General features: G+C 39.3%; 2 protein-coding genes and 1 long non-coding RNA gene across 8 annotated transcripts; all 3 read left to right on the top strand.

The window, feature by feature from the left end:
* The first annotated feature begins 82,814 nt into the window (after window positions 1-82,814).
* Window positions 82,815-232,515, top strand: MARK1 (microtubule affinity regulating kinase 1). Of its 6 annotated transcripts, none has more exons than XM_036874257.1 (19): window positions 82,815-83,416; window positions 94,780-94,839; window positions 165,937-166,140; window positions 167,413-167,466; window positions 181,842-181,890; window positions 182,958-183,023; window positions 186,905-186,975; window positions 191,908-191,964; window positions 197,135-197,371; window positions 197,459-197,578; window positions 209,178-209,277; window positions 210,306-210,418; window positions 213,013-213,166; window positions 213,473-213,666; window positions 217,703-217,803; window positions 219,077-219,241; window positions 220,231-220,482; window positions 226,494-226,538; window positions 230,391-232,515. In XM_036874257.1, the coding sequence occupies exons 1-19, from the start codon at window positions 83,366-83,368 to the stop codon at window positions 230,743-230,745; spliced, it is 2,448 nt and encodes an 815-aa protein (XP_036730152.1). In that variant the 5' UTR covers window positions 82,815-83,365; the 3' UTR covers window positions 230,746-232,515. The 6 variants fall into 6 exon arrangements, with proteins under 6 accessions (XP_036730152.1, XP_036730142.1, XP_036730161.1 ...); XM_036874247.1 differs by having other exon boundaries at window positions 220,228-220,482; XM_036874266.1 differs by lacking the exon at window positions 226,494-226,538 and having other exon boundaries at window positions 220,228-220,482.
* Window positions 232,516-248,798: 16,283 nt separating this feature from the next.
* Window positions 248,799-259,628, top strand: C1H1orf115 (chromosome 1 C1orf115 homolog). The gene is made up of 2 exons (XM_036832607.1): window positions 248,799-249,158; window positions 257,120-259,628. Exons 1-2 carry the CDS (start codon window positions 248,862-248,864, stop codon window positions 257,237-257,239), a joined length of 417 nt encoding a protein of 138 aa, XP_036688502.1. The 5' UTR covers window positions 248,799-248,861; the 3' UTR covers window positions 257,240-259,628.
* Window positions 259,629-267,310: 7,682 nt separating this feature from the next.
* On the top strand, window positions 267,311-276,795 carry LOC118904334. Its single transcript, XR_005021961.1, has 3 exons — window positions 267,311-267,486; window positions 270,538-270,746; window positions 276,710-276,795. It is a non-coding gene; the product is annotated as an uncharacterized LOC118904334 (long non-coding RNA).
* The last annotated feature ends 11,563 nt before the right edge of the window (window positions 276,796-288,358 follow it).

Here is a 288,358-nt window from a genome sequence, read left to right as displayed (position 1 = left end):
AATGCACAAAAGTGTGAAAAGGAAGTACCAGAGCTTGACTCACATTCACTCTTGGGACCAAAAATAATTTTGGTGTTCTTAAAAATTTGTCCTCTTTCAGCTACTTACTACCTGAGCGATCTGGTAGTACCTTAATCTCTTTAAATCTCAGTTTTTCATCAGTCTAATGGGGATAATTATACCTCTCTCTGCCTACTTTATAAAGGGTGATTGGGTGGATCAAACAACATAATATATAAATAGTAGTGCTTCATAAACAGTAAAGCTTACTGAAATTAAAGATAATATTAGCGTTAATAATGTTAACAAAAAAGTATAAAGTACAGAATAAGTAATAACAAGTTTCCCAGGATATATGAACATTTTCTTTGTGAATTAAGTTGATCCTTAAATGAAAGAATTAAGAGAACTTTCTCCTTTATATATGTCAGGTGCATGTGTGTGTGTGTGTGTGTGTGTGTGTGTGTGTGTGTGTGTGTGAGTGTCCCATATACCTCGTGTATCAGTGTCTCCTGGGACTGCTTGGTAAAAAAGCAGATTCATCCTAGGTTTACTGAATTTCTGGTTGTAGGGCCCCAAGGTCTATGGTTTTTTTTTTTTTTTTTTTTTTAAATAGTAATTTTTTATTTATTTATTTATATATTTTATTTTTGGCTGTGTTGGGTCTTCGTTTCTGTGCGAGGGCTTTCTCCAGTTGTGGCAAGCGGGGGCCACTCCTCATCGCGGTGCGTGGGCCTCTCACTATCGCGGCCTCTCTTGTTGCGGAGCACAGGCTCCAGACGCGCAGGCTCAGTAGTTGTGGCACACGGGCTTAGTCGCTCCGCGGCATGTGGGATCTTCCCAGACCAGGGCTCGAACCCGTGTCCCCTGCATTGGCAGGCAGATTCTCAACCACTGCGCCACCAGGGAAGCCCCAACCCTGCAGGTTTTGTGCTCGCTAGCTTGCATAATCACATGAGCCAATTCCTTAAAATAAATAGATAGATAAATAAATATCTTGTGGAGTTTTTTTTTTTTTTCCTGCAAACCCTGACTATTACAGTTTCCTAATCCAGTCACTGAATCCACCATGTATCCAGAGGTTTTCCTCTACATTCCCCATAGAAGTTACATGCTTAACTGGAAGGATAGATGCCCCCCTCCCAAAAAAGAGTTTCCATTTCCCCTTGGGAACCCTTAATATGAGCACACAGAGAACATCAATGAGTTAAGCATAGGGAAGAAAGAGTGAGCTTGCTTCTGAAAGGTGAAGGGTGATAGCACCTTCCATTCAGGGTTGTTACAAGGATTCAGTGAGCATCTATGTCAAGCCCTTGGCACAGTGCTTACAGGGGCCAAACTACCTCTAATTGCTTGTCACATTGTTCTTCTGCGTGAACAATAAAATAATGGAAAGTTTCTGAGAGGAGGTGGAATCCCAGCTCTGCCTTTGATGTTTGTTGTCTTTAAAGATCTGACATGTGGTTTGATTTCTGTCTTCAAACATTTAGAGTTAGGGGAAAGGAATTCCATGTAGAAAGTAGCAAGGGATGGATCTCTTTAGGCCTCTGGGAAGTGGGAGGATTTGGGTGGCAAGATTCGCTTGTGGTAGATATGAAATACAGATCTCTAAGCTGTGAGGTATTGTATAATTTATTGCTGATTTTAGCTCACAAAAATCATTGCCACTTCTTTTAACTCAAACCACTATTTGCCATAAGAGTTCGGCCTGTGGTTTTCAAACTTGAGTGCTTATCAGAATCACCTGGAGAGTGTTTTAAATAAAACACAGGCTGTTGGACTGTATTCCCAGAGCTTCTAACTCAGCAGTTCTGGGGAGGGACCAAAGCATTTGCATTTCTAACAAAAATTCTAACAAGGAGGTGCCTGATGCTGTTGGTCCAGGGACCACATTTTGAGAACCACGGCAATGATTAAAGAAACAACAGTCAAGTGGGAGAATTGCTGGAGAGGAAAAGAAACGGTTCATTAGCACGCTCACATCGTGTCTCCTCTGAATTCCTATGGCAATTATCATCTGCACAATACATCTGGTAATTAATCATGTCTTGCATTTTGACAACTCTTTTCTTTGCCTGAATGCTATTTACATATTTCTGTTGATTTTATGCTTAAGAACCAGGCAGGAAGAGAGGCCAGCAATGGAACAACCAGTGGGAGAAAGAGGAGGGAAGCAGGAAAAGGATAATTAAAGAGAGGATCCGCCTGTAGGAAAGTGGAGTTAGAGCTGGACTCAGGCTACATCTTAAGATGCGGGAGGGATAAAACGAAGAGAATGAGAATTCACATGGCATCCAGATGGTACAGTGTGGGAAAGGCAGGCACCAGAAAAGCTATAGGGTAGCCTCATAGATAAGTGACCCAGCTGCCAAGTAAGATAATGGGGAGAAGGGGTTCATGGAGGATATGATTACCCTAAAAAAGGAACTCAAATATTATTGGGCATTTTCTTTTACCCTCTGCAGAAGTAAAGAAACTGTGGTATCAAGGAAGGTGCTGATATGCTGTTTGCTGAAGATGAAGAGGGTTGTTTACTACGAAGGAGGCCAAGGTCACAGACCCAAGCAATCTGGGTGGGCAAGGTCCAGGATCAAGGCCAAATGCTTGGGAAAATAATCATTTTTAAAGACACCAAACCAAGAGGAGTGGAGCTAGAGAGAGCCTGAACGGAAAGAAGAACGAGGTTGTGGATTGGTTTGAAAGAAAAAGAATTGGGTTCTTGTGATTGGGTGGTCTGTGTTTTGTTTTGGATTGCTGTAGCCCTCCCTTTTGTGGGCCATTTGCAAAGGGCAGCCTTTCTCAACTGCATCTGACAGGTGAATTCATTTGGAGTGCTGAAGGGCTCAGGGAATTCTTGGGAAGCACCAGCAGCCAGAGATGTCCTAGATGATGGGGGCAAGGCCCTCAGAGGAGCCATCACGTTTGGACCAGGACTACTCTTTTACCTCTGCAAAACAACATGAAAGAGATTCTGGTGAAAAGCTATAGTTTCCTCCTCTACTGCTCTCCACCCACAATCTTACTTTCCAGAAGCAAGCTCTTTTAATTGTTTCTGTTTTTGGTTCTTTGGATACATCCAAACATCTAAATAATGTGTTTATACTCCTTTTCTTGATTTATCTACATATTACATCTGTTGACTCCTCAGTATGAAAGTTGAATATTTAAGTTGATAACATTGGGACTTCCTGGTGGTCCAGTGGGTAGGACTCTGCACTCCCAATGCAGGCGGCCCAGGTTCCATCCCTGGTCAGGGAACTAGATCCTGCATGCATGCTGCAACTAAGAGTCCTCATGCCACAACTAAGAAGTCCTCATGCCATAACTAAGAAGTTGGCATCCACAACTAAGAAGTCTGCATGCTGCAAATAAAAGATCCCACATGCTGCAACTAAGACCTGGTGCAGCCAAAATATAAGTAAGTTAAAAAAAAAACAAAACAAAAAACCCTTAATAACATTACTCTATTTTCTTCCCTTGCCTTCATACCAGTGTTTGTTTGCTTTAGTATTTTTAGTTCTTCTACTGCTTACCTTCAAACTTGATTCTTTAACATACTAAAATTTCTATTCCTTGTTATGTCCACTTTGCACAGGATTGCTGGATTTTCCAATTCATAACATGAAGATATTTTCTTCTCTATCTTTTCTTTTTTTCTCTCTCCCCATTTCATCCCACATTCTAGCCAAATCTTTCTACTTTTACATTGTGTCAAAATTGTTAACATTTACTTTCACTCTTGCAACAAGCACCAAGTCTTCTCTGCTGAGTTGACTCTAAAAGTTAAAAATCGTTGCATTATTTTGATTGTTTTGCACTATGCTGAGGGCTAGCATTACATTCCTTTCTGGGAGTCCAGGAAAGATCCATGGACTAATTAAAATAAAATGTTCTTAGCTTCATGGTTAAATGGTTATTCTTTTTTACATTGCATCAGTTGCTTAAAATCTCCTAGATGGTTTTGTTTGCTTAATATTTGATCTATGTCTTAATTGGAGAGCTTTCTGTTTTTCCTGGAGTTCCTAATTCTCTGTTCCCTTTTCTTGTAATTTATCATATCTTCAAGTTTTCCAGTCTTTAACTCATTTTATCCGCTCTGTAGTATCTGTTTCCAGACACCTACCTCCTCCTGGAGTTTTTTGTCTAATTTAGGCTAACTCTCAGCTGGCATCTCAGAAGTCTCCAATCTGCCTTCCTGAGCTGGATCCTCCAGAGTCCACATCATGTCTTTCTTTGTTTACTTCCTATTTGCTGTGACTATCGTCAAGTAATTTCCTACGAAAGGCTGAAGTTTTGTATCTTCAAAAATACTTTATTCTGCCCTCACGCTTGCCTAATAATGTGACGTGTGTAGACTTTAGGTTAAAAACACTATTTTAAAGGCACATATTTGAACATCCAATGTTGCTGGAGAAATTTGATGACTGACTAATTCTCATTCTTTTCCAGGTGACTTGTTTTATTTTCTCTGAAAGCTCTAATATCTCTCTTTCGTCTTTGCTGTCCTGAAATTTCATATCAATGGGTTGAAGTATGAGTATTTTTATTGTTCCCATCAGCTGACCTGGTAGTCAGTGTGTCTTTTCCCTCTAAAATCCTCCTCTAAAAAACCCTTCTTTCTTCTAAAACCCTTTTCCCTCTAAAAACACCATTTTTCCTTTAACTTTAGAAAATTTAAATTTATTGCTTCTCTAAGGATTTCATTTTCTCTGTCCACTTTTTCCTAAGATTCATATTAGTCTGACATTGAATCAGATCTTTTAGACTGTCCTGCTATTTGTTCTGAGAGATTTTCTTGATCTTATTTGCAGTTCTTATATTGACAAAATTTTCATATTCTTTCTTTTTTCATATCATTTTACTATTTTATAGATTTTGTATAATATCTTTCCGAATCTTTCTGAATATATTATACAGGTTGTTGCTGCTGTTACTGTTGTCGTTAGCACAGATAATTCATGGACAGGAAAGAACTATCTCCAGGGTCTGTTTTTATATGTGCTTATTTTGGCTCGCTGCATCCATGCTGCTTCTTCATAGTCTATAACCTGAGATAAAACTAGATAAAATCTCCATTGTTCCTTTCTGTTTAAGGAAGAAAGGCCAGAGCCGATTAGTAGGTATATGGTTTCTAGGATATTGTGGGGATTCTGATTTGGAGCTCTGGGTAGAGTGGAGCAGGGTATAAATACTGGAAGGCTTTACTTTAGGATAAACAGGAAAAAATTTAGCTTTTAAGCCATAGACCCCACAGCTGTCCCAAATGCCAATTCCCACTCCAGAACTTTCCTTTGTGGTGTGGTGTTTTGTCTAGTTATAAATATTGGCTGTCCATTTATTCCTCTGTATACAATTTTACTTCTCTCTCTCTGATTCTTACAGACAGGCTGGCCCTGTGTCCAGATGCTCCCCAGGGGTCTGTCTACCACCAAGATTGGCTCCCACCTCTCTGAAACCCTTACACATTATATTCTCAGTTCTGCTTTTCTCCTCCTTCACCTCTCTCATCTCTTTTCCATCTTCTAGAAACTAGTTGAATTTGTCATCTGTCCATCTTTTCACATCTTTCGTTTCCCTGTTATGAGTTTATTCCTTTCTGTACTTCCAGGATTTTATTTCAGTGAGTTCTTAGGAAATAAATATGTGTGGCTAGTCTGCCGTCATGAACTGGAAAGCAGAATGATGACTTCAAAGATTTAGGTTCCTCTTAATAGAGGAATTGTGTTTCTTGGTGGACAGACTATCCTGAGGAGTTCTTAGAGTTTTAATTAGCATTAATTTATTCAACAAACAATTATTGGGCATTTCCTATATGTTAGGCATGGTGGTAAGCATTGAGTTCACAACAATGAATGAGATAGGTATGGTTCCTGACACTGAGGAGCTTATATTCTGATAAGGGAGACCGACACATTCACAACAATAACACAAGGTGACAAGTGCTATGACAAAATAGATACAGGTGCTAGGACAGCATTATAAGAGGAAAATGACTTTAGTTTTGACAGGAGCCACAAGAGGTTTTCAGAGAGTTATTCCTTTCCAGGGGGTCTGGCCTTCTAAGAATTGTGTACCCTTTAGTCCATAGGCCTCTCTGAGGAAAAGTTAGCCTCTCACCTGCCCTGCTCTGCTTTCCCCCATGAGCTGCCCTCACCCTGGGGCATAGAATCATGACTGCGCCTGAGCCCTTCTTCATGCTCAGGGACATAAAGCCTAGAAGCAAACAATTTCACTATTTTAATCAAAGTACACAGTGAAAAGTCCAGTATGTGTAAAATATTTAAAATGAGAAATCTTAGTCCCCTGCCCACCCTTCCTTGACCCCCTTCCCCCACCCAGAGGCTTCTGATTCTCTCACATGGTTCTTCTGATATTTACTTCCATATTTCTAAGTAACGGACTTTTATCACTATTTCTTGATTGGTCAGTGTTAGGCATTATACATTAACTTCCTTTTATGGCAGACAAGGATACAGATCTATTGTCTGATTGCTTCAAACTTTCACCTTCCCCACTCCTTATCCTCTGAAGAAGGTGACATCACCATTTCTTATCAAATCAATTAAATTTATGTTATTATGACCATGTAAGATTCTACCAATAGTCAAATTGTATACTATAATTATGTTTCTTTTCTTGCACAACCTTTTGGCTTCCTGATTTTAAATGTCTCTTCCTATTCATTTCCTTAGTTTTCCAGGTATCTGGCCTGATTTTTCCACCTGGTTCTTTAGAGGAAAGTATATGTTAGTGGTGAAGCAGACAGGTTCTGGAGTTAAATCTCTTAGATTGGTGGAGTTACTGTGAGAATTAAAGGAGGTGTTATACCCAATTTGCTCAAAATGTCATCATGTTTTATTATTTCTTATTGGCCTATCAGTCATGCTTTACAAATTGTCAAGCATATTAGATAACCTATAAATGACATTTTTCCTGGAAACCTCTGTCCTGGAGCCCCCTACTTACCTGCTCCAATCTGCCTTATTTTCCAGTATTCTTCAGAGAATTTCCTTCAAAGTCATCTTTGACTTCCCTCCTTCCACTTTTATATGTTGCAGTCTCATTCTATGGTTTCTAGTCTCCCTGTTCCTTAGAATACTCCCCTGTCTTTCTGGAGCACACTTTGCAGAAGCTTCACAAGACAGAATTCATGGGACATAAATTTTTTAAACCTTTGTCTGACTAAAATATGTCTTTATTCTACACTCATTCTTGAATGATAGAATGCCATCTTGACAACCATTTGCTTTCAGATATTTGAAGACGTTTTTCCATTTTCTTTTTTTTGTATTTTTTAAAATGTGGTAAAATATACAAAACATGAGATTTTACCACTTTATTCTCTCCCTGTGACTTCATTAGGTTTCTTTTCTCTGTTATTTTTCACCTTTTTCTCTTTTCTGATTACTTTATGGGAGATTTCTTTGATTTATATCATATAACCCTCCTATTGCATTAAAAAATTTTAGGTTAACCTTTTACTTTTCAAAAAACTTTGATAGGACTCAGGTCAAGATGGCAGAGTAAGAAGACACGGAACTCACCTCCCCCTATGAACATGTCAAAAATACACCTACATGTGGAACAATTCTCACTGAAAACAAACTGGAGACTGGCAGAAAGACTCCTGTACAACCAAGGCTGTACGAAAGATCTACTCGGAATCAAGTAAGAAGGGAAGAGAAGTGATCAGGTTGGGACCTGTGTCCCTGGGAGGGGGATTATATAAGCAGAGATCTTCCCTGGGGAGTGAGCTATTCAGCTACATACTAGGTGCACAAGCCCTGGGGTCCAACAGATGAGCCCCCTTGAGTGGTTGGAAGGCCAGTGGGACTAACATGAGGGCTAAGAATCTTGGACTCTTCTCATAAGAAGCACACAAATGCTTGCTCCTGAAGCAGCACAGAGAATGTGGATTGAGAAAGCACGGGTGGCTGACTGGTTTCCTGAAGGTGCCCCAAGTGAAGGCTCCAGCCCTGCTTGCCTCATGTCACAGCTCCACACTGGAACAAGGGCTGCCACAAATGAAGAAAGAGCTTGGCCATGAGATGCTGAGGGGCCTCAAACCCAAAGCAGTGTCTGAGCAAGGCAGGGGAAGCCATGGCTGACCTTTACACAGGCGGCACATTGGAGGCAGTTTGGATTTCTGATGGGGGCCTGACCACCACAGCCCATGTCCCAGCCCTCACGGAATGCCCTCACCAGCCCCTCTTGCTCTAGTGCTGCTCCTCTCTGGGACAGGGGTGCCAGTGCTGGAAGAAGGGTGAGCTCACTTTTGAAGGGAATTGAGCAGGTTTGGACCCGACCCTCAGGGCTTCTGCTCCAGCAACTTGGGACCTGACCCCACTCCCAATAGGGCAGTGATGGCTAATGAGCATAGAAGAAGCTCCCTATCACAACTGACTCTGGCCCTAGCTCCTCCATTTCCAGCCCCACCTCCTACCAAGGTGATAGCTGCCAACATACCCCAAGGAAAAGCATGACTGGTGTTTTCATCAAAGCTGACTCTCCCACCAAAGCCACTGGGCACACACAGACTTTATAGGGACACACCCACATAAGGAACCCCTTCAAGACTGCAATAGGTAACTCTTTCACCTAATTTCAAGAGACAGAGAAAGTTAAGCAAAATGAGAAGATAGAGAAATTTGTCTCAATTGAAAGAACAAGAGAAAATCCTTGGAAAAGCAACTAATGAAGCAGAAATAAGCAATTTACCAGACAAAGGATTCGAAGCATTAATAATAAGACTGCTAACTGAACTAGGGAAAAGAATACAGGAAAACAGTGAGAATTTTAACAAGGAACTAGAAAATATTTTTAAAAATCCAGTCAGAACTGAAGAATATAATAGCGGAAATGAAAAATACACTAGAAAGAATGAACAGCAGACTAGGTGATGTAGAAGAATGCATAAGAGATATGGAAGATAGAATAATGGGAATCATCCAATCAGAATAGCAGAAATAAAAACAAATTATAAAAATGAGAATAGTTTAAGAGATCTCTGAAATAACATCAAGGGTAACAACATTCACATTATAGGGGTCCCAGAGAGAGAGAAGAGAGTCAAAAATGTATTTAATAAAATTGTGGCTGGAAACTTCCCAAACCTAAATAAGGAAACAGATATCCAGGTACAGGAAGCACAGAGGGTCCCAAACAAGATGAACCCAAAATAGATGCACACCAAAACATATAATAATTAAAATGGCAAAAGTTAAAGATAAAGAGAAAGGCAGCAAGAGAAAAACAAGGAGTCGTGTACAAGGGAACCCCTGTAAAACTATTAGCTGATTTTTCTGCAGAAAGTTTGCAGGCCAGAAGGGGGGTGACAAGATATATTCCAAGTGCTGAAAGGGAAAAACGTACAACCTAGGATGCTCTATCCAGCAAGATTATCATTTAGAATTTAAGGAGATATAAGGAAGTCCCCAGACAAGGAAAAACTAAATAAAAGAGTTTATTAATACTAAACCTAGCCTAAAAGGGTTAAAGGGTCTTCTCTAAGTGGAAAAGAAAGGCTATATAAAGAAGTAAGAAACTGCAGGAAAGGAATAGTCCCACTAGTAAAGACTGAAGATCAACCACTTAAATAAGCTAGTATAAATATGGAAATGCAACAAATTATAAAAGCAACTATAACTACAATAAACATGAAGTCACACAATATGACATCAAAAGCACAAAATGTCAGGGAGGGGAGTAGATCTTTTAGAATGCGTTTGAACTTAAATGACTACGGTTTTAAACAAGTAGATATAGTTATAGGTCAACATATATGAACCCCACATATGGTAACCACAAATCAAAAACCAACAATAGATACACAAAAACTAGAGAGAAAGGAACACAAGCATACCACTAAAGAAAATAATCAAATCACAAGGGAAGAAAAAAGGAAGAAATGAATAGAGAAGAACTACAAAAACCATCAGAAAACCAGTAATAAAATGACAATAAATATATACGTCTCATTAGTTACATTAAACATTAATGAACTAAATACTTAAAAAAAAAGACATAGGGTGGCTGATTGGATAAAAAATCAAGACCCATCTATATGCTGCTTATAAGAAACTCACTTCAGAGCTAAAGATGCACAGACTGAAAGTGAGGAGATGGAAAAAGATATTTCATGCAAACGTAAGTGATAAGAAAGCAGGGTACTTGCTTGAAAGCAGGGACTTCCCTGGTGGCACAGTGGTTAAGAATCCACCTGCCAATGCAGGGGACACGGGTTCAAGCCCTGGACCAGGACCATCCCACATGCCATGGAGCAACTAAGCCTGTGCCCCACAGCTACTGAGCCTGCGCTCTAGAACCCATGAGCCACAACTACTGAGCCCACGTGCCACAATTACTGAAGCCTGCGTGCCTAGAGTCCATGCTCTGGAACAAGAGAAGCCACTGCGATGAGAAGCCCTCACACTGCAATGAAGAGTAGCCCCTGCTCAGCCCCCCACTCACTGCAACTAGGGAAAGCCCGTGCAGCCAAAAATAAATAAATAAATAAATAAATAAACAAACAAACAAATAAATAAATAAATTACAAAATAGAAAGCAGGGTAGCAATATTCATATCAGACAAAATACACTTTAAAACAAAATCTATAACAAAATACAAACAAGGGCATTATAAAATGATAAAGGGATGAAGATGAGAAGAGTATATTACACTCATTAACATTTATGCACCCAATACAGGAGCACCTAAATATATAAAACAAATATTGAGGCATAAAAGGAGAAACTGATAATAATACAATAATCGTTGGGGACTCTAACACCCACACTTACATCAATGGACAGATCATCCAGACAGAAAATCAATACGGAAACAGTGGTCTTAACTGACAGAATGGATCAGTTGGACTTAATAGATATCTAGAGGACATTCCACCCCAGAACAGCAGATTATACATTCAAGTGCACATGGAATGTTCTACAGGATAGATCACATGCTAGGCCATGAAATGAGTCTTAACAAATTTAAGACAACAGAAATTATATCGAGCATTTTTTTCTGACCACAATGGTGTGAAACTAGAAATCAATTACAGGAATAAAAATGGGAAAATAACAAACATGAGGAGACTAAAAACATGTTATTAAAAAACCAGTGGGTTGGGGGCTTCCCTGGTGGCGCAGTGGTTGAGAATCTGCCTGCTAATGCAGGGGACATGGGTTCAAGCCCTGGTCTGGGAGGATCACACATGCCGCGGAGCAACTGGGCCCGTGAGCCACAACTACTGAGCCTGTGCGTCTGGAGCCTGTGCTCCGCAATGGAGAGGCTGTGATAGTGAGAGACCAGCACACCGCGATGAAGAGTGGCCCCCGCTTGCCGCAACTAGAGAAAGCCCTCGCACAGAAACGAAGACCCAACACAGCCAAAAATAAATAAATTAATGAATTGATAAAAAACCAGTGGGTCAATGACAAAATCAAAGAGGAAACCAGAAAATACCTCAAGACAAATGAAAATGGAAACACAACTTTCCAAAATCTCTAAGATGCAGCAAAAGCAGTTCTAAGAAGGAAGTTTATAGTGATACAGGCCTATCTCAAGAAACAAGAAAGATCTCAAACAACCTAAATTTCCATCTAAAGGAATTAGAAAAAGAAGAACAAACAAAACCCAAAGTCAGCAGAAGGAAGGAAATAATAAAGATCAGAGAGGAAAGAAAGAAAACAGGGACCAAAACAAAAGCAAAAAAAAAGAAAATATCAATGAAACCAAGAGCTGGTTTTCTGGAAAGATAAACAAAATTGATAAAACTTTAGCCAGGTTCATCAAGAAGAAAAGAGAGAGGATCCAAATAAACAAAATAGGAACTAAAAGAGGAGAAATAAGAAATGATACTACAGAGATACAATACATCATAAGAGAATACTATGAACAGTTATATGCTAACAAATAGGATAATCTAGAAGAAATGGACAAATTTCAAGAAACATACAACATTCTAAAACTAAATCAGGAAGAAATAGACAATCTGAATAGACTGATCACTAGCAGTGAAATTGAATTTGTAATTAAAAAAAAAAAAAATCCCAGCAAACAAAAGTCCAAAACTGGATGGCTTCACAGGTGAATTCTACCAAATATATAAAAAAGAGTTAATACCTACCCTTTTCAAACTACTACAAAAAAATTCAAGAGGAAAAAACACTCCCAAATTCATTTTATGAGGCCACCATTACCCTGATGCCAAAACTAGATAAAGACACTACAAAACAAAACTACAAGCCAATATTTCTAATGAATATAGATGCAAAAATCCTCAACAAAATATTAGAATATCAAATTCAGCAGTATATAGAAAGGATCATACACCGTGATCAAGTGGAATATTTTCCAGGGATTCAGGGATGGTTCAATATTTGCAAATCAATCAATTTGATACACCACATTAACAAAAGGAAGGATAGAAATCACACAATCCTCTCAATAGATGCAGAAAAAGCATTTGACAAGATTCAATATCTATACATGATCAAAATTTTCATCAAAGCTGGTATACAGAGAACATATCACAATATAAAAAAGAAACCTTTATAACAAACCCACAGCTAACATAATACTCAAAATTACTTTTCTATATACTAATGAACTATCAGAAGTAGAAATAAGGAAACAATCCCATTTACAACTGCATCAAAAAGAATAAAATACCTAGGAATAAACTTAACCAAGGAGGTGAAAGAACTATACTCTGAAAAGTATAAAACACTGCTGAAGGAACCATGAAATGACACAAAGAAATGGAAAGATATCTTATGCTCTTGGACTGGAAGAATTAATTTTATTATAATGGCCATACTATGCAAAGAAATCTACAGATTTAATGTAATCCCTATCAAAGCACCCATGACATTTTTCACAGAACTAGAACAAATAATCCTAAAATTTATATGGAACCACAAAAGACCTCAAATTGCCAAAGCAATCTTGAGAAAAAAGAACAAAGCTAAAGTCATGCTTCCTGACTTCAGACTATACTACAGTAATCAAAACAGCATGGTACTGGCACAAAAATAGACACATAGATCAATGGAACAAAATAGAAAGCCCAGAAATAAACCCCCACACATGGTCAGTTACAACATAGGAGGCAAGAATATACAATGGAGAAAAGACAGTCTCTTCATTAAGTGGTGCTGGGAAAACTGGAGAGCTACATGTAAAAGAATGAGATTAGAACATTTCTTCACACCATATACAAAAATAAAATTAAAATGGATTAAAGACCTAAATGTAAGACCTGAAACCATAAAACTCCTGATAGAGAACATAAGCAGAATACTCTGACATAAATTGTAGCAATATTTTTTTGGATCTGTCTCACAGGCAAAAGAAATAAAAGCAAAAACAAACAAATAGGACCTAACTAAACCTAAAAGCTTTTGTGCAGCAAAGGAAACCATCAACAAAATAAAAAGACCTACTGCATGGGAGAAAATACTTGCAAATGATATGGCCAATAAGGGGTTAATATCTAAAATATATAAACAGCTCATACAACTCAATATCAAAAAAACAAACAACTCAATTGAAAAATGGGCAGAAAACCTGAATAAATATTTTTTCAAAGAAGATATACAGATGGCCAACAGGCACATGAAAAATGCTCAGCATCACTAATCATCAGAGAAATGCAAGTCAAAATCACAACAAGATATCATCTCACACCTGTCAAAATGGCTATCATCAAAAATCTATAAGTAACAAATGTTGGTGAGGATGTGGAGAAAAGGGTACCCTTGTACACTGTTGTGGAAATGTAAATTGGTGAAGCCACTGTGGGAAACAGTATGGAGATTCCTCAAAAAGTAAGAATAGAACTACCATATGATCCAGCAATTCCATTCCTGAGTATATATTAAAAAAAACAAAAACAAAAAAACATTAATTTGAAAAGATACATGCACCCCAGTGTTCATAGCAGCATTATTTACAATAGCCAATATATGGAAGCAACATAAGTGTCATCAACAGATGAATGGATAAAGAATTAATATGTATATACAATGGAACATTAGCCATAAAAAATGAAATTCTGCCATTTGCAACAACACGGATGGACCTAGAGGATATTATGCTTAGTGAAATAAATCAGAGAAAGACAAATACTCTGTTATGACTTGTATGTGGAATCTGAGAAATAAAACAAATGAATATGTATAGTAAAGCAGAAACAGACTCACAGATATAGAAAACAAACTAGTGGTTACCAGTGAGGAGAGGGAAGGTGGGGAGGGACAAGGCGGGGCAGGGAATTAAGAGACACAAGCTACTCTGTATAAAATAAATATGCAACAAGGATATATTGTACAGCACACGAAAATATAGCCATTGTTCTGTAATTACTTTAAATGGAATATAATATACAAAAATTTGAGTCACTATGTTGACTCTTGAAACTAATAGAATATTGTAAATCAATTATACTTCAGTACAAAAGCCTTTGATAGTTTTCTGATTGTTTCTTTTCATAACATCCTATCCTTGTTTAGGAAAGTAATATATTCGCTTACCTGTTAGTTTTTGACATTTTCTTCTATTCTGCTCAGAGTTTCTGCATCCTTTTGATACAAAATACAGAGTTTCTTGTATCCTTTTGTTTATTTTGGGTTCTCTCTTTTATGCTGGAGATTTTCCTCAAGTGTTTGGTGATCCTTGCTGTTTACAAGTAGATTCTAAAATTTTGATTGAAAGCTCAATTGTGGGAGCAGGAATTGTGTGTTGGTGGGCTTCATTATAGCATGGTCAAATGGAACTGGTCTCTTGATGGAACTCAAATTCACTATGAGATCCTTCCACTTTTTTCCCTCCTTATCTGGACCACAATATCCTGGAGACTAGACACTTTATTTTATAAATCTTTTTATTTCCTCCAATGACTATCACTATGTTCCAGTAAGTAATTAATGTTATTGATTTGATGATGCTGCAGTAAAAGAAAAAGAAGTGGAAATTTCAAACAAACCATTTTTTTAATCAAAACAAGAAGTTTGACAGTCTTCACCTCCCCCCCACCTCCGAATTGAGTGGTCACTTTTTAGGTACACACCTGAGCTAAAAATACGTATTCGCATTACAGACCCATGTCTGTATTTCTGTGTTCTGCCTTAGGATGGTGGACAAGAGCGGACAGGAGCTTGGGAAGAGAGCCAACAGTCAGCAAGAAAATTTACACAGGGGCATGAACAAGTCATTCTTGGTCCAGGAAACTCTGAGAATTCAAAGGAAGTGGTGGAGGAGGGAGTGAGACAGGTGAGGAGGGCAAGAGTGAGTTGGGCAGAGAATGAAGTAGAGCTGCTGAGTGTATGAGGCAGGATAGTTGGCATCATGAACACTGTTCTGAAAGTAAACATTGGAATAAGCAAAAAGAAGTCTTGGACTTCAGAAAATGAGAGGGCAGGAAACGGGACTCTGGTTAAATAATTAGGGTAGTGTCTATCCAACTATTGGATTGGCCAAAAAGTTCGTTCGGTTTTAAGTAAAAATAATAGTCATTTTTCTTTTTCACAAAGAACTATATTGAACAACGTGTTCACTGGCTGAACGAACTTTTGGGCCAACCTAATATATTCTGTGACACACCGTTCTCATGAGATGGTCTTGAGCAAATTATAGACTGTATAAAAAGTCATTCTAAGGTCAGATAGTATCCCTCTTGAAGATTTATAAAGTTCAATCGCACTTTAAGTTCTTAAGAAGGTGTGTGGTGAAACAAGCTTTTTATAGTTTGTTAATCTAACTTTTCCCCAAAGTTATTAACCTCTCTTTATTTCTGGTCCATGATACACACTTTAGGAAATGCTCAGCCCTAGATAGGGCAGAGCTCCTCTCTGTTCTGACCTCTCTCCTCTCTCTGTAAAGTGCTTTTAGCTCTGGGTTGGACAGAGCAATATTAGATACAGGTGAGGGAAGAAGACATGCATGACAGAGAGAGGGAAATACAAGAGTGAAGATTCTTAGAAAGGCTTTCTAAGGATTAACTGCTTTCCATTAAGAGTTTCCTCCCCATCCATAGATGATGCTACACACATTAATTCATTGGAGTCTCACAACATCCCTATGAGCAATTTTGATGTTTATGACCCCCAGATTTTACATACCCCATGTAAAGGAGTCCCTGGGAAATGCTCCAGAACCTTGAAATTTCTCCAGGTTCTGCCTTCCAACCATGCTATTAAATAAGTCTGTCTGCCTGGGTAACTACGGTTTTCATGTTTGGCTCTGTCTCTCTGCCCAGCCTCATGGATGGACATGTTGGTTGGATTAACATTCTGACTTTACTGCGGGTGCTGTCTTTGTCATTTCCTTGGTCCTTTGCTCTGTAGCTCTCAAATCAAATCCATCCCACCTGAAACCCAGAGCCCAGTTCAGTTCTAAAATTCAGCTTCCATCATCTCTGTAAGTGCTTTACTATAAGCAGATATTAAAGAGAAGTAGAAATGAATAAGATAGGCAGAGTCTGGATCTGTGTCCATGGCCTTCTATGACTTATTGCAGAGTTTGGGTTTTAGTTGACAGGCAATGAATAAACATTGTAAATCAAAGAGGAAATTTAAAAATACCTAGAAACAAATGACAATGAAAACACGATGACCCAAAACCTATGGGATGCAAGAAAAGCAGTTCTAAGAGGGAAGTTTATAGCAATACAATCCTACCTTAAGAAACAAGAAACATCTCAAATAAACAACCTAACCTTACACCTAAAGCAAGTAGAGAAAGAAGAACAAAAAAAACCCCAAATTTAGCAGAAGGAAAGAAATCATAAAGATCAGATCAGAAACAAATGAAAAAGAAATGAAGGAAACAATAGCAGAAATCAATAAAACTAAAAGCTGGTTCTTCGAGAAGATAAACAAAATTGATAAACCATTAGCCAGATTCATCAAGAAAAAGAGGGAGAGGACTCAAATCACTAAAATTAGAAATGAAAAAGGAGAAGTTACAACTGACACTGCAGAAATACAAAGGATCATGAGAGATTACTACAAGCAACTATATGCCAATAAAATGGACAACCTGGAAGAAATGGACAAATTCTTAGAAAAGCACAACTTTCCAAGACTGAACCAGGAAGAAATAGAAAATATAAACAGACCAATCACAAGCACTGAAATTGAGACTGTGATTAAAAATTTTCCAATGAACAAAAGCCCAGGACCAGATGGCTTCATGGGCAAATACTATCAAACATTTAGAGAAGAGCTAACACCTATCATTCTCAAACTCTTCCAAAATATAGCAAGGGAGGAACACTCCCCAACTCATTCTACGAGGCCACCATCACCCTGATAACAAAACCAGACAAAGATGTCACAAAGAAAGAAAACTACAGGCCAATATCATTGATGAACATAGATGCAAAAATCCTCAACAAAATACTAGCAAACAGAAGCCAACAGCACATTAAAAGGATTATACACCATGCTCAAGTGGGGTTTATCCCAGGAATGCAAGGTTTCTTCAATATATGCAAACCAATCAATGTGATACACCATATTAACAAATTGAAGAATAAAAACCATATGATCATCTCAATAGATGCAGAAAAAGTTTTTGACAAAATTCAACACGCATTTATGATAAATATCCTTCAGAAAGTAGGCATAGAGGGAACTTATCTCAACATAATAAAGGCCATATATGACAAACCCACAGCCAACATCATTCTCAATGGTGAAAAACTGAAACCATTTCCACTAAGATCAGGAACAAGACAAGGTTGCCCACTCTCACCACTATTATTCAACATAGCTTTGGAAGTTTTAGCCACAGCAATCAGAGAAGAAAAAAAGTAAAAGGAATCCAAATCAGAAAAGAAGAAGTAAAGCTGTCACTGTTTGCAGATGACATGATACTGTACACAGAGCATCCTAAAGATGCTACCAGAAAACTACTAGAGCTAATCAATGAATTTGGTAAAGTAGCAGGATACAAAATTAATGCACAGAAATCTCTTGCATTCCTATGCACTAATGATGAAAAATCTGAAAGAGAAATTAAGGAAACACTCGTATTTACCATTGCAATGAAAAGAATAAAATACCTAGGAATAAAACTACCTAAGGAGACAAAAGACCTGTATGCAGAAATCTATAAGACACTGATGAAAGAAATTAAAGATGATACAAAGGGATGGAGAGATATACCATGTTCTTGAATTGGAAGAATCAACATTGTGAAAATGACTATACTACCCAAAGCAATCTACAGATTCAATGCAATCCCTATCAAACTACCACTGACATTTTTCACAGAACTAGAACAAAAAATTTCACAATTTGTATGGAAACACAAAAGCCAAAGCAATCTTGAGAAAGAAAAATGGAGCTGGAGGAATCAGACCCCTCACTTCAGACTATACTACAAAGCTACAGTAATCAAGACAGTCTGGTACTGGCACGAAAACAGAAATATAGATCAATGGAACAGGATAGAAAGCCCAGAGATAAACCCATGCACATATTGTCTCCTTATTTTTGATAAAGGAGGCAAGAATATACAGTGGAGAAAAGACAGCCTCTTCAGTAAGTGGTCCTGGGAAAACTGGACAGCTACATGTAAAAGAAAGAAACTAGAACACTCCCTAACACCATACACAAAAATAAACTCAAAATGGATTAAAGACCTAAATGTAAGGCCAGACACTATAAAACTCATAGGGGAAAACACAGGCAGAACACTCTATGACATAAATCACAGCAAGATCCTTTTTGACCCACCTCCTAGAGAAATGGAAATAAAACAAAAATAAACAAATGGGACTTAATGAAACTTAAAAGCTTTTGCACAGCAAAGGAAACCGTAAACAAGATGAAATGACAACCCTCAGAATGGGAGAAAATATTTGCAAATGAAGCAACTGACAAAGGATTAATCTCCAAAATTTACAAGCAGTTCATGCAGCTCAATATCAAAAAAACAAACAACCCCATCCAAAAATGGGCAGAAGACCTAAATAGACATTTCTCCAAAGAAGATATACAGATTGCCAACAAACACATGAAATGATGCTCAACATCATTAATCATTAGAGAAATACAAATCAAAACTACACTGAGGGGCTTCCCTGGTGGTGCAGTGGTTGAGAATCTGCCTGCCATGCAGGGGACACGGGTTCAAGCCCTGGTTTGGGAAGATCCCACATGCTGTGGAGCAACTAGGCCTGTGAGCCACAATTACTGAGCCTGCGTGCCTGGAGCCTGTGCTCCGCAACAAGAGAGGCCGCGATAGTGAGAGGCCCACGCACCGCGATGAAGAGTGGTCCCCACTTGCCACAACTAGAGAAAGCCCTCGCACAGAAACGAAGACCCAACACAGCCATAAATAAATAAATAAATAAATAAATAAATAAATAAATAAATAAAATGCAGTAATAAAAAAAAAAAAAAAAACTACACTGAGGTATCACCTCACACCAGTCAGAATGGACATCATCAAAAAATCTGCAAACAATAAATGCTGGAGAGGGTGTGGAGAAAAGGGAACCCTTTTGCACTGGTGGTGGGAATGTAAATTGATACAGTCACTATGGAGAACAGTATGGAGGATCCCTAAAAAACTAAAAATAAAACCACCATACGACCCAGCAATCCCACTACTGGGCATATACCCTGAGAAAACCATAATTCAAAAAGAGTCATGTACCACAATGTTCATTGCAGCTCTATTTACAATAGCCAGGACATGGAAGCAACCTAAGTGTCCATCGACAGATGAATGCATAAAGAAGATGTGGCACATATATACAGTGGAATATTACTCAGCCATAAAAATAACGAAATTGAGTTATTTGTAGTGAGCTGGATGGACCTAGAGTCTGTCATACAGAGTGAAGTAAGTCAGAACGAGAAAAACAAATACCATATGTTAACACATATATATGGAATCTTAAAAAAAAAAATTGGTTCTGAAGAACCAGGGGCAGAACGGGAATAAAGACACATACCTACTAGAGAATGGACATGAGGACATGGGGAGGGGGAAGGGTAAGCTGGGATGAAGTGAGAGAGTTACATGGACTCATATATACTACCAAATGTAAAATAGATTGCTAGTGGGAAGCAGCTACATAGCACAGGGACATCAGCTTGGTGCTTTGTGACCACCTAGCGGGGTGGGATAGGGAGGGTGGGAGAGAGGGAGACACAAGAGGGAAGAGATATGAGGATATATGTGTATGTATAGCTGATTCACTTTGTTATAAAGCAGAAACTAACACACCATTGTAAAGCAATTTCACTCCAATAAAGATGTTTAAAAATAAATAAATAAACATTGTAAAAATGACATGGTAAGATTGTTCAGTGAGCATGTATATAAAACCAACAGTTTTATGATCATAGGGGAGTGGTAGCTGGAGCTCTGCCCCACGATAGAGGCACACATCTCAGGTCAACATATCCTTGCACTCGTGTGAAGAACCACTTTCCTCTGCTCAGTGCTTGGATGGGAGCTCATTTCTGACTCTAGGTTGCCAATCATCTTTCTCTTATAACAATTTTTTGTGTGCATGGTATGAAGCAGTCAACTGATTTTATTTCTGTATTCCCTTCCTGAGATCACTTCAGTTGAGAGTCCTCTTCATAACCTGTTGATAGGTAATCTGCAACCTTAATTTGTCTTTCCTGCCATTTCTCTTACTGATTCCCAACACATATTCTGCCTTCCAACCAGACTGAACCATTAGCTGTTCCTGTACACACTCAGGCTTCTCTCTTTTGCTTACACTTCCCTGAAGTCTGGAATGCCCTTCTTTCCATCTCTGCTCGTTGAAATCCTATCCATCCTTGGGGACTTAGTTCCAATGTCACTTCCTGCTTTAAGCCTTTTTGGAGTCCCTGCAGTGGCTGTGATCTCTTTCTCCACTGTGCCTCTTTGACCTTTATCGTCCCCTGCCTGGCACGGTTGTTGCTGTTTGCCTGTCTGGGGATATGCCTCAAGCAAGGACAAGAAACTTCACCTTTGACCTCTCCAATAGTGCCTGGCTTTAGCAGGCCTTCTTCTGAAGGGATATGTGAATCTATTTAAAATGGGACTGGGACTTCCCTGATGGTCCAGTGGTTAAGACTCTGCCTTCCAGTGCAGGGGCTGTGGGTTCAATCCCTGGTCGGGGACCTAACATCCCACATGGCTCACGGCCAAAAAACCAAAACATAAAACAGAAGCATTATTGTAACAAATTCAATAAAGGCTTTAAAAATTGTCCACATCAAAAAAAATCTTAAAAAAAAATAGATAAATAAAATTGGACTAACTGCTCTTGTCAGGCTGATGGGAAATTGTATCTGAAAAAAAAATAATAAAAAGACAATGATAGAAACAGTTAGCAATAGACAGTACTGGCAGTCAGTTGGAATAAAACATTCCCAAACTATATATATGTATGTATGAATGTATATATGTATGTCTATTTTTTTAATAAGAGAAATATTCCTCAGTCAGGTGTAGCAGAGAATCTCTTTGATTTGGAAAAGGCAAGTAACAGCTTTTATTTTATGAAAAAAAAAAAGAGAATTGAGTAGCAGTTGCACTAACTGCCTAATTCTTGCATGAGTCGTGAGCCAGTGCAAGAATTTGAAGCAGAGACAGAGTCAAAAATTTATGGAAAGTCTATCAAAAAGTAGAATTAAGTGAATAAGACAAAAATTTAGTAGATTTACATCATTATTTCATAAATTTTCTCCACTTGGTAATTCTCAGTGAGTAACTTATATAGCAAATTTAAGTTTAGTTTAACAAACAAATTCCGGTTTCTTTGGTTGTGCCTCTTAAATATCTGGTCCCCTTGTTAGCAAAACCTAAGCTCTGTAGTGAGAACACGTTAGCTGAATTTTACAGAACAGCCAGAATTCTCTCTAACCTTCAAAATATTATTTTTAAAATTTTTTATTGAAGTATAAATGATTTACAGTGTTGTGTTAGTTTCAGGTGTACAGCAAAGTGATTCATTTATATATATATAATGTTCTTTTTCAGATTCTTTTCCCTTATAGGTTTTTACAAGATATTAAATATAGTTCCCTGTGCTATACACTAGGTCCTTGTTGTTTTATATATAGTAGTGTGTATCTGTTAATCCCAAACTCCTAATTTATCCCTCCCCTCCTTTCCCCTTTGGTAACCATAAGTTTGTTTTCTAGACTGTGAGTCCATTTCTGTTTTGTAAATAACTTCATTTGTATCATTTTTTTAGATTCCACATATAAGGGCTATCATATGGTATTTGTCTTTCTCTGTCTGACTTACTTCACTCACTATGACAATCTCTAGGTCCATCCATGTTGCTGCAAATGGCATTATTTCATTCTTTTTTATGGCTGAGTAATATTCCATTGTATATATATGTACTACATCTTCATCCATTCATCTGTCGATGGACATTTATGTTGCTTCCACATCTTGGCTATTGTAAATAATGCTGCTATGAACACTGGGGTGAATGTATCTTTTCAAATTATCAAAATATTATGATATGATGGCAGAGGATTTCCAGTGTGACCCAGCTCCAACTCCCTCTTCTGCTTGCTCTCACCTCAACTTAGAATTCAAAAAAAGACACTTTTGACTTCTCAGACTCCAAACTTCTTGCCTTTCAGCACCACCTGATCTTGACCAAATGACATCCTTTCTTATAAAAACTAGTGTATTTACCTCTGAAAACTCTGCATTAATAATTCAAATCTTCTCTGCTGTGAAGACTCGTGATATCCCAGCATGGTGTGCCTATCATATTGAAAGCACTAAAGGAAGGCAAATTGCCTGATCATTCTCTTCCCTGGTCCAGGCAACAAGAAGCACCAAATGGTCTGAGAAACCGCAATCATTCCAGGTCAGAAGGTTGAAATTGTACTTGAGGGTCAGAATAGGTTTTTGCTTTGGAAGCAGCAGAAGGAAAGAAGACCTAGAAGGGTCATTAGGATGACTCTTTGCAAAAGCAGGGGTCAGAGAAGCTAGTGTTTCAGTGAGCTGGGCTCTGCTGAGCGAGTGCAAGTCCTTGCTAGAGAATCAGGCTTAGTTTCTGCAACCTGCAGTGCTGCCAGGACTTCCTGTCAGGATCCTGGAATTTGAAACCAAGAAGTAAATTTTTCTAATATTTAGTTCCAGTGTTTGGACCCTTTTCTTTTGCCACAAAAGAAGGTACTATTTATTCTGCATTTTTCCATCTGTCTCCTTAAATGTGAGACTTGACCCATTGGACATAAACCCCAAAGACATCACCAACATCAAGAAAATCTTAGAGTAGTTGTAAATGTGTTGAATTTGATCATCATCCTGTGTTAACTAAAAGTGCAAGATTTATAAGGGAGTATTTCTCTGCTCTTACATACTTAACAAACTTATCATTGTTCCTTCTCCTCTGGGAACTGAGAAGAATGCCATAGAATGTTTCCTCCCTGAGGCACCAAAAGTCAGGTTACCATCCTTTCTCCTCCATTCCCCAGAAATAAGGTGCTCTAAGCATCTTTGGATACTTCAGAGAGATGTAAATGGAAAAACTCAGATCCTCTTCTTTTCTGTTAAAATTCTTTAATTATTTTTTAAATTGTGGTAAAATACACATAACATAAAATTTACCATGTGAACAATTTTTAAGTGTACAGTTCAGTTTCACTGAGGAAATTCACATGGTTGTGCAAATATCACCACCATCCATCTCCAGAACTCTTTTCATCTTGCAAAACTGAAGCTCTGTGCCCATTAAACCATAACTTTCTATTCCTTTTACCCCAGCTCCTGGTAACCACTAATCTACTTTCTGTCTCTCTGAGTTTGACCACTCTAAGTACCTCAAATAAGTAGAATCATACAGTATTTGTTCTTTTGTGACTGGCTTATTTCACTGAGCATGATATCTTCAGGGTTCATGCATGCTGTAGCATGTGTCAGAATTTCCTTCTTTTTTAAGGCTTAATAGTATTCTGCTACATATACATACCACATTTCTGTTTATCCATTCATCCATTGATGGCCAGTTGGGTTGCTTCCATCTTTTGGTTGTTATGAACATAATTTTTGTTCCTCTTATTTTGAGAGGATGTAAAACAGAGTTGGGAGAATTGTTGGGAGGAAAAGTGCAAAGTAAAGTAGCTTTGTTCTTCTTGAATATGTATCATAAAAATGCAAGCAATTCTGAAAAATGTCACTCTAAACCTACCACTAAGAAAAAATAATTGGTAACATATTCATGATCTTCTTTCTAGTTATCTCAGTATATGTCCATGCCAAATATATTTTATATAAATGGATTGTATCTTTAATATTGTTCAGTAGCCTGATTTCTTTCAGCTTTATGATGTGAACCTCTTTCCATATTAATTAAATGTACTTTTATGCCATACTTTTCATGGCTGCACACTTTTATGGATGTACCATAATTTATTTATCTAATCTTCTATTGAGGAACCAATCCCCTTTAGGTTATTTCCTTTGTTTTTTAAATGTTATTTAACATAAAACAATATGGTGACAAATATTATTGTACATTTATTCTTGTGGTCCTGTCTCATAAGGCCCTAAAATTGGATTTAAGTCAAAAGACTTAACCTGACATTTTGTTTATTTATCAAGTACAATTTGTTTATGTGAAAACTTGGATGTCTTAGATCTCTTATTCTTATATATTTATCTGTGACAGAAAACACATACTTCACATCCTAAATGACAGAGTGAGAACCTTCTAGATCTTTTTTTGGGGAACACTCTATGGGAAAGGGGGTAGAGACATAGGGTTATATCAATATATTATATTGTATATGAATGCATGTTAATGCAATGCAGTAGAGAAAGTTGGATGTTACCATCTTTGTGGGCTCAGAAAAGGAATGGGTATGTGGTCATTGTGAAGGGGAAATGACTATAAATTCAGTTATAATTTGTGTTAATCCAGAATGCTAATCAAACCCTAACTGGTATACAACAGATCAAATTACAGTGTCCAAAGGGCTTGATTGGCCAGTTTTGTTACTAAATGGGGCTCAGTGGTGGAATTAATAGGCAAATGATATCTTCAAAACCTTACAGATGGTGGTCTTATATTTTCAGATGGTCTATTGGTCCATCTGCTAAAGGTATGGTGAGTAAGTATTTGTGGGAGGGGACAGGTAAGGTCTTCACAAGAATTCTGATCATCAGCTGAGCTAGCTAAATTTTGAGGCAAGCTCTTGACACTGATGGGGTTCTGGAGTGTAGGTAGTGCTCTTTCATGGGACAACTTTTTAAGGAAACAAATGGAGATGGATATTTGCATGCAGAAAGTGTTTTGGGGAATGATCTTGGGAACAACACCTGTAAGGATGTGAGGGAAGCAGGATTCATCAGAAGGAGAAATGAAGTTGTAATACCATTGTAATAAAGGTCTCATCCAATCTCACAGGGAGCTCTGAATCTTGAATGGCCATTCAAAGATGTCCCAAATGAGGCAAGGGGCTAAGTCTTTTGCTCCCACATTGATCAGCCCTTGGATGTGGACAGCCCCGAAGAAGGGTTGTAATATTGGGCAAGGCAGTTCCTTTTGGTTGAGGACAGTTCCTGAAGGGAGGGTGCGGATTGTATACCGTGGCATCTCCTATAGACTCTGAGCAGAGGTTCAGCTATATGAACCGGGCAGACGATATCTTGGTGGACAGATACCCTTAGTTCACCCCAGTCACATCCGATACAGCCAGACTAATTTCACATCTTCCCTTTACGCCATCACCTCACTTCCATTTCATCCCACCTCAACACACAAACACACACTGATAAAAATGAGATGCCAGTATTAGCCAGCATTGAGTCAGTAACTAGGTAGGGTTAGACATTGAGGATGAAGCTCTTTCCTGTTTATATTTGAGCAGGAAAGACAAGACAGGCATGGGCTCCAGAGAGCATACCAGGAAAAAAAATCACCTTTAAAAACCAGAGATTTAAAGATCTGATATGTAGAGGCCAGATAAATTCTTTGTATATTTCTATTTTTAACAAGAAAGTCCAGGGCTTCCCTGGTGGTGCAGTGGTTGAGAGTCTGCCTGCCAGTGCAGGGGACACAGGTTCGAGCCCTGGTCTGGGAAGATCCCACATGCCGCGGAGCAACTAGGCCCGTGAGCCACAACTACTGAGCCTGCGCGTCTGGAGCCTGTGCTCCGCAACAAAGAGAGGCCGAGATAGTGAGAGGCCTGCGCACCGCGATGAAGAGTGGCCCCCGCTCGCCGCAACTGGAGGAAGCCCTCGCACAGAAACAAAGACATTTAATTAATTAATTAAAAAAAAAAAGAAAGTCCAACTCTTAAGCAACCCCTTCGCTTATATAACTCGTCACTATGAATATGAGTCCAGCACCATTACAGAACATTCATTTATTCATTCTTTAAATATTTAAAAATTGATTATTATATGCCAGCACTGAGCTAGATTCCAGTTCATCACAAATAACTAAAACACAGTTCCTGCTTTCAAGGGTTTCACAGGTAGTGGGGGAGAGAGTTAAGACAGGACCATTGAATGAATGTTGGTTACTAGGCACACTGGGAACATGGGGGACACCTTATTATGGAGTAGAGGCCATGAAAATAGGCTTTCCATTCTGCATTTCTGTCAACATTGCATTTAACAATAGTTGAAATGGGCCTTTTTCATGTTTGGAAGAGTGGTCTAGAATTTGAGCTTAAGATCTGGTTAAAGCTGTCTGGCTTTCATTTGAGCAGGAAAAAAATTGCATTATGGTATAAAAGACAGTAATTATAGTCAGTGATTAAGCAACGCCCTTCTAAGATTATCCAAGGGTAACTGTAGTCAGTGATTAAGCAATACACTTCTAAGATTGTCCAAGAGTTGGGTTGGGTGCACGGTTAAAATATTTTGGAACTCTAAGAATTGCTGAAATAGAACATGTTTTTCCAAGTTTCTACCTTTGTCTTCACTTGTTCTCTGTTATGTACTTCTGCACTAAGTTTTAGGAATGAAGCACTTTTTTATGTAGCCAATTCTGTGGTTCTGGCTGAAAGATATGTTTCCTGGCTCTCCAGCACTCTGATCTCAGAATTTGCGTTTGTTTGAATCTTATTTGGGAAGTACTTTATCAAGCTTTCCATAGCATGCATCACTTTCTATCATACTGTATAATTTACTTATTTATTTTATTATTTATTGTCTGTCTAACCCTGCTAGAGGGTAAATACCTCAAGAGCAAGGATCTTTGTTTTGTTCATTGTTGTAGCTCTACTGCCTAGAATAGTACCTGGCACACAGCATGTACTTCATAAATATTTATTGAATGAATGAAATAAAACATAAAGGGAAAAGGCTTTGCACAGATCACTGATGATTATGTGCTATGAACTGAAGGGTATAAATAACTCAATCATCTGCATCCCCTAAATAAACTAAAATATAACATTAGGATGTTCACTATTTATAGGTCCACAGAAGGGCCCATCTATAGCTTTTGAACTTCAAGGTTATCCTATATAGTATGTCTTATTATGTTTCTAATCTAGATTTCCTTGGTCAGGCCCACTTTACCATCCATCACTTGGGCCCATTATGATATGGTTCACTTCACATGGATGTATTATAACTTCTTTGAGACTATTGGGCACATATATGGAAAAACAAATCAAATCAAGGTGGAGGCAGAGAGCAGCTTGTTACATTTGCACATGCAATACTACAGAAAAATACCAAACCTCTTCTAAAGAATACACAATCAGTGAATGGAAATACTTCTGTTAATCCAACTACAGTTTTTGCCACCCTACCTTAGAATTGGTTTAATTTATTCTGTCTCTAGTCAGAGTACCAGTGGCAGGTTATTTTGCAAATACATCTCTGATAAGGACTACCTTGAAATTTTGACCTTCGAGATACAGTATTAATAGAATCTTCTTTTTCTTATGCAATGTAGCTGAATGAAGAGTAGAATGGTTTCCCTCTCTGTAGTTCAAGCAATATATGGCCATTGTACAAAAGAAAGGCACATGTGCAGAAATACAACCCACTTATGAATGGAATAATATTTTTGTGGTTAGCAAATGAGACTGTCTCAATGCAGAGAATTTGCTTCAGAGCTGAAAGCCCTCAGATGGAGCCAATCAAAACACACAACATCATGTGCCAGTAATGAACTGAAAAACCCTGAGAATAATTTTTTGAAGTTACAAGTACAAGCAAAGAGTGAGTTTGATTACTGACATTAATGAATTTACCGTCATAAAGGTGTGTTTTAATTTAATTTCAATGGCTTTCAAGCCTAGAGTCAAGCTATAAGCGCTAAAAGGCTACTACTTCCCAGGATGCTGTCATCTGAAAAGATGGACTGTTAATCAAAAAAGAGGGACAAAGAAAAAGAAGAAATTCTGAAAAAAAAAAAAGAGGGACAAGTTGGGGGTCAGAAAACTGAGAGCCCAGTACATTGGAAACAATTTTGAGAGTCCACATCTAATCAGTGGGATGTATAGGCATGAGAAAGTGGCCGTCAATGCCACAGTATGTGTTACATTACATGAGGGTCAGCCCATCCAGTGACCCCAGTTCATGCTGGGCAGAGACCCTGAGGGTAAGGCAGCAATTGTTGGAAAGTTGTATGGTAAAAGGATGACCTTGGGCTTACTAACACAGGGAAGTTGCTTCTTGAGCTTATGTTTCCCTTTGCTTATATGATTATTGCTCTCCAAGCCTGAAGACCTGCAGAAAAAGCAATGAAATGTGAGTGATGGAGATGTGAAGCACAGATTTTAGAGCCAGATGACACCTGTGACACCCCTAGAGATGACATTCAACCTCTTTCACAATTAGAAGGAGGCAATCGAACGCACCTTTCACACAAAACCAGATGGTTTCCCTTGCACCGTTGCCACCTCGTATTTCCACTTGTGAGATAATCCTCATCAACCGTTCTTCTCACCTTGTCATGGCCATTCTTCCATCTCACCCCCATACCCATCCCAGCCCCACTTTAGGTGTCCCATGTTGTTTTGTTGCCCTATGAGAATAAGTTCTCTTGTTTTGAGCTCAGGCCACTTAGGTTGACTCTCAGTCCTCTTGTTCCTGAGGACAGGAGTTTTCTCAGGCTGGTACCCGGTTCAAGCCTCAGAGTTGAAGCTCATTCATACAGATGACCCAGTAGGCCACCTGCCAACATGTTTGGTGGACCAGCAAAGATGAGACAAAATATTTTTTAAAAACTTGGATAATTCCTATATTTTACAGAGTTTATGCATTATTACTGCTTTTATTTGCAGTTACAAATGAGAAAGGTACTGGAGCACATTATCATCTTTTTCAGTGTGTAAGACCTGAGAAATTTTTGTCTCACTCTGACCCCGGAACCTTTTCTCTGGATCCCATGCCCAGATTTTCCTTAAACTAGTCTCTTTCCTTTGAGTAGGGGCAACTGACCCACCTTCTCTGGTGTTTTCCCAGATCCTGCTTTTCTTGAGTCACTCTATCTTTGCCTCATTTTTTAGTGTCAGCTCCACTGCCCTCTCTATAGAAGCTACAAACACACCTGTGGACAACACTTTGGGATGATTCTGTTGGTCCCATGTCCCATTTCCTTCTTGTGATAATTTACTACCTACCATCCACAAAAAAAGAAATGCATAAACATTTATCTGTCTAGTTCTTTTCTATAGCTAAAATGGGATGGCTATACTACTATAATACTGCACCCCCTATTCCAGTGTGTGAAGGGGTTTCCACCAAGCAATGCTCAGACACCAGCTGGTTGTCCTACAATTCAACTCAGTTCTGGAGATAGTGTCAGATCCCACAGTTTAAGGGTTCAGTCCTACAAGACTTCCCCCCAACCCCCAGTTCAGACGCTAGTCGTAAGTCCTGGGTATCATCTGTGTTCAGATCCATGGGCTATAGATCGGAGGTTCTATGACCCCCCCTCCTTGGGTTCCATTAATTTGCTACAGTGGCACAGAACTCAGAGAAACATTTACTGGATCACCAGTTTATTATAAAAGGATATAACTCAGGTACAGCTAGATGGGAGAGATGCATGGGGCAAGGCATGGGGAAAGGATGTGGAGCTTCCATGCCCTTCCCTTTGCCACTGTCCCCAAATTTCCACATGTTCACTAACCCAGAAGCTCTCCAAACCTGTCCTTTTGGGGTTTTATGGAAACTTTATTACATAGGCATGATTGATTAAATCATTGCCAATTGGTGATTAATTTAACTTCCAGCCCCACCACCTCCCTGGAGGTTAGGGGGTGGGACTGAAAGTTCCAACCCTCTAATCATGTTGTTGGTTCTGCTGGCAATCAGCTCCCATCCTCATGTACAGTCCCAGAGTCACCTCATTAACATAATAAAAGACATCTTTGCACTCCCATCACTTAGGATATTCCAAGGGTTTTAGGAGCTCTGTGCCAAAATTGGGGACAAAGACCAAAGATACATTTCTTATTATAAATCACAATATTACGACTACCTGTACCTCTGAATAGATACCCCCTAACCTCTCCCTTGCCCTAACCCTGCTTCCTTCAGCTCCATCTAAGCAGTTGGAGCCTGAGGTGGCTGTGGGGTGGGGAATAACTGCTTGCCTGAAATTGCCTGAAGTCATCCATCCTTACCGACAGCAGCAGACCAATGCTGTCCTACAAGCTGGCATGGTGACCCAGAAAGTTTGAGAAAAATGCATATTTTTACCTGTACAGGGTGATGAGAAAGTGTCATCACACTTAAAACAGAATTAGAAGTAGGTCCGTACTCAACAAACACCTAGGGAATAAATTAATACGTGAATTTGCGTGTATATGTGTGTGAAAAAGAGACAGATAGAAAGGATTTAAATATTTGTTTCTTACTGAAGGATCTGTTCTGTACTACAAAGTATTTCACTGAAATGTGGGAGTGTCTCCTGACTGACTGAAAATGGGTCATAGGTAATTGTTCTTCATCACACCCGCCCTCTATATTTGCCCCCTATGTACAAATAGGCAGGTCCATACCACCTATTTTGAAAACAATATTTACTGCCTTTAAAAATGATACTGCTAATATTTAAATACATTCTTATGGTAAATGATTTAAATAATATAAAATACAAAAAATAAATGGATGGAAATGTGAATATCTTCATTCTTCCCAATCTGATTCATTTACCTAGAGGGGAAAATGTCAATATTTTGGTGAACATCCTTCTGGTCTTTTAAAAAATGCATATATATATATACACACACACATACACACACACACATATTACACACTACAAAAACATGGTCTTGCTTGTTGTTTGTTTTACACACATGTGATCATAATATATAGACAGACCATTCTTCAACTTGCTTTTTCACCTAACAATAGGTCTTGTAGAGCTTTGTACTTCACTGCACGTAGTTCTCTCTACCTCCTTCTAATGACTGCTGGTATTTCGTATTATGGATACAATATATATTGTAACACAATGTCCCTAACCAACAGTGAACATCTTTGTGAACACATCTAAGTATATTTTTAGGATGGGGAAATTGCTGAATCAAAGGGTATATGCATTTTTTAAAATTGTTCTTTCAGATTCACTCCACCCTATATTTTATATCATGCATCAGTTCCTGGTCAAACATTTGATACTTTCAATTATTTTACAATAATTTTTAACAATCTGATAGGCAAAAGTCGGCACACTATTATTTTAATTTGTATGTTTCAGATGACAGCAAACTTCAATATATTTTATTATTTATAATTTCTCTTCTGTAAATTTTAAAAATATCTTTTGCCTCATTTTAAATAGATTATTTGGCATTTCCTTATTAATTTGTAGGATTCAATATACACTAGATATTAATTATTAGTCCTTTAAATGTGTAGCAACGTTTTCTCCCTGTCATGTAACAATTTTATATATGGTGTCTTTTGCTGTATTAAATTTTTTAATTGGACCAATCTACCACTGTTTTCCTCTATGGCTTTTCTGGCCTTGTTTAGAAATTATTTCCTCATCCCAAAGTTGGAGAAATATTCTACAATGTTTTCTTCTGACATACATTTTAAGAATAACTTTAAATTCATCTGGAGTTTATTCCAGTGTGTGGTGTTGGACATGAAGACTTTTTTCGAATATATCAATAGTTATTTTACCCAACATAATTTGACAAAATTTTCCCAGTGATTTAAATGTCACTTTTATTATAAACTAAATTGTTATTTATACCTGGCTTTGTACTTGAGCATTGGTTAAGAATTCCATGTTCCAAGAAAATTTAGCACATAACATTCAACATTGAAAAGTTAATTCTGCCCCCACCAAAAAAAAAACTTCCAAGGAACTTTTAAGAAACATGTGGAGATAACACAGATACACAAAATTTAAAATGATAAAGGAGAAATAACCACATTAAAAGAACTATTAAAGATGACTGAGATATATGCAAATGAATTTGGAAACCTAGATAAAAATGAATAACTTTCTAGAAATTTTCCAAATTTACCATAAATGATTCCAGAAGAGTTAGAAAATCTAAACAATCTGATTTTTGTAGAAGAAATGGAGAAAATTGTCAAAGAGCTACACCTTCACAAAAGCAACAGGACCAGATAGTGTTACAGGTGAATTTGATAAAACCATTAAAGAACAGATAATTCCAATGGCTTTTAACAGTTCTATAGCCTTGGAAAAAAATGAAACCTCCACATTCTCTCTACGAAACAAGTATAACTAAAGATAAATCCCATCTATAAATTTCAATGCAGTAATCTTAAATAAAATGTTTGAGAATAGAATCTGGAAGAATATTAAATTACTAATATCATGGTGAAGTAAGGTTTAGTTCAGGAAGGCAAGAATGGTTCAGGATTAGGAAATCTATTAATATAATTCATCAAATTAATAGTTGTTAGGAAGAGAAATTATTGATCCTCTCCATAGGTGCTAAAAAAAACCTTTGACAAATTCAACAACCATTCTTGATTAAAAAAAAAAAAACTCACTAGGACAAGACAGATACATCCTTAAAGTAATTTAAAAAGATATCTCAGCCCAAAAGCTGAGATTATTTCCATTAAAATCAGAAACAAGACAAGGATGTCCATTATCATTATTATTATTTAATACTGTACATAGGTACTGGCCAATCCAATTAGAAAAAGGGGGGAAAATCAGAAGTATGAAATTGGAAAGGAAGAGGTATAATTATTACCATTTCCAGATTATATGTAGACCTGGGAGAATCAACTGAAAAACTACGGCAAACAATGAGAGAATTCAGTAAGCTGGCAGGGTACAAAATTAACATAATGACCAACAACTTTCAGATACACCAGCAAAACCCTCTAGAAGCTATCATGGAAGAAAAACCCTTCTAATAATATAATAACAAAAATAATTAGTAATGAACTTAACAAGAAACAGTAATATTTATGTGAAGGAAAGCTTAGAACACTTAACTGGAGTCCCAAAGGAAGAGAGAGAGGATGGGAGAAAAAAAAAAAAAATCATTATTTGAAGAGACAGTGGCTGAGAATTTTGCAAAACTGATGGAAGACTTAATCCACAGATCTAAAAAGCCCTGCAAATCCAACGTAAGCTAAATGATTACACCTAAAATGCATGGTAAAATAACCAAAGTGAAATCTGAGTTTATTGGGGTTGGTGAGTCCTTATGTGATCTTGTGGCATTGGAAGAGGGGAAGCTGGCCTCTTTTGATTGTCTTTGTAACTCACCTCTCAGATTTCCCAAGTGAAGGGTTTCTGATTTGGTAAGGTCTATGGGTCTCTTTATACTAGTGTCTACTGAGCTGTGGCTGGCAAACTTCTGGTTTGCTCTCTTGGCTGGGTTAAGACCCAGTGGCTCTCAATTGCTGTCTCAGCCCACCTCAACTCTCACTGAGCCTGTACCTTCTGATTCTCCATAACATCACTCGCTAAGTCTATCCTGTGGCTTCTTTGATAGGGTTACCATCCTCTTGCTACAAATATCCCTTGGCAATTCCTCTAGCTCTCAGTTCAGTTGTTTTTAACCTAGTGGTTAAGGGCATAGACTTACAAAGTCTATGTAACTAGATTGTCTTTGTGTTCAAATCCTGGCCTCATTCCTTACAGATGTGGGTCCTTGGGCAAGCTAATGAACTTCTCTGTACCTCAGCTTTCATAACTGAAAAGTGTGAACAGGGCCTATGTCATTAGGCTGTTGAACAGATGCAATAAGACCATTTCTGCAAAGTGCTTAGAATTGTTCCTGGCACGTAGTTAGTATCTGGTAAAGGTTAATTATTATTATTTTTTGAGGTTTGAGGAGGGCCAATAAATAACACCTCATTTCCCCACCTGAGTCCTGAACTAATTAAGACATATACAAGGAGTAAAATAGATGGAGATCAAAATATCATCTTTTTACTGATAATGTATTATTGTAGAGCATGCTTTCTATCTCTGGGCAAGTGACTTCCTAATACAGAATCCCAGTAGAGGGGTTTACCCAGTCACAGGTGACAGCGAACTGAGGCAGGCCTGTCCCTATAAAATTTATAGAAAGGGAGCCAAACCAATGCTTCTGTGACCAGAGGATCTCTTTTTTCTCTGATCTATTACAGCAATCATTGCCCACACAATTAATTTGGTAATTAATCCCATGCAGCTCAGTGTTCCCATAGTAGAGGGGGTAAGATGCTGTCAGTGCTCCACTCATAGCCCATTAACACACTTGGCTATTGCCAGGCGTACTCTTTACAGTGATGGCATACTGATATGCTTCCACTTCCAAAAGCCAACACCTGCTCTGTTGGAAGTCTGCTCCCAAGCAGCTATAACGTGCTTTGCCTGCCAGAAAGATAGCAGGAAAGGACTGGGAACTTATAAGTCCCCTCTTCCTATCACCTCCCAGCAAGAGTGCCCCATAATCTAAGACTGATGGGTGGGAGGTATAAATACCCCAGCTCCCCTGCCCCTGACCTGTACACTCTCTTCAAAGCTCCCTATAAGACTGAGCCAAAGTTACCCCCTATGAGACTTCCCTTCAGGTCCTACCTCCCCACTCCCCAAATCACTTTCACTTTCATATGTATCCTCATCTGCGAAGCCCAAACCAAGACAGATACGTATTCTATTATATGGTCTAGTGCCAGTTAATATTTTTTGCTTGTTTGTTTGTTTCCAATTGTTTCCCTGTGTTCAGTGGTTGCAGTAAAGTGTTCCATGGGGATATGAACAGAGCACCAACAGAGTGTAGTTTTACCACGTCTTTATATGTCCCACGGTATAGTACTATGCACAGTAGGAACTAAACTTTTTTACTGATTTCTCAGTTGATTCTTAAAAACTGGTATCAGGTAGTCTTAGACTATATGAAAAAATAAGGTGTTTGGAAAATGTGCATATTTATCAAGCAAAGGATGTTACTCACAGTTGTCAGAATTTTAATGTTATTTTCTGAATATAAAAATGTTAGACATATTGATAAGATCTCAGAGAAAATTTAGGTTGATATGGATATTGTATGAAATTATTATATGGGATTGAATAACTCAGTACATGCTCTTAGTGACATTTTAAAGTTGAAGTTGCTTTTAAGAAATTAACTAGTGAATAAGTAAAATGTCAAAATGAATTCAAGGCCAATTAGTTTAGTTACAGATAAAAGGTCCTAAGAAATCCATGACTATCAACAAGGGCAATTAATACACTTTTATTTGTATGCCAAAAAAATAATATCAGTGTGGGTACCAAAATGTGCAGTTTCTAGAATATAGTAATTTAGTCTTTCAAGCCCAAACTGGAAATGTGATACTAACATAAATGAATCCAATAATGGAAGTACAGGAAAATTATGGCATAGTAATAATATCTGACATTTGTATATGCTTTATTGCTTTTCAAATAAATTTTACAGTTCTTTTATCGAGATTACTGGACTTAAAACCTGTTTATAACAGTTTATACAGACTACCATTTCTTTCACTTTGAATGGATTGATTTTTTTAATTAATTAATTAATTTTTTTAATGTCTTTATCGGAGTATAATTGCTTTACAATGGTGTGTTATGAATGGATTGATTTATGAATTTCAAACAACAAATTTGACATTTTTATACCAAATTAACTGGTTATTTGGCCAAACCAACTGACTTGACCCGTTGTCCTGGTGACAAGCAGATACATCTTTTTTTTTTTTTTAGCATACTTTAAAATAATTTATTTAAAAGAATAAAAGTTTAAAAAGAGAAACATGTAGTTATGCTTTTTAAACTCAATGCCAAAAATAACGACTAATTGGATTTTTTTTTAATTAATTTTTTCTCGGTATCTTTTTTTTTTAAACATCTTTATTGGAGTATAACTGGTTTACAATGGTGCGATCGTTTCTGCTTTATAACAAAGTGAATCAGCTTGAGATAGTGCTCATCAGCCTATGCCTTACTTCAGCTGTGCTCAGCCCCTGGGTCTTCAGAGTCAGGTTCAGAACATGTATCTATGCTGGTACATATCCCCAACTCTGCATTGTAGGAAGCACCTGGAGCAGGGGCAGACCTTGTATCAGGAGCTCTCCAACACCTGTCCTTTACTCCTACTCTTTGCGTCCTTTTGCTCCACGATCTGTTTTTATACTCCTGCTGTCTTAGGTGGTTTTCCCAGCCCTAGTTCTGCCATTCTTCTCCCAGTTCCATTTACTGCTGATAGCAATAAACTCCATTCATGTCTTATGATAGGGTCATACCACTCAAGACAATATACAGTTGCTTTTTAGGGTGAAAATTTTAATCCTGGAAAACATGTTTGGCTGAAAAAAAGAAGCTTTTCCTACTAGCAGTATTAGTAATAGTAGTAAACATAGTAATTTTTATACCCAGGCTCCCATTATTTAAAAAAAAAAACAAAACTATAGTCAAATATTATCATCAGGAATGTAATAAAATCTGTAGATGTCTGTTGATTAAATGGATTCAAAACCCACAAGGAATATTTAAATTTCTTTAGACTTCAAGTAAACTGTGAGTAAACATACAGAAAAAAAAAAAAAAAAAAAAAGGAAAAGAAAGAAATCTAGGAAGTTTTACACACATTTTAAAACTAGGCTTTCTCTTAGCAAATTAGAGATGCTAGCTGAGGATATTTTACAGACAATGCAAGCCCCAAAATATTTTGATTTGAAATATTCTGATGCATAAGAAAAGTATTTGTTTTGCTGAAATTAAGAGGTTAATTAAAAATTTTTTTAATTTACACAGTAGAAGGTACATAACCTTTTATTGTCTATTCCATTTTACCCCTGGACATTTAGCCCACTTCAGCAGTCTTCCAATAAGATACTGAGTAGCAAAACCTCTTGGAGGGACTCCTTCATTGGTGGTCTGAGGAGGGAAAATTTGCTTTCGTTCCCCCGTGGAGGCAGTGGGGCAGCTACATGTACATACTTTATTTTAAGGCTACGAGAAAACATCTTGGTCAACTAACTGCCCACATGGATTTCTAGCTGGAAAGAGCAGCTCTTTCTCAGAGCCAAGTCAAGATTTTGTTCAACAGCTAAATGCCCAGGGTGAAGGTGCTCAAGAGATTTTTTTTTCCTCTTTGTGGCAGGGGAACATCAAGGTCAGTAATTGGAACCCAGACCATGACATGAAAGAAATAGATACTCCTTCAACAACAGCAATCAATTTCCTTCTTTACCCTGAAGTAAACCCACACTCTTGCCCAAGTACATGTAAGAAGCACCAGCCAGCCTCACAATTTGTAACTTTCCCTATTTATAACAACTATGAAGTCTCACTGGATTCATCTTTTGGTTTGTGTTCCATTTTGACAAATCACTCAGAAGGCTGCCAGAGATAACCATCTCCCTTGAGGAATTAAATATTTTGTATCATTGCTTTCCTCCCAAATGGAAACTCTGGATCATTACAATCTGGTGTAATGTTCTTTCTTAACTCAAATTCTGACGTTAAGCTTAGCCGCACATATTAATAGAAAAGGGTTTTTTACCAGTTGTTTTCATGCTGGTTTCGAGTTCCTCTCATTAATATTTAGTTCTTTTGCTCCATCTGAACCATCCTCACTTGTGGGTCTGCACCATGATGGGATGTCAGCCACTCTTAGATCAAGTCTAGACAGGGCAACCAAACTGGCCAAGGTAAATTCAATATTCAATCGTTTAAATGGATGACGGTGTGCTTGGCAGCCTGATGGACTGTGTGGTCGTTTGCTTCAGATTTTTTTGTTGAGACACCAAGAAGCTTTGTCAGCCATGTCATGATCTTTCACACATGGCAGGAAGTTGTTTCAACCCGATTTTAACCATCGTTGAAGAAAAGAAATCTCAAATGCTGTTAAAGCGAATGGGCTGTTTCAGAATGGTAGGCCATCAGTCTATGTAGACACACCAACCTAAATAATAATAACATGTCTCATGATGGAGTGCTGACTCGAGAACCAGACATGAATCAACTCAATGCTTTTCATGTATTAACTCAGTCAACCCTGAAATGACCCTATGAAATAGGTACCATTGTTATTCCTAATTTACAGATGGGGAAGCTGAGACACACAGATATTAAGTCATTTATCCAAAATCACACAGCTGGTAAGTGGCAGAGTCAGGATTTGAATCTCTCTTGGTACCACTTGTCTATAAACACTCATCTCAACATCTCAAAGTAAAGTGATCATCAAAACATTCATCTAGGGCTTCCCTGGTGGCGCAGTGGTTGAGAATCTGCCTGCCAATGCAGGGGACACAGGTTCGAGCCCTGGTCCGGGGAGATCCCACATACCGCGGAGCAACTAGGCCCGTGAGCCACAACTACTGAGCCTGCGCGTCTGGAGCCTGTGCTCCGCAACAAGAGAGGCTGCGATAGTGAGAGGCCCACGCACCGCGATGAAGAGTGGCCCCCGCTCGCCCCAATTACAGAAAGCCCTCGCACAGAAACGAAGACCCAACACAGCCAAAATAAATAAATAAATAAATAAAAATTAAAAGCAAAAAACATTCACCTAATACTTTTGGAACCCTGCTAAAGTAAAGCTGCGTGGTCCAGGTAACGGGATCAGTTCTTCCTCTCACCCACATGTGTAACCACAACTTCATAATCAGCGTGCTGAGTCATCTGTCTTTTCTATGCTGAGCAGTGGAGAAACACTAGGTGACCCATCTTCTAGGAATCCTATCATAAGAAGTGTCCCAAATAGAGTATAATCTATAAAAACATTGAATCACTATGCTGTACACCTGAAGTTAATATGATATTGTAAATCAACTGTACTTCAATTAAACAAAATAAAGAAGTGTCCTTTCTACTGGGGAAGTCACAGCTTTCAGAGGGCAAGTCTGACTTTTATAGGATCTTCGCATAGACGCCACCGATGCTGATCTCTATTGCTTGAAGCATAGAAAGTTAAAAGTATGTCCTGTCCCATTTATTACATTTCTCATACTTTTGCTATTAAATCGGTTGTTTTATTTTCCACTCAGGACTGCATGTTGCCGTTATAGGAATTACCTTTGAATGGCTCTGAGCAATTCATCCCCTGGAGAGCTAGTTTCCTTATCTGTGAAATGGGTATAGAAATGTACAACTTTGAACGTTATTGCAAAAAAAAAAAAAATCAACAGACACCTAATCCTTTTAATAAGTTTTTAGGGATGCACAGCATTCCAAAGCTGAGTGATATGAATTTCAACAAATGCCTTCAGAAATGAAAATTCATTACTTATACAGTTTCTTAACAGTACTGCTTCCTGGCTTTGATCATTGTAATCGATTCAGCTCCATTTTAGGGATATTGCATTCTTCATGCAGCATTTTTCATAGTGTCTATTTGTGTTTTCTATAGCAATACCCATTTTGGAATTTCAGGCAAAAAGAACTATGAAATATCTTCTCTCTGTAGCCCCCTCACTGGAGTGTAAACTCTATGAGGCTCAGAAATTTTGTTCAATTTGCTCATTAATTTATCACAAACATCTGACACATAGTAGGTGCTCAAGAATTACGTATTGAATAAATGAATCTACAAATGTACATACCCAGATTTTAGAGGGAATTAAACTACTTTAGCTATTAGCCTTTGAAGTCACAAGATTCTGGGTTAGAATTGCAGCTCAGTTTCCCAGTTGAGGAAGCCAGAGCAAATTCTTAAGCTCTTTGAAATGCAGTTTCCTCATTTGAAAATTGGGGGTGATACCTAATTCACAAGGCAGGTGTGAGGATTAACGGGTCATGTAGGCAAAGTGCCTGGCCTGCGTCAAGTGCCAGCTGAAGCCCCAGCCCCTGGGAGGGCTCAGGAAGTGTTTGTTAGTTCCCACCGATCTGTGATCTCAAAGCACTTCTAATTGATGTGTAATAGGCAAGTGAAGTTTATCTCATATGTCTATGAGGGAGAAAGAGGCATGATTAGCTAATGGCTATTTAGCTACAGTTACAGCTTGCTTTCCTCAGTCTCTGGGATGCCTAGGGATGACTTGGAATTTAGAATATACCTTGGGAGTTTGAGGGAGGTGGTTATGTAAAGACTGTAAAAGCTCCTTGTGTCTTTGGAGTAACGTTCAGCAGTGAAGAAGGAAACGTGGGTTATCAGCCCATGACTTGAGCTTCTACCCATCTGAGAGAGGGTAGGACCATTGGGGATTGCAAGACACGAGAGGAGAGTAGGTGACAACATGCTCAGTGTCTTTAAAATGTTACTTATAGCCCACTGCATCGATCTCCACAATTTCCATTGCAACTTTTCCTTTGGAATTCCTCGGGCTGGGAAGCAGCAGTTTCAAAGTCTCCTTTCGCAAAGAAAACTGAGCCTGACCTTTTGCTGACAGTGTGTTTGGTGGGTTAGTGTGGTGGCTGGGCGGCTGACTCCGAGTAAACGTGTCCACCTCGTGGCCCGGCTTACGTTGCCTTCCTGCTCCTTGCTGTAGGGGATGATGGACACAGAGGAGGCTGGAGAGGGAGGATTTGCTCATATGTTTGCAAGATGGTCTTACAGGTTCCAGAGCAAAGTCCCATCCCCAGCCAAAGAGAAGCACCGATGTGCTGCATGTTAAACTCTTACCGGGATGGGGTAGCGCGGGGGAGAGGAACGCAGAGAGACAGAACAGGAAGCTTGGGAGTGACGTTTCCAAGGAAAGCTGGCTTTGGCCGTCACCAGCATCACCCTTGCACTGGTGGCACGACTGCAGAGAAAGAGCAAACTGAGGAGTCTTGGCAGAACACTTTCCATGACTCAGTTTTTGCAAAATATGGCTCTAGATGCGAGGGTTTGGCTCCAATGCTATATTAACCGTACAGCCATGGGTTTAAGAGGCTCCTGTTTTTATTTGTGGCACACGTCAAGCAAGAGGCTTTAAGAGCATGCAGAATAGAAATGTTCCCAATTATGACCAGGACAATGCGGGCGACTTGATTCTTCCATCCCATCATTCCTCAGGTGGAATTGACCAAAGCTGGCACCTCAAGAACAGCATGGGGAGCTGGTGGAGGAAGTCTAGACCAGACGGAACCCAGAGAGGAGACAGGTCAGACGGCCACGTGGAGATGGAGAGGCTGTGCAGAGGATCTAGAAGAGAGAAGGGCAGACAAGTATGAGATGTGGGCAGGTATTCATATCAGCAGAGGACCGACTCACAGGTGAGGCGAGGTAGTCAGAGCCCAGGCCATCAGTTTCTAGACTTTCATGTCCTTCCTTGCAGGACTCCGGCTGACAGCTGGGGGTCTGAGCAACAGGGAGTGACAGAGACTAAAATGGTATCAGGACCCCAGTGAGCACAACGGCTTTGGACAGGGCTCAAAGCCCAGGGCCAGGTAGAGCTGGACTGTGGGTTCTGGGAGGCTGGGTCTGTGTTTCTTTTGCTTTTCATCTGCATCCAGTTGCCAAGGACAGTGCCTGATATGAACACATACCTAATAAATACTTGCTGAGTGAACAAATGGAGGAAAACAAAGCAAAAGCCAAGCCAAGACATCCAGACTGAGCTAATACTGGGCTGGGCAGGAAGGCCAGGATTAGGTAGGTATGCAGGTACTTAGGATAAACAATAGCCCATAGGTCCAAAGCAGCAGAACCAATTAAGTCCAAACCCCACTAGTGGGTGGGCTAAGGTTGCAAGACTATATCCTGTCCATGACGTGACTGACTCAGGAACCACCAAGGGCAAGGCATTTGGTTAGAGGGCTGACAGAGGTTGACGTCTACAGGTGAACCTTGGTGATCTTCCTGAAGCAGGTTTTATTCCCTTATATGACATGCTTTTGTGACTATGGCTCCATCATTGAGGACACAGGCACTCAGATTACACACTTACAGCAGGACAGATTTAGACAATTGGAAGGCTGGTAGGGGTTTTGAAGGCTGTTTAATCCAACCTCCTTATTATACAGACAAGGAAATTGGGACTAAAAGGAAATTAATGACTTGTTGAACAGAGTCCAAAGTATTTTCTCTTTTATTCTGTTTTTCATACTTATATGGTTTGTGTTTTGTTCTGTGCCCCTAATAGATTGTAAGCTCCCCAAGGAAGCTATTTTTATAATATCACCATCTCAAGTACACATGGTGTAAAAAATTATGGACAATTAGTCTCAAATACAGCTGTTGACTGACAGAATGAGTGAGGAAATTTTTTTTAAAATACATTTTTTAAAAGGTAAGTGAGTTGTTTGAAATTCTGATTCTCTGCATAATGAAAAATCTACTAAGAGCTCAATGTAGCTGCTTTTCCTCCCATACATGTGCAGTCTTCAGGATTCAGGAGGTAACACCACCTCTGCTCCAGGGTCTGGTAATAGAAACAGTGGAGATGGTCCTGGGGGTTTATTACCTCTCAAGACAGTAGATTAAACCCAGGCATAAAGGGCCTTTCTATCTGAATTTTCAGGAGCCATAAACCAGAAAAAGTCACAGCTAGTTATTTTTTTGTTGATGTAAAATTTTGTGATTTTAGTAATTCAACTTTGAAAATTACGTGTACAACTCAAAAAATTTGTGTGTGCCCTCAATATTCTTTTTAGCCATACATTCATTATGCATAAATAAAAATTGATATTTTGTAAATGACAACTTCATCCCTATCAAATTTTGTTATTTTATGATAACAAGCTTATTTTATAAGTTAGCCTTTTACATTTCATTAATAGTACATTAAAATACATTAGGAATTATTAGGTCATTTGGAATCTAAAAAACAAAACAAAAACCAAGCTCATAGATGCAGAGAATAGATTGGCGGTTGCCACAGGGGAGGGGGCTTGGGGGTGGGTGAGAAGGGCAAAAGGGGACAAAAGCTACAAACTTCCATTTATAAAATAAATAAGTCACAGGGATATAATGTACAACATGGTGATTATAGTTAATAATACAGTATTATATTTGAAAGTTGCTAAGAGAATAAATAATAAAAGTCCTCATCACAAGAAAAAAAATATTTTTGTAACTATTTATGGTGATGGATGGTAACTAGACTTATTGCGGTGATCATTCCACAATGTGTACAAATATCGAATCATTCTGTTGTACACCAGAAACTAAAGCAATTTTATGTTAATTATACCTCAATTTAAAAGAAGGAGTCGGGCTTCCCTGGTGGCGCAGTGGTTGGGAGTCTGCCTGCTAATGCAGGGGACACGGGTTCGAGCCCTGGTCTGGGAAGATCCCACATGCCGCGGGGCGGCTGGGCCCGTGAGCCACAATTGCTGAGCCTGCGCGTCTGGAGCCTGTGTTCCGCGGCAGGAGAGGCCGCGATAGTGAGAGGCCCGCGCACAGCGATGAAGAGTGGCCCCCGCTTGCCACAAATAGGGAGGGCCCTTGCACAGAAACGAAGACCCAACACTGCCATAAATAAAAAATAAATAAATAAAAAACAAAAAACAAAAACAAAAACAAAAAAAATTAAAAGAAGGAGTCAATTTCAGGGTTGATGGGCACCAAGAGAAACAAAAAACAAAAAAACCTCAAATTCTTCTTTAAAATTGTTAGTTCTTTCAAAGTGGAACCTCCGTGTTTGGGAAAGAAAGTCTAGAAGAGCGGCCATACTGGCTAATGGTCTTTAGCACACTGGCTTGAAACAAGGAGTGCATATCCCGAGGAGTCCTTAAAAACACATATCCAGATCCAACTCTAAACATAATTCAAGGATGAGGCCTAAGCATCTTTATTTTGAAAAAGCTCCCCAGGGGATTTTGATGTATATTCTGATTAGCTAACTAACTACACTAGAAGAAAAAACTAAATTATCAAGTTCTTCAGCAACAACCCCAGGGAAGGTGAAATTTCCTCTGGACTTTCAATTTTGAATTCTCTCCACCCACTCTCACCACCCTCCGCCTCCACCGGCATGCAGATAGTTCAGCTTCCACCCACTCAAACTGCCATCAAGGAGAATCTCTTAAAGTCGTTCACACTGCACTGTAGATACCCGAAAAGGCTTAGTACTTACATCCGTTGACTGCAGCAGGGCCTCCGGACCTCGGTACTGTTGACATACTGGGCGGGATAGCTCATAGCTGTAGGGGCTGGACCTCGGTACTGTTGACGCACTGGGCTGGATAGCTCAGCGCTGTAGCGGCTGGACCTCGGTACTGTTGACACACTGGGCGGGATAGCTCGTAGCTGTAGGGGCTGGACCTCGGTACTGTTGACACACTGGGCGGTATAGCTCAGAGCTGTAGGGTCTGGACCTCGGTACTGTTGACGCACTGGGCGGGATAGCTCAGAGCTGTAGGGGCTGGACCTTGGTACTGTTGACGCACTGGGCGGGATAGCTCAGCGCCATAGGGGCTGGACCTCGGTACTGTTGACGCGCTGGGCGGGATAGCTCAGAGCCGTAGGGGCTGGACCTCGGTACTGCTGACACGCTGGGCGGGATAGCTCAGAGCCGTAGGGGCTGGACCTCGGTACTGCTGACACGCTGGGCGGGATAGCTCAGAGCCGTAGGGGCTGGACCTCGGTACTGCTGACACGCTGGGCGGGATAGCTCAGAGCCGTAGGGGCTGGACCTCGGTACTGCTGACACACTGGGCGGGATAGCTCAGAGCCGTAGGGGCTGGACCTCGGTACTGCTGACACGCTGGGCGGGATAGCTCAGAGCCGTAGGGGCTGGACCTCGGTACTGTTGACACGCTGGGCGGGATAGCTCAGAGCTGTAGGGGCTGGACCTCGGTACTGTTGACACACTGGGCGGGATAGCTCAGAGCTGTAGGGACCATCCTGGGTATTGTACGATGTTTAGCAGCATCTCTAGCATCATCTACCCACTAGATGTTATTATCGCTCTCCTGGCTTATAACAATCAGAAATGTCTCCCGACATTGCCGAATATCCCCTGGAGGACAAACTTGCCCTGACTTAAGAATCACTGGACCAGGAAACAGCCCCAAATGGTATATCGGTAGGCACTAGGGTGCTTCGTGCACAAAGGTAGACCCTGTAGGAACTGAGAAGTGGGAAGACCATGATGACTAAGGAATCTGGAGGACTTCATATAAAGAGGCAGAACCTACAGGACCTGGATTAAGACTAGAAGGGCATTCATGTCTTCACTCACCCATCTGTCCTCCATTTGTAGAGTGATTTGAATTTTAACTATGATCAAAGGACGAGAATGACTCTGATTATGAAATTTTAGGCCTGAGTTAATACATGGCCAAGGTGTTTGAAGAACTGGAGAGACTTTCCTGGTGCTTCCCAATTCCAGGCACTCACCTAGAAGTAAAAATGTCCCTGAGGAATACTACTCAGCCATGAAAAAGAATGAAATAATTCCATTTGCAGCAACATGGATGGACCTAGAGACTATCATATTAAGTGAAGTAAGTCAGACAGAGACAAATACCATATGATATCACTTATATGTGGAATCTGAAATATGACACAAATGAACTTATCTACGAAACAGACTCACAGACATAGAGAACAGACTTGTGGTTGCCAAGTGCGGGAAGGGTTGGATTGGGAGTTTGGGATTAGCAGATGCAAACTATTATATATAGGATGGATAAACAAGGTTCTACTGTATAGCACAGGGAACTATATTCAATATCCTGTGATAAACCATAATGGAAAGAATATGAAAAAGAATGTATACATATGTGTAACTGAATCAATTTGCTGTACAGCAGGAATTAACACAACATTGTAAATCGATACTTCAATAAAATTTTAAAATAATGGCCCTGAGGAAGCAAACCCCAGTCAGAGAGGCTCTGGGAAGCTGGAGACAGCCCAGGCAAATTCCAGAAGTCAGGTCACTAAAGAGCTGCTTACTTCCCAGGGCGGTCATAACCCTGGTCACAGAGCCCTGTGACACTGGGCTAAAGAGAGCCCTGGCTCTCCTACGAGGCCTTTCTGCAGAAGCACTCACAGTTCAGAAATAGTGTTGCTATTTGCTGTGAAACAACAAAAAAGAATTACGTGAAGGGTGTGGTGCCAGCAGGCCAAAGAGGCCTCTGCAAGGAGACATTTCTGAAGTCTGAAGGTGTGCGTGGGAGCGGCGTAAATGTCACTGTTAATTTTTAACTTCCCCATGGATGAGTACTGAATCAGAGGACCGCGTTTCTGTAGTGTCAGGCAATATTCCTATTCAGGCCAGGTTGTCACCTGACAGGCACAAGGTGAGTAATGCCCTAGGGAGTGGCACCACTGTTCCCTCCGTCACGTCCCCACAAGGCCCAGTTTAAATTACACCGGGATCCAGTGTTTCACACTTGTCCTGGATAACATGTTCCTTCCAGCTACCTTTCCATTGTTCTACCTTCCTCTTAGTTTCAGAATTCAGGCGATTGTTTCGCATTATTAACTCATTGCCATGGTTTCCATTTGATGGGCGATGATGTCACAGCAGATGAGGAATAGAGCTCCCTTTCTCCTCTGATTACAGCCTGCTACAGTTCCCTTTTCACACTCCCTACAATACGGTTCATGCTCACAGCAATCAGTTCTCTTTTACATGGGTTCTGCCTTTCACGGGGACGTGTGATTTCCAGCTGATCGCAGGGCAGGGGCTGAGCAGAAATGAAAGCTGGGACAGGCAGGATGATCAATGGTTGGCACCCAGGGGCAGGCTCCGTGCATTATCACAGAGACAGCCTTGGGCACGGGCAGCGAAATGAACGGATGGAAGATGACAAATTCTACATCTTTTTAAAGTTTTGTCATGACATCAATAGCAAACTTTTAAAATCAAGGTGAATAAAAAGACATAAAAACCATCTATCATCCCACCACATAGAGCTAATCATTGTCAGCATTTTGACTCTCATCCTAGACTTTATTCCATACGTGTGGGTAGCAGGGATGGGAGTCCCTGAACGGAGGAGACTGGGGATGTGGATATCTCCTCACCTTAAACCTGACATACATGTGTGTGTTTTCTTGCCCATATGCATAGGGATCTTAGCATTCTGGATGAAGGAACAGGGAAGGGATTATACATGTCAATTAGGGGCAAGAGATGAGTTTCTCCTGGGTTCTAAAGAGTGGTTTTGAGCCACTGTGAATAAAAAGGGTTAGATGTAATCAGATCCTGAAGGAGCTAATTCTCAGGAGAGCCTGGGAGTCAGAGCAAAAGCAGCCTTGCTCTGGTGGCCTAGCTGGCAAAGAAGGACACAGAATACAGCGGACACCCTTTCTCCCTGAGTCCACCACAGACCACTGTGAAGCTGAGGCAGCCCGAGGTGCAGGCTTTCTGTGGCACAGGAGGGAACTGCCTTTTGGACGTCTCCCCTGGGATGCCTCACACGTCCCTCACGCTCGGTAAGTCCCAAAGTGAACTCTTACCAAATCCATTCCTCTTGCTGTGTTCCCAGTCTGTGACTGTCCCCACCATCACCCACCGGTTGTATAAGTCACACCCCTGGGAGTCATCTTAGCCTTTTCCCTCACCCTCGCCCTCCATATCCCATCAACCACCAAGGCCTACTGAATCTACACTCCAATTGTCTCTTGAGTCCATCCCCACTGCCGCTGTTCTGGTTGAGGATGACATCGTCTGGTCACCTGTATGGTTCCGTAGCTTTCTAGAAGGTATACAGGCTCTGGTCTCAACCCTGCCTCCTTCCTCCCCTGTGCTGTTGGAGTGAACCTTCTAACGCAAAGATGGAACCACATCCCTCTGCTGCCCCAGTGATGTCAGTGGTACCTCATCCTCTGTGTAGCCTGGCATCCAAGGGTCTTCATAGTCAGACCTTATTGTCAGCCTTATAATTGTGCCTCAACCCACCTCTGCCTCCTCCTCACCCTTCATGCTTTTGTAATGTCAAGCCATGCAAAGCTCCCCAAACATGTCATATTTTCTCTTTTTTCCCCTCCTTCTCTCTCATCTGCACTTTCCTCTGCTTATCTTCCTAAAAACTACTCTCTTTTCAATTTTCATTTCAAGGGTTTCTCAACTTTTAAATCATCTCTGGCTCCTCCAGGGAGATTTAAGTATCTCTTCTCCTATGTTCTTATTGTAGCTTGTTCGTGAATTCATTTTAGTTCCTTCACATTCTACTGTTACGGAGGGTTAGCAAGCCCATATCCCCACTAACTTGTAAGCCCCCTTGAGAAGAGGGACATGACTTTTGATCTTGAGGTCCTAGCATTTAGTACCGTGATTAGCACCCATGAGGTTCTCAGTAAATGTTCAAGATATAGATGAGTCGATGGATGGATAAACAAATGACACATAGACCCCCAACCCTAAACCTAAACAAATAAAGCCAAACCTTTGCCCTGTCTTTAAACTGGCCTCTTGGTGGAGATATTGTACATCAGCATAAGGCAGATTCTGCCTGGGCCTGTTATCACAACAGGAGGATAAGACATGGAAATTGGTGGCACAGGCTTTGGAGTGAGACCACCTTGAGTTCAAATCTGGCTTCTCCCATTTATTAGCCATGTGACGGTCAAGCTACAGGAGCTTCTGTTTCCTACTAACTTAAGCACAGCATTATAACCTTACTCCTCTCCCATCCAACTGTGCAGTCCGACTCCTTATTCATGTGATGCTCCCAAAACTTGCCAGGCTTTCTCTCTCCTTCTATTAAATGGGGATATTATGCCATCCTTCGTAGGGTTGTTGTGAGGATGAAATGATATATTTTATTATTATTATTATTTTTTTTTTATTTGGTTGCACCAGGTCTTATTTATTTATTTATTTTTATATTTATTTTTGGCTGTGTTGGGTCCTCGTCTCTGTGAGAGGGCTTTCTCCAGCTGCGGCGAGCGGGGGCCACTCCTCATCGCGGTGCGCGGGCCTCTCACCATCGCGGCCTCTCCTGTTGTGGAGCACAGGCTCCAGATGCGCAGGCTCAGCAACTGTGGCTCACGGGGCCCAGCCGCTCCGCGGCACGCGGGATCCTCCCAGACCAGGGCTCGAACCCGTGCCCCCTGCATTAGCAGGCAGACTCTCAACCACTGCGCCACCAGGGAAGCCCAATATATTTTATGTAAAGAAGTTAGCATAATACCTGACAGATAGGAGTTGCTCAATAAGTGACAGTTGTTATTTCTACTATTTTTAGGTTTTATTTCCGTACTGTGGTATCCAACCACTGGAATTATTGTTCTTAACCTTTTTTTTTTTCTTTTTTTTAAAAAATTATTTATTTATTTATTCATTTATGACTGTGTTGGGTCTTCGCCTCCGTGCGAGGGCTTTCTCTAGCTGCGGCAAGCGGGGGTCACTCTTCATCGCGGTGCGCGGGCCTCTCACTATCGCGGCCTCTCTTGTTGCGGAGCACAGGCTCCAGACGCGCAGGCTCAGTAGTTGTGGCTCACGGGCCCAGTTGCTCCGCGGCATGTGGGATCTTCTCAGACCAGGGCTCGAACCCGTGTCCCCTGCATTAGCAGGCAGACTCTCAACCACTGCGCCACCAGGGAAGCCCCTGTTCTTAACCTTTTTAGTGGCAAAGACCCTCTTAAGAGTCTTTGCACATGGACACAAATTTTACGTATACTTTCAAGAGTGTCAAGAAACTCCCCAAACAGTTCCATGGGATCTACATTGAGGCTCCTTGCGCTAGAAGGTGGAAAAGTAAAAAAGATGTACCATTCTAATTGTATTTTGCTTTAAAAAAATCTGAAACGTAGCTGTTTGCCAATGACTGGGTGAAAGACAGAGATACATCTGAATTTCTTAATACTCTGTCAAAATGCCATAGGACTAAGGTAATTATTTGAAGAAAAAGGTTGATAGGTTTTGAAAATTCAGCTCAGGGACTTCTAACTTTCTAGAGGACCCTATCGGCCCCACAGGACACTGGCCAGTGGTTCTCCTAACAGTTTTCCAGATGGATAAATCAATGGGAATTCATTAACCATAGAGTTACCTAAGTTGGCACTGTCAAATAATGCAATATAGGAAAGTTTTTAAACTAATTAAAATTCAGAAACACTAGGCATTATTCCGGGTCTCCTCCTGTCAGCTGGAAATCTTCCACTACCAGTGTCTGGAAATGACACAGACAACATGGCAATCAAAACTAATCAGTGCTTGTATTTCTAATAGAACTTATCAGGCACCAGTTTGTTTATGTCAACAGGGGAATACAGAGTTTTTCTTTTCAAATAAATTAATCTTTTACAATAAATGAAATGTACTAGGGGCCCTCTTGATCTAAAGGACTATGATGATGAAGTGTATAAAAAAGTTAAGTATCCTTCTCTTTGTTAGTAATTGCACAATAATTTGAATATGTTATATGTTTGTATTTTAGCATTTAGATATTTTAATAACAAAATACAGCCGTAGAACATTGAGGTAATCTGTAATGCACTTAATTTTTCTTTCTACTTTGGGAAAACACCACATTTGAACTGACCCTCATTTGGACTGGAATTAGTATTTTAGTGAAACAGGAAATTGCTCATCTGGGCTTGGTAGCTATGCATGCCCACATACAGAATTTTCTAGGTAACCATCACAGCTTGAAAGAGAATGTCAGAGTTGGGACAAGTGAACATCTGGTGCATGACCTGAAAGTAACAAAATAAAGGTTCAGCTCTCTGTTCATTCTTGGCCACTTTGGTGGAGACTGCTTATTCCTTCCCTCCTCTTTCTTTAACAAGAGCTTCCTTCTCCAGTTTTGACAGGCACATGGCTGACCAATGGAAAACTACATCTCTCAGCCTCCTCGTAGCTCTATATGACCGAGTACCCCAGTTCCCACCAATGAGATGTGAGTAGGAGTGATCTATGCAACTTCTCTGCTGCATCACATCCTTAAAATAAATTTGATTCAGTCCTTATCCCCTCTTTTTCATTCCCAGGAATTAGAATGAAGACGAAGTGTAACCCAGTTTTGACCGTTGGCCTATAACAGCATCCTGGGGGAGGGCTGAGCAACAGGATAAAAGGAACCTGGGTCCTTGGTCCCTGGAGAGGCACAGCCACCTCTCAACCTTGGACTGGTTGCTGACCTCTGGTCTTTTATGAGAAAGAAAGAGCTAAATTTCTATCCTTTAAGCCATTGTATATGAACCTCTTTGTTATACGCAGCCTACCTTGTACCCTATTGAGCCACAGTTCCCATTATGATAATACATGGCATGCTAGGTAGCTGCTAAGATGGTCCCCAATGATCCCTGCCTCCTGGTATGCACATGTTTGTGCAAGTCCCCTTCGCTGAATGTGGGCTTGCCCAGTGACTCTCTTCTAACCAATAGAATATGGCAAAGATGAAGGATGTCACTTCCATGATTAAGTTTCAAAAGATGGTAACTTCCCTAGCAGATTCTTTGCTGGTTATGATGACGCAAGCTGCCCTGTTGAAGAGGCCCGTGTGGCATGGAACTGAAAGAACAGCCAGCACGAAACTGAGACCCTCAGTCCAACAGCCCACAGTGGCCTTGATTCTGCCAACAACACTGGGAGCTGGAAAACAGATCCTTAACAGCCTAAGACAACTAGCTCCCAGATGACACCTTGATTATAGTCGGTGAAAGAGTCTGCAGTATCGGAACTAGGTGAGCCATGCCCACAGGGACTCTGAGATAGTGTGTATTAAGTTTTGTGTCAATTTGTTACGCAGTAATAGTAAACTAATGCCACACAGACATAATTTTACTTCTGCACAATATGTCACAGATATCATGTGTTGACATCAGAATATTAATTTTAAAATACCAGAGACGGAGGTGAGCTAGACACTCACAGGGCATCAGCTCCTTGGTGTGGTCACTGAGTTCTCAGGTGTGACCCTCTGCTTTGGATGTCCATAGACTTGCTTTATTAGTTAAGTCCAGAGATGTTCAGGCTCAGGGGAGCTTAACTGGCTAAACAAACTCCCAAGAGAGTTCTATCTAAATCAGACTGCTAATTTGTTAATTTACCTTGGAGGAAGAAAACTGCCAAGTGGATCAGATAAATTGTATCATTATAAATTGGAGCTTCTCAAGGCTCAGTTTAACGCCTCCTTCTTTTCCCATTCTAGTCTCTCCCCAGAAAAATTGCAAACACACACATATATACATATATATGCATAGATAGCTAGATCGCTAGATAGATATAGAGAGCTAGATAGCTAGATAGCCAGATAGCTAGATAGATAGGTAGCTAGCTAGCTAGCTAGCTAGCTAGATAGCTAGCTAGCTAGATAGATAGAATTAGATAGATAGACAATCTCACACATTTCTACCTTCAGAGCTGACTTCTGACACCAATCATGATACCACTGATTAGGTTACAGCTTGCTTTCACAATCAGCCATGCCTCGATTAGATTTCTAGACCTGGTTAAACCAGCTTGGTCCTAGTGTACATCTGGAAGCCCAGATGAGCATGGATCTTCCCATCTGGGTCCCTTCCTCAGGGCTGAGTCTTGCTCAGGCAAAAGATGACTTTTCATTCACATTCCTTTGGCATCCAGGGCCAAAGCTACCAAACTACGGCCACTGATGCCATCCATCTGTGGCACCCCTGGTGCCTAGGCCTGCCCTGGCTTTCTACTTGTTCCCACCTACTGCTCACAGACAGTACCTCTTCGACCCATTGTAATAGGCACCTCTGTGCTCCACCTCACATTCTCTCTGCCCACCTTTTACTCCAGCACAGCTGTGCCAATTGGCTTCAGGCAGGTGTAAACCTGTCTGCATATTGCCTCAGCTGCACTTAGTTATCTTTTGATTTCTACCTGGGGCTTCTCAGAGGCTTTAGCGTGTAGGACACCTGCAAAAACCTGCTTGACACTCACACTAGTGCCACCTCAGCAACGGGAAATTTAAGCCCCACATGGTAACCCCTGACAAAGGGGAGAAGACACCAATGGATACATTCTGAGGTTCATTCTATACAGCTCCTCGGAAGCTTCTGAAGGCAGGATCGAGCCCCCTTCACCCACAGAGGTGCTCATGCAAAACCGTACCCTTGCGTTGGGTTCCCTTCCTCTCTTTTTCACCCTCCTCATTCTTCCACTCCTGTTTCCTAGGCTTGCTTCCAAAATCAACTAACTACCTGCAAGCTCAACTCAGGCTCTGCTTTCTGGGAAAACCCTGGCTAGGATTCACCCCAAGGCTCCTTCCATCTGGGCTCTTCCTCTCTGATGCCAGTCCCTTACTGACTTCCCTGTCAGTGCTCCCATGACGTCTTTGGCCTCACGCTCTTCCCCTCCACTGTCACCACTGCCATTGTCCTTCACAACAAAGGGGACCCAACCACTGCCCAAGGGTTATATATTGCTTTGACCTTCTCTAAGTAAATGGCCACCAGTCTACTTCAGCATCCCCACTGGAAACTGACATTATCCTTCACAGCTCCATTTCCCACCTTTATACAATACATACATAGCCCCCTCTTCGTCCTGTTTCCTCACTTTAAACCCCATTCTCCAATCTTTAAACCTCATGTGGCTTCTGGTTCTTTGACCACTCTATCTTCATTCTCTTTGACCTTCATTCCTTCCCTATCCATTCTAGACTTTATGCTTCGTTGCTTCAACTACCTTCCAGGGGGGCCCTTTGCCTTTCTGCTCCAGTATATTTTGCCTTCTGGAACTTATTTTTTATCATCCAAATTATCCAATGATCCCATTCATAATCAAGCAACTGAGCACTGCTGCATAAACTCACACCATCAAGCAGAATGGTGCCACTCTAGATATGGTCTCCAAGCTCAGCTAGACATTCCTCACCCCCCAACCCTGTCTGATTATGTGTCCTGCTTCCATGCTATGCTGTGCATTTGACACATATACACATCATTCAACACATACCTATTATATGTCAGGTGTTGCACTAAGTATTAGGGATGGAATTCTGAATGACAAATATGGTCCCACCCTTTGTGAAGCTTATATTGTACTCAAATCATTGTACAGTACTTGCTGACTCTCTCATTAGGCTGACCTCATCTTATTTATATTTTGGTTCCAAAGTGTATGGCATGTAGTAGGAGTTCTATATATTTTTATTGTACAAGTGAACAAATGGATGAAAAAGATAACTACTGCAGATAACTAAGCCTACCTACAATATCCAAATTTTCCTATTCAATACTCAAAGGGTCATCTGTTCTCAGTGTGACTGCAAGATGCATGAGGAGAAAAAACGTATCATTTGATTTGACTTCACTACCCCAAATGTTTATTGTCATTCTCCATTTAGAAACTAAGTGTTAAAAAATCAGTAGAGAAATTTAGGACAAATTCTGTCCAAGACAGTACATTTACCCTCATATATTCATGTGGGCATCCTGTTCATGTCCGCTAAGTTTGTATCTTTTGGTCTCTACCTCCCTGTCTTTCTGATGGTCTTTTCTGGTTAGCTTCTCTTTGCCTGCTCTGGACATTAATTCCTGGGTTGGGGTGGGGAATGTTGGAGTATTTAGGAACCATCTAGGTTACCATCTAGCTGCCTGTTCATTGGGGGAGACCTCCCAAATGGGCCAATAAGTGAGGGGGGAAGACGTGGTAATGAGAAGGGGCTTGAGACAGAGAAGACTAGAGTGACCAAGAACAAGCTCCTTCAAAACTATGATTTGAAAAGATACATGCACCCCTGTGTTCACAGCAGCACTATTTCAATAGCTAAGACATGGAAGCAACCTACATGTCCATTGAATGAGGAATGGATAAAGAAGATGTCTCATATATATATATAAAAAGATATCATACACACACACACACACACACACACACACACACACACACACACACACACACCCAATGGAATATTACTCAGCCATAAAAAAGGAATGAAATAATGCCATTTGCAGCAACATGGATGCAACTAGAGATTATCATACTAAGTGAGGTAAGTCAGAAAGAGAAAGACAAATACCATATGATATCACTTATATGTGCAATCTAAAATATGACACAAATGAACTTATCTACAAAACAGAAACAGACTCACAGACATAGAGAACAGACTTATGGTTGCCAAGGGGGAGGTGGGGGTGAGGAGGGATGACTTGGAAGTTTGGGATCAGCAGATGTAAACTATTATATACAGAATGGATAAACAACAAGGTCCTACTGTATAGCACAGGGAACTCTATTCAATATCCTGTGATAAACCATAATGGAAAAGAATATTAAAAAATATGTATATACATTTATATAGAACTGAATCACTTTACTGTACCTCTGAAACTAATACAATGTTGTAAATCAACTAAATTTCAATAAAATAAATTTTTTAAAAACTTAAAAAAACAAAAAGAACAAGCTCCTTTCCTTTGAACTTCAGGCTCTTATGTCCAGAATGCTTTTATTTCAGAGTCTTTTTACCTAATTACTACATTGGTGTGGTAATTGAGCACATGGTCCCAGACATCCTGGGCGAATGGTAATAATCAGGCAATAGGGGAAAAGGGAGCAAGGGCAAAGAGAAGCAACTCCCTGGTGTGAACTGTCACCTCCTCAGTGAGCCTTGCCCAGCTGCTTACCATTTAACCCGACGCCTCGGGTCTAGGTTATAATAATGCCTTTTACATCTTCCCTTATCACAGGAATCTATAGTGGTCTTTTTGTACATTTCCTAGATAGTGGGCACTCTGGAGAGAGATTTTCCTATGTAACCCAGGATATGGCTCTTACTGGTTATTCAACCAATTCTGTGTGTAATCATTTTCATCTCCAAAATGCATACTATTCAGATTAAGGAAAAGAATTTCAACCCCTATTTGTAATATACCAAAATTTTGCTATCATTTTGAAGGTTGGGCAAGACATTCTCAGAAAAAATTCTTAAAGTGAATTTAATTTCTTTTGTATCAAGAAAATACATGTATTTTGTTAAACTCTCCTTTTTTTTCTGACAGGCAGGTCATTAAGGTGAGGAACATAAGGTTAAACCATAGCTTGATTGCATGACCTGGCTTTAGGGACTTGGTGTCAGATGTGAGGGGTGCCTTTAAGATGCATACCTCTGACTCTGAAACACTGGGTTCCTCCAGGGAGAAAGGGATGCAGTCAAAGTACAAGCATAGCTCACAGCTTAGGTTTCAGCTGAGCACAAGGAAAAGGAAGGAAATGGAATTCACTGCAGAGGGTTAGAAACCTGAGGATACAGGAGCCAAACAGGGAAGTTTCATCTCCAGCCTCTTTTGGACTTGACCTATCCTGCCACATTCCTAGCCCATGTCACAGCCAAAATGAGGCCTTTCCTTGACACTCCTCAAGCTGCCCAAGCTTTCTCTACTTCCTCACCTCTGCACTTGCTGTTGCCTCCGCTCAACAGACATCCCCTAGCCCTGTCCCACTCCTTTCCTATTTGTCGTGGATAAATGGCTAGGGGATTTTGACATACTGTCCCATTTCATGCTGTACTTTCCCTGCCACTTAGCACATTATATTCGAGTCGTTTGTTTAATTACTCATCTCTCTCACTAGACCACAGACTTCTCGAGGGCAGGGACCACGTCCACCTTGGTTCCTATGGTAGCCCCAGCTCCATATTTGACTCATGGTCAGCGCACACCTAATGCTTGGTGAATGAATGAACTTTCAGCCTCTCCCTCTACAGGTGACTTATCCTTTTGAACACACAACCTTACCCAGGTTTTGCTCAGACTCACCTGTCTAACTTGGACTTCAGGATGCCACTTCCCGCTGTACATCATACTGTAAAATTTCCGAAACCATTGAGACATCAAAACCTCTTTCAAATTAGAATGTATCGATAGGTCAAGAGATGTAATGGGGACTTGGTTTATATTCATATCATAAAAATGACTGTTAAAACGATTGTTATAATAAATGATTAAAATTTGATCAGTGTTTATTTTTTTAACTTTATGTGGCAATGAAAAACATCCTACATGGACTTCTAAGGAGGGTATTTTGTTTGCCATGTAGGGTATAGTTAGGCAGATCTGGAAGAGCTAAAGAACTAAAGCGGTATATCAGCTGGGGATGGAGAAACAGAGACAAGAAGACAGTCTTAGGGAGAGATGTCCCAGGGGACAACTTGTAATGAAGTTATCCGTGATGGGAAGGAAACATCTCCTTGGTCTCCACCACGAAATCTTTGGTAAAGTCTACCTTGCACAGTAATGCGCAGTTGAGTGGATTTTCAATCATGGAAATTGGGAGAAGAACTGTCCATAATGGCACAGGACAAACACAGAGGATGCTGTGAAGACAGGCCACTTTCTGTGTGCCCACTGGAAGACCACCGCAGCACAGTGACACAGCTGAAAGGAACACACACCTAGCTTCAAGAGTCTTAAAGACTAATAATGATTACTATTGCAGGTTTTCTTGAGGGGATAGCAAAAGAGGCCATTATACTGCAGCGCACAGAGAAAAACTAGAAAGTTTTTGCTCATCCTTTTCGATACAAAAGCTACATTATTTACAGATGCTACCTCCGGCTCTCTTCCCTGTCTTTCGAAAGTTCTGATGACCTCTCTCTGTCTCTAAATTTCTGTGTCATACTTTTTTGGTGATCTTTCTCGATGAATTCATTGAACTTCTCATAGTTTCTCCCACCTTTTTATCCCATCAGTACAGCAAAGGTACAAGGAACTAAACATAAAACATAGAATACTCTTTAGAAGGTATGACAAGGGAGAGAACATTTAAGGTTTAAATATTTTTGTCACTTTCATAAAACTGTCGCAACAAAATTAGAAAAGTGGAATACGTTAAAAGGAAACATAAAATCTTACTTTACATGCCAATATAAAATGTGACATTAAAACTACAAACTTTTCCAATGAAAATAGTGTTTTTGTGTCTTTCATGTTTTTTTCCTAGATCGCCTTAATTGTAAGAATGATATTGTTGAATCAAAATCCAACTATGAAGTGCAGCATTACATCGATATTTTCCTTTTATTGCAAAAATTCCATATTGTTCACATGTGTTACAGAGAAAGAAAGAAATTGCATGTTTTACAAAATCTTGGTATTCTTGACTTAGATCATTCCAGAATAATTCATTGTTTTACTTTAGACAGCTTGCTTCCAGGTATTTTTAGAAAGCAAAGGCGAAACCTTCATTTTGATGTGTTCTAACTTTTGATTATTTGTGGCACAGTTTAAGAATCTCAAGACTCTGCTTTTTGTTTGAAAGCATTCTTCCATTCAGCATGGATCTGTGGAGAATGAGTTTGTGTAATATAAATATTTAATATATAAGAAACATTAAATATTAATTAATGTTGACAGTGTAAAACAAGATACATAACATACGACAGCATTGAATAAATTACATGGATCAACCTGAAGTCAGTGGGGTTTCAGCTTTGCATCAACATAGAGGGTGAACAATTTACATTCTTACATCAAGTATTAATATTTCAAGGAAAGTCTTCTTGAGCATGGCAGATAATATGTGGGGTCATTATATAAAAGTCTATTTTGCATTTCTCTTCCTAAGAACATCTAGATGAAAAACAATCAATAGCATTGGTTCAATTTACTTTGTTTTTTAGAACATTAGTTAATGTCTTCAGACGCAATAATGTTTTGGGGAATTTAGTTTGGGGAATGCTTCCATGGCAGGTCAACTCTAAGAGAGACCTCAAGGACCCCTGCTTCCTGGTATTCATACTCTTGTGTAATCCCCTCCCCTTGAGTGTGGGTGAGACTTGTGACTTACTTTTAACCAGCAGAGAACAGCAAAGGTGAAAGGATATTACTTCTGTGACTAGGTTACCTATAACAATGACTTCTGTCTTTCTGGCAGAATCTCTCCCTTCTTGGCTTTAATGAAGAAAGCTGCCATATTAAAGAGACCCAAATAAGCAAGTTATGGGGAGAGTGGCCTTGGCCTGAGCTGACAAGGAACTGAATCCTATCAACAACCCCATGATCTTGGAAGCAGATCTTTTCCCAGGGGAGCCTTCAAAAAAGCTTCCACTCTGGCAGGCATCTCAATCAATCTCAGAGTGAGAGATTCAGAAGCAGAGGACCCAGACAAGCTGTGCCTGAATTGACAGCCCATGAGAATTCAACCATGAGATAAAAGATGTGTGTTGTTTTAAGCCACTAGGGTTGTGATTACTTGTTATACAGTAATATATAACAAATACACTGCCCTGACCTGAGATCTAAGTTAGAATTTAAATATTAGGGCTGAGAATTTTTCACTTTTTATTAAGAATGTTTGTGAAGCCAGGGGCTTCCAAGTAAAATCTGAATTAACAGGGAAGCTACTTTCCTTTTTGCTTTTTCTCTTTGAGCAAATGCTGATTTTTTTGGATGACATAAACTGGTAAATTATGGATATTAAATGATCCTGCTTTAAGTTGACCCTTTTAAGTGAATTAATAAAATACTAATCCTCAAAGATTGACCATAGGAGAATATTCAGCTCTTCTCTGGACTTTTAAAGGGGCTAGAAGTTTTTTTTTTTGTACTTTCCCAAGCCCCTTTTCAGGCAGGTCCCATTCACACAGCCTTGCTGCATTCTCCAATTTCTAATTAGGCAGCTTCAAAGCCAAACAAAGGCAACACCAACTAATATTTATCAAGAATATACAGGTGCCAGGCACTGTATTATATGCCTTACCTTGATTTATTCATTTAATATTCATAGCCGCACCCTGAGACAGATACCATAACCATCTCTAGTCTACAGATACGAAGACTGGATATACGAAGTTAAGTAAATGCTAGTCTTCATTCCTGTCCTGGTTGACTCTGTCCTGGGTCACTACTTACTCGAGTCTGAAGATGCCTTCCTGGGTGATAGATGATATCTAACTTGGGGTGGAAATCACAGTCCCCTAGATTTTCAAAGTACCCTGAATCAGAAACTATGCAGTGAAAAAGGTATTGTGGAAAATCTCCCTAGTTAAATTGAATAATCATCCTTAGAGCTTGCTGTCCCATAGATGTGGGAAATAGACTAGGAGTTAGTAGTCTGAGGCTGTCTCCATGCCTGGCGACCACGACCATGTGGATTTCAACCAAACCATCAGCTGTAGTTCGTAGGAAGAAAAGTGAGGGTACCTCGCAGACTTCTCAAATAATGCTACTGCATAAAAAGAGCCTGCTGACCTGTTGAGTGGTCACAGTCATTTAAGCTACTTCCAACATAGACTAACTCCATCACGGGGAACTTCCACCCACTGGGGAGGAACAGTGCTTCCGGACAGGTGCACCCTGCTCCCTCCTTTCCCTTTACGTTCAACACAGTGGGGAGATGGTAGAGGCACATCCCCGGGGATTGGAGGAGGGAGACCTTCACGTTCTTTTCCTTCATTAACTCAGGCTCTGACACAGTCTAAATCCCACTCATTCATGCTGCCTTCAGGTAATGCTGGGCAAACTATTCATTTATCAGTGTTTCACTGTCATTCTTGGGAGCCCCTGTCTTGAAAGTAGAGTCAATATTAAGAAGTACAAGTCCACAATGTGTTCTGGACTCCTGTAAGTGTGTAGGGTTGGGGTGGAGGAAGGTTGAAAATAGGAAAGGAAAAGCTACTGACAGCTTTTCTTGGTTTGACCCCTGGCTGGTCATCCCACCTTCCCTAACTGTATCAGAAGATTCAGAATTACTGTCCAAAGTGGGAAGGCTGTCTTCATGAAAGCAAGGAGCAGAGTTTCTTTCAAAGCACAGGTACTCTTTACATACAGTGTACCTTTATCTCGCATGGCATAACAGGAGCATACAGGACACATTTGTCCTACTGCTAATCCATTAAGGTAGAACATCACCTAGCATCACATACTCCATACCCACCTAGGCTATCACCAAGGCAACTGATGTATTTACAGTTGTGTTCTTGTTTGGTTATACCTGCAATAGGTTCTTCACTTTGAACTCTTTGCAGAACTATCTATAGTGTCATGACATACTAGGCTTCTCCCTAAAGATTTTTTTCCCTGTTTTTCCTAAGAAGCATAAAAACTCTCTTAGTGAATGCCAAGAATGTAAATTAGAAATTTTTATTTTGAGAAAAAATTCTCTCTCTCTCTCTCCCTCTCTCTCTTTCTCTGTCAGTCTTGACTTGGAGTCTAGACATGAAGGAGAAAAGTGGGCTGCTTCTCCATCTGGTTTTTTCTCCCAAGCACCATCAACTGCATTAGAACACTTGGGTATGTACATAAAAACTCAGGTCATAATGATGATAAACGTAAGTAATGTGTAAAGAGAAGTTGCTAACAGACTTACCAATGATAAAATGATATCCCGTATTTCTACAGCTCACTTCCTCAATACTCTAGGGTGTCAATAAATGTTAGCAGATTTCCTCTACCTTCTAAGGGGATGAATAGCTAATTGGAAAAAACATTTGTGGTGGAGGCTAGATAAAGTCTCTGTCGAGTCACATAACTGCCTTTTAAGTGTGACATTTTGAACAACTTTCTCATGTTTATGATCTGGTTTCTAGTCCTCTTGATGGGAGAAGAGGAGATTGATGCCACAGGCTGGTAACACCATATCTGGGGGACACTTGGGCGTCTTTCGATGCCCTGAAAGTTAATCCTTCTCACAATACTGCCTCTGTTATCGGCTAATATCTGCAATATAGAGCACTTTTATCTTGCTGCACTATGATGTCAAATGTGGTTGTATAGGATCATAAAATTGGTTTAAATGCAATTATTTTAAGACTAGTTAATGGACCTTTATTATTTAACAGTGCCTTTAAGGTCACTTGCAGCCAGGAAGGAGAAACTACCTTCTCTAGCCTCTCTACTCCGCTAAGAAACATATGTTCATTGCTGAAAATACCCGCTAATGACTTGGGCTTATTTATTAATTTAGGAGGTTTATTTTTGATAAAACAGGGGTACTGTTACTTGGCTACCTTAATGGGTAGCAAAGAGCCTTTTAAAGAGAAAGACTTCACTCTCATTGCAGCACTGTTTCTGAAAAGCTATAAGCTGCTATTTAGAGGTGTTCCCAGACTTTCTCCCCACATGAATTCATCTTTCAAGCCACCCTCCTCAAGGTTGTTATCCCGCTCGGGCAGAGACTGCTATTATAGAAAGCCAGAGAGCTTTCTCCTATTCACTGGCGACCTCTAAGACGTCTTCAGCAATTATCATTTCGATTCCAGTCTGTGGAAAGCCACTGCCGGTAAAATCTATAACAGTTGTTTCAGCATCTTCTGCCCTTCATCCCAGGTTAGCAGCTGGCCCTGTCTTTGACTCGACAGCAGTTCAGCCCTCCCAGCTGTTAGGAAGTCCCAGAGAGCGTTTATAACATCAACCTTCCAATGTCTACGCAGCTGAGGGCAGTACTGCGTTCTCCCATGTGGGTTGGGCTAGGAGCAAGGTCTTGGTGCAGGAGAGAGAAAGGAAGGTGGCATCAAATGACATTTTAGATTTCTGGAACTGGAAGGGCTATTGGAGTTTATTTAGGCTATCTTCCTCATTAGTCGTTATCTTAACATGGGAACATAACACGAAAATCTTCCTCCTGCCTGCAGCAGTGGAACAGGCAAACGTGGACCTCACCAAAAGCACAGACCATTAGAACAAGGAGGAACCTCAAAGGATATCTACTCCCTCCATGCCCCACCCCAGGAAATAACAGGGAGAGAAGTGATGCAAGATCTGTTTGTGCTGCCCAGTGCTTCGCATCAGATATGAGACAGGGGTCTGACCTTTCACAGCTCCCAGTCTGGGAGAGGAAAACAGACCAGTCAATCAGTCCCTCTTCTGATCAGGGTAATAAGTGCTACTATAGAAGCCTGCACTTTGCACTGAGAGCGCAGAAGAGGGCATTTTAATGTGATTGTGTAGCAGGTCATCAGCTGCTTCTTGCAGGAAGTAAAGCTGGAGCTCATTTTGAAGGATGTTAGAATCAGCTGGTGGGAAGAGGGCTGTCTGGGGGTAGGAAACCTGAGTTCTGCATCCAGCAATGTCCCTCCTATGACCTTTGACTAAAATCTCGTGATAGAAAATACAAGTGACTAGAAAACCTTATTATGTAAGAGCACAGAGAAAAGCAAGGCCAGGTTCCTTTCTTGAACCTTTCTGTCTTTGGACCTCTTAGGTAGGTGAGATGACTCAGAGTGGAAGTGTTCCTTATGGTGCTTGTCAACAGCAGTGGGCCCTGGGAATCTGGTGACATTTAGTGTGTGTGTTTGAAGTGACAAGTGAGAACAATTGCTCTCTGAGGTCTTCCACCTGGAAAACCATAAGGGTTTGTAAACTGGGGATTTCTCTGATTGCACTGGGCTCTTGCATGGGCCATTGCTGTTCACACTTTGGACACATGTGAGCTTGCTTCAGCCAGTACCTCTCTACAGCAAAATCAGGGTCACTTTCTCAGACTTCTGGGCTCTATCTTGTTCTGGCTTATTTATTAATTTATTATTCATATGCACTAAGTGTCTTTTTTGTGCCATGCCCTAGGCTAGAAACTTCTATACAAAGATGACACAGTCACAACCCCTAAGACACATACAGTTCAGAAGGAGAGACTAACAAGAAAATCCACAATTACAGGACAGTGTAATCAATCCTATGACAAAAGCATGCATCAAATGGACGTGGATGAGGGCCTGTTATATACATATATACTCACACACACACACACACACACACACACAATGGAATATTACTCAGCTGTAAAAAAGAATAAAATAATGCCATTTGCAGCAACATGGATGGACCTAGAGATTATCATATTAAGTGAAGTAAGTCAGAGAAAGACAAATATCATATGATATCACTTATATGTGGAATCTAAAAAAATGAAATAAATGAACTTATTTACAAAACAGACAAAGACTCACAGACATAGAAAACAAAGTTATGGCTACCAAAGGGGATGCAATGGTGGGGGGAAGATAAATTAGAAGCTTGGGATTAACATATACACACCGCTATACACAAAATAGATAATCAACAAGATAATCAACAAGGACCTACTGTATAGCACAGGGAACTATATGCAATATCTTGTAATAACGTATAATGGAAAAAAGAATCTGAAAAAGAGTATATATACATTTATATGTATAACTGAATCACCTTGCTATACACCTAAAACTAGCACAACACTGTAAATTAACTATACTTCAGCTAAAAAATATGATTTTTTTAAAAATGTAGACCTCTAAATTGAGTTGCTGGTCACACTGTTCCTGGCCAAAGGGGGCTGAAACATATATCCCAGAGTTTTGGATGTTGAGGGATTTGACATTGACAATAATGTTTGATCTCTTATGACCACAGTGAATGACTTTGACATGGGTTTGAAGCTAAGGAAATTAGGAGGTGAGCAGAAGTGTAAGAGCAGGGTCAGTGTGAAGAACACGCAGGAGAGCTACAGAATGATACTTGGTTGGTCTGAGTGCAATGTTTTCTTTTGGGAGGATGGTTGGTATTCACAAGTTGCTTTTAGAGGCTGGAGCCTCTTTAGGGTGGAAAGGAGGACGCATCTGGATTTCTGCAGAGATCAGTCACCATCCTTTTCCCAGGCCTCATCCTGGGCTGTAGAAAGCAGGGGTGATACAGAGGAAGCTGTGGTGAACTTAATCCCGTTGAAGGGGAAGGGAGCATCTTGCAAGATCTGTACCAGACAGAGATGATGAATAGTGATCAAGAGAAAAGGAAAGGTAAGATAGAGAGAAAGGCCTGACAAAACAGGAATGGGAAGACGAAGAAAGGACGTGAGGAAGAGAAGATGGGACAAGAGATGGGAGAGAAGAGGATGAGTGGCTTTTTTGTCTGCTGGCCTTTGTGGTTTCTGGGTAAATAGATTTAAAGGCTCAGGGCGGCAGAGGATTGACAGGTGTGTTTGCTAAATGATTCCCTAATGTTTCTTTATATTTGGAATATTTTACTTAATAAAAAGATAATTCTGTAAAAATATTAGCACAAGAGAATAGTTCTGTGGGTGATTCAGATTCCTATATCTCTGCTAATAAAACTTAACAGATGTCAACATTTTCCAATATTCACTTCAGTTCTTTTTTCTTTTTAAAGAAAGTATTCATTATACAGGGCGTCTCGATCTATACTCTGAGCTCCAGGTTCACCTGAAAATTGGCTGTCTACAACTGGATGTCCCATAACACCTCTGACTTATTGTGTTAACAACCAAACTTGTTACCTTCCCTCTACAATCTGCTTCTCTTCCTGTATATTCCCTTTATTAAAGAATGAGGCAATCATCAATTCGAGTGGTCCCTAAGCTTATTTCATATGCTTCACCTGCCCCACCATTCACATCATGGATGCATAGGCTCGTGTCTCCATGTTCCTCTTTGCCCTTGCAAGTGGGTCTTTGTAACAAATGATTTTGGTATCTAGCCTTTAGCATATAATGGGGTATCGCTGTAGGTATAAAAACTAGGCATGATTGCTCTCCAAAGTCTTGTTTGCCTCTAAACATATTTTGAAGTATATCCTACTGTTGTTTCAGTCAGCAGCTGCCTAGAGCAAGGATCTTGACTCTTTCCTGCTATATTTCGAGAAGATATATTTCTGGAGAAAAAGATAGGGATACAAACCTTGTCAGTCTCCGTTATCTTCAAGTCCAAAAAGAAGACCTAAATCCAGAATTCTGTCATTTATCAAGGAGAAATGATTTGAAGATTGAGAGGGGCCTCTAATCTGTGTTTGTTTCCTGTGTGTATCGTGTGACATTATTTTCCACTTTATTGCATATGATTTCCTTCGCCTGGAATACTTTTCTTTCTTTAACTCTATTCTCCTATACCAGATGTTATTTTATTTAGATGTCTTCCCTGACTTTCTGCCCCTGCCCTTGGCCCATTAGAGTTGGGAGTCATTCTGTTTGTGCCCGTGGAGATTATTCCCCGCTTTTCCCATGAGAATCCCTACGATGCTGTACTGTGATTGCCTGCTTCTTGATTTTTTGCCTCCCTCAGTAAGAGGCAAAATCTGGGAGGGCAGGGCCAAGCGTGTCTTGTTTGCCGTTAATTTCTCAGGGCATAGCAGAAGCTCTTGCATTCAGCAGGCATTCAGTGGATACCTGTGGATTGAATTAAGTCTTTTCAACAACTCAGATTCCTTCCTTATTTTTTCTTCCACTCATCTGCCTCTGCTGTGGTCCAGCCTCTCACCATCTCACCTACAGATTATGGCAAATCTTCCATCCCCTCACCATCCCATAATTCTCATCCTTCCCAATCATCATATGCACAATGACAGATACTTATGCCCATATTCTTCTGATCACTTCCTTGAAAAGAGTGTGTTCTCTATTGCCTATTTGATCAAGTTCAAAGTCCTTTCATCATTCCAAGACTTCAATATTCCAGGCTGACATAATATATACAAACTAGGGTACCTTCTGTTCCCAAATATAAACTCCTATCCTCAGACAGGCTGATTTTCTTATTCATCTTCCATACATGCTGAAATCAGACTTACCTTGTTTACTCTTTGTGGTTTCCCCCAACTGTCCCCTCTTGTCTCCTTTCTATCTTTCTAAACCCTTTTCATTCTTCAAAGCTCAAGTCCAGGCCCACCTTCATGCAACCGTCTTTCAGCCATTGGTGTACATATTAATCTTACAAAGTTATAGCCAGTTATACAATATTAGTACCCTCTAATTTGTTTCTAATTTCATAGACAATTCTTTCAACTTGATTTTAAGATACTTGAAGTCAAGAATTATGCCTTGAAATAGTGTACTAGAACCAACCTAGCATGTGATTGATGGACATACTACTCTCCAGCCTGTTGACTGATTGATATACCAGAGAAGTAATCTCAGGTATTAAGACATCCAAAAACGTCATGCCAGAAAGATTTAAGGTACTTAAATTTAAGTGCTTTCAAATTGTGTTACCTTGTTACCCAATGACATAAGTAGAAGTCCTACATACCTCAACTCCATCCCAGGCAAATATTTCTTTTTGGTTTTTTTTGTCGTTCAGCCGCTTCTTTTTTTTTAATTGAAGTATAGTTAATCTATGACGTTGTCTAGTTTCAAGTGTACAGCAAAGTGATTCAGTTATACATATATATATATATATATATTCTTTTTCAGATTCTTTTCCAGTATAGGTTATCACAAGATATTGAATATCGTTCCCCTGTGCTATACGGTAGGTCCTTATTGTTTATCTATTTTATGCATAGTAGTGTGTATATGTTAATCCCAAACTCCTAATTTATCCCCCCCAGGCCGATATTTCTAACATGAACAAAAGAATTGCAAATTGTGACATTTGAAATAAGTCTCACGTACTACGTAGCATTTAACATTGCAGTCACCAGGGAACCGGAGCTTTATCTGGCAACCCCGACAAGCAGCATGCACAAGGAGGTGGAAATGCTCAAGTGGAGTCAGGGTTTACTGCAAGTGCCCTCCACCCTCTATCTCTAAGGAAATGGAAGATGGACTTATTTTATGCTGATGGGGCATTTGTAAAAAAATGAATCACAGTTCCTGCCCTCTGAGCACTTGAATTCAGTAGGGGCAGTAGAGGCTCACATGCATAATTACAATAATTATAATACAAACTGTGTGTATTATGTGTGACGTGTATGTAGAGATAAGCTACAGAGCAATCCGAGGTCTTGGTATGGGATACTGAAACAAAATGGAAAGTCAGAAGGAGAAGCCATTCCGAGGAACAAAGATGCAAAATTTGGTTTTGAGCCCATTTGAAATTAAGACATTTAAGTAGAAATGTACTTAAATTTCCTTGGAGGTAGATCAGAAATGAGTGGCCTTGGTGGGAATGTCATTTGGGGAGTCGGGAGCATAGAGGTAATGACTGAAGCATGCATTGATAGATAAGTCACCCTGAGGTTGTGAGTGAGTTTTCCTACATGTTACTTTTTCATCTCTAAACTCGTGTTAACCATACTTGATTTCCACTTCATGTGAAGTTCTGAGGATTATTCTTAGATCTTGAAAGTGCTTTACTTAACTTGTACGGACCGATCAAGGGAGTGGGCTTTCATCTTGCTGCTGAGAAGTTCCTGGGAAGCTTTGATACAGGGGAGGGGGGAGGGGGTTGCTTTCCCCTTACACCCCCAGGTGCTGCAACAGAAAGGAGGTGGAGCCTTGTCTAACTGTGACCCCCGCTGGAGGGCACTGATGGAGGCGGACGTCTAGGACAGAGCTGAAATCATCCAGCGGTTCTATATGCAGAATGGTTCTTCTTTCAAACAGAAGAACAAAGCATCCTAATTAAGGAAGCATCCTACTTAAGGAAGTCCCAATCAACTCATATCAGCATTGTAATAGTTACCTTAAGCTCATAACCTACCTCCATCAAAGTCACCTGAGGTGCTTGCCCCCGTGACAGATTTTTAATAAGAAGGTTCTGTGTGGAAAAGCCCTGGGAATATGCATTTTAATTCACTGCCCAGGTGATCCTTGTACGCACTCAAGTCTGAGAACTAAATCTCTACATCAGTGGCTTTCAACCCTTTTTGGCCCCAGCGTGTAAGAAATACATTTTACAGGACCCTGTATAGGCACATGATAAAAGTGTCATGAAGTAGTACAGACCCGGACTATGTGTGAGGCTGGTGATGATTACTATTGGTGATTATTTCATTCTATTCTAATTCATTTTTTTAATGCCCATAGTGATTCATGGTACAGATCACAGCTTGTAATTCGAAAAATACAGTGCCTAGATGAAGAAGAAATAGTACATAAGGCTTGAGTCTAATACTGTAGAAAACCATTTAGGATTGCTTAAGTTACAGGTTTTAACTTTTTAAATGCAACTCTTGAAAATCGGATTACCACGAAGACCCCATTTTACAGAAAAATTCATGTACACACTTTCTCATATCTTTTCAGGGAGTTTTTGGATCTCCCTCTTTCTCAGACTCCAGATAAACAATTCTTAATTTAATTGCAGCTCTCTCAGAAGCAAGAGTAAAGAGTGGGCAACCTCCCACCGTGATGTCATGGCAGGGAGGACTTGAAAGTCCAGGAATTTATTTCCTTTTTGTCTTACAGTCATAACGACTGATACCCATTGGCTGTTCTTCTTTCTTTTCTAGTTATCTGATATCACAGGAATGCAGTCATTAGAGAAAAATGTTGCCAAAGATTAAGGATGGCTGACTGGAAATATTTTTTTTTTCTGAGGAGACAGAGGTTATTAACAAAGGTGGCAGAAGTCGCTAAAACAAAGGGTGGGAAGGAGGAGGACTTCTGTAGTGCCTGACTCACTTGGGCCCCACTGGCTCTGGGTCGGGAACCGGGATATGCAGGATGTAGTTCCGTCACAGCACGTCTCAGGAATCCCCGAGAGAGCTCAGGAGTGGTGTACAACTTTGGAGTTGTTTGGGCAAGCTTGGACTACTTCGCTTTCTTTCCAAGAAGGTGATGCCTTTTCCCAGTGGTTAAGAAACGACTCAGATGCATCTCTGGACTTGAAATGGAGAAAAAAGCTGAGAAGATGCTATACCTCCAGCACTAACTGCAAACTCCTCCATGCATAGTCATGCTTCAGTGTTAAGAAGTTTCTGGGAGGGCACAAGAAGGAGTGATGGAAAGGGAGTTTGGGGAGTGTCATCTGAAAAAAATGAACAGCCTAAAAGTTGAGAGTTATGTTTCATTTGGTAGACTCTCTGAGGACTTCAAGCCCAGGACACAGCATCTCAGATAACGCTGAGAAAACTCTTCTGAAGAGGCAAGGGGGGGATGCCAGGATATACAGAAGTTTTGGCAGCAAAAGACAGGTAGTGGGAGCATCAAAGGATTACTGTTAATAAAAGAAAATCAGATGTTTCAGATGAAGGAATTTAGTGCTTTTCTATGCATGGGAAGATGCAAGAGTCTGGGCTCCCTAAATTCATTCCTTTGATATGCACCTCAGCTATCTGGGGCCAGGATCCTGTGTTTTCTCATCCTGGGTTCCCCCAGGGCTCACTGTCTGGGCAGCTGTAATGTGATGGTTTGATAGCTGCAACATCCTTTGTTTACTGATATGGCAGGCAGTATTTTAGTTCTCAGATGGGTGCTTCAGAGCAATACTACTCAAAGCGGGGCTGTTCCCCACACCAATGCCACACCCGGAACTGTTCATCGACTCTCAGCAACAAGCTAAGTACATGTTGAGTGTGTCTAGAAACATACAGAATTTGACAGAGTAACTTTATGTCTGTGGAATCTAATAATAAATTTAAGCTTTTATTTTGTGTGTCTAATTTTAAAATTTTAGTATTTCTATGAATGAAATGCTGTATTTTTACAAAAGTGTCAGTTGGGGACAGATTTGAAATTGGGGATGGGGGGACCTGGCCCTTCAGCATAGTTAGTTTGATAAGCACTGTTCTAGAGCAATAGACACGTGTTCAGAAACCTAGGCGAGTGATGCAAAGACCAGAGCTATGAATGCCTCCCTCAGAACTGGGTCACATCTACGTGAATATGATTTTCAGTGGCACTTTGGTCGCCATCTGAGAGGGCTGAGGTGGATAATCAGTGCTCTATTCTGGGAACATGACGTCATGGAGATTTTGTATTTTTACCATAAATAGGAGGGAGGGAGTACTTGCAAGCCTATGTTTATATATATATGTAATTATTTATATTTGTACCTCACTAGGGCTTTGAACATATTTTATAAGCATGTATTGTGAAGTGAAAATGGCTATCTCCATTTAATAGGTAGAGAAACTGAGGCCCAGAGAACAAACGTAAGTGAGGCATGCTGAGATCAGGAATCGGACCTGAAGTTCCAATCGTTCCGTCCCTCTGGTACAGCTTAACATCCAGACCCCATTTTCTCCCCAGAGGAGATTCTGGGGGGTCAGGATTGTGTTCATGTATTGTTTATTGTTTAAAGCTCTTGCTATCGCAAAGAAATGGTCTATAAAAATAACAGGCAGCAGAGCAAAGCAAACATTTCTTCAGTAATGCATTAAAGCATCTTACCAAAATGAGTTTCCACATGTCGAACTGCAAAATATTCTTTTAGTACAAATAGTTGTGGTCTTATTTGGGGAAAGAATGTCAGAAAACCCACAACAATACATTTCAACTTTAAATGGAAATTGTATTCCACACTCAGGGAAAGAAAGAGTTTTGTGATTTTTCTTTTTTTGGGTCTAATAGACCCAAGGGAGTGAGTGCCGTTAGAATTCAGAGCAGCCCAAAGACAAGGAGAATTGAATGGTCCCACTGGGAGAAAACTGTTAAGGAATTAAAAAGAGCAAGTGACGTTTCCCAGCATTATTTTAAAGCCGTCTTGGTAGAAGCTCATGGTTCTATTCAGGGAAAGACCGACTTTCACATATAAGCACCCAGAGTAGAGTCCTTAAATGTTTTTGCACATGAATGATTTTTCTGGACTGCTGAAAAGTCTGTGGCAGTCAAACAAATCTGTGTGTCATCTCCTGTCCACAGCGTGCTCATTCTTGCCTCCATGCTTTTGCCCATTACTTTCTCTTCAGAGAATGCCTGATTCACTCTTCTTCATTTATAGTGGAACATTTTGTTCTTTAAACGCAGCTTAAAGCTCTGCTCCCCAGAAAGACTTTTCTAATTAACCCCATGTAACTCTGACCCACTTAGTTTTTTCCTCATGGTCCTAATAGATGTCATTTATATTATCTTTCTAGGCAGTTATTTTCCTTTATAGATGCTTTTGATTTTGTGGTATGTGTGTGTGTGTGTGTGTGTGTGTGTGTGTGTGTGTGTGTGTGTGTGTTGTGTGTGTGTTTAGATCCTGGTGGCAGATCAGGGTGAGTGGAGATGTGGTGAGTAGGGGCCCTGGTCTAACTGACTCGACTGTGAGTTCCTTGAGAGTAGGGACAATTCCCCCTGGTGGCATCAGGATACAGCGGATCTGATATATTCCATAACTGTGTGTGCGACTCTGGGTAAGCCCCATAGGGTTGCTGTGGAGATTAAACAAAGTGATAAATGGAAACTGCAGGGTGCGCGGTAGGCTGTTAAATAATAGGAGCCATCTATTTTTCTGTGATTCTAGTACAAGGCACACTATGGGGGTTCTCACTTCCCGGTGGCTGGTTATTTCTGCAGCTGTTGTGGTTGCTTAATAGAAGTGGCCCACATTTACTCTCCTGAGCTAGACAGATGGTCATTCAGTCTGACACTGGCATTTAGGACACACCTAGTCTTTCACTAACTGCTTAGCCTCTTGGGCAGGTGGTTTTCAGTTTAGTGAAGCTTGCTGGACTGAGGTCATTGTCTCCTTTCCCAGTATTCCGGGACCATAGCTAATAATAGTAATAGTAATAATAATAATAATAACGCAAAGCACTGTAAAATTTAAAGACTCTTTCATTCAATTAAAAGAAGAAGAAGAAGAAGAAAACAGTAAATAACATTACTGAGAGGTAATTATGGTGTTTACAACTATTTTATGCACCTTATGTGCATTAATTCACTTAATCCTCAGGACAACTTTGCAAGAAGGACTGGCTGCATAAATTGTGGCCCCAGGGCAGGTCCCCTCATTTAAAATTTATTCAGAATTTCAAGACAGTGGAAGCAAAGCATTAAATCAAGCCCAGGTCCTTATGAGTAGGGTCCCGTGTGATTGCACGGGTTGTATGCCCACGAAGCCAGCCCTGCCTGTAGGAAAGCTATTGTTATTGCCGTTTCTGGCAGTTTATTTCTTTTTGTCCGATTGACAGATAGGACCGGATGGTTCCTAAATCTTCTGAGGGTTGGCTCACCCTGCCCACCCTTTCCTCAGGGCACCAGCTTCGGGCATTTTCTCAAACATCCACCCCCTTTAACTGCTGAGTGCATCTCGGTGGGATTTCACATCCAATACCTTTGCCATGTGGGAGCCTGTCTATTCTAAAGTGTGCACCGACTGAATACACTTAGAGTCATTTCTAGTATGATAGTTGCTTAAGCAATTTGACCTCCTCCCACTAAAAGTAAAGATCTCACAGACTTCAAAAACAAACTTATGGTTACCAAAGGGGAAAGGTGGGGGGAGGGATAAATTACAAGTTTGGGATTAACATCTACACACTACTGTACATAAAATAGATAAATCAACACGGACCTACTGTATAGCACAGGGAACTCTACTTAATATCCTGTAATAACCTGTATGGGAAAAGAGTCTGAAAAAGAATGGATATATGTATATGTATAACTGAGTCACTTCGCTGTACACCTGAAACTCATACAACCTTGTAAATCAACTATACTCCAATACAAAACACAAATTAAGAAAAACAGATCTAATACCCCTTAACAATATAATTCATCCACAAGCTCTCTCCCAGCCGCCACCCAGGCAACTCCTCTATTTCTACACATAGGTGTCCTCTGCACATTTCCCGCCCCCTCACACACAAACACATACTTTCCAGGCTGTAAGTTACATCTTTTCATTATGTCGTTCCTAATTCTAGTTTGCTCTTGGTTTTAATTCTAATCTGGTTCCATCCATATAAGAACAAGCTACAAAATACAGTTTGGCCTGGATCTTGCCTCTAGGGCTAGTCCTGATTTTTCTTTACATTTAAGGAGGTAAGTTCAGCTATTCATATATATTTCTGTCCCTAACACTCACCTCCAAGTCTCAGTTGCACTGATGTTCTCCTATTCAGAAAGCTGACAATGGTTTTTAGGGTGAGTAGAATGGAAGAGAAATGAGGGAGATAGATGCGGAAGTCAGCAATCCTTAGACAGATGCTCAGGTGTACATGCAAGAGACCCAGAAATGAATGAAAGGGGGCCTGGGTTTGGGGCTGGAGGACCCACGTTTCCAGATCAGTTTGCTGTGAAATGTATGCTACTGGACAGTCATTTCACCTTTGTAGACTCGGTTTCTTCTTTGCGGAATGAACTAAGAATTTTTGTCTGCTTCTCAGACTTTTAGTGTGGATTACAAGATATAATGCAAACAAATGAGTTTAGAAAATACACAAAAACATTGCCTTATTTTATTTTATTTTTATTGAGGTATAATTGACATATAATATTAGTTTCAGGTATATACCATAATGATACGATATTTGTATACATTGAGAAATGATCACCACAATAAATCTAGTTAACATCTGTCACCCTACAGAGTTACAAATTTTGTTTAAGATATACTCTTTCAGCAACTTTTAAATATATGATTATCATATTATTAATATAGTATTATTAACTAAAGTCACCATGCTGTACATTACTTCCCCATGACTTACTTATTTTTTAACTGGAAGTTTGTAACTTTTGACTCCCTTTATCTACTTTGCCCTCTGTCACCTCCCACCTCTGGCAACAATTAATCTCTTCTCCGTATCTATGAACGCTTTTTTTTTTTTAAGAGTCCACATATAAGTAAGATCATATGGTATTTGTCTTTCTCTGTCTGACTTATTTCACTTAGCATAATGCCCTCAAGGTCCATCCATGTTATTGCAAATGGCAAGTTTCCATTCTTTTTAATGGCTGAATAATATTCCATTTTATATATAAAGGTTGTTTTCATGTCTTGGCTATTGTAAATACCCCTGCAGTGAACATGGGAGTGCATGTATCTTTTTGAATTAGTGTTTTCATTTTCTTCTGATATATATCCAGAAGTGGAATTGTTGGATCATGTGGTAGTTCTATTTTTAATTTTGGGGGGACTCTCCATACTGTTCTCCATAGTGGCTGTATGAATTTACATTCTCACCAACAGTGCACAAGGGTTTCCTTTTCTCCATATCCTTACCAACACTTGTTATTTCTTATCTTTTGATAATAGTCATCCTAACAGGTATGAGGTGATATCTCATTATGGTTTTGATTTGCAGTTCCCTGATGATTAGTGGTGTTGAGTACCTTTTTGTATACCTGTTGGCCATCTGTAAACATTGCCTCTTCTACCCTTTGGACACTTAGCAATTAACACTGTATTTTGTTATTTAACTTCTCACATCATTCTATCAAGCTTTCATGTTCCTTAACTGCGTGAGCCATGTAACCACACGTAGAAGTGATTCTAAAACAATTATAAAACAGTGAGAACATCTTTAAAATAGTCACTTTTTAAGGTTCTATGCTTATTCCAAAGAGGCTGTCATCTTTCAATGTTTTAAATGCTTCTTTAAAACATGATTCAGCTTGAAGAATACACGAAAATATTTTGCAACTACTACATTTCTAATGTTTGATCAAATGTGAGATTATCCAATTTAATCATCCATACTACGCAGCAGAGTTTGTTCTGAATGACTCTTCATTAAAATAAATCCTCAAAAGACAATGACTTACCACCACTGAGAATACACAATAGTCCATGTCACAGGCTCCAGAGGCAATTACAAAAGAGGAGTTCCTAAGGTGTGACATCACATCAGTACATACTTCCTCAGAGTGGCCACTTGGAAGGTTCAGCTCAACTTGTGCTATGTAAGTCTTGCTGTATTTATGTAAAAATTAATTGCAACATGTCAGCGTCAGACCTTGGGCATAGCTCTTCTTAACATACATAGCATAGCATAGCATACATATGCATATAGTGCATAGTAGGTGCTCAATAGTATGGAATTGACTTGTGGCTTAGTGGTAAGGTGGAATTAAGGTTCAATATGAGATAAGTAGGCAGCAAAAAGAGAGGCTAAAAATATTACAAAGGAAATACATTTTTTTCCACGTATAAGTAAATTTGGATTCTAGCCATGGTAGTCTTCTAAGATGCATACGCCATGATTCTAATGCTTTTAAAAAGAGGCATTTCTAACTTTAGGAACTTGGATACTTGTTTTAGAACTAGAAAAAGAAGATACTGGCAAATAGTAGAAAAGTTACTCTGGGAGCCTTGGCAATTGAGCTATTAAGCAATGGATGGCAAGGCCCCAAGGGGTGACTACGAAGAGACAGTTTGGAAAGATTAAAGGAGACCTAAACTGGGTCTTTCACTTATGGATGGCAGTATACTAAGATTGTCTGAAAGAAATCTAGGATCTGAAAACATATGCTCAAATTCAGAGAGATTATCAAACCTATGCTTCGTTCCTTCAGTCAATGCTAATTGAGGAACCCCCATATTCTAGGCACTGTTCTAGGCACTGGAGATAACAGTACTGGAAAGAACACTCACAATGCTTCCCTACTTGTCATTATTTTAAGGGCTACATAGGAAAAATGGAGTACACCATTAAAGTGAGTAATGGGGGCTTAACTTTTATAGGACTGATAGGAACTTTCCAAAACTGTTTCTTTACCTGAAAAAAAAGTACTGCTAAAATGGTTATAAATGCAGATTCCTACTTATTATATGATTCTCGCTGAACTATTAAAATATTGACAGTTTATCTGGGACTAATAGAAATAAGAAAAAAACCATTAGTGATTAAAGATAAAGCAGCTCATAATGATGAAATGTGGTTTTAAGTATAATGGTGTCAAGGTAATAAAGCTTCGATAATATTACAAAATGTAGATCAAATACAAGCCACCTGGTCAGGAAGGCATCTTTATTATGATTTTAAAGTACCCAAGCTACTTGTGGAACCAGTTGAAGCCGTTTACACAAAAGCTTACTGGAGAAAGGCCAAAATATCAAGAGAGAAAGTAATTACCTTTGGATTGAAGAAAAGATCTAACCACTGCAATTCATTACTTAAAAAAATAAATTAGACCTGGGTGCTTATGTTTGTTAAAAGAGCAAAATAACCAATGCACAGTTTTATAAAATGTTATTTGTTTCATGGGAGCCTCTGCTTTTGAACTGTCTAGACACTGAAAGTGCCTATCTGAATGTTAACTTCATATGGGTGGGGATTTTTGTCTATTTTATCTACTGCTCTTTCTGAAGCACTTAATATAGTGCTTAGCACTATATATTAGCATTATATTAGCATTAGCAGGGCTCGATATTTTTAAATGAATGAATGAAGGAAAAGCAAAGTAGCAAATGGTGTCCATATTTATGTAGGAAGGAAAGAAAATCATCAAAATGTAAGGAACATAACATTGAACATAGCACAAACAATATGAACAGATTGAATAAATTAAGTTGAGCTTATGGAAAGAATCTACAAAACTGATATTTTTTATACTAAGAAAATAAGCATAAGAATTTAAAGGAACCATTCATCCAGTATATTGTCCATGAAGTCAGATAATCAGATTACAAGGTTGTTTAAATGGATGTTGAATTACATTATGTTCAATTTGTTATTGCAAATGCCAAGTGAAAGATGACCAAACTCTTACTTTTGGATGGCTACCATAAGACTTTCAAAGGATTGTTTTGCTTCCTATGTGACATCACAAACCTACAGTTTGAAAGGTACAATAACGTGGGTGTATCCACACCTGTATGAGTCTATGCATAACCGATGTCCCTTTATTTGAAGGTGGTGCTATTAGTGCTGATTTTCATCTGTATTTTTCGATGTTGCTAAAGACCAGTGCGTCACTCACCTCAAATAGTCATTTTGCTGTGTCTGTTCCTTCATTTTGCTGCTCCAGTTGGCACTGCCAAGAGATACTGTGATGCTCAGTCTGCTGGTTTTGCTTAGGAAGAGCCACCTGGTTGCTGATTGACTCCTCCCTGGAGTTGACCTGCCCGCTTTATTGCTTTCAGCACTCCGTCATCACGTTATTCCACTTTTAATTTTTTCAGCCTACCTTTTAGTGCTTCCTCCTAAGAACTTACTGTCAGTACACCTTGGTTTATGCACATGCTTATTTAAAAGACGGTTTTACTGAAATATCAGTGATCAGCAACTCCTCTGTATGGATAAAAATGAATGATGACAGTAAAATCACAAAATCGTAAAATTAGCAGCACTGCGTTAAGCTACTACCCTGTAGGAGACGGAACAGTCTCTGCTACGCAGTCAACAACATTGATTTAGGAAGATATTTTGTATACTGTGTGAACTCTTACCTACTCCTGTAGTTCCTGGTTGTAAACTTTAATGATTCTCCTACAACATCTTTTCAATTCCCATGTAATGCTTCTTAGAAATTCAAAAGAATGTGGAAGTGCAGGAAATTTTACAACATGGGACAAGTCAAGAAAAGTCATTTAGGAAATTGAGTATCTACTAATTGCTAGGCACTGCTGCTAGGCCTTGGGCAAAAAGAGTTAAATAGGACATATTCCCTCCCTTGACCCAGCTCACAGTTGGGTGGAGGACCAGCCATGTACATGGTTCAAAGGGAGCAAGAGCTGAAGACTGGGCAAGGTAGAGATAGGGCAGGGGTGGGGGGGGTGGTGGTGATTAATTAACTCTGTGGGTGTGGGAAGGAGTAGGGATGTCAGGGAAGCCTTCCAAGAGAAGGTTTTTAAAGATCAACTTGGAGTCCATCAGGCAGAAAAGAGGGGAGGACATTCCAGAAAGACAGAACAGATGACACAAAGGCTCAGAGGAATAAAGCAATGTGGTGCATGTGGGGAACTCCACACAGCGAGATATTGCTGAGCCGAGAGTCTTTATGGGGAACCGAAGGAGCTTAAATGTCACTTGGACATAGATTGTATTTGCAATGTGCAGGGTGGACTAACCTAAATAACGAGCCTTATACAGTTTTTAGGATAAAATATATCTTTTCTCTTGAGGCCCTTTTCCATTTTAGTGATTCACCATTTTAAGTGGTGATTGTTGACATGCAATAAAAATTTACCTTGTTACTGCTGGGAGAGCAATCAGGATCCAGTTTATTTTATGAAAAGAACTGATTGTTCCTTTCCTGATGGCCATTAACCATGTTTCTCTTTAGCTGGGACAACTCTTTGTTACCTTACAGAACTGCCCATCTTGTAGTTTTCTTGTGTGGGTTAAATGAGAGATTGGAGATAGCTTTGTACAGTACTGAAACAAAGTATGCCCTCAACAAACAGTTACTGACTGACTGGCCAAGTCTATCAGACATTGGATACATTTAAAGCACATGATAAGAAATGTACAGTTCTCTGAGTTTATTATGAATTCTGCTGAATCTGTCACATTTGATAAATTGTTTATAAATGACTGCTATCTCTTAACATTTGTATGAATTCACCATGTTTTTCATTTAGCTCTGTAAAAAGAATATTATAATGCTAACTGCTGGTTAACTATTAGGTGAAGAATGTTTTCTTTGAGCAGAGTGAGTGGAGTGGTACTTAATAAATGTTTGTTGAGTCAAAGAGCAAATTATTAATAGCTTTTAATCAAGGCCTTTGATTCTTTAGCAATTAAATCTCTTTATTCTCAATTTTTACTTTATGGAGAAGTGCTGTCCAATATGATTTAAGTCACATATGTAATTTTATGTTTTTCAGTATTCACATTTGAAAAAATAAAAAGAAACAGTTGAAATTAATTTTAGTAATATATTTTATGTAACTCATGTCAAAATATTAGCATTTCAAAATGTAATCAATATAAAATTTATTAAAGTGATACCTTACACCTTTTTTTTCTCTACTAAGTCGTTAAAAATCAGTGTGCATTTTATATTTACAGCACATCTCAATTCAGATGATAAATTTTCTAAACTTATCTAAATCTGTATTTAGATTTCAGCATATTTATAGTTGAAAAGATAGATTCATGTACCCAAGTTTTCCCCAACATAATTTAAAAATTTCCAATAACTGAATCAAATGTCAGTTTGAAAATTATTTAGAATGATATCAAATGAAAAATTCAGTTCCTCAGTCGCACTGGAGAGCTGTCAAGAGCTCAGTGGCCACCTGTAGCTAATACCTACTATTTATGACAGTGTAGTTCTAGAGACTTCTGCTCCATAGAGCTGCTGGGAGGCATGCTCATTTAGCACATTTCAGTGTGGGTTTAGCACCTTGCAGATCTTTATTTTTCTTTTGTTTTTGCATTACTTCAATTTTTTTCTGAAACCTTTATCACCCTAACACCTTAGAGGTTAGAAACCTCTAAATTAAACATGACCCATTTAGTTAATAATCCTAAAAAACACTACTCAAAGACTTAAAATATTCCTTTTGTCATTTCTGCATAGTTGCTGGCACAAGAAGCTACATAATAATGACACAAAAATTTTTGCTTACGTGCATTCTCACTATTAAGGACTATGGCTAAACAGTTTTCATTCAATCACAGTACTGCCTCATGCCATTTTAAGGGGAGGAGAGCTCACACAGGGGTACGCACTCAATAATTCCTTTTAAAAGACACAATGACTCTTTACTAACCCAAGCAAAGTGAAATTTATATATCAAGCCTAAAACTGTGGGTATGAATAGGATTGTTTGAATGCCATTGTTTGGACAGAGTTGTTTCTAGTCTATTTCGTTAACCAAAATTATGGGTTTGAGTTACCCATCCAATAAAAACTCTCTTTGAATGTAGCTCCACTGTTATAAAACTATCTTTATGGGCTGATTTAAAAAATAAGTATCCCTCACTATTATTATGTAATATTCAATAAGTTTCAGTATGTGAGCACAGTGTAGCAAATATAGCTAAGGGATTTACCCAAGACTTTTAATGTATACTTCAAAATCTCGGAAGCCACTATGCCAGAATCCTGGGCTCTCCTTTGAGCTCTGTCTCTAACTAGTCATCCTATCTCTGAGGTATAATGACCTTACACGGTGGAGCGGGGGAGGGGGGCGGGAACCTGTTGATCTTGTGACCACTGCAAGATTGAACAGTACCATATATTCCAGTTATCTTTTATCTGTACACTATTAACCTGGTGCATCTGTGATCTTGAATAAGTCAGTTGAGTGGAATTTTGTAAAATGGGAAGAAATATGCTTGTCTGGGTCACCACAAGGATAAAGACATAGGATAATATGTGAGTGGGCATTGAAAAGCAACATCCAAGCAACCAGTTGAAGGAATGATTCATATTCCAATGGGAGTGAACACCCTTTCACCGATGCTTGCTTCCTCTCATGTTAACAGGGGTAGTATTGTAACACAAGGTACCTCTGAGTGGCTGCACTGTTGATTGGCAACAACGGCTGTAGTTGATCAGAAAAGTACAAGCTTCTACCCTGGCAACTTCAGTACAGCTTGGTGATTCAGGATCTCTGCAGAGGGACTATAAAAGCTTGGCATCCTGGGTTGCACACCACATTTTAGTGTGCAGCCTTGCAGTTCCAAAGCCTGAATTCTGTTTGAGGAATGGTGATGAACACCTAAGGGATCTTGTGATATTTTTACTTGCTTTGTGAAATTGGTGTCTACAAATAAAATGCTAAAGAAATAAATACATAGATGATGTTCTAGAAGTGAATATATATGCTGGGTGAGAATTTTTTCTGAGAATCTTTGTATCTGCTATTTTTAGGCCTTTTGGAACATGTTTTAAGGGTCAAGTGTTAAGTTTTCAGAGACAACCTTTACGAGTTAGGATTAAAAAAAACATCCGGTGCAGGGATTCCTCCTTCAAATGGATGAACTTCAGGAGAGAGGAGGAATTTCCTATCATCTTAAGATCCCCATTGGAGGCTTAAGGAAGTAGCTCAAAAATTGAATTTACCCCTGCTATCTATTGCTCCTTTTATCGTCCTGACCAGTCATGAAAGAAAGTGAAAAAGACATATTGGAAAGACGAGGAATAGGGAGATGGTAAGGTTTTTGTTCTGGAGGCTGAGTGTGCAAAATGTAAGCTCTCAAATTAGATAGGAAGAAGCAGCAATGCTTTTTAGGGGGCCCCGCGTAACGCATTACAGAGGGATGTCTGCATGATGTAAGAAGTGGCAGGTGGGCGGAAGGGTGAGGAAGCCACCTGGAGGAGGTAGGCCAGGGCCAAAATCAGAGACAGCTCCCCTCCCTCCCTAAACAAGCTCGCCTAAGTGACACTTCCTTGCGTCCCAGGAAGTGACGACCAGCCAGGGTAGACGTCGTGACTCCCGGGGCGCAGCCACTCTGGGGGTGCTGCGGCGGGCGCCTGGCGACCTCTTCCGCCGACCCGGTTCCCAAGGAGGCCGCCCGGTGCCGGGCACCTAGGCGAGCCGCCTGGCCGGAGCGCCTCGCACAGCGTTCTGGAGCAGCGCCTCCGAGGCTGCTGGCGCTTTTAGGGGCTTTTGTGCCCTCTGCCCAACTATTCAGTGACCCTGAACCCAACGGCTCCCAGGAGAGGGCTCAGGGGAGCACAGAAATTGAGAAAGCTGGGAAACGTGGGAGGAGGGGATGAATTTAAGAATGGGAAAAGTCCTGAGACAGGAGATAGGCGGTGTCGGATCCAGGGTAGGATCGTACCCATTCTTCCCGCATGAAACGGACAAAAAGAGGACCACTCAATTGCATCAGCGCCCTGTCACCTCCCCCCGGCAAAACCCAAACATGAATCAAACTAAAAACCACCAGAAGCTCTGAGACGACCGTACTCCGCGGGTGGGGCGAGAAACAAAAATAAACACGGGGACAGGCGGGCGAGGGAGCGCGGGAGGAGGAGGAGGCGGCCCCGCATCCCTAATGAGGGAATGAATGGAGAGGCCCCCTCGGCTGGCGCCCGCCCACCCGGCGGCGGCCGCCAAGTGCCTCTGGGCGCAGCGTGCCGCGCCCGCCGCTCCTCGCGCAGCCGGCTCGGGCAGCTCCTCCCGGCTCAGGCGCGGCGGCTGTGGCGGCGGCGGGGACCGCGCGGACCGAGCCGGGACGGGGGCGCCGGAGGCGCGGGGCGCCGGGAGCGGGGGCGCCGCCGCGCTGGGCCCCGGGCGCGTGGCTGCGGCTCGGCCGGGCGGCGCCGCTCACCTGAGGCGGGGCCCTGGGCGCGGCGCGGGCGGCGCTGTCAGGGCCGCGGCTCCCGGCTCCCGGTCGCGCTCGGCGGGCCGAACCAAGCAGTGATTTGCGGCGCCGCTTCACCTTCGGCCATGGCCGGGAGAGCCTAGCGGGGCCCGGACGCCGCCCCCCGGCTCCCGCCCCGCCTCCCAGCCTCGGCGCTGCATCCCGCCGGCCTCGCCGCCCGGCCCGCGCCGGGCAACCGCCCTCGCCCGCAGCCCTCCCTCGCCCCGGCTCGCGTCCCCCGGCGGCGCCGCCGCGGGAAGCGGCTCCCCCTCCCCTTCCGCGGCGTCCTCTCCCCCCGCTCCGCCGCCGGGGCCGCTTGTTGCACCGCCCGCGGCCTGTGGGAGCCGCTCGCCCCGGCCCGGCCCCGGCCTCGCGCCCGCGGCCGCAACCCCTGCCGCTCGCTCCCGGGGCCCGCAGCCCGGCCCGCGAGACCCCGGCCCGACCCCGCCGCCCGCACAAAATGTCGGCCCGGACGCCATTGCCGACGGTGAATGAGCGGGACACGGAGAACGTGAGTAGCCGGAGCCTCCCCGGGAGCGGCGGGGCCAGACGCTCCCCGGACCCCCGCTTCACCTTCCGCATGGGCCGCCCCAGGTCCCCAGAGCGGCCACCCGCCGCAGGGTGTCCACCTGGCGCCCGGCGTGACCCTCGTCCCGGGCTGAGCCCCCATCCTCCCTTCCAGCCCCATTTCACTGCTTTCCCCTGAAGGGTGAGGGTGGGGGCACCGTAAGTGGCGCCCTCCCCGCGGAGGTGGTCCTCCGGGAGAGGATGGGGTGATGGAGGGCGACAGGCACAAGGAGATGGCAGAGTGGGCATCCCGGATGGCTTTATTTCCACGCGCATTCCGTATCCCCACCCGAATGTTTGCTTTATGATCACAGACAAGCCATCCGACTGCCTCTTTTCCCTTGCTTTTCTGGCTCTTTCGGTCCTTTGCCCTCCCACCCGCCTGCATTGCCCCATGACTTTGCTTTTTGTAACACTGTGTCCACATTTGGGTCTTGGGCACCAAACGGGGAAGGTCGGGAATGGAAGGGACGAGAATGGGAGTAGAGATTGGATGTGTGTGTTGGTGTGTCCCGAGTTTCTACTGCTGTGTGATACTCTTCTATAGAGATGAGCAGAAGAATTTCACCATCAGCTTCTGTGGCCCCAGGGTTACAGCAAAATGTTTAAAAGCTGTATGAAGCCAACGGCTTTTGCTTCTCTTTCTCAAGTCGTTGGTAATAATTCAGGGCAGGTTTTACTTTAAATACCTCTCCTCCTCCTTGGAGTGTCACACGGTGCATTTCTTTGAAGGAAGGATTTTCTGTGTCTTTGATCAAATTGCCCTCAGGAGTTTTTATCTAGATGCAGATGTCCCTGGTGTTTAAACTCTTGAAAACCGAAAGAACCAGATCAGTTGTATTTCCACATTCTGAAAAGTGCAATTGTGTGTGTGCGCGCGAGTTCCTTTGTGGGAAAGCGTTTAAAAATAATTTTTTTTAAAGCCCTCATGACCTGTAAAGAGGGCCTTTGCTGATCTTTCTGACTGGGTTTGCGTACCCCTTAGAGGGGTGCTAAGTTTTGGTCGGCTGTCCAATTTCTGATTGTCTAGTTAACTCCTTGACTCTCCAGCTCTTGGTGTACCACTGCCTTCATAGGATTGGTAAAATAAAATAATGAAGGGTTTTGGCGTTCTTAAACAAAAGATATGAGACAGAAGACATACAAACTCACCCCTAAAGTGTTGGAGGGAGGTATAAACAGATTCTTTAATCTTGGAGAGTAGGGGAGCACAGAAACTTGATATACGAAGGGAGAAGAAATTTTGGTAAGAGACTATTGTAGAAGACCCAGGAAGAGATTTCAGAGTATGCTTTTGTCTTGTCTAGTGTCGTGCATTTCAAATGGTAAAGATACAGTGTAAGGCTGCTGTTACCGTAACTTATAACTTAGTTTACATCGTAACTGTTTTTAAAAGCCTCCTAATTGTTTTTAAAAATATAATTGATACATAATTTTGATTGAGAGATTGAAGAAGGTGACGGAAAAAGGTACAAAATTGGGTTAAAGTTGATTTTAAAGCCAAGGTAGTACAGAATTTTTCTAACAGAAAATCTTTAAAAAACCGTGTCATTCAGTATGAATGAAAAGTAAGACAGATGATGACCTTTGTTTTTATTAGCAAAACACTCTGTGTGTTTTTAACCTAGGAGAGGTGGAAAAATACATTGTTTTTATTTTCTTCTGGATTTTGAATAGTATAGCTCTTTCCACAGTTGTTTGAATAAGGTGCTTTATACAGACATGAGATAGCATTATAGAAATCTGAATCAGGGAATAGTACAAAATGCAGCATCACTTGTAAGACCAAAAAAAAAAGGGGGGGGGTTTCAGTTAAGCAATAACAGTGTGCTAAATTTTGCTGTACCTTCTGAAAATGATTATGCTAAGTAAACTGATTTGCTCTGTTTCTGAGCATGTTATTTCAAAGTCACTTTTATGATCTTGTCCCTTGTTGTTAGTTGCATTGTGCATAACTATAGCTCCGTTTAGCTTCCTTTACCCACATCCTGATTTTCTCCTAACTGCCATGCGAAGTACCTATTATACTGTGGCTGTTAATTTATCAATATGTATGCACTCAGTTTTGTTTTTTGAGCTGGAAGGGATAGAGAAGCAGTATTTAAGACAAGGCCTCTCCCCTCAAAGAACTTAAGAAGAAAGGTAAATATAGTCCCAAAGAAATAGTGTACATTAGAAAGCTGTGTGTAAATAGGGCTAAATTGGTTTATAGGTGCTATAGGTGTTTATCAAAGGGTCACCAGTGATGGCTATTAAATCACCATTCGTGTCTCTCTCTGTTCTCTGGTTGGTAGTAAATGTCATTACCCATTCTTGCTTACCTCTCATCAGTGAAATAAAGGAACATATCTGCTTGTTAGCTAATATATTAAGGCCAGTATGGTAATCAAAATGAACATTTGTTTGAAGTTGTTTTCAGTTAAATTGACACATTTTAAAAAATGGTTGTGAAAATCTACATTCGTGTGACTATTAAATGCTTGTAAGCCTTTTCGAATATTAAGGACATAACTAAAAACATTTTATTACTGCCAAAAATATTTTAATTTAAACAAATAAGGTAATTAAAGAATCTTTGAATTGTATTGTCATTTGCAGTTATTATAAGCATTTTAGTCATATGTGAATGGATTTGGTATCCTTGGGAATATGTGATGTCTACCCTTCCCCATGTCACTAATATATATTGAGGATATGTAAGTAAATGTTAATATTATATACATATTAAACAGTTCAGAAGAAGAATGTTGCAGCACTGTAACATTAGTAGTAAATATTCTGCTCTTTACTACTACTGTATCTACTAGAGCGAGAAAGAATTGCTTTTCTCTGAGACCATTCTGTGTGTATTTTTTCAGGAGTATTTTCTTAGATGAAGGATTTGTGTGTGCATTGTTAATAGGCCTCAAATGGCTAAATACAACAGAACAACCGATGATTAACTTTAAAGGCAATGAATACTTCGCAGTGAAGTAGAAAACATATGTTGTAGATCATAGAATTAATTTATGCAAAATGTGTTTGATTTTAGGTTGTAAAGTGTAAGTCCAGAAAGAGAATGGGTATTTGAAATATATATATATATTTTTTTTGCTTCTGTTAGATTATACTTGGATAATTCCAGCGTGGATAGAGAGAATATATTACCGTTACTCTTATGTACTTTTAAATGGAGCAAGAATTGTTTTCATGTTTTAGAAAAACTCTAATTTTGCTAATTTTTATGCATCGAAAGTGTCCCGACTAGCTTTCTGTGGTGAAATTTTGATCAGTATGAAGGAAATTGATTTGATTCCTTCTCGGGATGTTTTAAAATTGACTTTGGTTAAATTTATTTTGAAACTTTTAATAACAAAACTCTTGATGATGATTGTTTACATAGATCTGAATTTCACTGTGATGGCTGGAACAACTACCAAGGTGGACATTAGTAGTTTGAAAAGGCAAGAGTGAAGCCTGCTTTTGCCACTACTGCTGGGTTTTCTAATTTTCCTGTGCATACCTCTCATGTCACAGGACCTATCACATTGCCTTCTAATTGCTGATTTACTTTGTCTCCTTTGTTCTGTATCGCCAGTGCCAGTACAATGACTAGTAGTAATATATAAGAGATCAGTCCTATAATATTCCCCTTTTGAATTTTTTCATTTGTCATCAAAATATATTAGTGACCCTGGGATCGGTAGATATTACACACTACAAAGCCTTCAGAGAGTGAAGTGACCTGCCCAAGGTCATAACGAATATCTGATGTCTTCCACTGTTGCTCTACTCACGTTATTGCTTCTTGAGGTTTTTGGTTTGTTTTGCTTTTGTCTTAGAGATTTCAAAAGAACATGTGCGATGATATGAGATACTTTATTGGTTGAAGAACAGGGGATGCCATGCTCATCTCATTCCTGAACCTTTGCTATTTTCTCTGTCTGGAGTGCCCTGTTCTTTTCCCCTTACCCCAGACTTACAAGTCCCTTACGGCATGGCTCATGTTTTTAAGAAGACCTCTGAAATGATTGCAGCCAGCACTGCTGTCTGCTGTAGCTGAACATCTGTGTTTGTATAGTCCATACCACTGGTCTCCAAAGTGGGTATGCAGGACGGTCTGTTGTGAGAAAAAAATGTCTTTGCCTTCTATCATTTTCCTTCTGAACTCAATGCTATTACTAACTCTCCTTCTTCTCCTTCTCCTTCTTATCCTTTTAAAGCTCAGGTTGTTTAGAATCAGCCACATATTTTAAATTATTATTATTTTTTTTTACCATTCCCTTTTCCATCTCAGACTTTCCTTTGGAGGTCATTTTCCCTTTTCCTGATAGCATCTTCAAAGTTCTTTTGGTAAAGGATTGTTAGTCATAAACTTTCTTTTTTAAATATGAAAATATTTTTTGTCCATTTTCTTGAAAGATAGCCTTGCTCAGTCTCCTAGTCTAAGTTGGTATTCCATTGTCTACTTATTTCCATTGTTTCTGTTCAGAAGTCATCTGCCAGTAGGTATAGGTGTCTTTTCTGTCTGTCTCTTTTTAAGATTCTTTTTCTTAGGTGTTATATTTTCTCTACAGTGTATTTAAGTATGGATTTCTTTTCTTCTTGTTTGCTTCTCATGTCTTTGAATTCATATTCTTTTTATTAGTTCTGGATACTTACCATATATTATCTTTTTGAACATTGCCTTGTTTCTGGTCTCTTTAGAATTTTATTTTGGTACTCTGATTACATTATGTTGTACCTTAACTCTTCCATATGCCTTAACTTCTTTTCTTTTCTTTTTCTTTTTTTAACTGAAGTAGTTGATTTACAATGTTGTGTTAGTTTCAGGTGTACACCAAAGTGATTCAGTTATACAGATTCTTTTTTTCATTCTTTTTTCAGATTCTTTTACATTATAGGTTATTACAAGATATTGAATATAGTTCCCTGTGCTATACAGTAGGTCCTTGTTGTTTGTCTATTTTATGTATAGTAGTATGTATCTGTTAATCCCAAATTCCCAATTTATCCTCCCTCCCCCTGCCCTTTTTCCCCCTTTGATAACCGTAAGTTTGTTTTCTATTTCTGTGAATCTATTTCTGTTTTGTAAATAAGTTCACTTGTATCATTTTTTTAGATTCCACATGTAAGTGATATCATATGATATTTGTTTTTCTCTATCTGACTTACTTTACTTGGTATGGTAATCTCTGGGTCCATCCATGTTGCTGCAAATGGAATTATTTCATTCTTTTTTTAAGGCTGAGTAATATTCCATTGTGTATATATGCTGCATTTTCTTTATCTATTCATTTATTGATGGACATTTAGGTTGCTTCCATGTCTTGGCTATTGTAAATAGTTCTGCTGTGAACATTGGGGTGCATGTGTCTTCTCTGGATATATGCCCAGGAGTGGGATTGCTGGATCATATGGTAACTCTATTTTTAGTTTTTCAAGGCCCCTCCATACTGTTCTCCATAGTTATGCTTTAACTTCTTGATTCATTTTTTCTGTGAGTTATTGTGTCTTTGTACTACAAGCTGTATAATTTGTTTAGATCTAAACTCTGTGGATTATATCTTTCATAAATTTTGGAAATGGAGCAGCCATTATCTCTCTGAATATAGCCTTACTACTGTTCTCTCTAGTGTTTCTGGTCCTCTGATTAGATATGCTAAAATTCTCTTTCTATGCTACATATGTCTTAGACGCTCATCCATTTTTTCCCCCTATTTCATTGTTTCCCTGTACTGTAATCTATAGTACAATCTGCTGTACAATTTCTGCGTGTAACATGTTTAGGTCTATCCTTCAGTTAACTAAAACTCTTTAGCTGTATTTAAATCACTGTTAACCTTTTTGTTGAATTTATTTTTTATACTGGGAAAAAGCACATAACGTGAGATCTGCCTTTTTAACAAATTTCTAAATGTATAATACAATATTGTTAACTGAGGCAGAACCTTTTCATCTTGCATGCCTGAAACTTTATGTTCATTGAACAGCTCCCATTTTTCTCTCTCTCTAGCCCCTGGCCACCACAATTCTACTTTCTGCTTCTGTAAGTTTGATTGCTTTAGATACCTCATTTAAGTGGACTCATGCAGTTTTTTTTTTTTTGAAGTATAGTTGATGTACAATATCATGTAAGTTACAGGTGTACAGTGTACTGATTCACAATTTTTAAAGGTTATACTCCATTTATAGTTATTATAAAATATTGGTTATATTCCTTGTGTTTTACAATATATCTTGAAGCTTATTTTATATGTAATAGTTTGTATCTCTTAATCCCCTACTCTATATTGCTTCTCCCCTCTTCCCTTTCTCCACTGGTAACCCTAGTTTGTTCTCTGTATCTGTGAGTCTATTTCTTTTTTGCTGTATTCACTAGTTTGTTGTATATTTTAGATTCCATATATAAGTGATAGCATACAGTATTTGCCTTTCTCTGTCTGACTTATTTTACTTCGCATAATACCCTCCAAGTCCATCCATGCTGCTGCAAATGGCCAAATTTCATTCTTTTTTATGGCTAAGTAGTATTCCATTGCATACATATACACCACATTTTCTTTGTACATTCGTCTGTTGATGGACACTTAGATTGCTTCCATATCTTGGCAGTTATAAATAATGGTGCTATGAACATTGGCATGCATATATCTTTTCCAGTTAGTGTTTTTGGTTTTTTTTCGGGTATATACCCAGGAGCTGAATTGCTGGATCACATGGTAGTTGTATTTTTAGTTTTTTAAGAAACTTCCGTATTGTTTTCCACAATGGCTGAAACACTCTACCTTCCCACCAACAGTGTAGGAGGGTTCCCTTTTATCCACATCCTCACCAACATTTGTTATCTGTGTTCTTTTTGATGGTAGCCATCCCAAAAGCTGTGAGGTGATATCTCACTGTGGTTTTCATTTACATTTCCCTGATGATTAGCAGTGTTTAGCATCTTTTCATGTGCCTCTTGGCCATCTGCATGTCCTCTTTGGAGAAATGTCTATTCATTTCTTCTGCTCATTTTTAAATCGGATTTTTTTTTTTTGATATTGAGGTGTATGAGCTGTTTATCTTTTAATTTAATTTTTTATTTTACATTGGGAGTATGGCTGAGTTACAATGTTGTGTTAGTTTCCGGTATATAACTAAGTGATTCAGTTATACATATATATATATATCCATTCTTTTTCAGATTCTTTTTCCATATAGGTTATTATAGAATATTGAGTAGCATTCCCTCTGGTATACAGTAGGTCCTTGTTGATTATCTTTTATATATAGTAGTGTGTATATATTCATCCCAAACTCCTAATTTATCCCTCCCTCCCCCACCCATGTTTCCCCTTTGGTAACCGTAAGTTCGTTTTTGAAGTCCGTGAGTCTGTTTCTGTTTCTGAAATAAGTTTACTTGTATCATTCTTTTTAGATTCCATATATAAGTGATATCACATATTTGTCTTTCCCTGTCTGACTTACTTCACTTTGTATGATAATCTCTAGGTCCATCCATGTTGCTGCAAATGGCATTATTTCATTCTTTTTTTTTATTGCTGAGTAATAGTCCATTGTATATATATGCCACATCTTCTGTATCTGTTCATCTGTTGATGGACATTTAGGTTACTTCCATGTCTTGGCTATTGTAAATAGTGCTGCAGTTAACATTAGGGTGCATGTATCTTTTCAAATTATGGTTTTCTCCAGGTAATATGCCCAGGAGTGGGATTTCTGGCTCGTATGGTAGTTCTATTTTTGCTTTTTTAAGGAACCACCATACTGTTCTCCACACTGGTTGTACCAACTTACATTCCCACCAACAGTGTAGGACGTTTCCCTTTTCTCCACCCCCTCTCCAGCATTTATTGTTTGTAGACTTTTTGACGATGGCCATTCTGTCCAGTGTGAAGTGATACCTCATCGTAGTTTTGATCTGCATTTCTCTAATATTTAGCGATGTTGAGCATCTTTTCATGTGCGTTTTGGCCATCTGTATGTTTCCTTTGGAGAAATGTCTATTTAGATCTTCTGCACATTTTTTGACTGAGTTGTTTGTTTTTTTTGATATAGAGCTGCATGAGCTGTTTGTATATTTTGGAGATTCATCACTTGTCGGTCGCTTCGTTTGCAAATATTTTCTCCCATTCTGTGGGCTATCTTTTCCTTGGCTGTGCAAAAGCTTTTCAGTTTAATTAGACTCTATTTATTTATTTTTGTTTTTATTTTCATTACTCTAGGAGATGGATCCACAAAGATATTGCTGTGGTTTATGTCAGAGCACCTAACAAAGACCTAGCCATACAGCATGTCCACTTGGTATTCTTTATCTGTCTTAAAAAGAGCAACACTAATTGTTTAAAACAAACATAAGGAAGTTAAGCCATTCTTGGACTTCTTGAACATGACTATATCTACTTCCCAACCTCACAGTTTGTGGGGCTATGTTTGCTTCTAAGCGTTTTATAGTATCCAGCATTACATTTAGGTCTTTAATCCATTTCGAGTATATTTTTCTCTGTGGTGTTAGAGAATGTTCTAATTTCATTCTTTTACATGTAGCTGTCCAGTTTTCCCAGCACCACTTACTAAAGAGACTATCTTTTCTCCATTGTGTATTCTTGCCTCCTTTGCTAGTACTTTGTTGAGGATTTTTGCGTCTATGTTCATCAGTGATATTGGGCTGTAACATTTTTTGGGGGGTGTATCTTTGTCTGGTTTTGGTATCAGGGTTATGATGGCCTCATAGAATGAGTTTGGGAGTGTTCCTTTCTCTGCAATTTTTGGAAAGAGTTTCAAAAGGATAGGCATTAATTCTTCTCTAAATGTTTGATAAAATTCACCTGTGAAGCCATCTGGTCCTGGACTTTTGTTTGTTGGAAATTTTTCATCACAGTTTCAATGTCAGTACTTGTGATTGGTCTGTTCACATTTTCTATTTTTTCCTGGCTCAGTCTTGGAAGGTTGTACCTTTCCAAGAATTTGTCCATTTTTTCTAGGTTGTCCATTTTGTTGGCATATAGTTGCCTGTAGCAGTCTTTTATGATCCTTTGTATTTCTGTGGTGTTAGTTGTAACTTCTTCTTCCTCATTTCTAATTTTATTGATTTGTGCCCTCTCCCTTTTTTTCTTGATGAGTCTGGCTAGCAGTTTATCAATTTTATCTTTTCAGAGAAGCATCTTTTAGTTTCATTGATCTTTTCTATTGTTTTCTTTGTCTCTATTTCATTTATTCTGCTCTGATGTTTATGATTTCTTTCTTTCTACTAACTTTGGACCTTGTTTGTTCTTTCTCTAGTTGCTTTGGGTGTAAGGTTAGGTTGCTTGTTTGAGATTTTTATTGTTTCCCCAGATGCTTGGATCACTATTAACTTCGCCCTTAGAACTGCTTTTGCTGCGTCTCATAGGATTTAGACCGTTGTGTTTTCATTTTCTTTTGTCTCTAGGTATTTTTTCATTTCCTCTTGATTTCTTCAGTGATCCATTGGTTGTTTAGTAGCATATTGTTTAGCTTCCACATGTTTGTGTTTTTTGCAGTTTTTTTCTCATAGTTGATTTCTAGTCTCATAGTGTCGTGGTTGGAAAAGACGCTAGATAGGATTTCAGTTTTCTTAAATTTACCAAGGCTTGTTTTGTAGCCTAGCATGTGATCTCTCCTGGACAGTGTTCCATGTGCACTTGGAAAGAACGTGTATTCTTTTTTTAAAGAACATTAAAAATCTACATATAATTTATTCTTAAAGTATACTTTTGGTAAAAATTATCACAAATATTAAAAAAAGTTCTGCATTTTAGTTTTTGGGTAATAACGCAATTCTATTCATCATGGTGCTAAATTCATTTTTGTTTTTGTTTTTTAATTAAAATTTTTTTTGTAGTTGATTTAAAATGTGTTAGTTTCTTCTGTACAGCAAAGTGAATCAGTTTTGTACATGCATATATCCACTCTTTCTAGAATGTGTATTCTGATGCTTTTGATGGAACGCTTTCTATATATCAATTAAATCCATCTGCTCTATTGTGTCATTTAAGGCCAGTGTTTCCTTATTGATTTTCTATCTGGATGATCTGTCCATTGATGTAAGTGGGGTTTTAAAGTCTCCTACTATTACTGTGTTACTGTCGATTCCTCCCTTTATGTCTGTTAATACTTGCTTTATGTATTTAGGATTTCCTATGTTGGATGTATATATATTTACAATTATATCTACCTCTTGGACTGATCCCTTAATCATTATGTAGTGTCCTTTTTCTTTTGTAACAGTCTTTATTTTAAAGCCTATTTTGTCTGATATAACCGTTGCTACCCCGGCTTTCTTTAGATTTCCATTTGCATGCAATACCTTTTTCCATCCCCTCATTTTCAGTCTGTGTCTTTATATATGAGGTGAGTCTTTTGTAGACAGCATATATATGGGTCTTTTTGTTTGTTTGTTTCCATTCAGCCGGACTGTGTCTTTTGATTGGAACATTTAGTCCATTTAAATTTAAGGTAATTATTGCTGTGTATGTTCTTATTGCCCTTTTGTTACTTGTTTTGGGTTGTTTTTATAGGTCTTTTTTTTCCCTTCTTCTTTTGTTTTCTTCTCTTGTGATTTGATGACTATCTTTAGTTTTATGTTTGGTATCCTTTTTCTTTTTTTGTGTGTGTATCTATTATAGATTTTTGGTTTATGGTTACCATGAGGTTTTTATTTAGCAACGTGTATATATGTGATTGTTTTAATTTGCTGGTCTCTTAATTTCAAATGGATTTTGAAAACCCTGCATTGGTACTCTCCTCCCCTCACAACTACTGTTTTTGATATCATATTTTACATCTAATTGTTATGTGTATCCCTTAACTACTTATTGTGGATATAGATGATCTTACTACTTTTGTCTTTTTAACTTCCTATTAGCTTTGTGCCTGGATGATTTCCTACCTTTTTGTTATATTTGCCTCTGCTGATGAGCTTTTTCATTTTGTAATTTTCATGTTTCTAGTTGTGGCCTTTTCTTTTTTCACTTAGAGGAGTTCCTTTAATATTTGTTTAAAGGTGGTTTGATAGTGCTGAACTCTTTTAGGTTTTGCTTATCTGTAAAGCTTTTAATCTCTCCATCAAATCTGAACAAGAGCATTGCTGGATAGAGTATTTTTGGTTGTAGGTCTTTCCCGTTCATTACTTTAAATATATCGTGCCACTCCCTTCTGGCCTGCAGGGTTTCTGCTGTAAAGTCAGCTGATAGCCTTATGGGAGTTCCCTTGTATATTGTTTGTTGCTTTTCCCTTGTTGCTTTTAATGTTGTCTTAACTGTTTGCCATTTTAACTACAGTGTGTCTTTGTGTATTCCTCTTTAGGTTAATCCTGTATGGGACTTTCTGTGCCTACTGGACTTGGATATCTGTTTCTTTCCCAAGGTTAGAAACGTTTTCAGCTATGATGTTTTCAAATATGTTCTCTTCCCCTTTCTCTCTCTCTTCTCCTTCTGGGATCCCTATAATGTGAATATTAGTGTGCTTGATGTTGTCCCAGAGGTCTCTTAAACTGTCCTCATTTTTTTTCATTCTGTTTTTCTTCTTTTCTCTTCAGCATCAGTGATTTCCCCTACTTTGTCTTATGGTTTGCTGATCTGTTTCTATTTATCATTTAGTTTACTGTTGATTGTTTCTAATGTATTTTTGATTTCAGTTAGTGTAATCTTCATCTCTGTTTGGTTGTTCTTTATATTTTCCAACTCTTTGTTAAAAACTTCTAAGTTGTCACTCTGTGCATTCATTCTTCTTCTGAATTCTTTGATCATATTTATGATCACTACCCTGAACACCTTCTTGTGTAGATTGCTTCTCTCCAGTTCACTTAGTTCTTCTTCTGGGATTTTATCTTGTTTCTTTGTTTGAGGTTTTATCTTATTTCTCTATCACCACATTTTACCTAAGATACTGTTTTTATTTTTTTTCTATCTGGTAGGTTGATTATGTTTCCCAAGAATTCAGTTCCTCTCATCACCCAAGTGATATGCTCTAGGAGTTCCCCCTATGAGGGCTGCATGGGTCCTTCTGTTGCTGTGGGCTGTGTGGGCAGTCTGATAGGCTTGGTTGACTCCCAGTCTGCTAGTTTGCCAGGCCCTGCTTTGTGCAGAGGCTGCTGGCCGCTGGTTAGTGGTACTGGGTCATGAAGTGGCTGTTTACAGAACCCCTAGGCTCCCCGGAGCTTATGCTGGCTCACTGATGGGCAGAGTCAGGAACCCGAAGACTCTGGGGCTGTTGCCCACTCACTGGTGGTTGAAGCCAGGTCCTGGGGTTAGTGCTGGACTGCTCGCAGACAGCACCAGGTCCTGGAGTTTGGTTGCCTAGGGATCCCAGAGCTGGTGTCAGGTCATTGGTTGGTGGGGCTGGTTCCTGACAGAGTTGGATATGGGGTGTGGGGTGTCCTGAAGCTTGTGTTGGCCTGATAATGGGCAGGGCAGGGGTCCTGCTGGTCTCAGGGCAGTGTCTGGCCTGCTGTGGGCAGACTGGGCCTGCAGGCTGTTGGATTGTCATTTTCTTGCATCTAGTGCGTGCCCCCTGGTTGGTGAGGCTGCTCCAGAGGCTAGAGCAAGCTTTCTGGAAGGCCAGCCCGGTTGGGGCAGTAGATTCCTGGAGCTGGTGCCTGTCCACTGGTGGTTGGATTTGAGTCCTGGGCCCTCTGGTGGGCAGGGCCATATTGAGGCGTGTCTAGAGGTGCTGTGGGCTCAGGATGTCTTTAGGCAGTCTGTTTGCTGTGAGTGAGACTGTGTCCCCACCCAGTTGCTTGGGCCAGAGGCGTCCCACCACTGGTCCTACAGGCCTGTTTTGGGGGACACAAGTCTCAGTGCTGATGAGTGGGGTGGGATTCCACAATGGCACCGACCAGCACAAGCATTCATGAGGTAGAAGGGGTCCGTGTGTGAGCTGCAGCTGCCCCCACCTCTCTGGGAGACTCTCCAAGATCAGCAGATAGGTCTGGTCCAGGCTTCTATCAAATTACTGCTTTTACCCTGGGTCCTAGAACATGTGAGACTTTGTGTGCGCCCTTTCATGGTGAAGTCTCTATTTCCCCCAGTCCTGTGGGGCTCCCGAAATTATGCCCCGCTGGCCTTCAAAGCCAAATCCTCTGGGGGTTTGTCTTCCTGGTATAAGACTCTGGGGCTGGGGAGCCTGACATGGGCACAGAGCTCTAACTCCTATGGGAGAACCTCTGGAATGTAATTATTCTCCAGTTTGTGGGTTACCCATCTGGGAGTATGGGACTTGACTATATTACAAGTCTGCCCCTCCTACCTGTCTTGCTGTGTTTCCTTCTTTATGTCTTTAGTTATAGAAGATCTCTTCTGGTGGGTTCTGGTCCTTCTCATTGATGGTTGTTCTGCAGATCATTGTGATCTTGATGTGTTCTTAAGAGGAGGTGAGCTCAGGGTCTTTCTACTCTGCCATCTTGGTCCTGCTGGACTCATGCAGTATTAATCATTCCATGACTGGCTAATTTAATTTAGAATAGTATTCTCAAGTTCCATCCATGTTGTAGCATATGGCAGAATTTCCTTTCTTTTATGGTGGAAAAATAGTCAGTTGAATGTGTATCTTTATCTGTTTAGCTATTGATGGACATTTGGATTGTTTTCATATCTTGGCTATTGTGAATAATGGTGTAGTGAATGTGGGAGTGCAAATATCTCTTTGATATTTTGATATTTCTGATTCCAATTCTTTTGAATAAATACCTAGAAGTGGGATTGCTGAGTCATAGGGTAGTTCTATTTTTAACTTTTTGAGGAACCTTGTACTGTTTTCCATAGTGGCTGCACCATTTTACATTACCACTAACTGCACAAGGGTTCTGATTTCTCCATATCCTCATCAACATTTGTTATTTCCTGGTTTTGTGTTTTGATAATATATTCTAACAGGTGTGAAGTGATCCCTCATTGTGGTTTGGATTTGCATTTCCCTGATGATTAGTGATGTTGAGCATCTTTTCATATACCTGTTGGCCATTTATACATCTTTGGAGAAATATCTATTCAAATCCTTTGCCCATTTAAAAGAGTCTGATTGTTTTTTTGCTGTTGAATTGTAGGAGTTCCTTACATATTTTGGATGTTAACCCCTTTTCAGATACACGGTTTGCAAATCTTTCCTGTCATTCCATAGTTTGCTTTTTCACTCTGTTGATAGTTTCCTTTGCTGTGCAGAAGCTTTTTAGTTTGATGTAATCCCACCTACTTATTTTTGCCTGGTTGCTTGTGCTTTTGGTGTCATATCCATGAAATCATTGCCAAGACCAACATAGTGAACCTTTCCCTCTATGTTTTCTTTTAGGAGTTTTATAGTTTCAGGCCTTAAGTTTAAGTCTTTAATCCATTTTGAGTTGAATTTTGTGTATTATATAAGAGAAAGGTCCATTTTCTTTCTTTTACATCCGGATATCCAGTTTTCCCAGCACCATTTGTTGAAACAGACTGTGTTTTTCCCCTTGTGTATTCTTGGCACTCTTGTCAAAGATCGTTTGACCATATATAGATAGATTTATTTTTGGTCTGTAGATTTTGTTCCATTGGTTTATGTGTCTGTCTATATGCCAGTACCATACTGTTTTATTACTTGTAGCTTTGCAATATGTTTTGAAGTCAGAAAGTGTGAGACCTTCAGCTTTGTTCTTTCTCAAGCTTGTTTTGGCTATTTAGGGTCCTTATGGTTCCCAGTGGATTTTAGGACTGTTTTTTCTGTTTCTGTAAAAAATGCCATTGGGGTTTTGATAGGGAGTGTGTTGAATCTGTAGTTTCTTTGAGTAGTATGGACATTTTATCAACATTAAATCTTACAATCTATGACATAGGAGATCCTTCCATTTATTTGTGTCTTTAATTTCTTGTACCAATGTTTTGTAGTTTTCAATGTAAAAGTATTTTGCCTCCTTGGTTAAGTTTATTCCTGAGCATTTTGTTGTTTTTGATGCTATTATAAATGGAATTGTTTTCTTAATTTTTTTTTGTGTCGTTTGTTGGTACTGTATAGAAGCATATCTGATATTTGTTGATTTTGTACTGAAACTTTTATGAATTTGTTTATAGTTCAAACAGTTTGTGTGTGTGTGTGTAATTTGTAGGGTGTTCTACATATAAGATCGTTTCGTACGCAAACAGAGATACTTCTACTTTTTCCTTTCCAATTGGATGCCCTTTATTTTTCTTGCCTAATTGCTTTGGCCAGAACTTCCAGTACAGTTGGTCCTATATATCTGCAGGGTCAGCATCTATGGGTCCAACCAATTGCAACTAAAAAAAAATTCGGAAAGTAAAATTACAGAAAGTTCCATAAAGCAAAAGTTGAATTTGTTGTGCACTAAGAACTATTTACATAGCTTTTATTCATATTATATTATTATATTACTTAATAGTAATCTAGAGGTGATTTAAGTATGTGGGAGGATGTGTGTAGGTTATATACAAGTACTCTTTCATTTTATGTAAGGGACTTGAGCATCTGTAGATTTCGGTATCCATGGGGGTCGAGGGGCCTGGAACCTATCCCTGAGGATACTGAGGGATGGATGGTACTGTGTTGAATATAAGAGGCAATAGTGAGTATACTTTCCTTATTCCTGATCTTAGAGGAAAGACTTTCAGTATGATGTAGCTGTGGGCTTTTCATATGAAGCTTTATTATGCTGAGGAGGTAATTTTTCTATTCCTAGAGAGTTGAGAATTTTTATCATGAAAAGGGCATTGAATTGTCAAATGCCTTTTATGCATCAATAGAGATGATCATATGATTTTTATCCTTTGTTCTATTAGTGGGTGTGTTACATTGGTTATCATATGTTGACCATCTTTGTATCTTTGCAATAAATTCAACTTGTATGATCCTTAATATGTTTTAAATTTGGTTGCTAATATGTTTAGGATTTTTGCATTTATATTCATCAGGGTTATTGGCCTTTAGTTTTCTTTTATTGTAGTGTCTTTTTCTGGCTTTGGTATTAGTGTAATGCTGGCCTCATATGATGAGTTAGGAAGTGTTCCCCTTTCTTCAATTTTTGGAAAAGTTTAAGAAGGACTGGTATTAATTCTTCTTTAAATGTTTGATGGAATTCACCAGTAAAGCCATCTGGTACTGGGTTTTTCTTTGTTGGAAGGTGTTCGATTACTAATTCTATCTCCTTACTAGTTATATATCTCCCCAGATTTTCTGTTTCTTTATGGTTCAGTCTCAATAGGTTGTGTTTGTAGGGATTTCTCCATTTCCTCTAGGTTATTCTTGGCATGTAATTAATTGTTCATAGCAGTCCCTTAGGGTCCTTTATATTTCTGTGGCATCAGTTGAATGGTCTCCTTTTCATTTATGATTTTATTTATTTGAGTCTTCTCTCTCTCTTTTTTAGTTAGCCTAGCTAAAAAAATGTCATTTGTTAATTTGCATAAAACCAACTCTTTGTTGACTTTTTCTATTGTTTTTCTATTCTCTATTTCATTTATTTCTGCTATACTTTTAATTGTAATATCTTTCCTTCTGCTAGTTTTAGGCTTAGGTTTTTCTTCTTTATCTAGTTCCTTGAGGTGTAGAGTTAGGTTATTCGAGATATATATATATATATCTATATATATATATAGAGAGAGATATATATATATATATATGTTATTTTTTTTGATGTAGGCGTTTATTGGTCTAAATGCTCCTCAGTACTACTTTTGCTTCATCTCCATACATTTTGTGTACTGTGGTTTCATTGTTTCAGATATGTTTTTAATTTCCTCTTTGATCCATTGGTTGTTCAAGAATGTGTTAATTTCCACATGCATGTGAATTTTCCATTTTTTTCTTCCTGTTATTGATTTCAAATTTTATACCAGTTTGGATAAGATATTTGGTATGATTTTAGTATTCTTAAATTTGTTAAGACTTGTTTTGTCACCTGGAGACCGTGTACGTGCTTTCTGCTGCTGTTGAGTGAAATGTTCTGTATATTTTCTGTTAGGTTCATTTAGTCTGTAGTGTTGTTCAAGTCTCTGTTTTTCTCTTTGATCTTCTGTTGGGGTTCTAGCCATTATTAACAGTGAGGTGGTAAAATCTGTTATTGTGTTGCTGTCTATTTCTCTCCTAATTTCAGTCAGTGTTTGCTTTGTGTATTTAAGTGCTTTGGCGTTGGGTCTAGAAATATTTATAATTGTTCTATCTTCCTGGTGAATTGACCGTTTTATCACTATATAATGTCCCTCTTTGTCTCTTGTGACATTTTTTGACTTAAAGTCTAATTTGTCTGATATAAATATGGCCACACCTGCTCTCTTTCAGTTACAACTTGCATGGATATCTTCTTCCATGCTTTCACTTTCAGCATATGTGTGTCCTTACATCTAAAGTGAGTCTCTTTTAAACAGCATCTAGTTGGGATTTTCTTTTTTTTTTTTAAATCCTTTCAGTCATTGTGTCTTTTGAGCATGGAGTTTAAATTATTTATATCTAAAGTAGTTATTGATAGAGAAGGATTTACTTTTGTTATTTTGTTAATTGTTTTCTGTCTTATAATTTTTTTTGTCTCAACATCTTTTGCTGTCTTTTTATGTGTTTTGATTTTTTTTTCGTAGTAACATGCTTTGATTTATTTCTCCTGTGTGTGTGTGTGTGTGTGTGTGTGTGTGTGTATGTGTGTGTATGTGTTTTCTGTAGGTATTTTCTTTTTTTTTTTTTTTTTTTTTAAATCATTCAGGGCCACTTTGGACAGAGGCTCTGATTCTTTTTTAAATTTTTTTTTTTTTTTTTAATTTTACTTATTTATTTATGGCTGTGTTGGGTCTTCGTCTCTGTGCGAGGGCTTTCTCCAGTTGCGGCGAGCGGGGGCCACTCCTCATCGCGGTGCGCGGGCCTCTCACCATCGCGGCCTCTCTTGTTGCGGAGCACAGGCTCCAGACGCGCAGGCTCAGCAATTGTGGCACACGGGCACAGTTGCTCCACGGCATGTGGGATCCTCCCAGACCAGGGCTCGAACCCGTGTCCCCTGCATTGGCAGGCGGATTCTCAACCACTGCGCCACCAGGGAAGCCCCTAGGTATTTTCTTTGTGGTTACCATGGGGCTCATCTAAAATGTTTTATAGTTACAGCAATCTATTTTAAGCTGATAACAATTTAACTTCAATTTCATACAAAAATTTTGCACTTTTATTTTTCCCTCCTCAATACTTTATAGTATTGATTGCACAAATTACATCTTTTTATATTGTGTTCTTTAACATACATTTATAGTTATAATTTAAAAAATATTTTTGTTTTTTAACTAATGTACCAGAATTAAAATGATTTATGTACCATCATTACAGTATTATAGTATTTTGTATTTGTCTGTGTATTTCTTTTTACCAGCAGACTTTATATTTTCCTATGCTTTCCTGTTGCTGTTTAGTGTCTTTTTGTTTCAATTTGAATGACTACCTTTAGTATTTCTTGTAAGGGAGGTCTAGTGGTGATAAATTCCCTCAGCTTTTGTTTATCTTTGAAAATTTTTCTTTCCTTCATTTTGAAGGACAGTTTTCCTGGATACAGCATTCTTGGTTGGCAGGTTTTTTGTTTTTTGTTTTTTCTTTCACCAGTTTGAATGTATTAATTGCATTTTTTCCTGGTCTGCAAACTTTCTGCTGAGAAATCTGCTGCTAGGTTTGTGGGAGTTCCTTTGTATGTGACAAGTACTTTTTTTCTTGCTGCTTTCAAAATTCTCTGTCTTTGACTTTCGAGAATTTGATTATAATGTGTCTTGGTGTGGACATATTTGGGTTCATCCTGTTTGGGGTTCATCCTATTTAAACTCTCTTGGGTTTCTTAAATCTGGATATCCATTTCCTTCTCCATATTTGGGAATTTTTCAGCCATTTTTTTCTTTAAATAAACTTTCTGTCCTTTCTCTCTCATCTTCTAAGACCCCAAAATGTGGATATTAGTCCCTATAAATACCATAGGTATCCCATAAGTACTTTAGGCTTTTTTCACTCTTTTTTCATTATTTTTTCTTTCTGTTTTTCTGACTAGATAATTACAAACAACCTGTCTTCAAGTTTGTTGATTCTTTATTCTGCTTCATCGAGAATTGGTTGAACCCCTTTAATGAATTTTTCAGTTTAGTTACTGCATTCTTCAGCTGCAAAATTTCTGTTTGGTTCTTTTATCTCTTTATTGATATTCTGATTTTGTTTATGCATCATTTTCATAAGCTCATTGAGCATCTTTATGTCAGTTATTTTGAACTCCTTGTCAGGTAATACGCATAACTCTGGTTTCTTTAGGCTTGATTTCTGGAGACTTATTTTCTTTCCTTGAGTGGATCATGGTCATGTGTTTTTTTTGTTTTTTGTTTTTATGTTCCTCGTAGCTTTGTGTTGGTAACCACACCTGTAAAAAAAAATGGCTACCTCTCCTAATCTTTCTGTACTGGCTTCATACATAGAAAGATTTGCACTATTCAATTCAGCTGGGGATGCTCAGGGCTCTCAAACCTTTTCTGTAGTTGCATCTTTTTCACTTGTCTGGGTAGATTCCTGATTAGAGGAATTTTAGGTTTCTTTTTTTCAGGGGGGGCAGCTTGTAATCTCTTGCTCCCTCTGGTGTCTGTCTGCTGTACTGTGGTTGCTCTGAAGCAGCAGCACACTAAACAGCTCTTTTTGTTCTCAGCAGCCACTAGGCATCTAGCATATGCCAGTTCCCATCAGCACCCTGAGTAGAGCTGGGCAGAAACCAGTCCCTTGGGCAATTCCCTGAAAAGCCAGAGTGTGCAATGCATGCTCCATTCTTCTGTTTCCCCATCTGTTGAATTTTTAGTTTTGTTAATACTGTTTTTCATCTCTAAAAGTTCTAAGGTTTTATCCTAGACCAAACTGGCTTTTTTAATATTCTGTTGGTCTTTGTTTACTTTTGTGATTTGATCTTCATTTTTTAAAACATTTAATATATAGTTATTTACATTCTATGCCTAGAAATTCCATTACCTGAAGTCCCTGGGGATTTAGCTCTCGTTTGTATCTACTTGTTCACTGTGGCTTGTTTTTTTCCCTTTATTTGCTGATCTTTGCTGATGAACTCATATTTGCCTGACTTTATCTGTGTGAAACTTGGAAGACCAAATTGAGGATGATTTCCTGTATAGAGGGTTTGTGATTGCCCCTAATGGGAACCCCTACTGACCTGGGACACTTTTGTCTCCTCTACGGATCCTGGCTCAATGAGGATGTTGTAGATTCAGCTCTCCCACCTTGTAGTGGGTCCAAGGCTTAGTATTTGATCCTAGGGCAATGCTGGCTTTTGTGGTAGCTTTCAGCTGGAGTTTGTCTTTTATATTTGTTTATTTGTTTTGTTTTTTTCCTTGGATGTTTCTCTTATGCCTTTCAAGCTCAGCAGTGCATTAAAAAAAGTGTGTTTTATCTTGGGGGACTCTTTACAATATCTTGCCTGCTATACTATAGAAAGGCTGGAGTAAGCTTTTTGAAAATGGGTGTTCAGAAATTTTCATACTTATATAGTTTTATTACCCTAAACTGTGTCATTTCTCATATCTGTATACTTTAAAATATGGACAGTTTTCAAACCTGTTTATAAATCTTGCAGATCAAAATCTTAGATTTTAGAAGCCATTTGTTACAATTATTAAAATAGATATTTTTCAAGAACAGCTAATTGTCATCAGGAAGCTGTCTCCTAACATTACTTTTATAAAAATTTTTCTCATAATTGGTGGATAGATGGAAATATGGACATCATAAATAAATAAATGTAACCAGAGACGCACTGCTTTTATTTGTATGAGGTACTTTTTTTAATCCATGACAGTCATTGAGATCAAGTACTGACATAAATTTAACTGGTAACCAGTCCTTCAAATCTCTGTATTACCAATTGTTAACCCAAGATTTAAAAAATCAAGAAACATATTTATATTGCATAATATTAGTAATGTTTTATTAATTACTATAAAGTTTGCTCTACTATAGATTTAGTATATGTCCAAGAACTTTCACCTTTCTTTATGTTATGTTTTTTAATGTACATAATCTGTTTGTAAAGTAATACATATATAATTCATAAGTCAGTATTTCTAAAGTGGTCCATACTTAAAGGTTTTAAAGATTGGGCACTTGATCTAACGTTTGAAGACCGTTCTATATGATAGAGATAAACATTGTTCTAAAATTCCTCTGTGTGTAAATTTTATCTTCCTAACTCAATTGGAAGAACTCTGAGGTCAGCGATTACTTCCAAATTACTTATGTATATCTTATATTATCTACCATAGTATTTGGCACATTTTTTGACACTCGGCATTTTAATAAATCAAGGTTATTTTTTCTCAAATATAGTGAGTCTGCAGACCAGCTGGGGAGATCATTTCAAATTCACATTTCCTAACCCCTGCTCCCTCTCACTCCATGTACTTACTCAGTTTCTCTAGGGTAGGGCCCAGATAATTCTGATGCTGCTATCCATTGACTAGGCTGTGTAAAACACTGCTATGATGATGATGATGATTGCATTGTAATAAGTCTCATCTTTTGATTAAAATGAAAAAAGAATTACGTTTGATGGTTATTAAAGAAAGTGGGATAGGAGAAATGATGAATCAATCCTTTCGGTAGGTGATGACAGCAGTAGAAAATAATGGAGTTGTCTTGCTTGGAGATAATGAGGTACGTGTGTGGCATTTGTGTGAGATGGAAGAAGGGGATAATGAGGAATTTCGTGTTCCTTCCTTCCACCTCCCAGCTTTATGTGGTGAACTCTATTTGAGGGGGAGGTGCCAACAAAATAAAGGGTGCCTTTGATTGTAGGCTGAACCTCTCTTCTGAGAAAGTATTATTTAATATTTTTTTTGACTACTGTATCAGTTTAGTTCAGGTTGTAAACAAGTCAGAAGCAGAGAAACAGTCCAAAGTCTTAATGAACTACCTGTAAGGGATATAGTAACAGATTTACTTTGAATCTTTAAAGCATGACTACCTTTCCTTTGGGGATCAACAGTGCTGCTTTCACAATTTCAAAAGAGGGTTTGCTTTTATTTCCTTTTCTATTTGTTTCATCTCAACTGGAGAGGATAGGGATACAAAGACCAATGAAACCTGTTCCCTGTTCTGGAGGGACTCAGAGCCTGCAGAGGGAGATAGACATAGAGACAAACAAGTGCAGTAGAAAGTTACAGCTCCTTGTCATCTGAGTGATCAGAACACAGAATAAAGAAGGAAGGGGGAAGCAGGAGCGAGTGCTCAAGCAAAGTTCACAGCCTTTGAACTAAGGCTTGAAGGATAAGTAGTCCTTTGCCAAGCGGCTCTGTGAAAAATTGAGTTGGTGGGAGGAAGAGGCTATCGGGCCTCTTCGGAGGAGCATTATGCAGAGGCCCTGTGTGTCATGCGGCGCAGAGGCAGACGGCAGCCTGGAGGGGCAGCGTTTCATGAGAGGACCAGGCAGGAGAGGAGGCAGGGCCCTGCATGCGTGCCTCAGCAAGAAGGGGCCCTGGGGGCAGTGGTGGCCCTTGGGTGATTTAGGCAAAGGGTCAGCATGATTAGATTGTGTTCTGGGTATGCTGGCATGTTTTAGAGACATTCCGGGTTTTGAATTCCATGGCCTGCTTTCTCATGGCCCATGAAAGAGCTTTTAATATGGTGCTTATAAAAACTTTATTTGGCATATTGGGAGAAGGGTTTGGTAAAGGGGAGATGCCAGTGCTGGGGACAGAGGCTCTCTCCTTGACCACACTTTACTCGGGCTACTCTGAGCCTTCTTTTCAACTAGGCTTTGACCTCGGCCTTCCAGTATGTCCTGTCCTTGCAGCCTGCACAGTCCCATCTCAGCAAAGAATTCTGCTACATGGGTTTAGTGAGAATCCCATACCCTTGCTATCTGACCACCTGCATATCTAATCAAGTTCCTCAGCCCCTACCTTTGATGTGTAAGCTCTTGACCTGCTTCCAGCAAGAATCCTGTTTGGCCAGTTTAGCGAGAATCCCCCTACCTTGATGTTTCCTCAGTAATTTTCCTTCCACTGACGCCCTCCCTGTGCTCCTTGGCTGTAAATCCCCAGATGTCTTTGCTGTATTCAGAGTTGATCTCTCTCCCGTATTGTAATATCCCTGTAAGAATCCCTGTGCAAGAATCTTGAATAAACTCTCTCTTTCTCTGTTCTTGTTTTAACAAGTATTAGAATAATTATTTCTTTGACACCAGTTAAGAAAAGATTCACATTTCATTATGAAATCCCATACACATTTCACCGTGGTAGTACGTATTGAGAATAAGGTTAGAGAAGCCCATAGTAACCTTAAAAAAATTAGGAGGCCAGAAAGTAGAGCCTCTCCAGACTTAGGGCAGAAGAATAGGGTGATACATGGGGCTTAGGACAAGGATTTAGCAGATGCTGAGATTGGTAACTCATTATCCTTTCATTGCATCCTGTCTTTGTGAATTTTATCAGTGGTGAATACAGTTGACCTAAGGGGGAAGATTATATAGCTGCTAATGAGTCACTAGCTAGTTATCTTGGGTAAGTCATTTACCTTCTCTTCTGGCACTTATTGGTACACCTCATTTTGGTACTTTCCTTTTCACTATAGAAATTATTTGTTGACTGAATAGCGCTACTAAATTATGCCACTGGTCCTTCTGGCCACTCTAGATTCTTTCTGCTTACTGCTTAGATACTAAAAACTGGAGGGAAATAAATTCGGTATCAGTGGCCACTTGTTTAAACCTGGGGATTGATTTTCTAGTAAGTTCTTAACTACTAGTGGCCAAAAAGCATGCTAAGGAGGAAAGCCTTGAATAGAAAAGGTTGGTACCAGCTTGGTTGAATACTTCTATTCAACCTTTTTCTTCTACCTTTCCTTCCTCTCCAGGAGAGGGAAAAACCAGGGGAGGGAAGAGTATGTCAAATAGGAGACTCTGCTCTCTGTTCGGCCAGGATTGAGTATTTATCACGCAGTTGCTTCTACTCTGTGTGCTCTTTGTGACAGTCCTTTCACACTGTACTGTCATCTTTTTAAGCGTGTCTCACATACAATGCTGCAAACTCCTTGAGACTGAGAACCCTGTAACTGATTCCCATATCAGTCAAGCAGTGGTGCTGGTATAGTTGGCTTTCAGAATTGTTTGCTGTGTCCTATTAAACAGCAGGAATATGTCAGTAAAATACATCCCTCTCCAAAAGCCCTTTGGTACAGCCCTGTACACACAGTAGCTACTTGATGGGTGTCCAGTAAATATATACAGTTGAGTCACTCATTCTCTGGAAAATGTTGAAGTACTTTAAGAATCTGAGGTGGTGCTATGTAGATATGGTATTTGCCTTTTAAATTCTGGTCATTTTTAAAATGAACTTCTGAGGTGTTTTGCAGAGAGGTTTCCCCCCTACCCCTCATATTCATGTTCATGAGTTAAAGTCATCAGTTAAAATTTTACTGTACTTTAAAAAATTTATTCAGGAAGTGTATTAACATTTAAGTTGATACGATTATTAGCTTATATTCAGGAATAATTACTGGATTTTGTTAGATTTACTAAATATATCTAAACTGGATGTAGTCTTTAGTCAAAGACTAAAGCTTTGGGACTTCCCTGGTGGCGCAGTGGTTTAGAATCCGCCTGCCAATGCAGGGGACACGGGTTTAAGCCCTGGTCCGGGAAGATCCCACATGCCGTGGAGCAACTAAGCCCATGTGCCGCAACTACTGAGCCTGCGCTCTAGGGCCTGTGAGCCACAACTACTGAGCCCGTGTGCCACAACTACTGAAACCTGCGCACCTAGAGCCCGGGCTCTGAAATAAAAGAAGCCACCGCGATGGGAAGCCCGTGCACCACAACGAAGAGCAGCCCCCACTTGCCTCAACCAGAGAAAGCTCACACACAGCAACAAGGACCCAACGCAGCCAAAAAAAAAATTTAAAAAAAAAGACTCAAGCTTTGACTACTAGAGTGTTAAGTTAAATCAAATTTAATGATTTAAAGAACAAACATCCATTGTAATTTCTGGCATGAGTTTGCTGTAAGGTTTTTGCACTTGTGGGAGTGAAAGAGCTAGGAAGTTTCTAAAACAATATAATACCGTATTTTTAGATATAATTTAGGCAGATGTTTTCTTGTATCCCCTGGGGACTCAGTTGTGTTAGCCTGTAATGTCTTATGGCAAGCTGTAGTGAAAGACCTCCCAGAGGAATGTTTTGGGGTAGAGGGGAGTATCTTAGGGAGGATTGTGTCTAGAAATAAAACACAGGCTCAACCTCTCCCTGTCCACCTCCTGAAGAGGGGTAATCGCCCTTTGTATACCCCAGTTCAGATATAGAAGCGACATTGCTTCTTGGTTAAGGGCACATGCTCTGAAGTCAGACTGTGTGAGTTCAAATCCAAGCTCTGCCATTTACTAGCTCTGTGACCTTGGGAAGCCACTTAATTTCTTTATGTTTCAGGTTCTTTATCTGTAAAATGGAATAACAATAGTGCCTATCTTATAGGGTTGTTGTGAGGTTTAAATGACTGAACACATATAATGCCCTTAGAACAGTGCCTGGCACCTAGTAGAAGCTATGTAACTATTAGCTGCCATTATTATTATTATTACACTTAGATAAAGGAAGTGAATATGCCAAAGTTTTAAGTGCTTACCTTAGGGCTACTGGATTACACATGATTTTAATTGTTAAGAATTTCTGTATTTTAAGTCATGGATTTATTCCTTTTTATACCCCAAAATAATTGTGTTAAATTTTAATACAAAAGTTGTATTAAATTTACAGTGTGAAGTATAACTTTCTGGCATACTGAAATGCTTCTTTTAAGTGTAAGAAAGCCAAATGGGAATCTGAATTGTCCGCAGGTGGCTAGGTAAACAAGGAATCATAGCAGGGCACAGAGGAGGATAGGTGTGTGGTGACATCAGTGTTCTTAATTGGCAGTGGACATACTTATGGTATGTGTAATGCTTAAGAGCATAAATTTTGTAGACACGACATCCCTGAGGTTGGTTTATTCCCAGTTTAGTCATTTATAAGGTGTATAATTCCTTATCTGTAAAATGAGTAAAATACATACCTGGTTGGATGGATTGTCAGATTTAAGTTATTAGATACACATTACATGCTTGGCAATAGTTAGTTGTTCAGTAATGGTACCAAAGAAACAAAACCAAGGCGAAAGGAAGATTCACAGTGGCTCATCAGGATGTATTTTTTCTTCTACTCCACAGTGTTGAAGATACACAACTAAACTCATGTTCCTTGGGCTTCCTTTTTTCCTATGCTTACCATTTTCTTCATGTCAATACACTCATTCTTCAGACTGAGTACAAATATACTTGCATTGATTACTGCTTTAAACATGCTAATGGAATCTCTCTCTTGAGACTGCATTGATTTTACTGAAACCAAATTTAAAGGCAGGTTTTAAGTCAGGCATTTACAAGTTGAGGATAATTTTGATAGTGCCATCGTGTATTCTGGAGTATAATGTTCTTGTCTTTTTTGAATCGTGAGGCTTATATTTTTCCCCCTTAGAAATTATAGATAATGGTTTGATGAGCAAGATTTTGGTGGAGTTCTGAAAAGTTCTTCTAATTCTGTATTTGTCTTCCTTCTCTTTTAAGGAAATACATTTCTCTTCATCTTTCTAAAAATAATGCTTGATAGGTATTTTTCTCTTCAGAGGAATTAATTTCACCTTAGTGAAGTTTACGTAATAGTGACTTAAATTAGAAATACAGTTCCATGTTCAACTGCCTTTTGAAAGTAAGAACATTGCAATTTTACATGTATTATTACATCTGAGTTCAGCCAGGGAAGCAGAATCCTATAAGCGATATAGATTAAGGCTTTTGCTATGGGATTAAAGTTACACAGTTGCGGGGACTGGTTAAGCATTCTCTATGTGGTTGCTGCTCTGGAGTCTGGTATTAAGAGGCTGAACTCTGCAGGGCCATCCAGTTAGGAAGGCAAGATGAATGTGAAGTGGGGGAGAGCAGGACACATTGGAATCTCTGAGGACAAACTGGAACTCACGTCTATCTCTCACTGCTTTCCAGCCTCTAAGGTGGGTGACGTGCAGGGTAAGCTGACGCCCTTCATCGTAGAGGTACACGGTCACCTGGACCAGGATTAAGAGCAGCTGAAGTAGGTGATCCTGTGGGAGCTGAAGGAGCTGTGAAAGCCTCCCTGCTGCTCCATGCCCACAAGACACGCCAACAGATCATCTGTGTCAGGCGTGAGCTGCAGCTGTGTCTGGCCCTGCCCTGCCCTTCAAAGCTAATAAATGTGCTAGTACTAACCCCAGACCATAGAGGGAAGGGAATTCTGGGAAATGTAGTTCCAGCTTAGCTAAGTTAACGTACCAGAAGCCGCCACAGCCTGTCCCATGTCGCCTTGGCCATCCCTTTTAAGTATGGGATGTGGCCACCCTAATCTTAACCATACTTAACTTCCAATTAAAGATAACAGCAAATTATGCTTTTGCCTAATATGATGCAACTATCCTAGGTAGACCAAAAACATGCTAATCCTCTCCTTAAAAGAAGATAGATACGAAGTCCCTTTATCCCTCTTTGGGTGATGTTCACTTCTGAGTCACACTCTCCTTTTATACCCTGTGACATTAGCTAGTTTTTTATGTGTATAAACATAAAAAACTAGCTAATGTTAACACTTTAATATTGGGAGATAGGGGAATGGGGAAGGGGAATAAAAAGGAAGAAATAATTGGTGGATACATATGCAAATATATTTATAGCAGTATAAGGAAGAAATATAAGTATTACAGTCCTTGTTTCTGCAACTAGTCGTGTGGTGATAGGCGGTATTTATAATTACCTTCTACTACTCATTCCATATTCCCTTTGCCCTCAGTAAACACTTTAGTTGATTGTAATTCCTTGCATGGTGAGGTAGCTTTCATTCCTGAAGAGTCTGGGCCATCAGAAGTCTTGACTGTATTGGGTTATTGTAATTTTCCATTGACTTATCTCAGGACATGGGAGTAATAAGAAGTGCCCCAGAGGATCTTCTGCATTTAGATATACTCCTCTTTAAGCAGTTATGTAATAGCAACCCAGTTTCCCCTTGATAGTCAGGACCAGTCACCCTAGCTAGTATAATAACCCCCTTCTCCGCCTATTGATTCACTGCCATGAAGCAGTCTCAACTTGCAATTTAATGGATCATTGCTACGACATCTGGTGGAAGCATTCCTCCCTTAGGAGGACTTCCGTGGTAGCAGAACCCAGAGTTGCAGAGACTGGAAAGAGAAAAATTCACGGGTGGATCACTAAGGATAATAGTGAAAGGAGCTCTTCCCATTTCTATCTCTTGATTCCTGGACCTATGAATCCCGACTATGGAGGAAATAACACCATATATTAGTCACTGACTCAGAGTACATATTGCATCCTGGAAGATGCACTAGCTCTGCAAAGTGTTGTCACCCATCTGGCATCATAACAGAATCTTTAAAAAGGCTATTCCACTGGTTTATCAAGCCAGCTCCTTCAGGGTATTGGGGAACATAATAAGACCAGTGAATTTTTCAAGCATGAGCCCATTGCCATGCTTCATTTGCTATAAAATCAGTTCCTTGCTTGGAAGCAATGCTGTATGGAATACCATGATGGCGAAAAATGTATTCTGTAAGCCTACCCATGGAGGTTTTGGCAAAAGCATTATGGACAGGGAAGGCAAATTCCTATCTACAGCAAATATTTATTCCAGTGAGAGCAAAGCACTGCCTCTTCTATGATGAAACTAGTCTCATATAATCAACCTGCTACCAGGCTAACCTCACCCCCTCCTGGGAATTGCAGTGTCACTTTGGGACCTCAGTATTATTCTATTCAATAGGCAGATTAGCCTTGGTGAATGGTAGTCCCTGTTGCTAGGAAGATGGGTGGCTAGAGAAAGAGGCTGACTGATATCTATCGCATGAGTCATCCTTGGTGAGCTTTCACATGGGACAACTCTCTCCACATGCTGTGCTCATTCAGGGAGATCTATTAGCATACTTCTTCCTTGTCATTAATTTTCAAATCATGTTCCTTCCAAGTCCTTGATCATTCAGCCAAGCCAGTAGCACAAGTCTGTGAATCTCTGTTGATCCATAATTCACACTCTCTCTTTCTAGGCAAAATAAACAGCCAGGTGCACTGCTTAATGTTCCACCCATGGGAAATTTTCTTTTTGCTATTCTTCCTTCAGTGCCACCGCAGAGTGGGGCTGTAGTGCTACAACTGTCCACTTATGGGTGGTACCAGCATATTGTGCAGAAACGAGTGTAAACTAGGTTTGAATTTTTTTCTTCCTCTAAGTGCCCCATGAGGCCAAAGGTGTGGGTTTAGAATAAATATATAGAATAAGCAGTGTGCCTGGAGTATGGGCCAGGGGCACCTCAGTCACTTGGATGTGCAACTTGTGCCTTCAAGACGTGCTCAAGCCTTTTCTAATATACAACCACTTCCATCTGGTAGTGGAATGTTGCTAGTGGCATGCCCAAATTTTTGGCTTGATGAGTCAGACAATACCCAGGTCATAATGGGAAGCTCATGTTGAATGATCAACTAACTGTTCAGTCTCTCCTGGGGCCCAATATCAAGCCAAAAGCCCGTTTCCGCAAAAGAGAATAGTTATCTGCAGAGGGTGGCATAGGTTTTGCTTCAGAATCTCGGAAGTCTGCACTGCGATTCACATATAGGGGCCTGTCAAAAAGCTCATACTTGATTTCTCTCTGCCACAGATGCTTCAAGCACCAGTGAGTCTTCTGAATTCCAGTGGCAGAGCAGCTTGATGACAGCCTTAGCTGTCTTGCAGAGTCCTGTTTTTCTGGTCCCAATACAAAACTGGCAAGCTTTTGGATTACCTGTAATGAAAATGAAGTATATATGTTGCTTTCAAATTCCATGCCCATGGTGTCCCTTTCTTAAACGTTGGGGGGACCAAATGCAGCAATTTGTTCTTTACCCAGAAAGATACCTCAACACATCCCAGACCATTGAACTCTTAGAAGTTTCACTGAGGAGCCAGGCCCCTGGATTTTTGTGGGATTTATTTTCTCTGACACACATGTACCTTATCAAAGTATCAGAGTAGTTAATTCCTGCTTACCAGATCCAATCAGCATAATATCATCAATATAACAGACTAGTGACATATCCTATGGAAGAAGATGATAAGGTCGCTGTGAGTAGATCAGTCGTTCTCACTGTGGGCATTTGGCAGAGGACATTTGGCAATGTCTGGAGACATTTTTGGATTATCACAAGTGTGTGTGGGGAGGTGCTATTGTCATCTAGTGAGTAGAGGCCAGGGATGCTTTTAAACAGTCCCTACAATAAAGAATGATCTGCTCCCAAACGTCTGTAGTGCCCAGATTGAGTACTGTGGACTAGATTATGAGATAAGGCTGGAGTTTGAAATATTCCCAAAGTAGCATAGTGAATGGAGCAGCAAATTGCTTCAAGATGTCTTTTTTTTAAGAGTATAGAGAAGAAAGCATTCACCAGCTGAGTAGCTGCACACCTGTACCCAGAGGGTAATGCTGATTTGATCCAGCATGGAAACCACATGTAGAATAGCAGTTGTAATTGGAAGTACCAACTGGTTAAGTTTTGATAACTTACTGTCATTTTTCAAGATTTATCTGTTTTTTGCACAGACCAAATAATTGAGTTGAAATGGAGATGGAGTGGGAATGGATGTATGGGGGTGAATTACCATCCCTGTATCTCTGTGCTGTCATTAATCTCTGCAGTCCCTCCAGGAGGCAGTATTGCTTTTGGTTTACTATTTTGGTAAGACCACATAATTCTCATGGGTTCCTGCCCTTCCCCAGTCTAATGCCCTTATATTAATTCACAGGCCTGGGAGCCAGCGTGTAGGTTCTGGTAGGTGCTGAGTTTGTATATTCCAAGTGTATATCCCAGAACTGGGGAGGTAACCACAGGGCAGATTTGGGGACCCACTGGTTCCACTGTGAAATGAGCCCAGTTCTAAAGTTCATTGATCATCTGATTTCCTTAAGCTCCTGCTGTGACTGGTGGAACACAGTGGAGTTTTGGGTTTTGAGGAGTTATTGTTAGTTTGGAGACAGTTTGGATTTTTTTGCCCCACATCACCAGTGCATAGTCATCCTAGTAAATTAACACAGCTCCACTTGGGGGAAAGCTAGGAGGAAGATTTACAGTATACATTTTGGGGTAAGTAGTGTTGTTTTTCTTCTGGACGTATCCTTCCCTTCATTCAAGGGGCTCTGGGTCTTGAAAGTACTCAAGTCTGGGAATTGTTTGAAAGCTGTAACTATATTTTGATTCAGGTCACAGTGTGAGCTGCAAAAGCACCTGACCTAGACCCAGAACATAACATTTCTGCCTTCCAAATCTTGCACATGTTCCTTATGGCCAATAATAACTCAGAACTATAGAGTGAAGGGAATTTGGGGGAAACATGGCAGCTTAGTTAAATTGATGGTACAGTTGGTGGCACCGTTATGTTGAGTACAGGGAAGTTGTTATTACTCGTATTGACCATGGGTAATTTAACTTTTCAGGCTGATCTGTGTTGCTTATATATAGTCATATCAATTGCTGCCTCAGTTTAATTACCCATTTGGAACAGCTGAGATCAGGGCCACTGTGTGTGGCTGTGTGTAAGTCCAGGGGTACCTTTGAAATGGACTAGAATGTGAAAGTTGTGCCCTGGAGTTGTGCAACACAGCAGCCTGGCTGCTGTGTGACTCTGTGTGTGACCAACACACACATATAATAAGGATATTCCTGGCTTCTGATGGTTTGAGCTCTTTTTGATCAGAATGTTAGCTGGTGATGGCTTTTGATAGGTTGTGGCTTTTGATAACTACCTTTGCAAGGAAGTGAGAGTGTACAATTTGTTTAGCAGACACATAAGAGATGTTTTTCTCTATAAATTTTGGACAGTATTCAGAATGGTAGCTTTGGCAAATGAAATGCTTCTGAAAAAGTTTCCCCCCTCCTAAAAAATGGCTGAAAATCTAGATATTTTAGTACATGTATACTTAGAACAATTGGGTATATATATTCAGTATTCCACTTTGTGGTGTGTTTTAGCTCTCCTTAGTAAGTAAGCATCTAATGATCATGTGAAAATGAAGCATTTAAGTTACAGTTAAGTAAAAGGACGATGGTTAGTTGTTTAAATTAAGGTAACATTTACATATAGAGAAAAGCAGGCTTTAATGCACAGATTTTTGGGGTACAGTTTAGTGAGTTTTGATAAAAGTATATACCAACCCAATCAAGATAAAGAACATTTCCATTATCCCAGAAATTTCACTTTAGCCTTTTTCTAATGAGCACACTTCCCTCTTTATTTCTATTACTATAGATTAGGTTTGCCTGTTCCAGAACTTCATATAAGTGGATCAAGCAGTGCATTTTCCTTATTTCTTTTCACTTGTCTGTGAGGTTCATCCATGTTGTGTATATATCAACAAGTAATTCATTTTTATTGCAGAATAGTATTCTTGTGTATTAATATACCAAAATTTGTTCATCTATTCACCCGTTGATGAACATTTGGGTTGTTTCCAGTTTGGGCTCTTAAGAACAAAGCTGTTACAATCATTCTTGTACACGTCTTTTTTTAACTTATATTTTTATTTCTTTTGGGGAGATACATAGGAGTGGAATTGCTGGGTTGTAGCAAAGGCATATTTTTAACTTATTAAGAAACTGACAAGATATTTTCCAAAGTGGTTGTACCATTTTACACTCCTACCAGCAATGTGTGAGAGTTCTCACTGTTTTTCACCAACATTTGGTGTTGTCAGTCTTTTTTATTTTAGGCATTCTGGTGGGTATTTAGTGGCATCTCCTTGTAATTTTCAATTTATATTTCATTACTGACTAATGATGATATGTGCTTTTTTAGTGTCCTTGTTGGCCATTTGTGTATATTCTTTTGTGATATGTATGTACAAGTCTTTTGCCTATTTTAAAAATCGGGTCAGTTGTCTTTTTGTTCTTGATTTGTAGGAGTTTTTAAAAATACATTTTCTGGATAGAAGTTCTGTGTCAGAAAATATGTCTACAATTCAAGGAAGGGTCACTGTTGGAGATAAAGGCTTGGGAGTCATGTGGTATAGCTGATATTGAAAGTCCCATGATAGTAAATTCACCTAGGGAAAATGTGTAGCTAGAAAAATAGAGAGGAGTACCAATACCATGGTGGAAGGAATTGAGATGATTCCTTCCTTCTTGCTACAAAAGCATAGATTGGCTTAACTATAATTTTTAAGGTATATTTGCTACACAACTGAGCTTTAAAGCAGGCAGAAATGAAGACAAATCAAAGCCAGAAAGGTAGGCACAAGCTGACAGCATGACAGTCCTCAGGTCTTTTGGATCCAGTGTAAGCATTGTGAAATGTGATTTCTGGGACTTCCCTGGTGATCCAGTGGTTAAGACTTTGCTTTCCAATGCAGGGGGTGCAGGTTCGATCCCTGGTTGGGGAGCTAAGGTCCCACATGGCTCCTGGCCAAAGAAACCAAAACAGAAAACAGAAGCAATATTGTAACAAATTCAATAAAGATGTTAAAAATGGTCCACATCAAAAAAATCTTTTAAAAAAAAAATGTGATTCCAGCACCCTCATATGGATAGGAGCAAGGAACAGAAGCATACTACTAAAGAAAATCATCAAACCACAAGGGAGGAAACAAAAATAATAAATGAATAGATAAAAGACTATAAAAACAACTGGAAAACAAGTTAAAAAGTTGCAATAAGCACATACTTATTATTAATTACTTTAAATGTCATTGGACTAAGTGCTACAAACAAAAGACATAGGGTGGCTGGATGAAAAAACAGTAACCTTCAGTATGCTGCCTACAAGAGACCCACTTCAGGCCAAAGACACACACAGGCTGACAGTGAGGGGATGGAAAAAGTTACTTCATGCAAACAGAAATGACAAAGCAGGGGTAGCAATGCTCATATCAGACAAAATAGACTTCAAAACAAAGGCTATAACAAAAGACAAAGAAGGACATTATATAATGATAAAGGAATCAATACAGGAGGAGGATATTACACCTACTAACATATATGCATCCAGTACAGAAGCACCTAAATATATAAAGCAAATACTAACAGACATAAAGGGAGAAACTGACAATAATACAATGATAGTGGGGGATTTTAACACTCCACTTACATCAAGGGACAGCTCATCCAGGCAGAAAATCAGTAAGGAAGCAGTGATCTTAAATGACACAATGGGCCAGTTGGACTTAATAGATATCTACAGCATATAACATCCCAAAACATCAGAATACAGATTCTTTTCAGGTGCACATGGATGTTCTCTGGCATAGATCACATGCTAGGCCACTAAACAAATCTCAATAAATGTAAGAGGATAGAAATTAGATCAGGCATTTTTTTCTGACTGCAGTGGTATGAAACCAGAAATCAGTTACAGAAAGAAAGATGGGAAAAGCACAAACACGTGGAGACTGAACAACATGCTACTAAAAAATCAGTTGGTCAGTGAAGAAGTCAAGGAGGAATTCAGAAAATACCTTGAGACAAATGAAAATGGCAACACAGTCCTCCAAAATCTGTGGAATGCAGCAAAAGCAGTTCTAAGAGGGAAGTTTATAGTGATACAGGTCTTCCCCAAGAAACAAGAAAAAAACTCAAAGAACCTAACCTACTACCTAAAGGAATTAGAAAAAGAAGAATAAACAAAGCCCAAAGTCAGCAGAAGGGAGGCAATAATAAAGATCAGAGAGGAAATAAATAAGCTGGAAATCAAAAAACAGTAGGAAAGATCAATGAAACTAAGAGTTGGTTTTTTGAAAAGATAAACAAAATTGATAAACCTTTAGCTAGGCTTATCAAGCATAAAAGAGAGAGGACCCAAGTAAACATAATAAGAAATGAAAGAGGAGAAATAGCAACTGATATCACAGAGATACAAAGAGAAAATACTATGAGCATTTATATGCCAACAGATTGGACAACCTAGAAGAAATGGACACATTTTTAGGAACATATAGCCTGCCAAGACTGAATCAAGAAGAAACAGACAATTTGAAGAGACTGATCACTAGTAGTGAAATTGAATTTGTAATTTAAAAAATTCCCAGCACAGGGATTTCCCTGGTGGTGCAGTGGTTAAGAATCCACCTGCCAATGCAGGGGACATGGGTTTGATCCCTGGTCTGGGAAGATCCCACATGCCTCTGAGCAACAAGCCCCTGCCCCACAACTACTGAGCCTGCGCTCTAGAGCCCACGAGCCACAACTACTGAGCCTGTGTGCCACAACTACTGAAGCCTGCACTCCTAGAGCCCGTGCTCCACAGCAAGAGAAGCCACCGCAATGAGAAGCCCATGCACTGCAACGAAGAGTAGCCCCTGCTCGCTGCAACTAGGGAAAGCCTGCACACAGCAACGAAGACCCAATGCAGCCAAAAAACCCCGAAAAAACCCCCAAAAAAACCTCCCAGCACACACAAAAGTCCATGACTGGTTGGCTTCACTGGGGATTCTACCAAACATGTAAGGAAGAATTAACACCAATCCTTCTCAAACTATTCCCAAAAAATTGAAGAGGAGGGAACAGTACCAAATTCATTTTATGAGGCCACCATTACCTCACACCAAAACCAAAGACACTACAAAAAAAGAAAATAACAGGCCAATATCTTTGATGAATGTGGATATAAAAATCCTCAACATAATATTAGTAAACCAAATTCAACAATATATAAAAAAGGATCATACACCGTGGTCAAGCGCGATTTATTCCAGGGTTGTAAGGATGGTTCAGCACTTGCAAATCATCAGTGTGATACACCATTAACAAAAGGAAAGATAAAACCCATGTGATCCTCTCAGTAGATGCAGAAAAAGCATTTGACAAAATTTAACATCCATTCATGATAAAAACTGTCATCAAAGTGGGTCTAGAGGGGACTTCCCTGGCAGTCCAGTGGTTAAGACTCCACCTTCCAATGCAGGGGGTGTGGGTTCGATCCCTGGTTAGGGAGCTGAGATCCCACGTGCCTCATGGCCAAAAAACCAAAACATAAAACAGAAGCAATATTGTAACAAATTCAGTAAAGGCTTTAAAAATGGTCCACATCAAAAAAACTTAAATAAAAATTAAAAAAACCCAAAATGGGTCTAGAGGGAACATATCTCAACATAGTAGAGGCCATTTAGGACAAACCCACAGCCAACATCATACTGAACAGTGAAAAGCTGAAAGCCTTTCCTCTAAATTCAGGAACAAGACAGGATGCTTACTCTTGCCATTCTATTTAAATAGTATTGGAAAGTCCTAGCTACAGCAGTCAGACCAGAAAAACAAATAAAAGCCATCCAAGTTGTAAAGGAAGAAGTAAAACTCAATATTTGCAAATGACATGATACTATATATAGAAAACCTTAAAGTATCCACCCCAAAACTATTAGAACTAATAAATGAATTCAGTAAAGTTGCAGAATACAATAGCTGGTTTTCTATACACTAATAATGAACTATCAGAAAGAGAGAGTAAAAAACCTGTCTAAAATCACATCAAAAAGAATAAAATACCTGGGGATAAACTTAACCAAGGAGGTGAAAGACCTATACTCTGCAAAGTATAAAACATTAATGAAGGTAATTGAAGATGATACAAAGAAATGGAAAAATATCCCATGCTTTTGGCTTAGAAGAATTAATATTGTTAAAATGGCCATACTACCCAAAGCAGTCTACAGATTTAATGCGGTCCCTGTCAAAATAACCATGATATTTTTCACAGAACTAGAACAGATAATCCTAAATTTCATGTGGAACCACAGAAGACCTTGAATCACCAAAGCAATCTGGAGAAAAAAGAACAGTTGGAGATACCACCCTCCTAGACTTCAAACTATACTATAAAGCTACAGTAATCAAAACAGCATGGTACTTGCACAAAACCAGACACAGAGATCAATGGAACAGAATAGAGCCCCCAGAAATAAACCCACACATGTATAGGTTTATTAATTATGACGGTTAATCTGTGACAAAGGAGGCAAGAATATATAATGGAGAAAGTGGAGTCTGTTCAATAAGTGGTGCTGGGAAAACCAGACAGCTACATGTGAAAGAATGATATCAGAATATCGCCTCCCACCCTGTATAAAAATAAACTCAAAATGGATTAAGGACCTAACTGTAAGACCAGAAGCCATAAAACTCCTAGAAGAGAACATAGGCACAACACTCTTTGACATAAATTGTAGCAATATTTTTTTTGGATCTGTCTCCTAAGGCAAAAGAAGGAAACAAAAATAAATGGGGCCTAATTAAACTTAAAAGCTTTTGCACAGCAAAGGAAACCATAGACAAAAAGGACATCCTATTGAATGGGAGAAAATATTTGCACTTGATATGACTGACAGGGGCTTAATATCCAAAATGTATAAACAGTTCATACAATTCAATATCAAAAAAACAAACAATGCAATTAGAAAATGGGCAGAAGACCTGAATAGACATTTTTCCAAAGAAGAATACAGATGGCTAACAGGCACATGAAAAGATGCTCAACATTGCTAATTATTAGACAAATGCAAATAAAAACAATGAGTTATCACCTCACCTCACACCTGTCAGAGTGGCCATCATCAAAAAACCAACAAATAATAAATGTTGGAGAGGATGTGGAGGAAAGGGAACACTTGTACACTGTTGGTGGGAATGTAAATTGGTGCAGCCACTATGGAGAACAGTATTTTAGTATGGAGAGCTACAATATGACCCAGTAATTCCACTCCTGTATATATATCTGGAAAAAATGAAAGCACTAATGCAAAAACATACATGCACTCCAGTGTTCATAGCAGCACTACTTATAATAGCCAAGATATGGAAGTAACCTGAGTGTCCATCAAGAGATAAATGGATAAAGAAAATGTGGCATATATAATAATGGAATATTACTCAGTCTTAAAGGAAATTCTGCTATTTGTAGCAACATGGATGGACTAGAGAATATTATGGTTAGTGAAGTAAGTCAGACAGAGAAAGACAAATACTGTGTGGTGTCACATATATGAAATCTAAAAAATGATGCAAACACGTGTATATAGGAAAACAGAAACAGACTCACAGATAAAGAAAACAAACTAGTGGTTACTGGAGGGGAGAGGGAAGGAAGAAGGGGCCAATTAGGGGTATGGGATTATGAGACACAAGCTACCATGTATAAAATAGATAAGCAACAAGGATATATTGTATAGTGCAGGGTTTTATAACTACTAGCTAATAATAACTTTTAATGGAGTATAATCTGTAAAAATACTGAATCAGTGTGCTGTACACCTGAAACTATTAAAATATTGTAAATCAGCTGTACTTCAATTTAAAAAAACAGCAGATTATACCAAGCTGAAGATAGACTTGATTGACTAGAATATAGATCTGAGGAAATGATTTAGAATGAATCATAAAGAAATAGACATTGAGAATATTAAAGAGTGATTAGGAAATATGGAGCATAGAATGAAAAAGTATACTGTACCTTTAGTAGACATTCCAGAAGGAAATGATAACAGAAATATTTGAGAGACTATATTTGAAAAGGTGATGGTTGAGAGTTATCCAGAATTGAGGAGATACATGTCTTTAGATTGGTACACACTGAATACCTAGCAGAATAAATAGAGAAATCCGTACCTAGTGGAATTGCTGAATACCTAACAGAATAAATAGAGAAATCCGTACCAAGTGGAATTGCTAAGTCAAAATCGAAAAAAAAATCTGAATAGCAGTCCAAGAGAAAACATTTCCCAGGTAACAATAATTGGATGAACAGTAAAGGTCTCATTAGCAATAATTAATGTATTAAAATTGGGATAATACTTTTATATAATGTGAGAGAGAATAACTATAAACCTCAAATTCTCTTCTTAATTAAACAATCCTTTAAGAGTAAGGACAAAATAAAGGTTATCTTCAGACAAAGACTGAGATTTTTCTACCTACATATCCTGACTTCTTGAACCACCAAAAAATGTTGTTCAGGAAGAAGAAAATAGAATCTAGAAAAAAGGAGTTGGATGCAAGAAATTATAATAAGCAAAGAGTTTCAGGTTGATAAATATAAACATGGATTGTAACACTAACAAAAAAGTAATTGCTTATTTTTAGGATGTTGGGAAAAAATGAACAAAAATGCTAGATAAGAATAACATGAACAGTGCAGGGGAGAAATTGCAGTGAAAACTTCTGAGGCCTTGGTTTACTGGGGAGAGGATGTAAAATGGATTATTTGAAAGTTTAAGGCATATTGTACATTTTAAATTTTAACTAAAAGAAATAGAATGTATACCAGCTTGTAGTGGGAAGGAAAATTAAACTAAATCCAGTAGAAGGAAGAAAAGGAAAAAAAAAAATTTTGGTATAATAATCACAGAATAAATATAAGGGGATTAAACTCCCCAGTTTAAAGAAAGGGTTTCTTAGCTTGTATAAAAACCTAACTCCAACAATTTAAAAGTGACTAAAGCTTAATGTGAATGAAATGTTGAAAGAGCTAATTAAAAACCTGACATATTAACATTAATATCAGATGAACAAGATAAAGGGCGTTATTAGAGGTAAAGTAGATCTTTACCCTAAGTAATCAAAGGTGCTATTCACACGGATATATTACTACATTACTCTAATACACCTTAATATTATATATATTAATATTATATTAATAATTATATCCTATAATTTTACCATATTACTGAGTCTAAGTATACACAACATAGCCCCCAAATACATAAAACAAAAAATTTGCCATTTTAAAGAAATTGACAAATAGTTTTTTGTTTTTAAATCTAAAGATGAAACAAACAGAAATAAAGTTAGTTAAGAATAAACAAAATTTGAACAAGCAAAATAAGTTTTATTCAGTGGATGTGTGTAGAATGTATACTCAAAACAGAATATACTCTTTTTGAACATATATAAAATAGTTCAGCTAAAGTATAATTAAGATGAAAATTTGTTACTCTGAATACACATATTAGAAAACAAGGGACTAAGAATTAATTAGAAAAAAACGAAGTAAGTTTAGGTCAGTTTTGCAACTTAAACTTAGCAGGTTAAACATAAGGAAAGTAGAAGGAAAGAAATAATGAAAATTAGAGCAGACAGTAAGGAAATAGAAAAACAAAAACGAGAGACGTCAGTAACACCAAAACATCTTTGAAAAGATGAATAAAATATGTTTAGGATAGGGCTGTGGTACATGAGAAGAGGAGCAAAGGGCACTGAAGTAACTGTTAGTAGGTTAGGTGGAAAATCTGGAGAGTGTTGTGTCGCAGAAGCCAAGGGAATAAAGAAAGAGTGGGCAACCATGTCAAATGTAGTTGGGTTGTTCGACATAAAGGTGACTGGTGACCTTGAGAAGATTAGTCCCAGTGGAATGGTGGAGACAAATCTGGTTGGAGTGTGTTGAAGCAAAGATGGAGAAGTGACAACAGTAATTTACAAACAACCACAAAAGTTTCTTTTGATACTTTTTAGGTGTAGGGGAGCAGAGTTGGAAGGGGAAATATGGTCACGGGACAATTTTCTCTTTTAAAATTAGATACAAGGGTATGTTTATATGGTATTGGATGAAGTCCATTTGAGAGGGAGTAATTGATGACTCAGGTGAGCAAGAGTAAGTACAGGAACAAAACCTTTGAAAAGATGAGACTGAATGGGATCCATAGCATGGGAGGTGATTTGGGTTTTTGATAACATCAAGGGCATTTCATAAAGGTTGTTGATAGGCTGTAGTTTTGATGTTGGTAAAGCATTTGAGTGGCTCTCAATTGTTTCCGTATTATTAATGAACTATAAAGCAAAACATCATTTGGCAAGTGAGGATATAAGAGGAGGGAGGAGAAAGCATGAAATGGAAGTTTTAAAGGGTAAAGTGAGCATTTGCAAAGTATAATATAAAGGATTGTCGGATGGTGTTGAGCCCTCATTTGGGATTTGTGGCCAAAAATGTAAGTGAATCAGGTAGCCCACTTGTAAATGTGTCTCTAACGATGTTGATGCGGAGTTGAAGCATAATTGAGTTTCACAGTAATGAGGGTTTGCCAAGCAAATGTGAAAGAGGAGCTGGAAAGCAGAGGAGTTAAGGAATTTTGTAAAGGAGCAGTTATAGTAAAGGGTCATGGCATATCGCCTGGATAAGGAGATACATGAAGACCTGACAGGGATGAATGGTGGTGAATGGGGAAGGGTCAGTGGATTAGAGGTTTTGAGGTTGAAGAAAGCTTTGAATATTCCAGTGCAAGATTATTTGAATATTCTGGGGACAAGAGCTAATTACATCAAATCAATGCTTTAAGTGCTCTCAACATCTCTATGACAAGACTTACTTAGTATACATGAAAAGTAAAAAAGTTACAAAGTCAAGAGTATAGTTTGATTATAGTGTTTATATCAGTGCATGATAAGATTTAAGCATTTTCTGGGAAGGTCCACACCATTCCATTCTCAAACACATACACGATGAGGAAAATTGTGTAAATATTGTCTGAGTTATTAATTTAGATCTGTTCAAGTAGTATAGACAATGGTTATAGACAGATGGTTAAAGAAAATTGGGCTTGGGTGAATGAAGAGACAGTGTGTTAATGAATAAAAGATCCAGTATTCTGCATTTGGAGTTTGGCCAGGCTGCTGTTGTGTTCTGTTTACTTCTAGATGTTCTAGATTTCAGAATTTCACTGATAAAATTTTTTTCAAACAAACAAACAAAAATAAGAACGTTTTTGTTTGTCAAGTAAGCGGGGGAAAAACTCACCATGAGTTAATCAACATAATTACTTTAAAAAAAAGGATAGCTTAATATCAAATGAGTAGAAGGACATCACCTCAGAATAAAGAATGGTCCTTTTAAGAGAGAGCATTTGGCAATCTTATACTAACAATGTATATACATTAACATACACACACCAATATATTGTCCTTAGTGTGCTGAGGACCTGTGTAAACGTCCATCTACCGGGGAATATTTCAGAAACACCTACCTTGCTCATTTGAGAACCGACCTAGGCAGTAACCTAGTTTGTCTCATTATTATTATCAAAAAAAACAGTAGCTAAGGTAGAATTTTAGCCATAATGAGTTAAGGAGTTTGAAGTTCCACATTGAACCTTGTGAGGATTTCCTTGAAATGGTCAGGACCTTTACAAACTCCCACCTCCCCCAAGCCAATTACATTCTGCACAGATCCTTATTCCTGCCAGAGCCAGGCACAAAACTAAGACACAAATGTCTTGGCTGACTGGGGCTGTCTTTCATTGCTGTATCTACAGAATGTGGATCATAGTATGTTGCTCAATAAATGTCTGCAATGAACTTCAGTGAAGTAGTCTATCCCAATGACAGCTCGTAATAGTGGAAGGAAAAAATCCTTTCAAGCCGTAAATTAATGTAATTCTTGATTTTGGTGAGTAGTAAATAAAACCTGTAAGGACAATGAGAAAAAATATTTAAAGATATAACACAGAAGCCTGAATTATTTACCTGAATTAATTACCTGGATAATAATGGCTAACATTTATTGAATGCTTACGAAGTACCTCTCCCTGTATTGTGTATTCTTCATCCATTTACTCAACAAATATTTATCAAGTTCCTACTTGTGCATAATGAGCACTGCTTCTAGGCACCAGGGATATAGAAGTAAATAAAGCAGACAAGATTTTTACTCTTACGAGGGAGGTCATATGAAAGCAAGTAACTTTTAAAGTAACAGTTTTAGTTACTTTAAAAGTTTACTTTAATTTAGTAGTAAGTGATATGAAGATAACAAAGAAGAGTTAAAGAATGGAGAGAAACTGGCGAGGCTCTTAGACAAGGTGGTTAGAGAAGGCCCGCAGTGTAGGTGGGAGGCAGTTGAACATAGCTCTTTGAAGTAGGTCCTATTATCACCGTGTTTCCCAGGTTAGGTAACTTGCCCAAGGTCACACAGCTGTTAAGTCTCAGTGCCAGGATTCAAGTCAGGCAGTCCGACTCCAGACCCATTTCTTTTAATCGCTGCGCTAGGGTCTGTGGAAATGAATAATCAAATCGTGTTTTTATTTGAACCCAGCCATTTTTTGCTTTAACAACTGATAATGCTGTTTATCCAGACTGAATGTTCTCCTCCTTCATGTGCTGTTGTTTTCCTTTTGGTCATTTCACTCTTAATCAGCACTTCTATTTGAGGATAGCAGTAGAAAAGAGAAGGGTTGCCAAGTTAAAATGGATTACATGCTTATTCATTAAAAACATTAGTTTGTTGAGGGACAAAGTAGAAACTATTGCATTAAATGGCTTTTAAATAGCCTGTGGATTTAATTTCTCTCTGTTCTCTGTGATTTTCACTTAATACAAATACTTCGGAGTTTTTTGTTTTTACGATTTTTTGGTATGTAATTTCTTTTTGTGGCTTAGAGTTGAAACTATATTTAACTGAAGGCTGTGTATAACCTAATGAGGATTAGAGACTGCATCGAGGAAGTCCATCATTGTATGGCTCTTATATTTTTGGATGTTCGCTCATTGATTTCACACGAGAGCCTGTTGTCGGCCGGGTATCTTGTACAGGGTGTTTTGCTCAGTGAGAGACAAACAAATCAGCACCTTTTCTGCCCTCCGGAGATGTACAGTTATTTAATTATAGTGATAATTGCTAGAAAGGTGAAAGACCAGATGTATATGCAAATTATTTCCTATATATATTATCCAAATAGGTTCCATGTGGTACAAGATGGGCTAAAGAAGATTTACTGAGTTACAACTCAGGTGGCCGGAAAATAACTACTCAATGTTGGAAAACAGCTCTAGCGGACAGAAAAATAACACTCTGTGTATACCTATTAATAATTACCATATCATATCAAAACTGTATTAGTTTTTCCCACTAACTTTTAATATTTAAGGCCATTTCTTGTTATCATGTTCCTTCAGCGATTGTAGGTTCTCAATTAATGTTTGTTAAACTAAACAATGTGATGTTGAGGTGTACGGGTTTCATCTTATTCCTGAAGTAATTGAAGTAATACTATTTTTTCATCTTTAAGACAGTTTATTCAAATACCAAAGGGGGAATCCTCCAAAATAATTTCCTCTTTATTCTCATTCTCTTTTTTACAAGATTACCTTTCCTCCTTTTTCTCTTTCTGTTTTTTTTTTTTTTTTTTTTTTGAGGGAGGAACATTCTGCTTATATTATAGTTTAGGCCAGTACAAAGCTACCTGTTTTATGCAAAAGGATGTAAAATTCCAAGTGTGGAACATTCTGCTTTTATATCTCAATAAGGCATTGTTTGCTACAGTTTTTGCATTAAGAATGAAATAGTAGATGTGAAAAATGACTAGATTTTAAGGGGGAAATTAGATTACTATATTTTAATCACATTCATGAGATATTTTTCCATTCCTTTCTAACTGAGCATTTAAGCTGTAAAACAGATGATTGGTTTTCTTAGCAGTGTCCATCACTGAGAGCCTGTGATTAGCTAACAGCCAGTTTCAGATGGTGCCACAGTAGTGAGGTTGTTCTGATGGCAGTGTCGAGAGAGCACTGCTTTGACACTTGCTTTGGTAAACTGACCCATGCTCTCAGTTTGTTGACATTGTCCTCAGGGTTTCGGAGGTATAGAAGGAAATGCTGAAAGATCAAAGTGTGCTTTTACTTGCATTATTCTGTGAGGGTTGGCTACTTGGTGAGCCCTTGGTTTTGGGTCTACTGCAGAGTGGGGCATTTGGAGCAACAAAGTTTACTGGGAGTGGGTGGAGGCAAAGACCTCCCCAGACCAAAAGCTCTGGCCGTGGACACTGCTGGAGGAAACTGCCCAAGTCACGGTGGCCAGTGAGCGATACAAATGGGATTTCTCCTTGTCCATGTCCTTAAGAACTCTCATCAGATCTTTGATCCCTTCCTCTCTCCATCTTGTTTTTTAGCTGTTGGCAAGTCTGGTCAACCACAGGCCTCTGCCAGCAGCTGGGCCTGCCCTGCAAATGAATGAGAGTTGATAAGGACGCCTGTTCTCTGTAAGCGCTCACCTCCTAAAAGGGTTCCAGAAGGACTGCTTTTGCTATCTTCAGACCCTGTTAATTTGGGGATAGGAGGAGGGTTTGGGGAGGTAAATTAGCATTCTAGTGAAGAGCATAGGCTTTAGAGTAAGCCAGCCCTGGCCTCGACTCCTACTAGAATTGCCATTTACTAGGTCTGTGGCCACCGGCAATTTGTTTTACTTGCCAAGTTTCTGGTTTCTCATCTATAAAGTGGGTAATGTTTTCAGCTTCTCAGGTATACCCCGAGGATTAAATAAAATCGTGTCTAAATAAAGCAGTCACCGCAGAGGACATTGTCGGTACGTATTGAATAAATGGTGGCTGCTGTTACTGTTAGTGGACTGGTAGTAACGTTATTCTGTTTTCAGGGATTACAAGTAGGTGCCCGTGTATTCTGGTCATAGTAGAGTTAGGGTAGAACGAGGGAGGAGCGGCCAGGTGAGAGAACCACCATTTAAGAGGTGAGTGTAAGCCCTTTGCTCTTGATTGACCTGTTAGTGGGTCCTACTGAGCACACCATTTCACCATAGCTCTAATCGCTAGGATTCTCCAGTTTGGATCTCCGCCCGTAGACCAAACTAGTCGCACTTGAAACTATTATTGGTCAGGCACATTGCTGAGAGCAAACCATTGCTAGGGATTTATTTTATTTTATTTTGAAACATAAGGGAATGTGAGTGGTGTAAATACACTGTGCTTGCCATGCTCAGTAAATGTGGCTTTTAGTTTGATGGAGACCCACTTGTTTATTCTTGCTTTTGTTGCCTTTGCTTTTGATGTCAGATCATAAAACTGAAGATAAAAAAATGAAAACATCAGCATGTAGGAGGTATGCAGTTAACATTTGGTGAATAAATTCAGGCAGACTTTACCTTGCGTGTCACTGATAGAAACTAACTACTCAATAGTCTTTTTACTTTATTTAAATATTTTTGATGTCAGGTGATATATTCAAATAGGTGAAAATTTTTGAAGTTTGAAAGAGTATACCTTTTCCTGATCTAGTCTCTAGTTATCATAAGTTTTTTCCAGAGATATTTCATGCATTTATAAGCAAATATAGATCTCCTCCCACCAAGGTTTACACAAGTGGCAGCCCTGTGATACTCACTCTTTCCCTTGATTTTTTTTTAAGAGTATATCTTGGAGATTATTCCGTATCACTACATAAAGATCTTCTTTAAAAAAATGGCTTAGTACTCTACTATATGGATATATTTAACCAAGTTTCCCACTGATGGCTATTTAAGTTGTTTCTGACCTTTTGTTATTATAAATGTTATGTTGCAGCGAGTACATCTGTCTTATAAATGTCACTTCGCATTTCTCACGTATGGGAGTTTATTTTGTAGGCTAAGTTCTTAGAGCAGAGTAGGGTTGCTGGCTCAGAGAGTAAGTACTTAAGAAGCCTCTGACAGGGCATAATAAATATTTGTGTTTTACCTGAGAGGGAAGAAAGGATAGTTAGGATAAGCTCTGGTTGTATGCTGGGCCTTTTAACATTAACGGCTTCTTTATGCCTCTTCAGAAAACTGAATAGATATCTGAAAGCTAGAATCGCTACTCTGGTGTTTCCTCCTATTGTAAAACAACTCTTATAAGGACTATATTTTTGATATCAGAAATATTGAAAGATATTTGTTCCATTTTGGTATATGACAAGGACAGTGATTACAGTATGTTCCACTATTGATTATATGCCAGACACTGTGTTAAATGCTTTGTTTCATGTAATTCTCATTAAAAACCCTTCGAGGGGGACTTCCCTGGTGGTCCAGTGGCTGGGACTCCACACTCCCAGTGCAGAGGACCCGGGTTCGATCCCTGGTCAGGGAACCAGATCCCACATGCATGCTGCAACTAAAGATCCTGCATGCTGCAACTAAAGATCCTGCGTGCTGCAACTAAGACCCAGGGCAGCCAAATAAACAAACATTAAAAAAATAATAATAAAAATTAAAAAAAAAAAAAACCCTTCGAGGTATAGGTAATATCGCCATTTTATACATGAGTAAACTGAGGCTCAGAGAAGCTTCCTAAATAAAAGTCACAGAGCTATAAAGTGGTGTAGACAGTTTGATCCTAGGTCTCTCTAGTTTCAAAGCTTATCTTCTTATATACCACATGACCCCTGCTTTCTATCCATCCTGGTGTTTTGGTACATTCTGTTACTTTTAACTTTTTTTTACTCCATTTGTTTTTATTTTTTTTAACATCATTATTGGAGTATAATTGCTTTATGATGGTGTGTTAGTTTCTGCTTTATAACAAAGTGAATCAGCTATAATGTATACATATATCCCCATATCTCCTCCCTCTTGCGTCTCCCTCCCATCCTCCCTATCCCACCCCTCTAGGTGGTGACAAAGTACCGAGCTGATCTCCCTGTGCTATGCAGCTGCTTCCCACTAGCTATCTATTTTACATTTGGTAGTGTATATATGTCCATGCCACTCTCTCACTTCGTCCCAGCTTACCCTTCCCCCTCCCTGTGTCCTCAAGTCCATTCTCTACATCTGTGTCTTTATTCCTGTCCTGGCCCTAGGTTCTTCAGAACCTCTTTTTTTTTTTTTTTAGATTCAATGTATATGTGTTAGCATATGGTATTTGTTTTTCTTCTTGACTTACTTCACTCTGTATGACGGACTCTAAGTCCATCCACCTCACTACAAATAACTCAATCTCGTTTTTTTTTATGGCTGACTAATATTCCATTGTATTTATGTGCCACATCTTTATCCATTAATCTGTCATTGGACACTTAGGTTGCTTCCATGTCCTGGTTGTTGTAAATAGGGCTGCAGTGAACATTTTGGTACATGACTCTTTTTGAATTATGGTTTTCTCAGTGTATATGCCCAGTAGTGGGATTGCTGGGTCGTATGGTAGTTCTATTTTTAGTTTTTTAAGGAACCTCCATACTGTTCTCCATAATGGCTGTATCAATTTACATTCCCACCACCAGTGCAAGAGGGTTCCCTTTTCTCCACACCCTCTCCAACATTTATTGTTTGCAGATTTTTTGATGATGGCCATTCTGACTGGTGTGAGGTGATAACCTCATTATAGTTTTGATTTGCATTTCTCTAATGATTAGTAATGTTGAGCATCCTTCATGTGTTTGTTGGCAATCTGTATATATTCTTTGGAGAAATGTCTATTTATGTCTTCTGCCCATTTTTAGAATGAGTTATTTGTTTTTTTGATATTGAGCTGCATGAGCTGCTTGTATATTTTGGAGATTAATCCTTTGTCAGTTGCTTCATTTGCAAATATTTTCTCCCATTCTGAGGGTTGTCTTTTCGTCTTGTTTATGGTTTCCTTTGCTGTGCAAAAGCTTTTAAGTTTCATTAGGTCCCATTTGTTTATTTTTGGTTTTATTTCCATTTCTCTAGGAGGTGGATCAAAAAGGATCTTGCTGTGATTTATGTCATAGTGTTTTGCCTATGTTTTCCCCTAAGAGTTTTATAGTGTCTGGCCTTACATTTAGGTCTTTAATCCATTTTGAGTTTATTTTTGTGTATGGTGTTAGGGAGTGTTCTAGTTTCATTCTTTTACATGTAGCTGTCCAGTTTTCCCAGCACCACTTACTGAAGAGGCTGTCTTTTCTCCACTGTATATTCTTGCCTCCTTTATCAAAAATAAGGGGACCATATGTGCATGGGTTTATCTCTGGGCTTTCTATCCTGTTCCATTGATCTGTATTTCTGTTCTTGTGCCAGTACCACACTGTCTTGATTCCTGTAGGTTTGTAGTATAGTCTGAAGTGTGGGGCCTGATTCCTCCAGCTCCATTTTTCTTTCTCAAGATTGCTTTGGCTATTCCGGGTCTTTTGTGTTTCCATACAAACTGTGAAATTTTTTCTTCTGTTTCTGTGAAAAATTCTGTTGGTAGTTTGATAGGGATTGCATTGAATCTGTAGATTGCTTTGGGTAGTATAGTCATTTTCACAATGTTGATTCTTCCAATCCAAGGACATGGTATATCTCTTCATCTGTTTGTATCATCTTTAATTTCTTTCATGAGTGTCATAGCATACGGGTCTTTTGTCTCCTTAGGTAGGTTTATTCCTAGGTATTTTATTCTTTTTGTTGCAATGGTAAATGGGAGTGTTTCCTTCATTTCACTTTCAGATTTTTCATCATTAGTGTATAGGAATGCAAGAGATTTCTGTGCATTAATTTTGTATCCTGCTACTTTACCAAATTCATTGATTAGCTTTAGTAGCTTTGTGGTAGCATCTTTAGGATTCTCTATATATAATAACATGTCATCTGCAAACAGTGATGGTTTTATTTCTTCTTTTCTGATTTGGATTCTTTTATTTCTTTTTCTTCTCTGATTGCTGTGGCTAAAACTTCCAAAACTTTGTTGAATAATAGTGGTGAGAATGGACAACGTTGTCTTGTTCCTGATCTTAGAGGAAATGATTTCAGTTTTTTACCATTGAGGATGACATTGGCTGTGGGTTTGTCATATATGGCCTTTATTATGTTGAGGTAAGTTCCCTCTATGCCTACTTTCTGGCGGGTTTTTTTCATAAATGGGTGTTGAATTTTGTCAAAAGCTTTTTCTGCATCTGTTGAGATGATCATATGGTTTTCCTCCTTCAATTTGTTAATATGGTTTATCACATTGATTGATTTGCATATATTGAAGATTCCTTGCATTCCTGGGATAAACCCCACTTGATCATAGTGTATGATCCTTTTAATGTGCTGTAGGATTCTGTTTGCTAGTATTTTGTTGAGGATTTTTGCATCTATGTTCATCAGTGATATTGGCCTGTAGTTTTCTTTCTTTGTGACATCTTTGTCTGGTTTTGGTATCAGGGTGATGGTGGCCTCGTAGAATGAATTTGGGAGTGTTCCTCCCTCTGCTGTATTTTGGAATAGTTTGAGAAGGATAGGTGTTAGCTCTTCTCTAAATGTTTGATAGTATTCGCCTGCGAAGCCATCTGGTCCTGGGCTTTTGTTTGTTGGAAGATTTTTAATCACAGTCTCAATTTCAGTGCTTGTGATTGGTCTGTTCATATTTTCTGTTTCTTCCTGGTTCAGTCTTGGAAGGTTGTACTTTTCTAAGAATTTGTCCATTTCTTCCAAGTTGTCCGTTTTATTGGCATATAGTTGCTTGTAGTAATCTCTCATGATCCTTTGTATTTTTGCAATGTCGTTTGTTACTTCTCCTTTTTCTTTTCTAATTCTGTTGATTTGAGTCTTCTGTCTTTTTTTCTGTTGAGTGTGGCTAATGGTTTATCAATTTTGTTTACCTTCTCAAAGAACCAGCTTTTAGTTTTATTGATCTTTGCTATTGTTTTCTTCATTTCTTTTCCATTTATTTCTGATCTGATCCTTATGATTTCTTTCCTTCTGCTAACTTTGGGGTTTTTTTTGTTCTTTTTTCTCTTATTGCTTTAGGTGTATGGTTAGGGTGTTTGAGATGTTTCTTGTTTTTTTTTTTTTTTTATTTTTAAATTTATTTATTTTTTATTTTTGGCTGCACTGGGTCTCTGTTGCTGCACCCGGACTTTTCTCTAGTCGAGGTGAGTGGGGGCTACTCTTTGCTGTGGTGCACTGGCTTCTCATTGCTGTGGCCTCCCTTGTTGCGGAGCGCTGGCTCTAGAGCGCAGGCTCAGTAGTTGTGGCGCATGGACTTAGTTGTTCCGTGGCATGTGGGATCTTCCTGGACCAGGATTCGAACCCGTGTCCCCTGCATTGGCAGGCAGATTCTTAACCACTGTGCCACCAGGAAGCCTTGTTTCTTGTTTTTTGAGGTAGGATTGTATTGCTATAAACTTCCCTCTTAGAACTGCTTTTGCTGCATCCCATAGGTTTGGGTCGTCGTGTTTTCATTGTGATTTGTTTCTAGGTATTTCTTGATTTCCTCTTTGATTTCTTCAGTGATCTCTTGGTTATTTAGTAGTGTATTGTTTAGCCTCCACGTGTTTGTGTTTTTTACAAATTTTTTCCTGTAATTGATATCTAGTCTCATAGCGTTGTGGTCGGAAAAGATACTTGATACGATTTTAATTTTCTTAAATTTACCAAGGCTTGATTTGTGACCCAAGATATGATCTATCCTGGAGAATGTTCCATGAGCACTAGAGAAGAAAGTGTATTCTGTTGTTTTTGGATGGAATGTTCTATAAATATCAATTAAGCCCATCTTGTTTAATGTATCATTTAAAGCTTGTGTTTCCTTATTTATTTTCATTTTGGATGATCTTTCCATTGGTGAAGGTGGGGTGTTAAGGTCGCATACTATTATTGTGCTACTGTCGAATTCCCCGTTTATGGCTGTTAGCATTTGCCTTATGTATTGAAGTGCTCCTATATTGTGTGCATAAATATTTACAATTGTTATATCTTATTGGATTGATTCCTTGATCATTATGTAGTGTCCTTCTTTGTCTCTTATAATAGTGTTTATTTTAAAGTTTATTTTGTCTGATATGAGAATTGCTACTCCAGCTTTCTTTTGATTTCCATTTGCATGTAATATCTTTTTCCATCCCCTCACTTTCAGTCTGTATGTGTCCCTAGTTATGAAGTGGGTCTCTTGTAGACAGCATATATATGGGTCTTGTTTTTGTATCCATTCAGCTAGTCTGTGTCTTTTGGTTGGAACATTTAATCCACGTACGTTTAAGGTAGTTAAGATATGTATGTTCCTATTCCCATTGTCTTAATTGTTTTGGGTTTGTTATTGTAGGTCTTTTCCTTCTTTTGTGTTTCCTGCCTAGAGAAGCTACTTTAGCATTTGTTGTAAAGCTGGTTTGGCGGTGCTGAATTCTCTTAGCTTTTGCTTGTCTCTAAAGGTTTTAATTTCTCCGTTGAATCTGAATGAGATCCTTGCTGGGTGGAGTAATCTTGGTTGTAGGTTTTTCCCTTTCATCACTTTAAATATGTCCTGCCACTCCTTTCTGGTTTGCAGTTTCTGCTGAAAGATCAGCTGTTAACCTTATGGGGTTTCCCTTGTATGTCATTTGATTTTTTTCCCTTGCTGCTTTTAATATTTTTTTCTTTGTATTTAATTTTTGATAGTTTGATTAATACGTGTCATGGCGTGTTTCTCGTTGGATTTATCCTGTAAGTGACTCTCTGTGCTTCCTGGACTTGATTGACTATTTCCTTTCCCATATTAGGGAAGTTTTCATCTATAACCTCTTCAAATATTTTCTCAGTCCATTTCTTTTTCTCTTCTTCTTCTGGGACCCCTATAATTCAAATGTTGTTGCGTTTAATGTTGTCCCAGATGTCTCTGAGACTGTCCTGAATTCTTTTCATTCTTTTTTCTTTATTCTGCTGTGCGATAGTTATTTGCACTATTTTATCTTCCTGGTCACTTATCCGTTCTTCTGCCTCAGTTATTCTGGTATTGAATCCTTCTAGAGAATTTTTAATTTCATTTATTGTGTTGTTCACCATTTTTTGCTTGCTCTTTAGTTCTTCTAGGTCCTTGTTAAACATTTCTTGTATTTTCTCCATTCTAGTTCCAAGATTTTGGGTCATGTTTACTATCATTACTCTGAATTCTTTTTCAGGTAGACTGTCCATTTCCTCTTCATTTGTTTAGTCTGGTGGGTTTTTACTTTGCTGCTTCATCTGCTGTGTTTGTCTGTTTTCTCATTTTGCTTAATTTACTGTGGTTGGGGTTTTCTTTTCACAGGCTGCAGGTTCGTAGTTCCCATTGTTTTTGGTGTCTGCCCCCAGTGGCTCTGGTTGGTTCAGTGGGTTGTGTAGGCTTCCTGGTGGAGGGGACTGGTGCCTGTGTTGTGGTGGATGAGGCTGGGTCTTGTCTTTCTGGTGCGCAGGAACGCGTCCGGTGGTGTGTTTTGGGGTGTCTCTGACCTTATTATGAGTTTAGGCAGCCTTTCTTCTATGAGTGAGGTTGTGTTCCTGTCTTGCTAGTTGTTAGGCATAGGGTGTCCAGCACTATAGCTTGCTGATTCTTGAGTGGAGCTGGGTCTTAGCATTGAGGTGGAGATCTCTGGGAGAGCTTTCGCTGTTTGATATTACGTGGAGCTGGGAGGTCTCTGGTGGACCAGTGTCCTGCACTTGGCTCTCCCACCTCAGAGGCACAGGCTTGACACCGGGCCAGAGCACCAAGAGTCTGTCAGCCACATGGCTCAAAAGAAAAAAAGAAAGAAAGAAAGAAAAAAATAAAGTAAAATCAAGTTATTAAAATAAGAAGTTTAAAAAAATTTTTTTAAAAGCATTTAAAGTAATTTAAAAAAAGAAAATAAAGAAAGAAAAAGAAAAGAAAAAGAAAAGAAAATTACTGAAAGCAGCAAGGGAAAAATGACAAATAACATACAAGGGAACTCCCATAAGGTTAACAGCTGATTTCTCAGCAGAAACTCTGCAAGCCAGAAGGGAGTGGCATGATATACTTAAAGTGATGAAAGGGAAGAACCTACAACCAAGATTACTCTACCCGGCAAGGATCTCATTTAGATTTGATGGAGAAATCAAAAGCTTTACAGACAAGCAAAAGCTAAGAGAATTCAGCACCACCAAACCAGCTCTACAACAAATGCTAAAGGAACTTCTCTAAGTGGGAAACACAAGAGAAGAAAAGGACCTACAAAAACAAACCCAAAACAATTAAGAAAATGGTCATAGGAACATACATATCGATAATTACCTTAAACGTGAATGGATTAAATGCCCCAACCAAAAGACATAGACTGGCTGAATGGATACAAAAACAAGACCCATATATATGCTGTCTACAAGAGACCCACTTTAGACCTAGGGACACATACAGACTGAAAGTGAGGGGATGGAAAAAGATATTCCATGCAAATGGAAATCAAAAGAAAGCTGGAGTAGCTATACTCATATCAGATAAAATAGACTTTAAAATAAAGAATGTTACAAGAGACAAGGAAGGACACTACATAATGATCCAGGGATCTATCCAAGAAGAAGATATAACAATTATAAATATATATGCACCCAACATAGGAGCACCTCAATACATAAGGCAACTGCTAACAGCTATAAAAGAGGAAATCGACAGTAACACAATAATAGTGGGGGACTTTAACACCTCACTTACACCAATGGACAGATCATCCAAAATGAAAATAAATAAGGAAACAGAAGCTTTAAATGACACAATAGACCAGATAGATTTAATTGATATATATAGGACATTCCATCCAAAAACAGCAGATTACACGTTCTTCTCAAGTGCGCACAGAACATTCTCCAGGATAGATCACATCTTGGGTCACAAATCAAGCCTCAGTAAATTTAAGAAAATTGAAATCATATCAAGCATCTTTTCTGACCACAACGCTATGAGATTAGAAATGAATTACAGGGAAAAAAACGTAAAAAGGACAAACACATGGAGGCTAAACAATACGTTACTAAATAACCAAGAGGTCACTGAAGAAATCAAAGAGGAAATCAAAAAATACCTAGAGACAAATGACAATGAAAACACGACGACCCAAAACCTATGGGATGCAGCAAAAGCGGTTCTAAGAGGGAAGTTTATAGCTATAGAAGCCTACCTAAAGAAACAAGAAAAATCTCAAGTAAACAATCTAACCTTACACCTAAAGAAACTAGAGAAAGAAGAACAAACAAAACCCAAAGTTAGCAGAAGAAATCATAAAGATCAGAGCAGAAATAAATGAAATAGAAACAAAGAAAACAATAGCAAAGATCAATAAAACTAAAAGTTGGTTCTTTGAGAAGATAAACAAAATTTATAAGCCATTAGCCAGACTCATCAAGAAAAAGAGGGAGAGGACTCAAATCAATAAAATCAGAAATGAAAAAGGAGAAGTTACAACAGACACCGCAGAAATACAAAGCATCCTAAGAGACTACTACAAGCAACTTTATGCCAATAAAATGGACAACCTGGAAGAAATGGACAAATTGTTAGAAAGGTATAACCTTCCAAGACTGAACCAGGAAGAAACAGAAAATATGAACAGACCAATCACAAGTAATGAAATTGAAACTGTGATTAAAAATCTTCCAACAAACAAAAGTCCAGGACCAGATGGCTTCACAGGTGAATTCTATCAAACATTTAGAGAAGAGCTAACACCCATCCTTCTCAAACTCTTCCAAAAAATTGCAGAGGAAGGAACACTCCCAAACTCATTCTATGAGGCCACCATCACCCTGATACCAAAACCAGACAAAGACACTACAAAAAAAGAAAATTACAGACCAATATCACTGATGAATATAGATGCAAAAATCCTCAACAAAATACTAGCAAACAGAATCCAACAGCACATTAAAAGGATCATACACCACAATCAAGTGGGATTTATCCCAGGGATGCAAGGATTCTTCAATATACGCAAATCAATCAATGTGATACACCATATTAACAAATTGAAGAATAAAAACCATATGAATATCTCAATAGATGCAGAAAAAGCTTTTGACAAAATTCAACACCCATTTCTGATAAAAACTCTCCAGAAAGTGGGCATAGAGGGAACCTACCTCAACATAATAAAGGCCATATATGACAAACCCACAGCAAACATCATTCTCAATGGTGAAAAACTGAAAGCATTTCCTCTAAGATCAGGAACGAGACAAGGATGTCCACTCTCACCACTATTATTCAACATAGTTCTGGAAGTCCTAGCCACGGCAATCAGAAGAAAAAGAAATAAAAGGAATACAAATTGGAAAAGAAGAAGTAAAACTGTCACTGTTTGCGGATGACATGATACTATACATAGAGAATCCTAAAACTGCCACCAGAAAACTGCTAGAGCTAATTAATGAATATGGTAAAGTTGCAGGATACAAAATTAATGCACAGAAATCTCTTGCATTCCTATACACTAATGATGAAAAATCTGAAAGAGAAATTAAGGAAACACTCCCATTTACCACTGCAACGAAAAGAATAAAATACCTAGGAATAAACCTACCTAAGGGGACAAAAGACCTGTATGCAGAAAACTATAAGACACTGATGAAAGAAATTAAAGATGATACAAAGAGATGGAGAGATATACCATGTTCTTGGATTGGAAGAATCAACATTGTGAAAATGAGTATACTACCCAAAGCAATCTACAGATTCAATGCAATCCCTATCAAATTACCAATGGCATTTTTTACGGAGCTAGAACCAATCATCTTAAAATTTGTATGGAGACACAAAAGACCCCGAATAGCCAAAGCAGTCTTGAGGCAAAAAAATGGAGCTGGAGGAATCAGACTCCCTGACTTCAGACTATACTACAAAGCTACAGTAATCAAGACAATATGGTACTGGCACAAAAACAGAAACATAGATCAATGGAACAAGATAGAAAGCCCAGAGATTAACCCACACACCTATGGTCAACTAATCTATGACAAAGGAGGCAAAGATATACAATGGAGAAAAGACAGTCTCTTCAATAAGTGGTGCTGGGAAAACTGGACAGCTACATGTAAAAGAATGAAATTAGAATACTCCCTAACACCATACACAAAAATAAACTCAAAATGGATTAGAGACCTAAATATAAGACTGGACACTATAAAACTCTTAGAGGAAAACATAGGAAGAACACTCTTTGACATAAATCACAGCAAGATCTTTTTTGATCCACCTCCTAGAGTAATGGAAATAAAAACAAAAATAAACAAATGGGACCTAATGAAACTTCAAAGCTTTTGCACAGCAAAGGAAACCATAAACAAGACGAAAAGACAACCCTCAGAATGGGAGAAAATATTTGCAAATGAATCATCGGACAAAGGATTAATCTCCAAAATATATAAACAGCTCATTCAGCTCAATATCAAAGAAACAAACACCCCAATCCAAAAATGGGCAGAAGACCTAAATAGACATTTCTCCAAAGAAGACATACAGACGGCCACGAAGCACATGAAAAGATGCTCAACATCACTAATTATTAGAGAAATGCAAATCAAAACTACAATGAGGTATCACCTCACTCCTGTTAGAATGGGCATCATCAGAAAATCTACAAACAACAAATGCTGGAGAGGGTGTGGAGAAAAGGGAAACCTCTTGCACTGTTGGTGGGAATGTAAATTGATACAGCCACTATGGAGAACAATATGGAGGTTCCTTAAAAAACTAAAACTAGAATTACCATATGACCCAGCAATCCCACTACTGGGCATATACCCAGAGAAAACCGTAATTCAAAAAGACACATGCACCCGAATGTTCATTGCAGCACTATTTACAATAGCCAGGTCATGGAAGCAACCTAAATGCCCATCAACAGACGAATGGATAAAGAAGATGTGGTACATATATACAATGGAATATTACTCAGCCATAAAAAGGAACGAAATTGAGTCATTTGTTGAGACGTGGATGGATCTAGAGACTGTCATACAGAGTGAAGTAAGTCAGAAAGAGAAAAACAAATATCGTATATTAATGCATGTATGCGGAACCTAGAAAAATGGTACAGATGAGCCAGTTTGCAGGGCAGAAGTTGAGACACAGATGTAGAGAATGGACATACGGACACCAAGGGGGGAAAACTGCGGTGAGGTGGGGATGGTGGTGTGCTGAATTGGGCGATTGGGATTGACATGTATACACTGATGTGTGTAAAACTGATGCCTAATAAGAACCTGCAGTATAAAAAAACAAACAAAACAACTAATACTAAACTTTCATTGGGTTATTTGTATGGAAATATGTTAATATAAATGTTTCAGACATTACATGAAATTTGTAAAAATCTTATATTTGTATGTGTATGGAAATATGTATGGAAATATGTTAATATAAATGTTTCAGACATTACATGAAATTTTGAAAAATCTTATATTTGTATTTGTATGGAAATATGTATGGAAATATGTTAATATAAATGTTTCAGACATTAAAAAAAAAAAAAAAAAAAAGAAAGAGGAAAGGAGCAACTAAACCAAAAAACAAATCCAGCAATGATAACAAGCCCTAAAAACTATACTAAAAAAAAAAACCCAAAAAATGGACAGACAGAACTCTAAAATAAATGGCAAAAGCAAAGCTGTACAGACAAAATCACACAAAGAAGCATACACATACACACTCACAAAAAGAGAAAAAGGAAAAAATATGTATATATTTATATATTAAAATAAAAAGAGAGCAACCAAATCAGTAAACAAATCTACCAGTGATAATAAACTCTAAATACTAAACTAAGATAAACATACAACCAGAAACAAATTAGATGCAGAAAGCAAACCCCAAGTCTATAGTTGCTCCCAAAGTCCACTGCCTCAATTTTGGGGTGGTTCATTGTCTAATCAGGTATTCCAGAGATGCAGGATACATCAAGTTGATTGTGTAGGTTTAATCTGTTGTTCCTGAGGCTGCACGGAGAAATCTCCTTTTCTCTTGTTTGTTTGCACAGCTCCTGGGGTTCAGCTTTTGATCTGACCCCACCTCTGCATGTAGGTCACCCTCTGGCATCTGTTCTGCACCCAGACAGTAGGGAGTTAAAGGAGCGGCTGATTAGGGGGCTCTGGCTCACTCAGGCTGGGGGGAAGGAGGGGTACGGAATGCTTGGCGAGCTTGCAGCGGCAGAGGCCAGCATAATGTTGCAACAGCCTGAGGCGCGCCGTGTGTTCTCCCGGGGAAGTTGTCCATGGATCATGGGACCCTGGCATTGGCAGGCTGCACAGCCTCCCAAGAAGGGAGGTGTGGACAGTGACCTGTGCTTGCACACAGGCTTCTTGGTGGCTGCAGTAGCAGCCTCAGCGTTTCATGCCCGTCTCTGGTGTCCGTGCTGATAGCCGTGGCTTGCGCCCGTCTCTGTCTCTGGAGCTCGTTTAGGCGTTGCTCTGAATCCCCTCTCCTCGCGCACCCCAAAACAATGGTCTCTTGCCTCTTAGTCAGGTCCACACTTTGTCCCAGAGTCCCTCCCGGCTAGCTGTGGCACACTAGCCCCCTTCAGGCTGTGTTCACGCAGCCAACCCCAGTCCTCTCCCTGAGATCTGACCTCCAAAGGCGGAGCCTCAGCTCCCAGCCCCTGCCCACCCCGGCGGGTGAGCACACAAGCCTGTCAGTCTGGTGAGTGCTGGTTGGCACTGAACTTCTGTGTGGGAGTCTCTCCGCTTTGCCCTCCGCACCCCTGTTGCTGCGCTCTCCTCCGTGGCTCCGAAGCTTCCCCCCTGCCACCCGCCGTCTCCACCAGTGAAGGGGCTTCCTAGTGTGTGGAAAGTTTTCCTCCTTCACAGCTCCCTCCCAGTGGTGCTAGTCCCATCCCTACTCTTTTGTCTTTGTTTTTTCTTTTTTCTTTTGCCCTACCCAGGTACATGGGGAGTTTCTTGCCTTTTGGGAAGTCTGAGGTATTCTGCCAGCGTTCAGTAGGTTTCTGTAGGAGTTGTTCCACGTGTAGATGTATCTTTGATGTGTTTGTGGGAAGGCAGGTGATCTCCACGTCTTACGCCTCTGCCATCTTGAAGGTCTCTCCCACTCCCTTTGTTTTAGAAGTGTCTCTTATAGGCAGCATATAGGTGAATTTAGGTGTACTTCTCCCCCAGTGTAAAAGTCTTTCTTTCGAATAGTTACTTGTAAATAACGCACTTATGCTCCAATAATATGATACATTTATTTAGTTTTGTTAAATTATTTTATTTGAACCTTTTTAGTGCTTCTTGATGTTTGCACATTCTCAGGCATTTTAGGTACAACAGTAAACAGACAAATACCTCTGTTCTTATCAGAGTGGGGGAGAGAAGAGAAAGCTAATATATTAATAAATAAGTAGAGCAAGGGGGTAATGTGGTATCAAGTAGGTCAGAGTAAACCTCACTGAGAGGGTGAAATTTGGGGAAAGATTTGGCTTGCTGAGGGAGTTGGCCAAACAGGTGTCTGAGAGAAGAATGTTCCAGGCAAAGGGAATAGCTAGACCAAAGGTCCTTTTGCACAAGTGTGCCAGCCATGCTTGAAGAACAGCTATGAGCCCACATTGGCTGGAGCAAGGTGAGTGAAAAAGGGGAGTGGTAGCAAATGAAGTCAGAGAGGTAATAGGGGGTCAGAATTTGTTGGGCCATTATAAGGACTTGGATTTTTACCCTGAGTAGAATGGGGAAGGTTAGAAACAGAGTGACATGTTAGGAGACTCTTAGGAGGCTAATGCAATAATCCAGGTAGCTCAGACTTGAGTGGTAGCAATAGGGATGGTGAGAGTAGCTGGATTCTGGATATATTTTAAGGTAGAACCAGTAGGATTTCCTGGCAGATTGAATTTAGGATGAGAGAAAGAGAGGGAGGGAGGGAGGGAGGGTTGGAAGGATCCGAGTTAAGGATGACCCTAGAGTTTTGGGTCTGAGCACCTGGAAGGATGGATTTGTCTGCAGTGAGACGGAGGGGGGCTGTGTTGGGGCAGGTTTTGTAGGAATTGGGGATGGAGACCAATTTGGGACAAGCTGAGGTTGGGATATCAACAGACATCTAAATGGTCATGTCAAGGTGGCAGCCTGGAGTTTGGGAGAGTTGAATGGAGATAGAAATTTTGGAGTTGTCTGCACATACATGTTACTTAACGCTATGAGGCTGGGTGGAATCACTAAGGGAGTTAGTATAGTGTGGACAGAGAAGACAAAGAGTACCAAGGTCTGAATTCCTGGAGCCCTTCAGTATCAGGAAGTTGGGGAGAAGGGAAGGAAACAACAAGGTCTGAAAAGGTGCCCTCAGGCAGGAGGAATATGTGAAAGCCAAGTAAAGAAAGAATTTAAGGGAGGAAAGAAGGATCAACTCGTTTAAGAGGTGCTTGTGAGTTAAGTAAGATATTTTTCCTCTGTTCTGGTCTCTGGTTTTCATCTCTTTCCCCACCCCCCCCTTAATTTATTTTTCTTGTTTGAGAGGTGGTCTAGAATAGTGGTTAAGAACATGACTCTTGAAGTCACACTCCCTGGGTTTCAATCCCAGCTCTGCTATTTAGTAGACAGCTGAGCGATGCTGGGAGCCCTATCAGGCTGGCTTTTGACACAACTTCATTAATAATTGCCAGCTTTCTTGCTTCTGGCACAAGATGTGTCCCAGGTTTATCTTGTAAATCTCCTGCCCCTCAGACCTGAATCAGCCATTTTTCTAATGAGAGTGCCATTGTAAATCGATTGTCTGTGTCTCTAGGCCTTTTTTGTGGCCAGAATCAGGAAGTAGGCATTTTGTTAAAGTAAAAAAAGCATGAGTTCATACTGATAGTAGTACTTTAAATTTAATACTACATGATTTTACTTTGATTTTATACTGAAGTTTTAAAATAACATGAATACATATTGTGATTATTTATTTGCTTTATCATATTATATATATATATACATATATAAAATAGAGTCTCCAAATAATATCACTATTAATCAGACTACTGAATGATATTTAACAGTTCTTTGTATAAAAGCGTTGTTCCTCTAAGGATATGCCGTCAAAACACAGTTCTAAAGTCACTTAAAGGAATTTTTTTCTTTTTGGTTGTTTTACCAATTTGACATATAGTTAAGTTCATTTGTTTCATTTTGTTTTAAATATTTCAAGATTACTTTTTACTTTTAGTTTTGAATTTGTTGGTTGAATATTTAAAACATTTACATGGTTTCTAAATTGAAGCTATGTAACAAGGTATATTCAGTGAAGTCTTCGTCCCTCCCTGTCTCTCATTCTCGTTCCCTCCCTCCCCCATAGGTAACCATTTTCCTTAGTTTTCAGTTTATCCTAGTGTTCTTTTGTGAATACAAGCAATTGTGTGTATATGTTGTAGAGAAGGTTTAGCTAAAGTGTTGGGGTTTTTTTTTTTTTTTCTTTCCCGTTTCCTGGAGTAATTCTTCCTGATTTCTTCATAGTCCCCCCCACCCCGCCTCCCCCGCCATCCAGTGTCTAAGCATAGGTACAGTGCGGGAATCTTTTACTTATAGTTCATCCTTTGAATGGGGAATTTTATCTAGACTTGCTTTTTGCTCAAGAATAATGTATGTGAATTCTCCTTGACTTGTTTCCCCATTTAGCGGAAATAGAACTTGAGCTGACAGCTCGGTTTAATTATATACGGGTTCATAGCCTCTTTTCAGTTCTTAGTAGCTTGAAGGAAGCGGTGAGTGGTAAGGGGATTGAGATTATGGTGGAGGTTGGCGCAGACGGGATCAGGTAACCTCATGTAAGGTGTATTTTCTTAGAATAGTTTCACTGAATTTTAAGGGTTTCAGAGTCACATCTAGCCCGTTGGGGAATACTCCTTTGATTTTGGTCTTTCTTTCCAGAATGAGAAGATTTACAATCCTTTTTACTAGTTAGGAAATTGAGTTGGAGAAAGTTAAGATGATCTCACCACATGGTTCTTTTCAGGTATCAACTACCCCATCTGCCATTTTTCTTGTGGTCTGCCTATACATCTGGTCATCAGCCCTCCTAGTTAGGGGTTATTAGTAAGGCCCCTCTGAAACTGTTCACTTAGCATTTTTTATTAATTTGAAGTTTGAGAAATGGGGTTGTGGCTACATTATTATTATTATTACTTGTTTCTTTCATACTTCATTAATTTTGGTTGGTTATAAAGAAGGAATTATACAAATGTGCTGTCACCTACCATTTGCCCCCAAAAGTTCTACTTCAATTTTTAATTTTTAAAAACATGTCTCCAACTATATTTATAGTTTATTACACCTGAGTTTGAATCCCAATAATGCAACTTATTGGATTGAATTTGAGTAAGTTATTCAACCAATTAACATATGGTACAGAGTGAACATTCAATAAATGCTGGTTCCCTCTTCCCTTGCCCATTCTCTTAGATAAACTTGAAAAAATCATTTGTTTCATTATATTGAAGGGTTAATGTATGTGCATATAGAACAACATTCCAAATATTTTAAAAGGTACATTAGAAAAAGAAAGTGTTCCCTCTATTCCTGATTCCCAGTACCCTAATTCCTCTCCCAAATGAGAACTACTTACACTTATGTCTCTTGTGTAATCTCCTGGAGATATTCTCTTCTTGTCGAAGCATGGGGATGCTTGTACACGGGCACACACACACATACAAAGAGCATACCTACCATACATACATGATCAGTTCCCTATTGTTGAATAGTGACGCTTATTTTATGTTTTGCTCTTACAGAAAGTGCTGCAGCAGATTTCTTTGTATGAGTTCATTGTTTTGAATCATTTGTGATTATGTCTGTAGCATAAATTACTAGAAGTAATTCTAGTCTAATGATTGTAGGAATTTCTTTGATAGATATTGCCGAACTCCTTTATGTAGAATTTGTATTCGTTTTCACTCTGTGCTATTTGAGTGTGCATATTTCTACTATAGCTTTAGCAGCTAATGCTGTCAGACTCTAATCTTTGCTTATCTGATAAATGAAAAATAGTATTTCATTGTAGCTTAACAAATTTGTATTTGACTTGTTATGATTGACTGTCATATGAAAAATACGTTAGAAAGTGATGTATTTGTCCTTTTCTGTGAACTATTTATACCTATCCTTTGCTTATTCTCATTTTCTCTGAGTGTTTTTTTTTTTAATGATTTGCCAAAGGTTTTAGCGTTAAAAAAATGAACGATTTGCTGGCCACATGTTACAAATATTTTTTCTCGGTTTATGATTTCTCTTTTAGTTTGATTTCAGGAGAGGGTTTTTTTTTAATTTTAGATTAATTTTTTATTGAGGTTTTATTAATTTTTTATTGAAGCTAGTTTTGGTTTATAGCATTATATAAGTTTCATATGTACAGTGTTAAATTTCTACTTCTGTATACTGTACATGTGCTCACCACCAAAAATTTAGTTTCCGTCTGTCACCATACAGTTGATTCCCTTTACCCATTTTGTCCCCCTCCTCCTCATGCTTCCCTTCTGGTAACTGCTACTCTGTTCTCTGTGTCTATGTGTTTGTGTTTGTTTGGTTCTGTTTGTTCATTTATTTTGTTTTTTATATTTCACATATGAGTGAAGTCATACTGTATTTGTCTTCCTCTCCGATTTATTTCACTTAGCATGATACTCTCAAGGTCCATCCATGTTGTCACAAATGGCAAGATTTCATTCTTTTTTATCGCTGAATACTATCCCAGGGTATATATGTATACCACAGTTGCTTTATCCATTCATCTACTGATGGACACTTAGGGTGTTTCCATGCCTTGGCTATTATAAATAATCCTGCTATAAACGTGGGAGTGCAGATATGTTTTTGAGTTAATGTTTTTGTTTCCTTTGGATATATTCCCAGAAGTGGAATTGCTGGATCATATAGTAGTTCTGTTTTTAATTTTTTGAGGAACCTCCATATGTTTTCCATAGTGGCTGCACCAATTTACATTCCCACCAGCAGTGCACCAGGGTTCCCTTTCCTACACATCTTCACCAACACTTGTTATTTCTTGCCTTTTTGATCATAGCCATTCTAACAGGCACGAGGTGATAGCCCATTGTGTTGATTTGCATTTTCCTAATAATTAGTGATTTTGAACATCTTTGCAGGTGCTTGTTGGCAATCTGTATGTCTTCATTGGAAAATTGTTCAGCTCCTCTGCACATTTTTTAATTGGGTTGTTTCTTTTTTGTTATTGTTGTTGAGTTATATGAGTTCTTTGTGTAGTTTGGATATTAACCCCTTATCAGATATATTGTTTGCAAATTTCTTCTCCTATTGAATAGGTTGTCTTTTTGTTTTGTTGGTGGTTTCCTTTGCTGTGCAGAAGGTTTTACTTTGATGTAGTTCTTATTTATTTTTGCTTCTGTTTTTGTTGCCTGAGGAGACATATCTAGAAAGATATTGCTAAGACCAGTGTCAAAGAACATACTGCCTGTGTTTTCTTCTAGGAGTATTATGGTTTCAGGTCTTACATTCAAGTCTTTAATCCATTTTGAGTTGATTTTTGTGTATGGTGTACAATAGGGGCCTAGTTTTGGGGTTTGTTTGGTTTTGGTTTTTGGGGTTTTTTTTGCACGTGGCTGTCCGGTTTTCCCAGCACCATTTATTGAAGAGACTGTCCTTTACCTGTTATATGTTCTTTGCTCCTTTGTCTTAAATTAATTATTCACATATGTGTGAGTTTATTTCTGGGCTTTCTTCTGTTACATTGATCTAAGTATCTGTTTTTCAGCCAGTACCAAGCTGTTTTGATTACTATGGCTTTGTAATATAGTTTGAAATCAGAGAGTGTGATACCTCCAGCTTTGTTCTTTTTTCTTAGGTTTGCTTTGGCTACTTGGTGTCTTCTGTGGTTCCATATACATTTTAGAATATTTTGTACTAGTTCTGTGAAAAATGTTCTTGAGATTTTGATAGGGGTTGCATTGAATCTGTAGATTGCTTTAGGTAGTGCAGGCATTTTAACAATGTTAATTTTCCCAATCCATGAGCACAGAATATCTTTTAAGAAGACTTTTTAAAAGTTTTCTTGTGTTTTTAAAAGTTTTATGATGTCAAATTTAACAAATTTTTAACGGCTTCTATTGTGTGTCATAGTTAGGAAGGCATTTGCCATGCTGAGACTATAAAAATAGTTGCTAGCTTGTCATTTATTTTTTCTAGTGCTCGCTTTTACAGCTTCTTTGTCTTTTTGTTTGTTTTGTTTTGGTTTTTTTTTTTTCCTTTTTTTACATTTATATCCTTAATCCATTGGGAATTTATTTTGGTGTAAGAAATAATTCATCACTCCTAGACTTCCAACTTATTTTTTTCCTAGTTGATACAGTACCATTTGTTGAATAGTCTGTTATTTTCCCTCTGATATAAAATGCTAACATGGACATCTCACTGATTCTCCTTTGTATTTGAATCTATTCCTTAGACAAACTTTTGTCAAAATATTTTCACTTTTATTTTGTCACTCATGGGTCACCATTTAATTGTAATGACTTTCTGGTTATCAGTAAGTCATGATTCTAAAAAATTCAACCTTCTGAACAAATACAGGAGTAAGTGGGAAAAAGTTTCTTTGTACCTTATTCTGTTTCCAATTGAATTATTGTTTATAGAAGTTAAAATAAAGAAAAATTAGCTACAACGATTTAGAAAGTGTATCACCTACACACCTATCTGAAAAAAATTCACAAACTAGAAAAAGCGAACCTAAGGAAAAGAAATGGAGGGATGTAAGAAACTACCATGAATAATGTAATCAGTGAAAATTATAGATAATTGAAAATAATTTCTAATATGGCTATGAAGTTTAATGCAATTCTTTAAAACATTTAAAAATAGAATAGGCACATGGTAAAAAAATCTGAAAAATATGCAGAATAATTCTTGGTGATTTTAACAAAATATTGTACACTAGTAGCATCTGGTCACTGTCCTTCCAGTTATCACCAGTCTGATCATCTGGATTTCTGACTACAGGTACTTGGCCATCTAGTGGCTTTCTTAGCTAGTCTTGCTGTAATTATTCTCTGATCTCACTGAGCCCTCCAGTATATTGGCCTCTACTCCCCATCCATCAATTTTTTGTGTGTTCTTTTCTTTCATTATCTAGCTTAGATTTATGACCCGTCATCTCAGTAACTTGCCAATAACCTAACTTGTCTTGCCTTGCCGCTTTCTCTTTGGTGGTACTTATTTGACAAACTCCAGGCCAGGATTAACTCATTTATCTGCTTCCTCAGTAATCTGTGTGCATTTGAGTGTTGCTGAAAAAAAAAATGACACAACTGGACAGATTAGAGCCATAATAAATTCATGGTCACTGATCTCAACTAGGCTGTCAGTACTGCTCAGCAGCCCTACCCAACAGCAGGTTTCTTTGGTTAACTTGTTTTTTCTTTTTCTAAAGAGATTATTTCAAGTCTTTTTTTTAACTCTCTGCAAACCTCTGTGGCCTCTCTTCACTCTTAACAGGTGACCTTACCTTCAACCACCCAGAGAAAGTAAGAGCCATCAGATCGGAACTCCCTCAGCTTCCTACCATCAAATGTATGCACCTTTCTACATCTAGATCTAACTTCTCTTCCTTTCTACTTGTTACAGGAGATGTCTTTCTTCCTGCATAAGGGCAATCTCTCCATCTGTGTGCTCTGAATCTTCTCACTGTCCACCTTCCCAGGAACCTTACTTACCTTTTCCCTCTCTTGTCTCGTCAGCAGCTCCCTCTCCACAGGATCCTTCCCTTGGGATTTAAACATGCTCAGGTCTCCTCCATCTTAAAACAACATGCAAATGAACAGTAACCTTCTTCAATTCCACACCCCTCTTTCTTCCCCAGCTGTCATACTCCTGCCTCTAATTCACAGTGAGACTTCTCAGGGTCATAATCTGCCCTAGCAGCCTCCATTTCCTCACTTTCCACTTTTCCCTGGCCCACTGCACCTTGACTTTTACCCCTACATTTTAAAAAATAATCAACAGTAGAATAGACACAGGAGGTAGAGCTTCCAAATCACTGGAGGAGAAAAACAGCAACAAAGAAAATCCAATGAATATAGAGAAAAATAAAGACAAGACACTTAAAGTAAAAACAAAACAAAATACAGAAATAAATCCAAACATGTCAGTAATTGCAATGAACATAACAGGTTAAATTCTGCATAGTGTTATCTATGCAAGAGTATAGTATCAGAAAACAGATCAATGAGAGGAGGGCATTGACAGCAAAGGGGAAATTTTTGGCATGATGAAATGTTTTACATATTAATCGATGTTCTGTTTCATGACTTTATATGTTTGTCACAGCTCATATACTTAAATTTGGTGAATTTCATTATGTGTTATTTACTCCACAAGGAAACTGCCAAAAAAGAAAGTTTAATAGAAGCATCATAATATACTACGTGGTTTCCAGTGAGTAAGTATTTACAAATCATCATCATGTAAACAATACTTTTTTAACTGAAAATTTAATCATATTACATTAGGAAGATGAGAGGCTAAAAGATCTTAATCCTAATTGACAGTAGTAGGAAATTGAGAGAATGTCTGATTGATGAACTAAGAATTAGCAATGAAAGCATTTTGTTTAGAAACATTTAAGTCAATTTTAGAAGGAAAAAGCCAAAGAAAAAGGCACTGGGGAGCAGGCTTGACATCTTAAAGGCTGGTACAGGGAACTGATATTTTTTGTTAGTAACCTATTAGAGGTGACATTTTTTACTATGTGCATATATCATTTTAGTAAAAATTAATTTTAAAATTTGGGACAATACATTGCTAGAAATAACTATAAAAAGACCAAAAATGGGCATGGAACCCAGCTTAGTTGAGGGTGGAATAGAAGCTATACAACGCATGGCTTTTCCTGGGAGGTAATGTCTAAGCTGAATATGAAAGGATGAGTTAAGAGTTCACCAAATGATTCTTTCAGAATGTAATTGATTAAGGATGTTTCCTCTCTTGTAGCTTTGTTGAGCTCAAGTAGTACTTCCAAAAGATATTTTATTAATTTACATGCATTTTCTAGGTTTATATTCAGGTCAGCAGTGGAAAGATGATACAAATAAATCTTTCCACTGCATTTTTCTTCTTAAAAAGCATTGCTGGTCTATCTACCACTACTATAATATTGAGTGTTTCAAGGGATATTTTTGTTTGTGTTTATATGGCTTATCACTCACAGCTACTCTTATGTTTTTCAAATTGAAGTGATAAGTTGTAATATTTTTCTTGTATAGAGTTAACTTTGCCTTCTTAGGTCATATACCTAAATGACCGTAATGATAATTCTTTAATGTTACTGAGTGATAGTGGTGAAGATTTTCTTTAGGTTTCTTGGATCTCTGTGTAGTAGAGGCAGACCTCAGAGATGTTCGGTTCCAGACCACTGCAGTAAAATGAGCACATGAAGATTTTGGTTTCCCACTATATATAAAGTTATGTTTACACTACACTGTAGTCTATTAAGTGTGCAATGGCATTATGTCTTTAAAAAAAAAAAACCAACGAACATAGCTTATTTATTTATTTATTTATTTTGAATTTTTTTTTCTTTTTTTTTTTAACATCGTTGTTGGAGTATAATTGCTTTACAATGGGGTGTTAGTTTCTGCTGTATAACAAAGTGAATCAGCTATACGTATATATATATATATCCCCATATCTCCTCCCTCTTGCGTCTCCCTCCCACCCTCCCTATCCCACCCCTCTAGTTGGACACAAAGCACCGAGCTGATGGTCTGCGTTTCCTGGATTTGATTAACTATTTCCTTTCCCATATTAGGGAAGTTTTCAACTCTAATCTCTTCAAGTATTTTCTCAGTCTCTTTCTTTTTCTCTTCTTCTTCTGGGACCCCTATAATTCGAATGTTTTTGCGTTTAATGTTGTCCCAGAGGTCTCTGAGACTGTCCACAATTCTTTTCATTCTTCATTCTGCTCTGCAGTAGTTATTTCCACTATTTTATCTTCCAGGTCACTTATCCATTCTTCTCCCTCAGGTATTCTGCTGTTGATTCCTTCAAGATAATTTTTAATTTCATTTACTGTGTTGTTCATCATCGTTTGTTTGCTCTTTAGTTCTTCTAAGTCCTTGTTAAATGTTTCTTGTATTTTTTCCATTCTATTTCCAAGATTTTGGATCATCTTTACTATCATTACCCTGAATTCTTTTTCAGGTAGAGTGCCTATTTGCTCTTCATTTGTTTGGTCTGGTGGGTTTATACCTTGCTGCTTCATCTGCTGTGTTTGTCTGTTTTCTCATTTTGCTTAATTTACTGTGTTTGGGGTTTTCTTTTTGCAGGCTGCAGGTTCGTAGTTCCCGTTGTTTTTGGTGTCTGCCCTCAGTGGCTAAGGTTGGTTCAGTGGGTTGTGTAGGCTTCCTGGTGGAGGGGACTGGTGCCTGTGTTGTGGTGGATGAGGCTGGGTCTTGTCTTTCTGGTGGGCAGGAACACATCCAGTGGTGTGTTTTGGGGTGTCTGTGACCTTATTATGATTTTAGGCAGCCTCTCTGCTAATGGGTGGGGTTGTGTGCCTGTCTTGCTTGTTGTTTGGCATAGGGTGTCCGGCACTGTAGCTTGCTGGTCGTTGAGTATAGCTGGGTCTTAGCTTTGAGTTGGAGGTCTCTGGGAGAGCTTTCACTGTTTGATATTACATGGGGCCGGGAGGTCTCCGGTGGACCAATGTCCTGAACTTGGGTCTCCCACCTCAGATGCTCAGGCCTGACACCCGGCTGGAGCACCAAGACCCTGTCAGCCACACGGTTGTGATTCTTTCATGTTCTCAACAGTAAAGTTCAGCCAGACTCGGAAACGTGGATTACAGGTATCTGGCCTAATGAATAAATCATACTCAAACTCAGAGACCTGGTCCACTCGTCCAGGGTTTCCCCAGCAATAAGTATCTCCAGAGATTGGTTCAAGATAGCGGAGTAGAAGGACCTGCACTTACTCCCTCTTGCGAGAGCACCAGAATCACAACTAACTGCTGAACAATCATTGACAGGAAGACACTGGAACTCACCAAAAAAGATACTGCACATCCAAAGAAAGGAGAAGCTGCTAGTGCTCTAGGGTCTCCTGCAGAGGCGGGGGGGTGTCTTTGGCTCTCCGCGGGGACAAGGACACTGGCAGCAGAAGTTCTGGGAAGTGCTCCTTGGTGTGAGCCCTTCCAGAATCTGCTGTTAGCCCCACCAAAGGGCCTGTAGGCTCCAGTGCTGGGTCGCCTCAGTCCAAACAACCCATAACTTATTTAAAAAAAAAAAAAAATACATTATTGCTAAAACATGCTAACCCTTATCTGAGCTTTCGGTGAGTCGTAATTTTTTTGTGGTAGTAACATCAAAGATCGCTGTCACAGATTGCTATAAGCAATATAATAATAATGAAAAAGTTTGAAATATTGCTAGAATTACCAAAGTGTGACATAGAGACATGGTATGAGCAAATACTGTTGGAAAAAATGGTGCTAGTAGACTTGCTTAATGCAAGGTTGCCACAAACCTTCAATTTTTAAAAATCGCAGTATCTGTGAAGCACAATAAAGCAGAGCACAATAAAACAACGTGTGCCTATAAACTGTATTGACCACATTTCTTCATTAGTATCATACTTTTTAGGTATTAAAATCAAACCCATTTCTGCTTCCTAAAAACATCAGATCAAAGATCACTTACATTATGAAAGTTTGTAAACTTATGCAGTTACTCATTATGGACAGGCAGGGTCACCGTACGGCACAGCTTTGCCCCTTCGATTCATGCAGTGCATAGCTTGGTCGCTGTCAGAAGGTTTTGGTAGTAATTTATTTTAATAACTTTTTTGTCTTCTTTGTTGGACTTCAATTTTTGTGGTTTATCTTTCTAGAAATTGATACATGACTGTCTTGCCAGATCTATTGGCATCTCATTGCAATAAGCTTTAATATATAAGATAATATTGATTTTTTAAATTTGTAATTTGGGTAGGATACTTATAATAAAAGATTACATATTTAGTGGGCATATTCATGCAACACCAACTATTTGAATGATAAAGAAATGTAAAAGATACAGTACTTGGTGACTTTGAAGCTCACAATTTAGTAGGAGATAGTTTCCAAAGAAAAGGCAATTGTATTTTAAAGTATTAATTGTTGTATAAAAGAATGTACAGACATATCTGTCTTATTGCACTTTGCTTTATTGTGCTTCACAGGTAATGCGTTTTTTACAAATTGAAGGTTTGTGGCAACTCTGGCTCAAGCAAGGCTAATGGCGTCATTTTTCCAGCAGCATTTGCTCACGTCCTGTCTCTGTGTCACATTTTGATAATTCTTGAAATATTTCAAACCCTCCACCAGCAACAAGATTATGACTCGCTGAAGGCTCAGAGGACGCTGACTCACTTCATTGTAATATTTGCTTTATTGTACTTGGCTGGAACCGAACCCATTATATTTCTGAGGTATGCCCATCAAGTGCTGTAGGAACACAAGGGAAGAGAATCCACAGGCCTTCTGTTTTCAGTAAGTATTCTTTTTCTGCTGTGTAAGTTTTTGACACTCATAAAACTACTGTTTTCACTGAAGTGCAACTCACCACTGCACTATTTAAAAAGAAATTTCACCTTGAACACTGAAATTGGGGAATGAAGGAGGCATTATCGTATGATAACATAATAAAGGAAGCATACCATTTGAGAGAATTTTTCTGACAATTAAACTTATTTATTGCCTGGTTCCTTATGAAATAGGTATTAATCATTATTAATGATATTTTCTTTTCAGTCATGCGTTTGTACAACATGTAGATATTCTTTAAGTTGTTCTTTGACAAGCCAAAGTTGTCAATATCTGTGTGCAGTTTTCCAGTAAGGTAATTAATTTGATATGTAGAGCTTTAAAGATCTGGAAAAGGGCTCTTGACATGGAGTCTATGAACTGTGTGCTTCAAGAAATCTGTAACCTACCTTAAATTAGTAGTGTGTTCAGATCTTCCTTACCCTTACTGTGTTTTGAGTGAAATTCTTTAAACTACTGAGAGTGTTGTTAAAATCTCCAATCGTAATTGTGGATTTGTGTATTTTTTCCCTTTTCTGTTTTTGTTTACTGAAACGCAGTTATTAGGCACATACATATTTAGGATTATTACAGCTTCCTAATGAATTGACCCTTGTATCGTTATGAAATGTGTGTCTTTATTTTGTTAGTACTCCTTGTATTGAAGTTTATTTTGTCTGATATTATTATAGCTTCTCTAGCTCTCTTTTGCTTATTACTGTTTGCATTAGTATGTCTTTTTCCATAGTTTTACTTTCAATCTATCTGTATATTCATACTTAAAGTATGTCTTTTAATTTAAAAATTCATTTAATCCTTTCTTTGAATTGAAATTTTTATTTACATTAAATATAATTTTTGATGTTTGATGTCTTTAATTTTGCTCTTTTGTTTTTTTTTGTTACATCTGTTCTTGTTTTCATTGGTGGTGTTCCTCTCTTTTTTTCTTTCTTGTCTACTTTTGAGTTAATCAGATATTTTCTAGTATTCTATTTTAATTCCTCTGTTGACTTACCTATGCCTCTGTATCTTTTCCAGTGCATTTTCCCCCAGTGGTTGCTCTAGAGATTACAGAACGCACCCATATAGTTTTGCAGTCTACATAGGGTAGTATTGTACCAGTTCAGATAAAATGTTAGAATCTTATAAGAATCTTTTAATTGCCCTGACCTTTGTGCTTTTGTTTTCACATATATTACATCTGCTTATGTTATAAAATTCACAGTATGGTGTTATACTTTTTTGCTTTAAATAGTCATATGTCTTTTAAAGATTAAGAGATGAAGAAATACATGCTGTTTTATATTTACCCACATATTTATCATTTCCAGAGCTCTGTTTTCCTTTCTGTAGATTCAGCTTACCATCTATGGTCACTTCCCTTTGGCTGGAAAAATTATCCTTAGCATTTTGTATAGCATATGTCTTCTGGCAGCAAATTCTTTCAGTTCTTGTTCATCTAAAAATGTCTTTATTTTGTCTTTATTTTATTACATTTTTTATTGAAGTATAGTTGATTTACAATAGTTTCCTTCTTTTTTTTAAAGAATATTTTCACTGGGTAAAGGATATGGAGTTGCATTTGTTTTTTCTGCAGCACATCTAAAAACTTCCATTGTCACCTGAGCACCAGTGTTTCTAATAAGAAGTGAACTATCATTTGTATTGTCATTCCTTTGTATGTATTGTGTTGTTTTTCCCTGACTCCTTTTAAGGATTTTTTCCCCCCTCTATACATGGTTTTTAGCAGTTTGACTGTGATGTACCTACTTTTGGTTTTCTTTGAATTTATCTGGCTTGGAGTTCACAGTTTGGGTGAATTATATGACCATTATTACATCAAGTAAGTTTTTCTCCCTCATTTCCTTCATATTCTTTCTCTAGTACCCCATTTACAAATGTGTTAGTCTGTGTGATATTGACCCACAGATCATAGGGGCACTCGCTTCATTTTTGTTTAATCTTCTCAGTTCTTTAGATTGGCTAATTATTCTTCTCAGTTCTTCAGACTGGCTAATTTTTATTCATTTGTCTTCAAGTTCACTGACCCTTTCTCCTTTGCAGTCTACTGTAAGCCTTTCCAGTGAATTGTTCTTTTTAGGTATTGTACTTTCAGTTCTGGAATTTCTATTTGCTTCTTTACTATAGTTTCCATTTCTCTGCTGATATTTTCCATCTGTTTGATTTTTCCAATCATATTTTTCTTTACTTTTAGAAACATATTTATCATAACTGCTTTAAAGTTCTTGCCTGTTGAGTCCAACTTCTAGAACATCTTGCTGTGTATTTCTATTGACTGCTGTTTCTCTTGACAGTCTCATTCTTCTGTTCCATCGCATATCTAGTAAGTTTTGGTTAGACACTGGACATTGTTGATAATACTATACAGAGACTCCGGATTTAGTTATCTTCCTCTAAAAAGTGTTGATTTGGCAGGAAGTTAATTTGGCTTGACTCAGACTTCAAATTCAGCCTTCCCTTCCCTACAGTGGGCAACAGCCAAATCTTTGTTATTTCCTTAACTTTCTAGCTGTGTCCTTCTGACATGTTCCTTGGAGTTTCTCTTGCTCACATTTGGTTTAGGGCTCAATAAAGAACCTGTAGTTTATATAAAGATTTCAGAGTTTTATTCTTTGTGACTTTATTTTTGCCAGTTTCCTTTTTCACTCTCCAGTCAATTTTTTTCAGCCCCCAGCTCCATCCTCTGACTCCTTTAACCAGTAAGACTGTTGCTTTGTGCTTAAATTTCAGTCACTAGGAATAGGTGGGCCAGAGTTTGCCCCCAGGTAGAAACTGTAAAACTAAAAATTTCACCCTATTTGGTTCCCTTTTTACAAAGATCAGTCTCCCTCCAGTTTTTGCCTGCTTTTTGTGGCTCTTCCAGGCCATGAAACAATTGTTTTTAATATTTTGTCTAGAGATTGTATTTTTATCTGCTGATAGGTTAGTCAGATACAAACTATTCATCCATTATTGGAAGCATAATTTCCCTACTTTTTAAAAAATGACTTTGAGAAATAGAAATTTGGTTATTGTTTCTAAATTGTCATGGCCTTTAATGGTGCTAATATCAGCTGACCAAAGAGTAGTTGTGGTGTGCAAAAGCAGCATGTTCTAGAGTCCTGGGAAGTGAGCTATGGCATCCCTAACTTCAGGTCTAATACATGATATGACTTCTCAGGAACATTTGAATATTCAGTCACCCAGTAGATTCAGTGGCTGTTATAAAAGATCATGATTTACTTTGATATTAGAGTAAGCTTTAATAAATTGATATGGTTTATAAAAACAAAACCATGATGCTAACCATAGCTGAGAATAATGAACCATATTTATTCACTGTTCAATAATTTGGAGAGAGTTTGTTTTCTTTCTCTTTTTAGTATCCCCCTCAGTCAGTATCACCTTTTCAAGTGTGGCCAGAGGACATTCACAAAGGAGAAAATCTAAATCCATTTTGAAAATTAATAGGTTTTCTTATCCTCTGGTACGTGTTTACTCCTTCTTCATGGTTGGAAGATACGTATCCTTAACTTGAAAAAAATGTTCAAGGGATCAAGATCAGTAGATTTTGGGGGAGTGTGTTTGTGTGTACACATACACATGGGAAGAGACAACATATAAATGTAATTTTATTTTTCAACTTAGATGTTTCAAAGGGAAAGGTGAATGGGAAGTGCTTATTTTTGCAAGGAATTACTTGCAAATTAATATCTCCAGCCCAGACCTCTTTTGATTTCTAGACTCATTCATTTCATTCAGGCCTCTTCTCAAATGTCATCTCATCAGAGACCACCCATGACCACCCTTACTTTCCAGTTCCTTACCCTCCCTGGTTTCTCTTTTTATACCATGAACCACTGGTTGGCATTTTATGTCTTTATTGGTTTGCATACGTATTACCCTTCTCTCTTCCTTTTACCTCCCTCTGCTAAAATGTAAACTTTATGAGGACCGGGACTTTTTATATTTAGATTTCTCTGAATTCTCTGGCATGCAGGATAGTGTCTTGCATATAGTAGGTCAAAGTAAATTTTTGTTGATTGAATGAGTGAGTAAACAAATCACTGAGTAGTGAGATGGGAGATATAGTTCAAAACATAAGATGAAGTGAGAGGCTTTGGAGTTACTTTGATGACTTTCTGTTGACTCAGGATTCCCAAACTCCATTGTGAGTGCCGTGTGGGAGAGTGCTTCCTACTCACTTGTCGCTAATTCTGTGTCTGGGGAGAGGTAGTACTTGTCCTTTTTAATATCTGATTTGACAATCATTGATGGATAGTGAAAATAATAAAAAGAAATAAACCTTATCCAAGCAGGTGAGGCAACATGTGGAGAAACATCTTCCTTGCCTAGGAAAATACCTAAGTGTAATACATCCTTGTGGGAGGATCTGAGTTTAGCAATTAAAATCGAGACCTAATTTCAAGGTATATTTACCTATTCATTTACCATGAATACAATGAGCAAAATTGTGGAAGTTTAGATGCTGATTGATTTCTAAGGTGCCTGTTTTGCTTTGATTTTGTAAGCCACATTCAGTTGCTCTGAACTTTGTAGTCTGCAGGCTACTTTCCGGCTTTGACAACAAAGTCAGAAAAAAGTTTAGTCAATTAAAAGGCTGCACCCAAAATAAAAAGTTTTCCTTTTACTTGCACTTAGAGCATAAACCATCTCATTTTTCAAAAATAGGACAGCCATCTCTATTTCCTCAGAATTCCAGCTATTTGGCTAACTCTACTCACTATGTAGTTTAAATGAAATGAATGCCAGTTTTCTTTTTGATATGTTACTAGTGTGGTCAATATTATTCCTGGGAGTTGGTAACTTTCTAGATGACCATTACACTAGCAATGTTAGGAATAGCATAAAATATGTCTGATAGTTTGCTTTTGCTTTTGAAATTTTTTATCCAGAGAAAACCACATGGAGGTAGAAGCTCTATAAGGATTACAACCCACCCCAACATACACATATATGCACTTTCATTGATATTTATGTAGAACCTGGCATTAACACTAGAAGGGTCAGGGTCTAATGGTACATAATCTCTCTGAGCCACTATTTTCCCTATCTCTAAAATAGGTCATCAGGGGCTTCCCTGGTGGCACAGTGGTTAGGAATCCGCCTGCCAATACAGGGGACAAGGGTTTGATCCCTGGTCCAGGAAGATCACACATGCCACGGAGAAACCGAGCCCACATGCCACAACTACTGAAGCCCGTGCGCCTAGGGCCCATGCTCCGCAACAAGAGAAGCCACCGCAATGAGAAGCCCACACACCACAATGAAGAGTAGCCCCCGCTCGCCGCAACTAGAGAAAAGCCTGCGTGCAGCAACGAAGACCCCACGCAGCCAAAAATAAATAAATAAAATAAATAAATAAATAAATAAATAAGTAAATAAAACAGGTCATCATGCTTCTTGACAGAGCTGTTGTGAAGATTAGAAGAGGTAATGCATGTAAAACATCTAATACAGCTCCTAGCACACAATAACCCTTCAGTAATTGACAGCTTTTTTTTTTTTTTTTTTTTTACCATTTTCCCTCTGGATAACTAGGGTATTGCCATTCTCATTTAGCAAAAAATTATGAAAATGGAAATCCTAGTCCCAGCTAGATTTTCTTTTGATTTAAAAAGTTGTTTGATTCAGGCAAAAGAGAACTACCTAGAATGAAATTAGGTTGTGAGATAGAGATGTGGCTTATCTTTAATGGTTCCTTTCTTTATCATTTATTTGTTATTTGATTCATTCATACATTCACTTATTCATTCATTACCTATTAGTAAGCCAAGCTGCACCTTCTCTTGCCTTTTAAATCTGACTCTGTATGGTCAAATGTACAGGGCTTTATATCTGTAACTTAAACAGTTTGAATTCCAATAGTATTCAGTTGAACATCTGAATTTTCAAGATGTATCCCTTTGAAAAGATGTCGCATTTAATGTACCATTTTATTAGGTACGTTTCTTCTTTGAATTTACAAAGTATGATCTCATCTTGGGATTTTTCTATTTATTCATTTCACTGTCTGGATTGCTCTTCCCCTGTTTATCTAGCTCCTTTTCATCTTTCAGGTCGCTCAAACATCATTTATTCCATGCACTCTATCTTAGGTATCACCCCAACTCCCTCCATAGTCATTCCTGTCACATCACCTCATTTTATTTCCTTTTTGCCCCCTATTACCAAGTATAGTTATTTCATTTTGGCTATTTGCATAGTCTTGTTTTCTTTCACTAGAATACAAGTTTCATGCTTCAGGATTTTTTCAGTCTACCAGTAGACTTCAAAAAATTTCTTTTCTATTTGACTTAGCCTGAGTTGGTTTCTGTTGCTTACAGACAAGAAACCTGACTGATATTCGTACCAGAAGTGGTTGCAGGCAACAAACACTCAGAGAAATAGCAGAAATTTGGGATTAGTGTTCTGGTCTAGGAAATGGGGTATTTTTGTTTATTTGTTTAGTGTAGTTTTAATTAACAAACACTTACATGGTTCTTATTACATACTATTTACACCTTTACAGAAATTATTTTATCTAATCCTCAGAATGACTGTGAGGTAAGCTTTATTATTAGCTCCCTTTTACAGATAAGGAAACAGGCACATAAAGGTTAAACAACTTGCCCAAGGATGCAGAGCTAGTGAGTAGCTATTTCATTTCAGTTGGTATTGAAGGCAGGGAAAATTCTAGTATGATTCAGGAATTGAAGTCTGGTAATCCATGGGATGCAGCTTTGAAGAACTAATGAAACCATTACCTATAATTACTTTGAATATGCTGTGTACTCAGGGCCAGCTTTAGGGTCATGTTGCCACTGCTGCAGAAGAATGAAGGAGTTCAGTGTCTACTGGATTGAGTGGACAACTTGAAGAAAGAAAATACAAGATCTGAATTTGTATTTTCAGCTAAAGATGCAGACTAAAACTTAAAGACATTATATAATTGAGCTCACATAATTTCTTATATCTGTCAGCCTTAGGGCTGAGATCGTTCTTAACACTATAAATTCAGCCCATGAACATTAAACATTTAAAAATTAAACATTATTTCCAGGTTTCCTATTTGAGAGATAATCTATTGATCAGTTATCCCAAATTACCCTTCACGAAGTTTCTTCAAGGAAAGATTCTGCTCCTGAGTGGTGCTGTGGCAGTCCAAAGGAAAGATGAGGGTTTGAGGGGAGGAATATTTGTTTGGGTGGGTGTTTTATAATTAGAATTATATAATATAAAACATATGCTATATATTCTATTTTAATTTCTACTTTAAGTCTCATATAAATGCATTCTGTGTAAGTTGATTGGCTCTTAAAATGGTCATGCTTAATGTTGAAAGTTAGGAAATCATATTTTTAAGAAGCATTTTGGAGAATATACTACCCTTTCCAATTCTGGGGGTGGGATAAGAAGGAATCGTATTTTTGTGAGAGCTCTCCGTCCCCTCCTCTGCTCTCCAAGTACAGACACAGCCATCCCCGTATTTTTCCTAGAGTCTCCTACTCTGTTGGTAGGATTAGCCAGAAACAATTTAGTCCCACATTCCAAAATATGATGTGTTACAGCAGGGGTCAGCCAACTGCATCCTATAGGCCAAATCCAGCCTTTTGGTGTGTTTTTCTATGGCCCTGAGCGAAGAAAGATTCTTAAAAAATGAATATCCAACAGTATAGAGCCTGCAAAGCCTAAAATATTTACTCTCTAGCTTTTTTACAGAAAAGTTTGCTGACCTCTCTGTTTCACCATACTTGTGAGGCATACAGAACAGTCAAGGGCGCTGCCCCTGTATAGGTTACCTGATCAAGAGTTTCTCCTTAGGGAACTGATTATATAGCCTTCTCTTTTGTTGTTTGTAGCTTAACTAGAATTTGAACATGTCTGGTAAGAATCTCCTAATTATTCACTGTTCCTTTTTGTTTACCTCTTAATTACAAAATAGCAATAGCTTTTATGTTTCAGCTGAAACTGCTGTGTAACAAATCATCCCCACACTCAGTGGCTTAAACTAACAAGCATATATTATTTCTCATGAGTCAGGGGGTCACCTGGGGGATTAGTTGATTTAATCTGACCTCAGCTGGGAGCGGCTCTGCTCTGTGTATTTCTCATCTTCCTTCTCCTATCAGCCTGGGCAAGTCCTTCTCATGGTGATGGCAGAAGTTTAAGAGAGTAAGCTGAAACACAGCAAGGCCTCTTGATGACTAACATGGGACTGGCATATACTGTCACTCTGAACTCATTCTGCTGGCCAAAGCAAATCACATGACTGGATGCCCAAAGAGTGAGAACTGTACCCTATCCTCAGTGGGAGAATATTGGAAAGTTACCTGGCAAAGGTTGCGAAAATTTGGAGTTAGTAATTCAGTCTGTCATAGTTTGGTTTATTTCAGGATATACTCTGCAACCAGCACTGGGAGCTGGGTTACAACTCAGATATTTTAACTCATCCTGCTGTTATACGCATCAAAGATCTGGAGAGCAAGGAATCATTCCTCAGAAGTCATTCTGAGTATAGGTGTCAGGAGCACAAGGACCCTAAATTTCTTCAACTTAGCTAGTATGTATTTAGTGTCTTTTTTGTGCCTAACACCATATTAACTTCTGGGGCTTAAGGAGCTTTAGGTCTAACAGTGAAAACAGACCATGGACAGGACTTAAAAGGTGTTGTGATAGTTCAGTAACAGAAGTTTTTACTAGATATAAAGATAGCAGCAGAAGAGAGGGGTAATCAACTCTGCTTTATGAAAAGGCATAGAAAGCTTTGTTGAGAAGGAGATTAAATTTTGAGTGTTAGACAAATCCACAGTCCTTACAGAACAAGTTCAGGTAGAAAAGTATTTTTTGTAGGAAATATTACAGCAATCTGTTAACTGTTGGAAATTAATTATAGTTAAAATCTCTTGTTTATGCTCGGATAATAGAAAAGTCTCTGAGAGCCAATGAATAACTTTGTATTTACCACCTTCTTGCATTATTTACTGCAGTAGTTTTCAAACTTTGGCCTGTCTCAGAATCACCTGGAGGACTTGTTAAAACACTGATTGCTGGATTCCATTCCCAGAGTTTCTTATTCAGTAGGTCTGGAATAGGGTCAGAGAATTTGCATTTCTAACATGTTCCCAGATGATGCTGGTGGGGCTGGTCCAGGGACAACACTTTGAGAACTATTGCTTTATTGAATCTTTCCTATGTATCTGGCACTCTGCAATGTGGTGAGTATGTAAAGGTAAAAAGAAAACATCCCTGCCCTCAGATTGCTCGCGGTAGGGTGGCTGGGACAAAGAAGTGAATGTGTAATGACAGTGCAGTGGAATGGATGCTGAGATGCATGGAAGTACAGTTTGCTGTGGAAATACACCAGAGGGACACTAACGCAGAATGAGGCTGCAGGCTGCACGTGTGTGTAAAACACAAAAAATCCTTTCACCCTGAACTGAGTTTTTAAAAAAAATCAGAAAGTAGTAACAAATAGAGAAATGACCATGAGTCATGCTTTGCGTGAGGTTCGTAAATGGAGTCGTCTTCGAAGTTGCCTTTAAGAAATTTCTGATCAAAATTTTTTAGACAAGCTTTTGGTGGTGCAGGTGGGACAATGTATGTCTGAATTAGTTACCTTGCAAATAAAAATTATCCCCTTCTTTTGCTAATTTGTTCTACTCATCTTCAGCTATTGTTAAGATGCCAGTTAGATAAAGATGTTACATTCTATGTTTTCACAAAAAGAGCGAGAAATTTTATTTATGTCAGAATGCAGACAAAACTAGACAAGAGCAGGAACAATCAGAGCTGGGGAAACAGGGTTCCTTAGGCAGCTTTACCCGGGACTTGAGGTGCTGAGCCTGCAGCGGAACAGTCAGCTACTCAGTGCGATTGTGGGCTAGCGTGAGACTAGGAGACAGAGTGACATCTCTGCCTTGAGAAGGGCACTGGGGAGGAATGCAGTGGATATTAGGTCATGGATTCAGGCGGGGCTATAGCTAGCTTCTGCTTGGGCATGGTGAGGTGGGTGAGGGAATGGGCAGGAATTGATTAGAGGTGTACCTACAGTGGGAAGCTGCTAGGTCAACTGGCCAAGTTATATGCCCAGCCAATGAAAGAGTGAACCTGACAAGTACTTGGGCTGGTTTAGAGAAACAGAGCTATACTCATGAGGTTGTTTGTCTTGGCATTGAAGACATTCTGCCATTTTAATGAAGCAATCTTGGATTGTGTTGTCCTCTCAACCCACAGGGGTAACACCCTTTCAGGAGTAATGGTCTTTGGGGCTCCTGGCTATCTAACCACTTGTATTTGTTTTAAACCAAAAGCATATACCTAAAGCTATGCAGAACATTTCATTTTAAATGCTTGTATTCCCACTGGCCAAGGGAGCTAAAGTCAAGTAGAAATTATGAACAGAATGCTCAAAATGCTTTAAAATCGTGTAGTACAATCTATTTTCATTGGAGATGAATTACTGATGAAAATTGTTTGTAGTTTTTTAAACTATCCTTTTATAATGTAGTTTAATTAACCATGAAACCTTGTAACCTTTTTCTCAGCATACATCTGTGGATGGATATACTGAGCCCCATATCCAGCCGACCAAATCAAGTAGCAGACAGAACATCCCTCGGTGTAGAAACTCCATTACGTCAGCAACAGACGAACAGCCTCACATTGGAAATTACCGTTTACAAAAAACAATAGGGAAGGGAAATTTTGCCAAAGTGAAATTGGCAAGACATGTTCTAACTAGTAGAGAGGTAAGTTTTCATGATTCCTTTTAATATTTACTTATACCTCTCCAGAGTCTAGTTACAAAAGCTTTCCTACAGCTGATTCTGGGAATAAGTAACAGTTGCAATATGGTAAACACTGGGATATGTGTGAATGAAATGTATGTAGATAGAGTTACCTATACATGGCACAGAAGAATTGTCCTTATGTATTAGCATCTCATAAATCAGATGTGCTGCAGATGAGGTTTTCTCAGACTTCTGTCTTTCATTATATGGCTACTGTAAAAATTTCTGATTTTTACCCGACCCCACTAACAGGGCTAGGATAACTTCTTATTAATTACTGCTTAAGCTTCAGTGAATACAGGAGCAGAAAATGAGGTTGTACATGTGAAACTTATATAGTGTTATAAACCACTGTTACCTCTATAAAAATTTTTTTAGATTGCTGCTTGAGGTAAATTAGGTATAAATGTGTAGAAAGTCACCCACTAATTTTTATCTATTTAGAAACCACATTGAGCAAGTGTTATACAGATGTTTTTCTCAGATAATAAGAGAATCGGGTTTCTAAAATCCCATGTGTTTCAAATCAGATGTATTTATATAGCAAAATTTGTTTTAAAAATAATAATTAATATATTTAATAATTTATATAATAAAGACTAAAAATAGTTAAACATCTAACATTCTATTATATAATGTTTACTGGATCCAGTTAGGACATTATGAAAAATCTGTCGTAAAATGTTTTTGTTAAGTTTCCATTTTGTTCTATACATAATATTATTGTCACTTACGGTTAAATTTAGTGCTCTCTGTCCATTTTGACCCCAGGAGCTGTTGGGACACAGGCTATATTAGACAGAGACTTAGAGGACACTTAAATCCGTTTTGTTAGTTTGCTGTAAGGAAGTTTGGGTGTCCAGTCTCTCTACCCACATAATACTTAACTTACTAAAAGTTTATAAGCCTCTCCCCTCTGGTAATTGTAACTTATCAAGATCATGAGTAAAAGATTAAGATAGAGATGATTTTTACTTTAAAAGGGGAAACCTGGAATAACTTTAACAAAGGTGTGATTTCATTGACTCAGAATCAAATAGGTTAAAGACTTGGGTCAATAGAATATATTCTAAGGCTGCCTAATTATCAAAACTTTACCATCCAATTATGTGAACACCAAATATAGCTAAATTATATCTACTTAGGAATGAAACAAAAGATGTTTTCCTTATAAATTTTATTCATTAAGATATGTATTCTCAAATATATTTTAATGTTCTCTTTTTTTAGGTTGCTGTGAAAATAATAGACAAAACTCAGCTAAATCCTACCAGTCTACAAAAGGTATTTAATTATTTTAATAGTAAGTAATTAGAATACGAGTTTATTAATTAATATATGATACTCTGTAAAGTCAGTTGTTCTCAATTTCCTGTTAGGTACAATACTACATTTCATCAATATATGAAGAAAAGATTTGATATAAAACATAATATTTACATTTAATAATATTTTAAAAATGTTTATCAAGTGTTTGTTTGAAAAATATCTGCTACTCAAATGCATGTACCATATCAGAGGAACTTATGTCTTTTAATTCAGTAGAATAAAATTTTTCATATCAAATATTTTGAAGTAGTAAGGATTCTGCTTCGTTAAAAATCAACTCATGAGATACTGTTGTCCATAGGTGGGTTTCCTTTTATTGCTTCACTTGCTTTTCTTCCTTCTTCCACAAGAACTAGTCTTTCAGCTAACTTACAATAAAAGATACGACCATTTCTTCAAAGTGTGAAAATATAAAGCAGGAGAGGGACCAAAAAAAGCAGTTAGGATGGGAATTGACCTGGTAAGGCTGTTTCATGTTGCTTCATTAGTTATTTATGTGGGAAAATTTTCTCAGATACACATATTAGTACTTTAAAAACGAAGCAAATATTTTAACATTTATGTCATATATGTTTGTATATAGCTCACTATATAATATTTATAATGTATATATAAAGTACATTATGATTTTTATTAGAATATAATGGGATCGTGGTCACATATGTAAGTGTGATGTAAATAACTTTGGATTTCTAAAACAGAATTTTACAAGAAAATTTTAGTATAGTATGTTTAACTACACCTGCTGTGATTCTACCATTAAATTAAAAATTTGGGTCCGTGATATCAAGACTTTCCACTTGTCTCAGTGCCAGATAACTCAGTTTATTTTATATATTTCTACTTAGAGATCTGTCTTTGTACTTACTGAGATTCCTTTTAAATTTGGCAACCAATATAATTTTTCGTAGCATTCGTATTTCTCATCTGTGAGAACATGAAACGTTTGCTGGATTTTTTTTCTCTATGAGTGTGAGATAATATACTTTATTGGATGTTTTTTGGGAGAAACTTCCAGCACCCATCTTTCAGCTAATCATGATTTAGTGGTATGCGTTATAAAAAGGCATCCTCCCTGGGCAGACGAGTTATCCAAAGATGCTGTGTTTTCCTGGACTAGAGCCACAGTGGGGCAAGTTTTTGCCTGCCCTTCTCCTGGGAATCCTTTTACAATGCACAGACTGCATACTAGCCCAGTGGCCCTGTCCATGGCCCACCTAGCCTTGTCACTTTTCCTAGGTTAATCTGTGGGTTACTCTGGTAAATTAAGTGATTTTAAGTGACATTTAGAACAAGTCCAGGCCTGTTGTGCTCGTTGGAGGCACAGTAATGTGACCCCCACTCTGTCTTTCCCAGGGGGGGACCAGAGAAGGTTGTAGAACCAAAGTCACACTTATTGAAACATGTGGACATGCAGACATGAAGGTCGACTGTTATTCAGATAAAAAATATACTTGTTGATGTAATTTCTATTATAAATTCTGCTAATCTTGCTGATAAATTGTTGCTTTTCCGAACAGGCATATAAAAAATGATGGCAATTTTGTTTTCTTTAATCTGTAAAAATAAAAGCAAAGGAAAGATTGAAATTTGCTAAATGTAGCCAGTACACTGTGTGTATTTTGTTGTTTTCAAAATAATTTTTATTTGTGTTCATAGATTCGCTTTTTGTTAAAAAGTTTGGAAAAAAAACAGATCGAGGCTTGCTTAGTTTTCGTGCATTGTAGAACGTTCAACATTTGGCCTTACCCATTGAATGCTGGGAGCATCTCCCAGTCAGTCATATCTAAAAAATAAAAATGTACAAAACGGAAATAAAAGTAATCATTTTTTTTTCCTTAGCATTGACAGTCAAGTCCTATAGGTAAAAAATAGCACAATGGCTCTCCATGTCTTAGGTGTGCTTGTTAAAAGGGAGATAATGGCAGCACATACATTTACAGTAAGGATTCATTTTAATCTCATCTCAGCCCAAAAGTGTTTGGTTAAAACTTGTTCTGGACTTGGTCTGAATTTAAGCTGGTTCCCCTCCTTTACTCTCTTTTGTGTATAACATATTTATAGGAAATATTACTTTCCTTTTGTCAACATCAATGGTAGATAAAAGTAATCTAAATTTGATACCCCAACCGTTCCAAACTTCTAAAATATAAAGTTCTTAAAAACAGTTTGGTCTTTGGAATCGTTAAGCGTCTTTGGCTTCAACATTGTTCACGTAATATGCTCATATTATTTGTATTACATATTTTAAATGAATGGAATCCAATTTAATAAGTTTTCATAGTTTAAGAGCTATTTGACATACATGCTATATTTCCTTCTTCCTCTTTGGAACGTGACTCCCACCTCATACATTAGTGGTTTTTTAGACTAGGGTCTATGAACTATACTCGTGATTCCTGGGGATCTTTTAAGCAGCCTGTTACTGTTGGAGGAAAAGCAGAATGATGAAGCAATTTTATTCCTAGTTCACATACTTGAAATGTAAGATTAGTTATCGTTTCCTCTGAAATTCCACCAAGTTTGAAACTTGGACACATTAGTTTATACACAGATGACAGAGTTTGTGTAGCTTGTCTCAGATCCCAGTCACCAGGGTGCAGTTTATCTGTCTTCTGTGTATTGCTTGTTAATTTGCATTTTCTATTGTTTTACTGTGTTGCATTGTATTTCAAATTCACAAAAATAGCGGTTCAGAAGTGATTTGCTGAATAGTAAAACCTGTAATGAAAACAGAAACAAGACTACTACAACTCATTAAATAATAAAGAGGAGTGCTGCATCCCAGTTATAAAGAAGGAAAATCCTTGTGACAGTTATTTCACACAAGCAGGGCAAGTGTAAAAAAATTTCAATAACCGACATCTGGAAATTAGGCTTAAGTGAATGATCCATTTACTGCTAGTGTCTAGTGTGTTACCTGTTGTGTAAAATGTTGTCAAATGGTGACCTAAGCCACTTATACCTTAGTTTTCAGATAAAGCCCGGAGACCTCTCTGGTAAGCTAGTTAAGTTTTCCAGAACATCTGCAAAATAATCTTTATCATGTTGATGAATCTGGTCACTAAAGGTAGAGCAGAGGACAGAACCATGGAAGCAATTCAGAATTACATTTCTTGTAGCAAATTATCAAGAAACCAAACTTGTAAAAGGAATCGTATAATTATTGACAAATATTTTTGATCAAGGAGAAAGCAGAAGCTTCTTGGCAATATTCCTTAACAAATCTCTCTGTTGGACATAGGTTGAAATACCAGTTACTCTCACATATGTGTGCTTGATAGCATATTTCACTTTGTAGCTGCACAAAACCACTTACATGCTGAGTACTTCTTCCATACAGTTCTTTTTATGTGTGTGGATCATTTGAAGGAAAAGTCTTGACCAATTCTTTTGTGGATCAGTGAAAACCTAAGTGAAAAGAGAAGGGTTAGCATTTAGTGAGCTGGGTTGTAGACTGCAGAAGTTGTCTTTGAATCATTACTGAATTTTTTAATATATATACTGCAAGGAATGATACTGCTATGTGAATAGATAAGTTCATACCTAATGCCCAGTCACTCATTGCTTCATTCTCCATGACATCTGCGGTCAGTAACATAACCTCTGATCTTGATTTGGTTTTAAAGGAATACTGAAAACAGGGACTATCATAAAATCTTGGCTATTGAAAGATGTCTCTTCAGCATACAGTGTGGAGAATTGGTGGGAAGTATATCTTTCACACTGAAATACAATGGATTTGAGGGAGAAGTTGTTCAAACAAGTTTCTTTTAAAAGGTGATATCAATAATGTTAATGTCTAGCTAAAATATCAACAGTTTAAATGTTGAAGATAAGATAACCAGATTTTCTGGAAAGACCAAACTGTATTTCAAGCAGTTCACTGACCAAAAATCTGACTTTTCTAAACCCTGTTTTACCCCTCATTAGTTATTGGACAAAGGGTTCAATGACATATTATTGGGCAAGTTTAACATACAGATGTTACATCCAAATATGAAGAATACCTTCCAACGCAAGCATATCCAAAGAGTATATTAAGAACCCATTGCTATTACCCCTCAAATTGCAACTTCCAGTCTTCTAACCTTTTAGTGTGATTAGATCAGCAGCCTAGAATTTGTCTGAGAGCTGTGCATAGTCTGCTTGGAGAAATGCTTTTGTAAGGTTGGATCCAGTAATTAATCTGAGTGCCTCTGACGCATCACCCAATGCTTTGTTCCTTCCCCCAATCAATGATTGTGACTTAGGATTTTTTAAATTTAATAGAAATAAAAAGTAAAAAAAAAAAAAAAAAAGTAAAACTAGAAATGGAAACTGTCTTGTGGTTCAAGCTACACGTCATGGAGCCCAATACGTGTGTTCATTAATTAATTCTTAATCTAACAAGTATTATTGAAAGAAGATTATATTTCTCCTTACGTTTTCCTCTGCATTTTTGGCTCTTCCTTTTCTGTTTCCTTTAAGTGGACTCATTGTCCTCTTTGTGGGCCACTCAGTGTTGGAGTTTCACAAGACACGGTCCTAGGACTTCTCTTTCTGTATTCTCTTCCTAGGCTGTCTCAAAGGTAACTCTGGTTTAAATTATCACCGGTAGGCAAACTCACAAATTTATATCTTCAACTCAGACCTCCCCTACGTTTGCTTGTAATCCCTCAAAGATAACCCAAACTTATTATGTCCAAAACTGAACTCACGATCTCCACCCCACCTGCTTGGTACATGCCCACCTAGTGCTCTTCCAGTGTCCTCTCTCAGTGAATGACACTGTCCCCAAGTTGTGCAAGTCAGAAACCTCAGAGTTATCCTTGACTCCTCCCTCTCCTTCCTTCTCACCATCTAATCTGACCTTGAGTTGTGCTGATTTTATTTCTTACATATCTTTTGAGAATGTTTGCTTTTGTCTTTTTCCGTCATGATCCTCTAGACAGCACTACTATTATCTCTCCCTAGGACTACCCCAGTAGCCTTCTAACCCGTCTTTCTGCACTTTGCATCCCTACACACACACACACACACACACACACACACACACACACACACACACACACACACGGATGCACACACACAGAGTTTAAAAAGTCATCAAGGATGCAAAATATGTCTGATTATGTCATCCTTCTATTTAAGCTTTTAGGTAGCTTTCCCTTTTTTTTGTAGTCTAGAAATCAAATTCATTAACATGGTGTACAGGCCCGACTTTCTTCTTCTACCCCATGGTCCACCAACTCTCCCCAGCTTCTCCCTGCTCTCCTCATCCCCTACTACTCCAACTTCACTGACTTTCTTTCATCTGCTCCTATTCCTACTCTTTATTCTAGCTACCAGGCCTTTGCAGCTTTTCACCCCACCCTATGCATAATCCTGTATCACTCCCTCTTCACGTAATTCTTACTCATTTCTCACATTTCAGCCTTAGAGTCATTTCTTCAGGGAAAGCTTCCTGTCTCAACAATAGTGTTAAATCCCCCTGCCCTTCTTAAAATTAAGCACTCATAACCAAGAATTATTTATAAACAATCTTCATAAACAATCACTTTAGTTTTTATTTGTTTTGGTTTGAGTAGTACTGTTTGGATTTTGCTTTTTTTTTTTTTTTTTTTTTTTGACCGCATCACGTGGCATGCAGGATCTTAGTTCCCCTACCAGGGATCAAACCTGTGTCCCCTGAAGTGGAAGCACGGATTCTTAACCTCGGATTGCCAGGGAAGTCCCTGCGTTTTGCTTTTGATTCTTATATTCTGGCTCTGACTCTGAAGACCTGTTTTAATTGCTTGGTCTTTTTTGGCTGTAAAGCATACATCTATTTCTGTATTCTCAAGAAAGTATATAATATTTTCTGAAATAGATATGGAAGAATTTTCTCTTGGAAATGGAGGAAGCTAGAAATCTTTAAATCTAAATCACCTATAAATTTTAGACTAACTGTCTGGCTGTTTTAAAAATCATATTCGCATTTAGTTATTTTGAGTCATACTCCTGTTTTTGCTAAGTTCAGTTTGTTGATACAGTACACTAGTCTATTTTTAATTTTTGGATGGAGACTTCAAAACATCTTTCCCATTTAAAAAAACTTGCTTTCTCATGATATTTATTTATTGGACTAAAAGTTTCGTTTCTAATCATTTTTTTTTACAAGATAAAATTCTACAGATGCAGTTGAAGTCCTGTGTGCCATTTCTTGGTTCTATTCCTATATTTTTCTACCTAGAAATAACTGCTATTCTGAATTTGGTCTTATTCCCATTTATTTTTTAAAAAAAAATTTCACATGTGTATCTGTACATGAAATACTATGTATTATTTATTTTTAAACTTTCTATTCTTCTGCAACTTGCTTTTTTCATTTAGCATTGTCTTACAGTTTTATTCATGTTAGTCTATATAGTCTAGTTCATTTATTTTCACTGTTATTATATGCCATTGTACAAATAAGCCACAGTTTACCCATTTTCTTATTAATAGATATCTACTACAGTTAGTTCATTTCTGTTAGATTATATTTAGATTGTTCCTGTTGTTTTAGTGTTTCTTTTTTTTTTCCAGTTAGCTTTTTGTTTTTGCTATTACAGACATTGCTGCAATGATTCTTATTATGTATATCTTTTCGTGAAGATGTATAGAAGAGTATATCTCTCCAAGTAGAATAAGGTTGAAGGGCATGCATATCCTCAACTGCATTAAATAATGTCAAATTGCTCTTCAAAGTGGCTGCACCAATTTCTACTTCTGCTAACATTGTATGCGATTTACTTTTGCTTCACATTCTTGTCAGCACTTTATATTATCAGATTTCTTAACTTTTGCCAACCTTATAGAAGCAAAATGGTATCTTGTTTTAATTTCCATGATTTCTTTATAGTGAGATTGGACATCTTTTCAAATTTAATCTATTTTATGTTTAGTATCTTCTCTCTGAAATTATATGATTTGGTATCTCAAACAATTTTATTTACCTAGCACCAACTTGAGCCCAAAGTTGTACAAGGCCTTGGGAAAGACTCTAGTACTATAAACTTGATACCAGTTCATAAGAAATAAGAATCTTATAATTCATGTACGAAGACAAATTTTGGCAAAGTGGCACAGCCTATTATTTTGCAATGAATAACTGACTATAAGTTGTCAAGTTTGGAAGTAACACTAAACAATCATTTTATTTTTTTAGTTAGAAATCATCAATATATACTAATTTAATTATGTTCAGATTTCTTTTTCTGAACTACTGTTTCATGGGAAGAACTTAAGAAATTAGCCTAAGTTGTTATACTGGTACTAGCAATAACTTTATAAAATATTTTGGTGTCCCAATACGATGTCTCAAGTAAAAGAGGAGTGAAATGGTGATCCTAGAAATTAAAAAGCTGTGAGTTTAATCTATAGGATTCTGTTAATATAGCTCCATGACTGGCGTCTCCGAGACAAAGTCTAGACAAGGTCCTAACTATCTCTTGGAGCTGAACGTCACCTGCAGGGTACAGCACAGGACCCACACTCCACATTAATAGGCCAGTAAACTGCTGTCAGAGATATAGGTCGAATTTTTACAGAGTTTACGGTGAAGGCAGAGAAGACCTTCTGCCCCTCCTCAAACCCAAATCAGAGCAAAGTACTTGAAAGGCCAAAAAGGTTGTGTTAAAAGGCACAGACAGGGCTTCCCTGGTGGCGCCGTGGTTGAGAATCTGCCTGCCAATGCAGGGGACACGGGTTCGAGCCCTGGTCTGGGAAAATCCCACATGCCGCGGAGCAACTAGGCCCGTGAGCCACAACTACTGAGCCTGCGCGTCTGGAGCCTGTGCTCCGCAACAAGAGAGGCCGTGATAGTGAGAGGCCCGTGCACCACGATGAAGAGTGGCCCCCACTTGCCGCAACTAGAGAAAGCCCTCGCACAGAAACGAAGACCCAACACAGCCAAAAAATAAATAAATAAATAAAAATTTAAAAAAAGAAAAGCACAGACAAACGTCACCCTCCTTTTATGAGCTCAGTCTACTATGACTTTGATGACAGCCTGGAAGAGCTCTCCTGGGGTGAACAAGCTTGACCACAGCCTTTGTCAAGCTCCCCGTGGCCACAGAGTTGTTCCCCATCTGCCTCAAGATCAAGGAAGTAGTGAAGAAGTCCTGTGACACTGATGAGTCCAAGGGCAGCACGGTGAGCAGGGCTGGTAGAGAGAGGATGATAGGTTTTCGGCCCCTGGCTGTGCTGCTTTGAGAGTAAATAGAATGGGGATTGTCTAAGCCATGTCCACTTCACTACTTCTAAATAGAACAGATTTTTCTACCATCAAAAAAATGTAATAATAGGCAGAAGGAATGGAAGAGGTAGGAAGGAACAGAGTAGTTGAGAGAAGAAATAATTAAGGCAGATATATATTGATTAACACTAATGGAGTTTGCCTAATCCTGACCCTGAGCTCTAACCAGGAAGGACTGAACTGGAAAGTAAATACCTGTCCACAGAATTGAAGATTGTTCACTAACTTCAGTTATCTAGAACAAAGCCAAGAACCAAGGAGGAAACAATAGAGGCCGCTGAACAACTAGAACAGCTGTCACAAAGTCCAAACAGTGAAGTCCCTGCCATTTAGTCATAGAAGACCCATCTCAAGCCTTCTCTCTGCACTTAACTTATTTAATTCAACACACAATCTTAACAAACTCTGGCCTTGATTTTCAGCTGACAGCAAAATTGAAACAGTAGTTTGAAAGGCATTAGTGAATTCAGAGCCCTCCTGCTAAATTTGGGTATGCTAGGAACATTATGATGTCACAGTTTAAAAATGAGAAAGGAAAAATAGGACTAAAAATTAGAATCAGGAACTCAGATAGTAGTGTGGGCCTATTTAATATGTTCACAAATTTCTGTTTTCCTTACTTGTGCCTGGACATACGATACATACAATAATTGTCTTTTTTTTTTTTTTTTACAACAACTCTCCATCTCAGGGTAAACTTCTTATCTTGGTCTAAATGTTCAGCTCTCCTTTCCCCCTCACCTCTTTCCCCCTCTCCTAAGGAAGAGCAAGTACGGATAAGGTTGCCATCCTTGCTGGTAAGGGTCTCTTCTGGGTGAAAAGACCAAATATGTATAAGGAGCTCACTGTCTCTCCCTCGTCTGCTCCCTTTGACTCAGTGGGCTGGTGCAGAAGACTTTGACATTAGTCCAGTCTCTTTCCTCTGTGCAACCAACTAGAATATTAGAGTTTAGGAAGAGGTTATGGGGAGTCATGAAGAGGAAGAAACATCATAGCCCTTTACTGAATCCACGTGCTAGTACTATTCAATTGGCCCCGATTTTCTAGATTTAGAATGTTAATGACAAACCTGGCTGACAGTTCAAGTGTTTCCATCGGAGTCAGGGTGATTGACGGGGCAGGATTCTGGCATTTCATTGTCCCGAGTCAATGTACCACTTAAAACCCCCTCACCACTTCTTCCATCAGCAGCCACTCTTCCTCTTTCCACAACTGCTTGTCACTTTTAGCCAGCACACACTCAGCTTATACACACATTCATGCCGTTGCTTGTTTTTATAGTTTTTTCTCACTCCTTGTCAAAATCTACTGAGGGATAAAATAGATAACCAACCAGGACCTACTGTATAGCACAGAGAACTATACTCAGTATCTTGTAATAACCTATAATGGAAAAGAATCTAAAAAAGAATATATGTGTATATATATGTATGTGTGTGTATAACTGAATCACTTTGCTGTACACCTGAAACTAATACAACATTGTAAATCAACTATATCTCAATACAAATTTTTTTTTAAAAATGCTGAAGGAGAGGAAACTATGGATAGAACAATGTATTCAAGACATTGAGATGTAGGAACCCGATGACAGTATATTATTGTTTTAACTGGAATAAGAAATTCCTTTCTGATGAGAAAGGGATGGTATTTCTCTGGCTTCATCTCCAGGTGGAAGTGGAGTGGCCTTCTGTTCAGGTACTGTTTTTGTTAAGTGTCCCACTTTTCACAGGACGATTTTAACACTGTTCCCCAGCTCATCTCGGTTCTTTGTAGAACAGAAGAGCTACATTCTAGACTCCAGTCAAGGACTAAACTCATGAATTCAGCACCACTCAATCAAGTAAACAAACAAAAGACAGTGTTTATAGGGGAATGCCTGAAGGATGTGTAGCTGTCCGTTCCTTTAGATTACTTATTCTCAAACATGGAGCTGCCAGTATGTTTTAATTAGTGATCAGATGTGTCTCAACCAGTTTGCTTCTAAGAATAAACTACTGAACTGGCCGATAACGTCATAAAAATTAACAAGAATAAATTCAAGATTACCCATGTGACAATTTTGTTCTCACTCTGTTGCAATTTGATGTTCTTTCTTGAGACAGAAGAGAAAGAAGATAGAATGAAGGAGCCAGTGTGGCATACTAATGCTACAACTTAATGGGCCACACTTCCTGGAGGTACCTATGCCAGTTACAAAGTAAGGCAGAAGCCCTCTTCCATGGGGCAGTAAGGACTGGTAATCGAAAAAGTAGGTTAAAGTGAGGAATTATTAAAAATTACATAAGCATTTAACGTTTAAATTGAGCACATAAATATACATTCATCAACCAGTCTTTTCATTTAGGTGCAAAGCTTTTTTTTTTTTTTTTTTCTCTTTTAAGTTTGGGTCTACTGATTGGCTTTGTTTATCTTGTACAAGTCATACTTGTAAACCCATGTTTGCTGCTATTTCTAATTGGTTTCTTATTTTAATTAATGGAGAATTTAAAGACTCCTGGGAAGTGATCTGAGAGCAGAATCCTAGATTTTCTTTTAATCTTTTACAGTCTTCTTGCCCACACCTAACAGGACAGCAATTTCTTTAACAGCTCTTTTCTAGTATTTAGAAAGTATTCAATTTGGTTTGTTTTGTTAAACAGCATACTTGTCCTTCATTGGTTTATGTAAATTTAATCTTGTTGGACAGACCTTAAGGCAACGCCAGTGATCCCTGCCTTCTTGTGTTCATACCTTTGTACAATCACTTCCCTTTGAGTGTGAGTGGGATCTGTGACTGGTTTCTAACCAGTAGAATTAGGAAAAGGTGATGAGAATTCACTCTCACAATCACATTATGTTATATAAGACTGTCCTGCTAGCCAACTTGCTCTAGAGATTATCCTTGCTGGCTTGATAAAGTAAACTGCTGTGTTGGAGAAGCTTACTTGGCAAGACCTGTGAGCAGTCTCTAAGAGGTCAGGGCAGCCTCCAGGAGAGCCAGCAAGAATCCAGGGCCCTCAGCCCTAGGGCTGTAAGGAAATGAATTCTGCCCACAGCCTGGGTTAGCTTGGAAGTAGATTCTTCCCCGGTCGAGCCTCTAGATGAGAGTGCAGCCTGGACAGCACCTTGATGGCAGCCTTGTGAGGCCCCCAGCAGAGGACCCAGTTAAGCCGTGACCATGATGCACAGTGAATACTGACACACAGAAACAGTGAGATAATAAATGTGTGTTGTTAGAAGTTGCTGGGGTGTGGTAATTTGTTACTTAGCAGTAGAAAACTAATACATTAGTTGAATGATCTATTTGCAGTAACAACTGTAACTGACAGACATGTCTGAAATCTAAATAACCTTTGGTAAGCATGCTGCTTAACCGCGGAAGTGTAGGGGCGCAGGAAGCACCTCGAACAGTGAGCATCGCGGGTGCACAAGTGTGCTCAGCAGGTTTTGCAGAGGCAATGCCGCGTGACAGTTGGTTTCATGGAGGCCAGTTACAAAGGCTTCTGTACTGTAGTGCTTGTGAGTTGTGACTGTATAGTCACATCTAACAACTTAACAGATAAATAAAATTTTAACAAGAAAGCAACACTCAATGAAGAAAACAGAGGTAGTTCATTTACATGTAAGTATAGGAGAACAAGATTGTTATTGGGGACTTTTCTATTAGAAATACATACTACTACTACTCAGCCATAAAAAGGAATGAAATAACGCCATTTGCAGCAACATGGATGGACCTAGAGATTATCATACTTAAGTAAGTCAGAAAGAGAAAGACAAATGCCATATGATATCACCTATACCTGGAATCTAAAAATATGGCACAAAGGAACTTATCTACGAAACAGAAACCGACTCACAGACATAGAGAACAGAATGTGGATGCCAAGGGGGATGGCAGGTGGGGGAAGGGATGGAGTGGGAGTTTGGGATTAGCAGGTGCAAATTATTATTTATAGAATGGATAAACAACAAGGTCCTACTGTATAGCACTGGGAATTATATTCAACATCCTGTGATAAACCATAATGGAAAAGAATATGAAAAATAATGTGTGTATATGTATAACTGAATCACTTTGTTGTACAGCAGAAATTAACACAGCATTGTAAAGCAACTATACTTCAATAAATTTTTTAAAAAGAAATAGATAATACTAATGAATGCAAATGAAACTTACAATAATGCTACTCGTATTAATAATAGGTCCAAAAACTTTAAAATCTATATAGTACAGCAAAACCAAAATAGGGACTATCTGTATTTTTTTTTTTTTAATACATTCCTGGGGTGCAGGGTGGAGATTCAGGAAAAAAAGTCAATATTTTTAAATAATAAAGTTTAACATTTAAAAAAATTACTTTGGTTACAAATAGGTATATTTCTTATAAAATGATATTTTAAATGTTTAAATAGACTGTTTTATTACTCAGTGCTTATAAAATGAGTTTATGAAAGCCATGGAAAAATAAGAGGCAGGCATAATATTTGACTTGTTTTTCTAAAGAAAAAAATTCTGCTTATAGTAGAACCTAGGATCAGCAGATTTGTGAGTTATGATTTTATAGTTATATGTAAATTTTATATGCTCATATTATGTGTGAATTTTACCTGCTAATGTGCCATAATAAGAAAAAAAAAGTTGAAACCAGAAGTACAGATCCTCTGAAAATCTAAACCACAGAGTCTACCTCTGCTGTCAGCCCAAGGAGTCCGTGGGCAGAGGTCACCTGATGAGGTGCCCCCTTACTTCCTCTTTGGTTTTCTCAGGGAAGTGAGGGCCTTATTTTTAGGGGGGACGTCAGGTAAGCAGAGTGAGGAGACCCAGGTGGTGTCAGAAACCAAGATAAAAACCCTGAGTGCATTCTGAGGGGACTACCCACCAGGAATACAGGAGACCCCACAGAGCTCTGCCCCTGCTGCCAATCGTGAGAAACGCCGGGTATGGGCGGCATCCCCTCTGTCTTGGTATAGGAGGTCCCCTCAATCCTCCCTCTGAATATTCACAGGAGTGAGATTCCACACTCCCCTCTGCTGACCTGAGGCCACCCAGCTCACACCAAGGCCCTTACCCCTCTGAGACCCCTGAGGAGGAAGTGAGGGTATGTGACTTCCGGCTCCCTCTGCCCAGGGCCTCCAGGGCTGCTCATGGGAAGGACATATTCTCTGACGTCGCTAACTAGAATCTACATGGTATTTGATGAGTATTCCATGCTTACTGCTGTCCACTGGCATCTGGTATTGTTGAGGATTGGAAAGCGTTTGGAAAACGGATAACTGATTTAGAAATGGTCAAATGATCTGAACAGAGGTCTCATCAGAGAAAGTATATAGACGGCAGATAAGCATACAAGAAGATGATCAACACCATACACTATTAGGAGTTGCAAATTAAAACAACAGATACCACTACACACCTGTTAGAATGGTGAAAATCCAAAACACTGACAACACCAAGTGCTGACAAGGATGTGGAACAACAGGAACTCTCATTGCTGGTGGGAATGCAAAATGGTACAGCCACTTTGGAAGGTAGTTTGGTGGTTTCTTATAAAACTAAACATACTCTACTATACCATCCAGTAATCATGCTCCTTGGTATTTACCCAAGTGAATTGAAAACTTAGTCCACACAGACTCTTACACATGGTTTATACAGCTTTATTCATAATTGCTTATAGTCTGATCAACCAGTAGAGGTGATTAAAGGGTCAGGCCCCCCAAACCCCAAGGAAGGTTTTTTTTGGATAAAAGTCATGTGGATGATCATTTAGTTTCATTCCCACAGTGTTTTTCTTTTATTCCTAGTAATGAGTATTCAAATAAATGTTAGTTTTACTGTATATGGTATATTCACATACACACACAAACACACACACACACAGAACCATTTGAGTTCATTAGTTAAAATTGTCCTGGGAACCAAGTCTCAGCAAAATTAGAGTTGGGACTGTGAAGTAAATCTCTTATTTGACCAGAATCCTGTAGTGTCTTATAAGCAGATAAATGTCTTCAAACAGATGTTTTGATTGGTTCACTGCTTGAGTGTTCTTTTTTAACAAAATTGTTTGGTTGTTTTCTTTAACAGTTGTTTCGAGAAGTACGAATAATGAAGATATTGAATCACCCTAACATAGGTATGAAATTTATATATACAATTAACGATAAAGTATTTTCCTTAATTTGAGGCTATTTGAAAGGATACAATTTTAAGGATGTTTTATATAAAATGAGAAAAAGTGATAACCTCAGAAAGTGATACTTTGGGTAAAAATAGATTATAAGGAAGTTAACTGAAGGCTACAAATGTAGTTTTCACATGAAGTCATATATGACTTGGAGTTAAAGCATATAAATGATTTTTGTATCTCCTTACTAAATCTCTCTAAATAGAGATTGCATGCCATTTAGGTATTTATAAAAAATAATTCCAGATATTTTGATAATAGGCACTTGGGCTTGATCATAGTTTATAAGCAAAATAACTAGTTTGAATTTTAAAGAAAATAGAGTTGATTTCAGTTTTAGTGAATTTACTTCCATAAGTTCTGTTTTTCCCCCATATTTACAAATAAGTTTATTGATTACATATATTATACAGTCATTGGATTGTAAGAAGTAAAAAGCAATTCTTCTTTTAATCTGTTTATTTTTGAATCATGTGTTTCTTGCACATTAAAAAATCTTATGTTTATTAGAGACACTCATGCAGTTACTTTGGTGTATAATTTCAACTATTTGTCAATACATAAGTCTGATAATTTAGTATTTTTTAACCAGAAACTTTAAAAATATCACATAATTATAAAATTTTTTGTTTCTGTACCAAAGATTATTTAACATTTTTTGATAGGCTCATTATAATAATAGTGTCTTTTTAAGCTTTAATTAAAATTTTATTATTTTGATTTTAAGATTTTCTTTTTTTATTACTTTATTCTAATTAGAAAAGGAATGATTTTTTTAATCCCAGAAATTTAACTCTCTTTTGACCCAGCAGTTGGTTCCAAATCACTTCACAGTAAGTAGTTTTCTTCCATAGTCGTAATAACCCTTGAGAAAAATTTTAAACTTTAAGTTGTAATTAATAATTTTTAGTAAATACTCAAATTTTCCTTTGGTTTAGTGTTACCTTAAATTTTCTTAAAGCATATCCAATATATGCTCACAACCACAGAGTTGTATCTCTAATTTCTTTTTTCAGTAAAATTGTTTGAAGTTATTGAAACAGAGAAGACCCTCTATTTAGTCATGGAATACGCGAGTGGAGGTAAGGATGAAGGGAATGAAAAGTTATCTTTTGATGAGACATATAGAATTATTAATACCAATCATTAACATTCACGTCTTTTTTGATGTTAATGAATCTATAGTTTCATAAAATGCCTTTAAATAGTATCTTAAGGAAAATTCAGTGTTTAGTTTCAAGACCTATTGATCCTACATTTAAAAGTAGGATTTTGGCTTATTTAAAAATTACTTAGGGACATTTTTCAAAACTCTAAATTTGCATTGTTATCTATGAATATTTCAATTCTTATCTAAATAATATAATATATAATAACATTAGTAGTAGTAGAAGCTCTTGGCTATTAACAGGAAATCTCAAATTCAGAATGTATTTAATAAAGTTTATAGTAAAAGCATGTTCTAGGTCAGATGTTTATTTCACTGATTGTTCATATATGACAGATTCTCCATATACATACATTTTCAAGAAATCCATAAAATGTTTCAATTTAAACAAGTATTGATCTGTATATTTTATAAGTTAGGAGACTGAGTTGACGGGGAAATGTAAGATACATTTCTAGTAGAATATAATATTGGGCTGGCCAAAAAGTTCGTTCAGGTTCTGCCGTAAGGTGTTATGAAAATCCCAAACGAACTTTTTGACCAACCCAATATATATTCTGACTATATAGTGTCAAAAATAGGAATGATTTTTAAACACTGATATATAATAGAAAATCATTTTCATGTACTTCCCCTCAAATGAGAGATACATTGGCTCAGATTCACTGTTCTTTTAGGCATAAGACTTAACTTTCTCGGAAACAGGTTTAAAATTTATGGAGTTAAATCATTTAATAAGTAAAATGAGGATACTTGAAGGTTTTAAGGGCTCAGAGAATTTAAGCAATTGAAGAAGAGGGAGGGCAGCAGAAATTATTTAAACCACTTTGGCTAATTACCTTTTTTCCGCTAATCAATTGAAAAACTTAGTGTTGAATTTAGTTTTGAGTTCTTTTAGCTAATAAAGTGTATAGATTTTTATGATGATTCAGATTTTGTGTAACTAGAATAAAGATGATTTATTTTAGTCTATAGCATCTAGGCTATGTATTTTTATACCCTCTCTTAGATTTCTAAAAAATTTTACTACAAATATTAAATGGATTTTAATTGCTTTTTCAGTTTTTTATGTAGATTGAAAGTTTTAAAAGATTTAGTTTTTTGCATAGCTTTTTTTCATCATGAAAATATTTCATTGTAGGTTTTTTACTTAACCTGGAAACCTACATCATTAATGTTTTTTATTATTATAGGATTTTAAGAAATATTAATACAGCCATGCAAATTTTCATAAAATGTTAATCTATAATAAAACTAATGAACCTACAAATACCACATAATGAACTTTCTCTACTTTTCTATCCTGTAGTTAGATCTGTGTATCAATTCATCATTGTTGAAACCCTGAGTGTTTATTCAGTTAGACTTTTTTTTTTTTAGTGATCTAAAGTCTAGAGAGTGGGGCTAAACATGTTTTGATATGAGAAATTATAGACAGCTAAAGGTCTGTGGGCATTGTTCTATTTTTATGAAGGGCTGCCACAAGGCTGTGTTAATATTAATGTGCATACTGCTTTAACGATTAATGGTAAGTGCAGTCAACTCTTTATTGGTGCTGATGAAGGGGAGCAATGGCTGGAGTAATAGACAGCACGTAGGGTCCTCACTGCTCTCCTTCAGTAGCATTGGGAGGGGCAGAAGGGTGTAGTGTAGTGTAGAGAGGTGTGTACTGGAGCTCAGCCAGTGGCCCCTTATTCAGTTCTGATTCCTAGGGATAGGTGTTCTTTGAGTCTTGCCAGTCAATGATCCTGTAACAAACCATCATGGTTCTGTAGCAGTAAATCTAGAATCATCCTCTTGCCTTTTTAATCTATAAATGGCAAGGTGACTCTAGAGAATAAAACACTTAATATTTTTCCTCTGAAATTTCTAGATATTTTAGGATTGAATCTGACATGCACACGAGAAGCCTAGCATGAACAAGGGTTGAGTCAGACAATTGCCTCTTTGCCAGGAGTACATCTGTTGATTCTGGTTCACTAATGGGGCAAAAGATCTTCATTGATTAGAAGGGCAGGGAACTCCTTTATGATTTTGAACCATGTTTTGTTCAAAGGAGCCTATTAAAAGGCGTCAGGGCTACTTTGGAATAGTGTGTTTATACCTTCTGTTGTTCATGCAGACATTATTTATTAAATGTTTACTGTGTACTAAGTGATATTCTAGGTGCTAGGAACACACGGGTGAGCAAAGGCAAGGTCCCTGCCCTCAAAAAGATGACAAAAGATTACGTTCTAGTTGGAGAAGCAAATCATAAACAAATAATATATAATCAGTAAAGGACTGAATCATGTAAACATCCGGGGGGTGTGAGCGTTCCAGGCAGAACTTAAGAGTAGTCCAAATTTTTGAACTCCTGCCATATATGTTTCCCCGCCTAAACTCACATATCTAGAATTAACTACTATGATGGGTCAACTAGAGCATCTATTCATTTCTCTGTTTTCATCATCCCATTTAATCATTTAAGTATGCTTGATATAATATGCTAACATTGTAGATTTATTAGTTTCATCTGACATACATCATTACATATTTGATTTTTAACATTTTACTTATGTCCTAGGATTGATATTGCATATATGTATATGTAATATATCTGTATACCTAGATACAAATATATAATTTATTGAGTGCTTACTATATGCCAGTCTCACTGTGCTAAGCACGTGCATTATTTCATTTAATCCTCACAACACCCATGTGAAATAGGTAATAGGGAGAAGCAGGGTCTAAACGAAGTTAAGAAATCTTCCTTATGTCTCCCAATAGCTACTTAGGGCTAAATAAGGATTCATACCAAAATTGGTCTGATTCTAAAACCTGAGTTTTTAACCACTTTGCTGTACTTTACAAGAACTCTTTAAGCCACTTTATGAGTTTTTAATATACATGTATATATCTATGTGGTACAAATTATAAGGATATAAAAATTTTATCCCTTACACTGAGATATTTTATTTTTGATAATGTAACTAAACATTAGTTATTTTTTTATTATTATTGATTAGAGAAAAATGAAAAAAACTTACATGTAAAGTAAAGGATCTATTAGAAAATTTTTACAGTGTCTAGTATCTTTAAATTATTTCAACAAATATGTATTGTCTATCCACTTCGTGTTCTGTCATGGGGATGGGGATACAGATAAAGTATGGGTATGATGACAGCATTCAAGGAGTTTGCAGCTCATCCGGGGTAATAGGAGATGCACACAAGGATGATTTCATTCTATATAATAAGTAGTTAAATACCAATGCAGGTGAAATGAGTACTGTGAGAATGCGCATAATCAGTGTAGGAAGGAAAAGAAAGAAATCAGTGTGGATGGAGGTAGAGAGATGGAATTTGACCAAGACTCTATGACTAGTAGACTTTAAGAGAGTGAGCCAACATAATATGACTTCTGTTATTTTGTTTGAAATGTAGGCCCCAAATACAAAGCCAAATGTAATTTTTGATTGCCCATGCTGTGGCTTCCCTTTATTAGAATGGATAATAAAGAGTTGACTGTATTTTTACATAATAGTTGAAAGCAGAAAGTAAGTTTTCTTATGTTTTTTATGACTTTTTATTACGAGTTTTGTTGAATCATAAGCCGCTACCCATATTCAATTTTACATGTATTTTTTTTCCTTTTTTTCTATTCATGTAACAGTTGTGATTTATATAGAACTATCAGAAAAGTGTGGGCCAAAAGCTTCTTTAAAAACAAGGCAAAAACTTGACATTGCATATATTGTTAACTGAAAAATCTATGTATATTTTACTGCCTGCTTTACCTTTCTGATTCAGGTGAAGTATTTGATTACTTAGTTGCCCATGGAAGAATGAAAGAAAAAGAGGCCCGTGCAAAATTTAGGCAGGTATGGAAAGTAGTTTTCAACTTTGTTTTGCTGATATTTTTAGTGATGTACAATGGACAGTATCACAAACTGGAATTCAGAGTACATGGTACTTTAAAAAGAAAAATTCCTGCTTTCTTATACTTTTTAAGAATGGAAAACTGAAAAAGAAATTTGTTCTTCCTGAATTTAAATTTAAAATAGTTGCCATTGGTTATTTCTAGTTCATCATAAATAGTAAAATGTTTATAGGTGAGATTCTTATTAATAACTCTTTGATAGTCTTGGAAATACAGACTAGAGTGAGATAGAAAGTAAATACTTAAACCTTTATCCAGTAATTATTATCAAGAATATTAGCTTTATGTGTACAGTATAAATGTGTACTGTTTAAAGAGGTTTTTGTATTTTTTAAATAATTAAAGATGTCAGTTTTGGAACTCATATTTTTGTAGATTTAAAGACTGTGATCAATTTTATTTAGTCAAGTAGGGAAGGAACCTTGCCAGTGTGAAGAATATGGTAAGATATTGATATTTCCAGGTCAACTTGAATATGATTTGTTACAGAAATGATAAAATAAGAAAAAGCAATTTAAGTTCATCTAAGATTTTGTTTTTAATGTTTAAGAATGAAGTATTTAAAATTATCATACTTTATAAATTACTGTAGAAATGACAATTAATAAATTGTAAATTGTCCACAAAATTTACTGAAGTAAAGTTTCAACAGACAGCTTACTATATCCCAAACTTTACCTAAGTGAATTTAAAATATTCATTTAAAAATAGTTCAGTATCTCTTCTGTAAACATTATTCTACAGTTAAAGGGATCCTGTAATCAATAAGGTTGGGAAACAATGACTGCTGATGTGAAATCTTCCTCTGTGAGATTTTATATATATGTTAACATACATACAATTGGAGAAGTCCTGAAGAAGATGGGAGGAAAAAAACCTGTTCAACTTTTTTTTTTTTTTGACATAGCATTCTCCACATTGATCGTGGAGTGAGTTTATTTTGTGAAACCTCTATTATTAATATCTCACAGAATCATTACTTTTTGGAACAGTATACATGAAATGCTTTCGACCAAAGATAAACATAGCCCTTATATTTAGAATAGATTCCTAGGAGCATTTGACTTAAAATAGCTGAATCTAAAGACAGCTGGTAATGAGGAAGCAACATTGAGAAATTGAATGGTATTCAGCTACATATTGTTAAATTCTTTTCTACCGTGGAATGGAAGTCCAGGCTTACTTAAGTAAAGAGCTACAGTCATCACTTTAAATGTCATTGTTCTTTCCATCTCAGTCACACTAGTTTTAGTAGCCTATTAGGAAGAAAATTCCAATTGACATTAAGTATTTCCATTGGGATTTTAATTTATATTTTAAGGACTGTCACTACTCACTCTTATTCTTTTTAGTCAGTTGGTTTTGTTTATTTATTAAAAACATACTGTGGTCAGAAATTGTACTGGGTACTATATGGAATTAGAGAAGGTGCTATTTTAAAGAGCTTACTCATCTCTACTGAGGGGTGGGAGCAGGATAGCAGGCTGGGACACAGATATTTTCATAAAGATCCAAATAATTACTAATTGGCTCTTTTTAAAAATAAAGTCTGGATTACTTTGAAATCAAATCAGAGGTTGAGTGTCAAATGAATGCTATTTAAAATGTAAAACAATGGCAATTTTAAAAATAATTATCTATTTATTATAAATATTAAATGTATTACTATCAGTATGTGTTCCCCCCAAAATTAAATAGGTAACCAACTCACATTTTTAAAAACCAGGGACACACACACAATTTTATAGTTATTTGGCAAAAAGTTATATTTGTTTTTCAATTTATTTTTGCTAAGTTTATTTTTCTTTATAGGTGTAATTAAAACTCTAATAAATGTGTATTTACTTTTATTTCTATTTGCTCTGTATTTCATAAAATTACTTTAAAAACTTTAACAGTGAAAGGGAATGTACTGTATTAGTAAGGGTATGTCCTTGACCCTACCATTAAATACAGCAGAGGCACTAGGACAGTTCAAGACCAATTAATTTAGCAGTCATTGCCCATACAATGCCTCTGCTTTCCTTAAGATTTGAGGGCCTGCAAGAAAAATCATAATATTGATTCAACCCTTCCAGTGTCAAGGCTACTACTTAAAGCTTGGGAATTCCTGACCCACGTATAAATAACTGCAAATCATCCTCCCCCCACAATTGCACCTCATGGCAAAACATTGACATGTCTGGTTTTAGGGTCAGTGCAGGACTGATTGTCAATCATGTTTTCAAGATCCGTAACAAAAGGACTGTAGGGAAGTTTCTGCATCCTATTTGTGGAGGTACAGAATGTTTTGAGGTGGGAGGGTCTGGCCATAGACTAATGCAGTAAAACTTGGGCTTGTGCATGGGGATTCTGCAGTGAGCAAGTCAGAAGCCAGGGCTGCTTTTATGGCAGAAATTGTACCCTACTAGATAAGTGTGATGATATTATAAATTATCTTTCCCTTCTTAAGTCTTTAAGACTCAGGAGATTTTTATTCCAGAAGTGCCTATAGAACTGCTTTCACAGAATCTATCCTGTCTAACGTGAAATGCATGTTTGGTAACCAAATCATTGTCTGTAGCACGCCTTCTTCACGGTATCAAGAGAAGGGGACTTGAAAAAGATATTCTCATTATCAGCAAAGTTCTGTCATCTATGATACAAAAATAGCCTTATAGTATGAACATCCTATAGCCTATATAGTATGTTCAGTAAGATGTATTAATATTTACATATAAATGTATGTCTCTCTTAATTACATGGTAAAAATTGGATATTAGAAGTTTGAAGCATATTGCTTAAGAAAACTAATACTACATGTATTCATTGTAGGATTCTGCTGTATTTGGAGGACTCACACCTCAAATTAATTATAATCATTCACAATTGTTTTGCTCAAACACAGTTCATGGTTCTGTAGTACCTGCTTAGTTTGGAATTCAGAGACTTTTACCAACTTGTCTATCAAGGTTTAACTCCCAGTATTACCATTCTCCCATGTACTTTTCAAATACATTGTGTTGCCTCAACATCAGTGCAGGGCTTCCCTGGTGGCGCAGTGGTTGAGAATCCACCTGCCAATGCAGGGGACACGGGTTCGAGCCCTGGTCCGGGAAGATCCCACATACTGTGGAGCAATTAAGCCTGTGTGCCACAGCTACTGAGCCCGTGTGCCACAACTGCTGAAGCCTGCACACCTAGAGCCCGTGCTCCACAACAAGAGAAGCCACCGCAATGAGAAGCCTGCGCACCGCAACGAAGAGTAGCCCCCGCTCGCCGCAACTAGAGAAAGCCCGCACGCAGCAATGAAGACCCAACGCAGCCAAAAATTTTTTAAAAATCAGTGCATTTTACCTCCTTACCCCCTACGTCCCCATCCCCAAACATCCACATTTTAAAATTTTACTATCCTTCATGGAGGGCTTAGATCAAATATCACCTAGTAACTGAGATTATTCTTTATCTTTTATGATTCCCTCACTTCTTTGTATCTCTGCTTCTATGATTCTACTTTGTAGTATGTATAGTTACTCATAAACATATTTTTTCCTCCTAATCAGACTGTAAGCTCCTTAAAGGCAGCGTGCATGTAGGGTGCATGAACACATTTTTGTATTCCCCTCGCAACCAGCACATTTTCTTGCACATAGCAGGTACTCAATAAACTGACTGTTGAATCAAAATGAATTTAATTGAATTACATCTTACTCACTGTGTGTTGATTTTGTTTTGAATTCATGTCTTCTCTGTCTTTGAACCATTTTAATATACATTAAAATAATTTTATAATACTGAAATATCAGTTTCACTTGTACTACTTCGAAGTTTTTTTTTTTCTAACCAGTATCCTATTAGCATGGTCATACTTCACATCACCTTTAAACTTTCAAAAATCTCATTTCTGTCCCCATTTGTTAAATGCCTAACCAATATTCAACATTCAAACTGTGTTTACGTTTAACTGAATCCACAGAATTGAATGTTCTGCTGTGCATTAAAATGGCCCTCCTATACATCAGATATACTTATATGTACAAAGTAACACCTAGTTGATTGCTATCAGATTGTTTCCTTTTCTGTATTTTATGTAATAAAGTGTATAACTATCATAGAATTGCTTATAACCTATTTCTCATTTGTATCTTTGGCCCTTAAACCATTGGGTTCTTTCCTGTTTAGCACTTATCCCCAAAGAGCCCTATGTAATGGTTAAAAATTAAGATGGTGTACAAAATCTAGTTACAAGGGTAGAATGCTTTGCCCAGCTGAATTAGTGGCAAGTTTAAGATTAAATTTCATTTTTACCTCTTTTCTTTTGATAATTAGGTTTCCTTTAAAGGCTCAAAATTTTTTCCTTTGCTTTATACTATATGAAGAGACAAAAATAAGGTATTGCTAAATACCCTGTTGATAAATTCTTAGTCAGTTGACTCCCCTGAAGAAACATGCCTTGAACACATTTAGTATAATTCCTAACATAGAGTTTTGCATTTTGAACTTGAGCCAGCTATCTTGGAATGCTGATTCATGTGTGCCAGAATTCTTATTTCAACAGTGGGATAAACCATTTGACCAAAACTACAAAGTGTATACATTGGATCATGTAAACAGAGAAATATAACAACCCATAAAGAAATCTTCATGGACTCTGACAAATATTTTAGTGTATTTTAGGAAGAGAATACTACTTTTCCACATTGTCCACATTTAAAAGTGAAAATCTCATAACTTTAATGCATATGGTTTTCTGAAATAAAGGAACAGTGAAATTGCTAAACATAACTTTAAAATCCAAGTTAGTAATTTCTCTAAATTGGAATGATAATTGGGGAAAAATTGAGATGTTTTTACCATAATAATTTTGAATCTTTTATCCAAATATTTATTTCAGATTGTATCTGCTGTACAGTATTGTCATCAAAAGTGCATTGTTCACCGTGATCTTAAGGTAAGTGATTGGCTTTATAGCAAAAATTTCTTAATTATTAATAGATATGTGATATATTAGAGCTCTCTTTTTGATTGCCTAATTGTGCCAGGCACTGTACAAGGAAATTAGTTTTTATTTAATTCTCACAGCAACTTTTTATAAAAGGTAGTATTTTCTTTCTTTTTTTTTAAATTGAAGTATAGTTGGTTTACAGTATTATGTTAGTTGCAGGTATACAGAGAAGTGATTCAGTTATATATATATTTTTCAGATTATTTTCCATTATAGGTTATTATAAGGTATTGAATATAGTTCCCTGTGCCATACAGTAAATCCTTATTGCTTATCTATTTTATGTAAAGTAGTATGTATCTATTAATCCCATACTCCTAATTTATTCCTCCCCTGCTTCCTTTCCCCTTTGGTAACCATAAGTTTGTTTTCTATGTCTGTGAGTCTGTTTCTGTTTCGTATATTCATTTGTATTATTTTTTAGATTCCACGTATAAATGATATTATATAATATTTGTCTTTTTCTTTCTGACTTAGTATGATATTCTCTAGTCCATCCATGTTGCTGTAAATGGCATTATTTCATTCTTTTTTATGGCTGAGTAATATTCCATTGTGTGTATACACACACACACACACACACACACACACACACACCCCACATCTTCTTAAGCCAGTCATCTGTTGATAGGCACATGGTTTGTTTCCATGTCTTGGCTATTGTAAATAGTGCTGTTATGAACATTGGGGTGCATGTATCTTTTTGAATTGAGTTTTTGTTTTTTCCAGATATACGCCCAGGAGTGGGATTGTTGGATCATATGGTAGCTCTATTTTTAGTTTTTTAAGGAATCTCCATATTCTTCTCCACAGTGGCTGCACCAACTTACATTCCCACCAACAGTGCGCAAGGGTTCCCTTTTCTCCACACCCTTTCCAGCATTTAATATTTGTAGACTTTTTGATGATAGCCATTCTGACCCATGTGAGGTGATACCTCATTGTGGTTTTGATTTGCATTTCTCTAGTAATTAGTGATGTTGAGCATCTTTTCATGTGCCTGTTGGCCATCTGTATGTCTTCTTTGGAGAGATGACTATTTAGGTCTTCTGCCCATTTTTTTGTTTGTTTGGGTTTTTTTGATATTGAGTTGTATGAGCTGTTTGTGTATTTTGAATATTAACCTCTTGTTGGTCACATCATTTGCAAGTATTTTCTCCTATTCCTTCGGTTGTCTTTTCATTTTGTTGATGGTTTCCTTTGCTGTGCAAAAACTTTATAAAGTTTGATTAGGTGCCATTTGTTTATTTTTGCTTTTGTTTCTTTTGCCTTGAGGAATGAATTTAACCAAGGAGGTGAAAGACCTATACGCTGAAAACTATAAAACATTGGTAAAGGAAATTGAAGATGATTCAAATAAATGGAAAGATATCCCATGCTCTTGGATTGGAAGAATTAATATTGTTAAAATGGCCACACTACCCAAAGCAATCTACAAATTTCATGTAATCCCTATCGAAATACCCATGACATTTTTCACAGAACTAGAACAAATAATCCTAAAATTTATATGGAACCACAAAAGTCCTAGAATTGCCAAAGCAATCCTGAGGATAAAGAACAAAGCTGGAGGCATAACCCTCCCAGACTTCAGACAGTACTACAAAGCTACAGTAATCAAAACAGTACTGGTGTAAAAACAGACAGATCAGTGGAACAGAATAGAGAGCCCAGGGAATTCCCTAGTGGTCCAGTGGTTAGGACTCAGCACCTTCACTGCCAAGGGCCCGGGTTCGATCCCTGGCTGGGGAACTAAGATCCCACAAGCTGCATGCACGGCCAGAAAAAAAAGAATAGAGAGCCCAGAAATAAACCCACATGTCTTCGATCAATTAATCTATGACAGAGACAAAGGAGGCAAGAATATACAGTGGAGGAAAGACAGTCTCTTTAGCAAGTGGTGTTGGGAAAGCTTGACAGCTGCATGTAAATCAATGAAATTAGACCACTACCTCACACCCTCACAAAAATAAACTCAAAATGGTTTAAAGACCTAAATATAGGGCATAAAACTCCTAGAAGAGAACATAGGCAAAACATGCTCTGACATAAATCGTAGGAATGTCTTCTTTTTTTTAAAAAATAAATGTATTTATTTATTTATTTTTGGCTGCATTGGGTCTTCATTGCTGCACGCGAGCTTTCTTTAGTTGCGTCGAGCGGGGCTACTCTTCGTTGTGGTGCATGGGCTTCTCATTGTGGTGGCTTCTCTTATTGTGGAGCACGGGCTGTAGGTGCGTGGCCTTCAGTAATTGTGGCATGCGGGCTCAGTAGTTGTGGCACGCGGGCTCTAGAGCGCAGGCTCAGTAGTTGTGGCGCACGGGCTTAGTTGCTCCGCAGCGTGTGGGATCATCCCAGACCAGGGCTCGAACCCATGTCCTGTGCATTGGCAAGTGGATTCTTAACCACTGTGCCGCCAGGGAAGCCCAGGAATGTTTTCTTAAAAGGCAATATTTTCATTGAGGAAATGAAGAAAATGTGGATGAGAAGTTATCTAGCATTAAATACTAGAGGATTTGATTCCATTAATTAGCTTCTTTTAATAACATAAATTAGGAACTTTGTCCCTAATTAAGAATGCCTGAGGCCCCATTCCATGAGAAGCAGGGTCAAGGCACAAATCCAGATTTGTCTGATGTAAGAGCCAGTGCTCATCCTCACATTAAAGTTCAAAGAAATAAAGAAAGTTTTAAATGTTTTTATGAATATTGAATGCATATGATTAGTATAAACTAGCATACTTTGGAATAAGAAATGTGTGATAGTCAGGAAATGTTTGTGGCAGTGAACATGGGAGCCATATTTCATTTCATGGGGAAATGAAATCAGATGTCTATTTAGGTGTTTTGCCTGTTTTTTAATCTGGTTTTTTTTGTTGTTGTTATTGAGTTACATGAGTTCCTTACATATTTTGAATATTAACCCCTTATCAGATATGTGGTTTGCAAATATTTTCTCCCATTCTATAGGTTGTCTTTTCATTTTGTTGATGGTTTCCTTTGCTGTACAGAAGAAGCTTTTTAGTTTGATGTAGTCTTACTTGTTTAATTTTGCTTTGGTTGCCTGAGCTTTTGATGTCTAATCCAAAAAGTTAATAATACTGTATTGAATACTGGAAGTTTGCTAAGAGGGATTTCAGGTGTTCCCATCACACTTATCAAAAAAAAGGTAACTCTGAGGAAGTATGTAGCTTGACTTAAGTAATCATTTCACTGTTTGTATGTATATCAAATTATCATGTATTATACCTTAAATATACATAATTTTTATTTTAAAAAATAAAATAATTTAAAAAAAGAAAGAAATGGTTGGGGCCAAATGGATTTTTTTTTTTGAATGAAGGTAGAAAATTCCTTGTCTAAGAAAGTTTTTTTTTTTCCTTTTTCTCTATTTTTCCAAAGTTAACTTGCATATTCCATACCTAGGAGTTTGTTTGTTTGTTTGTTTTCCAACTTCTTTTCCCATTGCCTCTGTCAGTTACTAGCACTAGTTTGTGTTATATTTGAATACATTGTCCTAAACAATTGTTGAAAGTCTCATCCTGTAATTTGGCTCCATTGTTCTGAGCTTACAGATTTTCTCCTGCTCCAAATATTTCTATTTCTGTTTCCTCCCTCAGCTATTTTAAGGGAAATCACTGCTTCAAAGAAAGAGAAAGAAGAGGGCTATTTATTTCCCTGCCTGTGTGTTTGACTCCTAGTTTGTCATCTCATTTCTTATATGGAAAATATCTGCAAAAAATCATGTTCATTACCCAGGAGTTTCCTGTATGCTCTTGGGAGGAAACCTCAAAACCCTCTCCAGCTCTCCTCTTCTGAGGCAGCCTTGGGTACTTTGCTATCCACCCAGACATCTTTAGAGAGACTGGGAGAAGTCTAGCTTGCTCCAAGACAGCCTCAGAAATTTACAGTGACCAGGCCCTTACATCAGAACATCAAAGTAACCTGGTTTTGTCACACAGTCCATAATGTTAAGATCTAATATAAATCCCAAATCTGTGTGCTGTTATAATATTTATGTAATAAGTGACACCACATTTTTTGCATAGTTTTGGGTGTTAGATGTGTTATTTTCTGAAACAAGATGAAAACAAATATCCCATGGTAGTATTCCTTAAAAAAGGAAAAGAAGAAAAGTAGGCGAGGGAAGAGCTATATGATGGGCAAAGTGCCTGGGTCTGCTGAGTGTTGGACCCTCCAGTGGTATAAACTATAGAGAGCTCTGATTTTCATTTTAGTCAAATTTTACTCCTTTTTGTAACCTGATAAAACACATGTACAAACTAAGCTATAACTTCATTAGTCTGTCAGTTGTAACAGAGTTTGAAACAAAACATGTGTAAAAGCAAATCCTTTATTGAATTGCTTGCATTTATAAAAGGTACATTTAAATTTTTTCATTGAATGATTCTGATTTAGGAAGATTTTAGAAAACCGGCATTTTAAAACATGGGAGAAATCACTTCTTTCTACCATAATAAACCCCTAGAAGAGAATCTAGTTTTAGAAAAGCAAAAGGAGGCTTAAAACAGATAAGATCTAATGGAGGCTGTGTTGTGTTGTTTTCTTTTACTGAGAAAAGAACTTCGTTGAGGATGTGTTTTGCAAGAAAGGACAAGGAATGAATTCAGTATAGAACCCCTGACTGGCAGTTAGTTTGAATATATGCTTGAGGCTTGCATTAACCAGTGATACTCTATTAAAACAGCATATTTGGGTAAATTTGTTGGTTTAAGCCCAAGATGGATTAGTGTTATGTTGACTTACATTCCTTAGAATAGGTCATATTAAGGTGCAATTCCAGGATGTTTCTTACCATGAGGAAAAAAATTAGGTTTAAAATGACCTATGGAAGAAAATGGTTTTTAAATAACCTTTCTTAAACAGTTACATATATGCATATAAATGGAGGCTTGCTATATAGTGTTAAAATTCAGTCTTATATAAATGTAATTCTGAGAAGTTATACATTGAAGTACTCTACTGGGCTTCTCAATTTGATGTTACACTTAAAAATGAGAGACAAGAAATAGATGTTTGAGATCTGAAACAATTACAATGAACGTTTTATTTTATGTAGGCTCTTTACATTGTCCTTTTTATTATTTTCCTCTTAGGCTGAAAACCTTCTCCTTGATGCTGATATGAATATTAAAATTGCTGACTTTGGTTTTAGTAATGAATTTACAGTCGGGAGCAAGTTGGACACATTTTGTGGAAGCCCGCCTTACGCTGCTCCTGAGCTTTTCCAAGGGAAGAAGTACGACGGGCCCGAAGTGGACGTGTGGAGTCTCGGCGTCATTCTCTACACGTTAGTCAGTGGCTCCTTGCCTTTTGACGGCCAGAATTTAAAGGTATCAGCTAAATTTGATATTAATGTTCTATCCCCAAGCACAATGATTTCATAAGCCAGTGATACGTGCTTTCTTTTGCTTTGTAAGGAACTGCGGGAGCGAGTCTTACGAGGGAAGTACCGTATTCCCTTCTATATGTCCACCGACTGTGAAAACCTCCTGAAGAAATTATTAGTGCTGAATCCAATCAAGAGAGGCAGCTTAGAAGTAAGTAATTTTTTCCACTCCATATTTAAAGTCTAACAATTAAAATATTCAAGGAACTACAGAGCATTATTTCAATAATTTTTCCCCACATATTTTTAGGAAAATTGCCAAATCATCTCATTTGCCTTTTATTTAGAGCTAGAGAAAGTCACATGATGCTTTCACTACTCAAAGGGTGTGCAGTAGGTTTGGCTAAAGACTCTTATTTCTTCTTTGTCCTGCAGTGAAGTCTTAAATTAAAACAACATCAAAATAGGGATAAAATTGACTTAGTTGAAGAAGAAGGAAAACCTAGTCTCTGTCAGAAATTGCTTGGTCCAATATAGAAACCTTGTATTTAGTAAGTACAGATATTTCAAGGATAAAAGAAGATAGTGAAATTTGAATCCAGTGAATACTTCATGGCTGTATCTGATAGTAAAAAATTTAATAGAACCCTGTCAACATCAGTACAGAAAATTTGCAAATATTTAAGTAGAACATATTGGAAACAGGTATTTCATTTCTTACCACACTGTTGTGTTGCCTACATACATTCCGCATATGTGAGTTTATTTATAATAACAGACGCTGTTAAAAAAGTACTAAGTATGTTACAGCCAGAACATCAGAGGTTCATATAACCAAAATGTCTAATCTTTTTTCCTTGTGACACTGCAGTCAGAACAACTTATTAAGCATTTTGCCCATCTGTTTTTAAGAATATTTTAGCCTGTACTAAGATAATTTCAGAGATTCAGCATGTATTGTTCACTAGTACTTTTTTGTCTTCATTTATTTGCCTTAATAGATAGGGTAGAAAATTCAGAGAATTAACCTCATTTAAACTGTACTTTTTTAGTGTAGCAATGGGGGCCTTCTGGCACGGACTCCATGCTGGTTAGGAGGCCGCCTTATAGTGAGCCATCCCTGTGTACAGAGCTCTCAGGTTAGTTTGGGCTTTGTAATTGTATTACCACAGTACTTTTCACTAAAAGATACAATATGATGTTTCGATGGAAGTTAAGGGATGGTGACTTCCATTGGGAAATTATTTTAAATGTTTTATATCAGTAAATCAATTATCAGATATTTTTTACTGAATTGTTTGTTTAAATGTGATTAGTTACTTCCTATGATTTTTGTGGATTTTTTTCCTTTGGGGGTCAAAGGATATGTTGTAATGTTTTAAAAGAGACATCTGTGCAGTAAAAAAGCCCACTTTCGTATTACCGCTCTTCTAAACTTATTTTCAACCATTATAATGGAAAATTGTGTGAAATAGTTAAAATTGTTGACACTCATACAAGTTCTAAAATTTTATAGGAACATAAGCCTCTCTTGATCCTGCTTTATGACCCATTTTAATCATTGGAGCCAAGTTTACTTGAATGTCACTTAACAAAATGTCCAGAGTTGAGGCATCAGCTCAGCTAATGAGAGGAACAAAAAGACCATAAAGAACAAAAATTATTTGGGGGGAGTAGATTTTACAGATCTCTATGGACGATTGATAAGATATACTTCGTGTCTTAACTATGATTAATTTACAGTGGCCAAATATTTAAGTCTTTCATCCTTAGCATTAAAATATGAAGGATTAAAGTATTAGAATTCTCTGACTTGAATGTAAAAGCAAGTTATTATTATGAAAACATTTGCTCATCAGAAGCTCAACTTGATGTATTTGAATATAGTCTGGAACTTCCTGTTCCACCTTGTCAAAATTAAGTTTTCCAGCCACAGAACCATGAGTCTACATTGGAAATATTATCATAATATTGCAGATATCACCATACAAAGGCTGGTCTGCTTCACAATTCCCAGAAATGATTTTCCAGAGAAACCTGACACCATTGGAAAAAAAAAAAAAGATTTCTTTATACCAAATCTTAAGAAACTCCCCTTGAAATAACAATGATGTCGAAAATTATATTAGTCTTCACTTTTATTTTCATACCTACTTTATTATCAACTTTACAACCAAAAAATCCATAAAGCATAAAAAACAGCTATTTTCAAAACACCAGTCTTCAGTGTATAAACATAAATTTTTATTCAGTAATAATGCTTTCGTGTCACGTTGCATTCTTTTTTTTTAACTTAAACGTTTTTAGTATGTACTCTTTGCTTTATCATGAGAGTGACTGCTTTCCCTGTCAATAGCTATGTTGTTCTCCTTGGATTATGTATGAGAGTTTATTTAACTATTCTCTGCTTGTTCCACATGTGAGTTGTTCTCATTGTTTTTGCTAAAAATAATGTGATGTACTTTTTCCCTTTGGGACATATGGTTAGATAAATTCTCCAGACAGTAATTACTCGGTCAAAGGGTATAAACAGTCTGCTAGGTCCTGTGTATCATTGCCAAAAGATTGTTTGTGACCTAAAGCATTTGAAGGTACATATTCTGCACAGCTTGTTTCAGTATTGGATAAAAATAATTTCTAGTATTTGGTGCCTTTATGGTAGTAATACAGTTTGTCATAATTGCTTTAATTTGTATTTCTTTCATTAGAGATAATGCTCAATATTTTTAATGAATAGGTTAAGTGTCCTTCTTCATATGTAAGCTCTCTGTGTCCCTAAACTGCTTGTCTAAAGGAGTCTGGTTAATCAGCTTTATAGACTTGTATCAGCTTTGTACATTTTGATATGAAATATTTCCCTGTTAATTCTCATATTTTAAGAAATGGAACTTGATGTATTTTTTCATTGTTAGTTGAGTATCATGAGTTATTGATGAAGCTCTAGTCTTCACTATGTAATTTGCTAATATTGAAGTTTGATTTAAAGAATCTTTATTTTAAATAATTTTACATTCTACTTGCTTGACCCATAGTTGCTTCTAGATCTAAACAGTTAATATAATTTTTTCAGGTTGTATATATGAGTGCTGTCACCTTTTCCTAATTGCACTCATAATGGGGGAGAGAGTATCACACATGATTTTCAAAGGATTTGTGTTTTATGTTGTATGCTGGGTTTTTTCCTATTTATTTGAATATTGGTGTGTCTGGATTTTTTTTAGAAAGATACTGAAATTTTTTCCTGCTATCCCCTCTTTGTATATTCTTTCATTTTTCGAGTCCTTAAGTAAGATGGACTGTGTTACCTTTCAAAATAATAACAAAATTTGAGCCTAAAGCAAAGTTCCTCATTATTACCCATTCTCCCTCATCTTTGGTCCTCCTCAAAAAGTATTTATTTTTACTTGTAACACCTTTTTCAGCTGCTGCTAAGATAATCTTTAAAATCTTGCTTGTGTCTGCCCAGTTCAAGTGACAGTAAAGCAAAAAACAATTAATAATAATAATAACCATTTTTCTAATGAAAGTTTCTAAGTACAAATTCAGAAGCATATGGAATACTTTACAAAGGTTGAAACCGTTTAAGAAAAATTATTTTCATCTGGCCAGCCTAAAGTCCATAATTTTTTAGTGTGGACCTATGTGTAGGGTGTATATTTCCATTGGTAATTTGTTTAACTCTTTATAATTCATCTGAATCAATTATTTTGTTAGAACTTCTCAGCAAGTAGTCATTTCTGTTCAGTGACAGTGATGGCTAGGGTAAACTTTCTTCAAGTTTGGAATCTTGTTGGACCTTTTGTTTCTCATGTTGAGATATCTCAAATGAAATCTGAAATGGACTAGTTTGTTCAACTGGTCTAGTGCAGTGTGTTGGCCAGTGGTTTACACTGTGCCTGAAACCACCGGGAATAGGGTTGCATGAACTCCGCGGTCACCAGCACCACCATATCCTGGGGACACTTACTTCTCCCTTGGCTTTGAGTGTTAACTCTGCGATTCCCATGGAGGAATTTTGTGTGGGCGTGAGGTTCACACACTGAAGACAGGTACTTCCACATGCTCTTCTCTTTCCTCTATCCCTGTTTTGTTGCTCTCTGTGCCTTACTCTAAAAGACCTTCAGATTTAGAACTAGTGGAGTTAATTCTGCTACTTGTTCCCTTAAGCAGATCTTCTTTCTTCCTACTGTTACCTCCCATTCCTTTTACTGAAGGAAATTTTTCCTCGGATTATTTTTATTTTGCTTTGAAACACAACTGTTTTTAAGGAGACAAACTTTGCTAAGTGGACTCGGCAACCCCCAGAGATCAGAACAGTTAAGACAGGAAAGCGAAACTGTGTTCTTTGTCTTATCACTGCCCAGCGGCCTTTTCTTTTCACTGTGATTTTCCACCTTCCCTGGATCAGCCCGGCCTCAAATCTGATTTTGTGTGAAGACTAGCAGAGTCAGTGCTCCTTCTGTGTTCCTCAGATTGTTCCTTCCCCAGTGCTGTTTCTAAAATGTTGCTTATCTTCCTCATTAATAAAATGTAGCATTTCTCCATTGCCTGTCAGATCAAGTTTAAATTCATCATCTGAGGATACTCACTTGATCTCCTGTTCTTTTGTTGCGTGTTACCTCTGTTCCAAGTCAAAGGAGAGGATGCCTCACTGTTCCCCCCTCACGTCTGCCTTCACTTGTTCACCAGTCCAGATATTACCTGTATCTGGAGAGTGAGTTCACCTCCTAACTTCTTGGGATTCCTTCCCTGAAAACTCCAGCCCACACTGCAAGTTACTCTTTTTCGTCTTTATTAATACTCACTGCTAATAGCACAGTCCTGAACAGTTAATTCTATTGTGTATTCAAATATTTTCAGGTTTTATGAGTAAATCTTATTTCCCCAGATAAAAGACAAATTACCTCAGGGTTTAGTCCACATAGATATTTTTCCTTGATGTGGACAGATAATAATGGTTGTGAAATGAGCACCAAATACACACCACTTAATTGAGAAACATCAGAAAATTTGGATTATCTTAATTTTGCTTTTAATATTTTGTCTTCCGCTATCAAATCTGTTATCGCTCTTGTATTTTTTACTTAGGGATACTCTATTCCTCCCGGCACCTGAGTTAAAATCCTCAGACCCCTCTTGGGTTTCATCCTTTCCCTCATTCTCAAAACAAATTTTGTCATCAGGTGCTGTAGATTGTGCCTCTACAGGTTTTCTCTCTTCTGTTTGATCCTGTCCAGTTCAGTTCTCTGTTCTCTATCTCCTGGGCATTTTAGTGACTTCCTAAGCTGTCTTCTTGTTGTTAATCTCTTCTCTACATTTAATTTTACTCAAGGCTTCTGTCCAGGCTTATTTTAAAACACTGCCCTGTTCAAAAGCAACAAACAAGCATTTGTGCTGAGAAAGATAGTACAAGGCACAGTCTTTATCCTCAAGGACTTTAAATATAGTGAAGGAGTTGTGATAAAAGGTAGAATATGATAACAGTCACAATAGGAAATATACAGAGTTCCATGGGAACACAGAGGAAGGACAGATGAGTAACACAGACGAGGTTTTATTCCTTCAGTCTACAAATATGCATTGAGCATTTAAGTGCTGGGTATGTTTTGGTGCTTGATATGCAATACTGAGCAGATCAGATGCAGGTCATTCTTTGTTTGGGTTTATGGTCTAATAGCGGAGATAATTAACAGGTAAACAGAAAATATTTACATAATGACAGGTTGCATAATTGTACACAAAGATCAGAGTACCATGAAAGACAGTGATAGAAGGAGCCCAGATTTTGTGTGGACATTGTAAGACAGATAAAAAGGAACTTAGGTGGAAAAAGTAGGGGGAAACATTCCACGCAAAGATCCTTATCTTCTACTCCACTGAGAAAATGGAAACCAGTAGTCATGAACTCTTCATTTCCTGCCACCGTACTCTTAACGGTACTGTCTGAACCCCACCTACTTCCTTAGTTCCCTGTTGCAGTGGAGAGGTGTCTTCTCTTGTCCAAGACTTACCCATTCGTTCCTGTGCTGGATTTAGCACGTGTGATGTGCTGTCTCAGTACCTTGCTCCTTCAGTAAAGCTTTCTCTTCTGTCCCATCCTAACCTCCTCTGCTAACTCCTTTCCCTCAACCTTTATCCATACCTAAAGAACTTCTAGTTTTTTTAAAAAGGCATCCTTCAACCTCACAGTCCCCATCCAGTATTCTTTCTTGCTCCCCCCTTTCTGGCCAGACTTTTTAAAAAGTATCTCCACCGGCAGTCACCAGTTTCTCATCTGTCCATTTGCCTCTGTGCGTTGCCTTCTGATTCCCATCTCCACCACTCGGTGAAGCCACTCTCAGTAAAAACTCACCTGTCTTTGTCGTAAACACAACAGATTACGTTTTTAGTTATCACCTTATTTGACAGGACACAACTGCCTCCTCTTTGAAAAACTCTCGCCTTGCCTTGCATGTCACTCTGCAGATTTTTCCTCCCCCCATTTACTTGTGGGATTACTTTTCTTTCCAGCCCTTACATGCTGGTAATGCTGGCGTTCTTTAAGGCTCTAGTATTCATTCTTACTCGATTCGCTCTTCCGGAGAATCCGACCACTCTGTCATCATCTGTTGGCTGCTTTGTAAATCTCCATCCCTAGCCCAGATTTCTCCTGGGCTTCAGAATAAAGTATCTAAGTTTTGACAGGACATGTCTGTTTGGATATGCCGAAGCACCTCACACTCAGTTTGTCTAAACCTGAGCTCCATCTTTCCCAGTCCATTCGACCTCTCTTCCCGAGTTTGGTGTCTCAGTAAATGGTATCAGCCTCTACTCAAGTTGTCTAAACCAGAAGCCTCATCATCGCCTTCATTTTCCCTGAGCTCTTTCATCTCTCCCCTCACTTCCAATCACAGAGTTTTGTTGATTTTTACCCGCCAAATACTGAAAATGTCTTTTTTCCCATTGCCACTGCCTGCCCTTAGAGCGGGCTGGTATCTTCTCCCTCCTAGATTCCAGCTAAAGCCTCTTAGTGGATTTCTGAGTCTCCAGTGTTGAATGACTCTCCACACACTGGCTGGAAAGACTTTGCAAAATCACACTCTTCAAAGATATCCTTGACCCAATTGAAAGGAACCTTCATGATTTGGTCCCTATTAATTTTCCACCCTGGTCTTGCTCCAGCACCCGCCTCGTGTAGTCATACTGACGTGCCGTCCCCCACATGCCCTGCTCTTGTTTGCCTGGATCGCTCGCAGGCTTTTGCCTCTCTTCCAATTCCTCCTTGCAGGATAACCTCCTACCTACTCTTCCAACATCTAACCTCCACTTACTTGGGATTCTACTGTTTATAAATCTCATTCCATTGGTTATTATTTTCAAACTCTTAATATTGTGCTCTTACAGGGACATCAGTTGAGTGCTTTGTGACCACCTAGAGGGGTGGGATAAGGAGGGTGGGATGGAGGTGCAAGAGGGAGGGGATATGGGGATATTTGTGTACTATGTATAGCTGATTCACTTTGTTATACAGCAGAAACTAACACAACATTGTAAAGCAATTATACTCCAATAAAGATGTTAAAAAAAATATATTGTGCTCTTAAATTTGAGAACATCACTAAGGACTTAACTTCAGCTCATTTGAAAAACCAGAAGTATTTATGTCTAGCTTATGTTTGTTAGTTTTCTTGTTTGCCCATTCTCATTCATCGTAATAATAACAAACATTCAGAGAGCTGCCACGAAAATGTAATGTGTTGATAAAAGGACAGTTAGATCCCTTTGTTTGTACTGATGTGTGTGTGTGGAGAGGTGGGGTTTGTTATAGATTTGTTTTTTTTAATTTATTTAATTGAAGTATAGTTAATTTATAATGTCGTGTTATGTTATAGATTTGTTTTAAACATTTTTCAAGACTTCCATTTTTAAGCACTATCTGAGCTGCCACCTCCATGTATTTGTGCAGTCCAGCTGCAGAAGTGAGTAAAGCTGTCAAGGACTAGACGGGCTTAATTACAGGGATTGGTTCCAGGAACCTCCGTGGATGCTCAAGTCCCGTATATAAAATGGTGTGTAGTATTTGCATATAACCTGTGCACATTCTCCCATATACTTTAAATCATCTCTAGATTATTATAACACCTAGTACAGTGTAAATGCTATGTAAATTGTTGCTGGTATGTCACAAATTCAAGTTTTGCTTTTTGGGACTTCCTGGAATTTTTTTTTTCTGAATAGTTTCTATCGTTGGTTGAATCCAAGGTTGGTTGAATCTGAGGATGCTAAACCCACAGATACTGAGGGCTGACTGTACTGTGTAGCTGTCCTAAGTGGTTCATCATATTCTTTGAGGATTTTTATGTATTCACCATGCAACCTAGGAAATTCTGCCAAAAACAAAATTTTCCTTCTGCAGATGCTGCTGCCTGATTATTGTCTAGGCTTCTGCCAGACATACTATTTGGGAGGAGGGAGATGAGGAACAGGAAGGACTTTGATATTTTGGAAAGTCATGTGGCAGGAATTTACAGCTCTGCTTTGTAAATCTTTTTTTTATCCTGATGTGCACCCTCCCTGACACTTTCACTTTATTGATGAATGATCACTAAAGACTGGGTGACAGCATTGTTATTTTTTTAATTTGTAATGAGTCTACTTTTATTTAAGTTAGTTGGATAATGTACCTAAATTACCATTGCTCACTGGTTATAAGAAGTAAGTATGTCTTGCATCATATTCCGTTGTGTATGTGTGTGTGTGTACCACATTTTCTTTATCCATTCATCTGCTAATGGACACTTAGCTTGCTTCCATGTTTTGACTATTGTAAATAATGCTGCAGTGAGCATGGAGGTACAGGTTATCTCTTCAAGATAGTGATTTCATTTCCTTTGGCTTAATACCCAGAAGTGGAAACAAGAAGGAAGTACTGCCATTTGCTACAACATGGATGGACCTTGAGGGCATTATGCCAAGTGAAATAAGCCAGACAAAGACAAATACTATATGATCTCACTTATATGTGGAATCTAAAACACAAACAAAAAAAAAACGAACTTACGGTAACAGAACAAATTGGTGATTGCCAGAGGCAGGGGATGGAAGAAATGAAGGAAGATGGCCAAAAAGTACAAACTTCCAGTTATAAGATAAATAAGTTCTGGGGATGTAATGTACAGCATGATGACTAGTTAACAATACTGTATCTTATATATTTGAAAATTGTTAAGAGAGTAGATTTTAAGTTCTAATCACTAGAAGAATCATTATAACTGTGTGAGGTGATGGATGTTATACTGTAGTGGTCATTTTGTAACATATACATATATGAAATCACGTTGTGCACCTTAAACTAAGACAAGTTATATGTCAGTTATATCTCAATATAATTAACCTGTCAAGTATATCTCAGTATAACAACTACAAAAAAAGAAAGTGGTAATCTTTTAAGTGTTATATGTCTACATATCATACTTTAAGCATATATGAACTATATCTACAAAGTTTAATGAAAATATATCAGTATCATGTGACCAAGACCCTTAGGCAAATCTTCCCATCTGGCAGAGCAGTATTCTTTTTTTTTTTTCTTAAAGGAACTCCTTTATTTATTTATTTATTTATTTATGGCTGTGTTGGATCTTCGTTTCTGTGCGAGGGCTTTCTCTAGTTGCAGGAAGCGGGGGCTACTCTTCATCGCGGTGCGCGGGCCTCTCACTATCGCGGCCTCTCTTGTTGCGGAGCACAGGCTCCAGACGCGCAGGCTCAGTAATTGTGGCTCACGGGCCCAGCTGCTCCGCGGCATGTGGGATCTTCCCAGACCAGGGCACGAACCCGTGTCCCCTGCATTGGCAGGCAGATTCTCAACCACTGCGCCCCCAGGGAAGCCCCGAGCAGTATTCTTATAGACCCCAGTTATCAGAAATCTGGTCTGGAGCGCCTGTCTTTTGCTTAGTGACTTTGCGTAAATATTATTAGTTGAAGGGAAGGTACCTGAGGAGTCAAGGTTAGCCTCAAAAATCTGTGTATGGAAAATTATTTTTCTAATTAGTTGAATATTGGCAAATAAAGTTTAGAGATAGAGAATATACTTTGCAGGTTCTAGAAAAAGAATATTAATGTATCAGCACCTAGAATGTTCTTGAATGAAAACCTAGAATCCTATAGTAATACAAAGTTGAAAATTTTTCTAAATTAATACAGAATTAATCCCCATTAGTTTGCCTTTGTTTGTGGGTGATAAAAAACACACGTAAATGTATCCTCCTTCCAGTTTGAAGTGTACATTACACACAGTCGTGTTTACTATGTGCACAGCATCACACAGCAGGCCTCTAGAACTTTCTCATCCCACAGGACTGGAACTCCATACCATCGAACAACAGCTCCCTCTTGCCCCCTCCTCCTAGCCCTTGGCAAGCACCATTCTACCTCCTGTTGCTATGAGTTTGATTGTTTTAGATACTTTATATAAGTAGAGTCATGCAGCATTTGTCTTTTTGTGATTGGCTTATTTCCCTTAACAGTGTCCTCCAGTTTCATCATGTTATAGCATATGACAGAACTCCCTTCTTTTCTAAGGCTGAGTGATGTTCCATTGTATGTATTTACCACATTTTCTTTATCCATCCATTCATCCATCAGACATTTAGATTGTTTCTGCATCTTGGCTATTTTGAATAACGCTGCAGTGAACATGGATATGAAATATCTCCTCAGGATCCTGTTTCCCGTTCTTCTGGATAGGTACCCAGAAGTGGGGTTGCTGAATCATATAATAGTTCCATTTTTAGCTTATTGAGGAACCTCCATACTGTTTACCACAGCAGCAATGCCATCTTACAGTCACATCAACAGCGCACGAGGGTTCCAGTTTCTTCGCATTCTCACCAGCACTTGTTATTTTCGTTTTTTTCAACACTGGCCATCCTGACAGATATGAAGTGATATCTCATTGTGGTTTTGATTTTCCTGATGATTAGTGATGTTGAGCATCTTATATGCTTGTTGGCTATTTGTATATATTCTTTGGAGAAATATCTATTCAAGTTCTTTGCCCATTTTTTTAATTGGGCAGTTTTTTGTTGTTACTGAGTTGTAGGAGTTCTTTATATATTCTGGATATTAACCCCTTATCTGATATATGGTTTGCCAATAGTTTCCTCATTCCATAGGCTGCCCCCTCTGGGTTGCCTTTTAACAGCCCGGGATTGACTGTTGTTTCACAATCTCAGCTTAAATTGGACTCTGGTAATGCACACCAACGTCTCTTTTCACCCTGATTCTTACTAATTCCTAATTCCAGGCTTAAATCTTGATCGTTCTCTCTTCCCATATTCTCTGAGCTATATTGTCATTACTAACTCTGATTTCCATTTCCCATGATCTCTTCTTTCCTAATGTTTTAGTAAGTGACGATTTTAAAATTACAGGTATATATTTGGTAGAAGACCAAGAAAAAAAAAATCTCTCCATTAATCTTAAATGTAAAAATGAAGCAGAGATTAAAATCAGTAGGTTTTTATGTTAAAATTTTCAAATGTGAAAATATTCCTTTTAGAGGAGCATAGACAGCAAGCAGTATATTTTGAATCAGTTCATTTGGTGAGTGTGTGGGATGATGGTTAGAGTTGTCATAAGATATATAAGTATGTCCCAAAATCTTACACCTCCTGTCAACCTGCTAATCAAGCTAGAAACAGTAACTTTAGTTTGAAAACATCACGATTCTTGTTGACTGAACCAATAAATTTCACATTTACTAAAAAAGAGCTAATATAAGTGGTTGAATGTTCTGATTGGCCAAACATAATGCAGAGTTTATTTCCTAGCAAATAATGAAAGATCGATGGATGAATGTTGGTCATGAAGAAGAAGAACTAAAGCCATATGCTGAGCCTGAACCAGATTTCAATGACATAAAAAGAATAGGTAAGTATTTAAGTATTGTGAGAGGGGTGGTCCCTAGGCTAAGAGTGAGAGTCCTTTAGTCTACCAAAATCGTGTTTAAAATGTAAATGGGAAGCAATTTTTATTTGAAAAATACTTGCTTTATCATCTTTTCTTTCTCCGGATATGCACTAAACATTGCAAAATTCAAGTTCCTTATTTTGTTCTCATATATTATAATCTAAACCAGTTGTTGGCAACAGTGATATAAAAATTAAGATAATGTAGATAAGCCTCATTCTTTTCTTTCAGCAATTCCTAACAGGAGGAATGACTGATTTAAGAATCAGCACTGATCAGACTGATAAATATCAGCAAAACATAGCATGTATTTTAACCAAAAATGTAGAGGCACTGAGTTAGAGGGAGGAACACTTTGGCTCCCCCTTTGTTTCCCACCATCTCAGCAGGGTCCATCCTCCCACACCCAGTCAGTGCTCTACTCCCAACCGGTTCCCTCTCTTCATTCCCAAAGCCATCAACAACTCACAGTTGAGTCATCTCCTGTCTGGCTTGAAGGCAGAATGGCTGAGGAGGAGCATTGTAGGGTGTTAGGAATCTGATCAGAAGAACTGTGGGACTCAAGCCTTCCAAAGAGTAAAGCAGAAATTGTTAAGAGATGAGAGAAACCACTCCATGAGTGGCTGAGGGTGTGTTGAGAGAGAGAGGAGGTGTTCTGTGTGTGTCACAGAGAGACAGATACTACGTCTAGCTGGATAAAGGAACTCAGCTCAAGGATGTGCTGGGCAATGAGAAATGGAGTAGCCTGTGAATATATTAACCCACAATGTAGATAATTTCTGCATGAAGAATTGGGGATGTACAGTATCTGTAACTACACAGTGTCTGTATATTAGTAATCCAGAAGTTTTATAATTAAAGTTACACTTTAAATTTTCAGAATTTAGTTTTCATATCTGATGTGGGCAAACTTGCCCATTTTTGTTGGTTTCTTTACTAAAATAAACCCATTTTCAGAAAATTTGCATTTTGTTGTTTTTTATTTCTAGACATCATGATCACCATGGGTTTTGCACGAGATGAGATAAATGATGCCTTAATAAATCAGAAATATGATGAAGTCATGGCTACTTATATTCTTCTAGGTAGAAAACCACCTGAAGTAAGTTTTTCACCTTTTCAGATTAATGTGAATTATTTCTTGAGCTAAGTCACAGCTAAGTATAGATATAATGTTAGCAAATATATTTTAGATTGTATCAAAAATAATACAAAGACCCTAACATTCTTATTTATCAGAATTCAAAATTCAAGTTGCTGAGTTGTGGACTAATCTTATTTCCGAATACTGAGAGATTCTGTTTTGAAAGAGCAGGCATAGAGCCTTGCTTAGCTCTGAGAGGCCCTGTTCACAGTCACGTCTTTGAGAATGGCTCGGGCAGCCCAAGTGCAACAGCCCTGCCAGAGGTAACACAGTTATTTTGGGTGGGCAGAAAAGACAGCAACTGAAACAAAAGGAGGTGACAGCATTGAAAACAAAATGTATAGGTGGGAACCCCGGAAAAGGTTGTTTGGTGATATATTTTGCCTTGTAGAGTGTCAAGTGTTTTGATACGTTCAATTGGAAATTCTCAAGGCCAGTCGAGGTCTATAATAGAGAGAGAGAGTAAGGAAGTCACTCTCTGCCAATTGTGATTGAACCTTTGATGATCCTTTGGGACAGCAAATATAAAGGTATAAATCGAGAGTCAAGAACAGCCCAGAGCTTTGACAGTTGGTTGAAAATTAGACATCTGTGGGAGGCATTTTGTAGACTAGGATGAAATTATTTATAATTAGATAGTAACTATTAGTGAATCAGTACATTCAGCTGACATTTATTGAACCTACTCTGTACCAGAAACTATGCTAAGTACTGGAATAGAAAGATTAGAAGGTCTCTGCTCTCAAGGAGCCCTCAGTCTAGAGGGGAGAGAATCGGTCCACAGTGTGGTACAGTGTGGAACGTGCTCTGATTAGGGGGATGTACAGGATACTCAGGGACATAAGGGGACAGGCACCCACAACAGGCCAAGACATGTAAGAGGTTGAATTAACAGTATTTGATAACCTTTTGGAAATGAAGGATAAGAGACTCTCAGATTTCTAGCATAGGTGACTGGTTTTGTAAGATGTATTTGCCAAGATAGGAAAAGAGTGAACCTTAGGGGGAAGATGGGAGGTTTGTTCAGTTCCAGGTGGTTGAATTTGAGATTCCTATTGGTTGGAGCTGTTCAGTAGACATTTGGATATAAAGATCTGGATCTGAAGGGAATGAGTTGAATAGCATTAATAAATTTCGGATTCATCATCAGAGGGCCACACAGTAATGTGCCAGGAACTGTTTTAAGGACTTTACATGTATTAATTCATCTAATCCTCTCAATGACCCTACCAGGTAGGTACTACTATAGCGGAGGAGAGGGATCTTCAGTAGAGATGCTAATAGCTAGGAAAGTGGTGTCAAAGAAGCCAAGCCAAGAGAATTTTAAGAAGTGGGAAATAGTACAAATGATTATCTCTAAAGTCTTTGAACTGTTTCTACCTAGATTTCAGATTTCACTCCTGAGATCTTTAATTTTCCTATTAGTTTAAGTATAAAGGAAACACGAATTTTATAAGCATACAACCCAGCCCGTGCATGAATTAAAATGAAGTTTGAATTGCATTGAATATAAACAAACGAAGCTACTATAAGTAGTAAGAGCCTGAACTTTGGAGCCAGGGTCACTGGGTTTGAATTCCCACCCCTCCCCCCACCCCAGCACAGCCACTAACTAACTGTGTGACTTAGGCAATTTACTTAATTTCTCTGTGCCTCAGTTTCCTGATATATAAAATGAGGATGACAATAGTACCTATCTCTTAGGGTCACTGAGAGCGTTTAAAGGAATTAATACTTCTCAAGTCCTCAGAACAGCTCCTGGCACACTACTATGTGCTCTGTGTTAGCTGTTGTCTATTAAAATTTTCATCATCAGTATTTCTCTGCTCTTTATCATTAGCAACTTTACATATGAATTTAGATTTCCCATTAGAATTGCCAGTGATTCAGTCAGAAGTTTGTTGGCAACAAAATACTTCTTTATTACAGAGAGAGGGAAAGTGTATCAATCCCCAGTACACCATGCTTAGATCTAAGTAGATGCAATTTCTTGATCGAAGCCAATAAACCAAATTTTGTTCTGTAAATGTGGTGGAGAAAGCAAAACAAAACAAAAAATGTGTGTGTGTTTGTGTGTGTGTATGAAGTTAAAATTTTAGATTTCATCCTAAGTTTGAATCTCAGCTATACCTGAATTCGAATCCCAAAGATGTCTCTTGAATCTCTTAACCTCAGTTTTTCCATCTAAAAAGTGCAGGTTAATAGATCATAGGTTTGTTGTAATGATTAAACAAAGTAACATATATAAAAAGTTCAGCATGGCGGCTAGTATATAGTAACCATTCAATAATTGCTAGCTATTATTTGGACCCAGAAGGACCCAAAGCCATTTGTACAAGATAACAGAAGATGACATGTACTTGTGGAACGATGTTCTATCCAGTTCTCTCCCTTCCTGTTTGCCAACTTGCAGTTCTGTATCCAAACTTTTTAATTTTCTGAGTTCTGATTACTCCTTGTACGACTTGGAATAAATTAGAAAAATCAAGCGTGCATATTGTTTCTATGAACTTTTTTTAATTTTAAAATGCTGGTGGTCTTTCTTCTTATAGTTTGAAGGTGGTGAATCATTATCCAGTGGAAACTTGTGTCAGAGGTCACGGCCCAACAGTGACTTGAACAACAGCACTCTGCAGTCCCCTGCTCACCTGAAGGTCCAGCGGAGCATCTCAGCAAATCAGAAGCAGCGACGCTTTAGTGATCATGGTGGGGGAAAGTCAAATATGTGGAAAGGCAGACTGAGTCTGCCCAAACTTGCATTTTTTGTTAAGCATTATACAGTTCACATGTTTATGTTCTTGTATCATTCCCAGTTATCACAGGTTTATATTAATGAATGATAAATATAATCCTGTTTTCAGGGGCTGACCTAATTTTTGTAATCAAACAGTTTAATCTTCGTTCAGAGTGTAAAGTATGCAAATAAAGATATTTTTAATACAGAGTTTTTGTTCGTTAGAAGAAAATATGTTAGTTGCTTTTCAGCTAATTATGCTTTTTAAAAAATTACAGCTGGTCCGTCCATTCCCCCTGCCGTATCATATACCAAAAGGCCTCAGGCTAACAGCGTGGAAAGTGAACAGAAAGAGGAGTGGGACAAAGATGTGGCTCGTAAACTTGGCAGCACAACAGTTGGTTCAAAAAGTGAGATGACTACAAGCCCTCTTGTAGGGCCAGAAAGGAAAAAGTCTTCAACTATTCCAAGTGTGAGTACATATTCTGGCATATTGCAATATGCTGTAGTTATTTGTTGTCAGAATTTTTTTGTTTAAAGATTTTTTAAAATTTTATCTTTTCTTTTCAAGTTTAAAAATATTGAAGTGAATCATACATTTAAAGAACGTGCAAAGGGGGCCAAGCTTCTAATAAATGCAGTTTAAGAACAAAAAGTGTGAATTCTTAAAATAACATTTAACCTTACCACAAAACAGTACATTAAACTTTCCTGCCTCAGTTTTCATGTTTGTAATATTTACTTGATAGTATATTATATTGGTGCATTTAATTTTATGTTTGCAAATAAACTGTTCAATGAAGGCAGACTACAATAATAATTACTTTATAGAGTTAGCTCCCATTATCCACTTAAAACAGCAAACTATAGAAATTATATAATGGGAGCTGGAAGATAGATTGAGACGTCCCCCTGTAAGACAGCAGCAAAGAATAAAGAGAAAATATAAAAGAAAACTAAGATATACAAAGGATAGAAGTAGAATTAGTGGCATTTAGGAAATAGGAGTATAGAAAGGAAAAGGGGCAAAATGAAAGGGAGGAAATATTTGAAGACGAAATAATAATTTAAAAAGATGGAAAACTTCATACTAAAAGGTCTCAAAAAGGCAAACAGAAGTAAGGAGGAAAACCTGCTCCTGGGCTCATTAAAGTGGGATATATGGATACCAAAAGCAAAGAGGAAAAACTTCAAAGGTCCCAGAATGAGACAGCAGGTGACCTTAAAAGGAACAAGATGCAGACTGACACCTGATTTCTCAACAGTAAGATGGATGCAGGAAGATAAATGGATAAAAAATAGATATATTTTTAAAATATCAAAAGAAAAGCACATTGAACACAGAATTTTATACCCAACCAAACTGTCATTTAAACATAAAGGTACAATAAGCATATTCTTATGAATAAAGTACCTCAACTCTTGTGATACAGTGACCCATTTGAAAACACTGTACTGTTTGAGGAAGTACTCTTATAGTAAGAGAAAGGTATCTAGAGTTTTGCTGTAAAATATATGGGAATTGAAAGCAATCAACTAACTTATTAAAGTATGTATGTGGTAACATACACAAAAAAGAAAAAAAATAATGAAAATTCAGAACCAAAATTCTGGATAATATCCAGGAAGTGAGGATAGGGATAGAAATTAAAGGAAAAAGCATATTCCTTGGAAGGAAAGATAGGGGTAAGTGTAAGAAATCAGTACAGTTGGCCCTCACTGTCCATCCGTGTTTGGTTGAACCTGAAGACACGGGACCTGTGGATACAGAGGGCCAACTATACTCAGCCACTTTATATAAGGGACTTGAGCCTCCATAGATCTTGGAATCCGCAGGGGGTCCTGGAGCCAATCCCCAGTGGATACTGAGGGACGACTGTAGTGATAAGCAAAAATAAATTCAGGAACTTAAGGGCAAGAAATATAAGGACAAAAATAAAATGCATAACTTTTAAACCAACAGAAGAAAAGGAATTGATTTAGCTTATGGAAAGTAGGAAAGGAGAGAGAAAACATAAAAACACTTTAAATAGAAACATGAAATAAGGTACCAGAAAGCCCAGCATAACCTTAATTGTAAGTGGGTTAAACTCCCCAATACCCACATTGTCTTACACAGTTAATGGAAACCATATTTTTAAAAAAATATGTGATTTGATCATCACCCTCTGGTCTATGAAATAGATGTATATAACCACTTTAAGGATGAATGGATATAGCCACTTACATTCCAGCTGGTCTGTTTGGAAATGATTTAACTATAATAGATTTAATACATTTTTTATAAGTAGTTTTTTAGACAAGTCATCATTTCCTCTTATCTAAACATCAACTAGAGGACAGTTTCCAGAGTGTCATCACCCCATATAACAGAAAGAAAGAATTCCATCCCCTATTTCCTGCTGCTCTGCTAGATTACCTGTCATTCAACTCAACTTGGTCTTATTTTCCCATGCATATTCTCAGCTGTTTCCACCCCTGTCTTTATGCAGTGCTCTTGCTTAAAGTTCCCCACTCACATTATGAAAATCCCATTTCTATAGATCATTTCAAGTCCTGCCTCCTGGATGGAGCCTCCTAGGACGGAACACTGCAAAGTGATCTTGTTGGCCTTTCCGATTGCTGGACCACATTATTTACCTCGTGATCTTGTTGGCCTTTCCGATTGCTGGACCACGTTGTTTAGCTCGTGATCTTGTTGGCCTTTCCGATTGCTGGACCACGTTGTTTACCTCGTGATCTTGTTGGTCTTTCCGATTGCTGGACCACGTTATTTACCTCGTAGCTATGTGCTGCCTTGCATTGTTCACTGTTGTTTCCCCATATTTATGTTCTCCTGTTACATACTGACACACTAGCTTCCTCAGAATCATTAGTGATCATGCACAGAGTGGGTATTCAAAGCATATTTATTAATTTAAAAAAGGCATAAAAACTAAGGCATTGGTTTAAATTTAAACTTACTATGCCACACTTATCTTTTTTTTTTTTTTAAACATAAGCCAAAAGATTCTGGTAGAGAAATTCTTCTCTTAGCCACTTAGTATTAGTGTCACTGCCATCAAAGGGACAAGGCCAGGGAGGCAGCGTGTGAGGATCACAAACCTGGAAGGCACAGTTTTGAAGGAGAAACGGTTCACCCATCACACTTTGAGAAGGAAAGTAGTGTTACTGAAGACAGCCAGAAATGTTTTAGAGGTCTCTAAAGGATGTATGGTAGCATGATCTGACAAGGAATTTGTTCAAAATTAGGTTACTCATGTGACAGTTCAGCCAAAACACTGAAATTATCAAAAGTGAATATTCTTATATTGCTACATTTGGTGCCCATGGGATAATTTTACAGACTTCTAGTAATCTCTTGGCGGTTTTACACTTTTCCAGGATTTTTCCCTATTTTCTGTTATTTATTTCTAGGATTTTTCCTCTAAATTTTTTTTTTAATAAATTTATTCATTCATTCATTCATTTATTTTTGGCTGTGTTGGGTCTTCGTTGCTACACGTGGGCTTTCTCCAGTTGCGGCGAGCGAGGGCTACTCTTCGTTGTGGTGTGCGGGCTTCTCATTGTGGTGGCTTCTCTAGTTGCGGAGCACAGGCTCTAGGCACGTGGGCTTCAGTAGTTGTGGCACACAGGCTCAGTAGTTGCGGCTCGCGGGCTCTAGAGCGCAGGCTCAGTAGTTGTGGGGCATGGGCTTAGTTGCTCCACGGCATGTGGGATCTTCCCAGACCAGGGCTCGAACCTGTGTCCCCTGCATTGGCAAGTGGATTCTTAACCACTGCACCACCAGGGAAGTCCTCTCCTCTAAATTTTTAATCTCCAGTTATCAAAAATTCCCTCTAAATTTTTAATTTCCAGTTAAAGCTCCTCAGTAGTTTATAAGAGCAAAGTAGGAAATAATTAAATGTTCAAAAATTAGGGATTTATTAGTTTAAAAAAAAACACTGTGTATCTGTGTAGCTGAAAAGAGGAAGTATTCCCAGGGTGGCACTGCACACAGTGTTGGTGTCCTCAGCCGGGCCTGCCTGTGACCCTGGAGCTTTGGTCTCTTAACATCACCAGTGGCTGTGGGGTTTTCCCAAGCAGGTGCAGAAGGTTCACCCACAGGCTTCCAGGTGGCCTTCCATCTTCAGGGCCCCAGGCTTCCTGTTTGTGATGGTAGTGTGGGGTGTCTCTCGTGCATAGTCCCCTCAAGCTGCCTGTGCCACTCCCCTGGCCTTCTCCCTATCACCAGCTTACAAAGGCATGAATAAAACCCAGCTTTTTCCAAGCAACTGTTCACCACTGCTGTAGGACAGTAAGCTAAGAAAACTGTGCGATGCTTGCTGTGCCTTGCCTTTTATTCCTACAAGGGAGAGGGGTGGGAGATAGAACTTGTTAATATAAGATTCTGATAAATTAAAATTCTACCACAGATTTTTTTCAGTTATTTGCAGCTTAAATTCACTTCTCTGATTTTCCACAAATACAGTTAGAATATTTTAATGTGTTTTTTTTCCTTCTTAAAGAACAATGTGTATCCTGGAGGCAGCATGGCAAGAAGGAATACATACGTCTGTGAAAGAACCACAGATCGATACACAGCATTGCAGAATGGAAAAGACAGCAGGTAACTGTCACAGTGACAGGCAGGGCTACCTTTGTCATTGCTTTGCATTAGTGCTCTGGGTAAAACTCCTGTAGCTGAATGGGTCAAGAGGAAAGGAAACACAAAACAGCTAGTTAGATTGCAACCAACCATTCTTACTAAGGCACCTCCTCATCTGTACCAGAATGGAGCAATGGAGAAATATTTAGGGAAAACAGGAGATAAATGTCTTAACCTGTGATTTTTCTGAATAAAATATGATAGTAAATAATTCCCTATAGCAAAACCTATCATAGCGTCCTAATCTGATCTTCATTATTTGATCTTTTCTACCCTTGCTGCTTCCTTCTTACCTTCTTCCTTCCCACCCACCCCCCATCAAGTCATCATTATATACAAATAGTGAAGGCTTTGTTTGCCTTCCTCTAAAGAGATGTGGCCATCTCAACTGATCATTGAGAACCATACACTTCTCAAAGTGTTTTATTTTAAATAATGATAAATCATATTTTATTATTTAAAAAATCTCAGTTCTTTTCATCGTGAGTTAAGGACTGCTCATCCGTATATTACAAAAGGACAGGGGGAGTCTATTCTAATAAAATTCCATTTAGCTCCATCCCTCGTCATTTCAGCAGACTTGACAGACCATTCTTACACTTGTTTCCTCTCAGTTAATAGGCATGTAAAGTACATGTTATTATAAGGCATAGAAAGGTAAATGAATCTTCCTTGGACCTAAGATCCTTTAGGCTAGAAAGGTTGTTGGGAATTGATTTCTAACTTATTCTTTTTCCTGTACTAAATCCTAATCTGCAGCTCCTTTAGTCTATGACAGTTTAGCCTGTTGATTAAAGATATGAACTAAAAGTGTTTTGATGATGTTTCCAGAGACAGGATTTTCACTACAATTATGAATTCTTATTGAATAGCGGACAATGGACCACAGCAACACATCACACCCAACTGTGATTGCTGGAAAGTGAAAACTGTCTCTAATCATAATCATTTTATCCATAAAAATAATGTCATACTTTTCAGATTCACATATATAGAAGAAGAGTGTGTGAGATCTTTTCCATGGAAGGTGGTGGTAAATTCACCCCGTACACTTTCGACAAGAATATTGTTGTTAGTCAGTAATAATGCCACTAATGTTGATTTCTAAGTGTTTCAGTCATGAAAGGTATTAGTCAATTTAGACTTTTAAAAATCTAGTTCCTAAATTTTAGTAAACTGCAGTCTTTCTTCTTTTTTACATTCCACGGTCTTCTCAACTGTCTTATGTTGAAAGCCTCACGGAGATGTCCGCGAGCAGCATATCTTCTGCGGGCTCTGCCGTGGCTTCCGCTGCCCCGTCAGCGCGACCCCGCCACCAGAAGTCCCTGTCCGCTTCTGGTCATCCTGTTAAAGTTACGCTGCCGACCATTAAAGACAGCTCTGAAGCTTACAGACCCGGGTAACATGCTGGTTGCATCTCATTTTGTTTGTCGTTAAGAGTTTTAAAAAACGTCGCACCATACAAAAAGACAAGATAGCCATCACATTACGAGCTTTTTGAAGATTCAGTGTTTGTGGCAGAGGTGAAGTTGAATTGTAACATAAACTTACTACATCCCCTAGCAGTTATCAGAAATGTTGCTTACAATTTAAATCACTTACTGGAGGAATTTTCTTCAAGGATTTTGTTTTAAATCCCTCCATAAAGTAGAGGGTTGTTGCCAAATTTATCATTCAGTTAAATTGAGTTTTTATGGTTTAAAAACAAACAAACAAAACCCCACGAGACTGGGGGTTGAGACCTGGTTAATCTTCTCGGCTCTGGCCAGGCACTTGTTCTTAAGAAGAACTTTTAGTTTTCCTGTCAGTGATGAAACAGTTGATCATGAAGAGCCCTTTCAGTTATAAAGTTCAATGACTATTTTTCTGGTATTTCTGTATGTTGAGATTTCTCAAATTCAGGAAAATGTTTGATAGTTAGATTTGTTAATCACATTGGTGGTGTCCTGTAGCATTTGCTATCACTGAGGCCGAAATTATAAATAGGAAATGAGCCTTCAATTCAAAGGCTTTTTGATAAACAGTAAAATCTGTGTTCTACATTGCTGAATGGTTTAAGAGAATAGTTAAAAAAAAAAAAATTGCATGCAGTGCCCCTTGTTTGGCATTCCTGATACCGAAGAGTGTTTATCTTTGTATCCCCGTTTCAGTAATTTCTTAATCGTTAGTAATTAAATTTTTATAAAAGGCATTTAGTTTGCATCTGAAATGTCATCCGTCTCCGGTGAGAACAGTAATTACAGTCAACCCGTGCATCACATCTGTAACGGGAAAGAATAGAATAGGGCCGAATAAAAGTGGCCATGGCAATTTTCTTCTGGTTTTTAGCATGAGTGAAACCTTTCTCTGTCATTATTCTGAGAGATACGTCTTAATGTGTCCCAGCAGTACGACCCAGCGGGTGCCTGCTGCTTCCCCGTCTGCTCACAGTATCAGCACCACCACCCCTGACCGAACCCGCTTTCCCCGGGGCAGCTCCAGCCGCAGCACCTTCCATGGGGAGCAGCTCCGCGAGCGCCGCGGCGCTGCCTACAACGGGCCGCCCGCTTCCCCCTCGCATGAAACGGGGGCATTTGCACACGCCAGGAGGGGCACGTCAACTGGTATAATAAGCAAAATAACGTCCAAATTCGTCCGCAGGTCAGTACCAACATCTTGTGGTGTTTTCTGTCCTCTAGGAATTAACAAAGAAGATTCGTTGTTTTCTTTAGTCTCTACAGTGATTTTCCAAAATGGTTTTATGACATTTCATTAGACGTGCTCTTTTACAGAAGTTGGAAGAAAAAGATCAAGGAAGACATAAAGTCTGTTCCCTTAAGGAAAAGAAAGAAAAACAAAAGAACAAAATGAGAATTTAAGAATACTATAGAATAGAGCGGAAAGAGCAAAACTTGACATTGAAAATGTGTGTTCGAACAAAGAGTATTCCCCTACTTAAAAACCTTGATTTAGAAAAAGGAATCAAATATGACTTTACCTTTATCCTTCAAATAGTATTTCTTAAGAATACTCTTCAAGTGCTCACTAATAATATATATACATAATATATATATATATCATTTACCTTTTATTCTTCCTTATAAAAAGCCTACGTATTGGAATCACAGAGATTACTTATGTAATTTAACATCATAAAATCCTAACATCAGAACACAGTAGACACAAAATGAATGCAAGTGTAGTAACCTAATCCAGTAGAATAATGAAATTGTACCCTTTTCTGAAAATCAAGCATAAGTGGCAACACACATTGATTATACCAGTTTCTGAACACAGCTCAGGTTGACGTAAGTTTGGTGTGCTATCAGGTCCTACTAAAAGCCCATGAAAGTCCCGTATGTACCAAGCCCTGTGCCAGGTGCTGAGCAGGATTCAAACATAAAGAGACAGCATCTGTGCCCTCAAGATTCGGACAGCCCCCAAAGGATCAGACTGGACACCACCAGCCACGATATGCAATGAACGTGAGCAGAAAGGAAAGTGCAGGCAGGGCACTGTGTGGGTCCTGACTCGGGAGGGAAGTTCAGGCTCCATGCCAGGCAGTTGTTTGAGGAAATAAGAAGTTATGCGTAAGAAAGTTTTATACTTGCGGAAAAAATAGTACTTCAGTACTTAATTTTCAATGTTTTTAGTGTTCCTAGGATTTCAGAGAGTGGGTGTGGAAAAGAGAAGCAGTGTCCTTAGCCTCTCACCTTTTCTGGGAGCTGTTCATAGACTCTGTTCATGGATCAGTTTGCCCAAGATCACACAGCTGAACTTATTACTTTAAATATACCCCCCAAGGAACGTCGGCTTCTAACCGTATCAGTCTGAGATTTTGTACCGCTTGGGCAGTTACCGTGACACATCGACAGAGAAAGACCTGAAAGCTCCCCCGCAGAGTCAGCGTGGCAGTGGGACAGGAGTGCTGGCTGGCCGTCGGCAGGGTAGTAGTTAGGTTATCAGTAGTTGGAATTTGGCTGACAATTTAAATACGTTTTTAAAACCGGTACTTTCTCCTGGTTAAGCCACGATTAATTTTAAGGTGAAGAAAAACAGGTTTTGAGTTTAATGCTTGATTACTAACTGTACATTAAGCATTGTGCAAAATATTCCTCTTTGCAATAAAAATTTAGATTCTAGAGGGAATGTAGTAAGGAACACCAGACAAGAAGATTGCCATGTAGACATTCAACAAACGTGGAGACCTACTACGTGCCGGGCCCTCTACCGGCTGCTCTTGATACAGCCCCTCCATTCCTGCACGTCGCTGATGGTCTCACGACACTCCACAAAGCTGAAACCTTTTCCTTACTCGGCTTCCGCCCTCTCGGGCTCCCTATCCCTTCTCAGGCTCCTTTGCGGGTTCTTTCAGGTCTCTTTGCCCTTCCCCCTGACCTCTAAATGCCAGCCTACCCCAGGGCATGGTCTTTGGACACATTCTCTTCTCTGGTTATCCTCAGTCTCTTGGTGATCTCATTCAGGCCCATGACATGAAACTCCATCCTGTGTTAACCATCCCAACTTAGATGCTTAGCCCAGGCCACTCCTCTGAAGGACAGACTCCCGTATCCAGCACTCCACGCTGCCTCTCCACCTGGCTGTGTAATAGACTCGCAAACAGAACCTGTCCACAATTCAGCTCCCGCTTCTCCTCCTCACACTGTCCCCTCCCTCCTGCTTCATCATTTTAGGTAATGGCGACACCGTCCTTCTGGGTGCGCAGACCCTGAGCCTGGATTATCCTTCACTCCTCCTTTCTTCGTACCACACGTCAGTTCCACGAGCGGTTGTGTTGGCTCTGCCTTCACAGCAGTTCCAGGATTTAGCTGCTTCCAGCACTCCTTCCACTGCCTTCACAGTCTAAACCACTGTTGATCTTCCACCTCCTCGCAGGTCCCCTAGCTTCTGCCCTTGTCCTCCTGTTCTGTTCACAACAATGTAAGTCCTCGATTTAAAATCCTCAGCTTGCTTTTTATCTCGCTCAGAATCCAGTTCAGAGCCTCCCAGTGGTCTCCATAGTCTGGCCACCCGTTCCTGCTCTGACATCATCTTCTCCCACTCCTTCCCTTGCTGGTTCCCCACCAGCCCCAGAGGGCACCTGTCTGTCCTTGGGCACACCAGGCACACTCGTTCAGGATTTCATACTCCGCTGATACCTGCGGGACTTGCTTCTACACCTCCTTCAGGTCTTTGCGGGACTGTCACTTCCTCAGCGAGGCCTTCCTCAACCCCATGTTGAAAATCATCCCCTCTCCCTCCCAACACTCCCTTTTCCGGCTCTGTTTTTCTCTATAGCACTTCATACGGCCTGAGCTAGTATGCTTGCCTTACGTAGTTGTTCATCGTCCATCTCTGGCGAGGAGATGTGCTCCGTGAGAACAGGGGTTTGCGGTTGGCTTGTTGGCTTGCTCTATTTTGTGCTGAATCTCCTGCTGAGCTGGGTGCTTCCTCTGGCACGTACTCTGGCACTCGGTAAACATTCATCTAATGGGCGGACCAATAGTGTGGAAGACAGTTTAAAAAGTAAACAAATAAGCCTGTAATACATTCTGATAAGTGCTCTGAAGGGGGCAGGTCCTGAAAGAGAGAACAAGGCTGAGGGAATAGGAGTGTTCAGAGCCAGTCTGTGAGGGGAGCTAGCGTGGAAGTTTCTAAGGTTCCACCGTGCCCTTATTACACTTTGAACAGTGTCACCTAGTAGAGGGTTTTGGCGGGGTGCTGGGGGGGGGGGGCGTGGTAGGGTAAGAAGGGAGGAAGGAGGTTGTTTGCTGTTCTTTGTCAGAAATCAGATAGAGTTTTTTAATGTCTTGATTTTTAACATATTTTAATTAATTCTGGATTTGGTGAGAGAAGAGAAAAAATGCTCAATTCTTCTCCGAGGCCACTTGTCACCCTGTGAACAGCTTTGGCTTTACAAGTATGTTTGCGTTCTCAGCAGTGCATAAGGGTAGCATTTTGTGGCTCAAGATGACGCCATCTAATACCCCCCTGACGACTTAACGCAGGAGGACAAGCAAGCATGGGTTTCCATCCCGGGGCTGAACCTGCTGAGCTCTTTAGCAGCTGGCAGACGGGACGGGCAGCTGATCTTTCTGCATTTGCGGCGTGTTGAGCTTTCGGGGGTTGGAGGCTTGGAGATAAGCTAGAGAACCTCTCAGTGTCGCCTTATTATTTATCATTCTCAACTCAACTGTCCTGTTATCGTCCTTCCCACTGGTCTCGTCTTCTTAATTCCATCCTGGGTTCAAGCCCGGCCTTTCTCTCTGTTCCCTTTGCCTTCCTCACTCACTCTGCCTAAAGCCTGAAGAAATGGGGCCGCACGCTGTCGCCCCCTTGGGACCCGCACCGGCACCCGGGGTGCTGGGGGGCAGGGCTGGCTCTGAGCACAATGTGGGGGCCAAGACGCTTCCAGACTCGGGGACCAGCTAAGTCCCCAACGTGCCCCTGAAGGCTTTAAAAGATGAAGAAAATAGGATTTTATAGGGAAAAAAAGTAAAGGAATTTGGGTTATTAAGCTTTAAGAAAAGAAGGATAAGGAATAGTTCAGAGTTAATCGTTCATGTATTTGAAAACCATTATCACAAAGAAGAAACCAGCTAGTAGTTCGCCTTGGCCAGTAAGAAGCTGGACACCAGAATGGCCACATGAGAGAGTTGTTTTCTGGTTTTAAGAAAGAACTTTCTAATTAAGAAAGTGATTTACACTAGACTAATCTGTCAAGGGAGGATGTAGACGTACTATTTCCAAAGTCTTTTAGATAGCATTTAGAATGATCTGCTTTGGATCAGTGCTATATACCTACTGTACAAACAGGAGATTGGATCAAACCTTATGATTTTTTAACCATAGTTCTTACATAGGGAGTAACCTGATTCGTTGAACTGATTATATATAAGATATTTGGCTTTCCTTTAAGTTGTAAACACTGGAGAACCATGCTGCATTGCATATGCTGTTACAGCCAGCGGCACGTTCTGTCTCCCTAGATGCCTTCCACCATGGCTGCTTGGAGCTGACTTAACTGGACTATTTGAAACCATTGCCAAATAGCAGAAATTCTTCCAGTCAGTGTTCCTAGTGACATCCAGGAAGGCAGGAACAGGGTATGGGAAACGATGTGACGAGTCAGTTGCTTTTTCCACAATTACAGCAAGGGAAGTAGGGTCTAAGGGGTGTTTCATTCCTGATGCTTAACACTTGGGCAGCAGTCCGCTAGCAGTGATTCATAAGGCAAAGTATAAATAGGACAGAAAAGTCCAGTGAGACGTATGTCCCTTCCTGCTAAAGGAATTTTATCTTAGCAGCAGGAATCAACAGCATTATTATCTTTCTTGCCCAGCTGGTGGGCTGCCCTTCAGTATATATGAGTACATCTACATGTAAGTCGAAATATACATTTCACTTAGAGCCTGCTCAAAAAATGTTTCGTTTATTTCAGTGTGCTACAATAAAAATAGGTTTGTGTAGATGGCTTTGAACTTTTATTACACTTCCCAATGAAAATGCTAGTTATTAAAAATAGAAATTTAAGAAACCCCATTTGAATGTGAGAATACATCTTATTATCCTTTTTAATTCAGATAGGAAGATGGTTTTTACATAATATGTTTGTCAAGAAAGCCCTGTAGTTAAAGACCCTGAGAAGCATATAAGGCATTCATATTTTTAACCATGAGTTGAAGTTTTAGAGCTTATTGTACTGCTGGATTTTCTTAATTTGGGGAGTGAGGAAGGTGGCACTGATTTTATTCCTGTTGCATTTATTTTACGTAAATAATATAAATGTTTCTGGAATGGTTCAAACGTTAAGAAAATGTGGACTTAAGGGTTTAAGTTGGTGATTTTTCCAGCTATTTAATAGTATTTTGCTATCACCAGCCTTCTCTTAATATATTTAAACTGGTTTATAACTTGATACTCCTATGTTAGATACTTAATTACCTTTGAAAATGACAAATAGTTAAAATTTTGGCAGACTTAAAAAATACTAATTACATTCAACAAAAGAACAATTAGTGGAGTCTTCCTGGTTTTACTTCACAGGTGGATGTCCAGGTAAGATCAATGTTTCTGTTTAAGTTTGAATTCATGTCTTTAGACTCACTTGCTTGGATAGGCTGTTTGGTTTGCTATAACATTTTATCATGTGCATGAATCATTAGCATAACTTCTGAAATAAGTTACTTGCATATTTAAAAACTAGTATTTATTTTTAGAAATACTTATGTGTTGAGCTTTATTTCTAACTACAAGATTAATTCATATTTTTCTAAATTGAGCGACTACTCAAATTATGTTTAATAACCATTATGGAGTTAAATCTTGCTGTCGATAATTGTTAAATAGTTTTGACTTTAGATTGAACTAAGCCAAACCAAAAGGTAAATTATGACTTTAAAATCATGGCTGGGAATTGGAAGATCACGTAAAAATCCTAAACCATCGTCTAGCATCTCCTCTATGGCAATACCCAGTAGACGCTCAATAAATGGTAGTCAAGTGTGGTTATGATGAAAAACATAAGAAATGGTATTAGACTGACCAGTCATAGAAATCTGTCATGCTAGAAGTTTGCTCAACAAGTTTATTTTAAAATCATTTTAGATGTAGGTTTTCTTGGTATTTTTTTCACTTTTATCATTAAATCTCAACCTTCACTTTGTTTTGAGGGATCCAAGTGAAGGCGAAGCCAGTGGCAGAGCCGACACTTCAAGGTGAGGAGCCACTATTAATACTTCGCTGCTAGGTCCCCGTGTGTGAAGACGTACTTTTGAAATACTTACAGCACTTAATAAACATGAATAGAACTAATAACTAGATAGTATGTGTATTTAAAATTTTATATTGGTATGGGTTTTCCTAATGTTGCCTGGCATTTATTAAGTTTATTAACTTTAAGTTTGTGTTTTCTAAACATTATTTTGAATTGTATGCTTTATAGCCTTTCTGTCCTTTAAAAAACATGTCTTAGCAGAAGAATTAATAGACTAAAATGCACTGATCCTTTTCTCACTAAAATGATGTAAATAAAATCAGTCTTGGGACTTCCCTGGCAGTCCAGTGGTTAAGACTCTGCACTTCCACTGCAGGGGACACGGGTTCGATCCCTGGTCGGGGAGCTAAAACCCCGCATGCCTCGCGGCGCAGCAAAAAAAAAAAATAGTCTCAGTCAAATAACGCAGAACATGGAGGTTACCAAATACATAGGAAGATGTGATATTCGTAATATATCTTAGGGGACTCTTCATTGGTGGACCACATTTCAAAACTCTCACCCTGCCGTACTTTATGGGTTACTTGACATTTAATACTGGCTGTGTATTCGTTCTGGCAGTGGGTCTCAAACTTGAGCACATTCAGAATCAGGCGGAGGGCTTGAGGAAGCAGGTGACTGAGCCCCAGCCCCAGGGTTTGTGATTGTCAGGGAGGGGCGCTGATGCCGCTGGTCTGGGGACCACATTAGTGACATGTTAGTACTTGTGTTCATATTTATAAATGGGAAATTTAAGAAACGAAGGCATTCAATTATTTCGAGTGTACACCAGTATTAAGGGGTCCAGTATAAATCTCAGAACCTTAACAAGCGGTTCCTCAGTAGGACAGAGGCCCAGCTTCATTCAGGAATTATATTTGACCAGCTAAACACAAGCCTCAGTTTACTTTCTCCTTTTTAAAATTATGTGAAACATAAAACACAATGAGGTATGGAAAGACTTTAACGAGCATTCCTATGTAGTCTTTTTATTTTACAAACTGTGCTGTATATATGTTTAGTCATAGTAGTTGAAATATTTCTTTTTTGAGTTAGGTACCTGAATCACCATAGCAGGGAGCCAAAGAGAGGCAGGACAGATAATTTTAATTTCCTTCTGCCTGTTGAATAAACGTGCAGGACTCTTGTTTTCAGCTCCTCCCTCACTTAGTCACTTAGTCTTGAGCCCCCTTCTTGCATCTCATCCTGTCTTTCCACTTGATTTTCCTCTGAGACATTTAATCGTGTGTAGGGTCACAAGTCGCTGCTGATGTTGCAGTTAATCTGCATGCATTTATCTTTTTAATGTGACTACATGTCTCTTTTGTTTGGTCATTGTTGAATTTTGCTCTTTGGTTTTTTGTCTGTTCGTCTGTTTTGCTTTTGAGCAAACTTATTTAATACCTACTATCTATAAGGTACTGGCTGGTCATTTAATCCTCGTAACAACCAAGTGAAAAGTATCCATTTTACAGATGAAGAAGCAGGAAGGAGCATCGGTGGGACCAAACCAGTTACAGTGAGGTTCTGTGCTTTCAGAGGGATGGTTGGGCACGATGGTGAATAGCAGACGGCGTGGGCGTTGGCTGTGTTGTACCACTTACCTCGCTGTATACCTTTATGAAAGTTGCTTTAACTCTTTGTGCCCATGCATCCTCATTCTGACTGCCTCCTAGGGTTGTTGTGAGGGGTCAATGAGTAAATAATACATGTTAGGCACTTAGAACAGTTCCTGGTACCTAGTAAGTACTCAGTAAATGTTAGCTGTTACTATTGGTGTCAGTATTTCCAGGCACTTTCTACAGTTAACATTACCAGTGGCGATGCCTTTGAGATACAGGTAGAAAAATATCTTGTATGTGCCTGTTGTCTTAAGATCACCAGGTTTCCTTGATGGAATGGAAGGAAAACTATACTTGGAATAAAACATCTGATTTCTAGTCTTCGCTTTCCAACTCATTAGCTCTATGACCTCAGGAAAGTAATTTACATTTCCTAGTCATCAGTTCTGTTTTTAAGATGAGTGTTCAATCAAGTGATGTCGTGGGTGCGTCCCCACCCTAGCAGGCTGATTCCATGGCCCGCATTGTACATGTGGTCCCAGTGAATGATACTGGTCGGATCTGCACACCCAGAGGCCTGTGATGCCATGGCTTAGATTCAGTGAGCAAAAAAGAGAATGATAGAGAAGCCACTGAGATAAATACTCTCCATACTTTGGAAATTTATCTTCTGTACTTACTCCTTTCCTGCTTTTCTCAAGCTTGCATAGTTGGCAGAGCTTTGTCAGCCCAGATATCTAGGAATGAGGAGGAAAGCATACGTAAATGTATACATAAAAATTGATACATATAAATGTATACGTGAACATACTTTATATGATAATAGTGATATAAAATCTATAAACAGATACAAAATATTTATATAGTAGAATATAAACTTTCAAAGTACATCATTTTTTTCTTTAAATCACATGTAAGTGAGATAGATTAACAAGTTAAAATTGTAACATCTGTGCTTGGATGATTGCTCCACAAATTTAATTACAGCATCTTCTGAATCATAAGTCATCTATGAATTTTACCTTTCTTTGATTATTTGAAGTAGGTTTTCTGTTACTATATTATCTATGGGAGACCTACAATAAGGAAAATCCAATAAGGTTCATTCATTTAACAAATACGTGTTAATCATCTACTGTTTGCCTAGCACAGTTCTAAATGTCTGAGATGTATCAGTGAACAAAGCAGACAAAACTCCTTACCCTCCTGGCCTTTGCAATCTAGCAGTGGAGACAGACAATAAATAATAAACATAATAAATAAATGAATCAAATACTATGTAAGAATATGATAAGTACTACAGAGGAAAAAATAGAGCAGGGTGAGGAGGTTGGCCATGCCAGTGTAGGAGCTGGGGGTGCAATAGGGTAGTTAGGGTAGACCACATGGAGAAAGTGAGCAGAAACTTGAAAGAAGTAAGGGAGTTAGTCATGCAGCTATGTGAGGGAAAAGCATTCGCGGCAGAGGGAACAGCCTGTGTTAGAGCCATAAGGCAAGAGCATACCCCGTATGTTCGGAGAATAGTATGGAGGCCAGTGGGTCTTGATGGGCATGAGCAAGGAGGAAAATGATAGATGAAGGGTTGGCGTTGGGAGTTGGAGTATAGGTCATGTGGAGCCTTGTAGACTATTTTAAGGATATCTTTAGCAAAACGTTGAAATCATTAGAACTGATGTCTACACTCCTGCGTGTGGTATGGCCTGACGTCTTTACCCCACTGCAGTACCACGTTCTTTCTCAACATCATCAGGTACAAGTAATCTCTCTGTGGCCATTACTGCTCTCCTTGTCCCCAGTCCTTCTCCTACCCAAAAAAGGTAAAAAAAGAAAGGAAATTTTTCATTGTATTTCAAAAATGTGTATTTATAAGCAGCATGCTAGTGGTATCCATTCTGTATAAATGTACAGAAAATGGAGGATCTGCATTTTCCAACTTAAACAGAGAAATGTGGAGGAAAAGTACTAAATTTTTTACTTTTGGATGCAAACTTATTTCCCACAAACAAATATATTTAAGAAAATGTGCTATTTTAAATGGAAGATATTAATAAAAGTCAAAACAGATGGCGTCCTGGAGTCTGGTTTTTGTAACAGCAAGATGATACTTGTATCTGCTTGAAGGTAGTCTGCAAACTGGGTAGCTTTATTAAGCACTGGATTATCTAAGCACTTAGATTTTATGTGTGTTTTGATTTCTTTGCTGAATGGAATTTTTGTTTTCATTTTTTTTCCCCTCTGTCCTCTTATTCCAGAAGTACAACAGGGGAACCAAAAGAAAGAGACAAGGAGGAGGGTAAAGATTCCAAGCCACGTTCTTTGCGGTTCACGTGGAGTATGAAGACCACTAGTTCAATGGACCCCAGTGACATGATGAGAGAAATCCGGAAAGTGTTAGATGCAAATAACTGTGATTATGAACAAAAAGAGAGGTTTTTGCTTTTCTGTGTCCATGGAGATGCCAGGCAGGATAGCCTCGTGCAGTGGGAGATGGAGGTCTGCAAGTTGCCACGGCTGTCCCTCAATGGGGTCCGCTTCAAGCGAATATCCGGGACTTCTATTGCCTTTAAGAACATTGCATCTAAAATAGCAAATGAGCTTAAGCTGTAAAGAAACTCAAATTTACAGGATCAGGGAAGATACATCCGTATATGAGGTACAGTTTTTGAATGTACTGGCAATGCTTAATGTGATTGGCCTGTGAATCTCCCCATGTAGATTTTGCCCTTACTGCAATAAGGTTATACATAGTTATGAACTGTAAAATTAAAGTCAGTATGAACTATAATAAATATCTGTAGCTAAAAAAGTAGGTTCACATGTACAGGTAAGTATATTGTGTATTTCTGTTCATTTTCTGTTTATAGAGTTGTATAATAAAACAGATGATTGCTTAAAAACCTGTATAGTTGTCTAGATTTCTGCACGTAAATGTACGTTTGATGCTTTGAGTTGAAAGTGTTCTTTCTGTTATTTACATTCTGGTGGGTTTTTTAAATTCTTACCTCCATCATGCAATTTTGAAAATTGAGAATTGTGTCCAGAATTAAAAGTGCACAGAAGTAGTCTTTACAATTGCAGCATGGACTTTTAAAAATTATTTTTAAATCATATTTAAATTTAAACCAGAAGCTGATAAATAGGTCAGCTTTATTATACACAGAATTACTCCTGCTTATCTTTGCTCTTATCCTTGTTATCAGACAAGGTTTAGTTGAGAAGATACAAAATGTTTACAGTGTTGGCACTTAGCGTTTTTAAAATAAAGTACGTGAAAATAATAATAGCTTTGCCTTGAGCTAACTAAGAAGTACTGGGGAAGAAGTTAAACCTACATCAAATTTTCTTTTGAACTTTAAAGTATTTTCTGGCCCACTGCTAATTGTAGCAGCAAAATTAGAAAGAATCAATACTTCATCTGGCTATTATAATGTAAAATGTCACTGAGGTTTGCTGCCTTCCAAATCCCACAACATTAATTGCGGAAGTACAATAATATTGGGACTGTTTCATAGCACAAACTCATCTTTACAGTGTTGATCAATGCATCAGTTAAGAAATAATGCCACCTCAGGAATTAACTGGCATTGGGAACGTTTGCTTCGTGCTCCTGCCAGCCTCTTCACCCACCCCCGACACAGTAGTATCTGTCATCACTTAAGAGACTTCCGAGCAAAACATGCTATTTATAACAGTATATTATTGATTTACGCTTATGTGGTTGTTCAGTTGGTTCCCATGTGACCTGTTTGTTTTTAATATTTTGCCAGATTTCTTGTATTTATTCCACATCATTGTGCCTATAATGTGCAGCTTTGTAATTGGCATTTGCCTACTTTTCTTTCACAATTAGTGATATATGCGATGTAAAACCACTAGTAAAGGTACATTTTAATACTTGTTATTTTCTACTGAATTAGCCTTGGAGGTTGACTGTGCAATGTTATTTAATGTTGTAATTACTGTAATATCAGCATATGGGCCCCATCTGCACACTCCTGAGAAATAGAAAGTGTATTCCAATTTTATCAGTTTAAAGGAAAATAAAGCTGTGATTAAATACTGTAATTCTAGCCTACATTAGAAAGCTCTAAGCGTAGGTGATGTGCCATTCCATGATGGCTTCCAGACTAGGGTGATCTGTACTGTACTGTGATGTAGCTTTCTTCTGTAAAGTTCTGTTCTAAAATGAAGTGTATTTTTGCCTTAGCAAAGGATGGTGTTTGGGAAAAAAAAAACAACAACAACAACTGTGTAGCCCCTTTTTAACCTAGTGTTCATTCAAAACACTTGACGCAAATCTTTATTCACCTTCACTGGTGCACACTGAAATTTTACTTGAACAGTTCTCAAAATAAAGCACTTGTCTTTTGCTCTTTATCAGAATGTGAATTACCTGTTTTCTAGGGCAAAAGTATTCTGTATGGGGAGTTTATTTTGTGTGTGCTAAATTTAGTTGATGGGGGAAAACTGTGTAGGTTTCCAAGATGTCATTATGACAAGAAAAATTTAATCTTTTTTATTGGAGTTCCTATCAATTAAAACACTTTTTAAAAAATAGACATGCCTTTTCCAAGGTAAAAAACTGATGTTCTTTCGCATTTTCTCACTCTGGTTAACTCTTCTGTGTTTGTGGCAAGGAATTTTACTTCAATATTTTTTATGAACTAAAAATGAAATCTTAATATTCACTTTAGATTTTCCCATTTTATATGGCAACATAACTTTTTTTTTTGAAGATTTAGAGGAATTTTATAGTATGTTTGCATAAATAAATACCAGTTTATGTTCACTGGCTATGTGATATCAGGATTTCCTTCATTTCTGTTTAAGTATGATTTGCTATAACATCCCTAATATTAAATTATTTTGTAGAGACTTGGGCACAGTATTTAATTTGATAAATAAAAATTTGGTAAATAATAAGATGAAATACACTCTAGAATCTTGACCCAATAAGATAGGCCTTGATTTAAAACCCAGAAGACCTTATTGTGAAGTGGTTTTCACCAATGGTACCATTTCACAATGTGGACAACAAAATGGCATGTGATGAATGAGACATCAATTTACTATAAATAAGTGATGTACAGCATGTGTCAGTTAATCAAGATCTCTGCCTTCATTTTTAAAATACCTATTGAGGTACCTACTGTGCCTTAAGGTGTATAAAGGAATTGTAAAAGAGGGTTCCTACTTCTCCAAGATTTTGGTCCATTTGGGAAGACAAAATATAAACACGCACAAGGCAAAAAAACACGCACTGAAATAGGAGACAGTGAAAGTGCTCAATCACAAAGAATAGATGCTATAAGAATTCAGAGAGGGGCGAGTGCTGTATGAACATGAGAAAGGAAGGGATTGGAGGATGGATAAAACTCAAGGGGCAGAATGGAAGGAACATGGGAGAAAAGGCTTGAAGTTAATAATGGCTGTAAGACACATGTGAGAAATGAACCACTTGTTCTAGGGAGTTGACAGGGTTCACCGAAGTTGGATAGAAGATTATGTAAAGCTTTGATGGGCAGCCTCAGTTTGGACTTGACTTGTGGTTAGAGGGGAGTAATTAGGGCTTTTGAAGCCCAGGAAATACCTAATAAATTGGTTGTAAAAGAAGAGCAGTTCATTAATTCAGTAATTTTGTCAAGTACCAATATACATCAGATTGTAGGTTCTGGGAAAACAGCAGTAAAAAAAAAAAAAAAAAAATCTGTATCTAATAGAAATTTGTGGGATGATTGAAGGCTAGATGGAGCCAGGAAGATCTTTTCAGAGACTATTAGCAATAAAGCATGTATGAAATAGTCTAGATAGAGGTGGTTAACACAGGATCAAAAGGAGGGTATATTTGAGAGACCTTTCAAAAGATGTATCAACAAGGTAGCATGAGTAGGATATGGACTATAAAAGGGAGGCGTAGGTGGCACGAAGAGCTTCCTGGCATATGATTCAAGTTGGCAGCTTGCATATGAAGACTTCCACTTTCATCTAACATGGATAACAAGTACTAGAGTTAGCCTTCCACCTAAAACAAGAAAAAAAAAAATGAAACAACAGAGTCATACGATGTTTTCATTTTGATGAAGTGTTTTCAGGACATTGTGTATCAGTCAATGGAGGACGGTGATCCCTAAGAGGAAACACATGAACCCGGGGATTGACCCAGCTGTCTGCCTCAGGAGAATTTCTGGGCAGTGGCACATGGAGGGGAAATGCAGTGGAAGCTCCTCATTAAGGAGTCAGAGCTGAGAGATCAGGCAGACCAAGACAGCTAAAGTCTGGAGGGGAGAACGCTGTACCAAATCCCCAGAGATATGCAGAGATTGGTGCGTGCATGTGAGAAAACTACATGAAGCCACTGAAAGAACCACCTGAAAAATTGGAACAATCATCACACCTCATACAGAAGTAGTGCCTGCTCCAATCAGCCACAGTGAAAAACCTCATAATTCATGGGTCAGTGGGTACTCAGTTTTGCCTCAGTAGTTGGAACCAGTTAGCCCTAGATTAAATACTGCATTGGTCCTGCTTAACAAAGTTTAACAAGCAATATCCAGGAGAACTATTTCTAAGTAACATGTTCCAGAACAGACCTCAAGAATATTAATAGGAATACAAAGTGTGAACCACCTGACATGGTAATAATATTCACAATATCTAGCCTCCATTCAAAAGTTTTGCAGCATGCAAATATTAATATTCTAACTGAATTATTGTAAAAAAATTAGATCATATATAGAAACTGGTCTACATAGCATTTTTAATATAATTTTTTTAAAAGCCAGCATGGTTAAAAATTAAATATTTTTTTCATTCATCTCATTGGTCTGTAACATCATTGCATTTTCTCTGTATGTAACAGAACACTACATTTTCATGAGTATAAAGCAAGAGGTGTGGAAAGGAGAAGGGTGTATGATAGGGAGGAATTATCTGAAAAGAAAATTGGTAATATTACAGCCAGTACATATTTCAACTTTTTTCAACATGCTTAGCACATACTGTATGTTATGGAAATAAATCCCAAAAAACTGTTTGTTGATATGGAATCTCATATGTAAAAGACATCATCTTTAAAAAAAAAAAAAAAAAACTTTTACCTAACTAATGCTCAACTGTATTATAATTGCAAATAGACATGTTCTGTAAAATTTCCTAAATAATTGCTGCTCACTCAGCTTACACTCAGTGGTTTGAATGGTACATTTGATGGTACACTCACTAAAATTTCTTTCTGTTAAAAGAAATTTTAGTGATATTCACTTTGAATTGAAATATGAAATTGAAAAAAGATGAGGAAGACTAGTCTCAGATCATCTCTAGGTAAACTCATATTTTAACTTAGATGATGTCATGGATATAATAAAGCAAGTAAAACAATAGAAACCCCACCTGTTTATTGTGAGAAATCAAAAATTTTTAAACGTATGTCCAAGTCATGTCTATTTATACATAAAGCCAACTAAAGTTTACTATAGATTCTCAAAATGCTAATTTTATTAAGGTGGAACCTGAGTTATATTGGGTTGATTATTTTTCTTTATGCCATCAATAGTTAATTTATTCTACATGAGGCATTCTGAAGTTTGATATCACCATAAACACTTTGGACAAATTTTTCAACTCTCATAGAAATTTGTATAGATTATTGTTATCCATGTCTAGATTAATTGATAATAAACTTAGTCCAAGAATCAAAATATCATGATTGAAAGGCTCTTATAATGCCGAATCTAAGCTATCCCCCAAAACTGGTCACGCTGATGCTGCTTCAGCAGAGACAAGGCTAGCCTGCCCTAAATATTTGCAGGTCCAGACACAAAGTAGAAGACCACATCCCAAAGCTCACCCCTCTTCTTCCCCTTCCTTATCCCTCCCAGCTTCATCCTGCACTGGGAAGGGCTTGAAGCACAAGCACATGGAGAAATGAATCTGCATGTATTTTGTTTAACCAATTATGAGTAATAAATCTACTATTCAGCCCACTCTTCCATGTTTTGATTTTGCAAAATGTTCAGCTTAAATCTAGGTATACTTCCCATGGTACACATTAATAATGATAGCAATAACAACAACAAAACAACAAAAGGAAGAAGGGAAAGTTTATCTGATATAATGTTTCATTAGTGAACTCGTGCTAATTGTTAATAATTATCTTTCATTTTCCTTCCCAAGTAGTTACTTCCTAAGTCGCCGAAAGATTTTTCCTGAGATCAATGTTTACCTGTTAAAGTAGTGTCTTAGTGCCTCAGTTTTTTCTTGGCTCAGTTTTGCAACGGACATTTATAGCAATTCAGAAATTTCATCTGTTGAGATGTCCCTTGAATATTACCTGTCTATCCAAGAGTCATAAAATAATTTATAATAGCAATAAAAATCTTATACTCTATCCTGTTTAAAGAAATAATAAAGTCTTTTATTCCTTTTCATAAAAGTGACATATGTTCAAAATTTTTAGAAAATATTGATAAGCTGGTTCTTGTTCAAGATGGTGATATGGGAGGATCCTGAACTCACCTATTTCCATGGATACACTGACTCTACAACTAAATATGGAACAATATCCTTTGAAAGAAATCTGAAAACTAGCAACTTGTATACATTGGGCAAATGAGGAAAAATCCCACATCAAAATGGGTAAGAGAGGCTGAGACACAGTCCCACAATAAACCCCACACCATGGCTCAGCGACTCATAATCAAGAGGAACTCAACCCCCAGCTACTCCTGAGTAGCAAAGAGATTGAATCTCACATCTGGCACCCCAAATTTTAAGACCTGAAACCATAAAACTAGAAGAAGACGCAGGTGGTAAGCTCCTTGACTTTTGGCAATGATTTTTTTGTTTTGACAACAAAAGCAAACAAACAAATGGGGTTTACTATATTAAACTAAAAAGCTTCTGCACAGCAAAGGAAACCATCAACAAAATGAAAAGGCAACCAACAGAACTGGAGGAAATATTTACAAATCATATATCTGATAAGGGGCTAATATGCAAAATATCTAAAGAACTCATACTACTCAATAGCAAAAAATTAAAAATTAAAAACCAATTAAAAAATCAGCAGAGGCTCTGAATAGACATTTTTCCAAAGAAGACATACAAGTGACCAAAAGGTATATGAAAAAGTGATCAACATGACTAAAAATCAGAGAAATGCAAATCCAAATCACAGATATCACCTAACGCCAATTAGAATGGCTAATTTCAAAAAGACAAGATAACAAATGTTGGTGAAAATGTGGAGAAAAGGGAACATGTGCACTGGTGGTGGGAATGTAAATTGATGCAGCCACTATGAAAAACAATATGGAAGTTCCTCAAAAAAATTAAAAATAGGGCTACCATATGATCCAGCAATTCCACTTTTGGGTATTTATCTAAAGGAGGGAATGGGAAAAGGTATTTTATGCAAATGGAAATGAAAAGAAAGCTGGGGTAGCAATACTTATATAAGACAAAATAGACTTTAAAACCTAGGATATAGGGACTTCTGTGGCAGTCCAGTGGTTAAGACTTTGCCTTCGAATGCAGCGGGTGCAGGTTTGATCCCCGGTCAGGGAGCTAAGATCCCACATGCCTCACGGCCCAATACATAAAACAGAAGTAATAGTGTAACAAATTCAATAAAGACTTAAAAAAAAAACACAAAAAACTAGGCTATAAAATAAACAAAGAGGGGCATTCCATAATGATAACAGTATCAATCCAACAAGTAGATAAAACAGTTGTAAATATATATGCATCCAACAAAGGAGCACCTAAGTATATAAGGGAAATATAAACAAACATAAAGGAAGAAATTGACAGTAGCACAATAATAATAGGGAACTTTAACACCACACTTACATCAATGAACAAATTATTCAGACAGAAAATCAATAAAGAAACACTGGCCTTAAATGACACATTAGATCCCATGGCCTTAATAGATACATAGAGAACATTCCATCCAAAAGCAGCAGAATATGCATTCTTTTCAGAGCCCATGGAACATTCTCTAGGATAGATCACATGTTAGGCCACAAAACTAGTCTCAATAAATTTTTAAAAATTGAAATCATGTCAAGCATCTTTTCCAACCACAACACTATCAGACTAGAAATTAACTAAAAGAAAAAAACTGCAAAAAGACAAATATGTGGAAGCTAAACAATATGCTACTAAACAATCAGTGGGTCACTGAAGAAATCAAAGAGGAAATCAAAAAATACCTGGAGACAAATAAAAATGGAAACACAACAACCTAAAATCTATGGGGCACAGAAAAAGTGGTTCTAAGTGGGAGGTTAATGGCAATACAAGCCTACCTCAGGGAACAAGAAAAATCTCAAACAACCTGAAATTACACCTAAAGGAAATAGAAAAAGATGAACAAAAGTACCCCAAAGATAGTAGAAGGAAAGAAATCATAAAGATCAGAACCAAAAATAAATAGAGACTAAATAAACAATAGAAAAGATCAATGAAACTAAGAACTGGTTCTCTGAAAAGACAAAAGTGATAAGCCTTTAGCCAGACTCATCAAGAAAAATAGTGAGGGCCCAAATAAATAAAATCAGAAATGAAAAAGAAGTTACAACCAACACCACAGAAATACAAAAGATCCTAAGATTACTACAAACAATTAATACCAATAAAGTGGACAACCTAGAATAAATGGATAAATTCCTAGAAACATACCATCTCCCAAGACTGAATCAGGAAGAAATAGAAAATAAGAACAGAACAATTACCAGTATTGAAATTGAATCAGTAATATTAAAAAAAAAAAAAAAAAAAAAGAACGCCCAACAAAGAAAAGCCCAGAACCAGAGGGCTTCACAGGTGAATTCTACCAACCATTTCAAGAAGAGTTAACACCTATCCTTCTCAAACTATTCCAACATATTGAAGAAGAAGGAATGATTTCAGAACTCATTATACGCGACCAGCATCACCCTGATACCAAAAAAGGTATCAAAGACACCACAGAAAAAGAAAATTACAGGCATATATCACTGATGAACATAGATGGAAAAATCCTCAACAAATTATTAGCAAACAGAATTCATGAATACATTAAAGGGATCATACACCATGGTCAAGTGAGTTGTGTCCCAAGGATGCAAGGATGGCTTGATATCCACAAATCAATCAATGTGATACACCATGTTAACAAATTGAAGAAAAAAACTCATATGATCATCTCAATAGATGTAGAAAGAGCTTTTGACAAAACTAAACATCCAGTTATGGTAAAAACTCTCCAGAAGGTGTGCATAGAGGGAACATACCTCAACACAATAAAGGCCATGTATGATAAGCCCACAGTTAGCATCATATTCAACAGTGAAAACCTGAATTTTTTTCCTCTATGATCAGGAACAAGAAAAGGAAGCCCCTTCTCACCACTTTTATTCAACATAGAAATGGAATTCCTAGCCACAGCAATCAGACAAGAAAAATAAGAGGAATCCAAATTGGAAAGAAATAAGTAAAAGTATCACTGTTTGCTGATGGCATTATACTATATAGAGAATATCCTAAAGATGCCACCAAAAATACTATTGTTACTATTAAATGAATTCAATAAAGTTGCAGGATACAAAATTAACATACAGAAATCTGTTGCATTTCTATACACTAACAACAAATTGTCAGAAAGAGGAATTAAGAAAACATTCCTATTCACAATAAAAGAATAAAATACCTAGGAATAAATCTAAGCAAGAAGGTAAAGATCTGCACACCATAAACTATAAGACCCTGTAGAAAGAAACTGAAGACAACAGAAACAAATGGAAAACTGTACCATGCTTATGGATAGGAAGAATTAATGTTGCTAAAATGATCATACTCTCCAAGGCAACCTACAGATTCAGTGCAATCCTTATCAAAATACCAATGGCATCTTTCACAGAACTAGAAAAAATAATTCCAAAATTTTCATGGGAACACAAAAGACCCCAAATAGCCAAAACAATCTTGAGAAAGAACAAAACTGGCTGTATCAAACTATACACCCTGTTTAGTTTACATCCTCCCTGATTTCAAACTACAGTAATCAAATTACAAATCTACAGTAATCAAAACAGTAAGGTATTGGCACAAAAACAAACACATAGATCCATGGAACAGAATAAAAAGCCCAGAAATAAACCCATAGGTATATGGTCAATCTATGACTAAGGAGGCATAAAATGGGGGAAAAGACAGCCTCTTCCATAAATGGTGTTGGGAGAACTGTACAGCTACATGCAAAATAATCAAACTGGATTACTTTTCTTACACCATATACAAAAATAAACTCAAAATTGATTAAAGACTTAAACGTAAGACCTGAAACCATAACACTCCCAGAAGAAAACATAAGCAGTATGCTCTAAAGTGAAATAAGCCAGTCACAAAAAGACAAATATTGTATGATTCCACTTATGTGATGTAGCTCATAGTTAATTTCATAGGGACAGAAAGTAAAATTGCTGTTTTCAGGGGCTGGGGGAAGAGGAAATGGAGAGTTGTTGTTTAATGGGTTTAGAGTTTCAGTTTTGTAAGATGGAAATAATTCTGGAGAATGGTTGCACAACAATGTGAATGTACTCAACAACACTGAACTCTACACTTATAAATGATTAAGATGGTCAATTGTACATGCATATCTTACCACAATTAAAAAAAAGAACAGCAACAACAAAGGGCAGAAATAACCCTAGCTCATAAGAGTCATGCCCTCACTGTAGGTATACACATATTCTTAATTATTATTGTTTTCTAAAATCAGCTTAGCTTCATTTAGCAGGCCTCTTTCAATGTTGTCCTTTCAAGATAGGTGATCCCAAATTTGTATACTTTCAGGTAACTTTGTGTCTTAAAATTGCCTTTTGTCCTCCCTTTAGAGTGGACTGATTTGGGGGAAAGAATACCTGGAAAGTACTAGAAAACATGATGCTGGAGATTCTTCCCCAGTGGCATTTCAATTTCTCTAGCATCAAAATGGTCTCTGTTCTCTCTCTAAAAAGACAGTCCCCCTTTTCACTTTTCCTACAGCTTTTTTTCAGCTGTTCTCTCCAGCAAATGAAAAATGGATTCTTCTTCTTATTATTATTTGAAAATTAAATGACCTCCAAATAGATATACAACAGACATATTTTTTTTCTTAGCTACTTGTGAAGGGGCTGGACAGGGTGAAATAATCCAAGCACTTTTGCTTCAGATGTCAAGTACAAAATGGGATCTAAAACTTGAGCAGTAAATTAATGCTTTGTTTAACCTGCTTCTTTTAAAAGTATGATCCTGTTTGTTAAAGGGATTTTATTAACTATGGAAAGAAATGAACCCATGAAATGAAACCATGTAGAGCTCTTAGAATATGCCTGGATCTTTGTAAGACCCTAATAAATGTGAGACACAAAAGAAGTTTGCTGTTATTATTTTTCTTATTTGTTGCCAGTATTTCTCAGCTTGTTGTTTGTCTTTTATTTTTCTTAATGCTGTCTTCTGAATTACTGGTCTTTCCTTTATAATTTCTTTCATCACTCTTAACCATAAAAAGTCTTCTCCAATCCAGACATTTAACAAATGTTTATTTTCTTACAGTTATAAAAAAAGAAATGAATCCAGACTGAGAAATTGGGTCAGATTTTTAAACTCTTGTGCATGCTGTATTCCCAGCATATCATGGACAGATGTGACCGGAGAAATCATTTCATTCACACCCTCATTTCTATGATGAGGAAACAGAATTCAAAGATGTCATAATGATTTGGTCCGAAGTCTGGCCCAGGAAGGTTTTACACTCTGGTCTCTGTGCTGCCGGTGATTTCCAGCATCCTCGCCAACATCCCCTTTTATATTTCTCTTCGTGGAACCATCTTCAGAAAAGTTTGATCTTTTGAGCTGCATTCGAGTAATAATGCATTTGTCAGTCAAAGATTTGGGTCAGGGTGAGATAACCCCTGCCACCATATTGAATGGATATAATCCCAGCCCAAAGCACAGAAATGCCATAGCATTTCTTTTAAAATGTTTGACACGTTGAAATTGTTGTTAGTTCCAGTTATTACCAGAGGGAACCACTAGAGGTCAGAGAAAACCCCTGTCCGGGATGCAGTGCTTGTGTCCTACTACCCACAATGGTTGGAACACTACAGACCTGTCTATACAACAGACACCCCGTTGCCCCTGAAAAGTGCTTGATCTTGTGGCCCACATTCTCTAGATTTAACTAAGAGAACGTTTATTTCTTCTGCCTACTCATGGATTTGAGGATAACATTCTTTGCTGCTTCAGTTGAATTTTTCACGTTTTTGATTCACTCAGGTTGTTTAAAATGTCCTTCCATCTGGCTACAAAGGCACTCTCAACTTCATTCCATTGGATCCCTCATATCAAAGTGTAATGGTTTTATAAATTTTCTGGAACTTGATGGAATTCTGCATTCTTTTCATACTGTGGGACTCTAATAGGGTCAAAAACCTAGAGATATTAAAATAACATCTAAAAAAAAACCCAGTCTTTTATAACCACATTCTTTTCATACTGTACACATTTTTTCTCTTAGAATACTGTGATGAGCCAATGGCTTTTCATTGACTCAATTTGTTTCAATTACTCGTGGTCATTAGCTGTGTGTGTGTGTGTGTGTGTTTGACCAAAATGTTATGTTAGCTAAAGCAGTCCTTTAACTGGCCCAGGTAGCCTAAAATGCACAATATTTACTTGTCTTTGCTTTCTAGTAACAAGATATCCCAAGCCCATCTTACACCTTCTCTATCCCAGACATGCATTCAGCCAATTTTTCCTAAGCTGCATTTCCTTTCCATGGAAATTGATATTAGAAACCAAACTCTGAGCACTAGAGGTGCTTATCTGACTTTGTGCTACTAGGATGATGTGAGCTGTAGGCCACTTCAGTAGACAGAGATGGAAAAAAATACCTCTCTATCTCTCTATCCATCTATCTATATTTACAAACTCGTATGTAATAAGTTCATAACCATTTTCAGTTTAGTCTTAACATTACTTCACAACTGTAATATTTAAATTCTTAATTTTATATCCAAACTATAATTATGCCTTCTTTTATCATAAATGATACATAGAATTGTCACTCTGAAGCTCTTGATTTATAACAAAGCAAACAGAATTGCTGATTTAGTTTACTTGCCAATAAAAGAAAAATGATCCAAAATAGTGATACCAGTATTAGCAGTAACTATTAAACTGCTAAATGAAATTCAAGTTTGTCTTTGTACTTACTTTTGTCCTTAGAGTGCACCAAAGGATATAGAATAAAATTACTTTGGTATAGAGAACTCTGAAATAATCCCTCATTCTGTGGGTTAGTAAAGTTCTGTCCAAATGGTTCCATTCATTTTCAGTTGAAGGGGTCAACATTTGACAGTTCTGAGTTCCTAATATTTTAGTTTCTGCTTTTTACTTTGGGCTATATTCAGCCACTGGCAAAAGGGTAAGTCAGTTTTATTACTTCGCATCATGAAAATAAATAGAATTACCACAACAGTTCAATCTTCTGAGTATTGAACAGGAATTTCATTTAGTCGCTGTCTGCCTCACTTACAATGACTCTGTGCAGAGCTATATGTGTGAGATTTATATATGTGCGTTCTGGACAAACCCAGACAAACCCATTCTGACAAACCCATCCTATTCAATTTGTCTTAATACATTTGGAATCTACAGTTTCATGTCTCCAGTTAAATTTTCACTGTACTAAATTCTATCCTAATATCAGAACTTTTTAATGATCTTCTTCCCCCACCTCACCCTCTGCCAGCTTCAAGTTTTTGTTTTCTCTACCATATATGATAGCATTCCCTTCTAATACATTATTTGTGCTAAGTATTGTTGTATCAAACTAAATATCTACTTGGTTTTACTATATATAAGCCAAGATTGTTTTCCATGTTGCTGTTTTCTAAATACAGAACCAGTTATTAAAATATCTTAACCCACCTCCAGGAAATACATGATATTTTTATTATTTATTTTATTCGAATATATATATATATATACACATATATAATTGAGTGATGCACTCTTGGCAAAGGAGAATACATATCAAAGCAGGTTTTTCAGGTTTTGTCAGAAATGTTTGTTTTCTTTTAACTCATAAGGTCATAATTCTGACCTTTTTTCTCTACACATACATTTTTCTACTATCAATATTCAGCGCAAATAGCTCAGTGGTTTTCCAAAGCTTCAGTGGCTTTTGAATAAATCCAACCAAATAAGATACAATTCCATTATAGTGTTGAAGGATGATTTTGAATGTTATACGTTACACTTTAAAGCTTCATCCACAGAAGACTTCTGATTCTGCTTCTGATGCAGAATTATGCACCAGTGGGGGATGCAGGGACACCTTGGTGAATGGAATTCCAGAGAGAGACAAGCCTCTCACGGATGGGCAGCGGGCGTGCAGCCTTCACTCCTGGGCAAGTCGCTGAGCTGGGTGCGGGGACCCGAGGAGGGGACTTGCCTGGTACTGAGAGGTGACGCCTACAGGTGAGGGGGAAAGAGCCAAGCTTTTTGTTACATGTGGGCTGGCAAGCTAGACTGGAATCTGGACGAGCCCCAGATAAAAAGTAAACAAATCACTTGGCCACGCGATGGCCCTCTTTTCCCTGGAATTGTGCTGAGAAAGCCCCAGAGGGGCAGCTCTGGGAAGCACGTGGGCTTTCTCGAACTTTCCCACCGTGGTTGATGCCAGGGCCCTGCTGGAGTTGAAGCCAGGGTGAACAAATGCTGACACTATGCTCCAATCCCCTTCCAGCCCCAGTGCTGATAAGATCAACCGCTTTGGCCTCTTGACCGTGGTGGCCCAGAAGTTTGAGGCTTGGGTTTTTCAGAGGTGAGCTGGGTCTAATTTGAGCTGTGGCCCAGCCCAGCCTGGGCTCAGATGACTCTGGATGAGCTCCAAATGGTCAGCCCCTCACAGTAATCACAAGACAGGAAAAAGCTTGCTCTCTCTGAGAAAAAGAAAACAAAATTTTAAAAAAATTCTTCAGATTTCAAAGAGAAGCAATTTATGGAAGACCCTAGTTTTTACAATTGTAGTAAATTTTAGTTGTAACATCCTTTAACTGCAGTCCCAGACTTACATTGTATTTACCTCAGATCTCTGATCTTTATCTTTGGTGCAGAAATCCAACCCCTTAAGTGAAATAAAAATGTGCTATGCCTGACATTCCCAACTTTGCATTCACTGGGATCTGCATGAATGGGATTACCACAGATCAACCACAGATATATTTTTTAAGAAAATACTGGATTTCCCTGGTGGCGCAGTGGTTAAGAATCCACCTGCCAATGCAGGGGACATGGGTTTAATCCCTGGTCCAGGAAGATCCCACATGCCATGGAGCAAGTAAGCCCGTGCGCCGCTACTACTGAGCCCGTGCGCCACAACTACTGAAGCCTGCGCGCCTAGAGCCCATGGTCCACAAGAGAAGCCACCACAACGAGAAGCTTGTGCACCGCAACGAAGAGTAGCCCCCGCTCGCCGCGACTAGAGAAAGACCGCGCGCAGCAACGAAGACCCAACGCAGCCAAAAAAAAAAAAAAAGAAAGAAAATACTTAAAAACTTAAATGCAAATGTTAAATTTCCTCTTCCTATTATGCCATCTGTTTTTACCACCTTTTGAACTAAATGATAGTTAATGTAGAAGGCTCCAAATTTAAAATAATCTTTAAAAAAAATTTTTTTTTAACATGAGAAAAGGCAGGGGTAGACCACCCTCCCTTTTGGGGGCTGCCCCAAGACTGAGACTTAGCTAGGATTCAAAACTGCTCCCCCTCTCACTTTACGTTGCAGTCTTTGGAAAAGTAAACCTGTTATATCTGTTCCATTGTTTATAACCAGCTCTTTTCAGCTCCAGAGATATGTTTCTTCTGGAGTCTAAGGCTACACAAATAAACTAATAGCTTTAAACAACTTTAATTCATAAAACTTCAGGTCCATAAAGATCCCTCCCTTTCCTTTTTTTTCTTTCTTTCCGATTGCACACATTTATTCCAAAACAGAAGATTAAAACATAAAACCTTTATATGTCTACAGATGGAAACTTTGTTTTCAATTAAATATCTGTAACTGTCTTATGCAAGTTATTCCAAATAAGCAATTATTTTTAAGACTCTGAGGTGTCTAAATATTTTTTTTTTTACTCACTAACTGATGATGTATTTTCATGAATCTTAGCCCTCCAATGTTTCTGCTCCTTTGAAGGTCAGGCTCCTAATTCTTACCAGGAAGGAAAGATTCCTATGGATTGGCACTCAGCCCTTCCCGTTCTCTTTCCTGTGAGCAGAGGCTAGGAGGTGAGCACGCCCCAGAGTCCTTTGGGTCCTGGAGGGAATTTAACAAGTCTGCTTATAATCAGGTGCGCTCCCTGCTTTGAAAAGCAGACTGGGGTGAAAGCCATGCTTCTGCTGTTTTTGCTTCTTCTGCTAGTAAGCCCAGCCCTGCAGGTGCTGGATTTTTCTGAGGGAGGAGAGAGGATTAACTTAAAATCAAGTTCAAGTCTCTGAGTATTACATGGAATTGGACATTGTAAGATTTAAAATTATATAAACTGAGAACATATTTGCAACTTTGGGATTTTTGATTACCACTGTGAGGTCAGAAAAATTATAGGACTGCCTAAGTAGTCATGCAGGAGCAAGGGAAGCACTCTTCACACTGAATAACTTCTAAAGAGACGATGGTGAGCAACGTAAAGGTGGGTTCTGATTACATCTCCTTGAGTCCTACTTGCTCACTGACTATAGAGACAATCTAGGGATCAGTTTTCAGTTGCTCTAGTGTTTTGCTTTTTATCAGGCAAGCTAAATGTTGTTGTGATATTTGAAATGTATTTTGTATGGACAAAACACTTTCCATCCCATGGACAATCCACCTATGTCTCCATTTATTATGTAGTCTGGGGGGTTCTCCGAAGTCAGTTTTGCACAGAGAAAGGACGGTTAGGGTCTGTTTTTGTTTATAAGTTAATAGTTATTTTAGTAAAGTTACAAATCCACAGGTCAAGCTTCCCATAACCTTTTAAATTCAGTGTTGTTTTATTTCATTTACAAACCTAATAGAATTTAACAGTCACTGTAAGGGGTTTTATCATTCACTTAATTGAATTATCTTAAACATTTTAAGTGACTTTTATAAACTTAATATACGTGACTGTCTTTTCAAGTACTTCAACTATGTACAGGACTATGTAATTCTTATAAATACAGTAAATTAACTTATTTTTGTATTCCTTTCAAGTTAAACTTATAAGTCTAAATAAACTACCTGATTTTACATTTTACGTTGAAATCACCAGTAATTTTTGATATTCTAATATGTTAAATTATGACTATTTTATGTACTTAGAGCAGTATAACCAAATCATTCTTAAACATATCACACATTTTAATAGTATTAAAATATCAATGAAATAATAACACATTATTTTATACTTAACTCTAAGTTTTGAAGAATTAAAAGACACTTACCCACATAAGAAAGTAAGGCATCCCAAACAGATTGAGATTCACAGTGACCTGAGAATGCATATCTACCAGAGTGATATTCCCTTTTTTTCCCCCCAGAGTGATATTCTTGAAAATCGTGATTTTAATGATTACTTCATATGATATCATATGCTTGCACCAGAATTTCACTTGCCCATCCCCGTTGGTTTCCTTCACCTTTTCGCTGAAGTCAGACTGTGATTAGCACCGTGGACACACTGCTCTGTGTTTCTGAATGTTTCCTTAACATAGGCACCTAGAAAGGTATGGCCGTTCTTCAGAACTCTTGATAAATATTTGCTGATTGCCTTTCCAAAAGCCTGTCTCCAGTTTGCGACCCATGAATATTGTATTATAACCATCCTCTCACCATACCCTCACCAGCATTGAGTATAATCTTTTTTAAAAAAATTAGTTTATTTATTTATTTTTGGCTGCGTTGGGTCTTTGTTGCTGGGCGAGGGCTTTCTCTGGTTGCGAGGAGTCGAGGCTGCTCTTTCTTGCGGTGCGCTGGCTTCTCATTGCAGTGGCTTCTCTTGTTGTGGAGCACGGGCTCTAGGCACGCGGGCTTTGTAGTTGTGGCTCCCGGGCTCAGTAGTTGTGGATCGCGGGCTCTAGAGGGCAGGTTCAGAAGCTGTGGCGCAGGGACTTAGTTGCTCCGCGGCATGTGGGATCTTCCTGGACCAGGGCTCAAACCCGTGTCCCCTGCACCGGCAGGCGGGTTCTTAACCACTGCGCCACCAGGGAAGTCTGAGTATAATCTTTATTACTGTCATCTTCTTCATCATCATCATCATCATCTCTCATCATCTCTGCCAGCTTGCACGTGTGCAAAGGAAGTCTCACTATTTGGGGTTCACTTATTTCGTTGCAAGTGTGGTTGAACGTGCTTTGCGTGTTCATCGTGCATTGAGCTTTGGAGCAACCCTCACCCCTTTGGCCGGAGGATGGGATGCTGGCGGCTGGGCCCGACCACCGGAAAGCCAGGCCTGGGTGGAGCCGCCGCCATCCCGGGCCCTAGAGCCAGGGGGCGCTGCCATCCCAAGTTTCCCATCCACCTCCCCCCCACCCACCACCGCCCCCCGCCCCGTCCGGGCTGGGCCGGGCTGGGCCGGGCTGGGCAAGGGCGGGCGGCGGGGGTGGAGGCGCAGGCTGGGCGCAAAGTTTGGTGTCTTCGTGCACCGACCTCAGCCGGAGGGCCCGCGGCACCATGACGGTGGGAGCCAGGCTTCGAAGCAAGGCGGCGAGCAGTCTCCCGCGCTGCAGGCCCCTCGCCCGGGGGCGAGGGCGGACGGAGGGGGACGAGGAGGCGGCTGCTATCCTGGAGCATCTGGAGAGCGGGGCCGAGGCGGCGGAGAGCGGGGCGAGCGCGCAGCGCCCGGGGAGCCGGGGCGCGCGGAGGGTGCACCTCGCGGTCCTCCCCGAGCGCTACGAGCCGCTGGAGGAGCCGGCGTCGTGCGAGAAGCCCAAGAAGAGGTACCGGCAGAAGCTGAAGAAGTACGGCAAGGTAGGCATCCCACCGCCCCCACTGTCCCTTGGAGGTCGGGGAGCGCGGGGCGCCCGCCCGAGAGCCGGAGTCGGCTCCCCACAGTCTGACGGTCTCGGCCTCTCTGCGCTGCCCTGCACCCCCTCGGCCTCCCACGCGCACCCCCTTCCCGGCATTCACTCCTGGAGCCCCGAGACTGCTCACGCTGTCAACTGGGCAGTAAGGGGAAAGTGAGCTGCGGGGCGTGATAGAAATTAAATCAGAGGTTTCCCTGCGCACCGCTCCACGGCTCTCCCGATGCTGGCGGGTGGGCAACTTTCCCGAGGGGTCGCTTACCCAGGTGGTTCTTGTCCTAGGTGTGTCTTCCCACTCCCTTTTGTAGTTGGTAGGACGGGAATCAGTGTCCCTATGTTACGAGTGGGAATACTGAGGGATTAGCGTGGTTAGGTGACTTGTAGAAGGTGACCCAGTTGGAAAGTAGGGAGGTACAGCCCAATTTGTCTGTTTTCCCGCAACGTCTTCTCGAGGATATCCTACTAGCTGAGAATTGTTTGGGTTATTTCTCCCAGTATTCTCAAGGTGATTTCCAGGGCCTGGGAGCTCAACAATCCGTAAGTATTCACTTGTTGAATCTGCTTTTCTCCCAGACAGCTATCTGTGTACTCAGCAAACCTACTGTCATTTGCATGGGGGTGGGTGGGAGAGAGAGAGAGACAGAGGGAGAAAGAGAGAGAATATGAATGTGAGACAGAACAGCAGTTTCCTCCTCAGAGATCAAAGCCCCAAACCAGGTGCTTTGGCCTGGAAACACTTGAAGCTACTACTGCCTCTGGTCCCTGGGACTGGACAAGGCTGCCCAGAAGATAATCACAAAACTCATTCTATCCTGGCCAAAGGGCAGGGGCCCCATCTGATATATCATTCAGTCCTCCGGTGACCTCTTATCATACCTGAAACCGACATCGCCACACCTGGAAACTTAGCTTTATCATCTTCTTTAAAGGTATGTCAGCAGCTTTGGGAACAGTAAACAAGCAGGCAGTGGTATAGTATATTAATACAAACTATAAAGTTGGGACTTTCAGGCTTAGAGTCATGCTAGGGCGAATCATCCTTCTTCCTGGTCCCAGCTGATCACAAAAAAAAAAAAAAGCCATCATTTGCCTCTCAGTTGGTGAACTGATAATGTGGAAATCTCAGCTCAGAGGCTGGCTGAGCTGAAGGTGCTTTGAGGGTTCTCACTATGTGCCAGGCGTTGTGCTGAGCACTAGAGACACAAAAATGGATAGGATGCAGTTCTGCCCTAGAGGAGGCCACAGCCTCCCAGGGAGACGCTGCCATATGGGGCACCACCACGGAGCTGCATGGGGAGAGCCTGGACAGTTAATCTTCAGGGATGAGGTTGTAAAGTCAGGGAAGTTTTCAAATCAATGGTGACATGGAAACTGGGCACAGAAGGATGAGTCAAGGTTTCACAGGTTAATGAAGAGGTACTAGTTCACACCCACTAGCATAGCTCTTATTAGGGAAAAAGAAAACAGAAAGTAGCAAGTGTTGGTGAGGATGTGGAAAATCGGAATTCTTGTGCATTGCAGGTGGAAGTGTAAAATGGGGTAGCTGCCGTGGAAAACAATTTGGCAGTTCCTCAAAAAATTAAACACAGAACTACCATATGATCCAGCAATTCCACTCCTAGGTACATACCCAAAAGAATTGAAAATAGATACTCAAACAATATATATTGTACATTTCACAACAGCATTATTCACAACAGCCAAAGAGTGGCAACAACCCAAATGTCCATCAATTGATAAATGGATAAACAACATGTGGTCCATACACACAATGGAATACTATTCAGCCGTAAAAAGGAAGGAAGTACACGGCAGACACACAAGGTCACATATCGTATGTATGATTCCATTTATATAAAATATCCAGAATAGGTAAATCCAGAGAGACAGAAGGCAGATGGGTGGTTGCCAGGGACTGAAGGGAAGAAGAAATGCAGAGCGACTGCTTAACGAGTGTGGGTTTGCCTTTGGGGATGATGAAAATATTTTGGAAGTAGATAGAAGTGGTGCTTGCATAACATTGTGAATGTGCTCAATGCCATTGAGTTGTTCACTTGACAATGGTTAATTTTTACATTATGTGAATTTCACCTCACCTAAAAAAAAAAAAGAATTTCACCAGATAAAGAAGGGGTGGCATCCAAGGTGGAGGGCAGAGTGCTAGCAGAGATGAGGCAGGTAAGAGCTCTGGAGTGTTACATGCTAGTTCAATAGACCAGGAGGCCAGGCGAGGACGCTGTCATGTTGGAGTTGGATGTGCCCTTTCTGCCCTTCAACTTCCACTTTCTTGATGGCGACCAAGAAGGTCGACATCTAAGCTCCAACATGGAGGAAGCAGATGGTCCACCCTTCTTTGTTGAAAATCCATGAGAATAGCCAAGTCTCCGCTAGAAATGTGGGGAGGTGACTTTCCCCGCTTTGGTCACCAGGTGAAATTTTATTGCACTTGGGCCATTGGAATAAGGAATGACCTGCAAATAGCTCAACGTGGTTAAGGAATGGCTTTTCCTTCAAGGAAGGGTGAATAAAGTTCCTTTTTATCTGTTAACCACTGAAATCCTTCACCCAAGTCCCTTCCTGCTTCTATTTAAAGAAAGGTGTCCGGCTTTTGTGAACTGTCCTAGGGTAGGCTCCCCTTCCCCTGCTGCCCCTTGGCCCCAAGCAGGGTCGACCCAATGCTGTGCCGGGTCCAGTCTCTGGCGGGAACCTCTGGGCTCGAAAGGCTGGGTGCCTGGCACTCTTGGCGGTCAGTGGCCCCAGTTGATTTTTAAGTAATGATGTGAGTGTTCAGATGGACAGGAGTTGCTGGGAGAGTGCTGTTTGCTGGGTGCAGGCAAGGGGAAAGGGTGTGGGTTTGCTGTGCTCTTACAGGCTGCCGGGTGCTCTGTTGCACATACGATGCACAGTAACCCTGAATCTTCTCAACGACCTTAGAAAGCCATGGACTCCCATTATGCAGTGAAGGCAACTGGAGTTTCAGGAAGTTAAGCTCTTTGTTGAAAGCCACACAGCTAGAGCAGCAGAGCGGGGAGTCAGCAGTCTCCCCTGGCCCCTGCCTGTTCAAAAGCAGTTAGGGTGGAGGGAGGAGGGGGGGTGAGGGAACCAAACCCCAAACTTAGCTTCAAATAGGAGGTCGCCTTTCCCAGGCATCTCTGAGAGCCACAAGAAGAAGTGCAGATAAGGAAAGTTATTAAATTTTGTTACTCAGGCAGCTAGGAGGGGGCTGGAGAGGGGAAACACAGGGTGTGGAATAAACTTGAGCTCAAGAGGAAGAAAAATGTCCCACGTCTAAGTAGGGGGTTAGGACAGGGGCCCTGGAGCCAGACTGCCAGGCGCCAGCTGTGCTCAGCCTCCTACTGTGTGTGTGACCTTGAGCTCTGCCCTCCTCTCTGCCTCGGTTTCCTCATCTGTCACATAGGCTAATACTAGGGCTGTGGTAAGGAGTAAATGAGATAGTCCATGTACAGGTCTTGGAAGGCACCTGGCATATGGCGAGGGTCCTGTAATTGTTGTTGGCTGTTATCTAAGGGGATGGAGGAGAGGTCCCATATGACTGTTTCTTCTCTGATCAGTTTTTAATGAGCTCTAACTCAGAAAAAAAATCAGCTTCTGTAGCTGACAGCCCACCTCAGCTTTGTGCCTGGGTCCTGATCAAATTTCACAAGGGAAGACTTGATTTTTATACTTGGGGGAAAGGGATCTTTGTTGAGAGCTGGTTCCCTTTTGGAAACTGGGGGCAGGGACAGGGAATCCCTGACATCTTTGGGGTTACCCGGGAACCCCCAGAAAAGCCTCACTCCCTATATTACTTTGCCTGTAACAGATTACCACAAATATAGTGATTTAAGGCAACACAAATTTATTCTTCTACAGTTCTGGAGGCTAAAAGTCATCTTCCCTGAGCTACAGTCAACAGGCTGGTTCCTTCTGGAGGCTCCAGAGGAAAACCCTTTCTTTGCTCTTTTCAGCTTCCAGAGGTCCCCTCCTCCATATTCAGGGCCAGTGGCACAACATCTGCAAATCTCTTTCTCTCTGTCCCTCTGCTTCTGGCACTGCATTGCCTTCTCTCCGACTCCTCCTGCCTCCCTTTTGTAAGGGTGGTGGTCTTTATTTGGATCTTTATAAAGATATAAGAATCCTTATAATGATTGGGCCCCCCTGGATAATCCATGGTAGTCTTCCCAATTCAAGATCCTTCATTAGATCACATCCACAAAGTCCCTTTTGCCATATGAGGTAACATGTTCACAGATTCCGGGGATTAGGACATGGGCATCTTGAGGGGAGGGCATTATTCAACCTACCACACTGTCCCATGATCCCCCAGGCCCCTCCGCCCCTCTGAGAGATTATATGGGTTGAAACTCTACTCGGATCAAAAGATTTCAAAATCTGCTCCCTCCAATGACACTGAAATGGTCGGTGATATTTTACATTTCTTTGCATCACATTTCTCAAATCTGTGTTTTGACTGTGTTCTAGCTAATGAGCTATTTTAGTAACTTTTTTTTCTCATTTGCAAAGATGAAGTGACAAGCAGTTTTTTAAAATAGCAGGCTGAGGGAAATGGATGTACAAATACCCAAAATGTCAAGTTTAATGCAGGCCATCCATGATTCTAGGGGCTTGGCTTATAAAGGATGCTCTGAACTGTTAATACTCACTCCAGGAGGACAGTTTTTGTCGTTGTTGTTATTTCTAACAGGTACGTAAAATTCTCCCACGGAATCTTATTACACATTTATAGAGATGTTTCTCTCAGCGGCGTCACCGCCTCCCTCCCCCCAGCACACACCCTAATGTCCCATTGGGAAGTTGACGAGGCAGTGTCCTGGGAATCAGTGTCTAAAGAGGCCATCAGAGTTACCTTCCTCTCCCAGAACTCCTCCTTTGGCCTGAGAACAACCGAAGGAAACACCCGGGCCCTTTCTGGATGTTGGGCATACAGTACTGAGCACGGCCTCTTCTGTTATCCTGAGGTCTCTGAAAGCTGACGTAAGCCTGAAATCATAGGAAAGTACGGTCTTAAGAAACTTTCCTGAACAGATAACAAAATATCTTAGATTTCAAAATTACCACCACACACGTAAATTACTGCAGAATAAAAAGAGGCAAAGGTTATTTTCCAATAAAGGTAGCTGACCTTTGGGAGCACTCCTACTGCCTGCATTTGGTGCCAGGCGCTGTCCTAAGGGCTTTCCTTGCGTAAACCTTTTTAATCCTCTTCACCCAACGAGGTGGTTACTCAATATGCCCATTTTATAGGTGAGGAAACTGAGGCCAATGAAAATTAAATAAGCGATTGGGCTGGAATTTAAGCCCAGGCCGCAAGCAATCAACTGTAAGGTTATGTACTGCCTTCCTTAAAGAAGGGAAGTGTATGTGGGGAGTAAGGACACAGGCCCTAAAGTGAGATTTCTTTGGGATTGAACCTCAGCCCTGCCTCTTACCAGCTGTATAATCATGGATAAATTTAACTCCTTGGTGCATCCTTCTTGTTGAAGCCTGATAGCCCAAGGCCTCTAGGAATGCACTAGTAGCCAGTCCAAGTTAGATCTGTTTGTTGCAGCAAGGAAGAGTGTATGCCAGAGGGATCATGAGGCCTCAGAAAGTAGAGCCCTCAAGTAGAGAACTGAATATTTGAGTCTGAGCCGAAGATATAAATATGGGATTTATCAGCATACAGGAAATACTTAAAGTCATTGGAAATGGATGAGACCACCTGCGGAGAGATTATAGCCCAAAATATTTTTTTAAATAAAAAATAAAGAACAGGACTGAACAACTCCAACATTTTAAAGTTTGGTAGAAGGGAAAGAAAGCTGAGGAGGGCCATAAAAAAGAATGAAATAATGCCATTTGCAGCAACATGAATGGACCTAGAGATTATCGTACTAAGTGAAGTAAGTCAGACAAAGACAAATATCACATAATGCCACTTAAATGTGGAATCTAAAAAAAGATACAAATGAACTTACTTACAAAACAGAAATAAACTCACAGGCATAGAAAACAAACTTACCAAAGGGTTTCCTTTGTGGGGGGCGGGGAGGGATAAATTAGGAAGTTGGGATTAACAGATATACACCACTGTTTATAAAATAAACAACAAGGACCTACCGTATAGCACAGGGAACTATATTCAATATCTTGTAATAACCTATAATGGAAAAGAATCTGAAAAAGAATATATACATGTATGTATATATATATATATATATATGTATATGAATAACTGAATCCTTTTGCTGTACACCTGAACCATTGTAAATCAACTATATTTCAATTAAGAATTATTTTAAAAAAAAGAAAGCTGAGGAGGGGCTTCATGTGAGGTAAGGGAAAACCAAGAGAATATGGAGTCAAAGAGGCCAAATGAGTGTTTCATGAAGCTTGTCCAAAGCTGTTGAGAGTCAGGGGGAAGACAGAAAAATGCTTATTGGCTCAGGCAGCATGGCGGTGGCAGATGGCCATGACCAAGCAGTCCTGGATGGGTCAGGGTAGGGGAAGAGGGAATAAGAAGGGAGGAAGTGGAAGCTGTATGTGCAGATGGCACTTTCCACTGGTTTGCCGTGAAGGAGAGCAGAGACCCAGGCAGGACCTAGAGAAGGGTACGGAGTCAAGGGGACAGCTGAGCATATTTGTAAGCTGATAGGAATGATCCAATGGGGAGAAAGAGGATGGTGATATTGGAGAAGGGAAAGCTGAAGGCAAGGTGAGAGAGGGTACCAACAGCAAGTGTCAAGGGAATGGCCTTGGGGGAAGAGGGCCATTTTCTCTACTGGGACACCGGCAAGGTGGGAGGAGAAGCTGGGGCAGGTGTAGACAGTGGTAGAGGATGAACGGGTTCCCTAATGACTTCTGAGTCAGTGAGAGATGAAGTGGGATCATCTAATGAGGGTATGGACACTGTGTGTGTTTCTCTGTGTGCGCTGGGGGCAGAGAGGCTTGTGGAGAAAGGAAAAGGTAAGAAGTAACATCTGGGAAAGAGGGACAGTCAGCCTACTGGACTGACAGACTAGGCTGGCCAGGCAGTGTTGGAAGTCAAAGGGAGGTTTGTGATTGTGATCAGGGATTTTAAGTGGTTATTGGAGTTGGAAAAATCGAGGGTGTAGAGACAAGATGTGTGATGATGTCCAGGTCACCTACAGGGATGTTGTGGTCACGGAGAAGGATGACAGAAGTTGGGGGTGGAGAGAGAAAGGGGGAGGGGCAAAAGCACAGTCAGTGTTAGTCGGCGGTGGTGGTCTTCATTTTTCCGTTGCGATTCCACTTGAATCCCTTGGATGCCCTCAGTCTAGCACCAGGCCTTGAAGAGGAGGAGGAGGAAGAGTGGATACCAAGAAAGAAAGGCCCAGTCCTTACCCTCAAGGAGTGTAGAATTGTATCGGGAACCCAAGACTTCCGCGGATGCAGCAAGGACAGAGCAGTAGGAGATTTTAAAGACACAAATGTGGGTCAGGAAGGGGTGTGCCCTGGAGGCAGAGGGAGGACTGCGTGGGCTTTCAGATCAGGAGAATGACGGAAAACTCTCGACCCAGGCTTCAGCAGACCCAGCAACTTAGCTGGAACAGAAGAGAATGGGCTTTGGTTTAAAAAATACAACAAAACTGGTTTGGTTTTGAAAGTAGCAGCTTCACTGCTGTTTCCAGGAAGATCTCTGAATGATCTGGAAACACACGGGGCTGGAAAGCCCTTTTCAAGGTGCCGGTGTCTGTTCTGAGCCCCCCAGTGTTCGTATGATGGGGTTGGGCGTGGGACGCCAGAGAGCTGACAAAAGGCTAGCTGGCTCCTTTGCCCTGGGAAGATGAGGCGAAATGATTCTTTATGTGTGGCACCATTGTGCATGGAAGATTACAAAGTTGCCTCGCCTAACCCTTTGCTTTTCTCTTCTGTTCTTAAAAACAGAACGTTGGGAAGGTTATCACCAAAGGATGCCGCTACATCGTGGTCGGCCTGCAGGGATTCGCCACTGCCTACTCCGCCCCGTTCGGTGTGGCCACCAGCGTGGTGTCGTTTGTCCGCTAGTTCGGGAGCCGCCTGGACAGATGCCACGGGAGGGGCTGGAAGCCTCTGTTCCGGGAACAGCGCGCATCCAGGAGCATTTCAGACTTGAACTCACAAAATCCTCGGAAGAAAGAAGACGTCTTGGTTGAATTGGATGAGTGTTTCGCATGAGTCATCCCCATCCGTCTGCTGAGCTTTCCACGTGTCTGGGACACAGGTGGCCCTGGTGGACAATCCCGCAGAGAATTAGGCTGAGGTCAGGCTTGGGATTAGGATTAGTTCGCTAAAACCGGGGCTGCCCGTGAAGGGGGCGGGGGCTGGTGTGGAGACAAACACTTGACAGAAGTCCGCGCTCTGGGTGGGTGGCAGAGTGGTGATTAGGGACAGGGATGGGGGATTTGGATCTGGAGTGAGCTGATTTGCTCGATTCTGGAAAGCTCACAGGCTGACAGGGCTCCCAGCCCTTAGCTGCTTCGGTTCTGAGCACACCCAAGGAGCTGTTTGTTCCTGAAGTCATCCCCCCATCTCCTTCCTGTACCCCTTGGCCACCAGGAGTTTTAATTACAGGCTTGAGAAGAAGGAAGGAAGAAAAACCTCTTTGAAGGCTACGATGCTTTGAAAGCTGTGTTGACGATGTGTCATGACTGTTTCAAGTCGATGAAGACTTGTCACTTTCACCTTCTCTGACATGAATGTGGAGGTGGTGTGAGGGTGGGAAGATCAGCAAGTTCAGGTGCAGGTTGTTTGAGGGAGAGAGCGCTCCCGAGGGCTGCCGGGCCCAGTCCAGCCCAGTCCAGCCCAGTCCCGCCCAGCCACATGGAGCTGGCCATACTCCCCTGCAGGCAGATGGCTGGCTGAGGTCGTGGGCCTCCTGACTCAGCTGCCTGCGGTGTCATCAGCCCCCCTCGTCCTCGACATCAAGCCGACGAAGCGTGCTCTCTCTGGGGAGAGAGGGAGGTGCTATACCTGGAAATGAAAGTGTATGATTTAGAGAAGGAACCAGAAAGTAGGAGACAGGTACGAAGGAAGCAGAAGAAGGATGCTGGGCGAGAGAAGCGGAAGCACAGGTGCCAGGTCTGGGTTATCAGCGTTGGAAAATCTTAGGCTCTGGGCGGGGTCCAGGGGAGGCTGGGTGACCAGAGACGCCGTGCTGGTGCTTCCAGACCCTCTGAGGCCTGTGAGCTCACACTGGCTGCCTTTCCTCTTCTGTGCTGCCCAGTTTGACATCATCTCAGCTGGATTCAAAGTTAGGGCGGGCGAGGGTCCTGGGCCTGGAGGGTGACCCCTGAACTGCCACTGGACCATCGGACGGGGGGATGCCTGCTGCCAACCTCCACGATAGGCCCTTGTTCTGACCTGGTTTCCAGAATGTCCTGAAGTCCAAAATAGTTATTACGGACCAGTCTGCAGGATTGGAGGCAACACCTGCTTGTTGCCCCGTGAAGTTTCCCGGGGCAGGGAAATGAGGGCTCCGTGCTCATGCGTCACCCATCAAACCCAGCCAGGTGGCACCGGGAGGTGGAGAAGGTTGGAAGACAGACAGATGGACAGCAAGAGGAATGAGTGGAGGGGAGCGTTGTAGCCGTGAAGCTAGATTGTGCTTCACGTTCTGGAGGCTCATGTTGAACATGAACTTGGACCCAATTCCTGCATCATTAATATCGGTGAGGAAAAGAGAAAACAAATGGTCTTGTTTTAGCTCAAATGATGAGAGTTGATGACGGCACATTTTCACACGTGTATGATAACTATAGCTTGCCTGGCCACGCTGGGAGTCAGGGAAAAGAGGCGACATCCGTGGAAGAAAAAGCAAAGCATCGTCTGGTGGGAAAGAGAGTCAGGCCTGTGCGACCTGCTGGTCACAGGAAAGGCAGACAGGAGCAAGGAGCCTGTGTGGGTTTGGAGGACGCATTCCCGCTGGCCCAGTGCGCTGACCTGCCCCCAGAGAAGCCCGCTGAGTCTCCCAGGGGACGTAGAAGTGTGACCTGGGAGGGACAAGAGCGGCTGAAGCCTGTCCAAGGGAGAATTGCCCCCCCCACCCCCAAATTAGAGACATTATAAGACCAAGCACATTTGGCCCTCACGTTTTAGAATTCTGGTTAAGAATTAATCCAGAAGTTTCAAAAGTCAAAACCTCGCAGGGATGGTCCCGGGAGCCAGGTCCGCGCGCACAGAAGATGAACTGCTCTAAACTGTCACTCAGCTGAGTTGTCATTTCCCCCGAGACAAGGCGCCCATGCCGCAGATTACCTTTTTGCCTTTTCTTTCTCTTTAGTTTTTAAAAAAATATATCAGCATCCACACCCTACTAAAAAGTGAGTTAGAACTTTCCCTTGACACGATTGACCAAGAGGCTTCTTTTGTATGCTTTTCTTCCGTATTCTGTAAATGAAAGGCCCAATTTGTCTAATGTTTCTGTGCGTGAAGCGTTTTTCACCCCTTCATGCAGTGGGGGACACCTCCCTGGGGCCCCCGGCAGGAACCCAGTGCTGCTCCCCAAGACCACGGGGAGGGACAGGGGCCCTGACTCACTGGGGACTCAGCTTGGGTGTTGCAGGGGGACTGTCCTCCGGAGAACGGGTGTCAGTGTGCAGGAGCCTCAGCTCATGCATTTGTTAATAACGAAGGTTTCCAGAACCTCTGATTTGGATCTAGAGAGTCTAGTGTGTGGCCAGGAGGCTGCATTTTCCACAAGCAGCCTAGAAGATTCTGAATCAGCTGTTGCTCTGCCTGAGCTGGGAAATGCTGGACCCAGGGGCTGCTGCAGGTTGCATTGGCCAGTGGGCTCCAAGGTGGGACCTCAGGTCAGCCAGGTGCCAGCCCCAGCTGGGCACGCATAGGATGCCCGCTCACTGAGCCTTACAGAAGCTTCTGGAATTGCTGTCAGATTATCCACCCAGGCAGGGTTGGGGCCACGTGTGTCAACCAACCTTTAGGCTTAGGACAAAGCAGAAGCTATGTCCCTGATGTCTTCAGCTGCCCTGGAATCACCCCTACTGTCCCCCTGCTCAGCACCTGTGCTTTGTCAGAGAAGCTCCAGCTGGTGTCCGTCACCAAGAAGTACCCTGAAGCAGGACTTGAACTCAGACCTCCCCCTCGCATCCACCAATAGTCCTCCTGGGCATGGCAGTGCCCTCAGCAGAAAGTGCTTGTGGGGCTGGGAAGCCATCAATGCAATTTTAGATTCAGACGGTTGCTGTGACAGGTTTTGCACCTGTGATGTCCCCCCGCCCCTCTGCAGGAGCAGAGACGAACTGAATTTAACTTTGTGATGCCATCATCCCCAAAATGTTGTGAAAACTTTAGAGATTTTCCTGTAAACTTATTTTATAATACAAACTATACCCAAAGTTAAAGAAAAACAAAAAACAAAACAAAACAAAACAAAAAAAGCGAATGCCCTCAGCATCCTTGTACAGGCTGCATTTGAGAAGTTCCGTGATTTTGCCAAATGCCCAGATGGTTCCTGAGCAAAAAAAAATCTCAAATTCCCTTGACCGCTCATGGAGAAATGGGGAAAAATTAATAATACATGGGATCGTGGTTTTTTTAGAGGCAAAGTTGTTTTTGAGCCAAACCACTCTATCGTAGCCAAAGGGAAAGAAGGTCTCTTCAGGTTTTTTAGAAGGCTCACTGCTAGATCCCGGTGGGTACACAAACCACACAGGAGCGGAGGCAGAGAGGGGAGAGGAACGGAGGAGAAAAATAGAGGCTTGCTTGCCTGACGCCCCAGGGGTGCCTGGTGCCTTTCACCCTGCAGCTCCATCTAGAGACAGAAATTAGGATCAGAACTCAGCACCTTCAAGCACTGGCTTTGCTTTTTTAAAGGTGTTTCTCAGGTGATTCCTCTTGCACAATCTGTTGACAAGGCTCTAAACAAATGTATCTGGTTCAAAGCAGACAAAAGAATCAGAGCAAAAGTAATGACAGACACAGAGCTGAGAGGTCACACTTCCCTTTGCTTGCCCTGTAATTCCAGAGTAAACCACTTCCACACAGACTAGCTTTCTTCATTGAAAATGAAGGGAGATTACTTGTTTTTGTTTTACTTCCTATGGAAGATGTTTATAATTGCTGCAGAAGTAGAAAGTGGTGATATAACCTTTCTTTTCCTTTTTTTTTTTTTTTTTTTTTTTTGCGGGGAGACTTACCCATTGGAAAAACCCTTTACCTTGTTTATCTTCTTTATCATTGAAAGAATCCTGAGTTAGGTATTATAATGCCTGCAGGCACAGAGCTAGGAAGCAGAGACACTTCATGTTGTAGACGATTCCTGTATTTGGAGATCTTTGTAGTTGAGGAGAAAATGGCATCTAAGTGATTTATGCACTTTTCTTCATCACCTCATTTTTCCGTACAAAATCAGACTTGAGTTTGTCTTTCAGTGTTTTTGTTTTCACTTCAATAAATCAGTGAGCCACTCCTGTGATCGGCCCCCATTCTACCTGCTCCCCCTGGTCATGGCTCTGCTGCACGTAGGGTCAGAGAGGGAAGCCAAGATGCAGCAAACATCTACTAGATTCAAGGCTGTCAAGAAAAAAATGTTGCCTGTCGTTCCAGTTCTACAAGGATCAAGCCATTAACCACTGCAGTCACCCAACCACAGTGCCCCTGAGGGGAATTCAGGATGCAGAGAGACGAGAAGCATTCTGCGCGTTGGATATACTGGCCCTCGACTAGTTCAGATGCATACCTAAGGAAAAATTTCAGTGATCCAAGATTCTTGCATCTCCTCCGAGATAGAAAAACACTAAAATCATTAACTTGAGATGTCTATTCTTTGTGATCAGCAGTCATCCTTTTATGCTTGACTGCATGTTTTCCCCAGCCAAAAAAAAAGTGCATATATTTTTTGTTTGTTCGTTAACTTGGAATTTTAAGTATGTACATAAATAGCAACATGAGAATGAGGAGTTCTAAGGCTTATTCGTTATCTCTAGGTGAAAGAATTTCAGATGAGTCCACTTGTAGTAGTGGTACTTGTAGCGTCACTCACGATAACAGAGGCCTAGCATAGTTTTTTCTGGCTCCTATCTTACCTCTTGTTCGGCTGCAGGCCGACAAGCCTTGTACTTGCCCAGCCTTGAGACCGAAGACAGAGCCTGAAGTCAGTGACAGAGACATCAGTGGTTTAATGGCTGGGGGAATGTCTGAAGCAAGGTCCTGGGGTGACACCCTACTGTGTGCAGCAGAGAGTGGGCAGGACAAGGCGGCAGGCTTCACTCCCGGGGGCAGGGGGAGTTTACCAGTTACAGGGGGAATTATGTCAGGTTGCCCCCGTGGTTACCAGGGAAACCAGCAGAGCAGCATGCCCTTTACTTCCCCTTTGATAAGCTGTTAGGAACAATCATTAGCTGGGACCTGGGGCAAGTATGTAGGAAGGTCAGTCCTGTGAGTAGGCTGTAGGTGGAGCAGGCACTGGGCCAGCGGGAGGTTGGGGGGATGTACAGAGAGCAAGAGAACAGCCATCTTGAGTGGCCTGACCATACACCTCTTCAGAGCAGTTCCTCAGAGCTAGCTGAGAGGCTGTTTCCCAGGCTATAGTCCTCAGTAAGATCCCCGAATAGATCATAACTCACAACTTTCGCTTTTTGTGTTTTTCTTTCAGTCAGTAAGGCATTGTGCTGGGTGGCTTGATGACATCAGTTTAATTCTCAATTTCATCTACTTCTCATTAACAAAGTCAACAAGATAGATATTATTATCTGGGTTTTATAGATGAGGAAACGGAAGCTGAGGGAAGGTAGGGAATTCCGCTCCAATGCGATGGCCAGGAGGCCTGAAACCAGGGCCCACAGCTTTACTTTTTCTGCCCGTTTCAGCTGCCTCTCATTCCCTTTCCTCTCAGGCTCCTGTTACCACCGGCGACCATGAGGAAGAGCGACGCTTTAAATGGAATTACATCCAATGAGCGTTCCTGGTTCCAATATTATCATCCAAGTAGTTAGAAATCCTCCAAAAAAAGCCTCGAGGTGCTTACCTGCCCATCATACTCTGGATTTTTGAGATGCTGAGATTGCTTAGCTGCTGCTTTGCCGTGGTCAAGGCGCAGAGCAAGGGGACGTGGGGCTGGGCTGGGGAAGGGATCTGTGACCCCAAGTCAGTTTGGTTGAATTTACTTTATTTTGCCAAACTTGCTTAGCGTGATTTCTGCAGCCTCAGCTACTATTCCCATTGACTGGTAACTGTGCTTCCATGCAGCACTTTCTTGTTCATCCCAGGGTCCCGGGCCCACGTGCCAAAGCCCCAAGGCTAGCAGGAAGCCACCCTGCAGGATAGGAACAGCACTGGCACCCACAACCTGGCTTCAAATCCTCCAGCCCTGTGACCCCGGGAGCAAGTTGGGGAGCAAGGTCCCCAACTCCTTTGAATTTCAGGATTTGGTTTAGTTTCCTTTGAAAAGTAGAGTAAGTAGTATCTACTTCAGAGGCTTCTTTGAAAGATGACATATGGGGTGTATTCAGAACCGAGCGTGCAGGATATTAAATATTTGCCTTCTGCAGTGGCTCCAGCTCAGCTCTGCATGTGCCCTGACCTGTGGGAGGGAAGGAAAAGAAGGCCTGAGAGATGGGGGTAGAGTGCGAGGGAGGGAACCCGGCATAACTGAGGTTGGGGGCAGGGAGACAGCCTGCTGCCCCATCCACTCTTAGTGTTTTTCTCTCTTGCCCCTAAACATATCCTTTATCTGCTGTGAGTGGCTTCCAGGGTCCTCCTGATCACATAAGAGCCCCACCTTTCCCTTTGCTGGAAAACAAACCCAGTTGGCGCTGCAGGGGAGCTGGGCTGGGGAAGGACAGGATCGAGGGCTGCAGAGGACAGACGAGAGCAGGAAAGGGTTTGTTTATAGCTTCTAGTCTCTTCCAGCCACTGGAAGGACTCTGAACTTTCACCCTGAACTTGGTCTGGTTTGCCAGTGGCCTTGTTTCTGGATACCCAGACTGGCCTCATCTGTAACATGGAGATGCAGAAGTCCTTTCAGTCCCCGGGGCACAGAGTGTTCAGAGGACAAACAGGCAGCCTGAGCGTCGGTGGGAAAGCACGCGAATGCTCAGGAGGGGTGGCGGGCAGGGGTCTCCGCCCCCCTCATCGTAAACATGCAGGGGACCTACTGGCTAGGTGTTATAAACAGTGAAGACCGGGAAGGCAAATACTCACTTTTGTTAAATCATCCAAGGAGTCTCTTCATTTATGTTCATTTATTTATTCAAAAAATATTTTTTAATTGAAATGTATTTGATATATAACACTGTGTAAATTTACGGTGTACAACATGTTGATGTGTTACATTTATATATTGGAATATGATTGTCATTGTAGCCATGGTTACCATCTCTATCATGTCACATAATTATGTGTGTGTGTGTGTGTGCACGCGTGTGGTGGGAGTACTTAAGGTCTAGTCTTTTAGCAAGTTTGATGACTACAGTACAATATTGTTGTCTATATTCACTAGATTGTGCGTTAGATCTCCAGGACTTACTTATCTACTAGTTGCAAGTCTGTGCGTTTAAACATCTCTCCCATTCTCTTGCCCACCAGGTCCTGGAAACCACCGTTTTGCTCTCTGTTTTTACAAGGTTGGCTTTTTTCAGATTCCACATATAAGTGAGATCATACAGTATCTGTCTTTCTCTTTCTGACTTATTTCACTCAGCATAACGTCCTCCAGGTCCATCCGTGTTGTCACAAATGGCAGGATTTCCTCCTTTCTCAGGGCTGAATAATATTCCATTGTATGCGTATACCACGTCTTCTTTATTACAAATACATTTCGAGCACTTTTGCTGTGTTCCGTGTCAACTGAAAAAAAATGCACAACATGAGAGTTGTGACTTAAGCTTTATTTGGGGCAAAATGAGAAATATAGCCTGGGAGACAGCCTCTTAGATAGCTCTGAGGAACTGCTCTGAAGAGGTAGGAGTGGGGGGATGTCAGCATATATGTGATCTGGGGGAAGGAAGATACATGGTGTCAAGCACGCATCTTTGCAGAGGCTTGATGCTAGTCTCCTGAAGTTTACCGCTAGTCACGAGGAGCAGATGTCTCCTAAAGCACTAATGATTTTAGTGCTTTTCTAGATATGAGAAGATGCAAGTATTTGGGCTCATAAAATCTTCTCCTGAAAATATCTAACTATCTGAAGGCCTATTCTGCCAGTATTTCCCAGAGCACAGGGAAAAACTCATCCCTGATCTCCGCCCTGAACTCCTTTCAGGGGGTGTTGAAGGTCATTGACTGCAGTGGCTAGTGGCTTCATCCTGGTAGAGGCAGATGGCAAGTGCCAGTTTCTAGTTGGCAGCCGGCACCACGCTGGGTGGTGGAGCTGCTTCACTGGAGGGCAACTGGATGCATGGTTACCGCACTGTATCCTGGTGTCAAACAGACCTTTGCAGGTTGGAGATTCACGTGCAGGGTGGTTATAGGGTTGCCTTGGGATCAACCCCCAAGGAGAAGGGGGCAGGACTCAGCAGAGGGAGAAGCTGAGTTGCATTGCAGGCCCAGTAAAGCCCTCTCCCAGTCACAGGAGCTCTGATGCTAGAACGGGCCTTCAGGGTTGACCTGGTTTGTCCAGGGAAGGCCAGGCCTAATACCCCACATTGATCAGTCCATGGACGTGGGCTGCCCTGGGAAGGCGCGTGACTTTAGTTGAGGCTGCTCTCAGGGACTGAGGCAGTCTTGAAAGGACTCTTCAAGAGCCTGGAAAGCTCTCTGCACACAACGATCCCAGCAGACAAATGTGGGTGGCACATTGCTGTGTCCCTGAAATCTGACTCCACGACTCACTGCCTCTGTGACCTTGGGCAAGAGGCTCAGCCTCTGAATCGCAATTTACCCACCTGACAAATGAGGGTAATAACTCTACCCATTTTGTAGAGTTATCAGGAGAGAGTGAGTTAATTCTCACCACAGTGAAACCCATAGAAAGAGTTCAAAATGTGTCATTGTGGTGTTGTTATTTCTAGAATAAACAAAGTAGGGTTGGCCCTGAGAGAACTTGCAGTCCATCGTATGGCTTCAGACAACCCCGTGTGATGCGTGTGTGTGTGGGGGGACCCAGGGGCCCATAGGAGGGGCCCCTCACCCCGTCTTGGGAAGGCTTCCCAAAAGGCAGGGGTGGCTTGAGTGGGACGGGGGGAGGGTGGGTAAAGTGCAGCGGCCCCAGCCTGATCACCGACCTTGACCTTGGCAAACAAAGGCCTCTGCTGAGGACATCCTTCTGCTGTGAGCGAGGCCCGTCCTGCTTTGCTCTCCTGATTGGTGGGGCTGGAACCAGAGCTGGCAGACCTCCCGGGCCTCAGAGCCAAGGAGGCTGGTGGGCAGGGAGGGGGTGGGCCACTCGGGACCCGTGTGAGGCTCTCCCTGTGACACGAGGTCTTCATGGGCACTTGGGCAGGCGTTGGCCTGCCTGGCTGGGAATTGGGAACCACCCTCTGCTAACATAGGAGGGAGGGAGAAGGGACCTCTGTCTTTCCTTCCACCTGCTCTTGGCCCCAGGAAGTAATCTGAGTGCTGTACAGAGTCAGGAAAGCAATGGGCTGTGTGGCCTTGTACCAGTCACTTCACCTCCTTGGACCTGGGCATCCTCTTCTGTAAAATAATGAGGCCGGAGTGGATGGCGCCCGAGTGCCTCTTTGCTCCGGCATTCTGAATCTGAGTAATTTTCTTGTAGCCTGCTTCTTACAAGATCACGGGTGCTGTCGTTTGATCCTTGCTTAGCTTTTATTTCTTCAAGGGGGCTCTTCCTATTCTGCCTTCCTCTTGAGAAGCTCTCAAGGCCACTGACAATCAGAGACCTGCTGCGTCCTCTCAAGCAGCCCCCCACGGAGGAAACAGAAACAATAGGAATCACTTCCCCAGCAGCCTTAGTCCCCTGCCAACAAGAGGTATCCAAGTTGTTTTTCTGGCACCACTGCTGTTTTCCCCAGCTCCACCACACCCTCTGCCCGGCTCTCCTTCCAGAACAAGGTTCCCCGTGGGGAGGATTGCCAGGATTGGCCAGGAGAGGCCACCCCCTGGCCTTTGCCCCCTTCCATCAGCCACCTCCCAGCCCTGCACTGGGAGCTCTGCTTCTCTCTCAAGGCTCAGCTCAAGGGCTCCTCCTCCATGCAGCCTTCCCTGAGCTCTGCGGCTGGAAAGAATCGGTTCTTCTGGACACAGCAGTGAGCCTTAGCCCCATTTTATTCTGCTCTCTGTTAGAATGAGTTGTTAACACATGTGATCTCCCTCCTACTGCCTCCAGCCTCGTGTTTGCATATAGTAGGTGCTGGGTAAGTGTTTGTGGCGGGGAAAGGAAGGGACAGAAACAGAACAAGTCTCTGTAGGAAGCTTGGTGGCGTAACTGGGGCAAAAATTGGTCCCTGTTTATTGTTTTATGGCCAACATAAAACACAAAACAAAAATCCGTGGAGAATGCGTGGGTTCCATGGGCACCTCCATTGGATAACCTGGCTTGGGAACAAGGAAGTAGGCTATCGTGAAGCTCTCCCTGTGTAATTGCTGACAACGCTAGAAAAGTTACTCAAAACGAACCCACTGCTGCCCTCGGCTGCCCCTCACCCTGAGCGTATGGAGTGTGAATGGCGGGGAGGGTGAGACCCTGAGCTTCGGTTCGGGGGTCTGGTCTTGGGGCTTCCCTGGGTATGGTCTGGAAGGGAGTGGAGTTTGTCCCATGCGCTGCCTGGCCTGACTGAGAAGCAGCAGGATGCCCAGAGGGAGCTGGGGGTGCAGCAGGAGGGGATAAGTTCAGGGAGGTGAAGGCTGGGGGGCGTGGAGCTAGTGGTGGGGACATCCTGCAGGGCTCTTAGTGTCAGGAGGCACTATGCTGGCTTTGAACAGGCGAGGGGGAGACTTGATTTACGGGCTACCGGTGCCCTATGAGGAGGGACTGTCATGAGCCCATTTCACGGATGAAGAGACTGAAGCAGAGGTCAGGAACTTGCCTGACCTTCCCCCTCCCCAGCCGCCATCCACGGGTGTCACTCTCCATCCCAGCACCCTGCTCCCTGCCGTCCCACTCTGCATTCGCTTCTCTCTGAGTTGCTCACTCTTTGGGGGTCTCCCTCCCCCCCTTGAATGCAAGCTCCATGACAGCAGGGGCTGTCTGCTTCCCTGCTGCATCCTCGGTGCCTTGAATGATGCCTGGCGCATAATAGGAGTTCAATGAGCCTTTGCTGATGAGAGGACAAGGACAGAGGACACGCCGACAGCTGGAGCTGGGGTGCTGGCGCACCGGATGTTGAGTTCTCTCCAAGGCTCAGCACTCAAAGCTCGCATGGGAAGTCCTGGGGCTCCAAGCCAGCCTGAGGTCAGATGTGTGGGTGTCTGCCCAGGACCTCTCCCCACCCCGCCACGGCACTGCGTCTTGGAGGGTCAGACAAGGGTGTTGGCCGTCCGCTGTCATTCATTTATCAATTTCTTCCTTCTTCCACATGTTCAGTCCCTCAGCTGTGCAACAAGCGTTACCTGAGCACCTCCTCTGTGCCCAGCACTGGGCTGGGATGGCACACAAGTAACAAAGGTTGCGTGCCTGCCCCTTGCATCCTCGGGGGGGACAGACCAAAGGGAAAGAAAGACAAATGAGCAAACAACTGTTATGGAGGAAGTAAGGGGCCTTGAGCCTCCAGTGGGTGAGTGGGGATGGCTGTTGGAGGAGAGGACAGCCGTGGGGCAGGGGTTCCTGGCAAGGAGAAAGCTTCACCCAGCTGTCAGAAGCAGGGCAGCCTGCAGGAGGGAAGGGGCTCAGCAGCGTCTGAGAAGGAGGAGCCAGTGTGGCGGGAGCACCCAGCAGGGGACAGGGCCAGAGGGAGGGTCTGGGGAGAGGGGAGGGGCCCGCAGCCAAAGAGCGCGAGGGCCTCAGCGATAGAGGAAAGGGAAGGCGGTGGTCCTCAGTAGGGGTGGGGAGGAGGCAGTGGGATCAACTCCATGTTGTGTAAAGACCCCCCAGAGCGGCAGTGGGGACAGGCTGGGCCTGGGTGGGGAGCTCTGAGGGGGCTGCTGGGTTATTCCGCAGAGCGAGCCCGGGGTCGGGGCCGCGGGGAGGGCGCTCCCCAGAGCCTGGTTTAGGAAACAGACGTGGCAGGACTTGCTGGGGTGGGTGCCGGGCTGAGGGAGAGAGAGAGGAATCAAAGAACTCTCTGGGCTTCTTGCCCTAGCGCCGGGGAGGCGCCGGCTAGGAGGAGAAACAGAAGAATGCCAAAAGGCTTTTGAGCTTAAGGCCCAAACTGCTGTTTATGTGTTGAATTTGTACAACGCCTCTTTGCTGGGCCGGAAATACAATATACAAGAAGAAGCCCTAGGGTTTTCTGCTGCAGCCACGGCATCTCCTGCGCTGGGTTTTACCTTGGAGCCCGGACAGTCACATGACTGGCCCAGTGCCTGACCCTGGCATCCCCAGGAGAGGCAGGACCTGCTGCACACGCTCTGCCTGCTGGTCTGCCGGTCGCTGCTGGCACGGGGTCTGCCTAAAGGCACATTCCAGGCCCTGGGTGGGGGGCAGGGAGGGATGCCTTGTGCACATGTGGAGGAAAGGAACACTCAGGAGAGCCCAGGCCCTGCCGGGCGCTTAATAGCACGTGTCACTTAATGACATAGATATCATTATCCCCATTATTTAAATAAGGAAACTGACCGAAAGGCCTCACGAGGGCGCAAAGCCCTGCAGGAGAAGGCTCATTTCCCATAAATCCAAACACTACCTTCTTGGTCACGCTTTCCGTCCAGGTGGAGACTGAACCATTCTTTCTGCCTTGGTCCCCTTCGTTCCCCACCCTCCCACATACCTTATGCTGGACATCCAAGTGGTCTTTACAGTAAACCGCTCTCTCACCCCCAGCGCCTGTCTTCCCATTGGAGGGTATGTGGGTCGCCATGCTGTTTTTCCCCAAGCTCGGGGCAGAAGCTACATTGCGTGGCTTCCAAAACAATTGGCTCTCACTGATAGGAGGCCCTGTGGACTCCCTGCTCCCTGGGGGAAAGATGTGCACCGCTTTCTACCCGGCCCATTGCCCTTGTTATGCAATTAAGGGATGATTCATCTGGTGTCCTCTCAGGAGGAGTAGGGAGGGGAGTGCCAGCTGTGGGAAGTAGGGTTGAGACGGATCATGATGGGAGGGCCTCAGGCATCTGAGGTGATCTCCCTGGGGGAGCCCGCCACGTGGACTTTGGTAGGACCAACTCCAGCAGCTGCTGAACCTGGTATAACTCTGTGCGCAGGACCCAGATATGCCTGTGTCTGAGTTCTTTTAAACCTTCAAGGATTTAAATTCTTGAAAGCGTTTTTGTTTTATTAACATTTATTTTTTGTCTTCTGAATATTTTAGTCGCAGAAGATTTGAATGGAAGAAAAGAGGAAAGTGAAAAACATTGGTAATTCCACCAGCCGAAGATACTACGGTGGGCATTTGCCAGATCATTCTAGGTCTTCCACAGCGTCATGTGAAGTGACTGTGTGGCATGCACCATGATCTTCTATTATCTATCATTGATTTAGGAGATTTCCAACTTTCTCTTTGAGATAAATCTTTGCAAGGTGCTTTCCAAATTGCATGACATCATGGTGTGCCAGGGAGCATGAGAAACCAGAGGGAAAATGGGACCCATTTACTTGGATCTACTGTTTATGTAATGAAAGAGGCATTTTCAATCCATGTAGAAAAGATGGATTGCTTGATAAATGATTCTGGGACAATTTGCTATTTATATATTAAAAAAAAAAAAAAAATCCCTATACCATGCCATAGGCTTATCCAAAATTTAGATAGAATTGTGACTTAAATATTTTTTAAAAGCCCTATATGTATGTATTATAAATTATAATATATACTAATTAATTTATAAAGAACTCTACAAAATTAATAAGACAAAAGGAAAACATTTCAATGGAAAGAAACCTCACAAATATACAAACGTCTGTCAAATAAAATGACTAATAAACATATGGATCCTCCTCACTGTAATAGAAGAAATGCAAATTAGCACAAAAATATACCATTTTAACCTATCAAATGGACTCTAAAAAATTTCCATTGCTTCCTTATAGAAACCCTGAGCTGGGGCCAAACTTTCTGAGGCGTCCTTCATATTTGCATCCTTTTTGCCTGGTCCATGACGTGACGCACCTGCAAGACCACACACCTGGCTTCTCCCTACTTTCCTAGGAATGAATATTCACCTTTCCAGGCTCAGGTGAAGTTCTAGCTTTTTCTAAAACAGTCTCTCCACCTGGGGGACCTCTCCTGCCTGAAAATCCCATAGCTCTGAGAGTGTCACTCATTTTATATCAGTATATTGAACTGCAGTTTTATTTATTTTTGTGTGAAAGGAATCTGCGTTCCCAACTAGAACCTGAGCCCTGTTCCTAAGCTATTGCTGTATATAAAGTCAGTGTTTTTTCAAATCAGATTGATTATCATTCACATACCATACAGTTTATCCATTCAAAGTGCATAATTCAATTACTTTACTATGTTCCTAGGGTTGTGCAAAATCTCCAGAATCAAAGTTAGAACCTTTTTATCACCCTCAAAAGGAATCATGTGCCCGTTAGCGATCACTCCCCATTTCCTCCCAGCTCTAGACAAACACTAATCTACTTCATCTTTCTATGGATTTTCCTCTTCTGGACGTTCTATATACATGAAACCATAGAAGATGTGACCTTTTGTGACAGACTTCTTCCCCTTAACGATATGTTTTCAAGGTTCATCCACATTCCCACATGTGTCAGTACCCCATTCCTTTAAGTGGCTGAATAATATTCCATTGTATCAATGCACCGCATTTTGTTCAGCCACTCACCTGTTGATAGGCATGTGGGTTGTTTCATTGTCACGAGTTTAGCTAAGCTACTCCACGGGATTGCTGCCTTGGCATCCATTTTGTTTGGCCAAGTGGCCTCCAGGGACCTTAAACTGACACCCGCACCTCTCACATGCAAGCACATGCCCTGGATAGCAGCCCATTTCTGATGTCACTACCCAACAGCCTTTGTGACCAAAAGCCTCCACTGTCTCCCAGAGCCTGTATGCCTTACGTGCCCCTTAGAAAAGACCACTGTGGAATTGAACAAAACCCCGCTTTTTAAATTTGAATTAACCAATCTAACCTTAGCCTGGGAACCCCAAAGCACTCTACCCTCAGACCCTAAGAGAGGCATGTGCCCTTGGTCTTGTCTCTCTCTCTGTCTGTACCTTGACTTCACCTCCCCACGTGGACCCTTGGGGCATGGCATGTACTTCCTCTAGGACTGGTGAGTGATAATCTTCTCTATTTCCCTTTCTTTTGTGGTCTATTGTTGAACTGCAGCTCACCATCTAGCACTCTGTGCTCCACTTAACACATGCTAATTTAACAAAGTCATAACATCTATGCTTTGGTTACAAATGATGCTGCTATGAATGTTCGTGTACGTGCTCTGTGTGGATATATGTTACGTGTTCTGTGTGGATATATGTTATGTGTTCTGTGTGGATATATGTTACGTGTTCTGTGTGGATATATGTTACGTGCTCTGTGTGGATATATGTTACGTGTTCTGTGTGGATATATGTTACGTGCTATGTGTGGATATATGTTACGTGTTCTGTGTGGATATATGTTACGTGCTCTGTGTGGATATATGTTACATGCTCTGTGTGGATATATGTTACGTGTTCTGTGTGGATGTATGTTACGTGTTCTATGTGAATATATGTTATGTGTTCTGTGTGGATATATGTTACGTGTTCTGTGTGGATATATGTTACATGTTCTGTGTGGATATATGTTACCTGTTCTGTGTGGATATATGTTACCTGTTCTGTGTGGATATATGTTGTCATTTTTCTTGGGTATATACCTGTGGGTGGAATTGCTGGGTCACACGGCAACTCCATGTATGACATTTTGAGGAGTCGCCAAACTGTACTGACTGTACCATTTTACATTCCCACCAAAAATGTATGAGTGTTTCAATTTCTCCACATTTTCAACAACACTTGTTGTTATCTTTTTGGTTATAGCCACCTTGGTGGGTGTGACGTGATATCTCACTGTGGTTCTGATTTGCACTTCTGTAGTGGCTAATGACATCTTCTCTTGTGCTTACTGGACATTTGTATATTTTCTTTGGTGTAATATCTATTCAAATCCTTTGCCTATTTTTAATTGAATTTTTGGTTTCATTGCTTTTCTTTATTTTTCCTATCCTCTATTTTATTTATTTCTGCTATAATAGTTATTATTCCCTTCTTTTTGCTAACTTTAGGTTTACTTTTTCTTCTTTTTCCAAAGTCTTAAGGTAGAGGTTTAGATGATCAATTTGAGATCTTTCATTTTTGAAAATATTGGCATTTACATGTATAAATTCCCTCTAAGTACTACTATAGTTTTATCCCATAAGTTTTGGTGTGTTGTGGTTTCATTTTCACTTATCTCAAGGTGTTTTCTAATTTCCCTTGCAATTTTTTCTTTGAACCATTTGTTATTTAGGGGTATTTTGTTTAGTCTACACATATTCATGACTTTCCCAAACTTCTTTCTAGTATTGACTTTCCAATTTCACTGCACTGTGGTTGGAGGACATATTTTCGATTATTTCAATACTTACATTTTTTCAGGCTTGATTCTTTTATCATAAAATACCCCTCTTTATCACTAGTAACATATTTTTAAGTCTATATTGCCTGATTACTAATAGAGCTACACAAGTTATACTAATACGAATTCTGGTTCTCTTCTTTTGTTCTTTAGGAGTAGAGTTACTATCAGCATTGTTCCCTTATTCCAATACACTTTTGTTCCCAACAAACTTCTTTGTGCTGTTATTGTGCTCTCATGGGTTGTTATTTGCAAGATATATTTTTCAGATTTATTTTAAAATGCTTTTTGGATCTTTGAATCTAAAGTGTCTGTTTCATTCTTTTGTATTACACGAATATTTTCCAGTGTAATATTTTAGTTCCTTTAAATATGTATATTTCTAGTAATTTTCTTAGTGTTTGCCCAAGGCTTACAATATGTATCTTTTTTTTTTTTTAATGATATTCTTGTCTGCTTACATTCTTTTTTTATGTATGTATGTATGTATGTATGTATGGCTGTGTTGGGTCTTCGTTTCTGTGCGAGGGCTTTCTCTAGTTGCGGCAAGCGGGGGCCACTCCTCATCGCGGTGCACGGGCCTCTCACTATCGCGGCCTCTCGTTGCCGAGCACAGGCTCCAGACGTGCAGGCCCAGCAATCGCGGCTCACGGGCCCAGTTGCTCCGTGGCATGTGGGATCCTCCCAGACCAGGGCTCGAACCCGCGTCCCCTGCATTGGCAGGCAGACTCCCAACCACTGCGCCACCAGGGAAGCCCCTACAATATGTATCTTAACTTATCAGAATCTATATCAGATTCATTCTAACTAAACTCCAGTGTGTTTAGAAATGCTAGTTCTATATACCTCTACTCTACCCTCCCCTATTTTGTGCTATTCTTCTTACTGTGCTTCTGTCTACATATGTTACAAACCCAACAATACATTGTTATAATTATTACTTTATATAATTTTATGCCTTTTTAAAAAGCTGAGAGAAGAAAGGAAAACAATATATATTTAGAGGATTTGTTACATTCAGCATTTTAGTTAACATCTCTGGTTCTCTTCATATGTTCCTTTGGATTGGAGTTACCATCTAGTGTTATTTCCTTATTCCAAGGTGGTTTTGTTCCCACAAAACTTCTTTGTGCTGTTATTGTCAAACATATTATGTTTTATATGTTACAGTACCAGAAATACATTTATGTACATACTGTTTTATATAATTGCTTTTTAAATCAGTTAAGAGAAGAACAGAGAAAAAATATTCAATTATACTGTCGTTAATAATTACTTACATAATTACCTCTACCAGCACTCTTTGTTTTTCTGAGTGGATTTGAATTACTGTCTGGAGTCACTGCTTTCAGTCTGAACTTCTTTTAGCATTTATTTTAAGGTTAGTCTGCTAGCAATGAATATTCTGTTTTTAATTATCTTAGGATGTCTTCATTTCAGTTTTATTTTTGAAGGATAGTTTCGCTGGATATATAATTCTTGGTTGACAGGGTTATTTTTTTCATTCAGTACTTTGAATATGTCATCCCATTGCCTTCTTGCCGTCATTGTTTTTGATGAGAAGTCAGAAGTTAATCATATTGTGGTTCCATTATATACGATGCATCATTTTCTCTTGGTTCTTTCAAGATTTTCTCTTTGTTTTGTCTTTCAACATTTTGAGTATAATTTGTTTGGCTGTGGATCTCTTTGTACTTATCATAATTGGAGTTTGTTGGGCTTTTATATTTGTATATTGATGTTTTGCATCAAATTTACAGAGTTTTCAGCTATTATTTCCTCAAATATTTTTTTCTGCTCCTTTCTTTCCTCTCCCTCTGGTATTTCCATTACTTGTATGCTGATACACTTAATGGTATCTCACATTTCTCTGAGGGTCTGTTCATTTTTCTTCATTCATTTTTATTCTGTTTTTCAGACTGCATGATCTCTGTTGATCTGTTCTCAAACTTACTGATTCTTTCTTCAGCTCAAATCTACTGTTGAACTCTCTAGTAAATTTTTCATTTTTTGTTATTGTATTTTTCAACACTGGAGTTTCCATTTTTTTCCTTTTTTAAAAAATAATATCTATGATCCAGCAATTCCACTCCTGGGTATTTATCCAAAGAAAACAAAAACACTAACTAGAAAAGATATATGCATCCCTATGTTCATTGAAGCATTATTCACAATAGCCAAAATATTAAAGCAACCGAAGTGCCCATAAGTAGATGAATTGATAAAGATGTGGTATACACATATATACACACACAAAAAAGAATATTACTCATCCATAAAAAAGAATGAAATCTTGCCATTTGTGGCAACATGGATGGACCTAGAGAGTATTGTGCTAAGTGAGATAAGTCAGACAGAGAATGACAAATACTGTATGATTTCACTTATATGTGGTATCTAACAAAACAAAACAAATAAACAAATATAACAAAACAGAAACAGAGTTAAAGATACAGAGAACAAACAGATGGTTACCAGAGAAGAAGGGGAGAGGGAGGAGGAAAGAAATAGGTGAGGGAGATTAAGAGGTGTAAACTTCCAGTTATAAAATAAATGAGTTATGGGTATGACATGCACAGTGTGGGGAATATGGTCAATAACTATGTAATATCTATGTATGGTGACATATTGTAACTAGACTTATTGAAATATCAAATCACTATGTTGTGTAACAGGAATTAACATAGTGTTGTAGGTCAGTTATACTTAAAAAAAACAAAAAAATCTGTCTCATTATTGATACTTTACATTTAATGAGACAATGTCATCATATCTTTCCTTATTTGTTTAAGCATCTTTTCTTTTAGTTCTTTGAACACATTTATAATATCTGCTATGAAGTATTTTTCTGGTAAGTCTGACATCAGAAGGTAATCAAAGGTAATTTCTGTTGCCCACTTTTTTTCTTGTGTATAGGTCACACCTTCCCAGTTTTTGGCAAGTCTCATAATTTTTGTGTTGAAAACTAGACATTTAAAAATAATGTATTGGGGACTTCCCTGGTGGTGCAGTGGTTGAGAATCCACCTGCCAATGCAGGGGACACGGGTTCGATCCCTGGTCTGGAAAGATCCCACATGCCGCGGAGCAACTAAGTCCATGCACCACAACTACTGAGCCTGTGCTCTAGAGCCCATGAGCCACAACTGAGCCTGCATGCTGCAACTACTGAGGCCTGTGCACCTAAAGCTCATGCTCCGCAACAAGAGAAGCCATGGTAGTGAGAAGCCCTCGCACCGCAACAAAGAGTAGCCCCCGATCACTGCAACTAGAGAAAGCCCGCACGCAGCAACAAAGACCCAACACAACCAAAATAAATAAATTAATTAAAAAATAATAATAAATAAATAAATAAATAAAAATAATGTATTGTAGCAACTCTGGATATTGATCCACATTCACACAATTTATTTATCCATTCCACTGTTGATGGACATCTAGGTTGTTTTTGGCTATCACCAATAATGTTGCCAAAAATATTCTTGTATGTGTCTGAGTTTTCTAGTCTATTATTACTATAAACCAAACCTCTGTTTTTATAATGACTGTTGTTATGACTGCCAGAGACTCTGAGTCATTGCTTTCTCAGATCTTCAAGATATTGCAAAAAAGGAAGCGATCAGTTTGGTCTAAATGAATTTGGGAAACATTATGGATCTCATCATGGCCACCTTGAAGGCAGGATTGTTTCTACATGTTTATCATTAGATCCTTAGCACCTACCAGATATAACTGGTTCCATGAATAGATTATGGAAGTGGGTTCTGTACCATGTCAAGCCAAGATAAAGTAGTGAAACTTCCCTGAAGTTTTTTAAGGTGAGACCTATGTTTCTTTATTGTAGTATCTTCTCCTAATTAACCCACTCTGTCACTGTTACCCCACACACCACCCAACCAGGCTATGATAAAGAGAGCCAGCGTGGGGAGATTCTGATGCTTCTCTTCTGAGTCCTTGTGAGTTTTTGGAATTTTTTTCCCATTAATATCCTAGTAATTGGCCAGAAAAGTTCTAGGCTCTAGACTTGTGGGCTTCCTCTATGACCCTTGAAATCTATAAGGCCTTCCCCAAAGAATATAAAAATCCTAAGGCACATACATCCTTATATATATGATTGGGGAAAGCTGGTCCTTTACTCATTGTTCTTAAGTGTTAAAACAAGTTGTAAAAACTTTGAACTGGAAGGAAATATCTAGAAGCAGTGTAATTAGATTAGGAAAAATGCAGGATATGAGAGCAAGCATTTGTCATCATGATGCTTTTAATTAGGGGAACTAATTGGACAAAAGATGGGTTTTTAGGCCTTAAAAAAAGAACTACTCAAGCCGCAAAGGGAAGGAAATAAGCCCTAGATGTGACACATATAAATATTCTCTCTTCCTCTAACTGGGTATCTAGCAGCAATCACACCAAATCTGATTAATCTGATTGTGCATTTCCTTTTAAACTTCTCTTAATAGCTGTCCTGGTACTATGGTGAGCTCCCCATTCAAAATGGTACTTTTTGGGGGAATTCCCTGGTGGTCCAGTGGTTAGGACTCCGCACTTTCACTGCTGAGGGCCTGGGTTCAGTCCCTGGTCGGGGAACTAAGATCCCGCAAGTCACATGATGCGGCCAAAAAACCCCAAAACAAACAAAACACAAAAGGGTGATTTTTTTTTGGCTTTTTTCAACAACAAGAAAGGACTCTCTCTCTTGATTCCAGCCAGAAGTGATTTCTCCTTCCTTTGAATCATTGATTCCAAACTCCCACATGACGTTTACGGCTTTCAGCTTGTATTATATTTATTTGTTTATTTATACATTTATTTTACACAATTGATTGTAAGTTTCTAGGGAGAAGAATGCCTCCAAATTTGTTTTGTAACCCTATAGAATCTTGCATATAATAAATGCTCAGTCACAATTCATGTGTATCAATATAACAATTAATGGTGAACAAATAAAGAGTGAAAGAGATTTGTGCAGGGAAGACAGAGATGGGGTAGGGTGGGCGGGATGTTACTAAATCTACTGGTTCCCTATTTTTTTTTTTTTAAACATCTTTATTGAAGTATAATTGCTTTACAATGGTGTGTTAGTTTCTGCTTTATAACAAAGTGAATCAGTTATACATATACATATGTTCCCATATCTCTTCCCTCTTGCATCTCCCTCCCTCCCACCCTCCCTATCCCACCCCTCTAGGTGGTCACAAAGCACCGAGCTGATCTCCCTGTGCTATGTGGCTGCTTCCAGAGAGAGCAGCGGGGTGGTGAGGGGCTACACATTTTTAAGCTGTCAGAGGCTCTTGTCCAAAGCGAGAGAGTTTATCTGACTTCCTATTTATCACGAAAGACTCTTTCAATGGTAGCGATTGTGGAGTTAGTTATAAAGCAGCATTCTCCGCCCAAGAACATTCACTCTCCAAAGCTTCTTTGTTAGAAGTTTTAATCTAAAATCAGCCAGGATTCCTTCTGTTAGTGTCAACAAGTGTTTTAGCACATCATTCAGGCGAATTTATTTCCTGTTGTGTTTTCCACATTTAGGATGGTGTCAGATTGACACCCCACCCGCAGCGTTCCTGCTCGGGCCTTGTACAGATTTCAGTTCTGTGTTCCCATTCCACATCCATGAAAACATACAGCTCTGGCTACTTCTCAATGGTTGAGCCATGCTGTATATGAGTTGTCTATTAAGTTGATGGAATCTCTATAGCAGGATGCATTGAGCCCATTTTAAAATGAATTAGTTGACGATATCAGTGTTAAGTTTCATTGTATACTTTGAGGGGAACATGAAAAGAAGACAGTTCTAGAGAAAGATTCCCCTCGCATTTCTTCATTCTCCCTTTGACCAAACTCTAGCCAGGCTCCTCTGACTTGGCTAGATCTCAACCTTGGCCTGTATAGACTGAAGCAAACACTAAAACATAGTTTCTAACAGCTCAGGGCTGAATACCTAGAATGGTCCTGGCTCCCCATTCACGTGTCTGCCTGAGAAGCTCAAGGCTGCTGGAAGAAAGAATTTACTGTTTGTTCCAGCCCACATCTAAAGATAGGGCCCCTGTCTCTCAGCCTCTGTGGGAAGATAAGCCCCAGTTAGCAATCCAGATGATTTTCACAAGACTAAGCCCCCTTCTCACTTTTTGTAGTTTTTCACTTCTATGACTCGTCTGAGCCCCTGCTCACTTGCTTGCCTACTCTTTCACTCTCTCCTTAAATTGCCCAGTCTCCTCTGTACAGATCGAAGCTGGATTCAGTTCATGTTGGACTCTTTTCCTTACTGCAACAGCTATTACTGATTAAAATCTGTCCTTATGATTTTAACTAGCGTTCGACTCTGTTTAACTTCTTTTGTTTAACCTCTTTGACAATGTAAGTTCACCTAAGACCACCTAGACAATCCCTTAATTGCTTGGCTTAAGAATGAAAGGGATATCGGATGATAAGAGGTAAGAATAAAAGGTGGTTAAAATGTACAGACTTCCGGGGACTTCCCTGGTGGTTCAGTGGTAAAGAATCCACCTTCCAATGCAGGGGATGCGGGTTTGATCCCTACTGGGGGAAGTAAGATCCCACATGCCGCAGAGCAACTAAGCCCGCACACCAGAACTATTGTGCTCGCGCGCCTCAACTAGAGAGAAAGAAAAAAAAGCCCGCACGCCACGACTAGAGAGAAGCCCACACACAGCAACTAGGGAAAAACCAGAGCAGACTGCACACAGTAATGAAAAGATCCCGCATGCCTCAACAAAGATCCCCGTGTGCTGCAACTAAGACCCGACGCAGCCAAAAAAAATAAGGAAAATAAATAAAATAAATAGATATTTTTTAAAAAGTACAGACTTCCAGAGTTACAAGATAAATAAATCCTGAGGATGTAATGCACTGCAAGGTGACTATAGTTAACAGTACTGTATTGTGTTTTGAAAGCTGCTAAGAGAGTAGATCTTAAAAGTTCTCATCACAAGAAAGAAAAAAAAAATTGTAACTATGTGTGGTGATGGATTTTGACTAAATGTTTTGTAGGAATCATTTAACAATATACAGAAATATCAAATCATTATGTTGTACACCTTAAACTAATAAAATGTTATAGTCAATTATATCTCAAGAAAACTGGGAAAAAGTGGAAGGGAAATTCATATATTGTTGGTGGGAAATGTAAAATGGTACAACCACTGTGGAAAACGGTTTAGTAGTCCCTCAAAAAGTCAAACACAGAGTTACCATATGACCCGCCTAATTCCGTCCTAGCATATCCTTATGTGAATTGAAAACAAACAGTCTCACAAAACTTGTACAGGAATATTCATAGCAACATTATGAATAATAGCTCAAAGTGGAAACTGATGCATGGATAAACAAAATGTGGTACATACATTTATACAAGAAGGAATGAGGTGCTGACACAGGCTGTAACGTGGATGAACCCTGAGAACATTACACTAAGTGAGAGACACCAAACACAAAAAGCCACATGCTGTATGATTCCTATTACATAAAGTGTGCAGAATAGGCAAATCCATGAAGACAGGAAGCAGATTAGTGGTTCTCAGGGGATGCGAGGGCGGGGGAGGAGTTGGAACTGACTCCTGACAGGTATGGAGTTTCTGCGGTGATGGAAATGTTCTGGAATGAGATAGAGGTGATGATTGCACAATACAGTGAAGTTTCTAAAGCCTACTGTACTGTACACTTTAAAACAGTGAACTTCATGGTATGTGAATTGCATCTCAATTTCAAAACAGAACATGACAATGCTTGCTACTCAAGTGTTGTACCATAAATCATACCTAAGCCGTTATTTTCCGGTCATACTAATGATGTTCAAGACTTTGGCAGGTTAAATAAATAAATGCATAAATACATAAGTACATACATACATACATAAAATGAAAGAGGACCTGGGAAATAGAGGTTATTTTGTGACTAATTGTGGGTGAGGAGACACCTTGCTTAATTTCTTCTTGGGGGAATAAGGGGAGAAAGGGACATTGGAGAGACACGGCAACAGGTATTGACAACAGAGGGGCCGTGTTTTGGAAAGGACAGCCCCAATCAAGGAGATTCTCTTCCCTTCCCAGACAATGGTATCCTGCTACAGCCTCATTCTTCACTCCAAGAAGAACACGTGCTGCTCAGATGAAAAGCAAATCTCCCCGCAGCAGCCAAAGAAAACAAACCCAGAGGAAAAGCGACCGAAAACTGGGAGAGGAAGCAGGATTCTGCATCCTGGCTGATAACATCCTCACAATCAAAGCTGCAAAGACGCGCAGCCACGGCCACTGGAAGAGGTTGGCCAGAGGAGAGAAGGTCCCTGTCCCTCAGGATCACTGGCCCAAGCCCCTACAGTTTTGCCTTTGACATCAATGGAATATTAGTGCCTTTCCCATATAGGAAGAGGCCCAGTGAATTCCTTGGATCATCTATTTATTCACCAAATATAAACTGAGATTCTACTGTGCCCAAGGTTCACAGGTAGGGACACAATCCTAGCGCCGACGGAAGGCCACCTCACAATGAGGAAGTCGGCTGTGATGGACACATCTCAAATTTCTCTGGTCTGTCCATTCCTTGCTCCGTTCCTCCAGCAACATATTCTTGGTACCCTGGCTTTGTCCAGGGCCTTTGTCTCTCCACCAAAGGGAAAGTGTGAGGAAGCAACCGCGGTGGGGCACCTGCTGGCTGGGTGCTCTTAGGCGAGACAAGGGATTCTCTGTCTCACTGGCACAGAGATAGACACCGTATCCTATTTCCAACACAGGATTGCTGTGAGGACCAAATAACATTCTGTCTCTGACAGAACTGTATTGACTGCAAAGTATTATTCAAGTGTCAAGGGTAACATAAAGTGTGCTTTGTTTCTCCACCTTCTATTTCAAAATACTTGGCTTGCAAGTAGCTCTTGGTCCTGACTCTTCACTGAGTTGCCTCAAGGGAAGTTGTGCATTAAGACTTACTCTCCAGGAAGGAAAGGAGGGCTTCCTTTCGCTGCCGGGTAGAATCAGCTCCCAGCACTTCCTCCGTCCTTCACTCCGAAACGTTGATCACAGCGCTCTCTGGTGGAAATCAGGAGCAATTACTCCATAGACCCAGGGCAAACCCAAAGGCTCAGTGGAGTGAGTGGGGTTGAACTCAGGGAGGGCTGGAACTGGGGCCCTACACGGGGGGCGGGGGGGGGGTGATGCCTGCAGGCAACAGGCTCCAGTCACGTCCAGCTGACTATTGTCATGCAGAAAATAGACCATGCATTACCAGCTATTTTGATTTTTCAAGACAAGCTAGAAACTTCCTTATTGAAAAAAACCAAAACCAAAACCAATTGTATAAGCCAAAGAAAACAAGCCGTGGGCGAGAGTTTGGGCCTGCAAACCATCAGGAAGCCTTGATTTCCGTGGAAAAGATGAAAAGTATTTATATTAGTTAATCCCAACACATAAACAAAGAACGGTCTTGGTAATAGAAACATTTTATATAAAATATAAAAATGGCAACTATGAACATATTTGACAAGGAGAAAAAAAAAGAAGCGAATTCACTTGCTTCTCAGGTTTCCCATTTATATTTGCTTGTCATACCGATTTTTTTTTAAACTTCTTATATTAACCCACTGAAACTAGGAGATTTCAGTCAAAATTTTGGGAGGAAAAATGCAAAATAGAAAATGTTCTTTCCATTGGTTTTTTTTTTCCGGCTATTTGGGAAAAAAATAAATTATCATAAAGGTACATATTCAGCGGCTTCCAGAATACCAATGTCCGTGAGGGTGTATTTGGGAAAGAAATCCATAGTCCCCAGTACAACATGCAAAGCCTGCACTATCTGGCTTCATCCTGACTGATGGCCTCACCTCCTACTACTTCCCATGCTGCCCTGATCATCATACCAAACTATTTCCCTCCAAGAATATTTCAGGCCTTTTCAGAAAATTCTGTTTCTCTTTGAGGTGCTCTTCCTCTCCTTTCTATTTTTTAAAGCTCCTAAGCATTCTTCAAAACCCAGTTTACATGTTATTACTTCCCACCCAAACCCCATTTACAGGATACCTCCCCAAGCCATCAGGCATAGTATGTTGCCTACCCCCAAACCTGTGCTTTCAAAGTTCTAAGCCCATATCTCTAGGATGACAATCACTTCGCTTATGTTATAATTATTTGTTTATACATCTTGGACGTTGGGAATCCACCTGTGGGCTGTGTCTCTGAGGGGATATAAAGTGTTGAAAACACCTCATAGGTTGGAAACTGATAGGGTAGGTTTTGCTCACCCAGGGCCTAATATACAGCTAGATTCGTTGTAAGTAGGATAGTTTAAAAGTATATTTTTAAATGCTTTTATTTTTGAATAGTTTGAATAAGTAATAATTTTCACTGTTCAAAATGCAAAAGGTATAAATTGTGTACAAGTGAAAAGTTTCCATCCCTCCAGGTTTCCAGCCACCAGTTTCTCTTTTATCAGTAAATGATGTTACTCATCATATATAAATCTGGATAAAGTCCACATTACTTTATACGCAGTGTAATTCTTTCTACTACCTGGGCTGGTTTATCTTCCCAGTCCTCTCCCTACACCCAGCCTTTGCCCCCTATTTTCCAGCCTATGCTGAATTTAGCTCCTCAGAAGGCCCTGCTCTCTGTCACCCTCTTCCCTCACCCTCTCTTCATTTAGCAAAATGTTTCTGATCAATCGGGCCTCAGCGCCTCTGTTAGCAGTGGGCACCAGTGTCCAGTGGGTTCCAAGAACCCCCTCCCTTCCCCTCCTCTAATTCTTCTCTCCTTGTAACCTAATTGCCTGTTTACTCATGTGTATCCTCAGCAGGTTCCTGGCCCCTTGAGATCTGAGACTAGTCATTATTAAAGACTAAGGACCAACGTCTAGCACACAGCAGGGCTGGAGTGAAAGTCGCTCTCTCCCCCACTGGACTGCTGAGCCCTCAGCCTCTGGATGTTCTGGGATTCACGTTTGGCAGCTGAGGCACTACTTCCTGAGGTGTCCCAACCACAAACCCGCCTAACTCTAGTGTAATCTGGATGGGTCTCCTCCTTGTAGCCTGAAGGGGAGGTGCCCGGCTAACACACAGCTAACCTTGTGAGCTGGCTGTTCTCCCTGTTCAGTCCCCGTTCAGTCCCCATTGGGAGGAAGAGAGGGTATTCGCCACACTGATGCACAAGCTTGTGGGCCTGCAGAGCTATCTCTCAGTGCCAATGGATAAAAGAGCAGGACGTTTTCATCATCAGTCTCTTCCCTGAGTCCAGTCAACTCTTGGACACAGAAAAGTTAGACGTTCTGCTTTAAAGGGCTAAAAGGAAGATTCTGAGCCATGGTGAGTGTGCCTTGATCCCTCCACTCAGTGGGGACTTTATGGACGGACACACGGCTGTGTCGAGGTCATCTACCCACTCCTCCTGCCATCACGGTGCAACTTACAGCTTTCTCTCAAACTTCAACCCCTATCTCGAGGAATGTCAAATTACTCCGTAAATAAGTCCTGTAAAATGCAAGGTGTTATGATCATTACCATTATTATTATTTTAACTAGCATTTTATTTACTTAATTTTCAAATTCAGAAATCTCCTTAATTTTTATGCTCACTTTACATAGCTGCTTCTTCTTTTATTTTACTTTTTTTTTTTTCACAATCATTTTTTTTAAGGGGACCTTTGATTAAAGTTTGGCCTTACAGACTTTTGAATTGCATTCTTCAATGTATTGTTTTTCTTTTTAAGTACTTCTGTTGTTTGACTTACAAACAGACCTTCCCAAGTATTTCAATAGCTCTTGTAATCTAATAAATTAAACTTATAAACATGGAAATGCTTAGGTTCCCTTAAATTTCCCGATACTGTTTACAATCCTAGGATATTTTTCAAGTTATGACATTTAGTCATTAAAAAAAATCTAAATTAAGTAAACAATTACATAATTTAAGTTGGAATCTCTAGTATTCCCAACTATTCTGTAATATATTAAGCTCTGTTAAGTACTACAAATACTTACAATACCGAATAGGCAAGGATCATTCCTGTATTTAACATTAATACAGTAACTTTTACTTCTATATTATCTCTGTAGTTAATTCTAAATCTTACTGTTATTTCATTGAGTAATTTTGGATTTTGGAGTTATTATCAAAGGTGGATGAGATTTTAAGCTGAATAAAGACTTGGGTGGGGGACTTCCCTGGTGGTCCAGTGGTTAAGGCTCTGTGCTCCCAATGCAGGGGCCCTGGGTTCAATCCCTGGTTGGGGAATTAGATCCCGCATGTATGCCGCACTAAGAGTTCCCATGCCGCAACTAAAGATCCCGTGTGCTGCAACTAAGACCCAGTGCAGCCAAAAATAAATAAATATTAAAAAAAAAAAAGACTCTGGTGGAATGGGGGTTCTGAAGCTACAGATACCCCAAAAGATTTTTCTTATCCCTGGATACGACTCTTTTATCAGCTATTATGCCAAGCAGGAACTTCAAGTTCATGTCCTATTAATGGGGTGGCCTTTCCCCTATTCCACAGTGTTCTACTGATGAGTATGCAATCACAGCCAGGTTGATACAGCACTTACTGAGTTCAAACAATCAAGGTACTGCTTGATTCCATTTTGCATTCTTTTCAAATTCTTCCTCATTAGCTGGGCTACACATCTTGCAGATATTTAAATGCACCCCTCTTTATTTAATTTATGTATGTGGCTCACTCTGCAGTCACAGTTTTAACGTCATTCCAAGACCAGCAAGATCCAAACTCAGCACCAACACCCTGCTCCAAACTTAAAGAGAAGATGAAACTGGTCTCTGGGAGAGGGTGTTACCCGAAGTCTGGAAACTCACTTGAGATAAACATTAAAACAGAGCCATTGGTGAGGGGGCAAACATACACTTCTCTTCCCGCAATCAGTTGTCTAGAAAGAAACCATTATGAGCATCAGATAAATGAAATGTTATCAGAATTAAATGAAACAAATTCTATTAATATATTAATATATCTACGTTTGGATATACATTAAAAGAAGTTGTAATTCTCTTCTGCAACCGTGATAATAATGCTTTCTTATCCATTAAGATTGGAACCAACTATGACCCCATACATTGTATCCCTGGTTTAATTTTTCATCAGATTTTGGGTCTGAGGAGTAGTCAGTGCTCAGGTTATTGCTCCAGACGCTGGACTGGCTAGAATGGTGGTTAGTAATGCAGTACAGCACACGCTTCTCTAAAGAACTTCTAGGCTCAGCCTGGAGGGATTTATTCTATAGTCTCAGCTGAGGAAGGGTAAGTGTGAAACAGAAAAATGGGAAAGGTCTCAACACTCAAAAAAGAAACAAACAAAAGATTTGGAGGTTGGGGATTGAAGCCTGACTGTATTACGATGGTGCGGTGCGATGGTGGCAGCGTGCAACAAGAAGTTAAGTTGTAACAATGTCAACATCATATTATCATGCAGTGATGCCTAGAAGCTGGGTGGGGAGGAGCCTCCTAATGTTCCATCTCCCAAGGAAACAGCGTGGGAGAGGGGAGAGGTCAAAGTGCACATGGAACAGGTCACCTGTTCTGCGGTGTAGGCCAAATATACCTGTAGCCTGTAATCCACCATTCATTTCTCAGTAGTAGTTAAGACTTGGAAAACAAGGGTTATATTTCTGCTATTATTGGATAAAATAAATAGAAATTAAACAATGACACTCAGAGAATGTTCAGCTTCTTGCTCTCCAGCATTAAACTCTAAGAGTGAGGGTTAATACAGGTTGGGTGCTCTGAGGACACAGGAAGTGGTCATCACTAGGTACCCAGCTCCAGCACTTGCTGGGGCCATTAATGGTCTTCTCAGGATCCCAGCACCCTCCCACCTGTGGGAACAGGGGAGCCAGAATATATCCCTACTAAATATTTAGTGTTCTTGATCCTGAATGTCTGTGATTTAATTCAGATAACTGGAACAAACTGTGACTGTTTTCCTGAAGGGGAAAATCAGATTCATTAATTTCTGACCTCCAAAGTTTACTAGCTAACATATCTGGACCATTTGTTTAAAAGTTTTCAGATAAGCAAGGGGAAGAGTCTAGAATGATCTATAGGTAGTGGATTAGAGTTGGAGACATCAGTATGAACTCATGTTTAGTTTAATAAAGATACAGATAGCTATCTATAGAAATATTTATAGATAGATATGTGCATACATGGGTTTAGTACACACACATGTATTTCCTTGTTCTGTCAGCTGGAAATCTTAAAATTCACTTAGTAGATTCATTGCTGGTAGTGGTATTGTATAACTTAAATCTACTTTGTGTGCCTTGTAGAATATAATGATGTTGTTGGGGACCAGGTTCTCATTGTGGAAGAAATGGGACAGAATATGGAGTGGAGAAAGATAAGAAATTACCCTGTGGTATAAAGTTTATAATTCCTATTTCTGCCCACTGAATGGGCCTAGAAGCAACCCAATAGCAATGAGAACACCTGTAGTCCAGATCTTGGTTTCTAAATACCATTCTCTCTAAAAGGAACCAGATCTCCTTGAAGAAAAGGTTAATTCAAGGTTAATCCAAATCCCTGATTCGGGATTACTTCAGCCTGATCTAGGGC

The sequence above is a fragment of the Balaenoptera musculus genome, chromosome 1 (genome assembly GCF_009873245.2).
Source record: "Balaenoptera musculus isolate JJ_BM4_2016_0621 chromosome 1, mBalMus1.pri.v3, whole genome shotgun sequence".
NCBI lineage: Eukaryota > Metazoa > Chordata > Mammalia > Artiodactyla > Balaenopteridae > Balaenoptera > Balaenoptera musculus.
The sequence above is the reverse complement of the archived record's forward strand: the minus strand, read 5'-3'. Positions and strand labels throughout refer to the sequence as shown.

Bases quoted from the DNA above. Each gene is read 5' to 3' on its own strand.
- MARK1 (XM_036874247.1), top strand. From the start codon at position 83,366: ATGTCGGCCCGGACGCCATTGCCGACGGTGAATGAGCGGGACACGGAG. The intron at 197,579-209,177 runs GTAAGTAATTTT...TTTATTTCCTAG, and splicing joins TCAAGAGAGGCAGCTTAGAA to CAAATAATGAAAGATCGATG. The intron at 226,539-230,390 runs GTGAGGAGCCAC...CTCTTATTCCAG, and splicing joins GGCAGAGCCGACACTTCAAG to AAGTACAACAGGGGAACCAA.
- C1H1orf115 (XM_036832607.1), top strand. From the start codon at position 248,862: ATGACGGTGGGAGCCAGGCTTCGAAGCAAGGCGGCGAGCAGTCTCCCG. The intron at 249,159-257,119 runs GTAGGCATCCCA...TCTTAAAAACAG, and splicing joins AGCTGAAGAAGTACGGCAAG to AACGTTGGGAAGGTTATCAC.